General features: G+C 38.9%; 1 protein-coding gene across 1 annotated transcript; it reads right to left on the reverse strand.

Annotated features, from left to right (window-relative positions):
- Positions 1 to 61,098: 61,098 nt before the first annotated feature.
- TLR8 (toll like receptor 8) lies at positions 61,099 to 218,854 on the reverse strand. The gene is made up of 2 exons (XM_053707586.1): positions 218,701 to 218,854; positions 61,099 to 64,305 (listed from the first exon to the last, which is right to left on the reverse strand). The coding sequence occupies exons 1-2, from the start codon at positions 218,701 to 218,703 to the stop codon at positions 61,171 to 61,173; spliced, it is 3,138 nt and encodes a 1,045-aa protein (XP_053563561.1). The 5' UTR covers positions 218,704 to 218,854; the 3' UTR covers positions 61,099 to 61,170.
- Positions 218,855 to 288,358: the final 69,504 nt, after the last annotated feature.

Here is a 288,358-nt window from a genome sequence, read left to right on the forward strand (position 1 = left end):
TCCTTTATCAGAGGAACAAAATCAGCTAGGATCTCAAAATCTCTAGTTCACAGACATACATCGTTAGGGGGGGTAGGGGCCCCAAATTTGATGGACTATTATAGGGCAGTTAGGGCAGTGCAAGACTCCATGTTACTAAAATGGTCAGAGAAGTCTGTTTGGATTGCTTTAGAGGCAGGGATAGGGGGTTTGGGGACCCAGACTCTATTCTCTGGGACACGAAATGGGCCAGGGCCAGCAGACTATCCCTGGGGGTGCAAAACAGTAGATCTTACAGTAAATCTATGGACAAAAATAGGGAAGAGAGAGGATCTTCTCCCAGAACATTCATTATTAATGCCAATCAGATACTTATTACAGGGGGATGCACGTAAACATCTCCAGAAATGGGAAAACAAGGGACTGTATATGGTGGCGGATATCTTAGAGAATGGGTCTGTTTTATCATTCTCCCATTTACAGGATAGAATTGAACCTTTAAAGCTCCACTGGTACCTTTACCTACAGTTGCAGTCGTCCCTTCAAACCTTCTTTGTTCCTCATGTTGTCCCCCCCCCATTGATGTTAACAAAGTTTGATAACTGTTTGGTTAAATTAATTTCTATATATACCATGGAATGCATTGTGGGCTGTGTAGAGGTGGAGGACTCCTAGACCTTGAAAATGAGGGACCTCTCACCAGGGAGAGTACGGGAGAGGGATGCCTCTACATGGGAGAAACAGAGAGGAGTAAGGGTGGATTTACTGAAATGTAAATGTTATTGTTGGAATTAATTGTAGTGTCACCTTGCCTTCCGGTTATTGTATGTGGTCATGGGGCCGGCTGCCCTGACCCATAATGTTTGTGAATGATAAAATTTGGAAATATGTTCAATAAAGATTATTTAAACATAAAATTACATTAAACTATATTAAACTAATACTTAACCTACCCTAACTATTAGACTAAAATTACATTAAACTATATTAAACTAAAAATGAATCTATCCTAACTGTTATATTAAAATTACAATAAAATATATTAAACTAATACTTAACCTACCCTAACTATTAGACTAAAATTACATTAAACTATATTAAACTAATAATTAATCTACCCTAACTGTTACATTAAAATTACATTAAACTACAAATTAAATTAACTATATTACATATTTAAAAGCCTAACCCTACTCAAATAATTTAAATCTACTATTAAAAATTACAAAGTTACAAAAAACTAACACTAAGTTACAAAAAAAATAAACACTGTTACACAAAATAAAAAATAAATTATCAAATATTTAAACTTATTACACCTAATCTAAGAACCCTATAAAAATAAAAAAAAAACCAAAGTAAAAAAAAAACCCAAAATAAAAAAAACCCTAGCCTACAATAAACTACCATTGGCCCTTAAAAGGGTCTTTTTTGGGGCATTGCCCCAAAGAAATCAGCTTTTTTACCTGTTAAAAAAATACAAATACCCCCCAATAGTAAAACCCGCCACCCACACAACCAACCCCCCAAATAAAAACCTAATCTAGAAAAACCTAAGCTCCCCATTGCCCTGAAAAGGGCATTTGTATGAGCATTGCCCTTATAAGGGCATTTAGCTCTTTTTCAAAAGCCGAAACCCTAATCTAAAATTAGAACCCACCTAATAAACCCTTAAAAAAGCCTAACACTAACCCCCAAAGATCCACTTACAGTTTCTGAAGAGCCGACATCCATCTTTAACGAAGTGGCAGAAGTCCTCATCGAAGCCGTCAGAAGTCTTCATCCAAGCGGGCCGAAGTCCTCCTCGAAGCCGGCAGAAGTGGTCCACCAGACGGGCAGAAGTCTTCATCCAGATGGCATCTTATATCTTCATCCATCCGGTGCGGAGCGGCTCCATCTTCAAGACATCCGGCGCGGAGCATCCTCTTCTTACGATGTCTTCTTCCAAATGAAGGTTCCTTTAAATTACATCATCCAAAATGGCGTCTCTTAAATTCCGATTGGCTGATAGAATTCTATCAGCCAATCGGAATTAAAGGGACAGTCTACACCAGAATTGTTATTCTTTTAAAACATAGATAATCCCTTGTTTACCCATTCCCTAGTTTTGCATAACCAACACAGTTATATTTATATATTTTTTACCTCTGTGATTATCTTGTATCTAAGCCTCTGCAGACTGCCCCTTTATTTGTTCTTTTGACAGACTTGCAGTTTAGCCAATCAGTGATGGCTCCCAGGTAACTTCACGTGCACGAGCACAGTGTTATCTATATGAAAAACATGAACTAACACCCTCTAGTGGTGAAAAACCTGTTAAAATGCATTCTTAAGAGGCGGCCTTCAAGGTCTAAGAAATTAGCATATGAACCTCCTAGGTTTAGCTTTCAACTAAGAATACCAAGAGAACAAAGAATAATTGGTGATAAAAGTAAATTGGAAAATTGTTTAAAATTACATGCTCTATCTGAATCATGAAAGTTTTTTTTTGGACTAGACTGTCCCTTTAAGGTTGAAAAAATCCTATTGGCTGTTGCAATCAGCCAATAGGATTTAGCTTTTATCCTATTGGCTGATTCAATCAGCCAACAGGATTGAGCTCGCATTCTATTGAAGTGGATGCTCCGCGCCGGATGTCTTGAAGATGGAGCTGCTCCGCGCCGGATGGATGAAGATAGAAGATGCCGTCTGGATGAAGACTTCTGCCCGTCTGGAGAATCACTTCTGCCGGCTTCGAGGAGGACTTCGGCCCACTTGGATGAAGACTTCTGCCGGCTTCAATGAGGACTTCTGCCACTTTGCTGAGGAAGGATGTTGGCTCTTCAGAAACTGTAAGTGGATCTTCGGGGGTTAGTGTTAGGCTTTTTTAAGGGTTTATTGGGTGGGTTTTAATTTTAGATTAGGATTTTGGCTTGTGTGGGTGATGGGTTTTACTGTTGGGGGGTATTTGTATTTTTATTTACAGGTAAAAGAGCTGATTTCTTTGGGGCAATGCCCCGCAAAAGGCCCTTTTAAGGGCTATTGGTAGTTTATTGTAGGCTAGGGTTTTTTTTTATTTTGGGGGGATTTTTTATTTTCATAGGGCTCTTAGATTAGGTGTAATTAGTTTAAATATTTGATAATTTATTTTTTATTTTGTGTAACTTTGTGTTTATTTTTTTATAGCTTAGTGTTTGTTATTTTTTGTAACTTAGTTCTTAGTTTTTTGTAACTTTGTAATTTTTCATTGTAGATTTAAATTATTTGAGTAGGGTTAGGTGTTTAAATATATAATATATTTAATTTAATTTGTAGTTTACTGTAATTTTAGTATAACAGTTAAGGGTAGGTTCATTATTAGTTTAATATAGTTTAATGTAATTTTAGTCTAATAGTTAGGGTAGATTAATTATTAGTTTAATATAGTTTAATGTAATTTTAATATAATAGTTAGGGTAGGTTAATTAGTAGTTTAATATAGTTTAATTTAATTCTAAAGGTAAGTTTACATTTATTATAAGATAGGGATGAGTTAATATTTAATATAAAGTTAATGGGTTGTTAGGTTTCGGAGTTAATAGGTTAATTTAGTTTATGGCGATGTGGGGGGCTGGTGGTTTAGGGGTTAATAGGTTTAGTAAGTACTGGTGATGTGGGAGGCCAGAGATTTAGGGGTTAAATATGGAGAGTGTATTTAGGTCCGCTGCCGTGATGTTAGGCGAGCGTATTGGTGCCGTTGAATGCAAGTAAGTTGACGGCTTGATAAGTAGGCCTCTAGGAGTCCAACTGTTTCCAGATCACCTTCATAAGAGCTGACTGCAACAGTGCAGGAGGATATAAATGGAGCATCTGGCCACATAAAATTTAAGCTAACTTGGAGTGAGAGTAATATTGCTTTTCTTGACACTAGGATTATTAAGGAAGGAAGAGAGTTGAAGGTTGACTTATTTAGAAAAGAAACAGACAGGAATAGTTTATTGCACTTTGATAGTGCCCATCCTAGATCCCTCCTGAAGGCTCTTCCCCGTAGTCAGTTCTTACGAGCCCGCAGAATTATTACTGATGAAAATCTAGTAAGAAAAAGAATGATAGAAATGGCAGATAGATTTTCTAAAAGAGGATACCCATCAGATATATTAGAAGCTGAAATTAATCATGCACTTTCTGTTCCTAGAGAAGGTTTACTTAAAACTAAACAGAAGGAAAATAATAAAGAGGATCGCCTCATATTTGTATCTGAATTTAATTCCCAGTCTAACCAAATCCAATATATCCTGAGAAAACATTGGTCTATACTCTCCGACTGTAACCCTCAAATTAAAGAATTTAAGAACTTACCCATGCCAGCATATAAACAGAGTTTTAATTTGAAACAACAATTAGTTAGAGCAGATATAGGGACAAATATTAAGTCAACACAAAAATTCATTAAAAGTAAGAATGAAGGGAGTTATCCCTGTTTGGGATGCTCTTGTTGTAACAACATGATTAAAGGGCCCACATTTGTGCATCCAACTACGGGAAAAAAGTTTAAAATTAATGGCTTTCATACTTGCTTAACCACTTATGTGGTTTATTTAATTAAATGCCCCTGTGGGCGTGGCTACGTCGGAGAGACGACCAGAACTATCAAAGATAGGATAATTGAACATAAAAGCTCTATTCGAATTAAGAATTTTAAAGCGCCAGTAGCACAACATTTTGTAGAAATGGGCCATTCAATTGGGCAATTGCGCTTTCAAATTATTGAGAAAATAGAAATACCAAGAAGGTTAGGGAATAGAGAACTTCTCCTTAAACAGAGAGAAAGTTTCTGGATTTGGAAATTAGGCACTATGGAACCAAATGGGCTAAATAAAGATCTGGATATGTCTGTCTTTCTATAATAATTTTTTATGAATTAATTTTGTATTTTTTCATAAATTAATCTGTATTTGAGAAAATAACATGATTCTATAAATATTTGTTTTTGTAATTTAATTATAATTAATATATTATAGAGTTTTTTAATGTTTTTTGATATATAAAATATTTTTAATGTAAAGAGTTAATAGGAAGTTGAACCTGCAGCGCCACCTAGTGGTGTTTAGGTTTAAATAGAATCATTGCAGTATGATGTTTAGCATGAATAAGGTAGCAATACCGAAACGTTGCTGTTAATGCTGTGTTGTACCCAATAAACACAATTGTTTGCTGCTACTCTTTTTGGAGTGTTTTTCAACAGTGCAACTGTCACCAGGGCCCATTTATCCCTATAAATGTTACCTTGTATATTGCCTATGTTTAAAGTGGTGCAGAATTTGTTGGCGCTCTACAAATAACCGATAATAATTATATATATACTGTATATAAAAAAAATATTAAAAAATATTTTTGTTATTTTGAGAGGTGTTTCATAAATTTAGATTCTTTAGGTTCTTGGAATGGTGTTGGCTTGCATACCTAATCATTATAAGGTGCCCCAAAATACTGACACCCCTCGCTGTTTTAATCAGGTAAAAACGGAATCCAGCAGCACAATAGTGTAAAAAAGAGAAACATTTATTTCAACACTGTACAAACCATGGACAAGCAAGTCTGTACACAAATTAAATCAAGCCTTTGAATTTCATGGCAAAAAAGTAATAACAATAAAAAGGCTTGATTTAATTTGTTTACAATTTTGTATATACACTATATATTATGCACTTCATTTTTTTCTTTACTTTTTGTCTGTCTGTGAGGATATGAACTGGATCTGGTATGTGTTAGTCAAATGCTTTTAATGTTCTTGTTATTGCTATTAATTAATTTTTGAAAGGACATTAAGGGTTAACCTGCTGTAGTTCGTAAATCACTGTATAAGAGGATATCCTGTGATGTCTCAGCAGTCTATGAGTAAGCACCAATAGGGGGCGTGAAACGCGTCAGACTTTCTTGCCCATGGTTTACATTTTTTAAGTGTTGAAGTAAATTTTTCTCTTTTTTACACTATTGTGCTGCTGGATTACATTTTTACCTGATTGTTACTGAGCAGTTGGTTCGCTGCTCCCCACCAGGCATCACACACTGCCTGTTTTTACCGTAGCTCTTAAATTTCCGTGGCGTCTGATGTCACAAATCTTTGCCCGGGATCGCATACGACCTGTGAGTTTGGAGCGGCTGTCACTTTTTGTTTGTACCCCTCTCTGTTTTCTTTTCTTGTAATTGAGCCATTGGGGTTGATTTATTAAGCAGCGGATGCTGCATTGAAACCCCACTGTTTCAGGTCCATAAGACCGCTGCTCATTCTCTGCCACCTTTTAGGGGATTGACGGCCCCTGCAAGGGGCTGATCGGCTATTTAATAAATCTACCCCATTGGGGCGGAGCGAGGCCAAGCTGGAAATGGCCGCAAAAGTCTGAAGCTCTGAGCAGGTCCGACGATTCTCAGCCAAAAATAGAAGTCGGATACAGAATTAAGGGGACATTAACACTAACACATACCTGCAAGATCAGCGGGGACCCGAAAAAAATGACTCAAAATACCGGAAGAGAGCAGAAAGCAAAGTTATAAAGAGGCTGGATTGGCACCGCAGTGCAGGCCCAGGCCCTGACAGCCTGTAAAACGGAGGGGAGCAGGATCGCAACTATCACGGAGGCCAGTCATGCTGACCGGATTGCATAAAAATGAGCCCAGGGGATCATCCTCATGTAAGAGGTATGAAACATGAACAACAGCTATATAAATCAAACAGAAAATCTTTTTTAGACATGAAACGCTGCAGTTTATAAGACGGCTCACGTGGCTATCACCAGTCCCAATATACATAACGCTCCTAGCACAGTCCTCTGCTAACTTTTAGTGGAAAAAAAGATAGGGAGAATATACAAACTAATATAAACAACAGCTATTATTCAAAATCCCACTTCTAGGGATGGCCTCAAAGAGACTCAACAAACAGAACAAACTACTAAAAAGCCAAACACCTTCTCCGGTATCAGTAAGCAACTTCTTTCAACCTCAAAAAAATTCACACAGGGAGATAGACACTACTGTAATGGAGACACAGATAAACCCTTCATCTGTGTCAATATCTAAGGAAAATGCAGATCAGTTAAAGATGGATATCTCTAACTTGCCCACCAAGGCAGACTTTGATGGTTTTAAATCAATAATACAAACTGAGCTATCTACCATGAAGCAAGATATAAAGGAGATAGGGAAAAGGATAGAGTCCATAGAAGATGCCCAAGATACCACAGAAAAAATAGTGGACTCATTATCAACACACGCCATGGGTCAAGAAGCTTATATGGAAGCTATGGATGATAAGCTAGAAGACCTCGATAACAGGGGCCGCAGAAATAATCTGAGGGTAAGAGTAGTGCCAGAAACTATATCACCAGCAAAAATACATGAATATTTACAAGGGTTGTTCAAACATCTGCAGAACAACCAGCAAGCACCTGATATGGAACTGGACAGAGCGCACAGAGCCCTGTGGCCCCCTCCACCACCAAATGCTCCCCCAAGAGATATCATTTTATGGTTCTTACGGTTCTCAGACAAGGAGAAGATATGGCTAGAGGCGAGACAGCTGAGACAGATATCATATCTAGACCACCATCTACAAATATTCTTAGACCTCCGCCCTATAACTGTGCAGAAAAGAAAGGAGGTCCGCTTCATAACCAAAGTTCTACAGGAAAAGAATGTGAGATACAAATGGGGCTTTCCATTCTGCCTACATGTTCAACACAAAGGGAGATCAGTGACATACAGATCTCCAAAATACCTGGAAGCCCTATCTCAACTATTGAACATCTCCTTTAGTATACCGCCTACATCCGGGGACAGTTCAAGCCTACCAGCAGCTGCAACATCCTCCTTCAAGCCAGTAAGTCAAAAACCGGCCTGGTCAACAGTCATAGCGAAAAAGAGGAAAGATAAAAGACCAAAACCGGCTTCAACAACTAACAGTGAACCAGGATGAATACCAGGACAGTGCAAAAGAAGGTGAGATGGTTCTATTTTGTATTTTCTGAGACTCTGCCAAAAAATGGCACTAGGCCCAATAGGGGTGTTGACTCCCTAGGGAACATAAACGATACACATTGAATAGACTTTAACAAAAGTAAAGACAGTTAATATCTGGGTTGTGTTTTTAAGTTGCCCAGATCCTTTATAATTCTAGTAAGTTCATAGTTAAAATTTAAAGTCTGCTATGTTATAGTTCACTTTGTATTGTTAATATATCGAGGGTATTCACGGATCCTTCCCAACTGGATGCGTTTTTTCTCCCCCTTCCCCCCCTTCCCAGCAAAAAAAAGTTTATATTGGCGAAAGGAGTCAACCAGCAATTCCCCCTGCCATTGATTTACAGCACAAGATGGATTGTGCCAATATTGTAATGTTTGAAATGTTTATTAGGTTCAAAGTGTATGCGGTTTTGTGTTGCAATGTTTCTAAGGTTACAGGTTATTGTTTTGGTGATGCTACAGGTCAGATGACAGATAACGGTTGCCATGATGGGAGACAATACATACACATAGTACAATCCAGGCTTCAGGTCCCAACAAAAGGTATTTCAAGTCCTATCACTAGGGTAAATGACAGTAAAGCCACAGAATAGTATTAACATACTAACGGCAAATACAAAAGTTCTTAATAGCCCACACAAGAGAAGTGCAGTGTTAAAAGACATAAAGGATAAAAAGGGTGATATCGTATTTCTCCAAGAAACACACTTTGTAAAGGGTCGAGAACCTAAGACATTTAAATACAAATATGGAGAATCTTTCTACGCATCCATTACAGCCAAGACAAATGGGGTGGGAATTTTAATTAAAAGAAATATACCCTTCCAGCAGATTTCAACACAGAGGGACAGGGAGGGGAGATATTTGGTCGTCACAGGAAAGTTATATAACAGATTGGTGACTATGGTTTGTGCGTACGCCCATAATTTCAGACAGGATATATACTTTAAACATTTAACCAATTTATTACTGGAAGTGTCCAAGGGCACTTTAATAATAGGAGGGGATTTCAATCTCACCCTTGACCCCCACATTGACAATTCCAACCACACCTCTTCCGTCCCTAATAAAACAATCAATATAGTAAGACAGTGCCTAAAAGATCTCACGGTTCACGATGCCTGGAGAGTGAAATATCCAGGTGTGAGAAACTATACTTTTTATTCATACCCCCATGTCCGCTACTCCCGTATAGACTATATTATTACCTCACCATTTTCCCCAGAACTTGGTCTGACCACTCGGTGGTGGGATGCTCTATATATTGGCCCCTTATGAATACTGTTACACACACATGGAGAATGGATGACAACTTATTAAGGGACCCAATAAATTATTTCAAAATAGAAAAAAACATATCATAATATTTCGCACTAAACCAAACTTCAGTCTTAGATAACAGGTTATTATGGGAAGCGCATAAATCAGTGGTCAGAGGTGAATTAATAAGCTTGAAAGCACACAAAGTAAAAGAAGAAATAATCTATTTACATAATACCCTCTCCAGACTCTCTGAGCTTAAAATACAACATAAATACAACACTAGCGATAGCGCACTGTTGAAAGCAATAGAGGAATGTAGAACCATAATACAAAACATTATTGATAAGGAGTGCAAACAGCATGCAGTAAGGTTGGGACAAATATATTATGAGGGTAACAACAAGAGCAGCTCACTTTTCGCACAGAAAACTCAAGAGAAGAATCAATAAAACATATGTAATGCAGATTACAGACACTAAGGGAAAGGAAGTATACACAACTGACCAAATTGCAGAGGCATTCAGATCATATTACGAACGATTATACAACATAAATAAACAAGTAGAAAACATATCGAAAAAAAAAAAGAAGTTTACTCATTCAAGAATACTTAGAGAATCTAAATCTTCCCACATTGAAACAGGACCAGATAGAACAATTGAATGGCCCTTTTTCATATGAGGAAATTAAAAAAGTAATAAAGGACCTTCCCTTAGGGAAGGCCCCAGGACAAGACGGCTACTCAAATGGCTATTACAAACAATATAAAGATATTCTAATACCTCACCTATTAAACTTGTTTAATGGTATAAATGAAGAGAACCCTTTTTTAGACACAAATTTAGAAGCACATATAGTGGTTTTGCCCAAACCGGGTAAACCCCCAAATAAGGTGGAGAATTTCAGGCCCATATCTCTACTGAATTCAGATCTCAAAATCTACACAAACATTTTGGCCAATCGATTGAATCAGGTTATGCCTCATCTCATCAAGAATGATCAGGTGGGCTTCATTCAAAACAGAGAGGCCAAAGTTAACACAGTAAGGGCATTACATCTCCTTGAATATACCCAACATTGGAAAATACCCTTGGCATTGGTTTCAACGCACGCAGAGAAAGCATTTGACCGCGTCTGTTGGACCTTTCTCAGGGCTATACTACAAAAATTCCAACTAGGAAACTCCATCATATCAAAGATTCTAGCCCTTTACCATTCCCCCTCTGCCAAGGTCAGAGTCAATGGCCATTTATCACAATCATTCAGCATATCGAACGGCACCCGACAGGTTTGCCCCCTATCCCCATTACTGTTCGCATGTGTAGTAGAAGCTCTGACCTCGGCGGTCAGGGAAAGACACTCAATCCAAGATATAGATATCGCAGGTAACAACCATAAAATCCTGCTATATGCAGATGACATTCTATTTTTCCTTACCAACCCCACAACCTCTATACCCAACCTATGCGAAGAATTAGATACATTTCAAGAAATTTCCAACTTTCTCATCAATAAATCCAAATCTGAAATGCTCCTTTTAAATCACGAAGTCACAAGTGCCCAAATTATATGTCAGAAGTGCCCATTTAAAAGTAAAGAAAAATCCCTGAAATATGTAGGCATTTACCTGGCCCCATCACCTAATGAGGTATTCCAGTTAAACTATATCCCTATTCAACAGAAGATTATAGCAGATCTCTGAACCCGGAGATCAAAGAATATTTCCTGGCTAGGGAGAATTACAGTCCTAAAGATGAATGTCTTCCCGCGGATACTATATATCCTCCAAACTCTCCACATCCCCTTGCCCAGGAATTTTATTAATTCACTGCAGTCTAAGCTATTTGCATATGTATGGGAAAATAGACCAGCTAGGATTAATAGACAATTAATGTGCATGTCAACCAAGAGGGGAGGACTGGGTGTCCCAAACATAGAAAAATACAGACTAGCAATATTCCTACAACTGATCATTGACTGGTACACAAATTTCTCAACAAAAGCGTTGGTGGAACTTGAATATAACATAGTGAACAAGACACACCTGGGGGCTCAATGTTGGCTAACAAACAAGCAGACTTCCCAAAAGTCCAACCCTAACTCTATAAAACATCTGGAACAAAATTCTAATAACACACCCAAACATATCCTCTCGGAACTCTCCTTTAACAACCCTTACAGATAAGCTAGATTTCATTCCAGGATTGAACATACCTAGCAAAACTCTATCTACAAAACAAAGAACGATAGCGGTCTATCAGTTGGGAAATGAGCATAGATTTTACAGCTCTGAAGAGCTAGCGAATGACGGACTGGAGTTTTCTAAAAATTGGCTCCTTCTGCACCAATGCCAGTCTTATATCACAAAACACTCAGATCGAAGAAATCTAGTGAGGTCTTTGACCACATTTGAATCTCTCTGTAAATCAGAAACACCACACAAAAAGACTTTAGCCACATCTCACGCCTTATTACAAATCCCACTATATGGCTACATCCCATATTACATAAATAGGTGGAATGAAGAATTAGAATTAGATCTGACACCAAGGGAGGTCTCTATGATCTTCTTGAATGTGACTAAGGTTTCCTACTCTAGCCGCCTAATAGAACTAAATTTAAAAATAATTCAAAGATGGTACTATACACCTTCCAGGATACACAAGCTTTACAAATCCGCAAGTGACACTTGTTGGAGATGTGACGCTTCTAGGAGGAGCATGGCTCACATTTGGTGGAAATTCCCTTCGATTGTTGACATGTGGGAAGATGTGGCCAGGGAGACCTCAGCGATGGTAGAGTTCACAATCCCACCAGATCCCTGCATATGGTTATTTAATATCATTCCCAAAAAGCTACAGACACATGTGAAAAAAAAAATATTTATTGCAAGTAATAGCATGAAGTCACTTATAGCTAGGAACTGGAAACAAAAAGACGTACCCAACATGGCCAAATGGCTCCACACATTTCAAAGTATTATATACAAATAGTGAAAGACAGCACCTCTCTTTTCCTTTCTGTGGCACAGGAAAGGGTTAGCCAAACCCCAATATGTATTCAAAAGAAGTAGTTTTCCAGCCTCCAGTTAAATTTAAAAGACCTTTATTAATTTCTTACAGGGTCCATCATATCAACCAACAACGTTTCAAACCTATTCCAGGTTCTTAATCATGATTAAGAACCTGGAATAGGTTTGAAACGTTGTTGGTTGATATGATGGACCCTGTAAGAAATTAATAAAGGTCTTTTAAATTTAACTGGAGGCTGGAAAACTACTTCTTTCCACACATTTCAACACATCCTACAAATGGAGGAATACACCTACATTAAACTTAGGACTGAAGAATCAAATAGCCTAATGAGAATCATTTGGGACAAATATGTAGCGAACAAATTTCCTACGTAGCAACCACAATAGGTCACTTGACTATGTTTGATCATGTGCTTAACTTTTGGTTCTAGCTATTTGAATGTTTTAGTTGATCTTTGTTAAACGCATCACACTGTACAACTGTTAAACTATATGAGAAAGGAAAACTGCTTATTGTAAATTGTTGACGATGGTCAAAGAAACTTGTACTTACAGAAGGATATTTGCATATTTTTCCATTTCATTGTAATGTACAAAACATATGCGACAATAAAGCTGTTTTTAAAAAAAAACAAAAAAAAAACAACAACAACAAAAAACACTTTACCTGGCAAAAAAAATAAAAAAATCTACCCCATTGTGTCAGAAGTATGTTAATTGAGAACTTTAAAAATGTAGTGATTGAATTACACTATTAGATTAATTTATTGTTTTTCAAGCCGAAACCATGAAAGTAATGGGGTGATTGAAATAAAATCATCGTGAAAGTTGCTATAAGAAAAGCTGCTATAAAAAAATAGAAATCTAGCAACAACAAATCTATTTTAGTGGCTCAATTTTCAACTTATATTGTTATTAGTTAGTGACAGCATGGTGTATAGTGGTTCTTTACAGTGGGTCAAATAACTAGTCACCACAGAACATTTGACCCCAACCGCTAACGCTGGTATCTTTATTACTAGATCTTTTTTATTTTTATTTTTCAATTTTTCTTGAATGATTTACATAGAACATACAATTTGAAATAACTTTTCAATTGACTTCTATTATCAAAGTTCGTCTATGTCAGTAGCTAGCTCCCAGTAGTGCACTGCTACCTCTGAGTATACCTAGGTATTATTTTTTTTTCAACAAGCTTTATTGAGATAAATAGTCTGCATTACAAAAGGCAAGAAACAAGATTACATTGTAATAGCAAATTCTTATACAGTTATATAGAAACCATGCTGTTGCTCACAGCCTTAGTCCTTGAGAGGTTTATAGTTGTTCGTTCAAAAGTCTGTTGTTGAGAGTGGTGCTTGTTTTTCACGTCAACATTGAGCTTGTTGTATAACATTTTCCTTTTTATAACATAAACGTCATTGGCATTGTTTACATTGCTATTATGAATAAACATATATATAACATCAGGATAGTACACATACAGCTAGATTACAAGTCTGTGCGATCTTCTTTTAACGCTGAAAAAATTGTATTTTTCAGCGTTAAAACAGCAACGCTGGGGCACTAACGGCTGGCAGCAGGGAAGCAGAGCTCCGTAACCTTACAACATTTAAACTTATTTTAATTGCTGCCAGCCGTTTTCCCACGATTAAGTCTTGCTGGATAGTTACCCCCCAGCCGACTGACTACCGTGAAGGGCCTGAAATCGCCCTTGCCCAAGGAAGGACAGCTTAAAAAGCGCCGCTGCGCAAAGCCTTCTAGCTGCAGGCGCCATCTTGCAGGGTTCCCTGTGCAGAGCGGTTGCCACCGGACTCTGTAGGAGCCGAACGGAAGACCACCTCTGAAGTCGGAGCCAACAGAGGGATAAACTGAGCCCCCGAGACCTGCACACAAACCCAGACGCAGCAAACAACAACCAGGGGCCGGTGAGTGACACTGTGGGCGCCATCTTGAAAGAATCCCCCCTCACACCACCGCCGCTACCGGGCCCTGAAGGAGCTATAGAGAGTGCCGCATTTGAGGCTGGTGTCAACAGAGGGGTAGCTTGTGCCCTCAAAAACCCACGCACCGCTCCGGACGTAGCACACAGTAAAAGGCCGGTAAGCCTGCTGAGGGTTCGCCCACTCTGCTCATTATCATAAGGGATATTACTGCATATAACATACAAGCACTGAGACTCTCTCTGGGACATTTGCTGTTTACCTCTTAAATTCAGGCTCATAGTTTTTTCTTTGACCTGTTAGATCTATACGTCTGTAAGGAGCGCCCCTATCACATGTTGGACTGTCAATACCACAATCTAACTACTATACATTTATACCAGGGGGACTTGCTACACTTGGAAAATTTCTGTGGCCCCCATACCGTGCAACATAATAAGGAGAGGCCTTGGCATTTGGATAAAAAACACTGCCTGACTGCAAAATAACTGATTGCTGTGCAACTATAGTCGTACAGCACCATCTGGAGGTCACTGAACAACATTACATCTGACTTTCCTTGTTATTAAACAGCATTATTATAGTGCTTTGTATGAAGTTGGATCAGTACTTCCCCTCCGTCCCCAATTCACTAGCTGGGAAAATGTCCTCCAGAAACAAGCAGCTAGACAAAAGAAAGGCCATTGTTGAAATACACGCAGACCCCTTGACCCCTCCTAGGGCTTCAGATACCCCTATCATGGACCCCACGGGTCTCCTACAAGAGCTCAAATCCTTTTTCTTGCCAAAAATGGAGTCTCTCCAGGCGGGTGTGGATACACTTACCAGCGAGGTCCGTCAATTTTCTACGAGACTTACGCAGGCAGAGCAGCGTATCTCTGATGTGGAGGACCGACAAGAATCTACCACCACATCTGTGCGACAACTCTTACGCCAAAACCAAGCTCTACAAGAAAAAGTGGAGGACTTGGAAAACCGCAGTCGGAGAAATAACCTCAGAATAGTGGGATTACCTGAATCTGTGAAAGGTAAAGATCTCCTAGAATTTACAGCAATGACTCTTCCTAAAATACTCAGGATAAATCCAGACCACCTTCCTTTTGATATAGAAAGAGCACACCGAATAAGCCCAGACAACGGCCTGGAAACTTCCAACTCCAAACCCCGCCAAACAATCTTCAAGTGCCTCAACTACCAGGAAAAGCTTGCACTCCTGCGAGCTTACCGTGCCCACAAAGGAGACCTAATGTTTGAAGGCAAAAAACTCTTGATCTTTCAGGACTTTTCCACAGAAGTAACCAAATTACGCAAGGATTTCGCCCCTCTCTGCTCCCGCCTCTATAAGGAAGGAAGACAGGCCTCCTTGTTATACCCTGCCAAGTTGAGGCTGCAGACGCCGACCGGACCTAGGTTCTTTCGCACCCCTAAAGAACTGCAGGTGTATCTGGATGCAGAGGAACAGAGTGCTGTTCGCTGACCAAGCACAACTATCTCCTAACCCTTTTTTGTCTTACTATGGACAATCTCATACTACAAATGCTCTCCCATGGAAGGAGAGACTCCTGGATAATCTCCAGAACAGAAAGAGTACCATGGAGGTGCACTCATACCCGGAGCCATATTCTGGCATCTATTTTACAAGAAGTTATGCCCTTCACCGCTCCCCCATACAACTGGGGAGTGGAATGGACTGAAAAATTTATACCTCTAAAGTTAATGTGGTTTATTACTGTTACTGCACTACTTGCCACAGCTGTTTATATTATACTGTTATGTCACATTATTATGTTCACCTTATGTTTTGTTTTGCCCACAATACAGTCGCCCCTTATGCTCCCAGCCTTTGCTATCCTCATAAATGCATGGTCCCTTCTGGACTACATGCCTATAGCACGATACAATGAATATATGGCCCTGCATTGCCTATCATCATTGGGCGACTTCTGGCACACACAGTGTCAGATTTGTTTCTGGTTTTATGCTACTACTGCACTACTTGCCATATCTGTTTACACTATGCTACTATACCATGTCATTATGTTACCCTTATGTTCTGTTTTGCCTACGATGTGGCCACCTCTTATGCCCCCAACTTTTAATATCCTTGCGGGTATGTGGTCCCCTATGGACTACATGCCTATAACGGAAAATAACGCATATAGGGCCCTGCATACCCTTCTCCCTATTGGGCGGCATTTGATACGCATAATGCCAAATCTGTTTACAAATCTACCTGCCTTGCTGCTAGTTGAAGGGAATGTAAATTTCGTGTCTAACTGCCCCCCTACGTCCATCACACTATATCTGACCCCTCAGTATAATGCTCAGATACCTAAGAGAGATACTCCCCCCATAAATGCCCCCCCCTCTCTTTGTACCGCTTATAACGGCTGGACCCCATATGCCATATGCGGAGGGGATAAAGTCGACCAAAGAGTAAGAATGTTCTCGTTTTTCGGCTCTAATACCTCCTGTACCATGGCCCAACCTGTGGGACGCGGGAGATATGGCTTGTACTGTACTGATAAACTGCCATCATGTATGCCTTGTGAAATATTGCTAATGACTGTTCCTCCTTTCTCTCTCAGATTAAACCCGGGGTACCTACGGACTCGTCAGCCGCTGGCAGTTACAAGGTCCAACATCCACAGTGAGTTTTATTACCCGCACCCACCTCATACACATACAATCATCCACAATAGACAACTTTATGGAGCCCCCCAATTGGTGGCTAGCATGCCCCATATTATCAATACTCCATCATGGCAATAAATTATAAGGTTACCTCTTGGAATGTGGGAGGGATAACTTCCCCAGCGAAGAGGAGCATGATACTCCAACACCTCAACACACTTAGGTCTGACATAGCATTGATTCAGGAAACTAGACTGTCTGCCAGTGAACATGAGAAACTTAAATCTAGATGGGTGGGTCAAATTCTCTACACACCAACAGAGGGTAGGAAAAGAGGAGTGGCGGTCCTGGTTAGGAAGGGGCTACCGATCTCCTTCACAGATACGGAGGTTGACAGTGGAGGCAGATACCTAATTACAACAATGCGTATTCAAACTACTACCTATATATTGTGTAATGTCTATGGCCCTAATGCATATAGCCCTACATTCTGGACAAGCTTACTAGCGAAACTAGCTACTTACAGCACCTCACTTCTAATAATTGGAGGAGATTTCAACCTAGCACAAACACTCCCACTGGATAGATTTAGGGATCCTTCCCTAGGGGCTACAACCAATAAGGACATATCCAGATATAAAAGGGAGACCCGACTAATGCACACATTCAAGGAAACACTAGGCCTGACAGACGTATGGAGAATACACAATCCAGACCAGAGAGACTATACCTGCATTTCTAAGTCACATGGTACCTTATCACGCATTGATTTCTTCCTGACCTCGGCTGCTTTGTCACCCCAAATTCATTCCCCCACAATAAGTCAAGTCACGATATCAGATCATGCCCCAATACATATAAAACTGCAACCGGTAAAGCATAACCAATCAAGTAAATCATGGAGATTCCCCTCCCACCTGTATAATAATATAGGCTTCCGTCAGTGTCTTACACAGGCATGGACGCACTATCTCTCAGATAATAACCAACATTTAGATAACCTAGATCTCTTATGGCATACCTCTAAGGCAGTTCTGAGGGGCCATATTACTGCCTTTGTGGCGCATACTAATAAACTTTCCAGACAGACGGACAGTGACCTCTTGACGCGACTAACAGAAGCATACAACCACTATCTTTCTAAACCTTCCCATATAACGAGACAAACATATTATGATCTAAAGAGAATCAGAGACACCTTTTTAGAGCTACAAGACCATAGACACACTATCTACAGACAAGGACACTTCTACAGACATGGTAACAAAGCGGGCAAATTGCTAGCCAACTTAGTCAAAGCCCACAATCCTAAGTCATTCATTACTGCTATTCGGACGGCATCGGGACTGACAACACAGACTGAAGAGATACTGATTGAATTTGTCAAATATTATCAAACTTTATACTCCCGACAAAACATAGATGTAGGAAGAAAAACTGCGTTCTGGAGAGACCTTGTAGTTCCCTCCCTCACAGATGAACAGAGAGAAAATTTAAATGCCCCAATATCCCAACAGGAAGTTTCTAGGGGGATTAAACGACTCAAACTACACAAAGCGGCAGGCCCTGATGGGCTGCCAGCAGAGTATTATAAGATTCTAGAAAAGGAGGTTAGCCCCATATTAGCATCCCTATACACAGAATACCTACTGCATGACACTCGCCCCAACTGTCGCTTTACTGAAGCTAATATTTGTATTATCCCTAAGCCAGACAGGGACCCCACACTCACCCCTTCCTACAGACCCATCTCGTTGCTTAACAGTGACTATAAACTACTAACGACCATACTAGCTAACAGACTGGCTACTGTCCTACCCTCGTTGGTGCATCCAGACCAAACGGGATTCATTACTGGACGCTCCTCTGTAGTAAATCTTAGAAAGACATTGGCGGTGTCCGCCCATTACTGGTACGGTACCCATTCAGACACAGACTCTACCTTGCCTGACGCTTGCCTTTTGGCATTAGACGCCAAAAAGGCTTTTGATAGAATTGAGTGGGACCATTTATACTCCTCCATGACACAGTTTGGTGCCACGGGCGCCTTTTTTACCCTTATCCAAAAGCTATACTCAGCCCCCAAAGCCTCACTGATTATCAATGGTGGATTATCTCCCTCCTTTGCCCTACAGAGGGGAACCCGACAGGGATGCCCCCTGTCGCCCCTCCTCTTCGACTTGGCCATAGAACCCTTGGCTTGCTACATTCGACAGCACAGTGAGGGACTAGAGATTAACGGAATTAAACAACATCTTTCGCTTTACGCTGATGATCTCCTCTTGTTTATAGGCAACCCAGAGGTCAATATACCCAAACTTATTGAAATTATTGACAGCTTCGGATCATTCTCCGGTTATAAAATTAATAGGGATAAATCAGAGTTAACTTGGCTTAAAAACACTACACATAACATACTACTAAACAGTGGACTCAAAGTGACAGAGGGCACGTTTAAATACCTGGGTATACAAGTACACGTCGACCCCTCCAAACTATATCCCCTAAACATAGGTAAGATGATTCAGACTGTTAGAGACTCACTGCAGGGATGGAGCGGACTTCCACTGTCATTGACTGGCAGAATACATCTTTTTAAAATGATAGCTCTACCCAAGATACTCTACCCCCTACAAATGCTACCCTTATTGCTAACTCATAAAGACACTAAAACACTTCAATCTGCACTGGGTCAATTCGTCTGGCAAGGTAAGAAACAAAGAATAAATAGAATGACCTTAGCCATGCCATATGAGAAGGGAGGATTACGCCTTCCAAACATTGCCTGGTATAACTGGGCGACCCTCACTAAAGTAGTACTAGACTGGCTGACAGGGAATGGACAATTTACGACCCCTACCTTAGAGTCTAGCATAATATACCCAATGCACCTAGCCTTCCTACCACACGCCAGGCCTAACTCTTTACCCTTAAAAATCCAACAACATATTTTATTCAGAGACCCATTGAGAGTATGGACCAAGCTGGGCAAATTATGGGGTATACAATTTACTGCTAGCAAATTCCTCCCAATTCAGGGCAATCTCTCCTTCTTGCCTGGATACACTACTGAAGTGTTTCGGATGTGGCAGGAAAAGGGTCTTACCAAAATCGGGCAACTATTTAACCCCCTAACTCTTACGATCCACTCCTTTCAAGATTTAAAAAATACATACTCGCTCCCAAACACACATAGATTTGCATACTTACAGTGTAGGCACTATGTCACACAATTAAAAACTGATGGCCTCCTACACACAGAAAACAATAACCTGACTGCACTATGCTCACTGGCTAAACAGGGTTCCTACGGGTTGGCAAACACATATAACCTAGTACTAAGACACTTTGACACCCTTACCACCCAAAAACTAGCATCAAAATGGTCCAGATGTAGAAACATACAGATTGATGATGAAGGGCTCCTAAACAGTTTAACAAAAGTTAGATCTATTACCTTATCAGCAAACCTAAGAGAGACACATACCAAAATTTTGCAACAAGCCTACATTACTCCAGCTCTCAGGACCAAATGGATCCCAGGAGCACAAGATGTATGTGTTAAGTGTAACCATGCGAATCCTGACTGGATTCACCTATTCTGGGACTGCCCTAAGCTACAGTGGTTCTGGGGTAAACTAACCTACTGGCTTTCTAAAGTCACTAAAACTCGAGTCCCCCTTTCGGCACAAAGAGTTCTGTTTCTGCTTCCAGAACACGCTGTCAGCCCCTATGACACTTTTGTCTCTGTATCTATCTTGACTGCAAAGCAAATGATCTTACAACACTGGGCAGATAATCTTTCTCCACCCTTCCAAAAGCTACTTACCAAGATACACACCCAGATGCTCATAGAACAAGCGGATGTTAGGGGAAACGTCGAACAAAGGATAGCTAAGTATATAAAGAAATGGGAACCATATCTACTACACCTACCAGATGCTGTCAGGGAGCGTGTCCTATACCCGTTTAGAAGCAGTGATTTCATCTTGAAGGAAAACCTTAGGGGGAAGTGGTGTTTTTCTAACATAACCACACAATAGACAGGTACATTCCAACATAATCTGCCCCTCATACCTACTACCTCAGTACATCAAGATACGGCTGGCGGTCCAAGGGAGCTCCGGGTAAGTAAGGGATGCCACAGTCTCTGGTGGCACTCCCCCCCCCCTCTCCCCTTATTTTCTTATTTATTTCTTTGATTGTTGATTTTGTTTGATTTTGTTTTCTTTCTCTTGTTTATTGTTGTTGTTTATTGAAAATATTTAAAGGAAAAGAGGAAAAAGGTGAGGAGAGGAGGCATGAACTTTGACTTTTAAGACGCCCTGATGCAGGGCTATTGAGCCACACTTAAAGGAACTTCTTTATATGATGCCGGGGCCTAAGCCCTGTATGGGTTGTGATGTACTTACTTTCTTTGTATGTACTGCATTTCAATGCTGTTATTGTTTTTCCATTTTTTATGCCTACTTCTCCCTCATGTGGTATAAATAAAAGTTTTTTTTAAAAAAAAAAAACAGCAACGCTGTTGTCGGTATAGGTGTACCGCAAGCCTTTTAGCCTGTAACGCAACGTCAGTCCCGCACTCGTAAAAATTACGTTTTTGCATGGGATTTCTATAGCGCTGGTATTACGAGTTTTTCTGGGAGGCTAAAAAGCTTGCGTTACACCCTATAACAACAAGATCCGTACCTCCATCTGAGACCAGTAGTTATGAGTTTTACTCTACAAAGCTCTTACATAATACTCATAACTAAAGTGTCACAAAGTACACTAACACCCATAAACTACTTATTAACCCCTAAACCGAGGTCCTCCCGCATCACAAACACTATATTAAATTTATTAACCCCTAATCTGCCGCTCCCGACATCGCCGGCACTAATAAAATGTATTAACCCCTATTCCTCCGCTCCCCGACATCGTCACCACTATAATAAAGTTATTAACCCCTAAACTGCCGCCCTCCCGCATCTCAAACACTATTTAAATATTATTAACCCCTAATCTGCCATCCACCCACATTGCCACCATTATACTAAAGTTATTAAGCCCTACACCCCTGCCAGTATAATAAACCTATTAACCCCTAAACTGCTAGAGCCCCCCACAACAAAATATACTACATTAAACTATAAACCCTTAAACCAAAAGCCCCCCACATTGTAATAAACTAATTTAAACTAGTAACCCCTAAACTTAATGCCCCCCTAACTTTAGATTAAAATTACATTTTCTCAATCTCAAATTAAATTAAATCTTACCTGTCAACTTAACCTCTTAAGGACATATGACAGAATTTTTCCGTCATAAAACAATTGAGCAAACTGAAAGCTGTGTCCTTAAAGGGTTAAAAAAATTAAGTTTAAACTATATATTAAACTAATATAACTATTAAACTAAAATTAAACTAACTACCAATTAAATTAAACTAAAATACACATTAAAAAATCCTAACACTACTATAAAAATTAAAAACTATCTAATTACAAAAAATAAAAAATACTAAATTACAAAAAATAACAAACACTAAATTATGAAAAATAACAAACGAAATTATAAAAAATAAAATTACACCTAATCTAATAACCCTATCAAAATAAAAAAAGCCCACCCAAAAGCCCTAGCCTACAATAAACTACCAATAGCACTTAAAAGGGCCTTTTGTAGGGCATTGCCCTAAGTTAAACAGCTCTTTTACCTGTAAAAAAAACCAACCCCCCAAAATAAAAAACCTAACTCTAAAAAAAACCTAAGCTACCCATTGCCTTGAAAAGGGCATTTGTATGGGCATTTCCCTTTAAAAGGACATTTAGCTCTTTTACAAGCCCAAATCCTAAAATTAAAAAAAAAAACACCCAAAAAACCCTTAAAAAAACCTATCACTAACCTCTGAAGATCTACTTACAATTTTGAAGTCCTACTTGAACGATCTTCATCCAGACGGCAAAGTCCTCATCCAGGTGGTGAGAAGTCTTCATCCAGGCAGCATCTTCTATCTTAAAAGTTTATAGAGGCGTGAGATCAGATGGTGCGGGATATGAGTCGCCATGCATAGGCTTTCGTGTGTTGTTTTTTGCCTGTGAAAGGGAGATTTGTCTTTCTGGGTGGTGTAGTAATGAGTGCATTGCGCCACACGATACCACAAGGAAAAAGTCTGTCTGTCCCAGTCTGCCAATTCAGCCTGTGTTTTGATTTTCTCTTGACTTAGAGTATGAGCTATAGAGGTCTCTGCCAAGGGGCATGAGCATCCGGGCCTATGTTTCCTGTTCTCTAACTCTATGTCTGGGTTTTCTGTTAGAGGTGTGACAGGTGAGTGAGTGGTAGAGATATAGCTCTCCAGCTGTTATAGTTTATCTCACATTGAGAACACGTCATCCAGCAGCAGGTATTGTCTGATCATTTCAGGGTGGCGGGTGGATGAGACCCAGGCTATGGATCCAACATTCCCTCTCTGTAGGATCTTGTTATCAGTATGTGTCCAGGCCTTGTTCATGGGGCAATGGCACTATTCAATCAACCTTTGAAGGTTTATGGCCTTTCTTGACTTCTTTGATTATGTAACAAATGTATTAGACAAGGGTGATGTAGCATATCTAGATTTCAGCAAAGCAATTGACACCGTCCCACACAATAAACTAATTCACAAACTGTATCGCCTTGGTCTAGATTTAAAAATTGTGAACTGGGTGGAATGCTGGCTTAAGGACAGAAAACAAACACCTAGATTATGAGTTTTGCGGTAACAGGAGTGCAAAGCTAATGAGCAGTTTTCCCTCACCGCTCACTTGCAGACAACGCTGGTATTACGACGTTAGCCGCAGAAAAGTGAGCGGAGAGCAAAATTTTGCTCCACATCTCACCTCAATACCAGCGGTGCTTACGGTAGCGGTGAGCTGGCAAAACGTGCTCGTGCATGAATTCTCCGTAGGAATCAATGGGGGAGAGCTGGCTGAAAAAAAATTTAGTTTGTAATTTAGAATAGGGTAGGGCTTTTTATTATTTTGGGGGGCTTTTTTATTTTGTTAGGGGGATTAGATTAGGTGCAATTAGTTTAAAAAACTAATTTATTTTCTGTAATTTAGTATTTGTTTTTTTTCGTACTTTAGATAATTGTATTTAATTGTATTTAGTTTAGGGAATTAATTTAATTATAGTGTAGTATTAGGTGTAATTGTAACTTAGGTTAGGTTTTATTTTACAGGTAAATTTGTCTTTATTTTAACTAGGTAGCTATTAAATCATTAATAACTATTTAATAACTATTCTACCTAGTTAAAATAAATACAAACTTGCCTAAGCTAACTACAATGTAACTATTAGTTATATTGTAGCTATCTTAGGGTTTATTTTATAGGTAAGTATTTAGTTTTACATAGGAATAATTTAGTTAATTGTATTTATTTTATTTAGATTTATTTAAATTATATTTAAGTTAGGGGGGGCTAGGGTTAGACTAAGGTTTAGGGGTTAATAACTTTAATATAGTGGCGGCGACGTTGGGGGCGGCAGATTAGGGGTTAATAAATGTAGGTAGGTGTCGGCAATGTTAGGACAGGCAGATTAGGGGTTAATAATATTTAAATAGGGGGCGGAGCCAGCAACCACCGAGACAAGACGCATATTGCCAAAGCTCCTGATATAACCACTAACTTCAAAGGCTTTAATACTTTTTATTTTCCCCCCACCATTGACCCTAGTTTCGAATCACAAGTAGTGAACGAGCATTCTTCCCTATCAGTGATTCTTTTAAAGCTTCATACCTTATTTTTTACAACCCAGGCTTTCTAGTTTCATTGCCCTGGGATATGGGTATGAAGACTATGGCTGCGCTCATTCTGAGGCAGATGGAGGACTTATTAAATCATCACAATGACATTCTCTTAGATGCAGTTGATGAGGCATTTCAATCTATTATAACCCATGCCGCCTCCTCAGTTGCCCTGACCACTGGTAAACAGGATAGTGATGTCACAGATGGAATGTTAAACTCCGAGCTGCCGCCATCTTGGCCGCTGGGAGCGGAACATACTTTATTGTATAGTGACACACAGGCAACGATGTGCACCAGCACTCCGGATTCCAGTAAGAGGCTGAGAGCAAGGGCTAAAGTATACGAGTCGGGAACCACACAACAAGCAAGCATATGTCGGCGCACTGAGGAGGGAGAACCTCACTCGACACCCGACTACCAGCTATCCGGCCGAAGTCCCTCTGTGATCCAGAGCCTTCCTAGAGCTGACAAGTCCGGACTGAACTTCCTCAAAGATTGTGGGTCACAGCTGCTCTGAGATTCTCAGAATACAACTTCAGAGGCTGTTGGCCTATCTCAGAATGCTGCAACACACCCAGACTCTCCCGGTACAGATCTGACAATGGAGAGAGCACTGGCCATTCGGCGGTGGCCAGAGGAAGGAAGCAACCGGGTACCTCATGGGAATTTTCTACTGCCCCGCAGCATAATACTACTGACTGTTGACCTAAGTAACCCAGGCATACAGGTTCGTTTGCCGGTGCTTTTCCCGTTTGTTTGTGCAGGCATACCTCTTGACTCTCATCTTCAGAGCTCTCCCCCCGCTCAGATTAGCGGAGTTGCAGCTTGGAAGGTCTCTTACTTCACTCGCTCAGAACTGTTGCTTTGTCCGGGTGGCCTTATCCAACACTGCCCACATATCAAAGACCAGGGACTTAGCATGTTGCAGGGACTTGTCCCCGAGGCCTCCATCGGTCTCATTACATTTGACACTATAAGCACTGCAGCTAGCCGAGATGGTGTGGGTTAGTGCCTTATTAAATGCCCTGGTTGTTTTGTTTTGCCATACTGGTATGAATATATACTATTATTCCTTTATCTTTAGTTTATATTTGCACATCTGTTTTTTGTTTGTTAGTTGGTGTGTATAGGATTTATGTGCTGTTATCTCCTCAGAACTCTATGTATCTATTTGAGTGGTTAAATGGCATGGCTTGAGTCAGTTGTCACTATCTTGTTATTTTTTATTGTTTCTTAATATGTACTTCTAAATGTGGTCTATACTATTTACTGTATTAATGCCAAAATATTGTCATATGCATACTCTACTACAAAGAAGGGTAATTACCCCTACTGTCTTAGCTCCTACTCAGTACTTAGCACATCTTGTTACCTGTCTTCTGCCTCAGGATATAGTCTGTGCAGTACTTAGGGTTATAGTGCTGCAGGACATGCTACTGTAAGGGAGTTCCCATCTTGGTATACCGCATCATAGTAATCCCTCTCACCCAGCCTGAAATTTAGTATAGCATGTATTTTACCATGGACAGCCTGCCCTGGCTATACGAGACTACCTCACTAATATCTAGACATGATCTATCATCGTTATACCTGTATTGAGCATATATAATACTACATATTCTCTTTATTTTTTTGTTAAAGTTATGATCTTCATTATGGTGTAGTGAAGGACTTACAAATAGAGGTTGAAAGACTTACAATGAAACTTATTTTTTCTATCTGTCCTCCTATGTACTGTATACCAGAGTTTACCTAGATAAAATTTGTTAAACCCATAGTAGCAGTATAATCATCTGCTTCAAAGGTAATATTTTGTAGAGGATTTTGCCTTATATACAGAACCTGGCATTCACTATCATATGTTTTCAGTATCCTATATTTCATAGATTATTACCCCTCAGACTACCATGCCCATAGTTGGCTCTCTAACGTAGAGCCATCCTATTTTATTTTACTTCCTCCTGCAAACTAGTATGATACTATCCCAATTTTAGGGACTCTATATAAAGACTTTGTGTTCTGACTTAATATGTTTAATTGTCTATAGTTATATAGTTCTAGATATATATCAAAGTTGCCTATGTGTTAATAGAACATGGACAGACACATATTGCATGCACTGAGGATGTTTTTGTATTATTATATTTTAAACACCTCGCTGCATAATAGTTCTATGTCTGCAGCTCATATACACTGCATCCTGCTACCAGCGGCCGGGGTGGCGGGATGCCTATATCTCACAAATATATAGATCCATAGCATAACTTTGGGCATAGTCTTCCATCAGAATGCATATTATCACACTTGGGTAAGGTTTATACTGTGCTTTATGGTAGAGCTCTAGCCATGTTTCCAATATTTAATTTACAAATGTTGCATAACCACGGTAAATGTATGTGATTTCACTATTAATTTTATTCCACCATATATACAGGAGTGCTGGAACCATGGCATATATAAATACCTCTACTATACGTAGATTACTATTACACTAGGATATCCTGATTACCGACGTAGGCTGGTCCTGCGTTAGCATCCAGTTACATATTTTCCTACCCTTATTTATACTCAATACCAGTGTTGCATAACCCTTGTAACCTGTGTCAGCTTAGACTCTTAGATCTCAGTGAGCAGAATTAAGCCTTAGCCTATACCCACCTAGTCCCCCGTACAGATATAATGCTTTGCTCTATCGCAATCTGTTTGCTCATCAAATTTACTTAAATTCCCACCTCCTCCCCCCCATCCCCTCACCCCACATAATATGCCTCCTATTGCAGGAGGACTAGATACGCAGTTTCTCTCGTATATATGGCGCACCTTATTTACCTTTTTTGTTAGCAAAATCTTGCAGTTTGTCATTATACTCAGCTTCATTTCTCATATAACCTATGCAAGATTATACAAATATATATATATATCTGTTCACGTAACAATGTTATACCTATAACACCTGCCCTATCATATGCACTATTCACATAAGCTTGAGATAAAATTATATAAAATTGAGGTCTACTAATGAGATCCATCAGTGGTCTCCTTTGTTTGCATATGCCTCCTTGCATCTTAATGCTTGTAATGGTCCAAGAGTGGCCTAGGCTTGTACTTAGAAGGCATCTAAATGGTTGGCATCCTAAGTATCCCATGTTTGCATGATATGTAATTTGTTACATTTGCGTTTTCTTTACGGGTATCCTGTTTCTTTTGTAACACTAATCCTTACTGTATGTGACATGCAATGCAAGTGCTTATCTTTATGTTTAATGTATGCCTTAAATATACCTCAATAAAAACTATTATAAAAAAATAAAAAAATAAAAATAAAAATAATAATATTTAACTAGTGTTTGCAATGCGGAGTGCGGCGGTTTAGGGGTTAATATATTTATTATAGTGGCGACGATGTCCGGTTCAGCAGATTAGGGGTTAAAACATTTATTTTAGTGTTTGCGATGGGGGGGGGGGGGGGGCTCGGTTTAGGGGTTAATAGGTAGTTTATGGGTGTTAGTGTACTTTTTCAATCAATCCAACAAGTCCAGCTCACACTGTTATAAGATGGGTGCACGCTATCGCTGGGCACTGCACGACCCAGAATTCAAATTCCAGAACTCAAAAAAGTGAATAGCAGCACTCCAATAAACTTTTCAATTCTTTATTGCATATCCAGGAGTACAAACAGATAGCAACGTTTCGGACTACATGTCCTTCATCATGCCATACTAACATCACTTCCTCTCCCTCCTTATATACCCCTAAGGACACACCCACATTCTAGTTAACTCTTTACCAACTACAAATACTACTTAATTACTTCTGCATACGTGGGTATCCTATATTAATAATTACTAAACTAATTCACAATCTACCTATATTTAATAGGAAGGTGAAAAATACACAGATTTTTATGAAGGCATCAATATTAATTACACAGTATTTCATTTAAAGAAAAAATATATATCAATTACAATTTCCAGTTTCCCATAACATTACTATTTTTCTTTTGTCTTAATTCTTTTTTTCTTTCTTTTTTTCATATATATCACCACACATTCTCAGATTCTGGGTGCCATCAAACTTCGTACACAATACTGATTATCCAAAAAAGAGAAGAAGAGAGACAAACATAAGCATTAGCCATCATATATAATTTTTTTTTTTTTTTTTTTTAAATTATATATGATGGCTAATGCTTATGTTTGTCTCTCTTCTTCTCTTTTTTGGATAATCAGTATTGTGTACGAAGTTTGATGGCACCCAGAATCTGAGAATGTGTGGTGATATATATGAAAAAAAGAAAGAAAAAAAGAATTAAGACAAAAGAAAAATAGTAATGTTATGGGAAACTGGAAATTGTAATTGATATATATTTTTTCTTTAAATGAAATACTGTGTAATTAATATTGATGCCTTCATAAAAATCTGTGTATTTTTCACCTTCCTATTAAATATAGGTAGATTGTGAATTAGTTTAGTAATTATTAATATAGGATACCCACGTATGCAGAAGTAATTAAGTAGTATTTGTAGTTGGTAAAGAGTTAACTAGAATGTGGGTGTGTCCTTAGGGGTATATAAGGAGGGAGAGGAAGTGATGTTAGTATGGCATGATGAAGGACATGTAGTCCGAAACGTTGCTATCTGTTTGTACTCCTGGATATGCAATAAAGAATTGAAAAGTTTATTGGAGTGCTGCTATTCACTTTTTTGAGTTCTGTTAGTGTACTTTTTATCACTTTAGTTAAGAGTTTCATGCTATGGCGTTGTAGTGTAAAACTCTTAACTACTGACCTTTAAATGCGGTACCAGGCTTGCAGGAGAGGGTCTACCGCTCACTTTTGGTTAGACTCGTAATACCGGTGCTATGCAAGTCCCATTGAAAATATAGGATACGCAATTGACATAAGTGGATTTGCGGTATTTCCGAGTCTGGCCAAAAAAGTGAGCGGTGAGCCTGTCATTTCAAGACTCGTAATATCAGCGGGCGTTAAAAAGCAGCATTGGGGCCTCTCAACACTGCTTTTTAACCCTAACGCACAACTTGTAATCTAGCTGAAAGTGTCTTAGTAAATGGAGTTCATTCAGCAGAGGGGGCTGTTACTAGTGGTGTTCCTCCGGGTTCAGTTCTGTGGCCTGTTTTGTTTAACATATTTATCTGTGATATCAGCAAAGGGCTACAGGGGAAAGTATGTCTGTTTGCAGATGATACAAAAATTTGTAACAGAGTGGCTGTTCCAGGGGGGGTAGACAAAATGAGAAGTGATATACAACAATTGGAGGATTGGACAAACGACTGGGATCTAAAGTTTAACACAGCAAAGTGTAAAATAATGCATTTAGGGAATAAAAATCCAAATGTTAATTACAGACTCAATGACACTTTACTGACTGTTACAGATGAGGAACAGGACTTGGGAATTATTATTTCAGATGATTTAAAACTTAGTAAACAATGTGTGTCACACTGATAGTGTATAGATGATAAATTGTCACACTATAGGACCATATTAATGGTCCTATAGTGTGACAATTTATCATCCATACACAATCAGTGTGACACACAGTATTTATACTGAATCAAGTATCACCCCCTACTCAAGCTTGCCATTTTTAGGCTGCCACATTATTTATCACGTCTATTTTTGCTCTACACTCTGCTTTGAGCTCCATCCTTTTTTAGTTTGTTTAGCCTGTTAGCTAAGACTTTGACCAATATCTTAACATCCAAATTAAGCAAAGAGATGGGGCAATAATTTTCGGGTTTGTCAGTGGGCTTTCCCGGTTTTGGAATTACGGTGATATGGGCTTGCAGCATTGTATTTGTGAGTGATGGGGAATTAGACAGCTGATTGAACTTTGCTAGCATATGCAGAACTAGAACATCAGAAAAGGCTTTATAATAATTAGTGCTGAAGTCATCGAAGCCAGGCTCTTACCCATTGGCAGATCTTTTATTGCCATCAGCAATTCCTCTGTCGCTAATGGGGAATCTAGGAAATCAACATTCTCTTTTGATAATTTTTGCATAGTCACCCCAGCTAGGTAGTCTCATATTGCCTGGTCTGATACTGGTGGAATATTGGGCCCTCCCATCTCATGTATTGCAGTGTGTATGTTATAAAGGGATTCATAAAAGTCACTAAACATATTTGCTACTGCGAGCCGTCTGTTTTGGTTCATTCCTGGCTAATTACAATCTCGTGTACGTAGGATTTAATTTTTTTTTACGCTTTATTGCACGTGCTAGAAGTTTACCTGCTTTGTCCCCCTGTTCAAAGAACTGTTGCCTAAGAATCAGTGCAGTTTTCTGATGCTCTTCTTGTAGGAAGTTCAAAAGATCTGTTCTAGCTTGGTGTAATGTGGCCTGTACTGCAGCGTCACCTGGGTGCTTTTTGTGATCTTCCTCACTTTTAGTGACTTGGTCAAGGAGTATTCTGTAACCCTCTTTGTTTTTCTTAGTAATATTAGCCTTTTGCTTTATCATTTTACCCCTTATAACGCACTTATGGGCCTCCCATATTGTGGTGCAACACGTAGTCTCGTCAGCATTGAAACACAAGTATTCTGTCAACGTTTTGTGTAAGTCCGTTTTTATTAGGGGATTGTTTAGTATTGAATCGTCCAACCTCCAGATGTAGGGTGTGATTGGCGTGTCAGGCCATACTATTTAGCAGGCAACTGGGGAATGATCTGACCATGTAATTGGCTTAATGGTGCAGGCTGCGGTGATAGTTAGACCAGTGAGAATGTGAAAGTTACACATGTGCAGAGTCCGTGTGTGTAGTTAGGCAAATGGATATAATTATGTCCAACGTATTCTGTTCAGTCAGATTAAAGAGGTATAACACAATGCTCAGTGTACACAGCAAGTAAAGGGAGAAATAAATGGACAGCGTCAAAAACAATCCTGACTCACCACTCCAAGGAAGGCTATTACGGCATCTCTCGGTACTGTAAGTGGGTATGCAGCCACCATCCACTTCACACAGGACGTATCGCTCACCTCTATGGGGTAAACATCAGCTCCGTGGCAATACACCTATCCACGAGGTTTGAGCGTTCTTTCCTCCTCGGCGTCTCCGGCCAGCATGTACCTTCTCAGCACTTCCGGGTGACGTCAGACGCTGTCAGACGCTGTCCTTTCCAATTCGTTTGCGTGGTACTCCCAAATGCTGTGAATACAACCTCTATTGACCGGACAAAAATCCAAAGCTGGGAATAATCTTGTTCCTTCACAGGATAGGAGGGCTCCTCTCCCTCCCAAAGTAATAGAAAAAATGATCCAAAGAACAAAGGGATATAAATAAAAAGTCAATTCTTTATTGTTAGATTAAAAGAAATGGGCATCAAAATAGGGGTAAAGGAAGAAACGAGCAGGTCTTACGCGTTTCGGCAAGGTTCAGCCGTACTCATAGACCATACATGCTCACAGGTGATACAAACTTATATACCGTATAAAGATTACCCATTGGTTAAAACATCACACACCTCCTAAACACCCTTTTAAAAGGGATAGTATCACACAGGTTATATTATAGAAAATTGATGGTTTAACACCAATACTCACTGGCTTTATACATAATAATGAAAATCACAAAACAAAATACCTAATTCATTGTAAATATGTGCAAATATATACAAAAAGAAAAAAACAAAGTAATGCATAATATATACAAACCAAAAAATCAATAGCAAAATAGAAACACCCATAAGTATAAATTTTATCAGATGATCACGCTAATGGATGAGAAATATGTAGGTTATTCATATATATTAAATATGTTGGAATATATATTAGAATGAAGGGTTCCAGTTAATAATATTTAATCTGATTAGATAAATAAGCATGATCATTATGATGTAATAAATACCTAGAAATGAATATACATGGCTGAATATAAATTCATTCAAAATAATTAATTGATATATTTCTAGAGGAAATAGGTTCAGTGGTATACATATAGATTAATTCTCCCAAAAATTAATGAGGTCATTCTCTGAATTAAAGCCATCAGGTTTTAATGTGCATAGTTTATGAATCCAATAAACCTCCTGGCGTGCCAAGGTGGACCATTTATCACCACCTCTAGGATTATTCTTAATGATTTCTATGGCATTCCATTTAAAGCTGCACACATTTCCATGATGAATATCTATAAAATGACTTGCTAAATCGGAACAATGTTGTTCATTTCTAATGTATCCCAGATGTTCACGGATACGAGTACGAATATCACGGGAGGTCATACCCACGTACTGGATTCTATGTTCCGTGCAACAGATGAGATACACTATATATGAAGAAGAGCAATTGATACATCCCCTAGTATCAAACATCTGATTAGTGACATAGGAACTAAACGAACTACCTATCTTAATATGCTCGCAGGCTTTACAATTCTTTCCACATTTATATGTTCCATTATGTCTAAGCCAAGAGCTTTGGCTATCAGGTTTTCGCAACTGACTAGGTGAGATCAAATTGCCCAATGTAAGCCCTCTTTTGTATGTAAACCTACATCCTCCTTTAACCACATCCTTAAGAGAATCATCTCCATATAACATAGGCAAGTATTTTTTAACTATGTTGCCTAACTACACACACGGACTCTGCACATGTGTTTCTTCCATATTATCTCTTCATCCATGTGTTGTAAGTGAAGCAAATTGTGGCTGGTGAACGTTATATTGATTTCTTTATATTTCCTTAAATATGGATGCATCAGGGGATTTATCACACAATGGTTATTTTTCTTTGGCTACTGTCGATGATCAAGATCTAGTGGGACTTGAATTGGAAGATTTCTTTTCATTGGATTGTACCAACACTAAACTAAGTGATTTGTTTCACACTTTGGAACTGCTACGGTTAAAAGAATTAAGACTTAAACTTGACACCTGGATTATGAACAAATATGTCTCTTTGAATATGATACCGAGGGGCCTAAGGGTTAAAAAGTTCCCTACTTTTGAGGTTCACGACCAGGACTTTATTAAGGAATGGAACAGTGTATTATCTGAGTGCTCTATTAGGCTTATGATGATGTTGGTTAAATTTAAATCTGAGCAATTAGCCACTGTTAGAAATGAAATTACACAGTTACAACAAGAATTAAATGGTCACCAATCTGAAGAGGGATATGGTGAATATGATAAAATGTTGCAGGAGGTGATTGAAACTAGTAAAAATGATATCATACAGGCCAAACATGTGAAATTTCTACGTGACCAAAAGGATTATTCCACAGGGAATGTCTTTTTGTGGTATAAAATTCACAGACGTAGAGCACTACTATATAATCAGAAAGATAATCAGGGAGTGGATACTGAAAACAGTGAAGGTAATAGGGGTTACAAACGCAGGAGATGGAGAAAAAAGAATAGAAATCAGAAAAAAAGTGTCCTTTAATGGAAATGTGAGTACAGATGATGATTCTCTGTCTAATTTTTCTACCTCTTATGAGGAAGGGTCAAATTCAGAATGTGAACCAGATCTTACCTACACTATTGAGAATAGACAACAAGAGGATAATGATCACATACAAGTAGACAGTAATAATATAATTACTACACATATGGAGACCATTAAACCCATTAGTTCCACAGGTGCGACACCCAAAGTTGTAAGCACCAATAATAAAAACAGTACTAAAAAGAGTACACAGAGTAAACAATCATTGAATACTAACTCTGACAATGTACAGGTTATTGCCCCTAAAAATAATAGCAAGGGGGTACCCCCTTTGGGTCAGGTTTTTCGGTCGGCCCTAAAAACAAGGGGTGGGGGAGGGACAGAGAACACAGGCAATCAGAGAGGTATGAACAGATATGCCCTCAGAGAACTCACCAGGAAGTAAATGACAACTTAGTTATTAATGTCTCTTCACACACCCTTACGGAATCTGAGCTTAAAGTACTTAATAAGGGCTTGGGCTTTTGCCCTACTAAAAAATTTGATATGTTTCAAACTATTCTTGACCTAAATAGGTTTATACGTAATCTCACTCTTCGTAGACACTTTAATGGCATTGAAAGAGTTAACAATCCCACATATGCTGATAATAGTGGCACCTCCAATATTGGTTCTCTTTTTCAATTTAGAGACATGTGCGATTTAGCTTCTCTCCAGGAATTGGAGTGTGAGCAAGCCATGGATACTGTATCGCTTTGTTCTCCTAGATTCAAAAATAGATCCAAATTCTACCCAGTTCAATCTAGAGGTAGAATACTTGAAAGTTTTCATAAGAGAGTCCTTGAGGACCTAAAAAAGCTGGATGAATCGTCCAGCGAACAATATTCAAATCTTACTAGAAAGGAAAAAGAGGCAGTAATATCATTGCAGAATAATTTGTCAATTGTGGTGAAAAACTCGGATAAGGGGGGGAATATCGTTGTAATGGATAGACAGATGTATATATCTGAAGCTGAACGACAGCTGAATGATCTTTCCTCCTATAGAAGATTAAGTAGAAACCCTACCTCGTGTTTTCAAAAACAGTTAAGAGGTTTATTAGATGATGGCCTTCACCTTGGTATTATTGATAAGGACACATTTGAGTTCCTATTCATTACAGACCCCATCATTCCTATCTTCCACCACCTGCCCAAGACTCACAAGAGTGTAGCTAACATAAAGGGAAGACCAATAGTTGCAGGAATCGGTTCACTATTTGAACATCTGTCAGAGTGGATTGACAGCATTTTGCAGCCCTTGGTTTCCTCTCTTCCCAGCTTTTTGAGAGACACTACACATTTGTTAAATGTTATTGAGGGTGTGCAGGTGGTGGAAGATATGAGTTGGTTAACAGTGGATGTGGAAGCTTTATACACGTCTATACCACACACTCTGGGCCTGGAAGCTGTGGCATTTTTCCTTAATCGGCTTACTAACTATTCAAATGAAACTAAAGACTTCATTATTAGATCTATTTGTTTTCTTTTGGAACGCAATTACTTCCAGTTTGAAGGATCGTATTACGTCCAATTGAGGGGCACAGCCATGGGGGCGAAATTCGCCCCCTCTTATGCCAATTTATTTATGGGCTGGTTTGAATATAAATACCTATTTGGACCTAATATTGATTCATCTGGGGGAATTGTTTGTTACAAAAGATTTATAGACGATCTTATATTTCTTACCAAATTTAATTCCTCAGAGGCACAGAGATTTGTTGGATATCTTAATTCTTGCATCCCTGAGATTAAGTTTACATATGAATGGCAAAAGCACAAAATACACTTCCTGGATGTGGAGTTGGTCATTGATGGGAACTCTGATAAAGTTGAAACTCAATTGTTTCGTAAACCAATAGCTGGAAATTCAATCCTACATTCTTCCAGCTCCCATCCAAGACATGTGTTTCAGGGTATAGCGAAAGGACAGTTCCTTAGAAATCGTAGAATTTGCTCAAATGAACAAGTATTCAATTCTGAGTGTAATAATTTAGGCACTAGACTCCAAAAGAGGGGTTATTGTAAGAAAGTTATTAAACAGGCTCATGACTATGCAACACAATGTGACAGAAATAGTTTACTCTCAGTAGCAGACAAGTCCAGTGAAAGAAAGACCCAATTTGACAATAAACCGAATTTCATTACTAGGTATTCCAACCAATACTATCAAATTTGTAACATAGTTAAAAAATACTTGCCTATGTTATATGGAGATGATTCTCTTAAGGATGTGGTTAAAGGAGGATGTAGGTTTACATACAAAAGAGGGCTTACATTGGGCAATTTGATCTCACCTAGTCAGTTGCGAAAACCTGATAGCCAAAGCTCTTGGCTTAGACATAATGGAACATATAAATGTGGAAAGAATTGTAAAGCCTGCGAGCATATTAAGATAGGTAGTTCGTTTAGTTCCTATGTCACTAATCAGATGTTTGATACTAGGGGATGTATCAATTGCTCTTCTTCATATATAGTGTATCTCATCTGTTGCACGGAACATAGAATCCAGTACGTGGGTATGACCTCCCGTGATATTCGTACTCGTATCCGTGAACATCTGGGATACATTAGAAATGAACAACATTGTTCCGATTTAGCAAGTCATTTTATAGATATTCATCATGGAAATGTGTGCAGTTTTAAATGGAATGCCATAGAAATCATTAAGAATAATCCTAGAGGTGGTGATAAATGGTCCACCTTGGCACGCCAGGAGGTTTATTGGATTCATAAACTATGCACATTAAAACCTGATGGCTTTAATTCAGAGAATGACCTCATTAATTTTTGGGAGAATTAATCTATATGTATACCACTGAACCTATTTCCTCTAGAAATATATCAATTAATTATTTTGATTGAATTTATATTCAGCCATGTATATTCATTTCTAGGTATTTATTACATCATAATGATCATGCTTATTTATCTAATCAGATTAAATATTATTAACTGGAACCCTTCATTCTAATATATATTCCAACATATTTAATATATATGAATAACCTACATATTTCTCATCCATTAGCGTGATCATCTGATAAAATTTATACTTATGGGTGTTTCTATTTTGCTATTGATTTTTTGGTTTGTATATATTATGCATTACTTTGTTTTTTTCTTTTTGTATATATTTGCACATATTTACAATGAATTAGGTATTTTGTTTTGTGATTTTCATTATTATGTATAAAGCCAGTGAGTATTGGTGTTAAACCATCAATTTTCTATAATATAACCTGTGTGATACTATCCCTTTTAAAAGGGTGTTTAGGAGGTGTGTGATGTTTTAACCAATGGGTAATCTTTATACGGTATATAAGTTTGTATCACCTGTGAGCATGTATGGTCTATGAGTACGGCTGAACCTTGCCGAAACGCGTAAGACCTGCTCGTTTCTTCCTTTACCCCTATTTTGATGCCCATTTCTTTTAATCTAACAATAAAGAATTGACTTTTTATTTATATCCCTTTGTTCTTTGGATCATTTTTTCTAGAATGTGAAAGTTGTCAGGTGTAGTGTGCGCCAGATGTCGTGTAATACAAGATCTCTCATACAGTTTGTCAAGTTCTTAATCGTTTTGAGGGGAGTGCTGGAGATGCCATCTGAGGTGTCAGGGCCAGGGTTTCTGCCGAAGAGTGTACCAGCTAGGACCAGGAACCTGCCATCCAGATCTCTTGTTATCTGAGAAGGCTGAAAGGGTATTTTTGTATGAATGAGGATACCCACCCTATTTTTTTGGTGGGCCCTGAGGCAAAGTAGGCAGTTTGATAGTGATGATTATGCTATTTGGGTTCATATGCTTTGGAGAAATGAGTCTTGTATTAAAATTATGTCTCCCTCCCCCCCCCCATTCTGTTTAGCTCTCGCATGATTATGGAGCACATTCCAAGATTATTAAAACCCTTTACAATAATGGTGATCAGCTCTAATAGGAGGCTTTTTGCTCTACCATATGGGGGAGCCATTGGTGAAGCAGAGAGGGAAAAGAGAAAAAAAAAGGGGAGGGGGGAAATAGGGATGGGAGAGTGGTGAAGAGGAGAAAGGGATTAGTTAATAAGATAGTAGGAGTGGGACGTGGAGGGTTGTCTGCAGGAGGGCTGCTGGGCAAAGAGGGGAAGGGTGTGACTGTTATTACAAATTGGGGGGAGGGGTTAAGGTCGTGGGTATGTTATGTTTGCTGGGAAAGTTGCAAGCTTCTCTGTTTTGTGAGTCTAGAGAGCTTATGTGCTCTTATGAGGCTGCTAAAGTTCTGTGTCCCTTTTTTTTTCTTCTCCCCTCTGGTGAATATTAGGGTGTAGTTCTGTCTTACCCTCCTCTACTGACAAAGGTATTTTGTTTGTCCCGGTTATTTAGAGCGAGTACAGGCAGGGGATGTAGAGTAATATATCAAGTATAGGTTTAGTAGGTTGCTAGGCCGCTCAGAAATGTTTTGCTGCTTTTAGGCCTCAGGTAGCACAGCGATGATTGGTGTGTGCTTTGTAGGTGAGTAGGTGTTTCAGGCACTGTCCTGGGCATCTGAGTGTTGGCCCTGTGCTCTAAATAGGATACGGCAGTCAGGATAGTGCAGCTGCTAGTGTCTCAGGCCCTTTAGAGGAGCATCTGGTTTGGCACGTGGTATGGAGGTAGTATTGTAGCCTTTTCTGCACTCTTAGGCAGGTTCTGCAACTAATTGCCTTGAGGTTTAGGTAGCAGCTTACTGTTTTTGTTGTGCCGCCTGGTGTTGTCCCTTCCGATGCTTCACTGAGTGTATTGCTGGGTTCCCTACCGGGTGCTCCGCCGATTGCAGAGTGTCTATCCTCAGTGGGGCCTTCAAGTGGGATCAATGCAGCCCTCCTCTGTGTCCGTCCGCTTTTTTAATGCCACAGGTCTGGTGGCCAAGAAGGGACTCTCGCAGGCTTAAATAGCTGTACCCTGGCTCAGGATGGGTTCTGGAGTGTGTGTAATGATGTCTTCGGTCTCTGTCCGGTCCCGTTGGGATGCTTATCCGAGAATTTAAGGGTCAAACTTGTTCAGTGCTGTTTTAGCTCGTTTATGGCACTCTGATTTTAAGGTTTAGTTATAGGTGGTTGCACATAACTTATATGAAAGCACTGGGGATTGCAGAGCTCAGTCAGTGTTCAGCAATCTACCGGTGTGGCAAGGCTCCGCCCCCATTACTAAGTTTTTTAAGGAATGGGAGCCGGTGCTTTTGTCTTAGTGAAACATGAATCTGTAAACCTATCCTGTGGCAGCAGAGTGAGGTAATATTTAAACCCCCATAATATTAGGGATATCCGTATAGATAAGGTGTGCCAATGGTAGTTACGCCCCTGTCCTGAATACAGATGTTTTAGCATTATAGCCCACTAAGGACTAGATTACAAGTGGATCGCTAAATGAATGCACGCTCTCAAATGGGAAAATCTGCCCGTTTGCGGGCAGGCAATGATTAACCAGCCAGTACAAGTGGCTGGTTATTGCTATTGCGAGCTCACAGTAGGAATTAGCACTTATAAAATCAGATCAGATCTCTGGTTGATTTTATAAATGTGTCCCCAAATGCCCCCCAAATACTGCCTAGTGTATTTTATTAAAAAAATAAATATAGCAGCATATTTATTTTTAATAATGTTACTGCACTAGGCAGCATTTTGGGTCTAAAGTTGGTGGGGTGTTTGAAAAAAAAACTGCACTGAAAAGTGCCTTTACTTTGCGGTCAATGGGAATATACAACTATTAACACATAAATATATATGTATATAATTATATACAAATAAATTTAGGTTTGCCCCCATCACTGCACTACTTACCAGCGGCATCAGAACGAGGCTCCCATAGGAGCCTATGGAAGCAAGCACTCCTGAGCGCAATGCTTCCCAGCAATGTGAACGTGAGTTTGCATTCTCATTGCTGAAAACTTGTAATACCAGCGCACATTAGCGTGCACTTGCATTACACAGCGCAGGACTAATGAAAGCAATATTTAGCACTCCACTTGTAATCTGGCCCTACGCCCTGCAACCAAACCCCACCTAAATATAATCTACTAGGCAATAAGCCTGCCCAGAGGGCAGTCTATCGGCTAGATTTAGAGTTTGGCGGTAGCCGTGAAAACCAGCGTTAGAGGCTCCTAACGCTGGTTTTAGGCTACCGCCGGTATTTGGAGTCAGTGATTAAAGGGTCTAATGCTCACTTTTCAGCCGCGACTTTTCCATACCGCAGATCCCCTTACGTCAATTGCGTATCCTATCTTTTCAATGGGATCTTTCTAACGCTGGTATTTAGAGTCGTTTCTGAAGTGAGCGTTAGAGCTCTAACGACAAAACTCCAGCCGCAGGAAAATAGCAGGAGTTAAGAGCTTTCTGGGCTAACGCCGGTTCATAAAGCTCTTAACTACTGTACCCTAAAGTACACTAACACCCATAAACTACCTATGTACCCCTAAACCGAGGTCCCCCCACATCGCCGCCACTCGATTAAAATTTTTTAACCCCTAATCTGCCGACCGCCAACTACGTTATACTTATGTACCCCTAATCTGCTGCCCCTAACCCCGCCGACCCCTGTATTATATTTATTAACCCCTAACCTGCCCCCCACAACGTCGCCGCCAGCTACTTACAATAATTAACCCCTAATCTTCCGACCGCAAAGCGCCGCCACCTACGTTATCCTTATGTACCCCTAATCTGCTGCCCCTAACACCGCCGACCCCTATATTATATTTATTAACCCCTAATCTGCCCCCCTCAACGTCGCCGACACCTGCCTACACTTATTAACCCCTAATCTGCCGAGCGGACCTGAGCGCTACTATAATAAAGTAATTAACCCCTAATCCGCCTCACTAACCCTATCATAAATAGTATTAACCCCTAATCTGCCCTCCCTAACATCGCCGACACCTACCTTCAATTATTAACCCCTAATCTGACGACCGGAGCTCATCGCTACTATAATAAATGGATTAACCCCTAAAGCTAAGTCTAACCCTAACACTAACACCCCCTAACTTAAATATAATTTAAATCTAACGAAATTAATTAACTCTTATTAAATAAATTATTCCTATTTAAAGCTAAATACTTACCTGTAAAAGAAATCCTAATATAGCTACAATATAAATTATAATTACATTGTAGCTATTTTAGGATTAATATTTATTTTACAGGCAACTTTGTAATTATTTTAACCAGGTACAATAGCTATTAAATAGTTAAGAACTATTTAATAGTTACCTAGTTAAAATAATAACAAAATTACCTGTAAAATAAATCCTAACCTAAGTTATAATTAAACCTAACACTACCCTATCAATAAATTAATTAAATAAACTACCTACAATTACCTACAATTAACCTAACACTACACTATCAATAAATAAATTAAATACAATTGCTACAAATAACTACAATTACATAAACTAACTAAAGTACAAAAAATAAAAAAGAACTAAGTTACAAAAAATAAAAAAATATTTACCAACATTAGAAAAATATTACAACAATTTTAAACTAATTACACCTACTCTAAGCCCCCTAATAAAATAACAAAGACCCCCAAAATAAAAAATTCCCTACCCTATTCTAAATTAATAAATGTAAAAGCTCTTTTACCTTACCAGCCCTGAACAGGGCCCTTTGCGGGGCATGCCCCAAGAAAATCAGCTCTTTTGCCTGTAAAAAAAAAACATACAATACCCCCCCCCAACATTACAACCCACCACCCACATACCCCTAATCTAACCCAAACCCCCCTTAAATAAACCTAACACTAAGCCCCTGAAGATCTTCCTACCTTGTCTTCACCATCCAGGTATCACCGATCCGTCCTGGCATCCGGTGCTGAAGAGGTCCAGAAGAGGCTCCAAAGTCTTCCTCCTATCCGGCAAGAAGAGGACATCCGGACCGGCAAACATCTTCTCCAAGCGGCATCTTCGATCTTCTTCCATCCGGTGCGGAGCGGGTCCATCTTGAAGCAGCTGACGCGGATCCATCCTCTTCTTCATTTGTCTCCCGACGAATGACGGTTCCTTTAAGGGACGTCATCCAAGATGGCGTCCCTCGAATTCCGATTGGCTGATAGGATTCTATCAGCCAATCGGAATTAAGGTAGGAATATTCTGATTGGCTGATGGAATCAGCCAATCAGAATCAAGTTCAATCCGATTGGCTGATCCAATCAGCCAATCAGATTGAGCTCGCATTCTATTGGCTGTTCCGATCAGTTAAATTACAGAAAAAAATAAACAAAGCTATCCAAAATAAAAAATAAACCTAAACTAATACTTCTATAAAAATAAAAAACAAAATAAAAACACCCCATAATCTAATACTAAACTACCAATAGCTCTTAAAAGCGCCCTTTGTAGGGCATTGCCCAAAGTTTAACAGCTCTTTTACTTACAAAAATTACCAATTAGCCCCTAACAGTAAAATCACCCACCCACCAAACTCCCCCCCAAAAATAAACTAACACTAAAAAAAAAGTAAACTACCCATTGTCCCTAAAGGGGCATTTGTATAGGCATTGCTCTTAAAAGGGCATTCAGCTCTTTTACTGTCCTTAAAAGGGCAATCAGCTCTTTTTCAAGCCCCAAAAATCCCTAATCTAAAAAAAAAACACCCCAAAAATTTAAATAAAAAAGGCTAAAACTAAGCCCCAAATAGGTACTCACTGTTCCGGAAGTCCGGCAGAGAAGGTCTTCTTCCAGGCGGATCCATCATCTTCTATCTTCATCCGGAAAGAAGGCGGCACAGAGCAGAGGTGCGAAGCTGTCTTTCCCTATGCGTGGATCCACAGCGGCAGTCCTCGGCGGCGGCAGTCCTTGGAGATGTGGACTCTCCATCTGATGTCTGTCTTACACAGAAGATTGAATGCAAGGTACCGCATTCAATTTGGGTACCTTACATTCCTATTGGCTGAAATTTTTAAATCAGCCAATAGGATTAGAGCTACTGAAATCCTATTGGCTGTTCAAATCAGCCAATAAGATTTAAGTAGCTCTCATCCTTTTGGCTGATTTCAAAATTTCAGCCAATAGGAATGCAAGGTACCCCAATAAATATAGGGTACCTTGCATTTAATCTTCAGTGTGCGATGGACAATCGCATGAAGAGGAGCCTCCACACTGCCAAGGACCGCCGCCATTGAGGACCGCCGCTGAGGATTTACGCATCGGGGAAGCCAGCTCCGCACCTCCGCTCCATGCCGCTTTTGCTCAGGATGAAGATAAAAGATGATGAAGCCTCCTGGAAGAAGACCTCCACCAGACTTCAGGAATGGTGAGTACCTATTTGGGGCTTAATGATTTTTTTTTTTAAGATTAGGGATTTAATGGGCTGGAAAAGAGCTGTTGCTCTTTTAAGGGCAGTAAAAGAGCTGAATGCCATTTTAAGGGCAATGCCCATACAAATGCCCCTTTAGGGGCAATGGGTAGTTTAGGTTGTTTTATTTCAAGGGTTTGGTGGGTGGGGGTTTTTACTGTTAGGCGGGATTTAGTAATTTTTAAATGTAAAAGAGCTGTTTAATTTAGGGCAATGCCCTACAAAAGGCCCCTTTAAGGGCTATTGGTAGTTTAATTTAGAGGGTCTTTTTATTTGGGGGGGCTTTTTTATTTTCATAGGGATTAGGTTTCATTTTTTTATTTTTTGTAAGTTTAGATTTTTTTTTCTAATTTAATGTTAGGTTTTATTTAAGTGTAACTTAGTATTAGGGTTCATTTTTAGTTATTTGCATTGTGAGGGGTTGGCAGTTTAGGAGTTAATATTTTAATTACGTTTATTGCGATGTGGGGGTTTGTTGGTTTAGGGGTTAATAGGTTAATAAGGTTTATTGCAATGTGGGGGTTTGTCAATTTAGGGGTTAATAGGTTAAATAGGTTTATAGCGATGTGGGGGTTTGTCGGTTTAGGGGTTAGCAGGCTAATTAGGTTTATTGTGATGTGGGGGTTTGTCGGTTTAGGGTTTAATATGTTATTTAGGTTTATTGAGATGTGGGGGGTGGAAATTAAGGGGTTAATATTTTAATTATGTTATTTTTGGATTAGGGGTTAATTACTTTATTATTTTGCGATGTGGGGGTTGGGGGTTTCGGTGTTTGTTAATACTTCGTGCGGGAGGTTAGTTTGTTTTTTTTTACTTCGTGCGGGCGGTTACATATTTTTTTATTTATTTCATGCGGTTGCATTTTTTTAAATTTTTTTTTTAAGGCTTCAGGTTTGCCTTCGCTGCATCCAGGTGGATTCTTTTGGCTGCACGCGCAGCCAATATTCTTTTGAGAATGCGTTTGCAACTGGTGACACCGACAGATGCGCTACTAACGCGATTATAGTATAGATTTTATTGCTTCTATTTCTATACAAGACAACCCCAATTACAGTCCAATCCTGAATGCAAATTACACACTTCATAAGTTGTCAGTACTGAATGCAACTGTTTTGATTTACACGTTACCCAAATACTGCTCCATAATTATTATTTTTTAAAATCTCTTAATCAAATTGTGTGTTTAACCTCTGCAAATGTAATAAACACATCTGGTAAGTAATTTACAAGAGACAAATATGCGTAGCCACCAATTACCAGCAAGCTCCCAGTAGTGTAGCATATTTACAAATTATTTTGTAACAAAGGATACAAAAAAACAAAGTACATTTGAAAATAGAATTTACTTTACAATTGCATGCACTGTCTGACTGAATTTAATTTTGACTTCCCTATAACTTTAAGGGAAGCTAAACCTTCCTGTAGGTGGCACAAACATAAATATTAAAACGTAACTTTAAATGACCTACTGTTATTCATTCAGATCCCACCCTCAGAAATAAAACCAATACCCAAATAATGCACCAGTTCCCACCAAAATAAATCATAACTACACGTGTTGCACCAGTCACATCCTCAATTTGCTTCCTAGCCTCATTGGTCCAACAAGCTTCCACAAGCTCCCTAATATTCTGGTTAAAAATATAACTAGAAAGGAAATGCACAATGTCCACAAATCTACAGTGAGCAAAGAGACTGAAAGAGACCAATGTGCTGGAAGAGTTTAAAAGGCTGAACTTAGAGCACTTTACAAAGTGGATGGAGGTAAATAAATACTGCAGTCCAGTGCTGATGGCTTTGCACATGTGCAGCAACTCTTTTTCAGATACGTGCAGTAAAAACTAGGTTATAAAATTGTGGCATCTTTCATTAGAGGGAGGTGCATAAAATGTATTTATGGCTAAATTACATGTGGAGCACTATCGTTACTGCTAGGAGAATAAAAGCGATTGCGAGATCGCAGTGTTCTTTACCCTCAAATCCATATTACAAGTGGTACACTGTTTAAATTACAACAAATTTGTTTGCGCAAACTCGTGGTAATTTATGCTCCCCATATTTTGTATGGGTAAGGTAGAGTGGTAAATATGCGCTCATATTACAAGTTGAAAGTTAATGCAAACACAATAGCATTTACGGCTCAAACTTTTTACACAACCTGAAAGGTCAAGTAAAGAGCTTGTCCAGATGAAACAGTTGCATTAAACTACACCACAAACCCCTAAACTGCAACCCCCCCAACATCATAAACTACCTCTTTACACTATTAACCTCTAAACTGCCACACCCCCACCATAAATTTAAACACTACACTATTAACCACTAATCCGCCAGCCCCCCTCTGCAAGATAACCCATGAACATCTAACCCACTTACATTAACTGAAAATAAACTAACCCTAGCTTTAACAAAAAAATTCTAACTACCTTTTGGGTTAACTTAGGGGGTGTTAGGTTAGTGGGTTAGCTTGCATTGGGGGGCTGGCGGTTTAGGAGTTTATAGTGTAGAGGTTTAGTTTGTATTGGGGGGCTGGAGGTTTAGGGGTTAATAGTGTAGAGGTTTAGTTTGCATTGGCGGCTGGAGGTTTTGGAGTTAATAGTGTAGTGCATACTTTGCAAATGTGGGTGTGTGGTGGTTTAGGGGTTAATCTTTTAGTGGGACTTTGCGGTGAGCTATGTGGCGTTCAATGGGTTATTACAGGAGGGGTCTTTTGGCAATTCGGTTAGCACAAGTAGGGTGTTAGGAGCAGTAGGATATCATGCTAACAATATTATAAGTTTGACTTTTTGCGAGAGTGGGGTGTAGCGCTGGATAGATACATTTTTACTTTTAACTCGTTATACCAGCGCAACCCGACTCGTGCAAAAGGTTTACCGTTAGCGCTCCACTTGTAATCTAGACCTTAGTATTTAATGTCCCTTTTAAATAAGCATTGCATGCTATGGTAAAGTTAAATTTGACACAAATAGGAAGTAACAAAGGAAAACAAGTTGTTATTCATATTTAAAAATATCCATAAGTTTCTCATTTAAAAATAGGATTTATCTATGAATATTATAATCATTCTAAATTATCCTTGCAATAGAAGAATGAAATAAACGACAGAAATAAATACATTTAAAGCCTTGGATATGAACAGCGATTGCAAGCAAACATTATTTTTATTTTCATCTGAGAAACAAACCATATAAAAAGCAATAAATTCTGACATTGTTATATGAATGCAGGCATTATAGGCATTATATAATAAGCATAAGAAGCATAAGCATGCCTAGATTGCAAAGTATTTAAAAGGGGCAAAAAGGAAAATGGATAAGTTGCTTGGAGTATTCTTTGTGCAAATAGAAAGAATCAATGAGTTTCTTTCCTAAAATATGAATTAATAATATGATAATACTATTCACAATATTATGATCATATTCACAATTAATTGAATTCTAATTACTGTTTAATTCAGGCCCGGACTGACCATAGGGCATACCGGGTAAATGCCCGGTGGGCCGCCGGTACCCTAAGCCCTGCCCACCATTACCGCACAAACAGTGCTTCTGCTTCACTTTACTGTGGAACTTAGGTTTACTAGTTTATTGTGAGTGACATGTGACAGCCAGGATTAGATTGCGCATTACAGTTGGTGGGGCTGTTGGGCCGCCGGTGTTCTGTCGAGAACTCCAATCTGTCGAAAACTCCAATCTGACGTCACTTCCGGCATTTCCATACATCTTATTGGTCCGTGTCCTGTGAGTGACAGGATTCACAACCAATCAGATAGGCCCTGTAATCGCCTATCTTCACTATCTATTTTGCCTCCGCCTGGGGGGTTCAAGGGGGGCAAGGCCCACTTGTTAACCTCATTCCCCAAGGTTTACTTGGGGTGTATGCCAAAGGGTCTGCGGTGGCCCCCCAGACAGAGGCAAAACAGATATTAAAATAAAAGAGTCACCGTAAGTAACGTCAGATTGGAGTTTTTGATGAATTAGAGTTCTCGACAGAACACCAGTTCCCTTAGCCCTGCCCACCATTATCCTTTTCGCACTCCACAAACTGTAGTAGAGTAGACAAGCATGTGTGAGGGAGTGGGACTTTCCCTCAAAAGTTTGGAGTGACTGTGTAAGCCAGACTAGACAGGCATGGTGTGGGCAGCGGCAGATATACAATACACCTGGGAACTGCAGATTTGCACTTTGTACACACACGCCGGCAGCCATGTCACATGAATGGGATTGTGAGAAGTGGCGATCTTAAAAAGCAGGTGAGTGAGAGTCCCTGTCTCCAGTGGAGGCTCCTCCATATGTGCACTGTCGCACGTGAACCCCCAGGCGGCAGAGGAGGGGGAAAAAAAATGAGCATTTAAAAAAAAAAAATGAGAAAAAAAAAATTATGAAAAATTTTAATTTTATTTTTTATTTATATTATTTAATATTATATGTATTAAATAATGCTTTACTGGCACTGCTGCTTAGCTTATATACCCTGCTATTTAATCTATTATCATTCTCATCACTGACTCGCCACTGAGTGTTCATTAACAGACACTGTATATTTATTATCAGGCTCAGGCAGGAGGCAGGAGCTAGGACCGGGTGGACTACTCAGTGTGCTGACGTCCGTGACGTCACACCACACACCACCACGGCGCACTGCCTGCTGCTGCTGCCTGAGGCTGAGCTGAGAGAGGCTGATTGACAGTCCAGGGCAGGCTCCAGTCTCCACCCCCCACTCGCACGTGCGGTAAGGAGCTCTATATGCCTGCACAGTGATCGCAATGTATTCACTGTGCAGGCGTAGAGCTCCTCCCCAGCCTCATGCCTATAGAGGCATAATCGCACAGGCTGAACTGTGCGGTCGTTCAGCCTGTGCTCTGTCTCCTCCCCCAGCCTCTTGATCCGGACTCCTCAGACTCTGTGATAGGCTCCATGGCTCACGTGATGGCCCCCACGAGGCTCCTCCCAGCTCAACGGCGCGAAAATCTTTGTGGAGATAGCCGTTGAGCTGAGAGGAGTGTTTTTGCATAGCTCTGTGCAAAAATTGTTTACAACAAAACTATATATTTTTTGCTGCCTGCTGGCAGCCATCAAGCATCAACAAGTTGATTGAACAGTGACAGACAGTCAATATTTGCTGCTGTGTGCTGACTCAGTGTCTGCTGAGCTGCAGTCAAGTAGTGTGCAAAGAAATAGCCAGGGCCCAGGAGCAGGCTAATAGACAGTTAGATAGTTAGCCAATAGCCATTATAATTATTATTAATTACATTAGGCTTAGCTTAGCAGCAAATTAGTTTAGAACTGTAGATTCACAGTCACTACTAGTAGTATTCAGATTTTCTAGTTATCTATATCTATATAGAACTTGAAGATACTTTAGTTAACTTAATTTATACTAGTAATATATTATTAGTTTAGTAACTTTGTGGGCAGATATTTTAATGATTTTTGCTGCAGGCCTGCAGTTTTTTATATAGAGTAACTGAGTGAGTTGAGTCTTGAACTAGTGTTAAAAAAAAACAAACCTTTTTTTTCTATTTGTAATTTAAACAACAGATACAGTCTGAGTCTGAGATTGCTTTTTAGATAGAGTGAGTTGAGTCTAAGTTGAACTTGAATTAGTGTTAAAAAAAAACATTTTTATTTTTCTACTTGTAATTTAAACAACAGATACAGTCTGAGTCTGAGATTGCTTTTTATATAGAGTAACTTGAGTCTTGAACTTGAACTAGTGTTTAAAAAAAAACATTTTTATTTTTCTACTTGTAATTTAAACAACAGATACAGTCTGAGTCTGAGATTGCTTTTTATATAGAGTAACTTGAGTCTTGAACTTGAACTAGTGTTTAAAAAAAAAAACATTTTTATTTTTCTACTTGTAATTTAAACAACAGATACAGTCTGAGTCTGAGATTTCTTTTTATATAGAGTAACTTGAGTTGAGTCTTGAACTTGAACTAGTGTTTAAAAAAAAAAAAAACATTTTTATTTTTCTACTTGTAATTTAAACAACAGATACAGTCTGAGTCTGAGATTGCTTTTTATATAGAGTAACTTGAGTTGAGTCTTGAACTTGAACTAGTGTTTAAAAAAAAAAACATTTTTATTTTTCTACTTGTAATTTAAACAACAGACACAGTCTGAGATTAGCAAGTTTAGGAGTATACTGGATTTTTAGGGAGTTCTTTAACAATTTAGTTCAACTTCTAGTTGATATTTTCTAATAGCTGCAGAGCAGCAAAGCTACCTACCTACAAGTTATATATTACATAACAACCGCCAAACTATTAAACTATTACTTCAAGTTGAGTTGTATATTTTCTAACAGCTGCAGAGCAGCAGAGCTACCTACCTACAAGTTATATATTACATAACAACCGCCAAACTATTAAACTATTACTTCAAGTTGAGTTGTATATTTTCTAACAGCTGCAGAGCAGCAGAGCTACCTACCTACAAGTTATATATTACATAACAACCGCCAAACTATTAAACTATTACTTCAAGTTGAGTTGTATATTTTCTAACAGCTGCAGAGCAGCAGAGCTACCTACCTACAAGTTATATATTACATAATAACCGCCAAACTATTAAACTATTAAGTTGTATATTTTCTAACAGCTGCAGAGCTACCTACCTACAAGTTATATATTACATAACAACCGCCAAACTATTAAACTATTACTTCAAGTTGAGTTGTATATTTTCTAACAGCTGCAGAGCAGCAGAGCTACCTACCTACAAGTTATATATTACATAACAACCGCCAAACTATTAAACTATTACTTCAAGTTGAGTTGTATATTTTCTAACAGCTGCAGAGCAGCAGAGCTACCTACCTACAAGTTATATATTACATAATAACCGCCAAACTATTAAACTATTAAGTTGTATATTTTCTAACAGCTGCAGAGCTACCTACCTACAAGTTATATATTACATAACAACCGCCAAACTATTAAACTATTACTTCAAGTTGAGTTGTATATTTTCTAACAGCTGCAGAGCAGCAGAGCTACCTACCTACAAGTTATATATTACATAACAACCGCCAAACTATTAAACTATTACTTCAAGTTGAGTTGTATATTTTCTAACAGCTGCAGAGCAGCAGAGCTACCTACCTACAAGTTATATATTACATAATAACCGCCAAACTATTAAACTATTAAGTTGTATATTTTCTAACAGCTGCAGAGCTACCTACCTACAAGTTATATATTACATAACAACCGCCAAACTATTAAACTATTACTTCAAGTTGAGTTGTATATTTTCTAACAGCTGCAGAGCAGCAGAGCTACCTACCTACAAGTTATATATTACATAACAACCGCCAAACTATTAAACTATTACTTCAAGTTGAGTTGTATATTTTCTAACAGCTGCAGAGCAGCAGAGCTACCTACCTACAAGTTATATATTACATAATAACCGCCAAACTATTAAACTATTAAGTTGTATATTTTCTAACAGCTGCAGAGCTACCTACCTACAAGTTATATATTACATAACAACCGCCAAACTATTAAACTATTACTTCAAGTTGAGTTGTATATTTTCTAACAGCTGCAGAGCAGCAGAGCTACCTACCTACAAGTTATATATTACATAACAACCGCCAAACTATTAAACTATTACTTCAAGTTGAGTTGTATATTTTCTAACAGCTGCAGAGCAGCAGAGCTACCTACCTACAAGTTATATATTACATAACAACCGCCAAACTATTAAACTATTACTTCAAGTTGAGTTGTATATTTTCTAACAGCTGCAGAGCAGCAGAGCTACCTACCTACAAGTTATATATTACATAACCACCGCCAAACTATTAAACTATTAAGTTGTATATTTTCTAACAGCTGCAGAGCTACCTACCTACAAGTTATATATTAGATAAGAGCAAAGGACTGTTCTTTGTGTGTAAACTAACAGTTAAGATGGCACTTAGTAAAATTAGTGTGTCTGAGCTAAAGCAATTACATTTTTCAACGTTGCCCATTGAAAGAAAAATGGAAATTAAAATGCTCAGGCCAACACCTATGCTTAACCTTACCCAGGTGACAAAATGTAAAACTAGAGATTACAAAAGAGAATTCAAACCCGAGGTATATGATAAATATCCATGGATTTGTGGTTGTGAATTATCTAACAGGCTCTTTTGTTTTTATTGTCTCCTGTTTGCAAAACAAAGTGGGGATTCAAGCTGGGTGAGTTATGGTGTCGCCGATTTATCACATTTAAGTCAAAAAACCAATAAACATAATTGCTCCCAATCACATTTAAACTCCACATTAGAGTTTAATTTGCTAGGAAGGGTTGATATTCGGCAACAACTTGACAGTGCATATCGTTTGAATATTAAAAAACATAATGAGCAAGTAACGAAAAATCGCTATGTTCTTTCCAAAATAATTAATTGTATTTTATTTTGCGGCGCATTTGAGCTTGCACTTCGAGGACATGACGAACGCGATGATTCATTAAATCCAGGCATTTTCAGAGGTCTTATAAACTTCTCAGCAGAGCTTGATGCATCTCTAAAAGAACATCTCGCTAGTGCCACTGTTTTTAAAGGAACGTCAAAAGAAATTCAAAACGATTTATTAGACTGTATGCTTACTGTTTGCCAGAACCAAATAAAGAAGGAAATCTCAAATGCAAGTTTTGTAGCAGTGATAGCAGATGAAACTACTGATGTTTCATCTGCCTTCCAATTGGTTGTTGTTTTTAGATACATTATAGGTAACGGACAACCGGTTGAGAGATTCTGGGAATTCACTAATCCAGCTGGACATGATGCCGAATCTTTAGCTACGTGTATTCAAGCTACTTTGGAAAAAGTTATAGACAACCCAGAGAAACTGATATCGCAGAGTTACGACGGTGCAAGCGTGATGAGTGGTCAGCATGCAGGTGTTCAGGCTATAATTAAACGTACCTACAAGAATGCACATTTTGTGCATTGCTACGCACATCAGCTCAATTTAATTGTCAGCCAAGCAAGCAGTCAAAATCAACAAGTTCGAGTATTTTTTTCAAATCTAAGTGACATTACTAACTTTTTTAGTAACTCGCCACAAAGGATAGCTATTCTAGATGAAACTGTTAGAAGAAGGATACCTCATGGTTCAGCCACCAGGTGGAATTTCAAGAGTCGAACCGTCAATACAGTTTTTGAAAACAGGGAACAGTTAATTGAATGCATGGAAAAAATAGAGTCAACATCGAAAAAAGAAATAGCTATAAATCAAGCAGGGGCTATTCGGCGTATGTTACAAGACTCGGTATTTGTGTTTTGGCTTACAGTTTTTCACAATATTATGCCACATGTAGATGTGTTATACAACCAACTTCAGAAAACACAAACAGATGCGGCACTTATTAGAAAACATATTAACACTTTCCAGCAGACAATGGAAAACGAAAGGAATAGAATGGACACAGTGACCATGACGATATCAGAAACAGAGGAAACATCTAGGAAAAGGAAGAGAGAAAATATTCACATTGCTCAGACTGTGGCAGCTAAAGAGATATGCGATGTTATCACAAATCAAGTAAAAGATAGATTTTCTTTTATAACTCACTACTCGGCTGTTTCTCTCCTCCAAGCGGAAAAATTTGCGGATTACGAGAAAAATTTTCCAAATCAGCTTCTTGAACAAACATCAGCGGTTTATCACACATTACAGAAAGATCGCCTGAAAACTGAACTAGGAGTAATTTACAGAAGACCAGATTTCCGAAATATGAATGGTGCCATCAGTCTTCTACAGTTTGTAATAGAAAATAACTTGGACAGTACTTTCTCTGAGACCTACAAACTGTTGCAAATTATTTCGACTATTCCCGTGACAACTGCTGAGGCTGAGAGATGTTTCTCAACTTTAAAACGAGTTAAGACATTTCTAAGGAGCACCATGACTGAGGAAAGACTGACTGCTCTAGCCATGCTCACAATTGAAAAACAATTGATCAATGACATGCCTACATTCACCGAAAATGTTATTGATTTATTTGCCTCAAAAAAAGACAGGCGGATTGACTTAATTTACAAAAATTGTACTTGAGTTAACAACATTCTGTTTTAATCTTTACTGTTGAAGTTAATTATTAAGCACTAGTGTAATAGAAATAATCTTCTTTTGTAGAAAGTAAAATGTGGGTGTATTTATCTTCATGTTGCCAAGGCCTTTGGCTGCATTGCCTTATATCGAACACTGGGGGCTGGGGCAACAGTAATTGAAATGTGGTTGTATTTCTCTATAAAGTGGAAGGTTCTTTAAATCCAGGAATATATATGTTTTCATGAATGTACATTCAACATTCTTATTATTTTGCAGCTTTAATTAATCATTTGGTTAATATATATATGTTATTATATAATTTAACTGAGCACCATCATGTATATTTTAAGACTAGACATGGGCAGGTAGTGTAGGCTCCTCCATTTGTGCACTGTCGCACGTGAACATGGCTGTACTGAAGAGTATGCATTCATAGATTTAAGATGTCTGTGTCCACTATGAGGAACACAGTGAGCAATGCATGGTGAGGATATGGAAGACCACAGGCACAGTTCTTGTTAAGGCCAGAAGTGGCAGGGCAAGTAAAATATCAGAGAGGGCCAGAGGCAAAGGCAAAGGATGGTGAGAACGGTCAAAAACAGCCCACAGACCACCTCCAAAGACCTGTACTACTGGGAATATTGTTGAGGGTCTCATGGATTCCACTCAATATCAGCAGATACTTGAGAATAATGTTGAGGAATCAGTCACAAACTTCAGTTGAAGTTACCCCCAGGCCGGGGCTGGATATTTCAAGAAGACGATGACCAAAAACACTGCTGGTTCAAATGGGTGGGGCCATTTGAGGGGCGTGACTTTCACAAAGGGGTGTGGCTTTTAAAATGGGCGTGGCTTATTAAAGGGGCGTGTTTTCAAAAGGGGCGTGGTTTTTCAAAGGGGCGTGGCTTTCTAATAGGGGGAGGGTCTTGTGCACCCCCATCCTAAAAATTCACCAGCCGCCACTGCCTGTCTCAAAGCCATCAAGTCAGCATTTTGGAAATTGTGGCAGCTAATTCTATGTCTAGTGGCCGGTCTGGCACTTAGGGGGCCACCTTTTCCACCATCACTTTAATCCCTCTTTTTCAAACACAACAGTAAAAGCCCTTAAAACTTTTTATTTTATTACTTTTTTAAAATGTGAATGTGGTGGTCAGGGGAGGGAGCGTAATGTATTTGTATGCAGCAGGTGGGGAGTGCACAGCGCACGCTATTTACATGCAGCAGAAGGGGACAGAACAAGCTATAGAGCATGCAGTGACATCACAGTAGGATTCATAGAATAGAGTTTGACAGAGTGCGTGCCCCCTAGTCATACTGCACAGGCCTGAAGATTTAGGAGAGAATGCAGAACGTGGGAAATATTTTTTAAATGCCTGCACAGTTCAGTGTGAGATGTATAGATAGAAAACATGTAATCAACATCCTGCTCCTGGGGGAGGGCTGCCTGGGTCGACAGCCATGTCTGCAGTACAGAGTGTCAGTGGCCAGTGCTGCTTCTAGACAAATATAGACCTTCTGCCTCAGTAATCAGAGGAAGCTGGTAAGTGCGAACCTAAAAGCCTCTATATGAATAGCTGCCTGTCTGATGTTACTGCAATCTGCTTAATTTCTCCATTACTGACCTATGGGCATCTGGAATTGATTTACAATCACAATTGCAATATTACACACATGCTCAGGGACATATTTCTAATCAGGCAATGTTTGCAATTGTCTAGGGGTGCCATGTCTACATGGGATGCCTTTCAAGATGATTATGTCAAAAGTCTTTGTAATATTCTCCCTATCTTCTAATAGAACAGAATCTATATCGAAAGGAATGTTTAGGATCATCAAATATGTGCTTGTGTTGACACTATTACCAGTGGTGATATTACCAGTGTGCACTTACAATTCTTAGAATTGGAAAAACAACAATTTTCATAGTTACATAATAGCAAACGTGGGCAGAATAAAGTAAGGAGAGACACATTTAAAATTATTGTTTGACGTATATATTACACCAGAGAAAATGTCCAAATGGTATAAAACAACCAATTAGTGCACAAGGTGCAGTGCCAGTAATGCCAATATCTTTAATTGATTTTGGGCATATCCAAAAATTGCCCAATTTTGGGCAAACATCGGTTACTGGATGAATGTAGTGTTACACCTAGATTTTGAGATGACCCCACTGACTGTGTTCTTCTTGCTTAAATATATTCGGGATGTCGCTTAAAGGGACACTGAACCCAATTTTTTTCTATCGTAATTCAGATAGAGCATGCAATTTTAAGCAACTTTCTAATTTACTCCTATTATCAAATTCTTTTCATTCTCTTGGTATCTTTATTTGAAATGCAAGAATGTAAGTTTAGATGCCGGCTCATTTTTTGTAAACACACTGTGTTGTTCTTGCTGATTGGTGGGTAAATTCACCTACCAATAAACAAGTGCTTTCCATGGGTCTGAACCAAAAAAATTGCTTATTTTTTTTATTTTTTTTCAAATAAAGAAAGCAAGAGAACGAATAAAATGTGATAATAGGAGTACATTAGAAAGTTGTTTAAAATTGCATGCTCTATCTGAATCACGAAAGAAAAAATTTGGGTTCAGTGTCCCTTTAAATTATAGTTTAATTAACACCATGGTTTTCATTGCCCGTAATCTTATTTTAAGATCATTGAGATCACATTAAACTCCTAGTTTTGTACAATTTAAAAAAGCACTGATAGCCCAAAGCACAATAGAGCAAACTCTGATCCTAAACACAAGTAACTCCCAACTTGAAAAATACTTTAAAAAGTGGATAGTGGTTATTAAAACTATGCCAATTATGGCCCAAAGACAACTAATTAAACAATTGTTAAATTCAGAGTATGTTAAAATGAACATATACGCTGAACATTTTCCTAATAGTTGGCTTGGTTAACTAAGATTAATTATATGTAACATTATCCCCCTGCAGATGAGAAGTCATGTCTGAGATAGTAGGTTCCATATACCTTTCACCCTTTCCCTTTCTTCCCCCCCCCCTTTTTTTTATCAAAATAAACAGGATGCACATAAGGGTCATTTAATTATGTAATTTAATGTTCAAAATTACATATGTGGTTCCTGTTAAGATTTAGGATACTCAGGTTACTTTATTAATTACATTTTTCCACTGTTATTGACATGACGGAATACTTATTTGTTTCAATTGCCTTTTACGGCATCTATATTATTTTGTAGAATATACTGTTTAATTATCCCAAAGTGTCATAAATGTAATCTTGAGGTACTGGAAAGGATATATTTTTACTATCCATTCTAAAAAGGAGACTGTATAGTTTAATTAGTGTGTTAGTTTTTTTTCTCTTCTTTTTCTCGCTTATTTTGGTGTGTTCAATATATAAAACACCAACAATATGTACTTACTATATTAACTTAGTAATACTTAGTATATTAACATAGATCATATACTATTGTCACCCATTTAATCGGGGGTATTTTCTTTTTCTATAGGTTGCACACTGTGTATTTTATTATGCCCTGCATGGCGCACTGTCTTGTGATTTGAATAATTTGTACCCAATGTTGGTTTAAAAATAAATTATAAAAAAAACTTTCTTTTTCAATACCTGCATAAGCCACAACAACAAAAAATGCAGTTTATCTGCAAACCACTTTGAATGATATATAATTTTGTAACTGTATTAGTTATTTTAAAATTTTAGCAATTGGTTGGTTGCTATGGAAACATTATTATTGTAAAACTTGTGTCTATTCAGTAATGGCACCTCTGGGAATTGTTTTCAAACATGCTACACTTAAATCAATATTATGAGGCCTATTTATCGAATGTCTGTCGGACCTGATCCGAGAGTGCGGATCAGGTCTGACAGACATCGCTGAATGTGGAGAGCAATACGCTCTCTGTATTCAGCATTGCACCAGCAGCTCTTGTGAGCTGCTGGTGCAACGCCACCCCCTGCAGACTCGCGGCCAATTGGCCGCTAGCAGGGGGTATCAATCAACCCGATCGTAATCGGTCGGGTTGAATTCCGGTGATCTCTGTCCACCTGCTCAGAGCAGGCGGACAGGGTTATGGATCAGCGGTCTTTAGACCGCTGCTTCATAACTGCTGTTTTTTAATTAAAAAAACAAACACACACAAAAAAAACACCTCTGCTAAAGCAAAATATGGAGAAAAAAGTAGCAGGTTAGGCTTGTGAAGTCTGTGCACTTACAATTCTCAGAATTGGAAAAACAACAATTTTCATAGTTACATAACAGCAATCGTGGGCAGAATAAAGTAAACTGAAAGTTTATTGCAAAGTTTATTTTATACACATAATTAAACATACATTACATTTTCAGTGTGTTTCATGTTCTTTTAATATTATAAATAAAACAATAGATGTAGATTATAATCCAGTTGTAAATTTAAAAAGTGGAAGTAACAAAAAAATTAAGATTTCAATCTGCTCCATATTCAGGAAATTACTGAACAAAATTATCTCTGAAATTAATTTAAGTAACACTAAAGTTAATTGTTTATATATGTATTTACCAGAGCACATTTATAGTCATGAAGTACATTTTACTAGGTTTTGTAACTAAAGAGCAGTTTAGAGATATATCCATTTTAAAGATTAATGAAATACATACTCCTGGTTTGATTTGCTGTGACCAACTTGATGCAGATGTAAATGACCTATCTATGTAGAATTTTACAGGTCCATATCATTTCACCATAATTATAAAAAATGCTCTAAATGATATCCATGTATTGATTGCATATTACTATGTGTTTAACATCCACAAGGCTAACCCCATATTTAAAAATGAGCTGTAATCAGCTAAAGATAAAGATGTATATAAATTAGCTTTTGCTCTGAACTAATCAATTACTGTGTAGAATGTTATAGGGCCATGCCATTTCACCATTGTTACTGGTACCTTAAAGCGACATATAACCCAAATTTTAGGAAACATTACAAGTGGAATGCAAATTTATTGCATGCTCGTAAATAGGCAAATTTGGACTTTTACGGGTGAACGATAAATAACCAGCCAGATCTCTAGTTAATTTTCAAAATGTGCCCCAATTGCTCCCAAAATAAAGAATAGTGTTGGTTTTATCAATAAAAAAAGCATTGTTATTTTTTTATTAAAATAACTGCAATAAGCATTTATGAGGGGTTAAAGTTGGTGGTTGTAGGGGGTTAGAAAAAAACGACACTGAATAGTGCTTTTACATTGTGGTCTATGGGGACTGTGGTATTCCTATAAATATATATTTATATTCTTATATACATATATATATATATATATATATATATATATATATATATATATATATATATATATATATATATATATATATATATATATATTTATGTGTCAATATGTGTATATACACCTATAAACACAAATATATATGTGCATATTCATATACATATATAGTTAAATCTGATGCCCATCACTGCGAGACTTACCCCCTTCTTTGTGCTAGTTCTCACGCCATTTCTCATGGCATAAGAATGAGGCTCCCATTGGAGCCTATGGAAGCTCGCTATATTGACAGCGAAGCTTCCATGCAATGCGAGGGCACATTCGCATTGCGAGCCACTTCAAATACTAGCGCACAATTGCATGCTCTGGTATTAATGCAATTTTGCGCTCTACTCGTAATCTGGCCCTTTGTCTTTTATGATTCAGACAGAGCATTTAATTTTAAATTATTTTCCATGTTAATTCTATCATCTAATTTGCTTCATGCTCTTAATATCCGTAGTTGAAAAGTATATCTAGGTAGATTCTGGAGTAGCAATAGATTACTGGGAGCTACCTGCTGATTGGTGGCTGCACATAAATGTCTCTTGTCATTGGTTCACCAGATATGTTCAGCTAGCTCCCAGTAGTGCATTGCTGCTCTTTCAACATAGAATATGAAGATAATTAATTCAATTTGATAATAGAATTAAATTGAAAAGTTGTTTAAAATCACAAGCTCTATCTGAATTATGAAAGGTAAAAGATGGGTTTCATGTTCCTTTAATGTGCAATAAAATCTCCTCTATCACTGTAGCATTATTTCTTGCATATTGCTATATGTTTAACACCAGTATGTAGTTAAACACATAGTTAAAGTTAGTGGAAATTCACTGTCAAAACCAAGCCAGGGACCCAATGAGATTATTTTTCTAACTGCCAATCACTAAACATGTTCAGCTCTGGAGCAGAAGTGCATTTAACTGTGTAATCATCACCTTTTCAGCAGCAAGCAATAGTGTCAGTTTAAATATGATGGTGGCTCATCTGACTCTATGGGGTTTTACAGCAAAGCAGGCACAATAAAGGATTCATGTACATTACAATATTGTTTTTATTTTCCTTTATTTAAAAAGTAATTGTAGATTCATTGGGGCCGATTTATTAAGAGCCGGATGGCCCTGAATGCCCCTGTTTCTGCGCGAGCCTGCAGGCTTGCCAGAAACAGGAGTTAAGAATCAGCGGTTTTAAGACCACAATGCTTCTTAACTCGTACGCCTCCTCTGAGGCTGCAGACATCAATCCACCCGATCTCATAAGATAGGGTTGACACCCCCTGCTAGCGGCCGATTGGCCGCAAATCTGCAGGGAGCGGCATTGCACAAGCAGTTCACCAGAACTGCTTGTACAATGATAAATGCCGACAGTGTATGCTGTCGGCATTCAGTGATGTCGGGCGGGCATGATCTGCTACAGCGGATCATGTCCGTCCGACTGTTAATAAATCGGCCCCATTGTATTTACTGTCTCTTTAATAAAAATCAGATTGAGTAAGCAATCTGTTTTGTAGAGGTTTTACTCATAAGCGAACACTAATGATCCAACTGCTCATTTCAAATATTTGCTCATCTATCAAAGTTTTATTCTCAGCTCCTCATAAGGAACTTGTTGATCTTGCTTGGAAGGATGTTACATAATACCACGCTGTGTGAATATGGTTCCACATTGTAAAGACCCTTGTTCTATATGATACATATTTAATATTTAAAGAGTCATGTTAACTATCTGTGACTAGAAGCCTGATGGCAGCTTGGAGTAAAGCACAACCTTACAGTTTATTTTTGTTAATTTTTTTGTTGAGAGTTGCAATTTAGGATTAATTCATTTTCAACCTGGACCCGCTAAATTAGGTTAACAGCTATCAATGTTTAATTTGGCTTTATAATATTCTTTGAGGAAACTCAGGGTATTGACAAAGCTTCTTAGATAATTTCACTAGACTAGAGATTCATAGACAATCAGGCCCTTAAAGGGACAGTAAAGTCAAAATAAACCTAAAAACATTAGATAGAGTATACAAATGCTAACAACTTTCCAATTGACTTATGTTATTAATTTTGCTTAGTTCTCTAGATATCATTGATTAAAAAAGGTGAGCTCAGAAGCATACGTGTGGCTTTAGCCCTGTGACGGCAGTGTTTGCAACAATGTTTATAGCAATATTATACATTGTTGCCAACACTGCTGCCATAGATTGTTAAAGACACACTCCTAAGCTCATATCAGCCTACCTGGGTTTACTCTGTAATAAAGGCTACCAAGAGAACAAAGACAATTTGATAATAAATGTAAATTGGAAAGTTGTTCAAAATATCATGTTCTATCTAAATCATGTATGTTTAAGTTTGACTTTACTGTCTCTTTAAAAATCCGATGTAAGTGTTTTAAATCAGTATTGTAAAACAAAACCAATACAAAAATATTTCTTGTATTGTAATATTTACCTACAATCCCTAAAGATGATCTGTATACAAATGGTTGTACCTAGTATAGTTTTCTGTAATCACAACATTTCTCATCTTTTGCCAAAATAAGACTTCTGCATGTGGATTTTTTGGCCACTCCAATATGGAACTCTTGCAGATTTTTTTTCTAAATCTCAAGTACTGGGAATTTTGCAAAACAGGTTGTAACAGAACAATGACAATCACATCCATGTTTTCATCTATAAGTTTTTGTAAGGCCAAATAAAATGTTGTTTTAAACTTTCCACTTTTTATGTAGTCCTTTGTAAGAACAAATATTGTCTTTTTACTTTGATTAATGCTATGCACAAGATTATCAATAATTGCTTTCCCTGGTTCCCAGTCTCTTTCTTCTAAACAAAGAAGTATGTGTCTATCTCCTTTACTCTCTACATGGTAACATAGTTCATTCAACACCCAATCACTTACGGCCAGATCTTTAGTGTCGTAAGCTACAAATGCATCATATAGGCATTCAGAGGCGCCAACTTTGCGCCATTTCAGTTTTGCTGTACAAAAATGATAAAGAAACCATAGATCCCAGAAAAATAGATGCTTCATAATAGGTAATGCAATAATATGAACGGCTAAAACAAATGACAACAAAAATAACATCAATGAAACACTATCTAAATTACAGGTTTTCACATCAAAATATATGATGGTTTCTCTTTTTCTGATGATTGGAGTGGCACATGTGACATCAGTTGCCAGTCGTGGAATTGTAACATTATTCCTTTTGATCCAACTCAAAAATTCAATAATACCACAGTTGCAGTCAAATGGATTTCCCTTGAGTTCTAAGACTTTTAAATAATTTTCATTACCAGACAAAAATACTGATTTGTTTATAGTCTCAATAAGGTTATTACTTAAATCAAGGTTTATGAGGCTTTTGACATTGTGAAGAAATGACACTGGCAATTGAAAAATTCTGTTGCTCTTCAGAAATAATGTTTGCAGTGAATTTGTTTGATTAGATAAATTTCCTGTTATCGTTGCTAGGTGATTGTGACTTAGATCAAGAATCACTAGGTTCTCAAATTGTTTTAGTATTTCCCATTCAAAAGTCTCTATAGCATTATCGTTCAAGAATAATTTCTGAAGACTTTTGGGTAAGTTTCTAAGTGCTTTGCTAGGTATTTTATGGAGTCTGTTGTGAGATATGTCTAGAATTTTAAGGTTAGAAAAATTCCCAAATATATCTAAGTAACGTCCATCACCATTTTTCCATAACACATCCAAACGATTTTGTGAAAAGTTTAACTCTTCTAAAGAATTACTTTTAATTTCAGCTTCAGTAAGAGTGGATATTTTATTGGCTTTTAGATTTAAAATTTTTAGGTGTTGAAGATGTTCAATGAATTTCAGATGGTGAGTAACACCTTCCACAACAAAATAATGCTTATTATAACTCACATCTAAAACTTCTAAATGAGACAGTTCTGAAAATGCATTAATAGATGCAAAATCTAGTTTGTTGAAAGATAAATCTAAATATTTCAGATTTGATAGGTAGATAAATTCTGTACCATTTAAGTCTTGACCAATCCCATTGGCGGACAAATTCAAACATGCTATATCTTGAAAAGGCCTAAATTGTTCTGGATCGATAAAAAATATACTATTCAAACTGAGGTCCAACGTTTTACCATATGAACTACACTTGATCTTTTCTAGTTCAAAATCAACCCTATATATTTTTGGAACATATTCTGTGTGAACTTTATGAGATGAAACATAATTATCTATTGAATTTTTGTTAATGGTGTGAGTTTGAAAGGTTTCCACTACTTGGCTTCGATTATAATTCTCAGAAATTGGTGATATTTTATTCTCAGATAGCTTAATTAAAGTTAAATTAGGAAATTGAAGAAAAACATTAAAATTAATTTGTCTTATAAAGTTTACTCCAAAATCTATTACATTTAGTTTTTTGAGTGTGGTTAGAGGAGCTAAGCTAGAAGTAGTGATTTCTTTAAATACATATCCTTGCATACGCAACTGTCGAAGGGAGATTAATTTGGAAAAATTATCTGAAAGGTTAATGGTCTTTGGATATGATTTTACTTCATAATTATAAGACAAGTCAAGTCTTTCTAGAAATGTTAAATTATGTAAAAAGTCTGCTGATGCAATTTCATTCAATAGGTAATTAAGTGTAAGATCCAACACTTTTAACTTAGTTGTATTTTTAAACCATATTTGTGGTACAGATCTCAGGGATGTGCTTGCAAGATTAAGTTGAGTTAAGTTTCTGAGGTTCTGAAAAGCATAATCATTAATTTGAATATAGGATGGATTGGTGCAGGGTATACATAAATAGGCAGCATTAAAGCATCTTGGACAATTTCCACTCAGGTGAAGTAATTCTAAATTAATTAAGTTATTGAAATCATCTCTACCAATAACTTGTATTCTGTTATTACCTAAATATAGTTGAATTAACGATGAAGGTAGATTTTGAGGCACACGGATCAGATTGTTAGATGAAAGAGACAGTACAGTTAATTGTGTTAGCTCGGAGAATGCACCATATTTAATATTTAAGGTCCCCTTACACTTATTACTATAGTAACAATTATGGCCAAGCTGCAGTTCTTTCAAATTGTTTAGCCTAGAGAAACTTTTCTTACTAATTGAAAAAATATTGTTGTACTGTAAACTCAAGACTTGCAAAGAAAGTGGCAGTCCAGTTGGTATATTGCATAAATTATTTTGATCAATATACAGCTCTTTCAATTTTGTTAAGTTGGAAAATGTTCCATTTTGGATTTCCAGAACTCTTTTGCATTTATGTAATTTCTGGGGGGTTTTCTCCAGGTAGCGATTCTTACTTAAATCTAATTTTGTGAGGTTAGACCAGTCTTGAAAAGACTCTTTAGATAGTGAGTGCAGATTATTATCTGACAGTAGTAATATTATGGATTCAGACACATATTCAATGGGAATGGGTACTTTTTTTAACCGACCAGCACGACAATCAAATGTAATAGATGAAATATTTTGTTCAATGCTGCATGGCAAGGTCCTATTGTCTTGTGTGTGATGAGGAAATCCAAGGGAACTGCACAGCATCAGAAGCTGAGATAGGAATCTTAGAAAGAAGCTTGTCTTTTCTGTCTGAAAAAAAATAAATAAAAAATGTTTTACTCTTAATGATAAAAAAAGTTCATATTTAAACACGACAATATAATTTTACTTTTTTACATCTGTAATTTATTAGAATTTTTTAATATACTGTTTAAAAAATATTTTTCTTACTCACATTTGCTTTTCCAACTAAGGCCTCAATCCCAATCGCCCCTTTCCTGGCTAAAAAGGCTACTTTTTTTATTCGACTCAATCACAACAGTGCATTTTCAGTTCTTTCTCCGCATTTGCAAACGTGTTTTTGAATCCTTACTAAAAGCCCTATTTCTCTATGGGGTCAAAAAGTGCTCAATGATTACAGCCCATTTTCAAGTCACTTTTCAACACCGAGACGTTTTGACTTTTCAAGTTCGACACCTCAAGGAACTTGATAAGCCATCGAAAAGGCACTTTAAACATCTTTGCAACTATTTTATGGCTATTTTCACATGTGCAAAACACTATGAAATGGCCACAGGAAATATGGCCGCAGTAGAGGTCTATTAGCATACATGGTATATTCATTAAAGCTCATTCATCTCTATTGTATAAGCTGTATACAGTGGACAGGGAACACATTTACATATGCATATGTGTTAAGTACGTGATATGCTGTACAGTTAAGGGGATCTGCAGGAAATGTCACATCACTATAACCATGCATGCTAAGTTCTAACATTGTCACAATGTAACATGGGATTTCAAGGTGCTTGCACCTATATTATTGAGCATGCAATTATTATTATTATTATCATTTATTTGTATAAATCATGAATGTGCATTCCAGTTTACAAGTTCAATGAGTACTTGCCTTGCACAGTTAACAAAGGGGTTACATAAATAGAACTTTAATGTAACCTTAAGAGGTGTGAATAGGTTATTGTATCATTCAGTTTTGGGTGACCTCACATTTTATAGCTAGACAACAGGTACTAAACTCACAAAAAAAAGCCTTGTTGGGAACTTTTCTGTTGAGGTGTTCGCAGCTGCCGGCTTTAAACAAACAAATCGATTTTGCATTGTGATCACCCAAAAAACTCTAACAACTAAAGGCTAGATTATGAGTGGAGTACTATTTAGCGCTCTCGCTTGAGTGTAAAAATCACTAGACGAGTAGAAAGTAAAAAGTTTGCATGCGAGCGAAACTTAACGTGTGCTAACCAAATATTGAGACCGTGTTAACATATTCTCGGCATAGAACTCAATGGAGAGTGCAAACTGAAAAAAATATATAATACCTTTACTTACGTGCTAACCCAACAGCAGTTATGCAAATGTCCCATTCAAATGTTCTTACATACAGAACAATGTACTTTTTACTGTAAATACATATTTCTATATATCTATATAAACCTATACCTGTATTTCTATTCCTATAGATATAGAGGCATAGACATGTATTTTACATTAACAGTATTAGATAAATATAGAAATATATATTTAATAATAAAAAGTACATTATTTTCTACCTGAAGATCATAGGAATGTAAAATATATGTAATGCACCAAATCAGATATATAGAAATATATATTTAATAATAAAAATCACATTATTTTATAAGTGAAGAACATAGGAATGTAAAATATGTGTGCACCGGGTTTCACGATTTAAGACTAACGCAATCTGGTTAGTGCACTTGAAAAATTGCTAACTTCAATGCGCATTCTTGAAATATTATATATAAAAATATATTAATAACTAATAAAAAATAATTATACATACTGTAAAGTATTCTAAATAATCCACAGAATATATCTATATTTTTACAGTATGTATAATAATTTTTAATAATTATTATTGATATTTTTTTAATATTCTACTTTATTTAAAATGTTCATGAACATTAGCATGACCAAGTTAGTTCTAAATCGTGAAGCCCGATGTACTTTACACATATTTTACATTCCTGTGTTCTTCACAAAATAATGTGCTTTTTATTATTAAATATATCTTTCTATATATCTGCTATGGTTAATGTAAAATAAATATCTAGACATATATATCTATAAGACTAGATATATAGGTATAGGTATATATATATATATATAGAAATATGTATTTACAATAAAAATACACTATTCTGTAAGTAAAGAACATTGGATTGTTAAATATGTAAAGTAAATATACAGTTAAACACATAAACACTTAAAGGGACAGTCGACACCTTAGTCATCTTAAAGTCTTACCTTAGATTAAGCCACAAATAGTCTCATGCACCGCTTTCTATATCATGCAACAGGAAATGGTAAAAAAGTTATTTTAAAATTAATATTGTTTCTGGTCAGTTTGAAATGGCTGCCAAGCTCCACTCCCCAATGATATCACACTCTGGGCTGCATCTATGCACTCTGCTGAATATTATTGACAGTCTGTTGAATCCAACTAGTGAGCCTTTTGTGATTGGAAGCAATATGCAGCCCAGATCGTGATGTTATCAGTGGGTGGAGCTTGGCAGCCATTTCAAACTGGTCAGAAACCATATTCATTTCAAAATAACTGTTTTACCGTTCCTGCTGCATGATATAGAAAGGGCTGCAGGAGGCTATTTGCAGCTTAATCTAAGGTAAGACTTTATGATGACTAAGGTGTAGACTGTCCCTTTAAATATATATGTACACACATCTATACATATAAATATGCATACATACACATATTTAGACAGGTCTATGTATGTATATATATGTTAAAGCCCTTTGCAGCCCTTTTTTTGTTAAACACCTGTATGTATATATATATATGTTAAAGCCCTTTGCAGCCCTTTTTTTGTTAAACACCTGTATGTATATATATGTTAAAGCCCTTTGCAGCCCTTTTTTTGTTAAACACCTGTATGTATATATATATATATATATGTTAAAGCCCTTTGCAGCCCTTTTTTTGTTAAACACCTGTATGTATATATATGTTAAAGCCCTTTGCAGCCCTTTTTTTGTTAAACACCTGTATGTATGTATATATATGTTAAAGCCCTTTGCAGCCCTTTTTTTGTTAAACACCTGTATGTATATATATATATGTTAAAGCCCTTTGCAGCCCTTTTTTTGTTAAACACCTGTATGTATATATATGTTAAAGCCCTTTGCAGCCCTTTTTTTGTTAAACACCTGTATGTATGTATATATATGTTAAAGCCCTTTGCAGCCCTTTTTTTGTTAAACACCTGTATGTATATATATGTTAAAGCCCTTTGCAGCCCTTTTTTTGTTAAACACCTGTATGTATATATATGTTAAAGCCCTTTGCAGCCCTTTTTTTGTTAAACACCTGTATGTATATATATGTTAAAGCCCTTTGCAGCCCTTTTTTTGTCAAACACCTGTATGTATATATATGTTAAAGCCCTTTGCAGCCCTTTTTTTGTCAAACACCTTATTCACCAAAAGAAACTGCTGAAACAAAAAAAAAGAAAAAAAAAGAAAACAATCAATAGTCACACTCAAAGAATGTTTGCTTTTTACTACCACTTTGCTGATATAAGTTGTATCATTTTATCTTTTCCTATCAGTTAAAAAGATGTTCTACTATTTTGAATTGATTGTGTGGTATTTTTATATGTAGCAGGTTTAGCTCCATTTTTTATCCCACTCCCAAAGCGATAATTTGTTTAACATATTGCTAAAGTAGTTATTGCTTTAAAAGAATAATGTGTGTCATATAATTATATTCCCAGAACAACAAAAATATTTTCTACATTATTCTCTCTCTCTGTACGTATAAATCTTTATTGAGCTAAACGTTCTAAGGTTTAAAAGTGCTATGAGGTGGGGAAATATTCCAAGCTCCCGTCGAGCGAGCTTGTTGGAATATTCCAAGCTCCCGACATAGCTGCATCGCTGATAGGCATTTACTATACACGCCATTGGTCAGAGATGCTGGCTTAAGCAACATCCAGCATTGCCGACCATATTAGCGATGTATAGTAACCGATTCCTGGAATATTACTGCCGTCTGCCTAATCGTTACTCCTAATACCCCTAAACTGAAGTACCCCACTATCGCACACTAACACTTAACTAATTAACATTAAACCTCCACATACCCACCACAAGTCACTAACTATTAACCTCTAAACCGCCACATACCCACCGCAAGTTCTATTAACCCCTGCACCACAAGTGTTAACTATTAACCCCCTATCAGTTCAATTACCAGTTTAGAGCGCTATAGGGATTTTATCGACTGCAACAAAAGCAGCGTTATTTCACTCCCTATAGCGCTGCCATTACAAGTTTTGAAAAAGCAGGCTTGTGCGGGCGATATGGATGTGTTGAGCTCCATACCGCACCGAAAACAAGCACTGCTTTGACAGGCTCGTGCACGATTTTCCCATAGACATCAATGGGGAAAGCCTGCAAAAAATAAGCCTAACAGCTGCGATCGCGGAATGAAAAGCTCCGTAACGCAGCCCCATTGATGTCTATGGGGAAAATAAAACTAACGTAAAAACCTAACACCCTAACATAAACCCCATGTCTAAACACCCCTAATCTGCCGCCCCAAATATCATCACCACAATTACAATTATTAACTAAATACAAACTTACCTGTAAAATAAAACCTAAGCTAGCTACAAAATAACTAATAGTTATATTGTAGCTAGCTTAGGTTTTATTTTTATTTCACAGGTAAGTTTGTATTTATTTTAACTAGGTAGACTAGTTAATAAATAGTTATTAACTATTTATTAACTGCCTAGTTAAAATAAATTCAAACTTACCTGTGAAATAAAACCTAACCTGCCTTACACTAAAACCTAACATTACAAAAAATAAACAAAACACAAAAATTACTAAAAATAAAAAAAATAACCTTACAAAAAATAACAAACAAATTATCAAAAATAAAAAAGAATAAAACCTAATCTAATAGCCCTATCAAAATAAAAAAGCCCACCCAAAATAAAAAAAAACCTAGCCTACAATAAACTACCAATAGCCCTTAAAAGGGCCTTTTGTGGGGTTTTGACCCAAAGATATCAGATCTTTTACCTGTAAAAAAAATACAAAGACCCCCCAACAGTAAAACCCACCACCCATGCAACCCCCCCAAATAAAAAAGCTATCTAAAAAAACCTAAGCTAACCATTGCCCTGAAAAGGGCATTTCAGGGGCGTATTACCGCCTAGGCAAACAAGGCACGGGCCTAGAGCGGCAGATGGAGGGGGGCGGCACTTTTTCACATCACCGTGACACCACTTGTTCAGTGAGAAAGATATTTCCTGCTCTCACCTCTTAACTCCCGTGCTATATCATGCCTATTATGAGGTTAGCAGGAAATAACTTTCTCACAGTGCCTGCCATCCCTGTGTCTGTGCCGGTTGTATGCTGTGCTCCCTCACTGAGCGTTTGTCTACGAGCTGATACTTAGTGTGGTGTCGGGGTCTCTGATACTTAGCGGTGTGGGTGTTAAGGGCCGCTGATACTTAGTGAGGTGTGAGGGGCCTCTGATACCTAGCGGTGTGTGGGTGGATGCTGATACAGTGGGGGGGGGGGTAGCGTGCTTGGTTGATAAGTTTCCGTATGTGTGTCTGGTACTTAGCACTCTGGTTGGGGAAGGACTCTAGGTAGAGTGAGAAGTCAGGAAGCGGGAAATATAAAAAACTGGCACCAGGCTGATTATGCAGCCTACCTTCCTGACTCAGTCAGCTCTGCTGAAATCCTCCAACAACACAGAGTAAGATCCTGCGCAGCCTCTTTACCTGTTACAAAAGTACTGGATCACTTGACCAAAATGGGAAAAAGGATCACTGATACCTGACCTATGTCTCCACAAACAAGAATACACCAGAGTATATGTGAGTACCGGACTGACTATTTAAAAAAGTATTTCTCTTAACAAGGCTGCTGCAGGCCTCACCATAACAAAACATTGTGGCTAAAAGCTATGCCTGTAGAATCTGTTTAGTTAGGCTCATAGCAGCTGTATTTAAAGGTAAATGAATGACTAGAAATGCAGCTTGAGTTACCAGTTGTGTTTTGGGTGAAGAAAATGGCTAGTGTGTAAAATGTGTGTGTGAGAATGTGTGTGCGTGAGAATGTGTGTGTGATAGGAAGCAAAAAAAATGTCCTCTGTTTAGGGTCATGGAATAACTGAAATTTGTTCGGTATCAAATATAAAAACAGCACATTAAAATGAGTAATCTAAGATATAAACCTGTTTAACATAAATATAAACTTGTACAGGGATAGCTCTGCAGCAGGAAAAATATATTTTAGTTAATTGACACAGGCATAACGATAATTACACTACCCTCCTCACTCATAAGCGGTTATTAAATATTTTGGGTTGTTTATACACAGTGCCAGACTTTCTCCATTCTTCATAAATATATATCATGTATTTGCAAACCCTGGTGAACAGTTTATATGGAAATGATTTACAAAGCAAATGTCACATTACACCCTGTCTAAAAAAAAAATTACGTCCTAAAAAGACTTAAAACTGGGGCATTTGTATGAGAATTGCCCTTAAAAGGGCATTCAGCTCTTTTATGAAAAGCCCAAACCCTAAACTAAAATAAAAACCTACTCAAAAAACACCTTAAAAAAACCTAACACTAACCATCGACAATTCACTTACAGTTGTTGAAGTCCCGCTTGAAGGATCTTCATCTAGGCTCCAAGAAGTCTTCATCCAGGTGGCCTCTTCTATCTTCATCCAGCCGGGGAAGTCCTCATCCAGGCGGCAAGAAGTCTTCATCCAGGGGGCCTCTTCTATCTGCATCCATCCAGCCAAATCCTCATCCAGGCAGCAAGAAGTCTTCATCCAGCCGGCGCAGAGCAGGTCCATCCTGAAGACATCCGGCGCAGAGAATCCTCTTCATACGGTCGCCGCCGTATACTAAATCTTCAATGCAAGTGACGCAATCCAAGATGGTGTCCCTTGCATTCCTATTGGCTGAAAGATTTAAATCAGCCAATAGGAATTAAAGCTGCTAAAATTCTATTGGCTATTCCAATCAGCCAATAGGATTTAGCTCTCATTTTATTGGCTGTTCCAATCAGCCAATAGGATTAAGCTCTCATTCTATTGGCTGATTGGATTTTTAGAGTAGTGTTAGGATTTGTATTTTATTTTTATTTAATTGATAGTTAGTTTATTTTAGTTTAATAATCATAATAGTTTAATTGTTAGTTTAAAATTATTTTTTTAAATTTGACAGGTAAGTTTTAATTTAATTTAAGATAGGGAAATTGTAATTTTAATATAAAGTTAGGGGGGCATTAGGTTTAGGGTTAATAGTTTATTATAGTATATTTCGTTGTGGGGGGCTTGCGGTTTAGGGGTTAATAGTTTATTTTAGTATATTTAGTTTTGGGGGGCTTTAGGTTTAGAGGTTAATTGTTTATTTTAGTATATTTCGTTGTGGGGGGCTTGCGGTTTAGGGGTTAATAGGTTTAGTATAGCGGCAGTGTGGGTGGACAGCAAATTAGGGGTTAACAATATTTAAATAGTGTTTGCAACGTGGGAGGGTGGCGATTTAGGGGTTAATAACTTTATTATAGTGGCAACGATGTTGGGAAGCGATGGAATAGGGGTTAATAAATGTATTATAGTGTTTGCGATGCGGGAGGGCCTCAGTTTAGGGGTTAATAGGTAGATTATGGGTGTTAGTTATGAGTTTTATGTTACAGTTTTGTAGCGTAAAACTCATAACTACTGACTTTAGACAGCGTTACAGATCTTGTCGTAGGGTGTACCGCTCGCTTTTTAGCTTTCCAGAAAAACTCGTAATACCAGCGCTATGGAAGTCCTATTGAAAAACATACGCCTAGATTTAAAGTTTGGCGTTAGCTGTCAAAATCAGCGTTAAGGGGTCCTAACGCTGCTTTTTAACGCCCGCTGGTATTTAGTGTCAGACAGGAAAGGGTCTACCGCTCACTTTCTTTCCGCGACTCGAGGCTACCGCAGATCCCCTTACGTCAATTGCGTACCCTATCTTTTCTATGGGATTTGCCTAACGCTGGTATTACGAGTCTTGGAAGAAGTAAGCGGTAGAGCCTCTACCGACAAGACTCCTACCGTCAAAAAAAGTCAGTAGTTAAGAGCTTTATGGGCTAACGCGGGAACATAAAGCTCTTAACTACTGTGCTATAAAGTACACTAACACCCATAAACTACCTATGAACCCCTAAACCGAGGCCCCCCCACATCGCCAACCCTATAATAAAATTTTTTAACCCCTAATCTGCCATTCCGGACACCGCCGCAACCTACATTATACCTATAAACCCCTAATCTGCTGCCCCTAACATCGCCGACACCTACATTATATTTATTAACCCCTAATCTGCCCCCCCAATGTCGCCTCCACCTACCTACACTTATTAACCCCTAATCTGCCGACCGGACCTCGCCGCCACTATAATAAATGTATTAACCCCTAAACCGCCGCACTCCCACCTCACAAGCACTATAATACATTTTATTACCCCTAATCTGCCCTCCCTAACATCACCGCCACCTACCTACAATTATTAGCCCCTAATCTGCCGCCCCCAACGTCGCTGCTACTATAATAAAGTTATTAACCCCTAAACCTAAGTCTAACCTTAACCCTAACACCCCCCTAACTTAAATATAATTTAAATTAATCTAAATAAATTTACTATAATTAAATAAATTATTCCTATTTAAAACTAAATACTTACCTATAAAATAAACCCTAATATAGCTACAATATAACTAATAGTTACATTGTAGCTATTTTAGGATTTATATTTATTTTACAGGCAACGTTGTATTTATTTTAACTAGGTACAATAGCTATTAAATAGTTAATAACTATTTAATAGCTACCTAGTTAAAATAATTACAAAATTACCTGTAAAATAAATCCTAACCTAAGTTACAAATACACCTAACACTACACTATCAATAAATTAATTAAATAAATTACCTACAATTAGCTAAACTAAAAACACTAAATTACAGAAAATAAAAAAAACTACAAGAAGTTTAAACTAATTACACCTAATCTAAGTCCCCTAATAAAATAAAAAAGCCCTCCAAAATAATAAAATGCTATTCTAAATTACAAACTAATCAGATCTTTTACCAGCCCTTAAAAGGGCTTTTTGCGGGGCATTGCCCCAAAAGTAATCAGCTCTTTTACCTTTAAATAAAAATACAACCCCCCCAACATTAAAACCCAGCCAATCGGATTGACCTCGCATTCTATTGGCTGTTCCGATCAGCCAATAGAATGCGAGGTCAATCAGATTGGCTGATTGGATCAGCCAATCGGATTGAACTTCAATCTGATTGGCTGATTGAATCAGACTTTTCTTACCTTAATTCCGATTGGCTGATAGAATCCTATCAGCCAATCGGAATTCGAGGGACGCCATCTTGGATGACGTCCCTTAAAGGAACCGTCATTCGTCGTTAGTCCGTTGGTTGAAGAGAATGGCTCTGCGTCGGCTGTATGGAAGATGGCTCCGCTCCGGATGGATGGAGATAGAAGACCCCGCTTGGATGAAGACTTCTACCGGATGGAGGACCTCTTCTTGCTCCGCTTGGATGAAGAATTCGGCTCGGCTGGGTGAAGACGACTAAAGGAAGGGAGATCTTCAGGGGGTTAGTGTTAGGTTTATTTAAGGGGGGTTTGGGTGGGTTAGAGTAGGGGTATGTGGGTGGTGGGTTTTAATGTTGGGGGGTTTGTATTTTTATTTACAGGTAAAAGAGCTGATTACTTTGGGGCAATGCCCCGCAAAAAGCTCTTTTAAGGGCTGGTAAAAGAGCTGATTACTTTGTAATTTAGAATAGGGTAGGGCATTTTATTATTTTGGGGGGCTTTTTTATTGTATTAGGGGGCTTAGATTAGGTGTAATTAGTTTAAACTTCTTGTAATTTTATTTTAGTTTAGCTAATTGTAGGTAATTTATTTAATTAATTTATTGATAGTGTAGTGTTAGGTGTATTTTTAACTTAGGTTAGGATTTATTTTACAGGTAATTTTGTAATTATTTTAACTAGGTAGCTATTAAATAGTTATTAACTATTTAATAGCTATGGTACCTATTAGTTATATTGTAGCTATATTAGGGTTTATTTTATAGGTAAGTATTTAGTTTTAAATAGGAATAATTTATTTAATTATAGTAAATTTATTTAGATTAATTTAAATTATATTTAACTTAGGGGGGTTTGAGGGTTAGACTTAGGTTTAGGGGTTAATAACTCTATTATAGTAGCGGTGACGTTGGGGGCGGCAGATTAGGGGTTAATAATTGTAGGTAGGTGGCGGCGATGTTAGGGAGGGCAGATTAGGGGTTAATAATATAATGTAGGTGTCAGCGATAGCGGGGGCGGCAGATTAGGGGTTAATAAGTGTAAGGTTAGGGGTGTTTAGACTCGGGGTTCATGTTAGGGTGTTAGGTGTAGACTTAGAGAGTGTTTCCCCATAGGAAACAATGGGGCTGCGTTAGGAGCTGAACACTGCTTTTTTGCAGGTGTTAGTTCTTTTCAACCAGCTCAGTCCTATTGTTTCCTATGGGGATATCGCACACAAGCACATTTTTCCAGCTTACCGCTACCGTAGGCAACGCTGGTATTGAGGGTTGAAGTGGAGCTAAATTATGCTCAACGCTCCCTTTTCTGAGTCTAACGCAGCCATTCAGACAACTCTAAATACCAGCGTTGTCTTAAGGGTGCGCTGGAAAAAAAAGCAGCATTAGCACCGCGGGTCTTTACAGACAAAACTCTAAATCTAGGCGATAATTTTTAGGAGTGCGGTACTGACTTTGCGTTACAGGGTAAAAGGCTTGTAGTACACCTATACTGACAAAACTTGTATTGACTGTGTTGCTGTTTTAACGCTGAAAATACCATATTTTCAGCGTTAAAAGACGAATGCTCAAACTCATAATCTAGCTGTATGTTGCCATTTTCAAGTCACTTTTCAACACCTTTTCGAGACGTTTTGACTTTTCAAGTTTGACACCTCAATGCACTTGATAAGCCCTCAAAAAGGCACTTTGAACATCTTTGCAACTATTTTATGGCTATTTTCACATGTGCAAAACACTCTGGATTGGCCACAGGAAATGTAGCTGCAGTAGAGGTCTATTAGCATACATGCTATATTTATTAAAGTTCATTCATCTCTATGTAGAAGCTGTATACAGTGGACAGGGCACACATTTACATATGCATATGTGTTAAGTATGTGATATGCTGTACAGCTAAGGGGATCTGCAGAAAAAGTCACATCACTACACCATGCATGCTAAGTCCAAACATGGTCACAACATAACGTAGAATTGCAAAGTGCTTGCACCTATATTATTGAACATGCAATCATGAATGTGCATTCCAGTTTACAAGGTCAATGAGTATTTGCCTTGCACAGTTAACAATGGGGTAACATGAATAGCCCTTAAATGTAACCTTAAGAGGTGTGAATAGGTTATTGTATCAATCAGTTTTGGGTGACCTCACATTTTATAGTTTGACAACAGGTACTAAACTCAGAAAAAAAGCTCCTTTTTTTAAAACTTTTCTGTTGTGGTGTTCACGACTACTGGCTTTAAACAAACAAATCAATTTTGTATTGTGATCACCCCAAAAAATCCACAACTAAGAGCTAGATTATGAGTGGAGTACTATTTAGCGCTCTTGCTTAAGCATAAAAATCGCTACAGGAGTTGAAAGTAAAAAGTTTGCATGCGAGCGAAACCTAACGTGTGCTAACCAAATATCGAGACCGTGTTAACATATTCTCAGCATAGAAGTCAATAGAGAGTGCAAACTGAAAAAAATGTATAATACTATATATGTGCACAGCGAAAAAATGTGTTTCATTTTGTTTGTCATTAGTTAAATACATAATTTTGTTTCTGCAAATTAGTTAAGTTGAAAAAATAATTTTGTTTCGGCAAATTAGTTATGTTAAGTTAAATCGTTATTTCGGATCCATTCGTTATTTCAGATCCAGTCTTTATTCATATTCATTATTCTATTCTAAAGTTTAGAATAGAATTATGAATATGAATACTGAATGGATCCGAAAAACAATTTAACTTAACATAAGGAATATGCCGAAATTAAATGATCTAAACTGCCGCCCCCCCACATCCCCAAAACTAACTAAACGTATAAACCTCTAAACCACCTACCCCCCATATCGCCAACACTAAATAAACCCATTAACCTCTAAACCGCCATCCCTCCACAAAGCCAATACTAACTAAACGTATTACCTCTAAACCGCCATCCCCCCACAACGCCAATACTAAATAAAGCTATTAACTTCTAAACTGCTGTCCACCCACATTGCCAACACTAACTAAATCTGATAACCTCTAAACCGCCGTCCCCCCACATTGCAAACACTAAATAAAATGATTAACCTCTAAACCACTGTCCCCCCACATCGCAACCAGCTAAATTAAACTATTAACCCTTAAACCTAACACCCCCTAACTTTAACATAATTAAAATACACCTAAAGTAAAATTACAATTATTAACTAGCTACCTATTTAAAAATAAATACAAACTTATGAAAAAAATAAAGCCTAAACTATTACAATATTACTATTTACTAACTACCTAGTTAAAATAAATACAAACTTACCTTTGAAATAAAAATAAAACCTAAGCTTAAACTAAAAAAAACATAATTTATGTAAGAACTTACCTGATAAATTCATTTCTTTCATATTAGCAAGAGTCCATGAGCTAGTGACGTATGGGATATACATTCCTACCAGGAGGGGCAAAGTTTCCCAAACCTCAAAATGCCTATAAATACACCCCTCACCACACCCACAAATCAGTTTAACGCATAGCCAAGAAGTGGGGTGATAAGAAAAAAGTGCGAAAGCATAAAATATAAGGAATTGGAATAATTGTGCTTTATACAAAAAAATCACAACCACCACAAAAAAAGGGTGGGCCTCATGGACTCTTGCTAATATGAAAGAAATTAATTTATCAGGTAAGTTCTTACATAAATTATGTTTTCTTTCATGTAATTAGCAAGAGTCCATGAGCTAGTGACGTATGGGATAATGAATACCCAAGATGTGGATCTTCCACGCAAAAGTCACTAGAGAGGGAGGGATAAAATAAAGACAGCCAATTCCGCTGAAAATAATCCACACCCAAAACAAAGTTTAAATCTTATAATGAAAAAAACTGAAATTATAAGCAGAAGAATCAAACTGAAACAGCTGCCTGAAGTACTTTTCTACCAAAAACTGCTTCAGAAGAAGAAAACACATCAAAATGGTAGAATTTAGTAAAAGTATGCAAAGAAGACCAAGTTGCTGCTTTGCAAATCTGATCAACCGAAGCTTCATTCCTAAACGCCCAGGAAGTAGAAACTGACCTAGTAGAATGAGCTGTAATCCTTTGAGGCGGAGTTTTACCCGACTCGACATAAGCATGATGAATCAAAGACTTTAACCAAGACGCCAAAGAAATGGCAGAGGCCTTCTGACCTTTCCTAGAACCGGAAAAGATAACAAATAGACTAGAAGTCTTTCGGAAATTTTTAGTAGCTTCAACATAATATTTCAAAGCTCTAACTACATCCAAAGAATGCAACAATCTTTCCTTAGAATTCTTAGGATTAGGACACAATGAAGGAACCACAATTTCTCTACTAATGTTGTTAGAATTCACAACCTTAGGTAAAAATTTTAAAGAAGTTCGCAACACCGCCTTATCCTGATGAAAAATCAGAAAAGGAGACTCACAAGAAAGAGCAGATAATTCAGAAACTCTTCTAACAGAAGAGATGGCCAAAAGAAACAAAACTTTCCAAGAAAGTAATTTAATGTCCAGCGAATGCATAGGTTCAAACGGAGGAGCTTGAAGAGCCCCCAGAACCAAATTCAAACTCCAAGGAGGAGAAATTGACTTAATAACAGGTTTTATACGAACCAAAGCTTGTACAAAACAATGAATATCAGGAAGACTAGCAATCTTTCTGTGAAAAAGAACAGAAAGAGCAGAGATTTGTCCTTTCAAGGAACTTGCAGACAAACCTTTATCCAAACCATCCTGAAGAAACTGTAAAATTCTAGGAATTCTAAAAGAATGCCAAGAAAAATGATGAGAAAAACACCAAGAAATGTAAATCTTCCAGACTCGATAATATATCTTCTTAGATACAGATTTACGAGCCTGTAACATAGTATTAATCACAGAGTCAGAGAAACCTCTATGACTGAGAATCAAGCGTTCAATCTCCATACCTTCAAATTTAAGGATTTGAGATCCCGATGGAAATAAGGACCTTGCGATAGAAGGTCTGGTCTTAACGGAAGAGTCCACGGTTGGCAAGTGGCCATCCGGACAAGATCCGCATACCAAAACCTGTGAGGCCATGCTGGAGCCACCAGCAGAACAAACGAGCACTCCCTTAGAATCTTGGAAATGACTCTTGGAAGAAGAACTAGAGGCGGAAAGATATAGGCAGGATGATACTTCCAAGGAAGTGACAATGCATCCACTGCCTCCGCCTGAGGATCCCTGGATCTGGACAGATACCTGGGAAGCTTCTTGTTTAGATGAGAAGCCATCAGATCTATTTCTGGAAGTCCCCACATTTGAACGATCTGAAGAAATACCTCTGGGTGAAGAGACCATTCGCCCGGATGTAACGTTTGGCGACTGAGATAATCCGCTTCCCAATTGTCTATACCTGGGATATGAACCGCAGAAATTAGACAGGAGCTGGATTCCGCCCATACCAGTATTCGAGATACTTCTTTCATAGCCAGAGGACTGTGAGTCCCTCCTTGATGATTGACATATGCCACGGTTGTGACATTGTCCGTCTGAAAACAAATGAACGACTCTCTCTTTAGAAGAGGCCATGAGTGAAGAGCTCTGAAAATTGCACGGAGTTCCAAAATGTTGATTGGTAATCTCACCTCCTGAGATTCCCAAACCCCTTGTGCTGTCAGAGACCCCCAAACAGCTCCCCAACCTGTCAGACTTGCATCTGTTGAAATCACAGTCCAGGTCGGAAGAAAAAAAGAAGCCCCCTGAACTAAACGATGGTGGTCTGTCCACCACGTCAGAGAGTGTCGTACAATCGGTTTTAAAGATATTAATTAAGATATCTTTGTATAATCCCTGCACCACTGGTTCAGCATACAGAGCTGAAGAGGTCGCATATGAAAACGAGCAAAGGGGATCGCGTCCGATGCAGCAGTCATAAGACCTAGAATTTCCATGCATAAGGCTACCGAAGGGAATGATTGAGACTGAAGGTTTCGACAAGCTGAAACCAATTTTAGACGTCTCTTGTCTGTCAGAGACAGAGTCATGGACACTGAATCTATCTGGAAACCTAAAAAGGTTACCCTTGTCTGAGGAATCAATGAACTTTTTGGTAAATTGATCCTCCAACCATGTTCTCAAAGAAACAATACAAGTAGATTCGTATGAGATTCTGCTAAATGTGAAGACTGAGCAAGTACCAAGATATCGTCCAAATAAGGAAATACCACAATACCCTGTTCTCTGATTACAGACAGAAGGGCACCGAGAACCTTTGTAAAAATCCTTGGAGCTGTTGCTAGGCCAAACGGCAGAGCCACAAACTGGTAATGCTTGTCTAGGAAAGAGAATCTCAGAAACTGATTGTGATCTGGATGAATCGGAATATGCAGATATGCATCCTGCAAATCTATTGTGGACATATAATGCCCTTGCTGAACAAAAGGCAGAATAGTCCTTATAGTTACCATTTTGAATGTTGGTATCCTTACATAATGATTCAATATTTTTAAATCCAGAACTGGTCTGAAGGAATTCTCCTTCTTTGGTACAATGAAGAGATTTGAGTAAAACCCCAGCCCCTGTTCTAGAACTGGAACTGGCATAATTACTCCAGCCAACTCTAGATCTGAAACACATTTCAGAAATGCTTGAGCCTTCGCTGGATTTACTGGGACACGGGAAAGAAAAAATCTTCTTGCAGGAGGCCTTATCTTGAAGCCTATTCTGTACCCTTGTGAAACAATGTTCTGAATCCAAAGATTGTGAATCGAATTGATCCAAATTTCTTTGAAAAATCGTAATCTGCCCCCTACCAGCTGGGCTGGAATGAGGGCCGCACCTTAATGTTGACTTGGGAGCTGGCTTTGGCTTTCTAAAAGGCTTGGATTTATTCCAGACTGGAGATGGTTTCTAAACTGATACCGCTCCTGTAGGGGAAGGATCAGGCTTTTGTTCCTTATTGTGACGAAAGGAACGAAAACGATTAGTAGACCTAAATTTACCTTTAGATTTTTTATCCTGTGGTAAAAAAGTTCCTTTCCCCCCAGTAACAGTTGAAATAATAGAATCCAACTGTGAACCAAATAATTTATTACCCTGGAAAGAAAGAGAAAGCAAAGTTGACTTAGAAGACATATCAGCATTCCAAGTTTTAAGCCATAAAGCTCTTCTAGCTAAAATAGCTAGAGACATATACCTGACATCAACCCTAATGATATCAAAGATGGCATCACAAATAAAATTATTAGCATGTTGAAGAAGATTAACAATGCTATGAGAATTATGATCTGTTACTTGTTGCGCTAAAGCTTCTAACCAAAAAGTTGAAGCTGCAGCAACATCCGCTAAAGATATAGCAGGTCTAAGAAGATTACCTGAACATAAGTAAGCTTTTCTTAGAAAGGATTCAATTTTCCTATCTAAAGGATCCTTAAAAGAAGTACTATCTGCCGTAGGAATAGTAGTACGTTTAGCAAGAGTAGAGATAGCCCCATCAACATTAGGGATTTTGTCCCAAAACTCTAATCTGTCAGATGGCACAGGATATAATTGCTTAAAACGTTTAGAAGGAGTAAATGAATTGCCCAAATTATTCCATTCCCTGGAAATTACTTCAGAAATAGCATCAGGGACAGGAAAAACTTCTGGAATAACTACAGGAGATTTAAAAACCTTATTTAAACGTTTAGATTTAGTATCAAGAGGACCAGAATCCTCTATTTCTAATGCAATTAAGACTTCTTTAAGTAAAGAACGAATAAATTCCATTTTGAATAAATATGAAGATTTATCAGCATCAACCTCTGAAACAGAATCCTCTGAACCAGAGGAATAATTATCAGAATCAGAATGATGATGTTCATTTAAAAATTCATCTGAAAAATGAGAAGTTTTAAAAGACCTTTTACGTTTACTAGAAGGAGGAATAACAGACATAGCCTTCTTAATGGATTTAGAAACAATATCTCGTATGTTAACAGGAACACTCTGAGTATTAGATGTTGATGGAACAACAACAGGTAATGTAACATTACTAAAGGAAATATTATCTGCATTAACAAGTTTGTCATGACATTCATTACAAACAACAGCTGGAGGAACAGATACCACAAGTTTACAGCAAATACACTTAACTTTGGTAGATCCAGCATCAGGCAGCGATTTTCCAGAAGTATCTTCTGATTCAGGGTCAATCTGAGACATCTTGCAATATGTAATAGAAAAAACAACATATAAAGCAAAATTGATCAAATTCCTTAAATGACAGTTTCAGGAATGGGAAAAAATGCCAGTGAACAAGCTTCTAGCAACCAGAAGCAAATAAACAATGAGACTTAAATAATGTGGAGACAATAATGACGCCCACATTTTTTAGCGCCAAAAAAGACGCCCACATTATTTGGCGCCTAAATGCTTTTAGCGCCAAGAATGACGCCACATCTGGTAACGCCGACACTTTTGGCGCAAAAACGTCAAAAATGACGCAACTTCCGGTGACAAGTATGACACCGGAAATAACAAAGAAACTTTTTTGCGCCAAAAAAGTCCGCGCCAAGAATGATGCAATAAAATGAAGCATTTTCAGCCCCCGCGAGCCTAACAGCCCACAGGGAAAAAAGTCAAATTTTAAGGTAAGAAAAAAATTGATTATTCAAATGCATTATCCCAAATAATGAAACTGACTGTCTGAAATAAGGAATATTGAACATCCTGAATCAAGGCAAATAAATGTTTAAACACAAATATTTAGAACTTTATATAAAAGTGCCCAACCATAGCTTAGAGTGTCACAAAAATAAGACTTACTTACCCCAGGACACTCATCTACATATAGTAGAAAGCCAAACCAGTACTGAAACGAGAATCAGTAGAGGTAATGGTATATATAAGAGTATATCATCGATCTGAAAAGGGAGGTAAGACATGAATCTCTACGACCGATAACAGAGAACCTATGAAATAGACCCCGTAGAAGGAGATCATTGAATTCAAATAGGCAATACTCTCTTCACATCCCTCTGACATTCACTGCACGCTGAGAGGAAAACCGGGCTCCAACCTGCTGCAGAGCGCATATCAACGTAGAATCTAGCACAAACTTACTTCACCACCTCCACGGGAAGCAAAGTTTGTAAAAACTGATTTGTGGGTGTGGTGAGGGGTGTATTTATAGGCATTTTGAGGTTTGGGAAACTTTGCCCCTCCTGGTAGGAATGTATATCCCATACGTCACTAGCTCATAGACTCTTGCTAATTACATGAAAGAAAATAACATTACTTGTTTAAAAAATGTGGACTACCAATAGCCCTTAAAAGGGCCTTTTGTTACCAGCTCTTTTGCCAAAAAATTAAAACAAATTCACCCTAACATTACAACCCCCACCCCCCAAAATAAAAAAAAATTATAAAAAAAACGAATCTACCCATTGCCCCGAAAAGGGCATTTGTATGGGCATTTCCCTTAAAGGGCATTCAGCTCTTTTACAGGCCATTAAAAATAAAAAAGCCAATTCTAAAAAAAAAACACCCAAAAGAACAAAAAAAAAATAACGCTAACCCCAAAATCGGTACTTGCAGTCCAGCGAAGTACTCGAAGTCTGTTCCTGAAGTCCAACAAAAGATGTTCATCCCAGCGGCAAAGCATCTTCATCCAGGCGGTTCAAATCAGCCAATAGGATTTAAGCAGTTCTCATTCTATTGGGTGATTTGAATTTTTCAGCCAAAAGGAATGAAAGGGGTACCTAACATTCAATCTTCAGTGTGCGGTGGACTATTGCATGAAGAGGACCTCCACATCAGACCATTGGACCTCCGTCTAGACCTCCATCTGGGCCTCCGTGCATCCATTGACCGCTCCGCCTCTGCTGGGATGAAGATAGAAGATGCTGGTCCCACGATGGATGAAGATGCTTCCATGCTGGGATGAAGATCTTTCGCTAGACTTTTTGGGGTGTTTTGGGTGTTTTTTTTTATATCTGTTTTAATGGCCTGTAAAAGAACAGAATGCCCTTTTAAGGGCAATGCCCATACAAATTATTGTTTTTATTTATTATCATTTATTTGTATAGAGCCACCAAATTCTGTAGCACTGGGTACAATGATAGGGGTATAAAATGACAAGGATTTGTGATAAATACAAAACATAAAAAAACTAAACAAATTTAGTACAGGAGGAAAAGGCCCCTGCTTCAGAGAGTTCACAGTCTACAGGTTTAGGGTGCAGAGACATAAGGTTGGGGTAGCTTGTCACATCGGTTGTAGTTGCAGCAGTGTGTCAGGCAGTTCATGTATTAGTTTGGTTAGGATGAGAAATGGAGGAGAGATGGTAAGCCTCTCTGAATAGGTGGGTTTTCAAGGAGTGTCTGAAGCTATACAAGGTTGGAGACAGTCTTATGGAGCGGAGTAGAGTGTTCCAGAGGATAGGAGCAGCATATGAGAAGTCTTGGAGACAGGAGTGGGATATAGAGATAACAGGAGTGGAGAGACATAGGTCAGCGGTTGATCAAAGAGGACGGGATGGGGAATATTTAATGATGAGAGAGGAAATATAGTTGGCAGATAGACTGTTGAGTGCTTTGTAAGTTAGGGTTAACACTTTAAATTGTATTCTGGAGTGTATGGGGAGCCAGTGTAGAGACTGGCAGAGTGGAGCAGCTGATGTAGATCGTCGACTTAGGTGGATGAGTCTAGCAGAAGCATACATAATAGATTGAAGGGAGGAGAGGCAGTGTTTTGGAAGGCCAGTTAGAAGTAGATTGCAATAATCAATGCGTGACAAAATGAGGGAATTAATTATTATTTTTGTAGTTTTTTTGAGTAAGGAAGCAACAAATTCTGGAAATGTTGCATAGGTGTGAGCAGCAGGATTTGGTAATAGCTTGTATATGTGGGTTGAATGTGAGTTCTGAGTCAAGTGTGACCACAAGACAGCGGACCTGGGGTGAGGTGTTGAGAATAGAGTCTCCAACCATCAGAGAAATGTCAGTTGTTGGATCTCTAAAAGAGAGGGGAATAAGAAGCAGCTCAGTTTTGGACAGATTGAGTTAGAGGCAGTGTGAAGACATCCAAGAGGAAATTGCAGAGAGGCAGTTGGAAATCTGGTTGAGTAAAGAGGGAGAGATATCAGGAGAGGAAAGATAGATTTGGGTATCATCAGCATATAAGTGGTAATGGAATCCAAAAGAGGCTGTACGTTTCCCAAGGGAGGATGTATAGAGAGACAGAAAAGCAAGGGACCCAAGACAGAGCCTTGCGGTACTTCAACTGAGAGAGGCATAGGATCACAAGATATGTTGTTATAGGAAACTGAAAACAAGTGGTTTGAGAGATATGAGGCAAACCAGGAGTGGGCTGTGTTTTGGATGCCAAATGAATGTAGTATTTTTAGGAGGAGAGGATGGTCAACTGTGTCAAAAGCAGAGGACATGTCAAGAAAAATTAGTAAGGATTAATGGCCCTTTACTTTAGCTGATAACAAGTCATTTGTTACTTTAGTAAGAATGGTTTCTGTTGAGTGTTTAAGGCAGAAACCAGATTGAAGGGTGTGAGGTGCAGATATCTTTTCTAATTGTGTCAATTTTATTTTTGAAGTGATCAGCAATAATCTGAGCAGTGAGGTTGGTAGTGCACTGGGGTGCAGGCAGACGTAGAAGGGAGTTAAAGGTTGAGAACAGCTTTTTAGGGTTGGATGCATTAGATGACACAAAGGAAGAGAAATAGACTTGTTTGGCCAGGCTGAGCACAGAGTTGTAGGACTTAAGGATGAATTTATGATGCCGGAAATCAGCACCGGTGCGTGATTTCCTCCACTGCCGTTCAGCAGCCGGTGAACATCACTGAAGATATCTGGTCTGTTTGGTGTGTCACGGTTGCCGTCGAGTGATTGATGTACAGCAAACAATGGAGTGTGCAGCATTGTCAAATGTTGATTTTAGTGTTGAATTATACTGTAAAGCCACAAGGTTAGGGCAAGAGATTTGGGCAAGAGAGGGATGAAATGTTGGAGAGCAGAGGAAAAGTACAAATGCCCTTTTCGGGCAATAGGGATTTTTTTAGTTAGGTTTTTTTTTTTGGGGGGGGTTGGGGGTGGGGGTTTTTAATGTTAGGGGGTATTTGTTTTAATTTTTTGGCAGAAGAGCAGTTAACTTTAGGGCAATCCCCTACAAAAGGCATTTTAAGGGCTATTGGTAGTTTACTATAGATTAGGATTTTATTTATTTTTGGGTGGTTTTTTTTTTAAACGGGGTATTAGAATAGAAATAATTTTTAATATTTTGGATAATTTAATTTGTTATTTTTTGTAATGGTAGTTTTTTTTATTTTTTTGTAATTTTAGGGTTTATTATTTTTTGTAAATGTAGTTTTCTTTCCTAAATCCACGGCTTGAGTAATTACTGTTGGGAATATCACTCCTGGCCAGCAGGAGGAGGAAAAGAGCACCACAGTTAAACTGTTAAGTATCACTCCCTTACCCACAACCCCCAGTCATTCTCTTTGCCTTCGGTGCATGGAGGAGGTAAAGTTTAAGTGTCTGAAGAAAAATTGTAATTTCATCTTCAAGCAAGTTTTGGAGTATAGCCATATTCCATGTCATTAATTGCAGTCGGGCAGTGGTGGCTTTAAAGCAGTTAGGAACTTGTAAAGAGCTACTTACTGAGTTTTCTTGCTGAATTTTCCTAACAATTGCTGCCCTAGTTTAGAAACCCAGAGTTGGCTATTCTGTTCTTTCTTTATCAAACGTCTCTGTGAAGAACTGTCTCTTCTCATACCTTGTAACTGTCTACATGCCGGACAGCTGAGCAGGCACTGCAGCATGTGTGAGACTAACATTTAAACTCTTTTAAAAAGAAAGGGTAACATGTTTTTATTAGGCTTTATTTTCTGACACATATTCACTTGATAAAACAATACAAGTTTAAATTGAAAGTAAGGCTGAATTTCTACTTCAGCAGCTTGTTCATTTGCCAGGTTTGGAAAGAAAAAAATGGTTATTTCTGGTACTCAGTGCACCAGGAAGCTATTTTTAGTGCCTCTCTGTGTCGCAGCAGTAATTTGAGCTCGGCAATTGCGGTCACATGACCGTCTTTACTTCATAACATTTCTGAGGAAAAAGTAGTTTTTCTCCATTTATGGGTGATTCGGTCTTAATTGGTAGCGGTAAGGCACCTCAGTAATTGAGGTGTGGGGTTGCCTGAGGGGTATTTTAGAAGTTTATTTGATGTTTATTAAATGTTTTTTCTTAACTTTTCTCATATTATTTTAGCTGGAGATCGATCCTAATTTGGGATAAAATTTAAAGTGTATTTTTTCCTTGGCTTATTTTAATTCAATATTAAAATCTTTGAAACTTATCTGTGCAAGTTTATTTACTGTTTCACAACATATCTGATATGGAGCAAGAGCCTGCTCTCATGAATGCATGCTTATTATGTTTAGATGCACAAATTGCAGCTCCTAAACAATTTTGTTCTTCATGTGTCAAGAAAACCTTGCAAAATAAAGGTAACATTTTTGAGCCTGTTGTCTCTCAGGATGATGCTGTTAAAATAATACCTCAGCTTTCTCCTTCTAAGTCCCAAGCTTCAATTGTGTCACATGCAGTGCCCTGTGGTTCCTCTATAACTCCTAGTTGACTTTATTTTAAAGCAGAAATTGCTGCCCAGGTATCTTCAGCCGTATCTGCGGCATTAGCTGCCATTCCCAGATTACAGGGAAAACGCAAGAGGAACTCTAGAAATTCAGAAAGTAAGGCGCCTGTCCTCAGTTCTGCTTCCCAAGTTGCCCTTTCTAATAAGTCTGATGAGGAAGATACAGTAACATCGGGACTTACTGATGGTGAAATCTTAGATTAGGACAGTATAATTCCTTCTTCTTAAACTGAGGTGGTATCCTTCAGATGTAAGCTTGAACACCTTTGGGTATTGTTAAAGGAGGTTTTAGCTACTTTAGAGACAATACCCCTGTCATTGTCACTCCTAAGAAATCTAGTACTTTGGAGGCTTTTCCTGTGCCGGACCACGCTAGGGAGATTATCTCACAAGAATGGGAGAAGCCAGGGGTGTCTTTTTCCCTGTCTCCCATTTTTAAGAAAATGTTTCCTGTTGAGGACTCCATTCAAGACCCTTGGTATACTGTACCCAAAGTTGAAGGGGCCATTTCAACTCTGGCTAAGAGAACCACTATTCTTATTGAGGATAGCTGCTCTTTTAAGGATCCAATGGACAAGAAGCTGGAGGCTTATTTGAAAAAGATTTATGTTCATCAAGGTCTCCAATGGCAACCTGTGGTGTGTATTGCCCCCGTGACTAGTGCAGCATCTTATTGGTTCGAAGCTTTCTCTGATAATCTTCAAGTAGAGACTTCCTTGGATGAAATTCAAGATAGGATTAAAGCTCTTAAATTGGCCAACTCCTTTATTGCAGATACCATTTTACAGGTTGTTAGACTAGGAGCTAAAACTTCTAGTTTCGCTGTCCTAGTCCACAGGGCGTTATGGTTGAAATCCTTGTCTGCAGATGTTTCCTCTAAAGTCAAGCTTCTGGCTAGAAGTTATCTCTGATATTACGGGTGGAAAAAAGGTATTTTCTACCTTAAGATAAAAAGAATAGGCCTTCCCCTTCTTCTTCCAAGCAGGAACAATCCAAGTCTTCTTGGAAGGCCCCTATGGCTTGCAGGTAAGTTACAAGGAAGTGCTGGACAGTGACATTGACTGTTTTCTATTGTTAATCTGCCTGCTGCCACAAGCACTCCTGTCTAAAATGGAAACTATGGACACAGAGGGAAGAAAAGTTTTTGGTTATACAGCACGAATAACTACTCTGGTGAATGGGTCAAGAGATTTCCTTAAGACTCCACACTCTGACATTTGTGCAAAGGATTATGAAAAAATTTCAAGAAAGCAAATGTCTCTTTAGTTGTAAGCAGCAATTCTAGCTGAGTACTACCGGGTGCAGCGTATCCCAAGGGGCTTGAGGATGAATACTCGCCCTACTTTATTGTCTGACAACCAGGAATATTGCCATAAATTTGACTTTATATTAAATAAATGCTCATTCGATTTGATGGTATTGACTGTGGAATACTTACAACAAACTATTAAGGCTCTAAAGGATACCATTAAAAAGATTGAATAGACAAAAGTGAAGCAGCACCACCAAAATGTTTCTTCAAGATGCTTTATTCAGCTTGAGGAGTAGCCAGACCAAACAAAATCAAACAACAACATTTCGGACACAGTCCTTAGTCATGTATGGCTAAACTCTACACATAATCATCCTTAAATACCATCTTAACCACACCCACACACCTGTAAAGCTGCACATTCCAAATTAACCCCTTACATACTACTCTAGGTACACAGGTAAATGTCAGCAAAGTTATGCATTTCAGTAATGTTTAGGTGAAACTCACCAACCTCATATACATTGGAATACAATTGTATATATATATATATATATATATATATATATATATATACATACATCAAGTAAATTAGCAGAACAGAATCCATAATCATCTGTAACAAAAGAAAAAGAAAGAAAAAGGAATTAAATAACATTATATCTAATCAGACATGCATTAAAGGCATAAAGATAGGTCAAAATCCCTATTCATCCCATTAGGGTGTAATGTCCCCAACTTATTAATCCAGAACATTTCTCTACTCTTAAGGATTTTAGCTCTATCCCCACCTCTTCTAGGTACTGGAACATGCTCTATCACTTGAAATCTTAACTGATTAAGATTATGTCCAGCAGACAAGAAATGACAAGCTACAGGGGCATCCAATTTTTTAGTCCAAATACTGCTTTTATGTTGAACCATACGTTCACGGACACTACGGGTGGTCTCTCCGACGTACCCCAATCCACAAGGACACTTAATCATATAGACGACATATTCTGTGTTGCATGTGAAATAATCCTTAATAGAAAACATATGTCCAGTCCTAGGATGACTGAAGGTGGGGCCTTTAATAATGTTGTTGCAGTTAGAGCAACCAAGGCATGGGAAATTCCCCAAATTTTTCTTGCCTATATAGCTCTGAACCCCCCTCTTTTTAAGTGGGCCAATATCTGCTCTGACTAGTGAATCTTTAAAATTTCTACCTCTTTTATAGGCCGGCATAAAAGGTTTGGAAAACTCTAAAACATCCGATTCACAAGTCTGTAACACATGCCAATGTTTAAGTAAAATTTTCTGTACCTTTAAACTTAAAGGAGAATATTGGCTAATGAAAACCAATCTATCAGATTTTTCTTTTTTCTCTCTTTTCTCATTATTCTTCTTAATTAAAAGGGACTGTCTAGTTGTGGCAAGGGCATACCTAAGCTCTGTTTCAAGCAATTCCCTAGGGTAACCCCTTGCTAAAAACCGATCCCCCATTTCTCTCAATCTTATTTCAGCCAAATTTTCATCCGACACAATCCGTCTAACCCGAAGGAATTGGCTTCTAGGTAAAGATTTGAGAAGAGATGGAGGGTGGGCACTGGTATAGTGGAGGAGGGTATTACAATCTGTTTCTTTTTTGTATAAATCCACAGATAAGCCCTGTGGAGTTTTTGATACACGAGTGTCCAGAAAAACCACACTCTCCTCACTCCACACCAGTTTGAATTTAATCCTAGTTGTAGTAGAATTCAAATCATTAATGAATTTCTCTAGGGTTCCAATGTCGCCCAGCCACACACCAAAAACATCATCTATATAGCGCCACCACGTGGCGCCATATAGTAAAAACAATGGATGATTATAAACAAAATATTCCTCAAAAATATTCATATAGATATTTGCGTATGTGGGGGCGACATTGGAACCCATGGCAGTCCCTTGAAGTTGTAGGTAATAGTCATCACCAAACAAAAAGTAATTACAACATAATACAATCCTCAATAATTGGATTAAAAATTCTTGTTGTAGTGGTGAAAAATTTGAATCTTGACTCAAAACCTTGGTGACTGCACCAATACCTGCCTCATGAGAGATGGAGGTATACAAAGATGCTACATCCAGACTAAACAGTATGCCCCTGTTCCCATCAATGGACAGGTTCTGCAATTTAACTATAAAATCACTTGTATCCTGAATATAGGAATTAGATAATACAAGGGGTCTCAAAGCCCTATCCAAAAAAATTGAAACTTTAGATAAAATAGAGCCCATTCCATCTACAATGGGGCGTCCAGGGGGGGAAGTTAAACACTTATGTACTTTAGGGAGTGTGTATAAAACAGGAGTAACTGCCTCTGATTCCAAAAGAAACTTTGCAATATCTTTTTCAATTACCCCATTTTTTACAGCAATGTTAACACAACTCTCAACCTCTTTTTGGATGTTAAATACAGGGTTTGTGGGCAATCTTTTATACACAGCAGTATCTGATAATTGTGTTTTGATTTCATTCACATAAAATTCCTTATCCATAAGTACAGTGGCCCCTCCCTTATCCGCCCCCTTAATGATGAGCTGTTTATTATTTTTTAACCCATTTAGTGAAGTTAACTCTTTCTTGGTCAAACCTTGTCTCACAGGGTGCCTTTTAAATTTACTATAGTGTTTTCTACACATGTCAGCTACATCATTGTCAACCAATTTAATAAAGCTTTGGACCCCAGCACCTACCTGTGTAGGGGTAAATGTACTTTTGTTAAATAACCCAAATCTTTTTAATTTCAACCTTTGCATAGCATTTATATCAACATTACTCACTGCTGTATCAGGAGAAGAATGGGATACACTTGTAAAGAAACTTTTAAGCTTAATAGTCCTAAAGAACCAATATAGATCTTTCTGTAGTTCTAAATAATCATAGTCCTGTTGGGGGCAATAAGAAAGTCCTTTATTCAGGATCATTAATTCATCATCCGTGACTTGTACCTGAGAGATGTTAATTATTGCCGGTTGTTGCTGCGTGTCATCACACGTCGACCCCCCTCTCCCTCTGTTCTTTCTCTGATGGAGTGCTGCTATCATATTTGCGCCGTCTGTGTTTGCGGCCCCCACGGCGTTTCCTGAGGCCTCCAAGTCAGATTCCCCCGACATCGATTCAGACGATGACCCCTGAGGGCTAGCACGCCCGCTTCCTCCATGCGTGCGTCTGCATCTGTAACCGGAACCGGAAGTACCACTTGTTCTGCCGGACGGATCCCGTCCCCACCGGTATACCGTTCCGGTTGTATAATCTTCCTCCTCCCGTGAGAACTTCTTTTTCTTACGTTCCTGAATGGCATGTTTAAGTTCCTTAATCTGTTCATCCAAGTTTTTAAGCAGCTGCTCCATTTCTTCAAGGGGTAAGTTGTTTTTGAGGTCCTGCTTTATGATGTCAATCTGAGTGTTTTGATTCTCTATTTCTTTCTGCAAACATTCAACCGTCAGGACCATGATATCAAACGAACATTTATTTAATATCATTTCAAATTTATTGCAGTATTCCACATTATCTTGCATCAGTGTGGGGCGTAGGTGTAATCTCAGCCCTCTTGGTATACGCTTTACTCTGTGGTATTCAGCTAATGTTACAGCATGTAATTCAAATGCCACATGTTTCTTTTCCAAATGCTCCAATTTCTTACTCACAGTTTGAGTGGGTGAGGATTTTAAAAAGTCTCTGGAGCCCGGGGTCAAAGTAGTGATCCTGGCGGCTTCCATATCAGAATAGCCAAAGGTCTTAGGCTCATTACTCTCCTGTACAATTTCCATATTCCCGTGCAAGGAAGGCAGTAGTCACAATGAAAAAGTCATATATGTCCAGCACAGGGAATGTTTCAGGTGTGCCAGCGTCTAGGTTCCTGCCAGAACCCACAAAATGAATAGACAAAAGTGAAGCAGCACCACCAAAATGTTTCTTCAAGATGCTTTATTCAGCTTGAGGAGTAGCCAGACCAAACAAATTCAAACAACAAAGTTTCGGACACAGTCCTTAGTCATGTATGGCTAAACTCTACACATAATCATCCTTAAATACCATCTTAACCACACCCACACACCTGTAAAGCTGCACATTCCAAATTAACCCCTTACATACTACTCTAGGTACACAGGTAAATGTCAGCAAAGTTATACATTTCAGTAATGTTCAGGTGAAACTCACCAACCTCATATACATTGGAATACAATTGTATATATATACATACATCAAGTAAATTAGCAGAACAGAATCCATAATCATCTGTAACAAAAGAAAAAGAAAGAAAAAGGAATTAAATAACATTATATCTAATCAGACATGCATTAAAGGCATACAGATAGGTCAAAATCCCTATTCATCCCATTAGGGTGTAATGTCCCCAATTTATTAATCCAGAACATTTCTCTACTCTTAAGGATTTTAGCTCTATCCCCACCTCTTCTAGGTACTGGAACATGCCATATCACTTGAAATCTTAACTGATTAAGATTATGTCCAGCAGACAAGAAATGACAAGCTACAGGGGCATCCAATTTTTTAGTCCTAATACTGCTTTTATGTTGAACCATACGTTCACGGACACTACGGGTGGTCTCTCCGACGTACCCCAATCCACAAGGACACTTAATCATATAGACCACATATTCTGTGTTGCATGTGAAATAATCCTTAATAGAAAACATATGTCCACCCGTAGTGTCCGTGAACGTATGGTTCAACATAAAAGCAGTATTAGGACTAAAAAATTGGATGCCTGTGTAGCTTGTCATTTCTTGTCTGCTGGACATAATCTTAATCAGTTAAGATTTCAAGTGATAGAGCATGTTCCAGTACCTAGAAGAGGTGGGGATAGAGCTAAAATCCTTAAGAGTAGAGAAATGTTCAGGATTAATAAGTTGGGGACATTACACCCTAATGGGATGAATAGGGATTTTGACCTATCTGTATGCCTTTAATGCATGTCTGATTAGATATAATGTTATTTAATTCCTTATTCTTTCTTTTTCTTTTGTTACAGATGATTATGGATTCTGTTCTGCTAATTTACTTGATGTATGTATATATATACAATTGTATTCCAATGTATATGAGGTTGGTGAGTTTCACCTGAACATTACTGAAATGTATAACTTTGCTGACATTTACCTGTATACCTAGAGTAGTATGTAAGGGGTTAATTTGGAATGTGCAGCTTTACAGGTGTGTGGGTGTGGTTAAGATGGTATTTAAGGATGATTATGTGTAGAGTTTAGCCATACATGATTAAGGACTGTGTCCGAAACTTTGTTGTTTGATTTTGTTTGGTCTGGCTACTCCTCAAGCTGAATAAAGCATCTTGAAGAAACATTTTGGTGGTGCTGCTTCACTTTTGTCTATTCATTTTGTGGGTTCTGGCAGGAACCTAGACGCTGGCACACCTGAAACATTCCCTGTGCTGGACATATATGACTGTTTCATTGTGACTACTGCCTTCCTTGCACGGGAATATGGAAATTGTACAGGAGAGTAATGAGCCTAAGACCTTTGGCTATTCTGATATGGAAGCCGCCAGGATCACTACTTTGACCCGGGGCTCCAGAGACTTTTTAAAATCCTCACCCACTCAAACTGTGAGTAAGAAATTGGAGCATTTGGAAAAGAAACATGTGGCATTTGAATTACATGCTGTAACATTAGCTGAATACCACAGAGTAAAGCGTATACCAAGAGGGCTGAGATTACACCTACGCCACACACTGATGCAAGATAATGTGGAATACTGCAATAAATTTGAAATGATATTAAATAAATGTTTGTTTGATATCATGGTCCTGACGGTTGAATGTTTGCAGAAAGAAATAGAGAATCAAAACACTCAGATTGACATCATAAAGCAGGACCTCAAAAACAACTTACCCCTTGAAGAAATGGAGCAGCTGCTTAAAAACTTGGATGAACAGATTAAGGAACTTAAACATACCATTCAGGAACGTAAGAAAAAGAAGTTCTCACGGGAGGAGGAAGATTATACACCCGGAACGGTATACCGGTGGGGACGGGATCCGTCCGGCAGAACAAGTGGTACTTCCGGTTCCGGTTACAGATGCAGACGCACGCATGGAGGAAGCGGGCGTGCTAGCCCTCAGGGGTCATCGTCTGAATCGATGTCGGGGGAATCCGACTTGGAGGCCTCAGGAAACGCCGTGGGGGCCGCAAACACAGACGGCGCAAATATGATAGCAGCACTCCATCAGAGAAAGAACAGAGGGAGAGGGGGTCGACGTGTGATGACACACAGCAACAACCGGCAATAATTAACATCTCTCAGGTACAAGTCACGGATGATGAATTAATGATCCTGAATAAAGGACTTTCTTATTGCCCCCAACAGGACTATGATTATTTAGAACTACAGAAAGATCTATATCGGTTCTTTAGGACTATTAAGCTTAAAAGTTTCTTTACAAGTGTATCCCATTCTTCTCCTGATACAGCAGTGAGTAATGTTGATATAAATGCTATGCAAAGGTTGAAATTAAAAAGATTTGGGTTATTTAACAAAAGTACATTTACCCCTACACAGGTAGGTGCTGGGGTCCAAAGCTTTATTAAATTGGTTGACAATGATGTAGCTGACATGTGTAGAAAACACTATAGTAAATTTAAAAGGCACCCTGTGAGACAAGGTTTGACCAAGAAAGAGTTAACTTCACTAAATGGGTTAAAAAATAATAAACAGCTCATCATTAAGGGGGCGGATAAGGGAGGGGCCACTGTACTTATGGATAAGGAATTTTATGTGAATGAAATCAAAACACAATTATCAGATACTGCTGTGTATAAAAGATTGCCCACAAACCCTGTATTTAACATCCAAAAAGAGGTTGAGAGTTGTGTTAACATTGCTGTAAAAAATGGGGTAATTGAAAAAGATATTGCAAAGTTTCTTTTGGAATCAGAGGCAGTTACTCCTGTTTTATACACACTCCCTAAAGTACATAAGTGTTTAACTTCCCCCCCTGGACGCCCCATTGTAGCTGGAATGGGCTCTATTTTATCTAAAGTTTCAATTTTTTTGGATAGGGCTTTGAGACCCCTTGTATTATCTAATTCCTATATTCAGGATACAAGTGATTTTATAGTTAAATTGCAGAACCTGTCCATTGATGGGAACAGGGGCATACTGTTTAGTCTGGATGTAGCACCTTTGTATACCTCCATCTCTCATGAGGCAGGTATTGGTGCAGTCACCAAGGTTTTGAGTCAAGATTCAAATTTTTCACCACTACAACAAGAATTTTTAACCCAATTATTGAGGATTGTATTATGTTGTAATTACTTTTTGTTTGGTGATGACTATTACCTACAACTTCAAGGGACTGCCATGGGTTCCAATGTCGCCCCCACATACGCAAATATCTATATGAATATTTTTGAGGAATATTTTGTTTATAATCATCCATTGTTTTTACTAAATGGCGCCACGTGGTGGCGCTATATAGATGATGTTTTTGGTGTGTGGTTGTGCGACATTGGAACCCTAGAGAAATTCATTAATTATTTGAATTCTGCTACAACTAGGATTAAATTCAAACTGGTGTGGAGTGAGGAGAGGGTGGTTTTTCTGGACACTCATGTATCAAAAACTCCACAGGGCTTATCTGTGGATTTATACAAAAAAGAAACAGATTGTAATACCCTCCTCCACTATACCAGTGCCCACCCTCCATCTCTTCTCAAATCTTTACTTAGAAGCCAATTCCTTCGGGTTAGACGGATTGTGTCGGATGAAAATTTGGCTGAAATAAGATTGAGAGAGATGGGGGATCGGTTTTTAGCAAGGGGTTACCCTAGGGAATTGATTGAAACAGAGCTTAGGTATGCCCTTGCCACAACTAGACAGTCCCTTTTAATTAAGAAGAATAATGAGAAAAGAGAGAAAAAAGAAAAATCTGATAGATTGGTTTTCATTAGCCAATATTCTCCTTTAAGTTTAAAGGTACAGAAAATTTTACTTAAACATTGGCATGTGTTACAGACTTGCGAATCGGATGTTTTAGAGTTTTCCAAACCTTTTATGCCGGCCTATAAAAGAGGTAGAAATTTTAAAGATTCACTAGTCAGAGCAGATATTGGCCCACTTAAAAAGAGGGGGGTTCAGAGCTATATAGGCAAGAAAAATTAGGGGAATTTCCCATGCCTTGGTTGCTCTAACTGCAACAACATTATTAAAGGCCCCACCTTCAGTCATCCTAGGACTGGTCATATGTTTTCTATTAAGGATTATTTCACATGCAACACAGAATATGTGGTCTATATGATTAAGTGTCCTTGTGGATTGGGGTACATCAGAGAGACCACCCGTAGTGTCCGTGAACGTAGGGTTCAACATAAAAGCAGTATTAGGACTAAAAAATTGGATGCCCCTGTAGCTTGTCATTTCTTGTCTGCTGGACATAATCTTAATCAGTTAAGATTTCAAGTGATAGAGCATGTTCCAGTACCTAGAAGAGGTGGGGATAGAGCTAAAATCCTTAAGAGTAGAGAAATGTTCTGGATTAATAAGTTGGGGACATTACACCCTAATGGGATGAATAGGGATTTTGACCTATCTGTATGCCTTTAATGCATGTCTGATTAGATATAATGTTATTTAATTCCTTTTTCTTTCTTTTTCTTTTGTTACAGATGATTATGGATTCTGTTCTGCTAATTTGCTTGATGCATGTATATATATACAATTGTATTCCAATGTATATGAGGTTGGTGAGTTTCACCTGAACATTACTGAAATGTATAACTTTGCTGACATTTACCTGTGTACCTAGACTAGTATGTAAGGGGTTAATTTGGAATGTGCAGCTTTACAGGTGTGTGGGTGTGGTTAAGATGGTATTTAAGGATGATTATGTGTAGAGTTTAGCCATACATGACTAAGGACTGTGTCCGAAACGTTGTTGTTTGATTTTGTTTGGTCCGGCTACTCCTCAAGCTGAATAAAGCATCTTGAAGAAACATTTTGGTGGTGCTGCTTCACTTTTGTCTATTCATTTTGTGGGTTCTGGCAGGAACCTAGACGCTGGCACACCTGAAACATTCCCTGTGCTAGACATATATGACTGTTTCATTAAAAAGATTGAAGCTAATCTAAAGAATGATTTAACTAGCACAGAAGTAGACAAATTACTCACCGCAACTAAAGAAAAGATAGGTGAGCTTTGCAAGGAGATGGAAGTGAGGAATCATGAGAAATTTATCAGAGATGAACAAGATTACCAGTCCGGAACTGTATACCGGTGGACACGGGACCCGACCGGAAGGATGAGGAGGAACACTTCCGGTGTAGCATGAAGACGCTTCCGCCGCAACAACAAGCAGGATGGCTCCGACACCACTCTTGGTTCAAGTTCCTCGGGGGACTCAGAAACAAGCGGCACAGATGGGCAGGAAACATCAAAGGAACCGCCAGAGAGAATCAGCAGGTGACCCACAAGAGGAATACTCGGAGAGGGGGCAAACGTTAGTGGTTGATATCACTACGAAAGGTATTGGTGCTGATGAACGCTCACTCCTGGAAAGGGGACTATCATTATGCGACAAGGTAAAATGTAATTTCTTTGAGCTAGAACAGGATTTACAAAGATTCTACCGGAACTTAAACTTAAAGTCATTCTATGAACATCAATATATGTTGGACACTGGAACTGTTAGTAATTCCAAGAAACCAATTTTCATGAAAGTAAATAGTGTAAATAATATTGACAATGTTGGTTGTCTTACTATAAAATAATTGGGCTTAAGGAATAAGAGCAACTTCACACCCAGTAATTACCACAGTAGTGTGGATACATTTATTGATTTAGTTTAATTGAAGCATTAAAATTGCAACAGAAATCATTAAGCTTTAATAGAAATATGTCTAAATTGGAATATGCAGCAATGGATAATCTAAAGAAAAATAGAGACATTATTTGTAAACAGGCAGACAAGGGCGGGGCCACTGTTATTCTGGACAGGGATTACTATGTCAATGAAATATTAACACAGCTTAATAATAATAGTGAATATAAAAAATTGACTAATGACCCCACAAAATTAATCAAGAAAGAAATCTTTGGGTGCGTGGAAAGAGCTGAAAAAAATGGCATTATAGATTCAGACACCAAAAAGTTTTGTTGGTAGAGGATGTTATTATTATTGTGTTTTACATGCTCCCAAAGATTCATAAGAATAGATCTACACCACCTGGGAGACCAATTGTGGCCAGTACTAACTCTGTATTTTCAAATATTTCCATATTTTTAGACAATTTATTACAACCATATGTAGTAAAATCTATGCATAAAAGATACTAGTGATTTCTTGGTGAAACTGGAAAATCTAGATATTACTTCCAATAAATGTATATTGTATACTCTAGACGTAACTAGTTTATATACGTCTATCACCCACTCTAGTGGGTTAGGAGCTGTATGGAAAACATTGTCCTCCACTAATGATTATCTGATTATTCAACGGGAATTTATCATAGAATTGTTGGAAATTGTTCGCTATTACAATTATTTTTTATTCCAGGACACTTTCTATATGCAGAGACAAGGAACTGCCATGGGATCCAATGTCGCCCCCACCTACTCCAATTAATTCATGAATCAATTTGAAGAAAAATTTGTGGTTGAAAATTAATTGTTCTTACTATGTGGTGCCACCTGGTGGCATTACATAGATGACATTTTTGGCGTGTGGTGGGGGGACATTGGATCCCTAGAGAAATTTGTATCTACTCTTAATGCTGCTACATTCCACATTAAGTTCACATTGACACATAGTGAAATATCTGTCCCTTTTTTGGATACTCTAGTATATAAGGAAGGTAATGTCTTAAAAACAGATTTATATACTAAAGAGACAGATTGCAACAGTTTGTTGCACTTTACTAGCGCACATCCGGAGACCCTTCTTAAGTCCCTTCCATATAGTCAATTATTGAGAGTAAGACGCATTGTACAAGATGACTCTTTGATTAAAACTAGATTAAGTGAGATGGGTAATAAGTTTATTGTAAGGAGTTACCCTAAATCTAATATTCATGAAACTATTAAAAAAGTCCATGAAATTCCCAGAACAGAGGTATTGAGACCCAAAATAAATGAAGGGAGTAAACAAAAACAGAATAGAATGGCTTTTGTTTCTGAGTATAATGTGCTAAGTAAACGTATTTCAAGGATTGTGAGGAAACATTGGCACTTATTGAGGGATTGTCATCCATTACATGAGGTTTTTAAAAGTTATCCCCTTTCAGCATATAGAAGGTCTTGCAATATTAAAGATAGATTGGTGAGGGCTGATGTAGGCAGTAATAAAACAGATAATACAGGATATATTACATCGAAGAGGAATGGTTGCTTCCCTTGTCTATCATGTTCAAATTGCAATAGTATGATTAAAGGAGATACATTCACACATCCCCTTACAGGTCAGAACTTTAGAATCTGTGGATTTCACACATGCAATACTACTTATGTAGTTTATTTAATCAAATGTACATGTGGGATTATTTATTTGGGCGAGACGACCCAAAAAGTGAGAGACAGAATGATTTCTGCAATAAGACGTAAGGATAAGGAAGCCCCAGTGGCTCACCATTTTGTTGAAGCTGGTCATTCTGTCTCTCAACTTAGATTTCAGATAATTGAACATGTTGCCCCTTTAAGAAGGGGAGGTAATAGAGAGCTTCATCTTAAGAGGCGAGAAGCACATTGGATTTATAAATTAGATTCTTTCGCCTAGATTACAAGTTTGGCGTTAGCCTTAAAAAGCAGCGTTGAGAGGTTCCAATGCTGCTTTTTAACGCCCACTGGTATTACGAGTCTGACAGGTACAGGTGCACCGCTCACTTTTCTTCTGCGACTCGAGGCTACCACAAATCCCCTTACGTCAATTGCGTATCCTGTCTTTTTAATGGGATTTGCCTAACGTCGGTATTACGAGTCTTGGAAGAAGTGAGCGGTAGACCCTCTCCTGTCCAGACTTCTACCGCATATAAAAGTCAGTAGTTAAGAGTTTTATGGGCTAACGCCGGAACATAAGGCTCTTAACTAAAGTGCTAACAAGTACACTAACACCCATAAACTACCTATTAACCCCTAAACCAAGGCCCCCCACAAAGCAAAAACTAAAATAAATTTTTTTATCCCCTAATCTGCCGACCGGACATCGCCGCCACCTACATTATACCTATGAACCCCTAATCTGCTGCCCCTAACATCGCCGGCACCTACATTATATTTATTAACCCCTAATCTGCCCCCCCCCAACGTCGCCGCCACCTACCTACAATTATTAACCCCCAATCTGCCAACCCCAACGTCACCGCTACTATAATAAATTTATTAACCCCTAAACCTAAGTCTAACCCTAACCCCCCCTAACTTAAATATAATTTAAATCAAAGGAAATTAATTTAAGATAATTAAATAAATTCATCCTATTTAAAACTAAATACTTACCGATAAAATAAACCATAAGATAGCTACAATATAACTAATAGTTACATTTGTAGCTAGCTTAGGATTTATTTTTATTTTACAGTCAACTTTGTATTTATTTTAACTAGGTACAATAGTTATTAAATAGTTATTAATTTTTTAATAACTGCCTAGCTAAAATAAGTACAAAATGACCTGTAAAATAAATCATAACCTAAGTTACAAATACACCTAACACTACACTATCATTAAACGAATTACCTAAACTACCTACAATTAATTACAATTAAATTCAATAAATTAAATTACGAAAAAAACAAACACTAAATTACAGAAAAAAAAATTACAAGAAGTTTAAACTAATAACACCTAATCTAATCCCTCTAATAAAATAAAAAGCCCCCCAAAATAATAAAATGCCCTAACCTATACTAAATTACAAATAGCCTTTAAAAGGGCCTTTTGCGGGGCATTGCCCCAAAGTAATCAGCTATTTTACCTGTAAAAAAATTACAATACCCCCCCAACATAACAACCAACCACCCACACACCCCTACTCTAAAACCCACCCAATCTCCCCTTAAAAAAACCTAACACTACCACATTGAAGATCACCCTACCTTGAGCCGTCTTCACCCAGCCGGGCACAAGTGGTCATCCGATGGGGCAGAAGAGGACATCCAGACCGGCAGAAGTCTTCATCCTATCCGGGCAGAAGAGGACATCCGGACCAGCAGAAGGCTTCATCCAAGCGGCATCTTCTATCTTCTTCCATCCGACGAGGAGCGACTCCATCTTGAAGACATCCGGTGCGGAGCATCCTTCCAGCACGACTTCAATCCGATTGGCTGATTAAATCAACCAATTGGATTTTTCCTACCTTAATTCCAATTGGCTGATAGAATCCTATCAGCCAATCAGAATTCGAGGGACGCCATCTTGGATGACGTCATTTAAAGGAACCATTATTCATAGTTAGTCCATCGTGCTGGAAGGATGCTCCGCGCCGGATGTCTTCAAGATGGAGTCGCTCCTCGTCGGATGGAAGAAGATAGAAGATGCCGCTTGGATGAAGCCTTCTGCCGGTCTGGATGTCCTCTTCTGCCTCATCGGATGAAGACTTCTGGCCGGATCGGATGACCACTTGTGCCGGCTGGGAGAAGACGGCTCAAGGTAGGGTAATCTTCAAGGGGGTAGTGTTAGGTTTTATTAAGGGGGGATTGGGTGGGTTTTAGAGTAGGGGTGTGTGGGTGGTGGGTTTTAATGTTGGGGGGGTATTGTATTTTTCTTTTACAGGTAAAAGATCTGATTACTTTGGGGCAATGCCCCGCAAAAGGTCCTTTTAAGGGCTATTTGTAATTTAGTATAGGGTAGGGAAATTTTATTATTTTGGGGGGCTTTTTTATTTTATTTGGGGGATTAGATTAGGTGTAATTAGGGGCAGATTAGGGGTTAATAAATTTAAAATAGTTGCGGCGAGGTTGGGGGGGGCAGATTAGGGGTTAAACGGAATGATTAGGGACATGGAATGGAATTTATTTGTATAGATATTCGCTGCCACAATGTTCTGTTTTTGTTTTAAATGTTAATATACTAGACACCACTAGGTGGAGATATAATATAAGTAAACTCTGCAAGAAGTATGAAGGAGTTAATGAAAAGGTTAAATTAATTAAACCTCCTGTGATTGGGTATTACCTGTTATGATGACATGAATAAGGGCAGATAGCCAGAAAACGTTGTCTTTTTCTGTTCCCTCTATGCTGGAATAAAGTTGAGTATCTGTATCTCAAGGTCACAGTGCTGCTGGTATTGTATTATTGCTTTGATTGTTTGGGGTTGCAGGCCCCTACAGCTTGCACATGAGTTACAAGGAGGTGCTGGACAGTGACATTGACTGTTTTCTTTTTGGAAACCAAATCAGTCTTGGAACAAGGGGAAACAACAAAAAAATGCAGCTGATTCCAAATCAGCATGAAGGGTTTGTCCCCGGGATCGGATCAGGTGGGAGGCAGACTTTCTCAGTTCTCTCAACCCTGGATACAAGATGTCCCAGATCCCTGAACTGTGGACATAGAATCCCAGGGTTACAAATTAGAATTCAAGACTTTTCCTCCCAGAGGCAGATTCCTTCTCTCAAGATTATCTGCAGACCAGATAAAGAGAGGCGTTCTTGAAATGTATACAACATCTTTCCTCCCTGGGAGTGATAGTTCCAGTGCAGGAACAGGGTCTCTGGTTCTACTCCAACCTATTTGTGGTTCCCAAAAAAGAGTGAACTTTCCGTCCCATTCTAGACTTGAAGTGTCTAAACAAGTTTCTCAAAGTTCCATCCTTCAAAATGGAGACTATACACTCCATTCTTCCTTTAGTACAAGAGGGTCAGTTCATGACAACCATAGACCTAAAGGATGCATATCTTCATGTTCCTATTCATAGGGACCATCACAGATTCCTGAGATTTACCTTTCTGGACAAACATTTCCAGTTTGTGGCCCTTTCATTTGGTCATTTGGAATTTTTTCCAGGGTTCTGGGGGCTCTTTTGGCAGTGATCCGTTCTCGTGGAATTGCTGTGGCACCCTACCTGGATGACATTTTGGTTCTGGCACCATCTTTTCAACTAGCAAAATCTCACACAGAGATATTGTTGTCTTTTCTTCTTTCCCATGGTTGGAATGTGAATCTGGAAAAAAGCTCCCTTTCCCCTGCTATAAGATTAATATTCTTAGGGACCATAATAGATTCTTTATTGATGAAGATTTTTCTGACAGAGGTCCGGAAAAACAAAATAATTTCCTCTTGCCTCTCTCTTCAGGCTTCTGCTCATCCTTGTCTCAATGTATGGAGGTAATCGGTCTGATGGTGGCTTTCATGGACATCATTCCTTTTGCTCGATTCCATTTGAGAGCTCTCAAGTTGTGCATGCTCAGACAATGGAATGGTGACCATGCGGATCTATCTCAGAGAATAGAGTTAGATCAGTTATCAAGGGATTCTCTCCAGTGATGGATTTCTCAGGAACATCTGTCTCAGGGCACATGCTTTCTGAGACCTTCCTGGGTGATCGTGACCACGGACCCCAGCCTGCTGGGCTGGGTAGCAGTCTGGAACTCATTAAAAGCTCAGGGCCTTTGGACTCGGGAGGAGTCTGCTCTTCCCATCAACATATTGGAGTTGAGGGTGATTTACAATGCTCTATTGGCTTGGCCTCAGTTGTCCTCAGCCCAGTTTATCAGGTTTCAGTCAGACAACATAACCTCTGTGACTTACATCAATCACCAGGGAGGAACTCTGAGTTCCTTAGCCATGAAGAAGGTTACTCAGATTCTTCAGTGGGCTGAGACCCACAATTGCTGTCTATCTGTCATCCACATTCCAGGAGTAGACAACTGGGAAGTTGATTTTCTGAGCAGACAGACTTTTCATCACAGGGAGTGGGAACTCCATCCGGAGGTGTTTTCCAGCTTAGTCCTCCAATGGGGGGTGCCGGAGTTAGATCTGATGGTGTCCTGTCAGAACGTCAAGCTTCCAAGGTACGGTTCAAGGTCAAGAGATCCGCAGGCCATTCTGATAGATGCTCTGGCGGTTCCTTGGGTTTTCAGTTTTGCATACCTGTTTCCTCTGTTTGCTCTTCTTCCACGAGTCATTGCTCATTTCAAACAGGAGAGGGCGTCGGTGATTCTAATAGCCCCTGTGTGGCCTCGCAGGATCTGGTTTGCAGACATAGAAGAAATGTCATCTCTCCCACCTTGGAGACTACCTCTGAGGAAGGACCTCCTGATTCAGGGTCCCTTCCTTCATCCAAATCTCTGAAGCTGTCTGCTTGGTGATTTAACCCTTAATTCTGTCTAAGCATGGTTTTTCTGAGTCGGTCATTAAGACCATGATTAAGGCTCGCAAACCTGTTCCTAGAAAGTTTTACCATAAGATATGGCGTAAATATCTTTATTGGTGTGAATCCAAGGACTTCTCTTGGAGTAGAATTAGAATTCCTAGAATTTTACCTTTTCATTAGGAAGGACTGGAGAAGGGATTGTCAGTAAGTACCCTGAAGGTTCAGATTTCTGCTTTATCAGTTTTACTACATAAATGTTTGGCGGATGTGCCAGATGTGCAATCTTTTTGTCAGGCCCTGGTCAAAAATCAGGCCTGTCTTTAAGTCTGTTGCTCCTCCTTGGAAGCCTTAACCTTGTTCTTAAAGTTTTACAGCTGGCTCCCTTTGAGCCATTGCATTCCATAGACATTAAGTTGTTATCTTGAAAGGTTTTGTTTCTTGTTGCTATCTCTTCTGCTCGAAGAGTCTCGGAACTCTCAGCTCTGCAGTGTGATTCCCCTTATCTTATTTTTCATGCCGATAAGGTGGTTTTTTGTACTAAGTTAGGTTTCCTTCCTAAGGTTGTTTCTAATAGAAATATCAATCAGGAAATTGTTGTTCCCTCTCTGTGTCCTAATCCTTCTTCTTCCAAAGAACATTTGTTACACAATTTGGATGTTGTACGTGCTCTTAAATTCTACTTATAGGCGACTAAGGATTTTCGCCAGTCCTTTGCCCTTTTTGTCTATTTCTCTGGGAAACGTAAAGGTCAGAAAGCTACTGCTACTACTCTTTCTTTTTGGTTACGAAGTATAATTTATTTGGCTTATGATACTGCAGGACAGCAGCCTCCTGAGAGAATTACGGCTCATTCCACAAGAGCTGTTTCCCCTTCTTGGGCTTTAAAAATGAAGCTTCTGTGGAACAAATTAGCAAGGCTGCAACTTGTTCTTATCTACATACTTTTTTCAAAATTGTACAAATTTGATACTTTTGCCTCAGCTGATGCTTATTTTGGGAGAAAGTTCTTCAAGCCATGGTGCCTTCTGTTTAGGACTGCCTTTCTTGTCCCTCCCTATTTATCCGTGTTCTCCAGCTTGGGTATTGGTTCACAACAGTAATTACTCAAGCCGTGGACTCACCATATCCTAGGAAAGAAAAACAAAATGTATGCTTACCTGATAAATGTATTTCTTTCTGGATATGGTGAGTCCACAGCCCCAACCTCAGGCACCTCTACACTTTGTATTACTTCTTTTTCTCCATTTCCCTTCGGTCGAATTACTGGGGGTTGTGGGCAAGGGAGTGAAACTTAACAGTTTAACTGTGGTGCTCTTTGTCTCCTCCTGCTGGCCAGGAGTGATATTGTCAACAGTAATTACTCAAGCTGTGGACTCACCATATTCGGAAAGAAATACATTAAACAAGTAATGTTAGGTTTTTTTTTTTAGTTTAAGCTTAGGTTTTATTTTTATTTCACAGGTAAGTTTGTTTTTATTTTAACTAGGTAGTTTAGTAAATAGTGATATTGTAACTAGGTTAGGTTTTATTTTTATTTGATAAACATCTCCCTAGTAGGCATATGGGGAAGGTGATCACACAGTAAATGTTAACTCTTCACACACACACACTTGTCAGTAATTAAGGGTGTCGTCTCTGTGGGCAAACACTGGGGATAAGGAATATGAGGTAACGGCTTTATAACCGGGATTAGTGTGAAGACTTATCACGATGTACCTTCTTCAACCAGATGCCTGCTTACCTCTACCTGGCTTCAATTTCATGCCATTGTTTCAAATCGCTATCTGGACGCTGATGGGAGAAAAGCCGCTATCAATCGCGGCTGATTCAATCGTCTCCTTCTACCTCACTTCCGGTGTGTGATGCAGATAGTTCTGGGTGCTGATTGGATCCCCTCCTATGAACTTGTAGCCCCATACACTGGAGTGACAACCAGAGCGCTGAGTCTCCAACCTGGTAAAATTTTCAGGATTCAGTACATACAAAAACCAGGTGAGTCTCAAGGCACTTGATATCGTAAAAGAAAGGCTTTATTCAAAACACACAAAAATTGGAAAACACTTAAAAACAGTGTCAAAGCATAGGAACAGCTGATCGGAAAGCGTCTTACGCGTTTTGGCTACGTGTTAGCCTTATTCATAAACATATCAATGCACCGGAACTCCGTGTTTAAATAACGCAGTTTTCAGTGCATTAATTAGCTCCAGCTGTCAACAATTTAAAAAGAAATCATTCATTATTTACACGACATATGGGAGATAAGTATGTTGGGCATAATTCATACTTAGAGAACATCGATCATACAGTTGTACACAGAATGTTTTATAGTGAGTTCATGAGGATAATATTAATAATGATATTAAAGTATGGGAAAGACTACATGTGCAAGGGGATTAAGTACAGTGCACGTTCCAAAAGACAGAAGTACATTTCAACTGTTGATCACAGGATGGCATCACAAGGTGCAACATTAGTTGCTAAACATCTTATCAATATGTATAAATAGATGCATGTGCATATAAATACTGACTGTGGCACATAAAAAAGGGGAGGGGGGTTGTGGTCCGATACCACTGACAGTAGACTATAGATCCTAGGCAACAAAAGAAGTTAACCTGAAATATCTCAATTTGTGCTACTAATAATATGTTCTAAATGTTCCCTCAATACATATTATTTCTCTCGTTGCCAGAAATTTATAACATCCCCTTCAATGTTAAACCTCCAAGGTTTGCGGGTTTTCTACTGGAATATCTAGAAGGCTTCCTGATAAAGAAGTTTACTGCTAGTATCACCTCCTCTCTCTGGAGCTCTAACTTGTTCTATGACTTGCCAGAGAAAGTTGTTGACATTCTTCCCATGATGACTGATAAAATGTCTGGCTAGGTCTGAGCATTCAATGCCAATGTCTATGTTACTGAGATGCTCTCTTATGCAAACACGTACCTCCCTAGAGGAACAGCCTACATATTGTTTGTTACATATTGTACATTCCAATAAATAGATGACATTATGTGTACGGCAATTAGTGCAATTTTTTAGAAGATATACCTTCTGGGTGATCTTGGACTGAAAATTTTTAGTGACCTTAGTACATCCACATGTTATGCACTTATTGAAATTACATTTAAAATGTCCTTTTGTACTCAGCCAGCTGCTAACATTAGTAGTAGTTTTTCTAAGCATGTTGGGCGACAGTATGTTGCCCATGGTACAGCCTCTCCTGGCTACATGATTGCAGCCATGCTGTACATATTCTTTGAGGCTGTCCTCTGCCGTTAAGATAGGGAGATGCTTATCAACAATATCACAGATTTCCCTAATCTGTGAACTATACGTAGTTATAAATAGTGGCTTAGAGTTGTCAAATGAGTTATGGACCTGAGATTGTCAGGTGTGTAATAGCATCTGTATTCTATCCATATGTGTTACTTCTAACATAGCCCTATTAAAGACCTTCCTTCAGTAACCTCTCTCTAGTAGTTGGATTTTAAGGCACTCATTCTCCTTTGCGAAGTCAGTCTCATTGGAGCAATTACATTTAATACGAATAAACTGACCGTTCACAACCCCAAAGCCAGTATACTTACGGTGATTGCTGCGTGCGTGAAGTATTGCATTAGACATTATAGGTTTTTGATAAAAGGCTTGTGGTTATCTGTCCTGATTCTAATTTGCCCCTCAAAATTACATCCAAATATGGAACCTGCTCATTATCATAGTCAGAGGTAAATTGTAAATTCACATTATTTTGGTTAATATACGATACAAAATCCAACATTTGTTGTTTGGTGCCTGACCAGATGATCAGAAGGTCATCAATATACCGTTTATAAGTTTTAATGCAATGTCTGTAAGGAATACCATCTTCATAAATGTGGGACCGCTCCCACCAAGCCATAAAAATATAAATGTGGGACCGCTCCCACCAAGCCATAAAATTGTTTGCGTATGAAGGGGAAAATTTGGCGAAAGCATTCACCCTCAAACTTAAAATATTTGTGATTTAACAAAAAACTAAAAACTCTGAGAATGTATTCCTTTAAAGGTTCGTCATAATTACTTGATTGGTCCAGAAAAAAATTAACAGCTTCCAGACCAAAATGATGAGGTATGGCAGAATAAAGACCGACCGCCTCTATGGTTAGCCAGAAACAGTCTTTGTTCCACTCAACCTGAGTGAGACAATTTAGAAGGTGCTTTGTGTCTTTTAAATAAGATGGTATTTGAAGGACAAGGGGCTGGAGGAGTGACTCCACCCAGCTAGAAAGACGCTCAAAGAGAGATCCAATCTCCGAAACAATTGGTCTCCCACTCACCACCTCCAACGATTTGTGCACCTTTGGCAGGTGGTGAAAGATGGATACCATGTGCCTGGGAACATAAAGGTAGTCAACTGTATCATTATCCAGAATATCCTCCTCCAGCCCATTAACCTAACAGATCCCATAGTATATTTTTAAAGATTTCAGTGCTAAATAAATATGTTGAGCATCACACTGGAGAGAGTATTGTACCTTCTGCAGCAGATAGTAACATAGCAGTGCTAAATACAAGTGGTGAGCATCACACTGGAGAGATTATTGTAAATTGTGCAGCAGATAGTGGCATAGCAGTGCTAAATACAAGTAGTGAGCATCATATTGGAGAGAATATTGTACATTGTGCAGCAGATAGTGACATAACAGTGCTAAATAGAAGTGGTGAGCATCACATTGGAGAGAGTATTGTACATTGAGCAGCAGATAGTGACATAGCAGTGCTAAATAGAAGTGGTGAGCATCACATTGGAGAGAGTATTGTACATTGAGCAGCAGATAGTGACATAGCAGTGCTAAATACATGTGGTGAGCATCACATTGGAGAGAGTATTGTACATTGAGCAGCAGATAGTGATATAGCAGTGCTAAATACATGTGGTGAGCATCACATTGGAGAGAGTATTGTACATTGAGCAGCAGATAGTGACATAGCAGTGCTAAATACATGTGCTGAGCATCACACTGAAGAGAGTATTGTAACCCGTGCAGCAGATAGTGACATAGCAGTGCTAAATACATGTGGTGAGCATCACATTGGAGAGAGTATTGTACCGTGTGCAGCAGATAGTAACATAGCAGTGCTAAATACATGTGGTGAGCATCACATTGGAGAGAGTATTGTACATTGAGCAGCAGATAGTGACATAGCAGTGCTAAATACATGTGGTGAGCATCACATTGGAGAGAGCATTGTACATTGAGCAGCAGATAGTGACATAGCAGTGCTAAATACAAGTGGTGAGAATCACACTGGAGTGTCTCCAGTGTGATGCTCACCACATTTATTTAGCATGCTAATTATACCGCCAGCCCTGCCCCTCAGCCCCTGACTACTCTACAAACACACAAGCTCTCCCTCTATATACAGATCCCCCAGATCACCTTTTTTATATAACACATGAGCTCTCCCACTATATGCAGATCCCCTCTCTTTATATAACACACAAGCTCTCCCTCTATATATAGAACCCCAGATCCCCTCTCTTTATATAACAGACACAACTCTCCCTCTATATACAGATTCCTCTGAGCCTCTCTTTATATAACACACAAGCTCTCCCTCTATATATAGAACCCCAGATCCCCTGTCTTTTTATAACAGACACAAGCTCTCCCTCTATATACATATCCCCCCTGAGCCTCTCTTTATACAACACACAAGCTCTCCCTCTATATACAGATACCCAGGTCTCCTCTCTTTATGTAACACAAAAGTTCTCACACTATATACAGATCCCAAGGTCCCCTTTCTTATATAACACACAAACTCTGAAGGGGAAGAATTCCCTGAAAACGTTCCATTAAAGAGATTGTTTTTCTTCACCTAAAAAGACCTGAGAGTGCATTCGTTTTTCAAGGAGTATATATATATATATATATATATATATATATATATATATAAAATTACTCACACTCTGCCACCTTTATCTGTGTTTGGTGTGTGTTTTTTTTCACTTATATACACACAATAACAATATCTGCCTGTGCATGAGACAGGTCAATCTCTCTGTGAAAAATGAAATGCTGATGAGACTTGACAGGGAAACATTTTTTGATTTAATCCCTGTAACCCCAGATGTACACACTGACACTGTGCATCGTGTTGGAAAACGCAGTAGGTATTGACTTGTTTTGGTATAGCAAGCAGCCAGGCGCTGAAGGTTCTACTGTGTAAATTTATGCAAAATATGTTTTGTGCTGCTCTCTGTGCATTATAAGAGATAGTAGTAGTATATAAGCTACAAGTACAACAATCAAAAACGTGTGATAGACATCAATACCTCATGACTATTTCTAACCTCATGTCATGATGACTCTATTTCTAACTGAATCTGATGTGCTTCCTACAGTGCATTAGTATAATGACTCAGCTCTCAGTCTCAGTCCCCCCACTGCCCTATTGCTGTCATATACAGCTTTACCAGCCCATGCCCTAGAATTGTCATATACACCCCTACGAACCACTGCCCTAATGCTGTGATCTACACCCCTACCAACCCCTGCCCTTGTGCTGTAATCTACACCCTGCCCTAGTGCTGTCATATACACCCCTACCAGCCCATGGCCTAGTGCTGCCATCTACACCCCTGCGGGTTGCCACCCGTCCCTTAAAATACAGAACACTTATAAGTTACACATGCTGCAGGCCAGAAGCACAATACATGTTCCTCCCTGCAAACCCTGCAGCATGTGTAACTCATAAGTGTCCAGAAAAACATGGCTGAGGTGGCAACCCTACCTAGTATTCTCATATACACCCTACCAACCACTGCCCTAGTGCTGTCATCTACACCCCTGCCCAAGTGCTGTCATCTACACCCCTACCAGCCCATGTCCTAGTGCTGTCATCTACACCCCTGCCCTAGTATTGTCATATACACCTCTACCCTAGTGCTGTCATCTACATCCCTACCACCCCCTGCCCTAGTGCTGTCATCTACACACCCCTACCATCCCTGCCCTAGTATTGTCATATACACCTCTACCCTAGTGCTGTCATCTACACCCCTACCACCCCCTGCCCTAGTGCTGTCATCTACACACCCCTACCATCCCTGCCCTAGTATTGTCATATACACGTCTACCCTAGTGCTGTCATCTACACCCCCTGCCCTAGTGTTCTCATATAGACCCCTACCACCCCTTGCCCTAGTATTGTCATATACACCTCTACCCTAGTGCTGTCATCTACACCCCCTGCCCTAGTGTTGTCATATAGACCCCTACCACCCCTTGCCCTAGTGCTGTCATCTACATCCCTTGCCCTAGTGCTGTCATCTACACCCCTACCACCCCCTGCCCTAGTGCTGTCATATAGACCCCTACCATCCCTGCCCTAGTATTGTCATATACACTTCTACCCTAGTGCTGTCATCTACACCCCTACCACCCCCTGCCCTAGTGCTGTCATCTACACCCCTACCACCCCTTGCCCTAGTGCTGTCATCTACATCCCTTGCCCTAGTGCTGTCATCTACACCCCTACCACCCCCTGCCCTAGTGCTGTCATATAGACCCCTACCATCCCTGCCCTAGTATTGTCATATACACTTCTACCCTAGTGCTGTCATCTACACCCCTACCACCCCCTGCCCTAGTGCTGTCATCTACACCCCTACCACCCCTGCCCTAGTGCTGTCATATAGACCCCTACCACCCCTTGCCCTAGTGCTGTCATCTACACCCCTACCACCCCCTGCCCTAGTGCTGTCATATAGACCCCTACCACCCCCTGCCCTAGTGCTGTCATATAGACCCCTACCACCCCTTGCCCTAGTGCTGTCATCTACACCCCTACCACCCCCTGCCCTAGTGCTGTCATATAGACCCCTACCACCCCCTGCCCTAGTGCTGTCATATGGCCTCTCTCCTCTCCCCTGCCAGCAAAAAAATTGCGGGGAAAAAAGGCGCCCCAAAAAAAAATGCGCCAAAAAAAAAAAAAAATATTGGGGGGAAAAAAAAAATATTTAAAAAAATAATATTTTTTTTCACCTTTTGCAGGGCCCCCTGACTGCGGGGACCAAGGCGGTCGCCTTCTCCGCCTTCCACAAAGGCCGGCCCTGTACTCAGCTATATAAAAACAAAGGGCTATGAACTCACCATATACAGCATTCCCTTTTAAGACCCTCTCTAATATTAACTACTTAGAGGCAAAGCAGCAGCACCTCCACCTCAAAAACACGCAGCTGACAACGGCAGACAGTACATAAAAATAAAACAACTGACAGAAAGGGACTGAAAGAATAAAATATAAGCAAGATCAAGGAACCTGCAAACAAATCTATCCTTCTATAAATACACAAATATGCCTGGACGCAGATCTGCTAAACCAGACAGTAACTCACAATCCAAAATGATGCAACAATTCCTGAAACCAATAAAAGGCAGCTCAGCACCTGCACTTTCTGGTTCTAGGAATGATGCCTTAACAGAAGGGCCGCAAGACCTGCCGCCTACCCTGTCTGAGTCCTCTAACATAACAAAAGATTACCTAAAATCATTGTGCACTAAAGATGATCTCAGAGAAATAGTATCTGAAGTTAAAAGTTGGTACGGTGACTTAAAGAGAGATCTGACAAGGGTGACGCAAAGGGTCACAAATTAAGAAAAAAATCACATTACAGCATACAATGATATACAACACATGTACCGTCTGGTATACGATCAGAAGGAAACCATATACAATTTATTAGAAAAAGTGGAGAATTTAGATAATAGGGGAAGGAGGAACAACCTCAGGGTGCGAGGAATTCCAGAATCTATACAACCAGGAGCCTTGGAGGGCTGCCTACAGGACTTATTCCATACAATAAAAGGGAATAATAGCGCACCAGAAGTCACTATTGAAAGAGTGCACCGCGCTTTAAAAGCCAAACCTCCACCTAAAGCCCCACCACGAGATGTGATATTGATGTTGCTTAATTTTAAAGATAAGGAAGAAATCCTAAAACATTCAAGACAGAAGCAAGGAACCTTATACAGATTTTTGCAGACCTTAGCCCTGCAACACTTCAGAAGAGGAGGGAGCTAAGCCACATCACTACTGCTCTATGAGAGAAAAACATACCTTACCAATGGGGTTTTCCCGGTCAGCATCATTGCAACCAGAGGTGACACCACTGCAATCGGGACGATCTACCACATTTCTGTGAAACACTGCAGATAAGCACAATGCCACAGGACCAGCTGAAAGATGGCAACCCTGCACAGCAACTGACCAAAGATAGGATGCAGCCCAAACTAGGGAACAACGCCAGATGAGAACCAGCAAAACTACCCAATACAGCAAGCACTACAGATGAACAGGAGAACTCTCCTCGGACATTTGATAGCCCACAGGCACAGAGACAAAGGGACTCTTGCTCATAAGCTGGGACAACAGGTCATATAAAATAATTAATATGTTTGTATTTCAAATGTTGGGTTAGGTAGTGGGGATACTACCCTGCACACTATTTGTTTAATTTTTCTGTATTTTTGCTAATATTTTATTATTGATTACACTGTTCATACACATCACACGGCCCCTCGACCGTGCATATTGTATTTGAATTACTGTTTAATGTTCTTACCTCTCACCTGAATAGCTAAACTCTACAGACACATAGACCACCCCCAAAACAACCCCCAAAGGGTAACAGACATTTAGGACACATGAGAGCAGTGAACAGCCCTCTTTAAAACAAACCACACAACAACTGTAGATAGGATGCCACCACATACTCTTAAACTGATCTCTATCAACGCCAAGGGGCTTAACAGCCCGGAAAAGAGATCCGTTGCATTCACTCAGCTACACAAAGAAGCTGGTGACATCCTATGCATACAAGAGACACATTTCAAGAAAGGCAGAGAACCTAGATTTATAAACCACAGATACAGAACTTTCTATCTGGCGTCAGGAAACTCAAAAAAAGGAGGGGTTGGCATCTTTGTTAAGAACTCGATCCCTTTCAAATCAACCTTCACTCTGAAAGACCCCGATGGCTCATACATACTTATTAGGCGTACTCTGTTCAACTCACAAATAACGCTAGCCAACATCTACCTACCCAATCAGGGACAACAAATAAAATTCAAACAAATAACGCAACTACTATTGGATCACACAAAAGGCATACTATACATAGCAACGGACTTTAATCTACCACTAGACCCCACACAAGACACTTCCACGGGCAAGACAAGCACACCACAAAAGGTCATAAAAGCCATAAACACACAGCTCCATTCCCTTAAACTACATGACATTTGGAGGTCATTGAACCCTGGAATATAAGATTACACCTTCTACTCCCACCCACATCAGGTATACACCAGGATAGATTATATGATAGCGGACTAGATAGGGCTATCACTGATAGAGGGCTCTAGCATACTCCCTATCACATGGTCCGATCATGCACCAGTACAATGCACAATAGCCTGGCCCGACATACCCACACGCCTCTTCCTATGAAGACTGGATGAATATGTCCTAGAGAGCCCCTTGGTCAAGCTGGCAGTAGACACAACCTTGAAACATTACTTTGAGGAAAACACTTTAGATGATATGCCCACCTATACAACATGGGAAGCCCACAAGTGAGTGGTACGAGGGGAATTCATCAAATATAAGGCAAGGGGGGTCAAGGAACACCGCCAGTTTGTAAACTCCTCACTATCCCAAATTAGATACTGGGAAACAGAATAAAAAAAAACCCCACATCTGCTACCACACTGCAATCACTGACCAAGATTAGGGCCGACTTGAACAAACACCTCATTAAAGAATTACCAACGAAAGGCATCAATACTGCAGCAAAAATACTTTGACATGAATGACAAGATAGGGCCGTCGTTAGCCAAAGCACTAAAACGAAAACAGTTGAACACGCATATATACACACTAACCGATGCAGCAGGGGAAAAACAGAACAACAGTGAGAAAATAGCGGAGACGTTCAGACAATATTATGAGAAACTCTACAATATTAGAAATGACAGTTCACAGACAGATCTGGACAAATACTTAGAGGGAATTAGACTGCACACACTTACCCCAGAAGAAACTGATTCCTTGGACAGGCCAATCATGAGTGAGGAAGTCAAAACAGCCATAAAAAGCATGCCAAATGGCAAATGTTTGGGCCCAGATGGTTTAGGAATAAAATATTACAAAACCTACATCCACCAGCTAATAACGCCTTTGACATCCCTTTATAACTTATTGCTGAGGGAGGGTGGGTTTACCGATCAAATGCTAGAGGCAAATATTACAGTACTTCCCAATCCAGGAAAAAACCCAGATAGACCAGAAAATTTTCGCCCCATCTCACTCTTGAATTCGGACATTAAAATATATGCTAAAATTTTAGCCAACAGAATCAACAGGTTTCTACCCAAATTAACACATCCGGACCAGGTAGGGTTCGTACCAGGTAGGGAGGCGTGAGATAATACGTTAAAGGTGCTGCAGCTGATGGCACATGCCCAACATCATCACATCCCCTTAGTGCTCGTCTCAACAGATGCTGAAAAAGCTTTCAACCGGGTACACTGGCCATTTCTAAAAGTGGTCCTGACCAAAATGAAATTTAGCAAGACCTTTATAGAGCAAATTTTTACATTATACAGAAATCCCACAGCTAGAGTAAAAGTGAATGGCCTGCTGTCCAACAGATTCACAATAAGAAACAGTACAAGACAGGGATGTCCTCTGTCGCTGCTCCTCTTTGCTGTGTCGATCGAAGTCTTGGCACAGAGGATTTGCGAGGATACACACATTACAGGGCTACCCACTAAGACATGTGAACACAAGTTGGCACTATATGCAGATGACGTACTTCTAACACTGACCAAAGTAGACAAATCACTTGACAAAGCACTGACCACTTTTAGGGAATACGGATATTTCTCCAACTTTCACCTCAATATAAATAAATCAGAACTACTGAATATTACATACAATCCAGAGGAACTAGAGGAGGCCCTACGAGACACCCCCCTGAGACAGCAAAAGAAAAAGATGAGATACTTAGGGATAAATCTCTCCCCAGACCACCAGGTTTTATTCCAAGAAAATTACAAAGTCCTAGAACACACTTTAATTGCCGACCTGTCCAGTTGGAAAAATAAATCAATCTCATGGGTGGGGAGAATTAATGTGGTAAAAAGGAGCGTGCTCCCCAGGTTGCTGTACCTTCTTCAAACCACGCCTATCCCACTTCCTAGTAATTACATACATAAGATACAAAAATTAATAGAACAGTACATATGGGGGGGAGTCAGACCCAGAGTAGCCAGGAAAACACTCTATATGCCCAGGGATAGAGGAGGCCTTGGGGTACCAAATATTCAAACATACAAACAAGCGATCACTTTACACAGACTTCTTGACTGGTGCCTTAGGGATCCTTACAAAGTATGGGTGCAGCTGGACTGTGACATCATGAACACCAAAAATGCACTTGAGAAAGATAGACCAGTAGTGACAACAATATACTCCCTGCAAATTGACTTTTACACACAATGGGACAAGATAATCAACCCCACTACGAACGTGTCCTCAAAACACTCCCCACTGACACCAATATATCAAAATGCCACAATACCGTGGAATTTCTCAGAGAGAGAGACGGAGTATAACACACCCTTTATAGAATGCACTCTTGCAGCACTAACCTCAGGAGGCAAACTTAAAACACACTCTGACATTATGGAAGAGCTGCCTGACATAAACATGAACTGGTTCACCTATACCCAATTAAGTCACTTCTTAGCGACACATAAGTACAAAGATAGCCTAATGAGACAACCTACACCATTTGAAAATCTGTGCATGCGGAACTCACCTACAGCGCATGCAATCTCTTTAATATATAAACTCCTACTTGTAGGAGACCCGCAAACACTTCCTACATATACAAAAGCATTGGAGAAGGAACTACATACTGAGATCTCATACAAAGAATGGCAACTATCCTTTCAAATAACTAAAACAACCTCAATATCTTTGAGGGTGCAAGAGTCGAGCTACAAATTCCTGGCAAGGTGGTATCTAACACCTAGCAGACTGCAACGCATATACAAGCATGCCTCGGGTGGGTGTTGGAGAGACTGCGGGGGCGAGGGCATGCCAACACACATCTGGTGGGATTGCCCCAAGCTAGACAACTACTGGATGGGAATACTCAGCCACATAGAACACACCATAGGAAAACCACTGCAAAATAATCCAACAACACTGCTGTACTTGACATTGCCCAAGCTAGACTGCAAAGCAAGCAAGGCCTTATTGCTGGTCATGCTAAACAGTGCCAAGTTATTGATACCAAAGCACTGGAAATCCAGAGTAGTCCCCACTGTTGCGGAGTGGAGGGGACAGGTGGACACACTTCTAAACTTAGAAAGGTATCACCACGTTCAACAGGGAACAGTTGACATACATGAGCTTATGTTGGAGAGATGGATCATGACTAAGTAGCACCCAGAGAGTGATGTACAAGTTAATAATGTAGACACAGAAAACCAGTCCGTGACTGGTACCATCAATCAGGTTGAGAGGTTGAACATATGTTTAATTGTCATTTCACAGATGTTCTGAAAAATAAGTCTGTAATTCACAACATTCATGTCTCTAATTTTGTTTTTGCTATTTCTTTTTTGTTTCTTCTTCCATTGGCTGCATTGCTAATGGCTGTCACACCTCCTAAGTAGACAGGACCATATAACAAACTCAATATGACACCGGGCTGAGATGCTTTGTTCTGGACATTCTAAAAACTATTGAAAACAGCCCGGTGGTGCGGCCAAGCCCTGATTATGCATTGCACCTTACCTTACAAAGTATTATGTTTTCCAATGCCTTGAACTTTGTATCTTAATATAATCTTTCAATAAAAATATTATTTAAAAAAAAAAAGGGCAGAAATACTATTAAAAAGCTTTACACTACAATATGTTTAAATAAACTTCATGCTAAATTAAAATACATTTAATGCAGACCCATAAGGTACATATTACACTAGCAAATGTGCTAATAATAATTGAAAAAGTGCAAATCCTAAATGTTTGAAACCTGTAGCTTGTGATATTATGAAATAAAATTTTTCTCAGTGAAAAAAAAACAAAAAACAAAAATAAATAAATAAAACTAACCAATCGCATGAATTATTACTAAAAAACCTAACACTTAAAACGCAAAACTCAAATAACAGAAACTATATAACCCTTAAACCGTGAAACCCCCACAACCACAAAGTATTAAAAAAAACATAATCCTTAAACTGCAAAACACCCACAACGCCAACTAAAAAAAATTACAATTTTAACCCCTAAACCATAAAACCCTACAACGCCAACTACCTAATTATACTATTAACCTCTAAACCACAAACAACCCACAACGCAAATAATTTAACTAATCACTAAGCCCCCTAACCTAACAACCCCTAAATTAAATCTAATTATATAAAATAAAAAACATTACAATTACACAAAACAATCTAATTACAAAAAATAACAACATCTAAAATTACACAAAACAATACACATACGGCTAGATTTAGAGTTTTGTCGGTAACGACCCGAAAAGCTAACGCCGGCTTTTTTATGGCCGCACCATAAAAATAACTCTGGTATTGAGAGTCCACATAAAGGCTGCGTTAGGCTCCAAAAAAGGAGCGTAGAGCATATTTAACGAAGCTTCAAATCTCGATACCAGAGTTGCTTACGGACGCGGCCAGCCTCAAAAACGTGCTCGAACAATGGGGCTGTTTGAGCTGAAAAAAAACCTAACACCTGCAAAAAAGCCGCGTTCACCTCCTAACGCAGCCCCATTGTTTGCTATGCGGAAACACTTCCTACGTCTGCACCTAACACCCTAACATGTACCCCGAGTCTAAACACCCCTAGCCTTACACTTATTAACCCCTAATCTGCTGCCCCCGCTATCGCTGACCCCTACATATTATTATTAACCCCTAATCTGCCGCTCCGTAAACCGCCGCTTCTTACATTATCCCTATGTACCCCTAATCTGCTGCCCTAACATCGCCGACCCCTATATTATATTTATTAACCCCTAATCTGCCCCCCACAACGTCGCCTCCACCTACCTACACTTATTAACCCCTAATCTGCCGACCGGACCTGAGCGCTACTATAATAAAGTTATTAACCCCTAATCTGCCCTCCCTAACATCGCCGACACCTAACTTCAATTATTAACCCCTAATCTGCCGACTGGAGCTCACCGCTATTCTAATAAATGTATTAACCCCTAAAGCTAAGTCTAACCCTAACACTAACACCCCCCTAAGTTAAATATAATTTACATCTAACGAAATTAATTATCTCTTATTAAATAAATTATTCCTATTTAAAGCTAAATACTTACCTGTAAAATAAATCCTAATGTAGCTACACTATAAATTATAATTATATTATAGCTATTTTAGGATTAATATTTATTTTACAGGTAACTTTGTAATTATTTTAACCAGGTACAATAGCTATTAAATAGTTAAGAACTATTTAATAATTACCTAGTTAAAATAATAACAAAATTACCTATAAAATAAATCCTAACCTAAATTACAATTAAACCTAACACTACACTATCATTAAATTAATTAAATAAAATACCTACAATTACCTACAATTAAACTTAACACTACACTATCAATACATTAATTAAATACAATATCTACAAAATAACTACAATGAAATAAACTAACTAAAGTACAAAAAATAAAAAAGAACTAAGTTACAAAAAATAAAAAAATATTTACAAACATAAGGAAAATCCTACAACAATTTTAAACTAATTACACCTACTCTAAGCCCCCTAATAAAATAACAAAGCCCCTTAAAATAAAAAATGCCCTACCCTATTCTAAATTACTAAAGTTCAAAGCTCTTTTACCTTACCAGCCCTGAACAGGGCCCTTTGCGGGGCATGCCCCAAGAAGTTCAGCTCTTTTGCCTGTAAAAAAAACATACAATACCCCCCCCAACATTACAACCCACCACCCACATACCCCTAATCTAACCCAAACCCCCCTTAAATAAACCTAACACTAAGCCCCTGAAGATCATCCTACCTTATGTTCACCTCACCGGGTATCACACCGATCCGTCCTGGCTCCGATATCTTCATCCAACCCAAGCGGGGGCTAGACATCCACTGAAGAAGTCCAGAAGAGGGTCCAAAGTCTTCATCCTATCCGGGAAGAAGAGGCGATCCGGACCGGCAACCATCTTGATCCAAGCGGCATCTTCTATCTTCATCCGATGACGACCGGCTCCATCCTGAAGACCTCCACCACGGACCCATCTTCTTCCGGCGACGTCCAACTGAAGAATGACGATTCCTTTAAGGGACGTCATCCAAGATGGCGTCCCTCGAATTCCGATTGGCTGATAGGATTCTATCAGCCAATCGGAATTAAGGTAAGAATATTCTGATTGGCTGATGGAATCAGCCAATCAGAATCAAGTTCAATCCGATTGGCTAATCCAATCAGCCAATCAGATTGAGCTCGCATTCTATTGGCTGATCGGAACAGCCAATAGAATGCGAGCTCAATCTGATTGGCTGATTGGATCAGCCAATCGGATTGAACTTGATTCTGATTGGCTGATTTCATCAGCCAATCAGAATATTCCTACCTTAATTCCGATTTGGCTGATAGAATCCTATATTGGATGACGTCCCTTAAAGGAACCGTCATTCTTCAGTTGGACGTCGCCGGAAGAAGATGGGTCCGCGGTGGAGGTCTTCAGGATGGAGCCGGTCGTCATCGGATGAAGATAGAAGATGCCGCTTGGATAAAGATGGTTGCCGGTCCGGATCACCTCTTCTTCCCGGATAGGATGAAGACTTTGGAGCCTCTTCTGGACCTCTTCAGCCACCGGATGATGGATCGCCAGCCCCCGCTTGGGTTGGATGAAGATTTTGGAGCCAGGACGGATCGGTGATACCTGGTGAGGTGAAGACAAGGTAGGATGATCTTCAGGGGCTTAGTGTTAGGTTTATTTAAGGGGGGGTTTGGGTTAGATTAGGGGTTTGTGGGTGGTGGGTTGTAATGTTGGGGGGGGCTATTGTATGTTTTTTTTTACAGGCAAAAGAGCTGAACTTCTTGGGGCATGCCCTGCAAAGGGCCCTGTTCAGGGCTGGTAAGGTAAAAGAGCTTTGAACTTTAGTAATTTAGAATAGGGTAGGGCATTTTTTATTTTGGGGGTCTTTGTTATTTTATTAGGGGGCTTAGAGTAGGTGTAATTAGTTTAAAATTGTTGTAATACTTTTCTTATGTTTGTAAATATTTTTTTATTTTTTGTAACTTAGTTGTTTTTTATTTTTTGTACTTTAGTTAGTTTATTTCATTGTAGTTATTTGTAGATATTGTATTTAATTAATGTATTGATAGTGTAGTGTTAGGTTTAATTGTAGGTAATTATATGTATTTTATTTAATTAATTTAATGATAGTATAGTGTTAGGTTTAATTGTAACTTAGGTTAGGATTTATTTTACAGGTAATTTTGTAATTATTTTAACTAGGTAGCTATTAAATAGTTCTTAACTATTTAATAGCTATTGTACCTGGTTAAAATAATTACAAAGTTGCCTGTAAAATAAATATTAATCCTAAAATAGCTACAATGTAATTATAATTTATATTGTAGCTATATTAGGATTTATTTTACAGGTAAGTATTTAGCTTTAAATAGGAATAATTTATTTAATAAGAGTTAATTAATTTAGTTAGATTAAAATTATATTTAATTTAGGGGGGTGTTAGTGTTAGGGTTAGACTTAGCTTTAGGGGTTAATACATTTATTAGAATAGCGGTGAGCTCCGGTCGGCAGATTAGGGGTTAATAATTGAAGTTAGGTGTCGGCGATGTTAGGGAGGGCAGATTAGGGGTTAATACTATTTATTATAGGGTTAGTGAGGCGGATTAGGGGTTAATAACTTTATTATAGTAGCGGTGCGGTCCGCTCGGCAGATTAGGGGTTAATAAGTGTAGGCAGGTGGAGGCGACGTTGAGGGGGCAGATTAGGGGTTAATAAATATAATATAGGGGTCGGCGGTGTTAGGGGCAGCAGATTAGGGGTACATAAGGATAACGTAGGTGGCGGCGCTTTGCGGTTGGCAGATTAGAGGTTAATTATTGTAGGTAGCTGGCGGCGACATTGTGGGGGGCAGATTAGGGGTTAATAAATATAATATAGGGGTCGGCGATGTTAGGGCAGCAGATTAGGGGTACATAGGGATAATGTAGCTGGCGGCGGCGTGCGGACGGCAGATTAGGGGTTAATAAGTGTAGGTAGCTGGCGGCGACGTTGTGGAGGGCAGATTAGGGGTTAATAAATATAATATAGGGGTCGGCGGTGTTAGGGGCAGCAGATTAGGGGTACATAAGTATAACGTAGGTGGCGGTCGGCAGATTAGGGGTTAAAAAAATGTAATAGAGTGTTGGCGATGTGGGGGGACCTCGGTTTTGGGGTACATAGGTAGTTTATGGGTGTTAGTGTACTTTAGAGTACAGTAGTTAAGAACTTTATGAACCGGCGTTAGCACAGAAAGCTCTTAACTACTGACTTTTTTCCTGCGGCTGGAGTTTTGTCGTTAGATTTCTAACGCTCACTTCAGACACGACTCTAAATACCGGAGTTAGAAAAATCCCATTGAAAAGATAGGATACGCAATTTAGGTAAGGGGATCTGCAGTATGGAAAAGTCGCGGCTGAAAAGTGAGCGTTAGACCCTTTTTTGAGTGACTCCAAATACCGGAGGTAGCCTAAAACCAGCGTTAGGAGCCTCTAACACTGGTTTTCACGGCTACTGCCAAACTCGAACTTCCGGTATTGTTTGCGAACGCACGAACCGCGCAAACCGCCATTGAATTCAATAGGCAGGCGAACTTTAAAACCTACAAGGACTCTTTCTGGCCACAATAGTGATGGAAAAGTTGTTTCAAGGGTACTAACACCTGGACTGTTGCATGCTGGAGGGGGATCCCTGGCAAAACTCCCATGGAAAATTACATAGTTGATGCAGAGTCTGCTTTTAAGCCATAATGGGTCTAAATCAACTAACATTCCCAAAGTGGCTGTCTCAAAACATCCCGGACAGAAGATAGATTGATAGTGATAGATAGGATAGATAGATATACATAGATTGATAGTTAGATAGAATCGATAGAAGAGAAATAGATAGATTTGTTAGATATATAATTACCCTAATAAATTCAAATAATCAAACATGCGTTCTTGGACCCAACTAGCTTGTGTCAATTAGTACTTTTCTTAGCACTTTAATCCCTGTTCCCCCCCCCCCTATCGGGGGAGTTCTATATGGCCTGCCAGATTACCCTGAAAAATTATAATAATAAGACATGTGGTCTGCTACCTATTTTAACGAGGTTGTGTTTTAAGTACTACCATTCTTAGCACTTTAATCTCTGTAACTCCCCCTATTTGGTGAGGTCTATACGGCCTGGATGATTACCCATACAAAATATAATAATAAGACATCTGCTCTTGGTCTGCGACCCATGGTAACTATGTTGTGTTAATTAGTAATGTCCTTCGCATTTTAATAGCTGTTACTCATACTCACCCTATCGGTGGAGGTCTATATGGCCTGCATGATTACCCTTACAAAATATAACAACCAAACATATGCTCTGGGACCCATGGTAAGTAGGTTGTGTTAAGTAGTACTGTTCTTTGCATTTTCATACCTGTTACAACACCAAATGGTGGCAGGTCTATCTGGCCTTCATGATTAGCTGCACCCAAACCCAAAAAAAAAGCCGAGTGGTCTTAGACTAACACCCATGGCTAACTCTGTTGTTTCAATTAGTACTATTCTTAGCACTTTCATCCCTGTTACGGGCGGTCTACATGGCCATCATGATTAGCCGAACAAAATACTACAATCCAACCTTTGCTCAGTCTTCATAGGCCCTTCATTGTCTGTATTTTGATAGTACAGTTCTTATTATTTTTATAGCTGATACAACACCGAATGTTGTCAGCTCTATATGGCCTGCATGATTAGCTGCACCCAATACAAAAATAAATCCAAGCGGTCTTGGATTAACACCCATGGCTAACTCTGTTGTTTCAAGTAGTACTATTCTTAGCACTTTCATCTCATCATCCCTGTTACTTCCAGGACTCTCGGTGGTGGTGGTCTACATGGCCATCATGATTAGCCTAACCAAATACTACAATCCAACCTTGGCTCAGTCTTCCTAAGGCCCTTCATTGGCTGTATTTTGGTAGTACTGTTCTTATTACTACATGGTGGTCTACATGGCCATCATGATTAGCCTAACCAAATACTACAATCCAACCTTGGCTCAGTCTTCCTAAGGCCCTTCATTGGCTGTATTTTGGTAGTACTGTTCTTATTAGTTTAATAGCTGATACGACACCGAATGTTGTCAGCTCTATATGGCCTGCATGAATAGCCGCACCCAAAGCCAAAAAAAAGCCAAGCGGTTTTGCACTAACACCCATGGCTAACTCTGTTGTTTCAAGTTCTACTATTCTTAGCTCTTTCATCTCATCATCCCTGTTACTTCCAGGAATCTCGGTGGTGGTGGTCTACATGGCCATCATGATTAGCCTAACCAAATACTACAATCCAATCTTGGCCCAGTCTTCCTAAGGCCCTTCACTGGCTGTGTTTTGGTAGTACTGTTCTTATTAGTTTAATAGCTGATACGACACCGAATGTTGTCAGCTCTATATGGCCTGCATGAACAGCCGCACCCAAAGCCAAAAAAAAGCCAAGCGGTTTTGCACTAACACCCATGGCTAACTCTGTTGTTTCAAGTTCTACTATTCTTAGCTCTTTCATCTCATCATCCCTGTTACTTCCAGGACTCTCGGTGGTGGTGTTCTACATGGCCATCATGATTAGCCTAACCAAATACTACAATCCAACCTTGGCCCAGTCTTCCTAAGGCCCTTCATTGGCTGTATTTTGGTAGTACTGTTCTTATTAGTTTAATAGCTAATACGACACCGAATGTTTTCAGCTCTATATGGCCTGCATGAATAGCCGCACCCAAAGCCAAAAAAAAGCCAAGCGGTTTTGCACTAACACCCATGGCTAACTCTGTTGTTTCAAGTTCTACTATTCTTAGCTCTTTCATCTCATCATCCCTGTTACTTCCAGGACTCTCGGTGGTGGTGGTCTACATGGCCATCATGATTAGCCTAACCAAATACTACAATCCAACCTTGGCCCAGTCTTCCTAAGGCCCTTCATTGGCTGTATTTTGGTAGTACTGCTCTTATTAGTTTAATAGCTGATACGACACCGAATGTTGTCAGCTCTATATGGCCTGCATGAATAGCCGCACCCAAAGCTAAAAAAAAGCCAAGCGGTTTTGCACTAACACCCATGGCTAACTCTGTTGTTTCAAGTTCTACTATTCTTAGCTCTTTCATCTCATCATCCCTGTTACTTCCAGGACTCTCGGTGGTGGTGGTCTACATGGCCATCATGATTAGCCTAACCAAATACTACAATCCAACCTTGGCTCAGTATTCCTAAGGCCCTTCATTGGCTGTATTTTGGTAGTACTGTTCTTATTAGTTTAATAGCTGATACGACACCGAATGTTGTCAGCTCTATATGGCCTGCATGAATAGCCGCACCCAAAGCTAAAAAAAAGCCAAGCGGTTTTGCACTAACACCCATGGCTAACTCTGTTGTTTCAAGTTCTACTATTCTTAGCTCTTTCATCTCATCATCCCTGTTACTTCCAGGACTCTCGGTGGTGGTGGTCTACATGGCCATCATGATTAGCCTAACCAAATACTACAATCCAACCTTGGCTCAGTCTTCCTAAGGCCCTTCATTGACTGTATTTTGGTAGTACTGTCATCCTTTTGAATAATAGATTACAGGAAAGGCATTGATTTTAGAATCCCAGAGATCATTTATATGACCCGTAAAATAAAAAAAAAATTAATTAGATACCCGTTACATAATTATTTATCCTCAGGCCTTTTTAATACGAGGGTCCCGGAGCCTCAACCGAAACAACAGCATGAAAGAGGAGATATGTCATCCTTTTGAATAAAAGATTACAGTAAAGGCATTGATTTTAGAAACCCACAGATCATTATTTGCAACCGTGAAATTAGAAAAAAACATTGATTACACAGCCGTGACACTTATTTATGCTCAGGCTTTTTTAATACGAGGGTCCCGGAGCCTCAACCGAAACAACAGCATGAAAGAGGAGATATGTCATCCTTTTGAATAAAAGATTACAGTAAAGGCATTGATTTTAGAAACCCACAGATCATTATTTGCAACCGTGAAATTAGAAAAAAACATTGATTACACAGCCGTGACACTTATTTATGCTCAGGCCTTTTTAATACGAGGGTCCCGGAGCCTCAACCGAAACAACAGCATGAAAGAGGAGATATGTCATCCTTTTTAATAAAAGATTACAGTAAAGGCATTGATGTTAGAAACCCACAGATCATTATTTGCAACCGTGAAATTAGAAAAAATCATTCATTAGACACCGGTTACACTTATTTATCCTCAGGCCTTGTTAATACGAGGGTCCCGGAGCCGCAACTGAAACAACAGCATGAAAGAGGACATATGTCATCCTTTTGAATTATAGATTACAGGAAAGGGATTGATTTTAGAAACACTGAGATAATTACTTGCAACCGGGAAATAAAAAAAAAACATTGAACAGACACCCAGTACACTTTATTATCCATAGGCCTTTTCAGCAGAGGCTCCAGGACCCTCAACAAAAACAAGAGCAGGGAGCTGGGCATAGGAGTACAATGGAGTGTGACAATAATAATCTGAAGGTGAAGATTGCATAGTTGTGGCATTTTAATTTTGTTATCGTGGGAACTTAGTACTTGCAATGACCTTGCTCTGGTGAATCCATATTGCAAATGTGTTATTTAAGGCACTGTTTGTCTATTTCTTTGAATATCAGCATTTGGTAAATGAAGCTCAACTTAAGGCTGGTGAGAAACGACCTTTCTTCTGGCTGTTTGCAAATGTTGTGGCTCTGGACAAACATGTGAATAAGGGGCCATCAGCCATATTCTGCACGCAACCCCTTTGATGATTGACGATAAACATGTGTCACCTGCAAGCAGAGCTCGTTACTTCTGTCTAAATCATCTTCCTGGTATGGACAGGCCACTGTTTCCCACAGCAAGTACGAATATTGAAATACAAGATTGTCTTGAGTATGGTAGGAAACCAAAGTTTATTTAATTATGTACTATCTATCACCACAAAAAATGAACTTCTTGAAGCAACGAAAATGCCAGCAATTTCATGTGCTTATGGATGACAAGGACGTCCTGTCCTGTGGTGCACAGAGATGGAGACGATTTTTGCCCTCCCTGTACACTACCCAGATGTCTACAACATCACCGGAAACACAAGACAGCCACTGTTGTGAAGTTCCTGGAGTGTTCCGGTAGCCATCTCTTTGCGCCCCAAAAGGAATTCTTTATTGTTGTTTTTGTATACATCCGACAATAGCTTCGGAGACTGTGGTGACGCACATGTTAGTTACTGTTGTTCCAGCTGTGGCAATATCAATTGTCATTAAAAAGGTAAGATTTGGGTGGGTGGAGCCTATAGCTGTTGCGGTAGGACGTGTGTTTGAGGAGCTCCAGGTCTTACAATTTACTTAGGAGTAATTTTTCAACCTTAATTTAATTTTCTTTTTGGGATTCATACTCACACTTTCTTGGGCTATCCAAGAGGAGCCTGGTAAAAGCACTAGTAGTCACCCCTTATATCAACGGGTACCGAGACCTGTTTTTTGCGTTTCCAATATTGCGCCGTACCCCAAACTAATCCTGAATGAAAAAAAAAAATATTAAAATTTGGACTAGTGACGCACATTTTATGCATGCTGTGGCAATTGCAATTTGCAATAAAAATAATCTGCTAACAACAACCACTACCTACGACCACACCTGACTCCTGAAGTCATGCTTCAGTTATCAAGTCAAGTTAAATTAATTTTTTTTTCTTTATTATGCGCAGCAGAGGCTCCAGGACCGTCGACAAAACCAGCAGCAGCAAAGAGGACATATGGCATCCTTTTGAAAAAATGATTATAGGAAAGGCATTGATTTCAGAAACACAGAGATCATTAGTTGCAACCGGTAAATCGAAAAAAAACATTGATTAGACACCCAGTACACTTATTTTTCATTAGGCCTTTTTAATAAGAGGCTCCCGGAGCCTCAACCGAAACAACAGCATAAAAAAGTACATATGGCATCCTTGTGAATAATAGATTACTGGAAAGGTATTGATTTTAGAAACCCGTGGATAATTTTTTGCAAACGTGAAATCTAAAAAAACATAGATTATACACCCAGTACACTTCTTTATCCTTAGGCCTTTTTAGAAGAGTCTCCCGTAGCCTCAACAGAAACAACAGCATGAAAGAGGACATATGGCATCCTTGTGACTAATAGATTACAGGAAAGGCATTGATTTTAGAAACCCAGAGATAATTTGTTACAACCGGGAAATCTAAAAAAAAATGGATTAGACAACCAGGACACTTATTTATCCTTAGGCCTTAGTAGCAGAGGCTCCAGGACCCTCAACAAAACCAGAAGCAGTAAAGAGGACATATGGCATCCTTTAGAAAAATAGATTTCTGGAAAGGCATTGATTTTAGAAACACAGAGATCATTAGTTGCAACAGTTCAATCTCTAAAAAATTGGATTATACACCAAATACACTTATTTATCCTTAGGCCTTTTTCGCAGAGGCTCCAGGACCCTCCACAAAACCAGCAGCATGAAAGAGGACATATGGCATCCTTTAGAAAATTAGATTACAGGAAAGGCATTGATTTTAGAAACACTGAGATCATTAGTTGCAACCGTGAAATCGCAAAAAACTTTGATTATACACCAAGTACACTTATTTATCCTTAGGCCTTTTTAGCAGAGGCTACAGGACCCTCCACAAAACCAGCAGAATGAAAGAGGACATATGGCATCCTTTAGAAAATTAGATTTCAGGAAAGGCATTGATTTTAGAAACACAGAGCTCATTAGTTGCAACCGTGAAATCTAAAAAAACATAGATTATACACCCAGTACACTTCTTTATCCTTAGGCCTTTTTAGAAGAGTGTCCCGGAGCCTCAACAGAAAGAACAGCATGAAAGAGGACATATGGCATCCTTTTGAAAAATAGATTACAGGAAAGGCATTGATTTTAGAAAGACAGAAAAATTTTGTTACAAACGGGAAATCTAAAAAAACATTGAATAGACACCCAGTACACTTCTTTATCCTTCGGCCTTTTTAGCAGAGGCTCCAGGACACTCAACAAAACCAGCAGTAGGAAAGAGGACATATGGCATCCTTTGTGAAAAAAAGATTATTGGAAAGGCATTGATTTTAGAAACCCGTGGATAATTTGCTGCAACCGTGAATTTGAATCAAAAAAATTGATTGGATGGACACCCAGTACAATTCTTTCTCCCTAGGCCTTTTTATAAGAGAGTCCAGACCCTCAAACAAAACACCAGCAGGAAAGGGGACATATGGCATACTTTTGAACAATAGAGTAAGAGTACAGGAAAGGCATTGATTTTAGAAACCCATAGATAATTTTTTGCAAATGTAAATTTGAATCAAAAAAATTATTCGATGGACACCCAGTACACCTCTTTCTCCTTAGGCCTTTTTATAAGAGGGTCCTGGACCCTCAAAAAAAAACACCAGCAGGAAAGAGGACATATGGCATACTTTTGAAAATTAGATTACAGGAAAGGCATTGATTTTAGAAACACAGAGATCAGTTATATGACCCGGGAAATAGAAAAAAAACATTGATTGAACACCCAGTACACTTCTTTATCCTTAGTCCTTTTTATAAGAGTGTCCCGGAGCCTCAACAGAAAGAACAGCATGAAATAGGACATATGGCATCCTTTTGAAAAATAGATTACAGGAAAGGCATTGATTTTTGAAAGACAGAAAAAATTTGTTACAACCGGGAAATCTAAAAAAACATTGAATAGACACCCATTACACTTCTTTATCCTTAGGCCTTTTTAGCAGAGGCTCCAGGACACTCAACAAAACCAGCAGTAGGAAAGAGGACATATGGCATCCTTTGTGAAAAAAAGATTATAGGAAAGGCATTGATTTTAGAAACCCGGGGATAATTTTTTGCAACCGTGAATTTTAACTAAAAAAAATGATTGGATGGACACCCAGTACAATACTTTATCCATAAGGCCTTTTTATAAGAGGGTCCACCAGGACCCTCAAACAAAAAACCAGCAGGAAAGAGGACATATGGCATACTTTTGAACAATAGAGTACAGGAAAGGCATTGATTTTAGAAACCCATAGAATTTTTTTTTTAAATGGAAATTTGAATAAAAAAAAAGATTCGATGGACAGCCAGTACACCTCTTTCTCCTTAGGCATTTTTATAAGAGGGTCCTGGACCCTCAAAAAAAACACCAGCAGGAAAGAGGACATATGGCATACTTTTGAACAATAGAGTACAGGAAAGGCATTTAGTTTAGAAACCCATAGATAATTTTTTGCAAATGGAAATTTGAATAAAAAAATGATTCGATGGACACTCAGTACACCTCTTTCTCCTTAGGCCTTTTTATAAGAGGGTCCTGGACACTCAAAAAAAACACCAGCAGGAAAGAGGACGCATGGCATCCTTTTGAACAATAGAGTACAGGTACGGCATTGATTTTACAAAACCAGAGATAATTTTGGTCAAATGAGAAATAGAAAATAAAAATGAGTGGACACCCAGTACACCTCTTTCACCTTAGGCCTTTTTATAAGAGTGTCCAGGACCCTCAAACAAAATACCAGCAGGAAAGAGAACATATGGCATACTTTGGAACAATAGAGTACTGGTACGGCATTGATTTGTGAAACCCACAGATAATTGTTTGTAAAAGTGAAATAGCCCCAAAAACCATGCTTGGACTCCCACTCCAGGTCGTTCTCCTTCAGATTTTTTATAAGAGGGTCCAGCACCCTCAACAGAAACAACTGCAGGAAACACCACCAAATATGCCATCCTTTTGCACAAGCGAGTACAGGTATGGCATCCATTTTAGAAACCCAAAGATAATTGAGAGGAACCAGGAACATTTTTCTAAAAACTGGATGGGGCACCCATTACTACAGGTCATTCTCCTTCAGCCTTTTTATATCATGGGCACGACCCGCAACAGGCACAACAGCATGAAACACAACATATGCCACCCTTTTGCACAATAGAGTACAGGTATGGCATAGATGGAACACGGAGATAATTTAGAGCAACCAAGAGACGGATAAAGATGCTTGGTCGGTCCTACTCTTTCAAATTTGTTGCATTTTGCGTTCAATTGAATGGTCCACCGGATATGAGTGGTGTGTAAAGTTGTACAATTTGTAACAGTTTAATCACTAGTGTTATGTGCCTTATTTTTTTTATTTGAGTTTTGTACCCACTGAGATGCAGCAGAGGTCAGAAAAATTAGGAATGTACAAATGACTGAAAAATTGGGGTATTGTTGTAGAAACTGCTGTAGCAGCGGCCAGAAAAATCGATGTTTGTAAAACATTTATAAAGTGCCCTAAAAGCTTGTGGCTTGAACACTTGTTGTTGGCGGATAAGTCAAGCAAGTCCTCCGTCTTTATAACCAAAAAAAAAATGCCAGCCTGTGTACCAGTTGTAGCCCAAGCCAGCTCATATCATCATCATCAGTAGTTTTTTATTCAAATGTATCGCCCAATGTCAGTCCCTTCGGGAACCAGCCCTCATTCATTTTTATAAAAGTGAGATAGTCAAGGCTTTTTTGACCTAGGCGACTTCTCTTCTCAGTGACAAAACCTCCTGCTGCACTAAAAGTCCTTTCGGACAGGACACTTGAAGCGGGGCAGGCCAGAAGTTCCATTGCAAATTGGGATAGCTCAGGCCACAAGTCCAGCCTGCACACCCAGTAGTCAAGGGGTCCATCGCTCCTGAGAGTGTCGAGATCCGCAGTTAAAGCTAGGTAGTCTGCTACCTGTCGGTTGAGTCTTTCTCTAAGGCTGGATCCCGAAAGGCTCTGATGGTGCATGGGAGTTAAAAAGGTACGCATGTCCTCCATCAACAAGACGTCAGGAAAGCGCCCGGTCCTTGCCGCCGTGGTCGTGGGAGGAGGAGGATTAATTTCATCTCTTCCCCTGTTACATTCCCGTGGTGCTGTGACATCACCCTTATACGCTGTGTAAAGCATAGTTTTTAATTTATTATGAAAATGCTCCATCCTTTCCGACTTGCGGGAATTTGGTAACATTTCAGGCACTTTATACTTATACCGGGGGTCGAGGAGCGTGGACACCCAGTACAGGTCGTTCTCCTTCAGCTTTTTTATACGAGGGTCCCTCAACAGGCACGACAGCATGAAAGAACCCATTTGAACAAGGTTGGATGCTGAGCTAATCATGTCGCGTTCCTCCTCCTCACTGATCTCACTGATGGTATCTTCTTCCCCCCAGCCACATACAACACCACGGGTACCAGAGAGGTGACAACAACGAGCACCCTGGGATGACTGTTGTGCTCGGTCTTCCTCCTCCTCATCCTCCCCAAAGCCACATTCCTCCTCTGACTCCTCTTCCTCACAATCCTCTTCCTGCGTTGCCGCAGGTCCAGCAAGCAATGCTGATTCGGCTGTTTGCGGGGGTGATTGACACCACAACTCTCCCGCTTCCTCTTCACGCTCATCTACTGTCTGATCCAGCACTCTTCGCAGGGCACGCTCCAGGAAGAAAACAAATGGTATGATGTTGCTGATGGTGCCTTCGGTGCGACTGACAAGGTTTGTCACCTCCTCAAAAGGACGCATGAGCCTACAGGCATTGCGCATGAGCGTCCAGTAATTTGGCAAACATATCCCCAGCTCCCCAGAGGCTGGCCTAGCACCCCGGTCATACAAATACTCATTAAAAGCTTTTTCTTGTTGGAGCAGGCGGTCAAACATTAGGAGTGTTGAATTCCACCGTGTCGGGCTGTCGCAAATCAAGCGCCTCACTGGCAGGTTGTTTCGACGCTGGATATCAGACAAGTGCACCATGGCCGTGTAGGAACGCCTGAAATGGCCACACACCTTCCTGGCCTGCTTCAGGACGTCCTGTAAGCCTGGGTACTTATGGACAAATCGTTGTACAATCAGATTACACACATGTGCCATGCACGGCACATGTGTCAACTTGCCCAATTTCAATGCCGCCACCAAATTACTTCCATTGTCAGAAACAACCTTGCCAATCTCCAGTTGGTGCGGAGTCAGCCACTGATCCACCTGTGCGTTCAGGGCGGTCAGGAGTGCTGGTGCGGTGTGACTCTCCGCTTTCAGGCAAGTCAACCCCAAGACGGCGTGACACTGCCGTACCCGGGATGTAGCATAGTACCTGGGGAGCTGGGGGGGTGCCATAGATGTTGAGCAAGACACAGAAGTTGAAGAGGACTCAGCCGAGGAAGAGGTTATGGAAGAGGATGGAGTAGGAGGAGTAGAGGAGGTAGCAGCAGGCCTGCCTGCAAGTCGTGGCGGTGTCACCAACTCTTCTGCAGAGCCACGCATTCCATGCTTGTCAGAAGTCAGCAGGTTTACCCAATGCGCAGTGTAGGTGATATACCTGCCCTGACCATGCTTTGCAGACCAGCTATCCGTGGTCATATGGACCCTTGCCCCAACGCTGTGTGCCAGACATGCCATGACTTCCTTTCTCACAACAGAGTACAGGTTTGGGATTGCCTTTTGTGAAAAGAAATTTCTGCCAGGTACCTTCCACTGCGGTGTCCCAATAGATACAAATTTTTTGAAAGCATCAGACTCCACCAGCTTGTATGGTAAAAGCTGGCGGGCTAAGAGTTCAGACAAGCCAGCTGTCAGACGCCGGGCAAGGGGGTGACTTTGAGAAATTGGCTTCTTACGCTCAAACATGTCCTTGACAGACACCTGACTGTGGGCAGATGACCAGGAACTGCTACGTAAGAGAGACTGAGTGGAGGATGGTTGAGAGGGGGCAAGGAGGACAGCACTGGTTGACGTGGCTGAAGATGCTGGAGCAGGAGGAGGAGGGCGGCTTTCACTTTGTGTGCTGCTTCTACTCATGTGTTCTTCCCATCGGCCTTTGTGATGGGAGACCATGTGCCTTCGCAAAGCAGTTGTACCTAGGTGGCTGTTGGACTTCCCATGACTCAGTTTCTTTTGGCACAGGTTGCAAATCGCATCGCTGTTGTCAGAGGCAGACACACAAAAAAAATGCCACACTGCTGAGCTCTGCGATGATGGCATTCTGGTGGTGGCAACAGCATGCGTTGATGGGCGTCGGCGGGCTGTCTGGCTGACACCTGGTGACGATGCATGCTGTCTGACTGTGCCACTAGCTCCTTGAGACGACCTCCCCGTGCTTCCAAATCGTCTCCTCCTCCTCCTCCTCTCTGTCTCCCCATCTGAACTTTCCCCCTCTTCTTCTTCTCTTCTAGCAGGCACCCACGTGACATCCACCGACACATCATCATCAACCGCTTCACTTGTATCTGAAACATCAAGAAAGGAAGCAGCAGCGGGTACAACATCATCATCATCATCACACCATACCTCCATGTCGGTAATGCTGCCTGACTGAGACTGATCACTATTATCTACATCCTCTGTCAATGATGATTGCGCATCACTCATTTCTTCAAAATGATGTGACAATAACTCCTGTGACAAACCAAGTGAAGCGGCTGTGGTGCTAGTGTTGGTGGTGGCGACAGGCGGCGGAGTGGCACTGGTCACTTGAAACCTGCCCAAAGCACAGCTGGACTTAGATGGTGCGTCAAGGTTAGGAGGACTAGCAGCGGAAGCTGAAGAAGATTGGGTTTCCTGTGTTAGCCATTCAACTAGGTCCTCCTCAGAAGTTTTTGCATCCCCCCTGGCACCCGGCGTCTGAACAATGTGCATATTTGTAGGGTCTAAAGGAATCACAGCACCACGACCACGACCACGGAACCTGCGGGGTGGCCTGCCTCTGCCTGTCATTTTTTTTTAAATGGACACTAACAATACTATTACACCAATTGAGTGGTGGCACTGTGAAAGTGGGCACAGTATACGCTGTGAGACTGACAACAACAAAAAAGACAGATGTTTTAAAAATCACAAATTGTTAATTTTTTGAAATATTACTAGTACTGTGGCAACAAATATGATTGTTTGGCACTATTTAGCAAATGAGCCTGTCTGGCACACATGCTGGGAGAAAGGAAACTGCAATTCAATGGCACTAGGAGACTGAAGAATCACAGTCAAAACAGTTATGATTAACAAAAATTCCAATCCTGTTACAATAAATATGAGTGGTGGCACTAATTGGCTAGTTGGGACTGGCACACAGGCAGGCAGGCAGGAGGAAAATGCAATTCAAGGGCACTAGTAGACTGCAGATTGACAGTCAAAACAGTGTTGATTGACAAATTTTGCAATACTGTTAAAAGAAATATGATTGCTAGCACTAATTGGATAGTTGGGCCTGGCACACAGGCTGGCAGGCAGTAGAAAAGTGCAATTCAATAGCACAAGCAAAATGAGGATTAAGATCAACAATCAAGATTTTTTTTAATTTTAATTAGTAACTATACTGTGACAACCATTAGGATTGGTGTAAATAGTTGACAAGACATACTGGCACAAAAGGATGGCAGGCAGGAGGGAGATGCAATTCAAGGACACTAGGAGACTGATTAATGACAGTCAAAACAGTGATGATTAACAATTTTTTCAATACTGTTAAAAGAAATATGATTGCTGACAACAATTGGCTAGGTGGGCCTGGCTCACAGCAGGCTGCAAGGCAGGAGGAAAGTGCTATTAAATGGCACCAGCAAACTGAGGTTTCAAATCACAGCAACTATTACCAAAAATTTTTATTTTTAATTATTAGAATACTGTCACAACAAATATGATTGGTGTAAATATTTTTTAAGTAGGCCTGGCACACAGGCTTGGAAGGCTGTAGAAAAGTGCTATTCTAGGGCACGAGCAAACTGAGGATTAAGATCATCAACAATAAAGATTTTTTTAATTGTAATTAGTAACTATACTGTGACAAAAAATTAGGATTGGTGTAAATAGTTGGCAAGATGGCCTGGCACAAAAGGATGGCAGGCAGGAGGGAGATGCAATTCAAGGAAACTAGGAGACTGATTACTGACAGTCTAAACAGTGATGATTGACAATTTTTGCAATACTGTTAACAGAAATATGATTGTTGACAACAATTGGCTAGGTGGGCCTGGCTCACAGCAGGCTGCAAGGCAGGAGGAAAGTGCTATTCAATGGCACCAGCAAACTGACGATTCAAATCACAGCAACTATTACGAAAAATTTTAATTTTTAATTATTAGAATACTGTCACAACAAATATGATTGGTGTAAATATTTTTTAAGTAGGCCTGGCACACAGGCTTGGAAGGCTGTAGAAAAGTGCAATTCAAAGGCACGAGCAAACTGAGGGTTAAGATCATCAACAATAAAGATTTTTTTAATTGTAATTAGTAACTATACTGTGACAAAAAATTTGGATTGGTGTAAATAGTTGGCAAGACGGCCTGGCACAAAAGGATGGCAGGCAGGAGGGAGATGCAATTCAAGGACACTAGGAGACTGATTACTGACAGTCTAAACAGTGATGATTGACAATTTTTGCAATACTGTTAACAGAAATATGATTGCTGACAACAATTGGCTAGGTGGGCCTGGCTCACAGCAGGCTGCAAGGCAGGAGGAAAGTGCTATTTAATGGCACCAGCAAACTGAGGATTCAAATCACAGCAACTATTTCCAAAAATATAAATTTTTAATTATTAAAATACTGTCACAACAAATATGATTGGTGTAAATATTTTTTAAGTAGGCCTGGCACACAGGCTTGGAAGGCTGTAGAAAAGTGAAATTCAAAAGCACGAGCAAACTGAGGGTTAAGATCATCAACAATAAAGATTTTTTTAATTGTAATTAGTAACTATACTGTGACAAAAAATTTGGATTGGTGTAAATAGTTGGCAAGACGGCCTGGCACAAAAGGATGGCAGGCAGGAGGGAGATGCAATTCAAGGACACTAGGAGACTGATTACTGACAGTCTAAACAGTGATGATTGACAATTTTTGCAATACTGTTAACAGAAATATGATTGCTGACAACAATTGGCTAGGTGGGCCTGGCTCACAGCAGGCTGCAAGGCAGGAGGAAAGTGCTATTTAATGGCACCAGCAAACTGAGGATTCAAATCACAGCAACTATTACCAAAAATTTTAATTTTTAATTATTAGAATACTGTCACAACAAATATGATTGGTGTAAATATTTTTTAAGTAGGCCTGGCACACAGGCTTGGAAGGCTGTAGAAAAGTGCAATTCAAAGGCACGAGCAAACTGAGGATTAAGATCATCAACAATAAAGATTTTTTTAATTTTAATTAGTAACTATACTGTGACAAAAAATTTGGATTGGTGTAAATAGTTGGCAAGACGGCCTGGCACAAAAGGATGGCAGGCAGGAGGGAGATGCAATTCAAGGAAACTAGGAGACTGATTACTGACAGTCTAAACAGTGATGATTGACAATTTTTGCAATACTGTTAACAGAAAAATGATTGCTGACAACAATTGGCTAGGTGGGCCTGGCTCACAGCAGGCTGCAAGGCAGGAGGAAAGTGCTATTCAATGGCACCAGCAAACTAACGATTCAAATCACAGCAACTATTACCAAAAAATTTAATTTTTAATTATTAGAATACTGTCACAACAAATATGATTGGTGTAAATATTTTTTAAGTAGGCCTGGCACACAGGCTTGGAAGGCTGTAGAAAAGTGCAATTCAAAGGCACGAGCAAACTGAGGGTTAAGATCATCAACAATAAAGATTTTTTTAATTTTAATTAGTAACTATACTGTGACAAAAAAAAATAGGATTGGTGTAAATAGTTGGCAAGATGGCCTGGCACAAAAGGATGGCAGACAGGAGGGAGATGCAATTCAAGGAAACTAGGAGACTGATTACTGACAGTCTAAACAGTGATGATTGACAATTTTTGCAATACTGTTAACAGAAATATGATTGCTGACAACAATTGGCTAGGTGGGCCTGGCTCACAGCAGTCTGCAAGGCAGGAGGAAAGTGCTATTCAATGGCACCAGCAAACTGAGGATTCAAATCACAGCAACTATTACCAAAAATTTTAATTTTTAATTATTAGAATACTGTCACAACAAATATGATTGGTGTAAATATTTTTTAAGTAGGCCTGGCACACAGGCTTGGAAGGCTGTAGAAAAGTGCAATTCAAAGGCACGAGCAAACTGAGGATTAAGATCATCAACAATAAAGATTTTTTTAATTTTAATTAGTAACTATACTGTGACAAAAAATTTGGATTGGTGTAAATAGTTGGCAAGACGGCCTGGCACAAAAGGATGGCAGGCAGGAGGGAGATGCAATTCAAGGAAACTAGGAGACTGATTACTGACAGTCTAAACAGTGATGATTGACAATTTTTGCAATACTGTTAACAGAAAAATGATTGCTGACAACAATTGGCTAGGTGGGCCTGGCTCACAGCAGGCTGCAAGGCAGGAGGAAAGTGCTATTCAATGGCACCAGCAAACTGAGGATTCAAATCACAGCAACTATTACCAAAAATTTTAATTTTTAATTATTAGAATACTGTCACAACAAATATGATTGGTGTAAATATTTTTTAAGTAGGCCTGGCACACAGGCTTGGAAGGCTGTAGAAAAGTGCAATTCAAAGGCAAGAGCAAACTGAGGGTTAAGATCATCAACAATAAAGATTTTTTTAATTTTAATTAGTAACTATACTGTGACAAAAAAATTGGATTGGTGTAAATAGTTGGCAAGACGGCCTGGCACAAAAGGATGGCAGGCAGGAGGGAGATGCAATTCAAGGAAACTAGGAGACTTATTACTGACAGTCTAAACAGTGATGATTTACAATTTTTGAAATACTGTTAACAGAAATATGATTGCTGACAACAATTGGCTAGGTGGGCCTGGCTCACAGCAGGCTGCAAGGCAGGAGGAAAGTGCTATTCAATGGCACCAGCAAACTGACGATTCAAATCACAGCAACTATTACCAAAAATTTTAATTTTTAATTATTAGAATAATGTCACAACAAATATGATTGGTGTAAATATTTTTTAAGTAGGCCTGGCACACAGGCTTGGAAGGCTGTAGAAAAGTGCAATTCAAAGGCACGAGCAAACTGAGGGTTAAGATCATCAACAATAAAGATTTTTTTAATTGTAATTAGTAACTATACTGTGACAAAAAATTTGGATTGGTGTAAATAGTTGGCAAGACGGCCTGACACAAAAGGATGGCAGGCAGGAGGGAGATGCAATTCAAGGACACTAGGAGACTGATTACTGACAGTCTAAACAGTGATGATTGACAATTTTTGCAATACTGTTAACAGAAATATGATTGCTGACAACAATTGGCTAGGTGGGCCTGGCTCACAGCAGGCTGCAAGGCAGGAGGAAAGTGCTATTTAATGGCACCAGCAAACTGAGGATTCAAATCACAGCAACTATTTCCAAAAATATAAATTTTTAATTATTAGAATACTGTCACAACAAATATGATTGGTGTAAATATTTTTTAAGTAGGCCTGGCACACAGGCTTGGAAGGCTGTAGAAAAGTGAAATTCAAAAGCACGAGCAAACTGAGGGTTAAGATCATCAACAATAAAGATTTTTTTAATTGTAATTAGTAACTATACTGTGACAAAAAATTTGGATTGGTGTAAATAGTTGGCAAGACGGCCTGGCACAAAAGGATGGCAGGCAGGAGGGAGATGCAATTCAAGGACACTAGGAGACTGATTACTGACAGTCTAAACAGTGATGATTGACAATTTTTGCAATACTGTTAACAGAAATATGATTGCTGACAACAATTGGCTAGGTGGGCCTGGCTCACAGCAGGCTGCAAGGCAGGAGGAAAGTGCTATTTAATGGCACCAGCAAACTGAGGATTCAAATCACAGCAACTATTACCAAAAATTTTAATTTTTAATTATTAGAATACTGTCACAACAAATATGATTGGTGTAAATATTTTTTAAGTAGGCCTGGCACACAGGCTTGGAAGGCTGTAGAAATGTGAAATTAAAAAGCATGAGCAAACTGAGGGTTAAGATCATCAACAATAAAGATTTTTTTAATTGTAATTAGTAACTATACTGTGACAAAAAATTTGGATTGGTGTAAATAGTTGGCAAGACGGCCTGGCACAAAAGGATGGCAGGCAGGAGGGAGATGCAATTCAAGGAAACTAGGAGACTGATTACTGACAGTCTAAACAGTGATGATTGACAATTTTTGAAATACTGTTAACAGAAATATGATTGCTGACAACAATTGGCTAGGTGAGCCTGGCTCACAGCAGGCTGCAAGGCAGGAGGAAAGTGCTATTCAATGGCACCAGCAAACTGACGATTCAAATCACAGCAACTATTACCAAACATTTTAATTTTTAATTATTAGAATACTGTCACAACAAATATGATTTGTGTAAATATTTTTTAAGTAGGCCTGGCACACAGGCTTGGAAGGCTGTAGAAAAGTGCAATTTAAAGGCACAAGCAAACTGAGGGTTAAGATCATCAACAATAAAGATTTTTTTAATTTTAATTAGTAACTATACTGTGACAAAAAAATTAGGATTGGTGTAAATAGTTGGCAAGACGGCCTGGCACAAATGGATGGCAGGCAGGAGGGAGATGCAATTCAAGGAAACTAGGAGACTGATTACTGACAGTCTAAACAGTGATGATTGACAATTTTTGCAATACTGTTAACAGAAATATGATTGCTGACAACAATTGGCTAGGTGGGCCTGGCTCACAGCAGGCTGCAAGGCAGGAGGAAAGTGCTATTCAATGGCACCAGCAAACTAACGATTCAAATCACAGCAACTATTACCAAAAAATTTAATTTTTAATTATTAGAATACTGTCACAACAAATATGATTGGTGTAAATATTTTTTAAGTAGGCCTGGCACACAGGCTTGGAAGGCTGTAGAAAAGTGCAATTCAAAGGCACGAGCAAACTGAGGGTTAAGATCATCAACAATAAAGATTTTTTTAATTTTAATTAGTAACTATACTGTGACAAAAAAAAATAGGATTGGTGTAAATAGTTGGCAAGATGGCCTGGCACAAAAGGATGGCAGACAGGAGGGAGATGCAATTCAAGGAAACTAGGAGACTGATTACTGACAGTATAAACAGTGATGATTGACAATTTTTGCAATACTGTTAACAGAAATATGATTGCTGACAACAATTGGCTAGGTGGGCCTGGCTCACAGCAGTCTGCAAGGCAGGAGGAAAGTGCTATTCAATGGCACCAGCAAACTGAGGATTCAAATCACAGCAACTATTACCAAAAATTTTAATTTTTAATTATTAGAATACTGTCACAACAAATATGATTGGTGTAAATATTTTTTAAGTAGGCCTGGCACACAGGCTTGGAAGGCTGTAGAAAAGTGAAATTCAAAGGCACGAGCAAACTGAGGATTAAGATCAACACTAAAAAATGTTTTTATTTAAATTAATAACTATAATGTCTGACTGTGACAACAATTATGATTGGTGTAAATAGTTGGCTAGACGGCCTGGCACAAAAGGCTGGCAGTGGCAGGCAGGAGGTAAATTAAATTCAATGGCCCTAGGAGACTGAATATTTGCAGTCCAAAAAATTATGTGTTTTTTTTTTATTACTGTTACAAGAATTGTGATTGGTGCCACTAATTGGCTACTTGGGCCTGGCAGACAGGCTGGCAGATATGAGTCATGGATGGTAGGTAGGGCAGCAATTTAACACAGTATGCTGTGTAAGTGACAAAAACACAGGACTGATAGAAAATTAAGTTACATTACACTAGCAAAATATTTTAAAATTTTAGATTTTAATATTAAAATTATGTTAAGAAGTGCAATGCACATATGACTCTATGAGTGGTCGCACTGGCTGGCTGCTACGTAGGGCAGCAATTATAACAACAGTATGCTGTGTAAGTCAGATAGACAGTTAGACACAGGCCTGATAGAAAATACAATTAGATTACACTAGCATAATGATTTAAAGACTTTTTTTTGGAAATTTTAAGAAAAAGGTTAAGCATATACATATGAGTCGTGGCTGATAGCCTTGGAAGGGCAGCTATTAAAAACAGTAGGCTCTGTATGTCGGATACACACACGCCTGATAGAAAATACTATTAGATTACACTAGAAAAATGATCGAAATTATTTTTTTGGGGGGGGAATTAAAAAAAGGTTAAACACATATGAGTCGTGGCTCATAGACTAGGGAGGGCAGCAAGTAAACACAGTAGGCTCTCTATGTCAGAAAAACACACAGGCCGGATAGAAAATTAGATTAGATTACACTAGCAAACAAATTTAAACTTTTTTTTTTTTATATTAAAATTAAGGTGAAAGAAAAATAGATATGAGTGCTGGGTGGCTGCCTGGCACAGACCAATTAACCAAAAGACTGAAAAAAAGAGGTATATTAATGCTGAGTGAGCCTGACAGACACAGGCATGATAGTAAATGTAATTAGATTACACTAGAAAAATATTTTTGTGTGTTTTTTTTTTAAATTAAAAATAATTTTATAAACGGATATTAACACTGCTGGCTGCTGGCTGGCACAGAGCAATGAACCAGAGTATATGCTGTGTGACACTGGCCTGATAGAAAATGAAAAAAAATTACACTAGAAAAATAATTATATTTTTGGGTTAGTTAAATTTAAACTAATGTTGTTAGGGAGATATCAGTGGTGGCAGTAGTCACAGCATATGCTGTGAGCCTTAAACACACAGTGAAAGCCAGGCAAATGCTAATAAAAAAAAAAAGAAAAAAAAAAAAAACGGCACGAAATATAGCCCTAAAAAGGGCTTTTTGGGGTGCTGTGCTTGCAGCAGAGATGAGTGGAGTCCTTCTGGACTGTAAATACACTAGCCTAGCTATGTTTTTCCTATTAATGTCAGGAGCAAAAACACAACACGTCCTCTCATTAAAAAAGCAAGGTCGTTATGAGTCTAAAATGGCGGATTCCGAGTAGCTGGGAGTGTCTGTGAGGGAGTGTCTGATGTTGATTGGCTCTAATGTGTCAGGCGGCTGTGACATAAAGGGTCAAAGTTTCCACAATGATGAAAAATGAGGTGTGGTAGCCAAGCGCTAAGATAATCCCTTAAGCTGAATACAAATGAAGGGTCTAACCAACCCCCAAGGGAAAGAACAGGTAGTGAAGGAATATGTACAGCGCCAATAAAGGCTAAGGGATAAATATAAACAATAAAAAACTAAAAAACGAAATATATACCTGCTAAGGCTGAAAAAGGATTTATTACAATTAAATAGTAATGGTACCAATGGATAAAATGAGTAAAAACAGTTAATAAAAACAATGGTAAGGTAGAGTGATGTGCTAATACACTCACAAAGTGCAAATGGCAATTGGATCCAAGGGTTGGAAAACTAAAATGGTGAAATCCACGTGTGGGTGTGGACACACAAATAAACCAAAATGTGTATGCAACATAAATGTGTATACAACTTAAAAGTGCAACATAATAGTGCAAATGTTTTACAACATGAGTGAGAGTAATTTTGGTCACTGGGTATATAATAAAAAGAAAAATCGATTCACATCAAAAATTCACAAAAAATCACAATAAAATATATTGAAAAGTCCTGATGACACTGCAGTGCAAAAAATGAATCACAGGTGAGTTAATGCCATTGAGTGGCAAATGTGGAAGAAGGGTGGTTTGACACAAAGCAAAAAAAAGGAAATCCAGTGAAAAAACAAAAATAAAAATCAAAAAACAAAAATCAAAAACAAAAATGATGTTCAACAAAAGATCAAAAAAGAACAAAAAGAAGTGTTGTAATCCAAATAACAGTAAATTAAAAGGCAATCATATGAAGGAACCTTGAATCCTGAGGGGAAGAGTTCCCAGGCGAATCCTAACAACGGTCAGCTCTTTGTCCAATGTCCTAGAGATGTCCCTGTAAAAAAAGGAGTACCATAGCGTAACAGTCTTGATAAAGGCCTTATTTTGGGGCCGAAACGCGTAGACCTGTTGGTAAGCATTATTCCAAGTTTTTTAACCACTTTGAGGACTTGTTACGCTATGGTACTCCTTTTTTTACAGGGACATCTCTAGGACATTGGACAAAGAGCTGACCGTTGTTAGGATTCGCCTGGGAACTCTTCCCCTCAGGATTCAAGGTTCCTTCATATGATTGCCTTTTAATTTACTGTTATTTGGATTACAACACTTCTTTTTGTTCTTTTTTGATCTTTTGTTGAACATCATTTTTGTTTTTGATTTTTGTTTTTTGATTTTTATTTTTGTTTTTTCACTGGATTTCCTTTTTTTTTGCTTTGTGTCAAACCACCCTTCTTCCACATTTGCCACTCAATGGCATTAACTCACCTGTGATTCATTTTTTGCACTGCAGTGTCATCAGGACTTTTCAATATATTTTATTGTGATTTTTTGTGAATTTTTGATGTGAATCGATTTTTCTTTTTATTATATACCCAGTGACCAAAATTACTCTCACTCATGTTGTAAAACATTTGCACTATTATGTTGCACTTTTAAGTTGTATACACATTTATGTTGCATACACATTTTGGTTTATTTGTGTGTCCACACCCACACGTGGATTTCACCATTTTAGTTTTCCAACCCTTGGATCCAATTGCCATTTGCACTTTGTGAGTGTATTAGCACATCACTCTACCTTACCATTGTTTTTATTAACTGTTTTTACTCATTTTATCCATTGGTACCATTACTATTTAATTGTAATAAATCCTTTTTCAGCCTTAGCAGGTATATATTTCGTTTTTTAGTTTTTTATTGTTTATATTTATCCCTTAGCCTTTATTGGCGCTGTACATATTCCTTCACTACCTGTTCTTTCCACAATGATGACACATAGGGGCGGATCGAACATCGCCATGTGTTCGCCCACAAACGCGAACGCGGACAACCTATGTTCGCTGTGAACCGTTCGCGGGCGAACAGTTCGGGACATCACTATTTATGAAACAAAGTAATACACCAATCAAAATATTCTCCACAGAACCCATACTGACAATACAAATACTCTTTTGTTTCTTACTCTGTGGGGAACCTAAACCTAAATTAGCAGTACCTTGCGCTAAAGAAAAAACTTTTCGAAATGAGCTTGCATGCTTCTCATATAAAAAAAAATAGAAATATCTGCAGAAAATGAATAGAAGAAAAAGAAGGAAAAAAAAAAAAAAAAGAGGAAGAGATAGTTAACTCCCAAGCTCTCTTCCCCCATCCTCAGAGAAGGTGTTGTCTCCAGAATTCGGGATATCTGTCTGAAAGTATTAATTGTAAGAAATCCGGTGACTTACGAAAGTATCCTAACAGCTGTAGCTGAACCTCTCTGGGCTGGTGGCCCATAATTACTTTGTCCCATTTTAGTAGGTAGTTTTTTAGTTTTTTTCCTCGAATATTAGTGGATCATATTGTTCTACAACCATTTGGTGTTGAATATTACATACCACAAACGCTAAAGTGGGGACATTCTTATTCTTCCACACTTTTAAGATCATTTGTCTAACTAGTAAAATTACAGTATTAATCAGAGGTTTATTCTGGGTCTGGTCATGGACCAGAAAGAAAATAGATAGCGGGCTGAGCAGTACCTTATCCGGCAAAAATCTATTTAGCCAGTATTCCACTTGTTTCCATAATTTAATCGTTTTTGGACATGTATAAAAAACATGAAGTAGATCAGCCAAAGGAAATTTACATCTATAACATGCCATACCCCCTTTCCATTTGCCCATTCTGCTAGGGGTTAGATAGGCTCTATTAAGGAGTTTCAAATGCGATTCTCTTATTGCCATGTTATTAGAGAACTTATTTATCCTGTTTAAGCTCATATGACAATATTCTAAATCGATTTCAGGAACATCTAGTTTCCAAATACAAAGAAGACTATCTACCCTTGCCTCTGCCTCCTTGAGTATTAGTAATCTATAGATGGGTGAAATGGAGTGATCACATCTAGAGAATCTGCTAATAATAGTATCCAATGGACCTAGTTTCCAAAAGTCTCCCTCCGGAACTTTCTGATTGTAGTAAAAGTGTCTGATCTGTAAATATGCAAAGAAAGATCTCCTATCTAAATTAAACTCTCTACTTAAGGATTCAAATGTTCTTATATGGTTGGAGACCGGATCTACCATCTGGGTCAAGCAATTCAGATTGTTTGCTGACCATTTTCTAAAGGCCAAAAATGTACAGCCGCTTTCAAATTCCTATTTCTAATAGGCAAAAATTGTATGTATGATTTACCTCCAGAGACTTACAAATCTTATGCCACGCTATAATTACATTATGAATTGTATATTTTAGTGTAAGTTCTGGTAGCTTTGTATGGTGGGAGACATGTAGAAGAGCTTTAAGGGCATAGGGAAACATTATATTCTCCTCTATCTCCCTACTAGTGACATAGTTGGCTGTAGTAAGCCAATCCAAGGCAACACCAACTACCTAATTATACTATTAACCTCTAAACCACAAACAACCCACAACGCAAATAATTTAACTAATCACTAAGCCCCCTAACCTAACACCCCCTAAATTAAATCTAATTATATAAAATAAAAAACATTACAATTACACAAAACAATCTAATTACAAAAAATAACAACATCTAAAATTACACAAAACAATAAACATAATTATCAAAAATAAAAAAAACATTACACCTAACAAAATACACCCAAATAAAATCCCACCCAAAATAAAAATAAAAACTTAATCTAAAACTAAAATACAAATAGCCGTTACAGTAAAAGGGCTTTTTGTAGGTCTTTATCCTAAATAAATCAGCTCTTTAACCTAAAAAAAATCACTTACCCACTAAAAGTAACCCCCCCCCCCCTTACCCACACAACCAAGTTGTCAAGTACGGTGCAAAGAGCATCGGACTGGTGTTAACTAACAGTCATCGATGTCGCGGCTATTTGGGTTTTTCCCAACTTTATTTATACCATTTCATTACTGTCCATGAACAAGCACAATTCTCTAAAGCTAAGCTAATCTTTTATTTTTCATATGTTAATGTCCAAGCAATAGATTGATTTATACCTCAACAAACAATATCTCATACAAAGTTATTTTTATATTTATTTGTTATATTAAATTAATGTGTATTTGTATTTCTAGGTATCATATTTTTTATTTTATTTTTTATATTATTATTAATGCTAGAATTTGTACATACAGTATATCCTTGCACATACTTGTGTATATATATATATATATATATATATATATATATATATATATATATATATATATATATATATATATATATATATATATATATATATATATATATATATATATATATATATATATGTGTCAGAAATCTTTTGCAAACATATTTACATGTCCCTAAGTTTCTTTTTTTGTTTTTAACAATGTTGCCTGTCATATCTCTATGTTTATTTATACCACTATATGTATATGTTTTATTATTCTGAGCAGGAATAATTGTGAATATAACATGTACTCAGAGTATCATATGTATTTATTTGCAATTAATGGATATTTGAAAGGGATAAGAAAGTACAAATTTAAGTTGCATGATTCAGATAGAGCATGTAATTTTAAAACATTTTAAAATTCACTTCTATTTTCAAATGTGCTTTGTTCTCTTGGTATCCCTTGTTGGAAACACATATCCTACACTAGTGGGAGCTAGCTGCTTATTGGTGCCGGCACACATTTGTCTCTTGTGATTGGCTAAATAGATGTGTTCAGCTAGCTACCAGTAGTGCAATGCTGTTCCTTCAGCAAAGGATAACAAGAGAATGAAGCAAATTTGATAATAGAAGTAAATTTGAAAGTTGTTTAAAATTGTATGTTGTATCCAAATTATGAAAGAATATTTTGGGGTTTCCTGTCCCTTTAAGAGCTGGGCCAGTTTTCTCTCTGCACCTGTCTAACCCCTCCTTATTGCAATCTATTTCTAAAAAGCACCCCTACACAGGTGTTATAAAATGGGCTGGCATATAAGATGACATTTCTTACTGAAAAAAAAATTAAAGAAAAGGAAGAAATACACTGAAAATAACATGCCAGTAAAGAGGTGATTTTAATTTCTGCTGTATCTAAATCATGGCAGTTTAACGTTAGGTGGGCTATCCCATTGAGCTATCATTTTAAGATTATATTGAATCAAACATCAATTTGAATTTTAAAATCATTGTCTAAAATATTACACTGTGTGTCCTAATGTCAGCATCAATGTTTATCTTTAATACTAATTTCACATATACATACTTTCAAAGTATAATACACAATGTAACAAATGGCACTTACAAGTTCTGATGAGTGATCAATGACACAAGTATCAAGCAATTTGATTCGTTTGTGATAGTTTATAATGTGTATTTGAATCAGATTGGCTGATGTCATAAATCATGTGATTATGCATATTCCAATCAAAAGTGGTGGAAAAATTTACTAGTATGTGGGTCATTGATGAGTTTGCATCATAATTGGTGCTAAAAGTGTTGAGTCAAATATGGCGCAAAGTGGAGAGTGTGACTTGTATTACATGGCTTAAACATGGTGCACATAGATTTTTCCAACAAATAAAAAGGAAGTTAGCTATATTATGTTGTGTATTTATTTCATTGTTATCTCTATATCTATTAGTGCAACAAGTTTGGGGCAAAACTTTGCACCAAATTTCTAGAAATAATATTGTCCCCTTGCTTTGTCATGAGAGACAAACTTGTAGCATAATCCATAAGTAGTAATGTATTTTTCATTTTTATCCCTATATCTACTAGTGCACCAAATGTGGAGCAATAATATTGTTTGATTTAGAAAGGGTATACAAATTTAATAAAGTTTCTAATTTACTTTTATTATGTAATATACTTCATTCTCTTGCAGCATCGAACAAAAGCTTTCTGTGTTTTCAGACTCCCATTGAGTTCTATGGCATCCGCGACCTCAAGGGTGGCGGATTGAAAACTAGGTACGCTGAGTCGGAAAAGACGCGAGTGTAAATAAATAAATTTTTATAACTTAGTGAGAGCTTCACTAGGGTGAATGAACACAAAATTCCGCTCGAATACCACTGTTTTCAACTCGCATAGATCTGTGTCATATTGAGATTGCGGGATTGTATTTTTCATCATAAATTTCAACATTTGCGATCATGACGCTTTGATAACTACGGTGGATCAATCTCGCAACAATTACGACGCAGAATTCAAGCATATTTTCGGTTAACACTTTGATAAATAGGCCCCTATTTATTTGTGTTTTTTGGTTGATGGCGGAAATTATGGGTTTTAAAGTTTTGGAAATTTTATTTTGAAGCGGTTCTGTTGCGGTTTTTTAGTCAGCTAAGCCCACACATTACTTTTACATTTACAAAATAGTCGCCTAGATTTAGAGTTTGGCGGTAGCCGTCAAAACCAGCGTTAGAGGCTCCTAACGCTGGTTTTTACCGCCCGCTGGTATTTGGAGTCAGTCATTAAAGGGTCTAACGCTCACTTTGCAGCCGCGACTTTTCCATACCGCAGATCCCCTTACGTCAATTGCGTATCCTATCTTTTCAATGGGATCTTTCTAACGCCGGTATTTAGAGTCGTGGCTGAAGTGAGCGTTAGAAATCTAACGACAAAACTCCAGCCGCAGAAAAAAGTCAGGAGTTAAGAGCTTTCTGGGCTAACGCCAGTTCATAAAGCTCTTAACTACTGTGCTCTAAAGTACACTAACACCCATAAACTACCTATGTACCCCTAAACCGAGGTCCCCCCACATCGCCGCCACTCTATTAAATTTTTTTAACCCCTAATCTGCCGACCGCACACCGCCGCCACCTACGTTATCCCTATGTACCCCTAATCTGCTGCCCCTAATACCTCCGCCACCTACATAATATTTATTAACCCCTAATCTGCCGCCCCCAACGTCGCCTCCACCTACCTACACTTATTAACCCCTAATCTGCCGACCGGACCTCACCGCTACTATAATAAATGTATTAACCCCTAATCCGCCTCACTCCCGCCTCAATAACCCTATAATAAATAGTATTAACCCCTAATCTTCCCTCCCTAACATCGCCGCCACCTAACTTCAAGCATTAACCCCTAATCTGCCGACCGGACCTCACCGCTACTCTAATACATTTTTTAACCCCTAAAGCTAATTCTAACCCTAACCCTAACACCCCCCTAAATTAAATATAATTTAAATCTAACGAAATAAATTAACTCTTATTAAATAAATTATTCCTATTTAAAGCTAAATACTTACCTGTAAAATAAACCCTAATATAGCTACAATATAAATTATAATTATATTGTAGCTATTTTAGGATTAATATTTATTTTACAGGCAACTCTGTAATTATTTTAACCAGGTACAATAGCTATTAAATAGTTAATAACTATTTAATAGTTACCTAGTTAAAATAATTACAAAATTACCTGTAAAATAAATCCTAACCTAAGTTACAATTAAACCTAACACTACACTATCAATAAATAAATTAAATAAACTACCTACAATTATCTACAATTAAATCTAACACTAGACTATCAATAAATTAATTAAATACAATACCTACAAATAAATACAATTAAATAAACTAACTAAAAATAAAAAAAGAACTAAGTTACAAAAAATAAAAAAATATTTACAGGGGGGCGGAGCTAACCGCCATGCCGACTGGAAGCACAGTGAAAGAGATCTGTCAAAAAATAAGCAGCTTTGGGTAAATAATTTATGATCCTGGCAGAAATCTCCACTTGTGAAATTGTATTTGACTGTCTAACCACAGGCAGAGCAGGCACATATGAAAATTTTGTCGCTTGGGACTTTCAAGACCTGTGGAGGACGGTAGATTGAACAGTGTTTGGCCTACAATACTCACCAGCTTACCCCCCCCCCTGTGAACGGGGGTAATTCAGTTCACCATGGCTATTTCAGTGAGTGGGAACCTATGCAGTGCTCTATATTCCCTCTTGAAGGATTATGAGCAGCAGATTTGTGATAGATTTGACAGACTGGACTTACATATACAGAGGAGAAGGCCCTGGGAAGAGCCCACTACGGAGGCAGCAGGCCCGACACCTTCCACAGTGTCCGGCAACCGAGTGCATCTGGATAAAGCAGAGCAAACTGCGCAATTGTTAAAGTCCCCAGTTGGGGGATATGAGCACATCCATTGGTTGAAAGTGGTGCCAGAGAAGAACATGCTTGTACCTGGGGGCGCTGACCCGAGTTTGGAGCTGATCGGACCGACCGAGGCAACGTCATGTGGGGCTGACCGGCTGGAGAGATATCCTGTTGCTTTGCAAGCAGCGGCGAACTGGATGGCTGATTCTTACCTAGATCATAGCGACTGGCCGGTAGTCCCCTGCAGAGAAGCGGCTAAACTTCCGGCCCGAGTGCTACCCTTAATGGGACTGCAGGGTAAGGTGTCCATAAAACTGAGCGCTCTACAAGAACAAACAATCACCTACCCCAGTTTGGCGCAACTAGATCTGCGTGTGACCTCACTGGAACAATGTCACTTTGCGGCACCAGGTCACCCTCTCCAGTCTGTTGATCACCACCTTGATTGGGGACTAGCATTGCGCTGGGGGTCCATCTGCGGGACATTATCACTCTGCCCGATTGGTGTGGGATGAGTACTTCATTAGACGTCCTGCTGGTCACCACTTTATCCAGCCCTTGTCCCCTAGTTGCTCTGTTGGCGATATTACCTTTCTAAGTTTTACCTTTCTTCCCCTTTCTTTCATCTGTTATTACGTGACTTGCAACCAGTATCTCTTGCTTGTGTGACTTAGATCTGTACTAATATTTGCACTACTTACTTGATACCACCTTTTAAGATATATACTATTGTTAACAATATTGGGGTCAGGGGGGAGTTCCAGTGTGTAGTGAGTTTACTGGGATTATGCCTATGAGTGGTTTTGTCTGTCACGGAGCGCTTGGTCCACTATCCTACATAAATACGCTGGTGGTTACTCTGACCGCACAGCCTTATACTTTTTCAGCGCTTATAATATGGAATGTGTATTTAATCTGACTACACATACAACTAGGATGAGGTATCTATGCATTCACCCATATAGAGCTAGCTCTCTGCTGGCTGCGATTGTAACCTGGTATAGAAGGCCCCACTATTGACTATGATATGATTAGCTGGAGATATCCCCTACTCTCTACATAAAGCATAGAGACATACATGCCTGACCCCATAAGCCCACATAGGATACAGGCTCAGCTCAAGTAGTGTACTAATTCAACCCTCTAATCCCTGATAGTATGTAAACATGAAATACCACCTGGAATAGCACATATCAGATACTACTGGTATCTACCTTTTGGCAGAGTTATGCAGTCTCTGCCCTGCCCAAAGAGTCTTAAATTTGCTCTTTGGGTTCTATAAAAACATCAACTTATACTTAAAGTCATTATGTATATATCAGCAGTGAACAGTGATTTCTCTAGATAGTTTGTATGTGAAACATGTCATAAATGGAATACCGTATGTGCTCTATTGCCTTGAACTTGTCTTTGTGAACTAATATCTAAAATTTTGTCGGACAAAATAATAATAAGTCTAGATGTTAAAAAAAGCAATCTGTGTCTACCACTGAACGTTAGCAAATAGGTCCTATTCGAGGACCGGGAAGGCAATGTAGACACAACGGAACCTACACGCAATTAAATCTAAAATGAGGTACAGATGACTAAGGCTTGAGGATAGCTACCTTGTTGGCTCTTCTGTGTTTAATCCTCCTTATAGTGTTGATTATCAAAATTATTAGTGTTTTGTGACATGCTGATTCATAAGAATGTATTACTGTTTTCCTGTAAACTTCTGTTACCTCAATAAAAAAAATATATATAAAAAAAAAAAATTTTACAAACATTAGAAAAATATTACAACAATTTTAAACTAATTACACCTACTCTAAGCCCCCTAATAAAATAACAAAGACCCCCAAAATAAAAAAATGCCCTACCCTATTCTAAAATTAAAATAGAAAAGCTCTTTTACCTTACCAGCCCTGAAAAGGGCCCTTTGCGGGGCATGCCCCAAAGAATTCAGCTCTTTGCCTGTAAAAAAAAACATACAATACCCCCACCCCAACATTACAACCCACCACCCACATACCCCTAATCTAACCCAAACCCCCCTTAAATAAACCTAACACTAAGCCCCTGAAGATCTCCCTACCTTGTCTTCACCACGCCGGGTTCACCGATCGATCCAGAAGAGCCTCCGATGTCTTGATCCAAGCCCAAGCGGGGGGCTGAAGATGTCAATGATCCGGCTGAAGTCTTCATCCAAGCGGGAGCTGAAGAGGTCCATGATCCGACTGAAGTCTTCTATCAAGCGGCATCTTCAATCTTCTTTCTTCCGGATCCATGTAGTTCATCCCACCGACGCGGAACATCCATCTTCACCGACGACTTCCCGACGAATGACGGTTCCTTTAAGGGACGTCATCCAAGATGGCGTCCCTCGAATTCCGATTGGCTGATAGGATTCTATCAGCCAATCGGAATTAAGGTAGGAAAATTCTGATTGGCTGATGGAATCAGCCAATCAGATTCAAGTTCAATCCGATTGGCTGATCCAATCAGCCAATCAGATTGAGCTCGCATTCTATTAGCTGTTCCGATCAGCCAATAGAATGCAAGCTCAATCTGATTGGCTGATCGGATCAGCCAATCGGATTGAACTTGAATCTGATTGGCTGATTCCATCAGCCAATCAGAATTTTCCTACCTTAATTCCGATTGGCTGATAGAATCCTATCAGCGGCAGATTAGAGGTTAATAAGTGTAAGGTTAGGGGTGTTTAGACTCGGGGTTCATGTTAGGGTGTTAGGTGCAGACTTAGGAAGTGTTTCCCCATAGGAAACAATGGGGCTGCGTTAGGAGATGAACGCTGCTTTTTTGCAGGTGTTAGGTTTTTTTTCAGCTCAAACTGCCCCATTGTTTCCTATGGGGGAATCGTGCACGAGCACGTTTTTGAAGCTGGCAGCGTCCGTAAGCACCACTGGTATCGAGAGTTGCAGTGGCGGTAAATTATGCTCTACGCTCCTTTTTTGGAGCCTAACGCACTGAAAACGCAGCCATTCTGTGAACTCTAAATACCAGCGGTATTTAAAAGGTGCGGGGAAAAAAGCATGCGTTAGCTACGCGGGTCGTTACTGACAAAACTCTAAATCTAGCCGATAGTGACTGTATAAATAATGTAGACACTGACACTAAAATAATAAGCAGTTATAATGTATAAATAATGTACATACTGACATAATGTAGCTGTATGTACTGAAAGTAAGTGTATGTATAACTTTACGATAAAAAGTGGAGGCATACAGTGTTTGTACATGCTTTATACAACTGCTTATTATTTTAGTGTCAGTGTGTCCATTATTTATACAGTCACTATTCATTGTTACTGTATAAATAATGTGTGGGCGGGGTTACGGAAATTGTCGATCGCAACTTGCGAAAATCTTATTCGGTCATAATTATTAGAAATACACATATAACACTGCATGTTTGAGGAAAGCCACAGTTCTTGCTCGTGGCAAATCGCATGTGTTGCTCATGACTAACCATGCCCCTTACTTGCGCCATTTAGTCAATTCAAATGTAAAGTGTTTATATTGTGTGACGTAGTTAGTAAAAAACAGTCCGTGAGGATAGTTGCTGTAGAGAGAGATCAAAATTTTTAATAGCGGAACATCGTCTGTTGTCTACTTTTTTAGCAATATTACATAGTAACATAGTAGATAAGGTTGAAAAAAGACTGAAGTCCATCGAGTTCAACCTATACAAATCTAAAATACTTACAAAAAGCTCCAGTTAAGCTTAAATAACCCCATTAAAATGTATCCAGACTATTTTTAAATGTATCTATGGTATTGGCATTCACTACCTCCTTTGGTAATAAGTTCTACAATTTTATTGCTCTTACAGTGAAAAAACGTTTCCGTTGCAGGAGATTAAATCTCCTTTCCTCCAACCTTAAATTATGACCTCTTGTCAGAAACAATTTTCTTGGAATAAACAGAGCTTCTGCCATCTCTGTATATGGGCCTTGAATATATTTATATAAAGGTTAATTTCTCCAATCCCCTTATTAGCTTTGTTGCCCTTCTCTGAACTTTTTCTAGTTCTGCAATATCTTTTTTAGCAATCAGTCTCCAGAACTGCACTCCAAACTCAAGGTGAGGTTTTACCAGGGCTTTATATAATGACAGAATTATGCTTTCCTCCTTTGAATCAATGCCTCTTTTAATACATGCTAGTATCTTATTAGCCTAAGCTGCTGCCCTGCATTGTGCACCCATATTTAGCTTGTTATCTATTACTACTCCCAAATCCCTTTCCTCCTGTGTTTGGCTAAGTCTTGTCCCATTTAAAAAATACGTAGCCTGCTTATTTTTGCTTCCAAAATGTAGAACCTTGCATTTTGCTGTATTAAATCTCATTTTCCATTCACTTGCCCATAGTTCTAATTTTAGCAAATCCCTTTGTAAAGAGAGTTTGTCCTGCTCTGATCTTATGACCTTACTTAACTTAGTATCATCTGCAAAAATAGAGATGTCGCTATTTAATCCTTGCTCCAAGTCATTTATAAAAATATTAAAAAGAACAGGGCCCAGTACTGATCCCTGGGGGACTCCACTGATTACCTTTGTCCAATCTGAGTATGATCCGTTTACTACTACATGTTGCTCCCTATCTTTTATCCAGTTATTTATCCAGGAGCTAACATTTTCAGCTATTCCTAGTCCCTTAATTTTGTGCATTAATCTCTCATGTAGCACTGTATCAAATGCCTTTGCAAAATCTAAGTATATCACATCAACTGATTCCCCTTTATCTATATTTTTACTTACTTCCTCATAGAACCTAATTAGATTAGTTTGACATGATCTATTTCTCCTAAAGCCATGCTGATTAGAACTCATAATCTTGTTTACACAAATATGCTCATCAATATAATCCCTTATAATCCCTTTGAATATCTTCCCCACTATTGATGTCAGACTAACTGGTCTATAGCTTCCTGGATCATCCCTGCTTCCCTTTTTGAAGAGTGGCACCACATCAGCTTTACGCCAATCCTGGGGTACCATGCCTGAGGATAATGAGTCTTGAAAAATTAAGAGTAAAGGTTTGTCTATAACAGTGCTAAATTCTCTTAACACCCTTGGGTGTATTCCATCTGGGCCTGGAGTTTTATTTACCTTAATATTTTCCATTTTTTTCCTGATATCCTCTAAACAAAACCCAGTTAGTGGTATGGACTGGCATGTTCTATTCTGTTCCAAAGTATCATTCAATGGTTCCTCTCTTGTGTATACTGAAGAAAAAAACTGATTTAGTACCTCAGCCTTCTCCCTGTCATTATTTATCATGCTACCCTCCATGCATTTTAATGTACCTATATTATCCTTCTAAGATTTTTTGCTATTTATGTACTTAAAGAACGTTTTAGGGTTAGACTTAGAATCCTTGGCAATTAATTTTTCATTTTCAATTTTGGCTAATTTGATTGCTTTTTTGCATGCTTTGCTACATTCCTTATAAATATTGTATGTTGAGTCTGTACTATTTTCTTTTAATAATTTAAATGCCCTACGTTTTTTCCTAATTTCTCTTAACACATTTTTATTTAGCCATAACGGCTTTGTTTTTTTATTTTTATTTTTATAACCATATGGTATGTGTTGATATGTATATTTATTTAACAATTTTTTAAATATTATCCATTTATCCTCTGTATTTTTATTAGAAAATACATTGTCCCAATTTATATTATTTAATGATTTCCTTAAATCGTTGAATTTTGCTTTCTTGAAATTAAAAGTCTTAGTTAAACCTTTAAAACACTGTTATTTTAGGATTTATATTTATTTTACAGGTAACTTTGTATTTATTTTAACCAGGTACAATAGCTATTAAATAGTTAAGAACTATTTAATAGCTAAAATAGTTAAAATAATTACAAAATGACCTGTAAAATAAATCCTAACCTAAGTTACAATTAAACCTAACACTACACTATCAATAAATTAATTAAATAAAATACCTACAATTATCTACAATTAATCCTAACACTACACTATCAATAAATTAATTAAATACAATATCTACAAATAAATACAATGAAATAAACTAACTAAAGTACAAAAAATAAAAAAGAACTAAGTTACAAAAAATAAAAAAATATTTACAAACATTAGAAAAATATTACAACAATTTTAAACTAATTACACCTACTCTAAGCCCCCTAATAAAATAACAAAGCCCCCCCAAATAAAAAAATGCCCTACCCTATTCTAAATGAAAAAAGTTAAAAGCTCTTTTACCTTACCAGCCCTGAACAGGGCCCTTTGCGTGCCCCAAAGAATTCAGCTCTTTTGCCTGTAAAAAAAACACATACAATACCCCCCCAACATTACAACCCACCACCCACATACCCCCCAACCCAAACCCCCCTTAAATAAACCTAACACTAAGCCCCTGAAGATCTCCCTACCTTGTCTTCACCCCACCGGGTCCCGATCTGTCCAGAAGAGCCTCCGAAATCTTCATCCAAGCCCAAGCAGGGGCTGAAGAGTGACGTCCATCCTCCGGCTGAAGTCTGGATCCAAGCGGCAAATGAAGAAGTCCATCTTCGGGAAGAAATCTTCATCCTATCCGGGCAGAAGAGGACATCCGGACCGGCAAACATCTTCATCCAAGCCGCATCTTCTATGTTGTTCCATCGGATGACGAGCGGCTGATCTTGAAGACCTCCGGCGCGGATCCATCCTCTTCGTTCGACGTCCAACTGAAGAATGAAGGTTCCTTTAAATGACGTCATCCAAGATGGCGTCACTCGAATTCCGATTGGCTGATAGGATTCTATCAGCCAATCGGAATTAAGGTAGGAATATTCTGATTGGCTGATGGAATCAGCCAATCAGAATCAAGTTCAATCCGATTGGCTGATCCAATCAGCCAATCAGATTGAGCTTGCATTCTATTGGCTGTTCTGATCAGGGTTAATATAGTTAATATAGTTACTATAGTATTTATATTAACTATATTAACTCTATCTAACACTAACACCCCTAACTAAATTCTTATTAAATAAATCTAATTTATATAATAAACTAAAATATTCCTATTTAAATCTAAATACTTACCTATAAAATAAACCCTAAGATAGCTACAATATAATTAATAATTACATTGTAGCTATGTTAGGGTTTATATTTATTTTACAGGTAAATTGTTAATTATTTTAACTAGGTATAATAGCTATTAAATAGTTATTAACTATTTACTAGCTACCTAGTTAAAATAATTACCCAATTACCTGTAAAATAAATCCTAACCTAAGTTACAAATACACCTACACTATCAATAAATTAAATAAACTACAAATATCTATCTAAAAATACAATTAAATAAACTAAACTAAATTACAAAAAAAAACAAACGAAATTACAAAAAATAAAAAAAAGATTACAAGATTTTTAAGCTAATTACACCTATTCGAAGCCCCCTAATAAAATAATAAAGCCCCCCAAAATAAAAAAAATTCCCTACCCTATTCTAAATTAAAAAAAGTTCAAAACTCTTTTACCTTACCAGCCCTTAAGAAAACTGCTCTTTTGCCTGAAAAAAAAAACACAATACCACCCCCCAACATTACAACCCACCACCCACATACCCCTAATCTAACCCAAACCCCCCTTAAATAAACACTACCCCCCTGAAGATCTCCCTACCTTGTCTTCAGCACACCGGGCCGAACTCCTCATCCGATCCGGGCGATGTCTTTATCCAAGCGGCAGCAAACTCTTCTTCTATCCGGCAGCATCTTCCATCAAACGGCATCTTCAATCTTCATTCGTCTCTCCTCCGACGCGGAGCATCCATCCAGGCCGACGACTGAACGACGAATGAGGTACCTTTAAATGACGTCATCCAAGATGGCGTCCGTCGAATTCCGATTGGCTGATAGGATTCTATCAGCCAATCGGAATTAAGGTAGAAAAATCTGATTGGCTGATTGAATCAGCCAATCAGATTCAAGTTCAATCCGATTGGCTGAACCAATCAGAATTAGAATAGGTGTAATTAGCTTAAAAATCTTGTAATCTTTTTTTTATTTTTTGTAATTTAGTGGGGTTTTTTTGTAATTTTGTTTAGTTTATTTAATTGTATTTTTAGATAGATATTTGTAGTTTATTTAATTTATTGATAGTGTAGGTATATTTGTAACTTAGGTTAGGATTTATTTTTCAGGTAATTGGGTAATTATTTTAACTAGCTAGCTATTAAATAGTTAATAACTATTTAATAGCTATTATACCTAGTTAAAATAATTAACAATTTACCTGTAAAATAAATATAAACCCTAACATAGCTACAATGGAATTATTAATTATATTGTAGCTATCTTAGGGTTTATTTTATAGGTAAGTATTTAGATTTAAATAGGAATATTTTAATTAATAATATTAATATTAGATTTATTTTAATAAGAGTTTAGTTAGGATGTTAGAGTTAGATAGGGTTATTATACTTAATATATATATATAATATAATAACGATATTAACTATATTAACCCTAATATAATTAGGGTTAATATAGTTAATATAGCTGGCGGTGGTGTAGGGGGATTAGATTAGGGGTTAATACATTTATTATAGGTGGCCGCGGTGTAGGGGGATGTAGATTGTAGGCAAAAGAGCAGTTTACTTTGTGACAAAGCCCCACCAAAAGCCCTTTTAAGGGCTGGCAAAAGAGCTGAATTCTTTGGGGCATGCCCCGCAAAAAGCCCTTTTAAGGGCTGGCAAAAGAGCTGTTACTTTGGGGCAATGCCACGCAAAAAGCCCTTTTCAGGGCTATTTGTAGGGTTAGACTTAGGTTTAGTGGTAGGGATAGTTTAGTATTTTAGGGGTTAAATAATTTAATATAGATGGCGGCTGGGTAGGGGGATTAGATTAGGGGTTAATAATTTTAAAATAGATAGCGTCGGGGTAGGGGCTCACTTTAGGGGGTAGGTAAGGTAGATGGCGGCGGTGTTAGGGGCTCACTTTAGGGGGTTATAGATTTAATATAGCTGGCTGCGGTTTAGGGGTTAATAACTTTATTAGGTAGCGGCGGGCTCCGGGAGCGGCGGTTTAGGGGTTAATACATATTTTATTGTTAGGATAGTGAGGGGGGATAGCGGTTAGAGGGTTAGACGTGTCGGGCTATGTTAGGGAGGCGTGTTAGACAGTGCGGGTGATTTAGACTTTAGTCAGGTTTTGTAGGCGCCGGCAGTTTCTAACGTGCCGTAAGTCACTGGCGACGCAAGAAATTTGTACTTGCGCAGATTTCTGGACATCGCTGGTTTATCCGACTGACGGCACTTTAGCCTCTGACGGCGCCATATATGTGATAGCACGAGTTGCGAGATGAAACTGCAGGCGACACGGGTTCCCTCGCTTGCGCCGCAAACTATGCCGTTTATCGGATCGCGCCCAGTGTTGCTACATCTGTAGCTTTATTATATAACTAAATATTGTTTCTACAGCTGTAGCTTTATTAAATATAACATATTTTGGATATATTTAGGACAGGACATTTAGGATAGGAGATCATCCTAATAGGATATATTTAGGACATCAGTCCATCCAAATAAGGTTGTCAGTATACCTGTCGTTTTTATATATATATATATATATATATATATATATATATATATATATTTTTTTTTTTTTTTAATAAGTCTGGCCAAATAGGGTTTTGCTATGCCTGTAGATACATTTTATAATATAGGACAGCAGTCCATCCAAATAGGGTGTCACTACACCTGTAGCTTAATTTATATATAGCTCAAAGCAGTTTTGCTAAATACAGTGTTGCTACATCTGAGCTTTATTATATAAATAAATATTGTTGCTATACCTGTAGCTTTATTATATATAATACATTTTGGATATATATCCAAATAAGGTTGTCACTATACCTGTCGGTTAAATATATACAGTATTAAATAAGTTTGTAGCTTAAATATATATATATATTTTGGTTAATGCACACCACCCAGTTCAGGTGTGTTCCAGTTTAACTATTGTGTCATATATATATAGCTAAGGAACTCTGCATAGACATAATTTGCTGCAGTGTGGATACTGATTAGCATAGGACCAGTCTGATTTGGGACACCTTGTAAGTGGTAGACTGGCTTAGCAGAATATGATCATATTGTGTGACTAAGATCCCATTTTTATTTAAAAGCATATTTTTCTGCTAATATTCTTTGCAATTTAAATATATGTCGATATTATTGTGTGAGATGTCTATCCCCAATCTTATTTGAACAGTGCAAGTATATTTAGCAAATTGAAGTATATATTTAAATATGCTATAACTATGTGGACTCTAGTGGTAGAATGTGCACCTACACTTTCTTGTTTTTTTCAATTAATCATTGCTGGTCACCTTGGTAGCACTTCCACAATGTGTGTGCTAGGTTGCAAATAGTCTTTTTGTGGTGTGCTTAGCCAAAAAAAAAACATTTGTTGTATCTTTTAAATTAGGGAGCTGACCAAACCCTCCTTTTGGTTAATGCACACCACCCAGTTCAGGTGTGTTCCAGTTTAACTATTGTGTCATATATATATATAGCTAAGGAACTCTGCATAGACATAATTTGCTGCAGTGTGGATACTGATTAGCATAGGACCAGTCTGATTTGGGACACCTTGTAAGTGGTAGACTGGCTTAGCAGAATATGATCATATTGTGTGACTAAGATCCCATTTTTATTTAAAAGCATATTTTTCTGATAATATTCTTTGCAATTTAAATATATGTCGATATTATTGTGTGAGATGTCTATCCCCAATCTTATTTGAACAGTGCAAGTATATTTAGCAAATTGAAGTATATATTTAAATATGCTATAACTATGTGGACTCTAGTGGTAGAATGTGCACCTACACTTTCTTGTTTTTTTCAATTAATCATTGCTGGTCACCTTGGTAGCACTTCCACAATGTGTGTGCTAGGTTGCAAATAGTATTTTTGTGGTGTGCTTAATAAAAAAAAAAACCTTTGTTGTATCATATATATATATATATATATATATATATATATATATATATATATATATATATATATATATATATATATATATATATACAGGGAGTGCAGAATTATTAGGCAAGTTGTATTTTTGAGGATTAATTTTATTATTGAACAACAACCATGTTCTCAATGAAACCAAAAAACTCATTAATATCAAAGCTGAATAGTTTTGGAAGTAGTTTTTAGTTTGTTTTTAGTTATAGCTATTTTAGGGGGATATCTGTGTGTGCAGGTGACTATTACTGTGCATAATTATTAGGCAACTTAACAAATATCAAATATATACCCATTTCAACCAATATAGCCACCTTTCTTTGCAAGGACACTCAAAAGCCTGCCATCCATGGATTCTGTCAGTGTTTTGATCTGTTCACCATCAACATTGCGTGCAGCAGCAACCACAGCCTCCCAGACACTGTTCAGAGAGGTGTACTGTTTTCCCTCCTTGTAAATCTCACATTTGATGATGGACCACAGGTTCTCAATGGGGTTCAGATCAGGTGAACAAGGAGGCCATGTCATTAGATTTTCTTCTTTTATACCCTTTCTTGCCAGCCACGCTGTGGAGTACTTGGACGCGTGTGATGGAGCATTGTCCTGCATGAAAATCATGTTTTTCTTGAAGGATGCAGACTTCTTCCTGTACCACTGCTTGAAGAAGGTGTCTTCCAGAAACTGGCAGTAGGACCGGGAGTTGAGCTTGACTCCATCCTCAACCCGAAAAGGCCCCACAAGCTCATCTTTGATGATACCAGCCCAAACCAGTACTCCACCTTGCTGGCATCTGAGTCGGACTGGAGCTCTCTGCCCTTTACCAATCCAGCCACGGGCCCATCCATCTGGCCCATCAAGACTCACTCTCATTTCATCAGTCCATAAAACCTTAGAAAAATCAGTCTTGAGATATTTCTTGGCCCAGTCTTGACGTTTCAGCTTGTGTGTCTTGTTCAGTGGTGGTCGTCTTTCAGCCTTTCTTACCTTGGCCATGTCTCTGAGTATTGCACACCTTGTGCTTTTGGGCACTCCAGTGATGTTGCAGCTCTGAAATATGGCCAAACTGGTGGCAAGTGGCATCTTGGCAGCTGCACGCTTGACTTTTCTCAGTTCATGGGCAGTTATTTTGCGCCTTGGTTTTTCCACACGCTTCTTGCGACCCTGTTCACTATTTTGAATGAAACGCTTGATTGTTCGATGATCACGCTTCAGAAGCTTTGCAATTTTAAGAGTGCTGCATCCCTCTGCAAGATATCTCACTATTTTTGACTTTTCTGAGCCTGTCAAGTCCTTCTTTTGACCCATTTTGCCAAAGGAAAGGAAGTTGCCTAATAATTATGCACACCTGATATAGGGTGTTGATGTCATTAGACCACACCCCTTCTCATTACAGAGATGCACATCACCTAATATGCTTAATTGGTAGTAGGCTTTCGAGCCTATACAGCTTGGAGTAAGACAACATGCATAAAGAGGATGATGTGGTCAAAATACTCATTTGCCTAATAATTCTGCACTCCCTGTATATATATATATATATATATATATATATATATATATATATATATATAATCCTGAAGAAAAGCGCAATCCAATGGTTTTAGTAATAATCCAACTTTAAAGTGGGATTATTACTAAAATCATTGGAGTGCGCTTTTCTTCAGGATTATGCTTTGTTTTTTGCTGCACCCAGGGCTTTATCTATGACTGTCTGGAGTGCACTTTGCCTTGCTTATATATATACATATGTATGCAATAAGTCTGATCAAATAAGCTTTTGCTACATCTGTAGTTTAATTTATTTATATATATATATATATATATATATATATATATATATATATATATATATATAAAAAATATTTTGGAGAAATTTAGGACAGCAGTCCGTCCAAATAGGGGGTCACTACACATGTAGCTTAACTATATATATTGAATAAGTTTGACCTAAAAAGGGTCTTGCTACATATGTAGTTTAATTTTATATATATATATATATATATATATATATATATATATATATATATATATATATATATATATAAAATATTTTGGATATATTTAGGACAACAGTACATCCAAATGGGTTGTCACTACACCTGTAACTTAAATTTATATTTAAAATAAGTGTGACTAAATAGGGTGTTGCTACACATGTTTTTTAATTATATATAGAATAAGTTTGACCAAATAGGGTGTTGCTAAACCTGCACCTTAAATATTATATATATATAAAATATTTTTTATATATTTAGGATAGTAGTTTGTCAAAATATATTGTTTTGCTATACCTTTACCTTATTCAAATATATAAAATATTTTGGATGTGTTTAGGACAGCAGTCCATCCAAATGGGTTGTCACTACACCTGTAACTTAAATATATATTTAAAATAAGTGTGACTAAATAGGGTGTTGCTACACATGTTTTTTAATTATATATAGAATAAGTTTGACCAAATAGGGTGTTGCTAAACCTGCACCTTAAATATTATATATATATATATATAAAATATTTTGGATATATTTAGGATAGTAGTTTGTCAAAATATATTGTTTTGCTATACCTTTACCTTATTCAAATATATAAAATATTTTGGATGTGTTTAGGACAGCAGTCCATCCAAACGGGTTGTCACTACACCTGTAACTTATATATATATTTAAAATAAGTGTGACTAAATAGGGTGTTGCTACACATGTTTTTTAATTATATATAGAAAAGTTTGACCAAATAGGGTGTTGCTAAACCTGTACCTTAAATATTATATCTATAAAATATTTTGGATATATTTAAGACTGTAGTTTGTCAAAATAAGGTGTCAATACACCTGTAGCTGAATTTAAAAAATAAATAAATATATATATATATATATATATATATATATATATATATATATATATATATATATATATAATAAGTCTGAGGTACACATCCCATGACCCTGCAACATGCTCAGCCCTGGGTGCTCACTGGCACTCACAGGAAGCTGTGCTGTCCCCAGAGTCACAGGCAGTTAACCCCAGACAGGTCTGGGTGCAAGAACCATAGGGAAAATTACAAAACAAAATTAATACAACACACAGAGAAAGTCCAGCACTAAGATTAAAAGCAAAAATGGAAAGGTTAGTTACCACATTTGGCCAAATGGGACAAGCCCAGGTACCATATCAAGGTCCTTTACAAAAACCTGGGACCCTAAAACAGCCACACAGGGAAAGCTCTCATTCCAAACAAACTGGGAACAAGTGAAGGGTGTACAGGCTTATGTAATCACCCCAGACATATACAAAACATGGAAGGGGACTGCACTCTCAGACCGGACTGGGTATACATCCCATGACCCTGCAACATGCTCAGCCCTGGGTGCTCACTGGTACTCACAGGAATCTGTGCTGCCCCCAGAGTCACAGACAGTTAACCCCAGACAGGTCTGGGTGCAAGAACCATAGGGAAAATTACAAAACAAAATAAATACAACACAAAAAGGAAGTCCAGCACTCACTTACAAGCTCTCAGCAAAAATTAAAAGCAAAAAATGGAAAGGTTTTGGTCAAATGGGGCAAGCCCAGGTACCACGTCAAGGTCCTTTCCAAAAACCTACCCTAAAACAGCCACACAATGCAAGCTCTCAATCCAAACAAACTGGGAACAAATGAAGGGTGCACAAGCTTATATAATCACCTCAGACATATACAAAACACAAAACAAGTTTGGTCTGATGAAGGGGACGGTTTGATCCCTGAAAAATCACAACAATAAACCACGTTTTGTTTTTCAAAGTCCAGTGAGTGCAGATCTATTTTTTACTATTGATAACTACTGTTCCTGACACCCTGGCCATTCATTGAGGAGGTGCGAGTGCTTATCCCACAACTATTGCTATATATATATATATATTGTCATGAGATGCAGGACATATGCAGGACACAGCAATGATGGTACAACTCTATTTTATTACAGAGCATAGCAATACACATCCAGACAGGTTGATTGTACTAAACTAACTGCGACACAGACACCGGACCTAAGCCCCGCCCACCAGCTAGTGACATCACATCCTGCTATCATCACATCTTCCCCTTTTTCAAAGGCAAAGCATACATTCACATATATTAAACAACAAGGTACACCAACAGGGTATACACAACATTTTGTTTTAGAACATTATAAAAAACAGATAGATTAGAAAACATGAACAAACAAATTACATCCTGACTTGGACATCGGGGTAGACTACCCTAGTCCACAGTGACCATGGGATTATTCTGCCCATACTTCCGGTCACTGTTCTAGCTAAAGTCAGTCCCTGTATCGGGCCGGAAGCCTCACCACTCTTCCGCTTGATGTAACTTTGCATGAATTGTCCTCTGATACAGAAGATGGTGAACAAGAGTCTGCTGGAGGCAAAGATATATCCCCGCTATGATCTTGCTGAGGGGAAGGCACCTCTCTTAGAACAGGAGATCCCACCGGCGGTGGTACTGAGGTATCTGGTTCCAGACTCTCAGGTACAGGCTGAAGATGTCTTCGGTTACGGCGTGTAACCGTCCCTCCCTCTGTAAGGACTGTGTAAGACCTTGGTTCTGGAGAGCGGCCCACTACCGTAGCAGGCGTCTTCCATTTCTTCTCATCATCCAGTTTAATTCTGACACTTTGGCCCGCTTTCAGTTCCTGTAAAGGCCTGACAGAATGTCTCCTGTCGTAGAAGAAACGATAACCCTTTTTGGCCTCTTCATCCCTCCTAAGGACTTCGTCCCGAGGAACAGGGCCAGGCGGCTTGAAGACACCCACTGAGGGTAAAGTGGTGCGAATCTGGCGTCCTAGCATCAGCTGTGCCGGGCTAAACCCGGTGGCTTGAATGGGCGTCGCCCTGTATGACAAGAGGGCTAGGTACGGTTCAGATTGCTTTAGGATGAATTTTGTTGTTTGAACTGCCCTTTCAGCCATTCCGTTGGCCTGCGGATAATGTGGACTTGACGTGGAATGTACAAAATCATATTCCCTGCTGAAAGCACTGAACTCTGTAGAAGCGAACTGCATGCCATTATCACTCACCAGCTCCATTGGAATGCCCCAGCGGGCGAACAAGCTCTTCAGGCGAATGATAACGGCCTGACTTGTGATATCATTCAGGGGTGCTATTTCCAAATACCTGGAATAGTAGTCGATAACAACAAGAAACTTTTTCCCGTGCAGTTCACACAAATCAGCAGCTATTTTCTGCCACGGCCCCGCAGGCAGCGGAGTAGACATTAAGGGCTCCCTTCTCTGAGTAGGCCGGCGTTCCCGGCAAAAGGCACATTTAGACACGTGATTTGCAATGTCGGAGCTGATCCCAGGCCACCACACAGCTGTAGCTGCTCTTTCTCTGCACTTTGTAATGCCTAAGTGGCCATCATGAATCCTGTTTAACATCTCCTTCCTCATGCTGACAGGAATTACAATACGGTCTTGGAACAGTACCAACCCCTCCAGCTCCGTGAGCTGTGACCTCTCTGGCTGGTAAGCATTTAAAGACATCCAGGCTGCCCGGCTCTCGGGCCAGCCATCTCTTATGTACTTTATAACTTCTTGCAGATCTGTGTCCAAATATGTCTCTTTCTTTATCTCTTCCAGTTTCCTTGAAGAAATGGACTTAGAGGCCAGAACTGAATCAACATACACTTTTACATCCGACTCTGTGGAGGATTCTTCAGCAGCAGCCAGCGGGAGCCTGGACAGTGTATCTGCCACAACCAGCTGCTTCCCCGGCACATGCACTGCCTGAACATTGAACCTGAGTAGTCTCATTAAAAGTCTCTGGCATCTCAAGGGTGTTTTGTCGATGTCATAAGAATTGATAAGAGGGACTAGCGGTTTGTGGTCAGTTTCCAGACTAAATTTCTCCAAACCCACTAGATAACGCTGAAAGCGCTCACAGGCCCAAACTGCAGCCAGGCACTCTTTCTCAATTTGAGCGTATTTTGACTCCGCAGCCGTCAGTGTGCGGGAACAGTAGGCGATGGGCTGTAGTTTGTTGTCATTCAGCTGCAGGAGTGCAGCCCCCAACCCATAACTGCTTGCATCAGCACTAACCACAGTCTTTTTTGAAGGGTCGTAGAACCCCAGCACTGGGGCAGACCCCAGCAGGGACTTAGCATGCAGGAACGCTTTTTCTTGTGAGGGTCCCCAGACCCAGGCAACATCTTTCTTAAGCAACTCTGTGATAGGGTGCAAAACTGTAGATAAATCTGGAAGAAACTTGCCCACGTAATTTACTAGGCCCAATATCTGTCTCAGCTCATGTACATCAGAAGGGCTTTTCATCTGTTCGATAGCCCGAATTTTCTCGGGGTCCGGATTGATGCCATCCCCGTTGATGATATGCCCAAAGTAGCATAATTCAGTTTTCCTAAAATGACATTTTTCTTTATTCAGCTTCAGCCCAGACTCTTTGATAGCCTGCAGCACACAACTCAAACGCTGATCATGCTCCTCCACTGTAGACCCATACACTAGAATGTCGTCCATGACGACTGCTGTGCCCACGTGGCCACTCAGGAGAGAACTCATTTCCCTCTGAAAGATCTCAGGAGCGGAGGATATCCCAAAGGGAAGTCTGCAGAAACAGAACCGACCTACCGGAGTGATAAAGGTAGTCAGTTTGCGGCACTTTGGATCCAGGGGGATCTGCCAAAAGCCGCTAGAAGCGTCTAATGTGGAAAAGAACTTCGCCCCAGCCAACTTCGGGGCTATATCTTCCAGAGTCGGCAGCACAAATCTCTCCCTCTTCACTGCCTCATTCAACCTTTTCAGGTCCACACAGATGCGCACCTTTCCGTTTTTCTTTGCAACTGGAACAATGGGGGCACACCAATCAGTTGCTTCAACAACCTCTTCAATAACCCCCATAGACTTCATGCGCATGAGCTCTTTCTCCACTTGAGGCATGAGCGGGAACGGAATTCTACGAGGAGTAGAAATATTGTACGGGACTGCATCACTTTTAAGTGCTATACGGACAGGTTTGCAGCTCAGTAGGCCCAACTCGCCAAACATATCTTCAGAGATCTCATTCACTCTGGCCACGAGGCCCAAGTCACAGGCTGCTTTTCTGCTCAATAAACTGTTAACACACTGACCTCGGATCACATGCACCCACATGGTGAACTTCCTTTGTTTGTACTCACAGCTGGCAAGAAATTTCCCCACACAATCAATGCGGCCACCAGGACTATGAACATTTGTAGTAACCTTCGCCAGCTGGGGCTGTCGAGGCAGTTTCATAAATTCAGCAAAAGACATTACAGTGATATCAGCTCCTGTGTCAATCTTAAAATCAACATTGGCTCCCATTACAGTAAAGGTAACTTTCCAATCTTCCTCTGAGCTTGTCCGTTCCACAACAGACCCCACAAAAGACACTTCCTGACCCTCCTGGTCACTGTCCACCTGCATCTCCTTAATGTATTCAGTTTTACACACCACTTCAAAATGGCCTATTCTGTTACATTTTCTGCATCTTTTATCTCTGGCCGGGCATATAGCACTCTGATCATGAGCCCGGTAGCACCGTGTGCATCGGCCATGTTGCGCCCATCCACTTCTAGGCCTTTCCAGTACTTTAGATCTACCGCTCACACTGTGCCTTTCACTAGTAATTTTCCTAGACTGTTGCACTTCATCCACAATACTCTCAGACCTCAGATCAGCACTTTGCTTTTTCACCAGTTCACTCTGGCGGGCCATCCTAATAGCCCCGTCTAACGTTAAATCAGGCTCTAACTGCAGCTTCAGGGAGACTTCAGCATCTGCAATTCCAATAACTATTCTGTCTCTGATTTGCTCTTCTTTAGCAACACCAAACTCACAGAATTCAGCTAATTCATACAGGCTGCGCACAAATGACTCCACAGATTCTCCCACACGCTGATTACGTTTGTGAAAACAAGCTCTCTCATGAATCACATTTCTTTTGGGCACAAAGTGGGCACTGAGTTTATCCATAACTATATCAAAGTTAACTTCTTCCCCTTCTTGGAAAGTAAAAGCATTGAACACTGGCTCTACATCTTTCCCCATAGAGTATAAAAGAGAATTAACTTGTACTTCACCACTCTCCTTGTTCAGTTTGGATGCAATCCTGAAGCGCTGAAACCGCTGACGCCATGTGGGCCAAGCTGCAGGCTGAGAAAAGTCAAAAGGCTCAGGTGGGGTAAACTTTGACATTGCAATCGATCAGGAACAGAAGCGCAGTCCAGAACTTCTGACACCATGTCATGAGATGCAGGACATATGCAGGACACAGCAATGATGGTACAACTCTATTTTATTACAGAGCATAGCAATACACATCCAGACAGGTTGATTGTACTAAACTAACTGCGACACAGACACCGGACCTAAGCCCCGCCCACCAGCTAGTGACATCACATCCTGCTATCATCACATATATATATATATATATATATATATATATATATATATATATATATATATATATAGGATATATTTAGGATAGCAGTCCGTTCAAATAGGGTGTTCGCTATACCTGTAGCTTAAATATATATAAAATAAGTCTGACCAAATAGGGTGTTGCTACAACTGTAGCAGCAAAAGACACACAGAGACCTCCACAAAAAGCAGAGCCAGTCCCAGATGATGATGATTGGAATATGGCACTCAGCAAAGGTTTCAATGTTAGATAAAAGTACAATTTATTAAAACAATAAAAACAAGAACCATAAGGTAGGGCATAAAGTGACCCTCCTTATTAACATGCAATGCGTTTCTCAGCACCAACGCTGTTTGATCAGGCATGGAGGTCTCTGTGTGTCTTTTGCTGCTTGCCTGTGATTTGTGGAGCTTCTCCTGTTGGCAGTCTTTACCAGCTCTAGGATATTAGAGCCAAGGTGTTCCTGTACACACAGTGGAAAGTCCAGCAAGCTGGGTTGCTGTTGATTACCCAGTCTGCACCTGATAGCGCTGTCTGAGTGCTCCACTAAAATGTGAGTACCCTGTTGTGGGTGAATATAAGCTGTTTAACCTGCTAAACTGGTACACACAAGTGCCTCTCTTTTCTTCCCCATCTTCTCTGTTCTACTTTATACAACATTTTGCATGCTTCAGCAAAAGGATTGTTTAAAGCCATAAAAGAACTCAACTCAGTCATTATTTCAGGGTTGCAATTTGCGTTTTCACAGGCAAGCAGCAAAAGACACACATAGACCTCCATGCCTGATGAAACAGCGTTGGTGCTGAGAAACGTGTTGCATGTTAATAAGGAGGGTTACTTTATGCCCTACCTTATGGTTCTTGTTTTTATTGTTTTAATAAATTTTACTTTTATCTAGCATTGGAACCTTTGCTGAGTGCCATATTTTTATCACCTTCCAATCATCATCTGGGACTGGCTCTGCTTTTGTGGAGGTCTCTGTGTGTCTTTTGCTGCTTGCCTGTGATTTGTGGAGCTTCTCCTGTTGGCAGTCTTTACCAGCTCTAGGATATTAGAGCCAAGGTGTTTCGTTATTCCATTTTATAATTTGTTCATTGGAATGTTATATATACTTGTACGGTAGTTTATCACTTTAACAGGGGGTTCTGTATATTGTTTCATGTCATTTATGTGTTATATATGAGTATACCTGCATCCCCCTGGTTCCTGTTTTATACTCATATATATGTATATTTATATAGGAATATCATTTGAATCTCACTTGGTATACCCCTTCTTTTATTATTTATATAGAGCGCCCCCTATTAGGATATCTTTAGAGAGATACCCGCTGTTTATAAAGTAGAACAGGAATGCTTAGAAGATGCATCTCAAAATGGCGTTACACCTGCAACTGTAACCATGACAATTTGTACAAGATCGTAAAAAACGATGAACGTAGATACAATGCTCCTCGGTGTAAGGAGATAGCTATTATTTTTCAAAATAAAGATGGTGAACCTCCTCTTGAGTGAAACTTATTATTCATTGTCGAAGTCCTAACAATGAAAAAATAACAGAAAGTGTAAGCATTTTAGATCCAAATTTGGAGCCAATGTTGTATCCCCTTCTTTTCCCTTTTTGGGACCAAAGTTGGTCACCTAAAATGAAATTAATTACAACCCTACTACTGTAAGAACTATAAGAACTCAATCCTTAGCAAAGCCAAGATAATGGGTCTCACAAATTCAATTTTATGGGTACATGCTTTCCATTCATCACAAATTTACCCAGCAGTATTTTGTAGATGCATATGTTAAGACAGAGGGTAATCATTTAAACTATGTTAGACAAAATCAGTCAAAATTGAGGGTTGAAACGTATACAGGTCTCATGGACCAGCTTCAAAATGTAGCTGCAGAACACGGCTTACTTCCAGGCAAAGCAGTTATACTTCCATATACATTCCAAGGTAGTCCAAGAAAAAAGGTACAAAATTCCCAAGATGCCATGTCTATTGTTTGAAAGAATGGGAAGCCTGATTTTTTTCATAACCATGACATGTAACCCAGAATTGTCTGAAATTGTTGTTAATCTGAAAGAAAGTCAAGCAGTTGAATTTCGCCCTGATTTAGTGGCCAGAGTTTTTCATTTAAAACTTCAAGAACATCTTGATGACATCACAAAAAAACTTGTTTTGGGTAAACCAGCTGCCAAAGTTCATGTTATTGAACTTCAGAAACTTGGATTACCTCATGCACACATTTTGCTTATTTTATCTGCAGAAGATAAGCTTAAAAAAGCTGAAGTAATTGATAGCTTTATTTCTGCAGAAATACCTGACATTGAAGTCCATCCCTGGTTACATGCAATTGTAACCAAGCACGTGATACATGGACCATGTGGGGAGAATCATCTAAGATCTCCATGTATGGTTGATGGTGTTTGCTCTAAGCAATTTCCAAAATCCTTCCAGGAAGAAACTTTGATAAATGAAGATGGGTATCCACGTTATAAGAAATCCAAAAAAACTGTTTCCATTGAAATAAATGGAAAAACTATTGATAACTCTTGGGTTGTACCATACAACCCATATTTGACATTAAAATACAACTGCCATATTAACATAGAAAGCTGTGCTTCCATAAAAAGTGCAAAGTACATATTCAAATATATTTATAAAGGGCATGGCTGTGCTAATATAGCAATTAAAGAACATGAAATTCTTATTCATGATGAGATAACTTCCTTTATGGATTCTGAATATATCAGTGCTTCAGAAGCAGCATGGTGGCTTTCCATATGCTTTTCATATGCACCATCAATCGCATACCATCGTGCGATTACAAGTTCACCTTCCTGGAGAGCAGTCAGTATATTTTTACTGAAGATAATATTGAAACTGCTGTAGAAAGAACACAATTAAGAGACACCACTTTGACTGCTTGGTTTAACTTAAACCAAGAAGATTTGTCAGCTCATGCATTTTTTTACACTGATATTCCTTAGCATTTTGTTTTTCATCAAAAGACAACACAATGGGAAAAAAAGAGTACAAGATCGAGCAAATAACACCATTGGTCGCATGTACTCTGTAAATTTAACTTCTGATGTTGAGAGATTTTGTTACGTTTACTTTTATTCCATATTAAAGGAGCAACTTCTTTGGAAGATATCTGAACAGTTGATGGAGTTTAATTTTACACATTTTAAAGAAGCAGCTCAAAAACGCTGTATTTTTGATGATCAATCATGGGATTTAACTCTTCATGAAGCTGCAAGTGAAATGATGCCTCGACTGCTTAGAGAGCTTTTTGCTCATATTTGTGCTTTAGCATCTCCACCAAATGCTAAAGAGCTTTTTGAAAAGTACAAATAATTTTTTTGAAGACTTTTCAAGACACCCTGGTCACACACCAGAGTGTCAAAATTGTTTAAATTATGCACTAAGAGGTATTCAGGATATCTTGATTGCTAATGGCAAAAAAATTCAGGATTTTGGTTTACCAAATCCTCCAATTTACCAGAAAATCCCAGAGAACTATTTGATGCTGCTTTTGAAAGTTATACTGGAGTCCAAATGAAGGCATCTTTTAATGATCTTCAAAGACAAAGTTTTGAAGAAATCATTGCTGCATCAGAAAATGACACTTTACCACAAATGTGTTATTTCCTTAATGGTCCTGGTGGTAATGGTAAAACCTACATATACAAGACTTTGTTGAGGGCATTTAGAGGAAACAGTGAGGTAGCATTACCAGTTGTTTCAACAGGTATTGCGGCAAATGTAATTGAAGGTGGACAAACATACCACTCGCAGTTTAAGTTGCAAGTTCCTTTGTTGGATACTTCAACCTCTTCCATGAGGCAAACCTCTAATGATGCGTAAATGATTCATACAGCAAAGATTATTATTTGGTATGAATCTACCATGTCTTCCAGTGATGTACTCAGATATGTCAACAAACTCCTTCAAGAGCTGATGAATATCAACAAACCTTTTGGAGGAAAAACAATTCTGCTTGGAGGTGATTTCAGACAAACTCTTCCTGTTGTTGCACATGGAAGTAGATCAGCTATAGTTGAAGCTAGCTTAAAATTCAATCCACTCTGGCATAAGTTTAAGCTTTTTAAGCTGACAAATAATGTAAGATCTGTTGATCCTGAGTTTAGCTATTGGCTTCTAAAGCTTGAAGATGAAATACTCACAAACAAGCATGGCTTTCATGAAGATATTTTTAAAATCTCAAATGATCTGCAAAGACTCTATTGTAAAGGAGATTTTTGGTGAACAGATAAAGATTCTGATGTGGGGGGCGGAGCTGGCCGCAAAATGGAGAGGACATATTTCTGCTAAGCTCCGTGGACACAAATCAATAATTCCCACTGGATTATTATTTTCATAACCAATATTACCTCTAAATATCTTTATACACTCCCTGTCATACTAGGAGTTTAGAGGCTTGTTGTTTTTTGATGTTTCCCGTGGAATCCAGCTAACTACCCGGACAGAGATCAACACACAGCGCACAAATATGGCGCGGATCATGGAGGGAGAATTGGCTTCAGAGATTTATAGATTACTTAACGACCTAGACCGGAAGATGAGCGACAACTTTAGCTCTCTCTCACAATTGGTTCGAGGAGAAGCTGAGGAGGACACTGGTTTGAGCTTTGAAGGCCTCAACCCTGATGTGCCGAAGGATACGCAGACAGCAGCGCACTCATCTGCGACTGACCACCAACCGACAATAACACGGCCTGCAGACTTACAGGCAGCACGGATGATGAGTGATCGCAGCACTCCGGGAGGTCCTTTGTTCCTGTCGGTTGTGCCGGGAGATGCGGCTGAACCCGTAGAGACCCGACACCATCTTGTATCAGACGCACTGACCACCGGGCCGGAGCTTAGGAGAGCCGCAGTACTGGATGACAACTTTGGCACTTTGATCAATCCTTTTGGCCCTTTGTTCAACTTGCAGCTGCTAGAGCCGGAGGTCTCGAGATTTGCGGTCCTTGGAGCCCTTTCCACTAACCACAGTCTCACTATTAATCAGTTAAGAGTGTTGGGGTCCCATCCTAACCTGATGTCCCTTACAGTGGAAACATTAGCTAATTTGGCTTTATCTCTACTACTATGTTATAGACATATCTCATACGCAAGACTGGGAATAGGTTAAACTCCATCAGATAATATATCTCTGCAGTTACTTTTTTGCAACATATTCAACCAGACTCTTTATCTGCTAATATGCATCTGTTGCTCTCTTGTTGGGATCTACCTTGCATTTATACTCTTGCCAATTCTCTCCATAAGATAAGGTACTTAACCTAGAACCAAGAGTCCACTTATATGATGACTATATGTCTGATTTTGTATATAGCACACTTAGTTCTCACTGCTTATTTGGCTTTGATGGGGGTTGTTTTGATCCACGGTGTTGGATAGACTGTTGATCTCCCCAGCTAGCCTTATGCGCTGCTCCCTGGAGACTTGTTTGAGGCAGCAGTCAAATAATACGAAATAAACCCTCAGTTAAACATCGTTAATATATTTCTCTTACACCTGTTGCTTATTAATAATCTGTTTTTGCTGAGACCTTATATGTTTTAATACTGAATGTTTCTATACATGTAATTGTTTTAGGGGAAAATGCTACTGCCTTGGAAGCAAGTTGTAAGAGACCACTGGGTTACAAAATATTGTACAGCCAAGCCCCCTTATTTATGATCCCCTAACCTTATGCTTACTGTGTGTGTATTCTTGATCCATTTTAAGTTTGTAGATCATAAGCCTAGCAACTGTTCTGATGCAATAATCCATAACACGTCTATTTAATTTTGGACTCTCACTGCAACATATTTTTCTTATATAAGTACAATATCCCTTAAACAAGATTATTGTTGCAGCCGGGGTACTGATTAGCGGATGGTTTGGCAATGGTGTCTAGGCACCAGGTGTATTGCATGGCCACAGTCCACTTTATATTCAGTTCACTGACCACATGTCTCATCTCACTACTAATATGTGCATCTCCCTCTTTCAGAGTTTATCTCTGTATAGCTATCAGCTTTTATGACATACCTAAGTATGCTGTTAGTTTCTAGTTGCAATATAGATGCAAACCATTATATCATTCTATTATGAACTGCACCCTTGCCTGCATACTGGTATCTAGCATATAGGTACAGTTTATATATAGCAATAAAAGTAGCGTAATCCCTTTAGTTCATGGGTATAAAGTGAGTTCAGCAACAAGCTGAATAGAAAGCCCTCTAGTACATAGATACGACTTGTGTATTGTAACATATACAATTCAGGGCCTTTAGTTTGAAGGGGCAGTGTGTATTGTGTGACAAATCCAGTATGGTGCACTCTAATATATAAATACAGCTAAAATGTAGCGTCGAGCTCAATATCAGAATATTAATACATAGATACAGCGTGTGTGCAGAAACATAGCTAATACAGTTCCTCTGGGATTAATATTTGTGTTATCGGGCATTCAGGCAGGTATGCAGATCACGCTATTTATCTATAATCTCTAGCTCCTGCTATATATATGTGCTGTGACAAGGGATCAGCTGCGCTGATACGATTGCTAATGGTTATAATATGTATTCTCTGTATCCCTCGTTAACGTATTTACATTATGTGCTTTATTTTCCTTTCATTAAGGTGAGACCACTTTAATCCTTCACAGGAGGTAGCTGATTCAATACTCTAACACATATATTGCTATGAGCTTAAGTTTATACAAAGCCCCCATATGGTGAGCCAAGTTATTTCCATAATTCGATACAGAGTAACTGGCAAGGCCCCTTACTTCCCATAGTTGAGCTCTGGTTTTACCTTGGTCGCATATTCTACGCATTTATCATTACTTTCTCATTATATAAGCATAACACTATATTTAGATAATTACTTCGCTCTGATGGAGCCATGCCCATCCCAGTAGTCATGTGAATAACAGGTCCCCCCTGTGAAGCCCACCCTCATATCCATCTAATAAGTCTTTTCATACCTGCTCTCCTGTCCTCTTTGGCTCCGCTCCCCCCATTCCCCTCCCCACTCCACTTTGAGCGGCTCCTGCCCGCTGTGTCCCCTTATCCCCCTCCCCGCTAATTTGGTCCATAAGTGGCCAAACATAAGCCAATCCATGTTTATCCTACTTTTACTAGTTTATATAACGCTATAAATGCTTTTCATGATAATGTGGAGAATATACTTTATCTTCCCCCTCCCTTTCCCCCATAAAACCAACCCTTCCTTGCTTTTATATTTTCTTAATTAATATTTTACGGTGTATTTATTTATCACAAGGTGGGGTCACTTCTAGTCTACATATCATATAAAAAATAAAAAATGAGGTCTCAATCTAGATGGTCCAAACTCTTTACTAATACCTTTAATAAACGGGATTTATATGCCCCTTCTATTTAGATTTAGATTTATTGCCTAGTAAACCTCCATGCTCCTTCATAACACTAACCAGCTATCACTTCTCCATTCTTTTACCATTCACCATAGAGTACTACTCTTTAAATCTTTGAATGTATACAATGTTGGCATAACTTGTGTTGTTTACCTGGCAAGATCATGGTATTAGTTCTGTACTATTCTCCTTTGTTACCATTGTTGGACGTTTCATTATTGTTATATTTGTTTATGACTTCAATAAAAAACTATTTAAAAAAAAAAAAAAAAAGATTCTGATGTTTTAAGTTTGCCAAAATGGCAATTTTATGTCCAAAAAATAGTGATGTTGACAAGATCAATGAAGAAGTTCTTAATTTTTTAGAAGGTGAAACTTATTTAAGCACTGATTCCATTGATGATGAATCACAGGAAGACAGGGATAATTACCCAGTTGAGTTTTTAAATGAATTGGCTTCTTCTGGAATGCCAGTTCATAAACTCAATCTTAAAATTGGTAGTATTATTATGCTTTTGCGCAACCTTAATACTAAGAGAAGTCTCTGTAATGGCATCAGATTGGTTGTGAAAGCTTTGCAGCTAAATTTAATTATTGCTCAAGTATTAACAGGTACCGCTGAAGGGCAAAATGTCTTTATTCCTCAAATAGACTTAGCCCCAAGTAATACAGAACTCCTTTTATATTACGAAGAAGACAATTTCCAGTTAAATTATCATTCGCTATGACTATTAACAAGTGTCAAGGTCAAACTTTAGATAGAGTTGGCATCTATTTGCCTGAACCTGTTTTCAGCCATGGTCAGCTATATGTAGCTTTCTCTCGAGTAAAAAGCTCTGCTGATGTTAAAGTCATAGATGGACGAGAACAAGGCTACTTATTAACAGGAAGTGATGCCTGCTTTACAAAAAATGTGGTCTACAAAGAAATATACTCAAAGTAGACATAATTAGAAGAGCAGCAATTTTGCTATACCTGTAGATTATTATATATATATATATATATATATATATATAAAATATTTTTGATATATTTATGACAGCAGTACGTAAAAATATGGTGTTGCTACACCTGTAACTTAAATATTTATATAAAAGCAGACTTATCAAATAGAGTGTTGCTACATCTGTAGCTTAAAAAATAAATAGACTGTCCTCTGGGCAGGCTTATCACCTAGTAATAATAATAACTAGTATTTATATAGTGCTTTTCTCCCAGTGGGACTCAAAGCGATTTTTCAGCGCTCGCTCTCGGAATTAACCAAATCGGCAGGTGAATAGTAATAGTTGTTATTATTACCCAATTTAATGGTAGTAATATAAAATACAATGCACAAAGTGTATGTGTAACAAAACTCTCATATCATGCAGTGCTATATTGCACTGGGCTTGTCTCTGCTTCACATACATAAATGAGAGAGATCTTGCTGTGCTGGAGAGTTCCGCCCTTTTTCTTTTGTAATTTCAGTGAGTTCAACCTTTGTGAAGTCTGAACTAGAATTTCTCTCCAAGCTGGAGAATCTTTGAATATCAGGGCCTATATGTGATACTTTAGTTATAATGCAACTGTCTTTATAACATAAATATCTATTTTAAAAATATATTTTTATTTACAATAATAAATGCATCAAGCAAGAATATTTACATTTTAATTTAAATATCTAATAGTTAAACTAATATTCATTCTACATGACCATGCATTTTATTTCAAGGTTTGTAGATATAATGAAGTCAGGCCTTGCATTGATATTCAATATTTAATCAGTTATGTATGTATATTGCATAATGGTTTAACTATTGCATATACATTAAAATTTGTTAATGTAAGCTTGTTGTGTTTATTAGGGATAACATAGATATACAGTATATGTTAATATATATTTATGTCATAGTAGTCAGTAGCATTAAATTATATATCTACATACTAGGCATGCAGTTATGTAGAACTTTTATATTAATTATACTATCTTTAATTAGAAATAATAAAAAACAAACAACATTAATCACATTTTAATTTATATGCAAATATTTAAACATTATGCATTGTACATAACAATGCATCATTTAAATATTTAATATTTATGTGTAGGGCCTTAGCTTCTACAGTAATTTTAGGTTATGGCAGACATCTCAATGTTTTGGGGTCACACTTGACTCAGATCTTTCTTTCACTCCTCACATTCAGTCCTTGGCTAAAGCATGCCGCTTCCATCTTAAAAACATCTCTAAAATTAGACATCTTAGACACAACGAAGATTTTAATCCACTCTCATCTTTTCCCACCTCGATTACTGCAACTCTGTCCTCTCTGGTCTCCCTAGCTGCTGCCTAGTTCCTTTACAATCCATAATGAATGCCTGTGCCAGGCTCATCTTTCTTACATGTCGCTCTTCATCTGCTGCACCTCTCTGCCAATCCCTTTACTGGCTTCCTCTTGCCTCCAGGCTTAAACACAAAATTCCCACTCTGACATACAAAGCCCTCAAATGCACTGCTCCCAACTACATCTCATACCTTCTCTCCAGATACTCTCCCTCCCGACCCCTTCTCTCTGCCCACAATCTCCTCCTCTCTTGTTACCGCCTCACATTCCCGTTTACAAGACTTCTCCAGACTCCCATCTTGTGGAACTCTCTGTTTCGCTCCACAAGACTCTCCCCTAGTTTTGAAAACTTCAAGTGCTCTCTAAAGACTGTACTATTCAGGGCTGCATGCAGCCTACACTAAGCTAACTCCACTGCTATCCCCTTGAACCCCTTAGCATGTAAGCCTATCAGCCCAGCTATTGGTAGATCACTTGCATAAGAGCCGATTACAACAGTGCAACTCTCGGCAGGGAGCTCTACCCATTTGACCCCTTATAAATCTTGTATACCGTCTATGTTTATAGCGCTGCGGAATTTGTTGGCACTCTACAAATACCTGATGATAATAATAATAATAATAGGGGTCAATGTTTAAATAATAGGCATAGTCATGTACAATGCATATTGTTTAATTTATTGTAGATATCTTAAAATGGATTTAATGTTTGCTTAATATTATTTTAAACATAAGCATATATTTTCAAATTCAAAATAATAGCAAGCAGGAGCTCCTCAAATAGACCTAAACTTTACTAGTTTATTTCATAAAAATTCAATATATATCTAAAGTTTCAGCAAGAAACCTATCTGAGAATGTTTGGGATTATATTTGAAGCAACTGCTGAGACATAATATTTGACCTAAGATCCCTAATGAAGCCACCAGGTAGCTGATGCGACACACAATGTACTACGGCTGAAGCTATCGTTTTGAAATACTTGACAAACTCTGAAACTAGTGGTGCCATATGCCCACTGGGAATCTGGGAGAAACCTATCGGTTACTACTAAGGTCATAGTCTATTTGATAGACCTCATGGCAGACGCCTACCAACGGGACAAGGTTCAGAGGAAACAGACCGTGATGGCCGCGTATAGTTTGCTGTCGGAGATACTGCAGCCTCTGACAGATCACTTCAACAATCTTGCATGGCGGCTCCTTGAGGTATGTGGAACTGTGGCTGGGACCAAAGAATCCTTTGAGCACACTGTAGAACATTCGACAAAAGTATAATGTAGACTGTCAATCAGTGGCAAGGTGTAGGATAGCTGCAAAGCGTTAAATATGCCCAATTCCCCACATCACAAGGCTAATATATCTACCCTAGTCGGATTGCGAAACATAACAGACTATGGACCTCTACTACCTACCTTTGAAGGCTACCATACTTATATGACCGAACTAAACAGTGCAAACAGGAACATAGAGGCTGAAGACCAAGTTATGGCATAGCTGTCTTTCAATTTTTTTTCTAATGGTTCTTGGGCTGTACAGAGCTCTGGAGGTGGCTAACATATGGGGCAACACAAGGCAGAGACACAGTAGGCTGCCGGTAGTCTGTAAGAGAGGAGTGGGCTGATAGTCTTCTGTTCTTTAAGGTGGGCACCAACTATGGGCAGTGAAGTTTTAACTAGCCCCTAGAGTGACTTCCATCTCAGATAAGACTGATAGACTTTTCGATTTGCTAGCATAATGACTACTTACAGTCTGAGTCTTATATCAGTAGTAAACATTATATGTATCTTTAAGTCCAGTTTTGCTAGTTCTGTAAGTTAAGGTACCTTCAATATGTAGGGAAAATAGAGAGAGAAATGGATATATCAGAGCACACAATGTAGCCACAAATTAAAGTACTGTGTAGTGTATATGTGAGCTGGCTGGGAGCGAGCCAGGTATAATAAAATATAACTTTTAATAATGTATGTTAAAATAAAGATGGTGGAAAGTTCCACATATGAAGTGCAGGGTTAAAAGCAATTAAAAGGAAGGTTGAATGCTGAAATGCCCTGGAAACCACCTATTATGTGAGTTAATGATAGATTCTGGCAAGGAGACACTACAAAATGCTCGCGGATTGCACAAAAACTAAGCTATAAAGAGGATTGACCTCACACAACAATATATATCTGTCTAGTGCAATACTGGAGCAGTGTCAAAACTTGCCAGAGTCCCAATCTATAGTATGTCAATTAGTATGGAGATTAGAAAAACTATCCGTGTTACGATACTGAGCTAATAGTGAGTGTAGCCCATATCACATACCGGACACACATAAACCCAATAAATGGTAACTATATATAACTCCTATTAGATACTGGTACTCAAATTAACCCACAAAGGCAAATAGTTAAAGCATTCTAAGAGAGCGCCTGATGCGCATTTCGCCACGCTAGTGGCTTTATCAAAGGCTAGCTCGCTCCCAGCCAGCTCACATATACACTACACAGTACTTTAATTTGTGGCTACATTGTGTGCTCTGATATATCCATTTCTCTCTCTATTTTCCCTACATTTATTTTAGGATATTGAGCACCCCCCTGCCTTTACAATATATAAGAGATTGATTCTCTCTACACAGGGTTGATATACTCTTCTTCCCTGCAAGATATGATACAAAATTATTGGGGACTTAATCGACATCACATTGCTAATCTCTCTCCCTATACCTATATAACCTTCAATATGTAATCTCTGCCCTACGCACAGCAAATATAAATAACAACCTTCCTATCCACTATATGGTGGTCTCCCCATAATGTTGTAACTTTTTATTATTTGTATTGTTTATTGTCTATTATCACTCTTTACCATGTATGATGATATATGACTGTGAAACCACGGTTGTCGCAGCTAACACTTGATATCAACTTTCAAGGGAAATTAGTATGTTCTCCGCCAACTGTGTACTACAATATACTATCAATGACAACCGACCAAGATATACTACATAACCTAGACCTATTACTACTAATCAGTAGGTGACTATTATATATATATATATATATATATATATATATATATATATATATATATATAAATATTTTACCCTGACACTGAGAGCGTAGAAATGTTTATTTAGTTTATACTCTCATATAAATTATAGATTTATATCATACAATTTTAGAATTTATCTACATCTAGATAATAGAGAGTGTGGACTCAAGCTAGTTACAGTACATGCGACTTAACATTAGAGTCACATACTATAATTTACCAAAGGTGAGAAATCTCTATCCTCTGTCGGAGGGTATAGGGCCCATACCCTCATGACAGACCTACATTGCACAATACTGCTCCACCTATATATTATCCTATAAACCAACCACATAGCTAGGTATGCTTTGAAAAACGAATACCGATAACTGCATGCAGACTAATCCTTCTCTGTGTACAATATGTTATCATCTTGATAGATGAGAGTATTTCTATCTTTATCTCTAATTGTATGGTTACTATTATTCACAAATGGCTAAAAACAAGTTGTGCGGTAAGGCTATACCGCTAAAAAATTGGCCATTGCGCGCGGAATGGCAGGTCTCCCGTATTACAAGTCGCGGCAGTACAGCTATACGGCAAGCATTTTAGCCTGTAACTCTCCATTCCACACTCAAAAAATGGCTTTTGAGTGTGGAATTTTCATTTTGCCCATATTATAAGTTTTTCAGTCAGGCTATTATGCTAGTGTTATAGCCTATACCAACTCAATCTATTCTGCGATCAAAGACCGGTAGCTATGGATTTTGTGAAACAAAAATGTTTCACAAAACTCATAACAAAAATGTTACAAAGTATACTAACACTCATAAACTACCTATTAACCTCTAAACCGCTATCCCCGGGCATTGCAAATACTGACTCCTAATCTGCCACCCACATCGCCAACACTAAAATAAACCTACTAACCCCTAAACCGCCGACCCCCCCACATCACCAACTCTAAATAAACATATTAACCCCGAAACCGCCGATCCCCCCATCGCCAACACTAAAATAAAGTATTAACCCCTAAACCGATGGCCCCCACATCGCTAATACTAAACTAAAGCTATTAACCTCTAAACTGCCTGCCCCCACATTAAAACACACTAAAATTAAGCCCTAAACCTACACAGCCTAACTTTAAATTAAACTTACAATATAACTACCTTTAAATAAATAAAAAATTACCTGTGAAATAAAAGAAAACTAAGTTTAAACTTTAAATAAACCTAATATTACCATTTAAATAAACTAAAATAAAGGAAAAATAAAAAAAATCCTAACACTACGAAAAAATAAAAAAACTAACATTACCAAAAAAAAGAATACTAAAACAACGAAAATTAAAAAATCTAACATTACAAAAAAACAATAAAATTATGAAAAATAAAAAAACACTAAGATTACAAAAAATAATAAACAAAATTATCCAAAATAATAAAAATTAAACCTAATCTATTAGCCCTATAAAAAAAAAAAAATGAAAACACCCCCTAAGCTAACCTTACATATTGGTATTATACATGCTTTAAAACCTCAATAAAAAGATTTAAAAATAAAAAATAAAAATTAAAAAATAAAATAAATAATAGCAAGCAACTATTAAATTTCTTTTAATAGCAATCCTACTATGGGGCAAGCCTAGTACTGCATTACTTAGATATAATCTATAAACACCCTTAAAGTACTATTAAACAAAGTAGAATTGTATAAGCAATGAATGCATGATAAAATGAAAATGCAATAAAACATACTTTGAATTTCAAAGTTTTCTTTAATTACCCTGCCTTGAGTGTGCTTCACTGGCAGCTGATGCCTCAGAAAGTATGCGCATAAAATGTTGTGCACAATTTGATAATGAAAGTGAATTGTATTTTTTTGTAATAGCATCCTCTATCTCAATGTTTTGACTTTAATATCCCTTTATAGTGTCACAAAACTCTCAAAGATATCCAACAACAATCATAGATGTCTCCCATATGCCTACTCCTTCCTAAATATACCTAAAACCTGGCCATGCATACACTGTCCTTTTTCCCACTATACCAGTCCTAGCATTACCTACCAACCACATCAGGATAGATTCATAGAAACTTGTAAGGCTGCTAATAGGCAAGCTCATATTTGTTATTCATTCATCATCACTTCACCTACCCATTTTAGAGTTTTGTTAGTGAGCTTCTCTGACATTGATATATAATTATGATAAATACCCCAATACATAATATCTCACACAGAAAACAAGAACCGCTAGCAACATGGAAAAGTAATATTTAAAACTTTTATTTCAAAGATTGTAGATATAATGTAATCCAGGACTTACATTGATATTCAATATTTAAACATTTATGCATGTACATTGCATAATGGTTTAAGTATTGCATATAAACTAAAATGTGTTTATGTAAGCTTGTTGTGTTTATAAGTGATAACATAGATATATACGTTAATATATGTTTATGTTATAGAAGGCAGTAGCATTAAATTATATTTGTGCATAACAAGCATGCAGTTATGTAGATGTAGATGTAGATCTATTATTATACATTATATTTATTAACCCCTAATCTGCCACCCCCAATGTCTCCACCACCTACCTACACTTATTAACCCCTAATCTGCCGCCCCCAACGTGGCCGCCACTATATTAAAGTTCTTAACCCCTAAACCTAAGTCTAACCCTAACCCTAACACCCCCTAACTTAAATATAATTTAAATAAATCTAAATAAATATTCCTATCATTAACTAAATAATTCCTATTTAAAACTAAATACTTACCTATAAAAATAAACCCTAAGCTAGCTACAATATAACTAATAGTTACATTGAATCTAGTTTAGGATTTATTTTTATTTTACAGGGAAGTTTGTATTTATTTTAACTAGGTAGAATAGTTTTTAAATAGTTATTAACCTAGTTAAAATAAATTAAAAAGTACCTGTAAAATAAAACCTAACCTAAGTTACACTAACACCTAACACTACACAATAATTAAAGAAATTAACTAAATTAAATATTAGTTATATTGTAGCTATCTTAGGGTTTATTTTATAGGTAAGTATTTAGTATTAAATAGGAATTATTTAATTAATGATAGGAATATTTATTTAGATTTATTTAAATTATATTTAAGTTAGGGGGTGTTAGGGTTAGACTTAGGTTTAGGGGTTAATACATTTAGTATAGTGGTGGCGACATTGGGGGCGCAGATTAGGGGTAAATAAATGTAGGTAGGTGTCGGCAATGTTAGGGACAGCAGATTAGGGGTTAATAAGATTTAACTAATGTTTGCGAGGCGGGAGTCCGGTGGTTTAGGGGTTAATATGTTTATTATAGTGGCGGCGATGTCGGGGGTGGCAGATTAGGGGTTAATAAGTGTAGGTAGGTTGCGGCGACATTGGGGGCGGCAGATTAGGGGTGAATACATATAATGTAGGTGACGGCGGTGTCCGGAGCGGCAGATTAGGGGTTAATAAATATAATGTAGGTGGCGGTGATGTCCGGAGCGGCAGATTAGGGGTTAATAAATTTATTATAGTGTTTGCGATGCGGGAGGGCCTCGATTTAGGGGTTAAAATAGGTAGTTTATGGGTGTTTAGTGTACTTTGTAGCAGTTTAGTTATGAGATTTATGCTACCGCGTTGTACATAAAACTCTTAACTGCTGACTTTTCAAATGCTGTTCGAATCTTGGCAGTAGAGGGTGTACCACTCACTTTTTGGCCTCCCAGGATAGACTCGTAATACCAGCGGTATGAAAGCCCCATAGAAAAAAAACTTTACAAAGTTTACGTAAGTCGTTTTGCGGTAAGGCCAAAAAAGTGTGCGGTGCCCCTAAACCTGCAAGACTCGTAATACCAGCGGTAGTAAAAAAGAAGCGTTAGCACCTGTTAACGCTGTTTTTTCAGCTACTGCAAAACTCGTAATCTAGCCGACTGTTTTTAATTAGAAATAATAAAACACAACAAGCAACATTAATTACATTTTAATTTATATGCAAATATTTAAACATTATGCATTCTACATAACAATGCATCATTTAAATATTGAAAATTTATGTGTAGGGCCTTAGCTTCTACAGTTTTAGGTTATGGCATTCGTTGATCCTCCAGTAGATTTTCTAATTGAGCTGCTTGATCTAAGCCTTCAACGTAATTACTTTAGACTCGAGACATCCTTTTATCAACAAATACTTGGGACTGCAATGGGGTCTAATGTGACCCCATCTTTGGCAAATCTATACACGAAGCATTATGAGAGCACAATTATAAATATATATCAGAAACCTGAAGTCGCCTTTTGTTGGAGATACATAGATGTTCTTTTTATCATCTTGAAGGGCACTGACCTTGAACTGATTGAGGGATTTGAGTCTTTGAATGGTCTAAATAATACAGTTAAGTTTAAATGCTATAGTATCTCAAGTCTGTATACTTTCTAGATTTAGGGATATGAAAACATGACCAAAGACTTGGCACTACACTATACCAGAAGCCCACAGATAATAACTCTCTAATCTATGCCTCAAGCTGCCACCCAGGGACATTGATGATGGCTATTCTTAAGGCTCGGCTACAACGGGTGATTAGGAACAATAGTGACAGTGATGATAACAACAACTTGAACAAATGACCACTAAGTTCCTTGAAAGAGGATATCATCCTAAGATGATCCAACAAACCAGACAGATTCTGAGGAGAAACTGGACAAATAACTGGTTTCATTTTGGCTGACAAACCCTTATGCATACCATCCTGCAGGAATTCAAGAACTATAGGAATTCTGAAAGAGATCCAGGGTAAAACTTTGTGAGTACACAACACAAAAAAGGTTTTACAGACCTTATGATAAATATGCCTGGTTAAAACATAATTAATGTTTACCTGAAAAATGTATTTCTTTCATGGTGGTGAGAGTCCATGATCCATTACTCCTGGGAATTACTCTTCCTTACCACTAGGAGGAGGCAAAGATTCACAAACCTCAAGAGCACTATAAAAACCCTCCCACCTCACAGGAACCTCAGTCTAATGTATTGCCAGGCACAAAGAGGTAGGAGAAAAAAAAGGTGATGAGTGTCCATGATCCATTACTAACTAATACCCAAGCTGTGAAATTCATGAGTAATAACATAAAGGGTGGGATTTAAAACATATTTTTCACTAAGAAAACTAAATCCACAACCCACAGAAAGCCCAAAAGGGCATAAACTAAAGAGGTTATTGTTTTTGTTTTGTTTAATTAAATGCACTTAAAAATGGTATCAATCAGGCACAAACAAATCAAGCTGAGACAACTGCCTGAAGGACCTTCCTACCAAAGGCTGCCTCAAAAGAAGCAAAAACATAAAAATGGTAGAATTTAGTAAAAGTATGCAAATAAGACCAAGTAGCTGCCTTGCAAATTTGGTCAACAGAAGCCTCATTCTTGAAAGCCCAAGAACTGGCAACTATCCTTGTAGAATGAGCAGTAATCCATTGAGGGGTAGGCTGACCCACCTCCAAGTAAGCCTTGTGAATTAAAAGTTTCAAACAGGAAGCAGGAAGCCAAATGAACAGAGAAACTGCCTGCCCATTTCTAACACCAGATTAATTAACAAATAAACTAGAACTCTGCCTAAAATCTTTAGTAGCATCAACATAATATTTCAATGCTCTAACAACATCTAAGTTATGCAAAGATCTCTCTGAAGCATTCTTAGGATTTGGACACAAAGAAGGGACAACAATCACCCTGCTGAAATTGTCTGAAGAAACAACTGAAGGCAAAAAAAATCAAAGCCTGAACAAAACAATGAATATCAGGAATATCACCAAAATGAAAGAATTGAAATCTACTCCTTCAGAGAACTGGCAGATAAGCCCTTATCCAAACCCTATTGTAAGAAATGTAAAAACCTAGGAATTCTAAAAGAATACCAGGAAAAACCATGATCTCTACATTAATAAATAAAGGCCTTCCAAACCTTATGATAAATTTTCCTAGTCACAAGCTTACAGACCTGAATCAAGGTTTCAATTTACAGAATCAGAAAAACCTCTATGGCTAAAAACTAACCATTCAATTTCCATGCCATAGACTTCAGAGACTTGAGATCTGGTCATATATCGGGCAGACTTGCTGGGCATATGGCTCTTATCTACCATCAATGTCAATATCTAAAAGGCCAAGGAGGTCAACTGGACTTCTGAACCAGATCTGCATACCAAATCCTGTGAGGCCAGCTGTGGCAATCAGGATTACAGATGATTTATCTAGACTTATATTGGAGATCACTCTGGAAATAAGTACCAGAGAAGGAAACAAATAAGCAAACTGAAATGACCAAGGAGCTACTAGAGCAAAAATATTCTGCCGGAGTATCCTTGTACCTCATAAAGTTGGGAAGTTTGTTGTTCAAACGAGAAGCCATCAGATCTATCACTGGGAACCCACAACCTTATTAAACACATCCTGGTGAAGGGATCATTCTCCTGTAGAGATGTAGAGATTGACAAGAAAGTCTGCTTCCCGCTTTAATATGAATTGCAGAGATTAGACAAGAATTGATTTCTGCCCATGAGAGTATTTGAGCCACCTCCCTAATGGTAAGGGAACTGTGAGTTCCCTCCTGATGGTTGACATAAGCCACTTCTGTGACACTGTCTGTTTGGAAACAGATATGAGACTCCTTTTTCAATAGAGGCCAAATCTGAAGAGCCCTAAAAATAGCATGGAGTCTCAGAATATTTATTGGTAACCTCGCCTCCCTAAGATCCTAAACTCCCTGTGCTCTCAGTGACCCCCAAACAGCTCCCCAACCTGAAAGACTTGCATCTGTAGTGATCACAGTCCAGGTAGGATGAGCGAAAGGAGACCCCTGAATAAAAAACATATGATCCAACCACCAAGAGACTTATTTGTACTGGGATATAGAAAAATCTTCTTATATAGCGGAGTATGATCTCTGCACCACTGATAAAGCATACAAAGCTGAAGAGGTCTCATTTGAAATGGAGCAAAAGAAATTGAATCTGACACTGCAAAACTTACAAAGAGCAAAAGAAGTAAAAGGGAGAGAGCTTGAACCAATATATATGCCAGATAGGGAAACACTGCAATATCCTGAGATCTTATCACAGATAATACTTGGAGCTGTACCCAGACCAAATGGTAAAGCAACAAACTGAAAATTTCCCTCTAGAAAGGCTAATCTCAGAAACTGACAATATTCCCTGTGAATTGGAACATAAAGGTAAGTATCCTTTAGTTCTATTGTGTATGTAAACTGACTTTGCTGAACAAAAGGCAGAATAGTCCAAATAATTTCCATTTTGAAAGAAGGAATCCTTAAAAACTTGTTCCGAACATTCAGATCCAGGACTGGTCTAACAGTACCTTCCTTTTTTGGAACAATGAAAATATTTGAATAAAATACTACCCCCTGTTCCTGAAAAGAAACTGGTATAATTAATCTCAAAGCTTCCAGATCTGAAACCGATTGGAAAAAAAACTTGAGTTTGTAAAGGATTCCTTGGAACATTGTGTGGTGGTAACTGGTACCAGAATATTAAAACACAAAGGGGTTATCCACTTTTTAAAATTATTTTATTAGAAAACAAATAATATAGGCATGAAAGATTAACATCTAGTAACTGTAGCCTAAATAAACCCAGGTTAAGCAATACAACTAACTAAACATAGTAAATCAGAGAATCTATCCCAAGAAGGATGCACAATAATGATAACATACTCGGCCAGTTCAGTCCTTCAGTGTGCACTCTCTCTCTCTAAGATCAGTTGCTTCCAGGAGTTGAGGAAGGAAAAAGAATGTATATAGTAACTGTTGACTCTCATTGTATACTTAATTTACTTAAGGTGTGTCCTACCATACACCAATCAAAGGCTACATGGGAGTGTACGTCTTAGACAAAGACTAGGCCAAAGCCTAGTCTATAGTTTTACATATGTTTGTATAATCCCAGTATAGTTTAAGAATTAACTACTTGAATATTCTAGGGATAAATTCTCTGGTTTTATGACACCACACATTGGACAGAAAAAAACTTCCTCTGGGAGTTCTTGTTCTGAATTCTATCTGATAAGCCTGGGAAACAATATACAGAACCCAAGGATCCGAAACAGACTGGAACCAAGCCTTCTGAAAAAAGCTTAACCTGCCCCTACCAGAACCTCTGGATTGGGGGCCGCACCTTAATGCAGATTTGGTAGTAGGGATAGATTTCTTAGCCTGCTTTGACTTGTTCCAGTTAGAACTAGATCTCCAGACTGGGCCAGAGGTGCCTTGCTTCTGAGCAGAGGAGTCCACTGTTTGTTCTTTATTCTGACAAAAGGAATGAAAATGATTAGAAGCTTTAGATTTCCCTCTAGACTTCTTGTCTTGAGGAAGAAAAACTCCTTTACCTCCAGTAATAGTATATATTATAAAATCTAAATCAGAACCAAACACTTTCTTTAACCAAAGTCAATAACTGGATTTTGACACCATATCAGCAAGCCAGGATTTAAGCAACAAGGCTTTCTCCTAGCATGGACTGCCAAAGACATGCTTTTGATATTGATCTTTATAATATCAAACACAGCATCACAAATAAAATTGGTGATTTTGAGCAAACCCAGATGCTTTTCACTAGCAGAGTCATTAGAACACTGTTCTGAAAGATTAGATAACCAATACATTAAGGCAGCAGCCACATCCGAAATAGAGATTGCAGGCATAAGCAAATACCCTTCTTGTAAAAAGGCCCTTCTATGAAAAGACCCTCATTTTCTATCTAAAGGTTCTTTAATAGAAGTACTGTCTATATAGATGAATGGAAATACATTTCCCTCAGTTTACCATTAGTAGCAGGTAAGGGATATGCCTTTTTTAAACTTTGCAGAGGGATTAAAAGCATTATCAGGTTTAGACCATTCCCTAGAAAGCACATCAGTGACTGCATCAGGAATAGGAAAAACTTCAGGAAGTTTAACAACAGTCTTAAACACTGAATTTAAACATTTACAAGGCTTATCTTCAGAAACCTTAGAATCGTTAACCCCTAAGGTAATTAAAACCTCTTTTAAAAGAGAACACATTTGTCCAACTTTAAACAAAAAAGAGGAGATATTAGATTCAACATCAGAGGAAGACTCCTCATCACCACCTCACCTTCTTAAGACATATCAGTATCCCTGACTTCAGGGGACATAGTACTAGTAGAAGGTAAAAAAAAACAGAACTAACATTTTACGCTTATTTAAAGGTGGGAAAGCAGCCAAAGCTTCAGAAACGGCAGCTTTGATAAGATTTTCCACAATGGGTGATGCATCATTAGCATTCTGCTGTAACAAGCAAAAAGAATGTATGGTAATACCAATAGAAGCAGCATTAGGTTGGTCTGATATAAACTCAAAACTGAATGCTAAAAACCCACAGCAGAATGAGATTACGCGCTCAAAAATACTGACAGCTTTAAGGGAATTTAGAGCGCCAAACCCACGTGTGCAAGTACGAGGACATACGTATGCATAATACAGCAGAAGCGTAGTATAAAACTGTTGAGTTGTGCGATATCCCAATGAGCTTTAAACTCGTCGTGCTAAACCCAGACATGTGTAAACTCGAAAGGCGATGCGCAAATATTAAACAAAGCACAGCAGAAAAACAACACGCACAAACAGCAAAGGGAATAATGTAAATATTCTGTCCTATGGCCATATATATATATATATATATATATATATATATATATATATATACATACATACATACACACATATAACAAAAGGCCATAAAAAGGCTATAAAGTGTCTCAACAATAAAATTAAATAAAAATATACTTACCAATAGACACTCAATCTATCAGCAAACAATAGGAAAATGGAATAGGAGTATATTGTAGATCCATAGAAAAAGGTAAAAGACAAGTCCCTGTGACTAAATATGAAGGGTCTGTGAAGGTTTTCCCATAAGGTGAAAAAGAAACCATAAACCATATCCCATATATGTCCCTCTGCCAAGCACTGTACTCTGATGGGATACTGGGCCTCAACATAGACTGAGGACCCCTCTCTGAAGAATCAAATGCACATCTTCATTCTTAGACCACCTCCAGCAGAGGCAAAGTTAAGACAGAGGTACCTGTGAGGTGCAAGAGGTTTTATAGAGCTCTTGCGGTTTGGGAATCTTTACCTCCTCCTAGTGAATCATGCACTCTCACTATTTGTATGAAAGAAAACCTCTCTGAGACTGTTCAATTACCATGCCATCAAATTCAGAGTTTTGAGATCTTGAAAAAAGAAAGAACCTTGACAGAGAATCCTCCAAAAAGAGCATGATGACATCTCAACCAGATCCACAAATCAAATCCTGCAAGGCCACTCCAGAGCAATCAAAATTGCTGAAGCTTGTTTCTACTTGACTCTGCCTATCAATTTGGATAGCATTACAAATGGAGGAAATATATAAATCACGTTGATTGACCAGGGAACCACTGGGGCTTCTATCAGACTCAGCCAAGGGTCCCAAGACCTGGCACAATTCTGGGGCAGTTTATAATTCAAGGGAGATCTATCTTATGAGATCTGTCTCTGGCCAACACCACGGTCCTGGGTGAAGAGACTGGCAACTAAGAAAGTCTGCCTCCCAGTTGTTCACACCCAGTATGTAGGGACATTCAGCAATATTGTCAATATTTCGAGGTCCAAAACAGTACTCTCTTTATTGGTACTAAAGAGATTTGAATAAACCTTTGGTTTAATTCAAAAGTTGGACATGGAGCAATCACTCCAATTAATTCCAGATCTCTTACATAAACCAAAAAAGTTTGGGCCTTTAAAGGATTTGGAGGCACTTGAGACAGACAGAATCTTCCCTCAGGAGGCCTTGAATGAATGCTTTATTGATACCCATGGGAATTTATTTGCAATACCCAGGGATCATGAACAGGTCTCTCTCAAACCTCCTGAAAGAGATTCAATTTGCCCCCACCAAAGACCGTTCTGGCGTGGGGGCCGCATGTTGCCATCTTGGAGGCTGGGGAAGACTTCTTAGACTGTTTGTTTTTTGGACTAAGAAGAACTGGACTTCCAGTAAGATTTGGAGTAATCAAAACACTGAACAGAGGGGGAAGCTTTCTGAGCCATAGATTACCGAAATAAATTAAAATGCCCTGCAGATATAAGCTTGCTCTTAGACTTTTTATCTTGACTTTGGCAATAATATCATCCAGTCAGAGATTTATCCTGAAAGGGAAGAGAAAGCAATCTTCCATACATCTGACCAAGAGTTAAGCCACAAAGCTACTCTAACGCAGCAGTTATTTTAGCAATTTTAGCATAAATGTGAATCATTTCCACAGCTGCATCACAAATAAAGCTGTTTGCCATTCTCAGGAGATTAATGTGATCCTGAACATCACAAATAAAGCTGTTTGTCATTCTCAGGAGATTAATGTGATCCTGAACCTAATCCAAAATATTTCCACCAGAAACAAGTTATGAAAAAGTTGTCACACCAGACAGCAGTAGCAGCAGCTACACAGGCAACAGGGACATCAGGTCAAAACATAAAACCTGCAAGCTGTCTAAAGAATCTTAAAAGAGGAACTATACTCCATATGAATAGTGGTATGGCTGGCAAGAGTGGAAATAGCTGCATATACCTTGAAAATAGTTTCCTCAATCTCTGTACTAACATAAGATGGGAAAAAAAGGAATACCTGGCTTCTGCCATTCCTTAAAATTGATTTTTGAAACTGAGTAAGGCAAGGGAAAAGAAGAAGGATGTTTGTGAGCTTCCTAAAAGGAACACTCAACTCAAAATCAAACTTTCATTATTCAGATAGAGCACACAATTTTAAACAACTTTCCACTTAACTTCCTTTATCTAAATGTGCACAATCTTTTTATATGTACACTTTCTAAGGCACAAGCTCCTACTAGTATGTGCAAGTTTCACAGAGTATACGTATATGCATTTTGTGATTGGCTTATTGCTATCACATGATGCAGCGGGAGGGATAATAGAACTAAATTCAAACTAAGTGATTTTGCATTGTATATTTATTATGCATTTACTGATTATGCTATTCTACTGTGTTTAGTGGTCCTTTAAAACACGCATTAATCCTCTTAACTGTAGCAGGACAATCCTCTACCTCTAAAGCAATTAAAGGGACATGAAACCCACATTTATTTCTTTCATGGTTTAGATAGAGCATACAATTTTAAACAACTTTCCAATTTTCTTCTATCAATTTTGCTTCATTATCTTAGTATACTTTGTTGAAAAACATATATAGATAGTCTTAGTAGTTTAGCGCTAGCTGCTGATTGTTGGTTGAATTTGTATGCACATTTTCATTGGCTTACAAATGTGTTAATCTACCTCCCAGGAGTGCATTACTGCTTCCTCAATAAGAGATACTAAGAGAATGAAGCAAATATTATAACAGAAGTAAATTTGAAAGTTGTTTATAAATGTTTAATCTATCTGAATCCTGAAAGACAAGTTTTAAGATTCATGTCCCTTTAAAACTACCCACAATAAAGCATAAATATGCTCATGCCTGAAATTAAAGGACACATCCTCTGCCCTGAAATATAGGCCCTAATGTTCGAAACTTCCATCAGGGCAGGACTGGGACCAAAAATAGGCCCGTACATTTTATGCCCATCCTGGTATATAGTGTATATGTATAATAAATATATACATACACACATACATATATATATATATATATATATATATAGACATACACACACATACATATATATACAGTATATATATATATATATATATATATATATATATATATATATATATATATATATATATATATATATATATATATATATGTATATATATATATATATATATAAATAAATAAATAAATAAATAAATAAATATATAAAGACAGCAACAGCCTTACACAGACCTACTTCTCCAAAATCCAGACATCATTTCTAAGGGCTGTAAATCAATAAGGGCAGAAGAGTAAGCTCTTCCCACATAACCTCCTCACCTCTCCCAGTACCTAGGATAACAAAGTGTGGAGCACAATGTAACCCCATGACTACCAAAAAGGACTAGTGGTATAACAGTGTGCACGCACCACACTGTTATAAGCCAGTAATAATATATACTCTGTTACACTCACAAAGCCGACAGAAGCAGGGAAATGTAAAACCACACAGGTTCCTGCTTTAGCTTGCTCTAAATTTCTGCAGCTCCTACAAGAAAGCACTGGCTTATAACAGTGTGACCAGTGGTGCTCGCACACAGATATACCACCAAAAGGTAACCATTCAGGAACACAGGAGACGATGTGAGGGGGGTCCAGGACACCAACATTTGTTTGCCAGCATTAAACTTTAGGGAGCCAGAGGGAAAATCTAGGACTGGATTATGGTTTTGTCTTACTTGCCCAGTTATGTCTGCAGCTTTATCTCTGTCCCTCTGCACACCACTCTGAATAACTTGTTCAAACCCAAAAATTTGCATGTCCAGTGAGCTAGCATGGGGGCTAGAGCCAATTTAGGCAGTGCAATTATTAAGTAAAAATAAATAAATTACCATGTTGCTACTGCAACGCGGCCCCCTGCTCTAAATTGCTTGCCCCCTGCTGGAGTGCCCTAAGGCCACTTGGAAACTTTAATTATCAGGTTGTGTTTTGGTGGGAGGGGCTAAGCTAACCCGGTTGGCCCAGCTAACTTGTAAGCCCACCGGGAATGTGCCCGGCATGCCCGATGGCCAGTCCAGGCCTCACTGCCACAATGCTGCAACATACTGAAATGGGATCTGTCACCATAATGAGAGAGCCAGTGAAATATTCAAAATGCCTGAAATCACTGTCTGAAGGCAGTCTCACCAAGAGGCGTTTTATTATATATGTAAAATAAAGTTTCCCTTTACACATATCACAAAACCAAAAAAACTTACAGCAGCCTTAAATAATTAAAATAGTAAAGCAACAATGTATTAATGAAAACCATTAATACATTTATTTACTCCTTATTCTTTTAATGCAAAAACAGCAGCTCAATAAAAACACTACATAGCCCTACACTATTAACCCCTTATGTGCCCTCACTCCACCACAACCTAACCCCACTACACTATTAACCCTTTATGCACCCTCACCCCCACAACCTAACCCCACTACACTATTAACCCTTTATGCACCTCACCCCTAAAGCAAACCTAACCCCACATCACTATAAACCCATTACACGCCCTCACTCCCACAGCATCCTAAATACACTACAGTATTAACCCCTTATGTTCCTTCACCCCCACTACAGCCTAGCCTCATTACAGTATTAACCCCTTATGCGCCCTCATCTCCACCGCAACCTAACCCCTCTAAATTATTTTTTAAAAAATCATCATTAAACACAAGAACAAGAAACTACTAGTACAAAATAAGCAAAGTCTAAGATAATCTAACACAACAACAAGAAACCACTACTACAAAATAAACAAATCTCAAGGTGTGCAATGATTAATGCTGTTGGCATTTATTGATGTGCAGCAGACGTGATACGCTACATTGTATCATGTCCGCTCGCACTTTGATAAATATGCCTCTTAGATTTAAAAAGTTTATTCTGCAACTTATTTGATTGTTGATTTTGTTAATTATAGATGCACAGCAACAGAATAGGATAGAACGGGCCCTGATGTAAACCTGACTCATGACACCTGTTGATGGGTGTGTCATGGGAAAGGTAGGCAGGGTAACATGCTATATATACACAGTGTATTCTGATGCTAGGCTATAACAGCTTGTTTTATACTGTGTTTCTATTTTGCTCTTGAAAAAGGCTTTTTAATAGCGAAAACACGTTAAGCTTTGCTCTTAATAAATCTTTGAAGCTGTACATGATGACTTTCTGAGGATGATTTTAAATAAAGGCTTTATTTTCACTGAAATCCTGTGAGTATGCTCTAATTTGTGCCACCAGAGTTGTTTTAACGTTGCTGTACTATTGTGAACTTTTGTCTTGGAGGTGGAAAGGGCTGAAAGATTCTCACCTAGAAAGGACGTGGACAGCTTGAATCCCTTAAAGTGATACAGTGCCACCAATTCTACTACTACAAAATAAACCCTGAGACAATCTAACACAACAACACACAACTACTACAAAATAAACCCTAAGACAATCTAACACAACAAAAAACAACTACTACGAAATAAACAAACCCTAAGACAACCATCCAATAGAATTGTATTTTTTCTAATAGAAATATTTTTATTGGCTGATTTGAACTATTTTAAAAAATCAACAATAAAACTTCCAGGACACCCCTTTAAGAGGGGGAAACTGACAGACTAAACTGAGTGTGCTATCGGACAGCATGAATAGAGGATCCAGGAAGAAGAAGAGGAGCCACCTCCATGTTTTTCTGCTTTGAATGTTTATTGTGTTGGGTTATGGTTTTTCGTGGTTTTTTATTTTGTAGTAGTTGATTGTTGTGTTAGATTGTCTTAGGGTTTGTTTATTTTGTAGTAGTTTTTTGTTGTTATGTTAGATTGTCTTAACGATTGTTTAATTTGTAGTAGTGATTTCTTGCTGTTGTGTTAGATTTTCGTAGGGTTTGTTTATTTTGTAGTAGTAGTTGTTTGTTGTTGTGTTAGATTGTCTTAGGGTTTGTTTATTTTGTAGTAGTTTTTTGTTGTTATGTTAGATTGTCTTAACGATTGTTTAATTTGTAGTAGTGATTTCTTGCTGTTGTGTTAGATTTTCGTAGGGTTTGTTTATTTTGTAGTAGTAGTTGTTTGTTGTTGTGTTAGATTGTCTTAGGGTTTGTTTGTGTAATGATGTTTTTTTATCTATTTAGTTTAGAGGGATTAGGTTACGGTGGGGGTGAGGGTGCGTAAGAAGTTAATATTGTAGTGGGGTTAGGTTTTCGGTAGGGGTGAGGTCACATAAGGCTTAATGGTGTAATGGGCTTATGTTGCGGTGGAGTCAAGGGTGAGTAAAGTGTTAATAGTGTTGTGGGGTTAGGTTGCTGTGGGGGTGAGGGTTAATAGTGTAGTGGGGTTAATGTGCTTAAGGGGTTAATAGTTTAGAGGTGCTTTATATGTATATACAAAGTTTAATTTGTATGTATTTTATTGTAGAATGCATATTATTTTAATTATTGTAGTAATTCATTTTTCACTTGTTTTGCCATTTTTTTTAGGAATAATATTTATTTTTCTTGATATAAATATGTTATAGAAGACAGTATAACATATTTATATCTAGAACAATAGATATTTTTCCTAAAATAACACAAAAAAACCCCAATTTTTTAAAAACACTACAATACTTAAAATACATAGTATCACATTATACCGTAAGATACATATAAATATAACATTGTGGGCTTGATTACAAATGAGGCACAAACATTTTTGCACAAGCAATATCGTTTTTTCATGAGCAGTTTTAATTGTGCTGATATTACAAGTTGAGCGAAATTGTGATTTAGCTACAACTCTTACCGCTATCTCCGAGATGTGGTTAACTGTTTTCTGAAACTAAAAAGTTGCACAAACCACATCAAAAATACATTACAAAGTACATTTACACAAATAATAACACCATCTAATAAAAAACAAATGACACAAAATTATTGCACAAAAAAATTATAAGCGCTCAAAGATATGAGACGTGATAGAAAAAAAAAAAGCAGCCAAAGTACTTTAACATAGAGATACATACAGATACATTGCTAAAGAAGTATATATATATATATTTAACTATGTATTTACTTTAAAATTTTCAAATTCAAATGTTCTGCATATATATATATATATATATATATATCTCTACATATATATATATATATATATATATATATATATATATATATATATATATATATATATATATATAAATATGAATAATTATTATTATTTTAAAAAACATCAGATATATGTAGAAATATGTATTTATGAATAAATAGAACATATTCCATTACGTAAACATTGAAATATGAAATATTCATATTTTCATGTAGGGTTTTCCCTAATAAGAATATGTCATGGTGTTTGCGTGAGAGAGTTTTTTTTTTCTCCATTGACCTCTATGGGGGAATTTGAAAATGCGATCGTGATTTTCTAATTTCGACATAAAGTGTGATTTGGGTTACCGCAGGAGAAAAAACTGTTTACTTTCAACTAGTAATACCAGCGTAATCCGACTAGCGCAAAAATGAAAATCCTTGCAGAGTTTTCGCTATAGCAAAAACGCAAAATACCAATCCACTTGTAATCTAGCCCTGTATCTACCACACAGCTTCTAATAGGAAGTTGTTGTTGGTTTTTGTCTTTATTAGTAAGGAAGATTGCAGACATGATGTGTGTATATATATATATATATATATATATATATATAGGTGTTGTGCAGGAGTTTGATTGGCATTCCATGGGAGTAACCTGTATTTTAATGATAAAACATCGCTGTGAGTCTGTAATATTCAAAACACTGCCCTCCATATTAGATGCACCTTTTCAGCCATATCAGTCTCGCCAGCTTTTCAGTGGTGATAGTTTCCAGTGTGAGGAATGTAGTGTATGTACAGTGACTAACAGTACATATGCATTATCTGAAGTGTTTCTACACAGAACCTTTTTTATTGTTTCAGCGAACGCACAATCTATGTTGTAAGAAGCACTTCAAATACAAAACCCACTGCTTATATCCCAGATGAATGGCAATGTCGCCAAAGTTGTGCTAAAGCTGTAATCCCTATGAATTCCTATGGGAGACATATCATCACAGAGAGGTTCAGCACACTTTTTTTTCAATATATCGCCAGACCCACAGACTGCAAGACTGGCGAAGCCACAAAGGTAGTTCCTCTTGGGTCTGACTATGTTTTTAATATAAGGACCTTAGAGAGGAAATCCTTAGAATAAGGGTCCTCATTGTCAGAAACACCCCTATCATCAATGAGTGATATAGAGGGTCTGTTCCTAAGGGAGGTCCCTAATGAGCTAAAAGCCAAAGAAAGGCCACCTACAAATCCTTACTAATGTCTGTGCTTAAAGAATGAATAGACACCTTGTAATTAAAAGGCATTTCGTTTGTGTTGCTAAAATAACATATCAGCTACATTTTAATGTTTTTAAAGCAAATTGACATAATTTTTACAAAATTGTTTTTCAATAACCAAACTTTCCCCACCATTTGCCTTATTTGGAGGATCCAATCCGGGCTTTAGTCCAGACAATAAGTTTAGACATGGTCACAAATTTAGAATAAAGCAAATTGTTTTGCAAAGCCAATTATGTACAGATATATAGCAGTTAGCCAGGAGTAGACCACAGTTTAGGTTAATAAATAGACTCAGCACATGAGGTACATAGCTAAGCAGTGACACACACCTGAGAATCCTTAGAAAGCAAGCACAGACTGGAAGGGGTTAAGGTATCAGAGGGTCTTCCTTCTATAGTTCAGCTGATGGACCAGAGGACTGAGCTGCATTAATTTGCTCCATAGTAACAGTAAGCAAATAGCATAAGTACAAATAAGCAGTACAAAGCAGATACACAATTAACTCCAAAAAGGAAGAAAAGGAACAATGTAAAATTATTAACCCTTAAGAGGGAAACTAACAATAATAATAAGGTACTGTGCATAAGTGGTGAAAAACTGTAAAAACATAAAATGATAAAGGCTTACATAGCGAAATCTGTCAGAATAAACTGCGCAACTGAGGCGTGAAATTAGGCCCCTCCCACTCCACTCCGGAGCTGTGTGGCCTTCAGAACCCAATTTAGGTGACTAAAAATAACGCCATGTGGAATAAAACCCCAAATAAACACACCAAAAGTGCTTTAAAAGTGTCAATAAAGAGTACATACAATAATCGATTGCCCTGCAAAAATGTTAACCAGTCTATTGAGCCCTCTTAAATAAGCCTCTAGTTCTATACTAAGTCTCAGAACATGGCTTACCCTTCCCACATGGGGAATCTTGTCAGTCTTCTAGCATTATCTTGTCTTGACTAGAAAAAATATGACTGAAACATACCTCAAAGCAGTTAAGCCTGCAAACTGTTCCCCCCAACTGAAGTTTTCTGGTACTCCTCAGTCCTGTGTGGGAACAGCAATGGATTTTAGTTACAACATGCTAAAATCATTTTCCTCTCAGCAGAATTCTTCATCACATTTCTGCCAGAGAGTAAATAGCACAAACCGGTACTATTTAAAAATAACAAACTTTTTATTGAAGATATAAAACTACAAATCTAACACCACATTCACTTTACCCTCCCGTGGAGATGCCCTATCTGTTAGAGCGGCAAAGAGAATGACTGGGGGGCAGAGCCAGAGGGGGAGCTATATGGACAGCTCTGCTGTGTGCTCTCTTTGCCACTTCCTGTAGGGAATGAGAATATCCCACAAGTAAGGATGAATCCGTGGACTGGATACACCTTGCAAGAGAAAAATGAAACCTAATCCCTATGAAAATAAAAAGCCCCACAAAATAAAACAAACAAGGACTGGGTTTTTACTCAAACCTGTTTGTGGTTCCCAAAAAGGAAGGAACTTTCAGACCAATCCTGGATCTAAAAATTCTAAACAAATTCCTCAGAGTTCCATCATTCAAAATGGAGACCATTCGGACAATCTTACCGATGATCCAGGAAGGTCAAAATATGACTACCATGGATCTAAAGGATGCATACCTTCATATTCCTATCCACAAAGAACACCATCAGTTCCCAAGGTTCGCCTTTCTGGACAAGCATTACCAGTTCGTGGCCCTTCCCTTCGGGTTGGCCACCGCTCCCAGAATTTTCACAAAAGTGCTAGGGTCCCTTCTAGCGGTACTAAGACCGCGGGGCATTGCAGTAGCACCTTATCTGGACGACATCTTAATACAGGCGTCGTCTTTTCCCAGAGCCAAGGCTCATACGGAGATTGTTCTGGCCTTTCTAAGGTCTCACGGGTGGAAGGTGAACACCAAAAAAAGTTATCTGTCCCCGCTCACAAGGGTTCCCTTCCTGGGAACATTAATAGACTTGGTAGAAATGAAAATATTTCTGACGGAGGTCAGAAGGTTAAAGCTTTTAACTGTTTGCCGAGCTCTTCATTCCATTCCTCGGCCATCTGTAGCTCAGTGCATGGAGGTAATCGGATTAATGGTAGCAGCAATGGATGTAGTCCCTTTTGCTCGAATTCATCTCAGGCCACTGCAATTGTGCATGCTCAAACAGTGGAATGGGGATTATGCAGATTTGTCTCCCCAAATCCAACTGGACCAGAAAACCAGAGATTCTCTTCTCTGGTGGTTGTCTCAAGATCACCTGTCTCAGGGAATGTGCTTCCGCAGACTGGAGTGGATCATTGTAATGACCGACGCCAGTCTGTTAGGCTGGGGCGCGGTCTGGGGCTCCCTGAAAGCTCAGGGCCTATGGTCTCGGGAAGAGTCTCTTCTCCCGATAAACATTTTGGAACTGAGAGCGATATTCAACACGCTCCAGGCATGGCCTCAGCTAGCGGCGGCCAAATTCATCAGATTTCAGTCAGACAACATCACGACTGTAGCATACATCAATCATCAGGGAGGAACAAAGAGTTCCTTAGCGATGAAGGAAGTAACCAAAATAATCAGGTGGGCGGAGGATCACTCTTGCCATCTATCTGCAATTCACATCCCAGGAGTAGACAACTGGGAAGCGGATTTCCTAAGTCATCAGACTTTTCACCCGGGGGAGTGGGAACTCCACCCGGAGGTTTTTGCTCAGCTAACCCAGCTATGGAGCATTCCAGAGTTGGATCTGATGGCGTCCCGTCAGAACACCAAACTTCCTCTTTACGGATCCAGGTCCATGGACCCAAAGGCGGCATTGATAGATGCTCTTGTAGCGCCTTGGTCCTTCAGTCTAGCTTATGTCTTTCCACCGTTTCCCCTTCTCCCTCGGCTGGTAGCCAGAATCAAACAGGAGAAGGCCTCGGTAATTCTGATAGCGCCTGCATGGCCACGCAGGACTTGGTATGCAGACCTAGTGGACATGTCATCTGTCCCACCATGGACACTGCCAACGAGGCAGGATCTTCTAATACAGGGTCCATTCAAGCATCCAAATAGTTTCTCTGCAGCTGACTGCTTGGAGATTGAATGCTTAATTCTATCCAAGCGTGGGTTCTCTGAATCAGTCATAGATACTCTGATCCAAGCTAGAAAGCCTGTCACCAGGAAAATTTACCATAAGATATAGCGGAAATATCTTTTTTGGTGTGAATCCAAGGGTTACTCGTGGAGTAAGATTAGGATTCCAAGGATATTGTCTTTTCTCCAAGAAGGATTGGAGAAAGGTTTGTCAGCTAGTTCCTTAGAGATATCCGCTCTGTCTATCGTTTTACACAAGCGTCTGGCAGAAGTACCAGACGTTCAAGCATTTGCGCAGGCTTTAGTCAGAATCAAGCCTGTCTATAGACCTGTGGCTCCTCCATGGAGTCTAAATTTAGTTCTTTCAGTTCTTCAAGGGGTTCTGTTTGAACCTTTACATTCCATAGATATTAAGTTATTATCTTGGAAAGTTTTGTTTTTGGTAGCTATATCTTCTGCTTCAAGAGTTTCAGAATTGTCTGCTTTGCAGTGTAATTCACCCTATCTGGTGTTCCATGCAGATAAGGTAGTTTTGCGTACCAAACCTGGTTTTCTTCCTAAAGTTGTTTCTAATAAGAATATTAACCAGGAAATCATTGTTCCTTCCCTGTGTCCTAATCCAGCTTCTAAGAAGGAACGGCTTTTACACAATCTTGATGTGGTTCGTGCTTTGAAATTCTATTTACAAGCAACCAAGGATTTCAGACAAACATCATCTTTGTTTGTTGTCTATTCCGGTAAGAGGAGAGGTCAGAAAGCGACTGCTACCTCTCTTTCCTTCTGGTTGAAAAGCATCATCCGATTGGCTTATGAAACTGATGGGCAGCAGCCTCCTGAACGAATTACAGCTCATTCCACCAGAGCTGTGGCTTCCACTTGGGCTTTCAAGAATGAGGCTTCTGTTGAACAGATTTGTAAGGCAGCGACTTGGTCTTCACTGCATACTTTTGCCAAATTTTACAAATTCGATACTTTTGCTTCTTCGGAGGCTATTTTTGGGAGAAAGGTTTTGCAAGCAGTGGTGCCTTCCGTTTAGGTTACCTGTCTTGTTCCCTCCCTTCATCCGTGTCCTAAAGCTTTGGTATTGGTATCCCACAAGTAAGGATGAATCTGTGGACTGGATACACCTTGCAAGAGAAAACAGAATTTATGCTTACCTGATAAATTACTTTCTCTTGCGGTGTATCCAGTCCACAGCCCGCCCTGGCAATTAAGTCAGGTTAAATTTTCTTGTTTAAACTACAGTCACCACTGCACCCTATGGTTTCTCCTTTTTCTCCTAACCGTCGGTCGAATGACTGGGGGGCGGAGCCAGAGGGGGAGCTATATGGACAGCTCTGCTGTGTGCTCTCTTTGCCACTTCCTGTAGGGAATGAGAATATCCCACAAGTAAGGATGAATCCGTGGACTGGATACACCGCAAGAGAAAGTAATTTATCAGGTAAGCATGAATTCTGTTTTTTATTTTGGATAGTGTTATTTATTATTTTTTGTAATGTTAACATTTTTTTATTTTCTGTAATTAGATTAATGTACAGTAATGTAATTTTTTTTATTTTTTATTGTAATGTAGTAATTTATTTTTATTGTAATTAAGGGGTTTATTTAGTGGGGTGTTAGGTTAGGGGGCTTACTCATTAAATTCGTTTTTTGCGTTGTTGGGGTTGGCAGTGTAGGAGTTAATAGGTAAATTAGGTTTAATGCATTGTGGGGGGTTGGCAGATTAGGGGTTAATAGATGTATTAGGTAGTTTGCAATGTTGGGGTTTACGGATTTAGGGGTTAATAATTTTATTAGGTAGTTGTTTTTTCTTAATACTTCATGCTAGCGGTTAGTTTATTTTTTTCTTAATACTTCGTACGGGCGTTTTTTTTAAATACTTATTGCGGGCGGTTATTTTTTTTTTTAATACTTATTGCGGGCAGTTAGGTGTTTTTCTCATACTTATTGTGTGCGGTTCTTTTTTTTTTTTAATACTTATTGCGCGTGATTAGGTGTTTTTTCATACTTATTTAATGGATTCTGAAAATTGCAGGGTTGTGAAAGAATCCACCTGCCAGGCGCTGCCAACATCATTTTGAGGATGTGTGTGCAACTGACATTACAAACGCAATTATAGTATATATATATATTTATTTATATATATTTATTGACTCCTATAGGAGAATATGTTAAGGCAGTCGTGATATTCTAACTTCGGCTTTCTGCACACATCGGGTTAGTGTGCGAGCGAGCTTTTTACTTGTAATACGCATGCTGCCCGGTGTGCGCAAAAAGCTTACTTTTAGTACAGTTAAAGTACATGCGGGAGCGATAAATAGCGTTCCACTTGTAATAGGCTAAATACCACTTTGTCAAGATCTTTAAATTTAATTCTTGCATTTGGGCAGAGACAGAGCATTATAAGGTTAATGTAAAGATATGCTGCCACTCCTTTCTGCTCTAAATTTGTCTCCCAGCTCCAAGTAAAATAAGGCATGACTGTTGACCTCTCCATTAACAATAATATATAGAAAAACAATAAAAAATGTTTGTTTTTGTGGATGGTCTATTGTGTAAAGGTACTCAAGTCCATTATATGTGTCTACTCTCTAATTTGTTTTTCTGCGTATTCAAAAAATATTGCAATTGTAAATATGAGAGCCAGCTATGAAATAAATATATTTATCAAGTCGAAGAGGCAGCTTTGGAGCTTTGCAATGCAAGCTCATTCGTGTGGGATTCCTAACCGCTAATTAAGAAACAATGTTCATAAGACTGTGGCATTCTAACCTCTCGGAGGGGGTGGAGTTAAATCATCTTAATCTCATTCAATAAGGGTAATTGATAAGGCCCCACTTCTGTGACTGGCGCAATAGTAAATGTGGGCTGCAGACTTTCATCCACTGACCCCTCATTGAGAACATGGGTGGTCAGGTTCCCTATCTGAGAATATTGTCCACCCACCATTTGGAAAATAAAGCCCAATGTGATATCTCTCCTATATAACAAAGGCCACACAGATATTTTAAAAGGTTGAATGCTTAATCAGTTGTGCATGTATAACATCTAATAAAAAATTGTGTTCAACCACAAGTTTCTGTCAAAAACACATCTGCTCTTAACAAGTTAATATATTCTTCTGAACGATGACACAGTATATACTTGTATGCATTTTGTGATTGGCTGATGGCTGTCACATGATGCAAGGGGAGGGAAAATTTAATTAACTTTGAAATTTTATGGAACATTTTCGAGTGCTATTGCATGGTCTTTTTTATTGTGTATGTGTCTGTTATTCAATTCTACTGTATTTAGTGGTCCTTTAAGTTTAACTGCCAATGCCTGCAACATACATCACCTTGATTCTGCCCCTCCCCCGCAGCACCCAGACAGGTTGTTTGGGATCACCCACCAATCATATCCTTTTAAATTGTCATTTTTTTAAATTGAAGTGAATAAAAATAACAAATATGTTTTACTGGACTTTCACATTATATTTTATTTTATTTAAAGGGACAGTCAAGTCCAAAAAAAAAACTTTCATGTTTCAAATAGGGCATGTAATTTAAGATAAATTTCCAATTTACTTTTCTTACCAATTTTGCTTTGTTCTCTTGGTATTCTTAGTTAAAAGCTAAACCTAGGAGGTTCATATGCTAATTTCTTAGACCTTGAAGGCCGCCTCTAATCTAAATGCATTTTGATAGTTTTTCACCACTAGAGGGCATTAGTTCATGTATTTCATATAGATAACATTGAACTCATGCACGTGAATTTACCATGGAGACAGCTCGGATTGGCTAAAATGCAAGTCTGTCAAAAGAACTAAAATAAGGGGGCAGTCTGCTGAGGCTTAGATACAAGGTAATTACAGAGGTAAAATGTGTATGGTTATGCAAAACTGGGGAATCGGTAATTAAAGGGACACTGAACACAATTTTTTTCTTTTGTGATTCAGAAAGAGCATGCAATTTTAAGCAACTTTCTAATTTACTCCTATTATCAAATTTTCTTCGTTCTCTTGCTATCGTTATTTGCAAACAAAGGCATCTAATCTTTTTTATTATTTGAGTACTCTGGACAGCACTTTTCTGTTGGTGGATGAATTTATCCACCAATCAGCAAGAACAACCCAGGTTGTTCACCAAAAATGGGCCGGCATCTAAACTTACATTCTTGCATTTCAAATAAAGATACCAAGAGAATGAAGAAAATTTGATAATAGGAGTACATTAGAAAGTTGCTTAAAATTCCATGCTCTATCTGAATCACGAAAGAAAACATTTGAGTTCAGTGTCCCTTTAAGTGATTATCTATATTTTAAAACAACAAACATTCTGGTATTGACTGTCCCTTTAAAAAAACAAACACTTTACTTGAAACGTTGATAAATTAAGGACTGGTAATCGATCTACAAAAATAAGCATTGAATAACTCTAGAGAGAAAAGATAGCCTCTCACACATTAATACACTTACATACCCAAATAAACACATACCCATCCACCCCACACACAAACATATATATATATATATATATATATATAGTATCTCACAAAAGTGAATACACCCCTCACATTTTTGTAAATATTTTATTATATCTTCTCATGTAACAACACTGAAGAAATGGCACTTTGCTACAATGTAAAGTAGTGACTGTACAGCCTGTATAACAGTGTAAATGTGCTGTCCCTTCAAAATTACTCAACACACAGCCATTAATGTCTAAACCGTTGGCAACAAAAGTGAGTACATCCCTGAGGAAGCCCCATCTATCACTAGACGTAGGGGGTGAAACGCGCATAGGCATTGGTTGTCTGCACTACGTGACCCTGCCCATTACATCACATCAGATTATTGATGCGCTTTACACCGCTGATGTTTGGCGGTTCTTTTGAGGCAATACAAACCGCTTGACCTGATGAGGATTTAAGGCATGTCGAGTCACAACTCAGCTTTAGCTCCACGTGAATACAGATAAGTGTCTGGATACTCGTTCAATTGTGGGACTGTGAAGAATAAGGAAGAACAAAGGGGTGCCTCATGTGTAGTATCATCAAATGTAAATGGATACAGTAAGCAATAAAGCCAAATGGGTACTCACGTATTCCAAAAGCACACCAATGTGCTGGTAGGTGCAGGCTATAGATTTAAACAGGTGTAACAGCTCACCCAAAACAGGAATTTTTCTTGTGCTGTAGTGCTGGGATAAAGCAAAACACAAAAACAGGCACTACATGTGCAGATCATTCAGAGTACAATTATATTAGCTTTGGTAGATTGCCAAATGGGTACTCACATTCAGGCTGAGCACACTAATGTGCTGGTAGGAGCAGGCTGGCAGATTAGGGAAAGGTGTGTCAGCTCACCCCATGTGCAGAACTCCAAGAAAGGCTGTATTTCAGGAGCATACAGATTTGAATGATTTGTCTCCCATGTACTGATCTGTATAGCAGGCAGGTAAAGTGTGTCCACTCAAAAAGGTTTTTTCATAAAAGGTATTTATTAAAAACAAAGTTAAAAGACTACACTGCAAAAAAAGTGGATCAGGGGTATTCCAATGGCCCCCTATAACTGCTACGCGTTTCTCGGTTTAAAACACAGTTTCCTCAGGCATATAACCACTAACCCTGCTTTATATATCTGCTCCCTGACTGAAATGAACATTTTCATCCCCTTAGGGGGGTGTGTTCTCTAATTAATATGGGACACCTGTTGGCCCTGAATCTGCTTACATGGTTAACTAATGTTCTAGTTATAATATTCTACATATATATATATAGTATAACTTTTATAAGACACATATTACATCCATTAAATTAACTTAAATATAAACGAAAAATAAAAACAAAACTTAATTCATTTCCCATCATACATTTATTATATTCCTTTTTATAGAAAAGTATATTATTTAATTCCATATTTTTTAACAGACAATATATATATATATATATATATATATATATATATATATATATATATATATATATATATTCTCTTTGTATTGCACTGTTTGTATATATAAACAAACAGCAACAAAAACGAACAACCCTTCCTCCATTTGATATAAGTATCATTTTTCACATTCCAATGGGTTAGATCTACCACTTAATTTCAATGGGTAATGAGTAAAATTTCCTTTTGTTATTGTTGTTAACCTGTTATTTAATGGAAATCTCATTTGTTACCCCCCAAACGATAGTAGCGAAAAAGACAAAGTTTCCCACGTATACATTCATATCCTACCTTTGTATGTGTGAATCGTTCATTTCTCTCCCCTAGAAGATAATATCTACATTGCTACCGTCTCAAGCTGTATCAATTTCAACAGTGTATCGCTGGCCAATGCTTAGGTGCTCTACATTTGCACTGCATAACGGGCATGATACACTTTCGTATTTTATTCCAGCTGTAGTTTAACTGTGATAAAAACACGATACATTTCCGTTTTTGATTTCAGCTGGAATCTGATTGGCCCATGTATGCTGATACCGGGGTAAGGCGTGTACATTAACAGAGTAGCCTATCAAAGCGGAGGTGTGTGTGCTCATACTAACGCCCCTTCAAACAGCTGATAGCTAATGCAGCATCAACAATAGCTTTAACCCTTTTCTATTAATTTGAGGGTTTATTCTGTTTGATTCTAGTTGGCTATACTGGAAGCTCATCTTATATTCCCTTCTCGGATATTATACCGTTTATATCTACTATCCGCTGATGATACCTCATACGTGATTTTAAAGTTTAACCCCTTGTGTGACTTAATCTAAGTTTTAATGAGTTTTGTTAATTTGAAACTTGATCTAAATTCTAATAAGTTCTAATAGTGTCAAATATATCATCTGACTAATCAAATATAAAGTGTGAAATGTATCATCTGACTAATCAAATAAATCCATCCAGTGATATATCAATGGCAATGCACATTGCCGCCACGTACCTTCATCTATTAACCCCTAATCTGCCCCTTCGGACATCGCCACCACTAGAATAAACATATTAACCCCTAAACCGCCGCACTCCCGCATTGCAAACACTAGTTAAATATTATTAACCCCTAATCAGTTGTCCCTTTCATCGCCGCAACCTACATTACAGTTATCAACCCCTAATCTGCCCCCCCAATGTCGCCTCCACTCTACTAAATTTGTTATCCCCTAAATAACTAACCCTAACCCTCACTAACTTAAATATAATTAAAATAAATCTAAATAATAATTACTATCATTACCTAAATTATTCCTATTTAAAACTAAATACTTACCTGTAAAATAAACACTAAGCTAGCTACAATATAACTAATAGTTAAATTGTATCTAGCTTAGGGTTTATTTTTATTTTACAGGCAAGTTTGTATTTATTTTAACTAGGTAGAATAGTAAATAAATAGTTATTAACTATTTACTTACTACCTATCTAAAATAAATTCAAATTTACCTGTAAAATAAAACCTAACCTGAGTTACACTAACACCTAACCTTACACTACAAATAAATAAATTACCTAAATAAAATAAAATTACCTAAATAACAAAAAAAAAACCCACTAAATTACACAAAATAAAAAAAGACATTATCAGATATTTAAACTAATTACACCTAATCTAATAGCCCTATCAAAATAAAAAAGCCCCCCCCCCAAAAAAAAATAAAAAAAAACCTAGCCTAAACTAAACTACCAATAGCCCTTAAAAGGGCCTTTTGCGGGGCATTGCCACAAAGAAATCAGCTCTTTTACCTGTAAAAAAAAAATACAAACACCCCCAACAGTAAAACCCACCACCCACACAACCAACCCCCCAAATAAAATCCTAACTAGAAAAAAACTAAGCTCCCCATTGCCCTGAAAAGGGCATTTGGATGGGCATTGCCCTTAAAATGGAATTTAGCTCTTTTTCAGTGCCCAAAGCATAACCTAAAAATAAACCCTTAAAAAAACCTAACAAGGTTGTATTTATTTTAACTAGGTAGAATAGTTACTAAATAGTTATTAACTATTTACTAACTACCTAGCTAAAATAAATACAAATTTACCTGTAAAATAAAACCTAACCTGAGTTACACTAACACCTAACCTTACACTACAATTAAATAAATTACCTAAATTAAATACAATTACCTAAATTACAACAAACAAAAAAACACTAAATTACACAAAATAAAAAATAAATTATCAGATATTTAAACTAATTACACCTAATGTAATAGCCCTATTAAAATAAAAAAGCATTTAGCTCTATTGCAGCCCAAACCCTAATCTAAAACTAAAACCCACCCAATAAACCCTTAAAAAAACCTAACACTAACCCCCGAAGATCCACTTACAGTTTTGAAGACCGGACATCCATCCTCAACGAAGCCGGGATAAGTCTTCATCCAAGCGGCAAGAAATCCTCAATGGAAGGATGAATATAGAAGATGCCGTCTGGATGAAGACTTCTGCCCGTCTGGAGGACCACTTCTGCCGTATTGGATGAAGACTTCTCCTGTCTTTGTTGAAGATTTCTTGCCGCTTACACCCCCTAATTTAAATTTTATATTTAAATTAGGGGGTGTTAGGGTTAGACTTAGGTTTAGGGGTTAATAAATTTAGTATAGTGGTATTGAGGTGAGATGTGGAGCAAAATTTTGCTCTACGATCACTTTTTTGCGGTTAACGCCGGGTTTGTAAAAACCCGTAATACCAGCGCTGTCTGTAAGTGAGCGTTGAGCATAAACTGCTTGTTAGCACCGCACAGCTTCTAACACAAAACTCGTAATCTAGCCATAAGTAAATTGATACATAATAGATATAAATATATCAATTAGTATTTTGAATATTGCATAAATTTAATATTTATTTAAAATGGGCATTAAAATACTATTATTATAGAAATGTTATTACAAATACTGTATATTGATTTGAGTTTTGTTTTATTTCAAATATTGCATAATTCAAATCGAATTATTAGAAAAAGTTAAATCGAATATTAAACTTATAGAAAGCATTAGAAATACTATAACATTAAACAAATGTTAGAATGTTTTACAAACATTCGAAATTTGAAGCAAACAAATGTGTTAAAATTTGTTTCATTTTTAGAATGTTACAAAACATTCGCCCATCCATAGATATTTGTAGACAATTATTTTTAGACAAGTATTTAGCATATTGCATTATTTGCATAATTATTATTATTATTATTTATTTATAAAGTGCCAACAGATTCTGCAGCGCTGTCCATGGGTAACAATATGAGACACCAGGCAAAATTTAACAAACAAATACAGGGGGAATTGGGAGCCCTGTTCCTGTGGGAACTTACAATCTAAATGGGTAGGAGGGTGAGAAACAGAAAGTAGGGACTGCAAATGTGGTAATGATGTCAGTGTGGAGTTAGATGAGGGCAACTATTTGGCAAGTGGAATTCATTAGTTACAAATTTGGTGATAGGCTTCCCTGGACAAGGTCTTTAGGGAGCATTTAAAGGAGGAGAGGTTGGGGGAAAGTTTGACAGCTCGAGGAAGTGTGTTCCAGAGGGTTGGTGCCGCATGAGAGAAATCCTGTAGTCTAGCATGGGAGGAGGTGATGGTAGAAGAGGCAAAGAGTAGATCATTGTTGGATCTTAGGGGACGGACTGGAGTATATTTGTTGATGAGTGAGGACAGGTAGGGGGGCTGCATTGGTAAGGGCTTTGTAGGTCAGAGTGAGGATTTTGAATTTAATTCTGCTGTGAATAGGGAGCCAGTGAAGGGACTCACAGAGGGGTGCAGCGGATACAGAGCATCGGGAGAGGTGGATTAGCCTAGCAGAGGCATTTAGGATGGATTAAAGGGGGGAAAGGCGGGAGAGAGGAAAGCTTGTTAGTAGGTTGTTGCAGTAGTCAAGCCTAGAAATTACTAGGGAATGGATTAGCTGTTTAGTAGTTTCAGCACTCAGAAAAGGACGAATTTTGGAGATATTGCGTAGGTGGTTGTGTCAGGATAAAGAGAGCAATTGGATGTGGGGTATGATGGACAGAGTCAAGTGTAACTCCTAGGCAGCGGACATGGGGTGATGGGGAGATAGTGGTGTCACCAACAGTGATAGTAAAGTTAGAAACTGGAGTAGAATTAGATGGGGGTATTAGAAGAAGCTCAGTGTTGGACATGTTGATTTTTAGGTGGTGAGAGGCCATCCAGGAAGAAATAACAGCTAAGCAGTCACTGATATGGGAAAGGACAGAAGGAGAGAGTGCAGGGGTGGATAGGTAGATCTGAATATCATCAGCATAGAGGTAATAGCTACTGATAAGTTTACAGAGTGAGGAAGTATAAATAGAGAAGAATAGAGGGCCCAGGACAGAGCCTTGAGGTACTCCAACAGACAGAGGCAATGGAGAGGAGGAGTCGCCAGCAAATGAGACAGAAAATGATCTATTAGAGAGATAAGAGTGGATCCAGGAGAGGACAATGTCACAGAGCCCAAGGGAACTGAGAGTCCGTAGGAGGAGGGGATGGTCAGCAGTGTCAAAGGCAGCAGACAGGTCAAGTAAGATAAATATAGAATAGTGGCCATTGTTTTTAGCAGAAAGAAGATCGTTAGTAACCTTTGTTAGGGCAGTCTCAGTTGAGTGTTGGGGACAGAAGCCAGATTGCAGGGGGTCAAGCAATGAGTTGGAGGATAGGAAGTGTGTTAGGCGATCGAAAACTAGTTTTTCCAGGACTTTTGGAGCTAGCGGAAGCAGTGATATGGGGCGGTAGTTTGCAGGGTGACCTTTGCATGTTTGAAGGATGATGGATATGAACCAGTAGTGAATATGTGAGTAATAGCTGGGGTGAGGGTAGAAGACAGAGAAGGTATTAGATGTGAAGGGATAGGGTCAAGTGGGCATTCTCAGTGGTTGGGGGGAAGGTACTGAGAGTGGTTGAGGGGGTGAACGGGGGCAGAGATGGAAGGTTGTAGTCTTGTGGTGGGATGTTACTTTGGATGGTAAGTGTTTTGTTGAAAAAGTAGTCTGCTAAGTCTTGAGCCCTAAAGGCAGATGAAGGGGGTGGTGCAGGTGGATAGAGGAGAGTGTTGAAATGTAGAAGAGACATTTAGGGTTTGAGGAGTGAGAAGATATGAGAGAAGAGAAGTAGTTTTGCTTGGCTAAGTGAAGGGCAGAGGAGTAAGAATAAAGAATTAACTTATAGTGTAGGAAATTGTGTTCAGAGCGGGATTTCCTCCAGGCACGTTCAGCAGCATAGGATCATTTTTGTAGATAGTGTGTTTGCTGAGAGTGCCAGGGCTGGAGCTGACGACGTGGGGTTTTGCAAATTTGTGAAGGAGCAAGGGTGTCAAGTGCAGAGGAGAGAGTATTGTTATAGTGGTTTCTAGCAAGGTCAGGGCAGGATACTGTGGAAGTGTAGGGAAGGCGTTTTTGAATAAGGTTAGAAAGTTGGAGAGGATCCACAGTGTGCAGATTTCTACAGGTGCGGATGCGGGGGGGGGGGGGGGGAGAAATAGGTTTAGCATGTACATTGAGATTATAGGTGAGCAGATGGTGGTCTGAAATGGGAAATTGGTGACAGGTGACATCAGAAGGGGAGCAGAGGTAATAGAATACCAGATCAAGAGAGTATCCGTCATGGTGAGTAGGGAATAGGGTGGATTGTGAGAGACTAAAGGAGTTTGTGAGTGAGAGAAGTTTAGAGGCAACAGGGGCAGATGGGTTATCATTGAGGATGTTGAAGTCCCCTAGTATTAGAGCAGGTATATTTGTAGAGAGAAAGTGAGAAAGCCAGGCCGCAAAGTTGTCGAGGAATTAGGAGGTTGGTGCAGGGGGACGATAGGTAACTGCCACCTTGAGGGAGCGGGGAGAGAAACGGTGGATGCAGTGGACTTTAAAGGAGGAGAAGGAGAGAGATGGATGAGGAGGCAGGTGCTGATAGGAGCAGGAGGGGATAGTAAGATTCCAACACCGCCACCATGTCTCTCACCTGGCCTAAGTGTGTGGCTAAAGTGGAGACAGTCATGGTTAGAGAAGCAATGGAAGCAGTGTCAGAGGAAGATAGCCAGGTTTCAGTAATTGCTAGAAGATTAAAAGCGTTAGAAACAAACAGGTTGTGAACAGTTGTAAGTTTGTTACAGACAGAGAGTGTATTCCAGAGGGCACAAGAAAAGAGATAGGCGCTGTTGGTTAATGGAGATGAGATTGTTGGGATCACGTGACCTTGAATTTGTATTGTGGGAGACTGAGTGAGAGTGTAAAAGTGTGGTGATTGCTGCAGGGCCAGGGTTAGGAGAGATGCAACCAGCAGCAAGCAGTAGTAGGAGTGTGAGTGACAGAAGGTGAGAGTGAGACTTGTAGGAGCGTGTTTGATTAGACAGGAGAGTTAGATGGGGAAGTATTTCTAAGGAGGCAGAGTAGTTCATGAGAGGACAGCATAGGGGATGAGAGAAGGGAGGGAGAGATAATGATAGTGTGGGGATTATTGGTGTTTTAGGGGCATGCAGTGAGTTTTAGGAAAATGGCAGAGAGAAAGAGCAGAAAGGACATAGAGAGCATTGTGCAGGTGTATAGTTAGTAAGGATTACCTGTTAGTGGGATCTGCAGTTTCCCCTCCAGTTTCTAAACTCCAGTTCTTAACTTGGCCACTTATAATCCAGAGCCGCATTGAAGCTCAGAGCCAAGGCTTCACATAATTTGAATATTACATTTATAAAGGGCATTAAAATACTATTATTATATAAATATTATTACAAATATATTGATATGAGTTTTTTTCTTATTCAAATATTACATAATTCAAATAGAATTATTAGAAAATTTGAATCAAATATTAAATTTATAGAAAACATTAGAAATAATATTACATTAAACAAATATTAGAATGTTGTACAAACATTCGAAATTCGAAGCAAACAAATGTGTTAAAATTTGTTTTATTTTTCGAATGTTGCAAAACATTCGTCCCATCCCTAGATATTTGTAGACAATTATGTAACACACTTTTTCTGTGGAATATAATTTACCAATATTGTAGAAACACTAATAAACTAGAATGCATTTTAAGTACTACATACATGTATTTTAATCTACTGTTCTAGTACACATTGCAAATACAGAAGTGCTTTCAATGCTACTGTACTAACTTCTGCAAAATAAAAGCCCTAGATATAAATAAAGAGCAAAAAAATGCTTTTTGTTTGCTTGCGTTTTAATTTATTTTTTATTTGACACATTGTATAATTATAGTTTTAAACAATGTCTATCTACTACATACTTTTATCTTGGATTTATAAATATACTTACCATTGTTATGGTATTCCTGGACACATTTATAATTGTGATGCAGATAGCAGTTCAGCAAAATGCAACGTATTCAACTTTTTCAAGATGTCAAAAGTTTATTCCTCTCAGATACAATGATTTTTCACGGAGAGCAAGTGGAGAATTTTCAGCTGCATAACATTTACAAAGTGAATTCTTATACGGAAGTACAGATATTTGCTTTCCATTTGGCAACACCAGTTACTGTAAAAAAAGAAAAAGGGGAAGTTAAATACAATATTGATCATGTATACTGAAATGATGTGTGAGAAAAAGTACGGGAGTTCACTGATTTGTATATTGGGATGTTTGTTTATATTTAATCATATACTTTTTATATTATATACCAAAACGAATAGGACATTAAAAATATAAAGAGACATTTTTAGACAGAGCATTGGTAAAATTCAGTAACATCAGTGGAGTTGATTAAAATCAATCAGAATTACCTTGCAAAGCTCATCTTATTAATTTTATGGTGATTTTACATTCAGCCCTATTCCAAATCCTTAAAAACAAATATGCCACAAAAGTAGCCCATATACTTTCTATATGTAAATGTATCATCCCAACTTATATTTGTTGCTCCATGATTAAACATTTGTAAAGTTGATGAATCCTTTTCTTGTTATATTTTGTTAAGAATCACTAACAGGACTATAAGCTATTTTTGATTCTTCTTACTAATTAGCCACGTGTTCCATGTATAGTGTTGAAACATTTCTCATCAAAGGCTTTAGTGGCTCTTATAACCTCTTTCACACTGGATCTAAACCTTCCTCAATTTTCTTTTCTGCTTCTTACTAGGGGTCCGATTATTTAAAAGTCTCTGGACTGGCGAGATTCTGTAAGAATGCTCACCAGTCCTTCTATTTCCCCGGTAGAATTATCTAAAGTCACTTTTTACCCTGAAAACAGGGTGTCTCGTTAAGGGAAATGCATACATTACAAAAGTGCACAATTACATTTCTAATTTAAAAATCATGCAAAATGAGTAAATTAACCATTCGCATAAAAATACGCAGAAAAAAATACTAATGTTAAGGTGCATTAAAAATCGTAACAAATTGTTCACCAAAAATCATATTTTATCAAAAACGTAAAATTTGTATGTAAATTACACAGGAACAAATCTTATTACATATGTAAATCATAAATTTAAGTGCACTGGATGTGCAAAACCCCCCATAGAAATTCATATTTATAAGTACAAAATACAAAGTGTAATTGTTGTTTATTGGTAAAACGGGCTGGACCTGGGCATTCCATGGGCATATTATTATTATTATTATTATTATTATTATTTAACAGGTATTTGTAGAGCACCAACTGATCCCGCAGCGTTATAAATATAGTTGGTATACAGGATAACATTTATAGGGATCAAATGGGTAGAGGGCCTTGCCGAGAGTTGCACTTTTGTAGTTGGCTCTTATGAAGGCAATCTGGGCTCATAGGCTTACATTCTAAGGGGTTCAAGGGAAAACGATGGAGTTAGGAAAGGTTAGTGTTGTTTGTATGCATCCCTGAATAATAGAGTCTTTAGGGAGCGCTTGAAGGTGTTACAACTAGGGGAGAGTGAGGCAGGGAGTTCCACAGGATGAGGGCCAGTCTGGAGAAGTCTTATAAACGGGAATGTGAGGAAGTAACAAGAGAGGTGGAGAGTAGGAGATCATGAGCAGAGCAAAGGAAACAGGAGGGAGAGTATCTGAAGACAAGGTCTGAAATGTATGCAAAGAATTCAGTACATAACTGAACAAGAATGTAGTGGGAAGCAGTAGTGAGAGGCATTCATTATGGATTGTAAAGGAGCTAGGCGGCAGCTAGGTAGACCAGAGAGGACGGAGTTGCAGTATTCAAGATGGGAAAGGATAAGAGAGTGGATTCAAATCTTAGTTGTGTCTTGTGTAAGGAAATGTCTAATTTTAGAAATATTTGTGACCCCCAAGACATCGGGCATGCGGGGTAGGGGTAATGACAGAATTATAAACAGTTATTGAAAATGGGAGGGGGGGTGGAGATTTTGGAAGAAGCTGAAAAAATGAGTTCAGTTTTGGAGAGATTTAGCCTAAAGTAGTGAGAGGACATCCAAGATGAGATATGAGAAAGACACGCCTAGATTACGAGTTTTGTCGGTAATGGTGTGTGGTGCTAACGAGCAGTTTATGCTCACCGCTCACCTACAGACAACGCTGGTATTACGGGTTTTTACAAACCCGGCATTAGCCGCAGAAAAGGGTGTGGAGAGAAACATTTTGCTCCACATCTCACCTCAATACCAGCGCTGCTTACGGTAGTGGTGAGCTGGCAAAACATGCTTGTGCACGATTTCCCCATACGTATCAATGGGGGAGAGCCGGCAAAAAAGCAGCGTAAAGCTCCTAACGCAGCCCCATTGATTCCTATGGGAAAATACTTTTTAGGTCTACACCTAACACCCTAACATGAACCCCGAGTCTAAACACCCCTAATCTTACACTTATTAACCCCTAACCTGCTGCCCCTGAAATCACCGACACCTACATTATATTATTAACCCCTAATCTGCCGCTCCGGACACCGCCGCCACCTACATTATAGTTATGAAACCCTAATCTGCTGCCCCCAACATCACCGAACCCTACATTATATTTATTAACCCCTAATCTACCGCCCCCAATGTCGCTGCAACCTACCTAAACTTATTAACTCCTAATCTGCCGCCCCCAATGTCGCCGCCACTATATTAAAGTTATTAACCCCTAAATCTAAGTCTAACCCTAACCCCCCCTAACTTAAATATAATTTACATAAATCTAAATAAAATAACTATCATTAACTAAATTATTCCTATTTAAAAGTAAATACTTACCTATAAAATAAACCCTAAGCTAGCTACAATATAACTAATAGTTTACAGGCAAATTTAAAAAGTACAATATTGGGGGGGTATTGGGTGGGTTTTAGAGTAGGGTTGGGTGTGTGGGTGGTGGGTTTTAATGTTGGGGGTATTGTACTTTTTTTTACAGGTAAAAGAGCTGAATACTTTGGAGCAATGCCCCGCAAAAGTCCCTTTTAAGGGCTATTTGTAATTTAGTATAGGGTAGGGCTTTTTATTATTTTGGGGGGCTTTTTTATTCTGTTAGGGGGATTAGATTAGGTGTAATTAGTTTAAAAAACTTGTAATTATTGTATTATTTTCTGTAATTTAGTGTTTTTTCCGTACTTTAAATAGATAATTGTATTTCATTGTATTTAATTGTAGTTTATTTAGGGAATTAATCTAATTATAGTGTAGTGCTAGGTGTAATTGTAATTTAGGTTAGGTTTTATTTTACAGGTAAATTTGTCTTTATTTTAACTAGGTAGCTATTGCATCGTTAATAACTAGTTAATAATTATTCTACCTTGTTAAAATAAATACAAAGTTGCCTGTAAAATAAAAATAAACCCTAAGATAGCTACAATGTAACTATTAGTTATATTGTAGCTAGCTTAGGTTTTATTTTATAGGTAAGTATTTAGTTTTAAATAGGAATAATTTAGTTAATGATAGTTATTTTATTTAGATTTATTTAAATTATATTTAAGTAAGGGGGGTGTTAGGGTTAGGGTTAGACTTAGATTTAGGGGTTAATAACTTTAATATTGTGGCAGCGACGTTGTAAATCGTAAATTTAAGTGCACTGGATGTGCAAAACCCCCCATAGAAATTCATATTTATAAGTACAAAATACAAAGTGTAATTGTTGTTTATTGGTAAAACGGGCTGGACCTGGGCATTCCATGGGCATATTATTATTATTATTATTATTATTATTATTATTATTATTATTTAACAGGTATTTGTAGAGCACCAACAGATCCCGCAGCGTTATAAACATAGTTGGTATACAGGATAACATTTATAGGGATCAAATGGGTAGAGGGCCTTGCCGAGAGTTGCACTTTTGTAGTTGGCTCTTATGAAGGCAATCTGGGCTCATAGGCTTACATTCTAAGGGGTTCAAGGGAAAACGATGGAGTTAGGAAAGGTTAGTGTTGTTTGTATGCATCCCTGAATAATAGAGTCTTTAGGGAGCGCTTGAAGGTGTTACAACTAGGGGAGAGTCTTGTGGAGTGAGGCAGGGAGTTCCACAGGATAAGGGCCAGTCTGGAGAAGTCTTATAAACGGGAATGTGAGGAAGTAACAAGAGAGGTGGAGAGTAGGAGATCATGAGCAGAGCAAAGGAAACAGGAGGGAGAGTATCTGAAGACAAGGTCTGAAATGTATGCAAAGAATTCAGTACATAACTGAACAAGAATGTAGTGGGAAGCAGTAGTGAGAGGCATTCATTATGGATTGTAAAGGAGCTAGGTGGCAGCTAGGTAGACCAGAGAGGACGGAGTTGCAGTATTCAAGATGGGAAAGGATAAGAGAGTGGATTCAAATCTTAGTTGTGTCTTGTGTAAGGAAATGTCTAATTTTAGAAATATTTGTGACCCCCAAGACATCGGGCATGCGGGGTAGGGGTAATGACAGAATTATAAACAGTTATTGAAAATGGGGGGGGGGGGGTGGAGATTTTGGAAGAAGCTGAAAAAATGAGTTCAGTTTTGGAGAGATTTAGCCTAAAGTAGTGAGAGGACATCCAAGATGAGATATGAGAAAGACACGCCTAGATTACGAGTTTTGTCGGTAATGGTGTGTGGTGCTAACGAGCAGTTTATGCTCACCGCTCACCTACAGACAACGCTGGTATTACGGGTTTTTACAAACCCGGCATTAGCCGCAGAAAAGGGTGCGGAGAGAAAAATTTTGCTCCACATCTCACCTCAATACCAGCGTTGCTTACGGTAGTGGTGAGCTGGCAAAACGTGCTTGTGCACGATTTCCCCATACGTATCAATGGGGGAGAGCCGGCAAAAAAGCAGCGTAAAGCTCCTAACGCAGCCCCATTGATTCCTATGGGAAAATACTTTTTAGGTCTACACCTAACACCCTAACATGAACCCCGAGTCTAAACACCCCTAATCTTACACTTATTAACCCCTAACCTGCTGCCCCTGAAATCACCGACACCTACATTATATTATTAACCCCTAATCTGCCGCTCCGGACACCGCCGCCACCTACATTATAGTTATGAAACCCTAATCTGCTGCCCCCAACATCACCGAACCCTACATTATATTTATTAACCCCTAATCTACCGCCCCCAATGTCGCTGCAACCTACCTAAACTTATTAACTCCTAATCTGCCGCCCCCAATGTCGCCGCCACTATATTAAAGTTATTAACCCCTAAATCTAAGTCTAACCCTAACCCCCCCTAACTTAAATATAATTTAAATAAATCTAAATAAAATAACTATCATTAACTAAATTATTCCTATTTAAAAGTAAATACTTACCTATAAAATAAACCCTAAGCTAGCTACAATATAACTAATAGTTTACAGGCAAATTTAAAAAGTACAATATTGGGGGGGTATTGGGTGGGTTTTAGAGTAGGGTTGGGTGTGTGGGTGGTGGGTTTTAATGTTGGGGGTATTGTACTTTTTTTTACAGGTAAAAGAGCTGAATACTTTGGAGCAATGCCCCGCAAAAGTCCCTTTTAAGGGCTATTTGTAATTTAGTATAGGGTAGGGCTTTTTATTATTTTGGGGGGCTTTTTTATTCTGTTAGTGGGATTAGATTAGGTGTAATTAGTTTAAAAAACTTGTAATTATTGTATTATTTTCTGTAATTTAGTGTTTTTTTCCGTACTTTAAATAGATAATTGTATTTCATTGTATTTAATTGTAGTTTATTTAGGGAATTAATCTAATTATAGTGTAGTGCTAGGTGTAATTGTAATTTAGGTTAGGTTTTATTTTACAGGTAAATTTGTCTTTATTTTAACTAGGTAGCTATTGCATCGTTAATAACTAGTTAATAATTATTCTACCTTGTTAAAATAAATACAAAGTTGCCTGTAAAATAAAAATAAACCCTAAGATAGCTACAATGTAACTATTAGTTATATTGTAGCTAGCTTAGGTTTTATTTTATAGGTAAGTATTTAGTTTTAAATAGGAATAATTTAGTTAATGATAGTTATTTTATTTAGATTTATTTAAATTATATTTAAGTAAGGGGGGTGTTAGGGTTAGGGTTAGACTTAGATTTAGGGGTTAATAACTTTAATATTGTGGCAGCGACGTTGTAAATCGTAAATTTAAGTGCACTGGATGTGCAAAACCCCCCATAGAAATTCATATTTATAAGTACAAAATACAAAGTGTAATTGTTGTTTATTGGTAAAACGGGCTGGACCTGGGCATTCCATGGGCATATTATTATTATTATTATTATTATTATTATTATTTAACAGGTATTTGTAGAGCACCAACAGATCCCGCAGCGTTATAAACATAGTTGGTATACAGGATAACATTTATAGGGATCAAATGGGTAGAGGGCCTTGCCGAGAGTTGCACTTTTGTAGTTGGCTCTTATGAAGGCAATCTGGGCTCATAGGCTTACATTCTAAGGGGTTCAAGGGAAAACGATGGAGTTAGGAAAGGTTAGTGTTGTTTGTATGCATCCCTGAATAATAGAGTCTTTAGGGAGCGCTTGAAGGTGTTACAACTAGGGGAGAGTCTTGTGGAGTGAGGCAGGGAGTTCCACAGGATAAGGGCCAGTCTGGAGAAGTCTTATAAACGGGAATGTGAGGAAGTAACAAGAGAGGTGGAGAGTAGGAGATCATGAGCAGAGCAAAGGAAACAGGAGGGAGAGTATCTGAAGACAAGGTCTGAAATGTATGCAAATAATTCAGTACATAACTGAACAAGAATGTAGTGGGAAGCAGTAGTGAGAGGCATTCATTATGGATTGTAAAGGAGCTAGGTGGCAGCTAGGTAGACCAGAGAGGACGGAGTTGCAGTAGTCAAGATGGGAAAGGATAAGAGAGTGGATTCAAATCTTAGTTGTGTCTTGTGTAAGGAAATGTCTAATTTTAGAAATATTTGTGACCCCCAAGACATCGGGCATGCGGGGTAGGGGTAATGACAGAATTATAAACAGTTATTGAAAATGGGGGGGGGGAGATTTTGGAAGAAGCTGAAAAAATGAGTTCAGTTTTGGAGAGATTTAGCCTAAAGTAGTGAGAGGTCATCCAAGATGAGATATGAGAAAGACACGCCTAGATTACGAGTTTTGTCGGTAATGGTGTGTGGTGCTAACAAGCAGTTTATGCTCACCGCTCACCTACAGACAACGCTGGTATTACGGGTTTTTACAAACCCGGCATTAGCCGCAGAAAAGGGTGTGGAGAGAAAAATTTTGCTCCACATCTCACCTCAATACCAGCGCTGCTTACGGTAGTGGTGAGCTGGCAAAACGTGCTTGTGCACGATTTCCCCATACGTATCAATGGGGGAGAGCCGGCAAAAAAGCAGCGTAAAGCTCCTAACGCAGCCCCATTGATTCCTATGGGAAAATACTTTTTATGTCTACACCTAACACCCTAACATGAACCCCGAGTCTAAACACCCCTAATCTTACACTTATTAACCCCTAATCTGCTGCCGCTGAAATCACAGACACCTACATTATATTATTAACCCCTAATCTGCCGCTCCGGACACCGCCGCCACCTACATTATAGTTATGAAACCCTAATCTGTTGCCCCCAACATCACCGAACCCTACATTATATTTATTAACCCCTAATCTACCGCCCCCAATGTCGCTGCAACCTACCTAAACTTATTAACTCCTAATCTGCCGCCCCCAATGTCGCCGCCACTATATTAAAGTTATTAACCCCTAAATCTAAGTCTAACCCTAACCCCCCCCTAACTTAAATATAATTTAAATAAATCTAAATAAAATAACTATCATTAACTAAATAATTCCTATTTAAAACTAAATACTTACCTATAAAATAAACCCTAAGCTAGCTACAATATAACTAATAGTTTACAGGCAAATTTAAAAAGTACAATATTGGGGGGGTATTGGGTGGGTTTTAGAGTAGGGTTGGGTGTGTGGGTGGTGGGTTTTAATGTTGGGGGTATTGTACTTTTTTTTACAGGTAAAAGAGCTGAATACTTTGGAGCAATGCCCCGCAAAAGTCCCTTTTAAGGGCTATTTGTAATTTAGTATAGGGTAGGGCTTTTTATTATTTTGGGGGGCTTTTTTATTCTGTTAGGGGGATTAGATTAGGTGTAATTAGTTTAAAAAACTTGTAATTATTTTATTATTTTCTGTAATTTAGTGTTTTTTCCGTACTTTAAATAGATAATTGTATTTCATTGTATTTAATTGTAGTTAATTTAGGGAATTAATCTAATTATAGTGTAGTTCTAGGTGTAATTGTAATTTAGGTTAGGTTTTATTTTACAGGTAAATTTGTCTTTATTTTAACTAGGTAGTTATTGCATCGTTAATAACTAGTTAATAATTATTCTACCTTGTTAAAATAAATACAAAGTTGCCTGTAAAATAAAAATAAACCCTAAGATAGCTACAATGTAACTATTAGTTATATTGTAGCTAGCTTAGGTTTTATTTTATAGGTAAGTATTTAGTTTTAAATAGGAATAATTTAGTTAATGATAGTTATTTTATTTAGATTTATTTAAATTATATTTAAGTTAAGGGGGTGTTAGGGTTAGGGTTAGACTTAGATTTAGGGGTTAATAACTTTAATATTTGTGGCAGCGACGTTGGGGTCGGCAGATTAAGGGTTAATAAATGTAGGTAGGTGTCAATGATGTAATGGACGGCAGATTAGGGGTTAATAAAATGTAGAAAAAATCCAAAAATGGGAACAGCACCACAATGATTATGATACAAAGTTGCTTTATTGGGACATCAAAAAACACAGCATGACGTTTCGGTCTCAATAGACCTTAACCCCTTAGTGACCAGAGCACTTTTCCATTTGTTGACCGTTTGGGACCAAGGCTATTTTTACATTTCTGCAGTGTTTGTGTTTAGCTGTAATTTTCCACTTACTCATTTACTGTACCCACACATATTATATACCGTTTTTCTCGCCATTAAATGGACTTTCTAAAGATACCATTATTTTCATCATATCTTATAATTTACTATTAAAAAATTATAAAATATGAGGAAAAAAAACAATTTTTTCAAACTTTGACCCCCAAAATCTGTTGCACATCTACAACCACCCAAAAACACCCATGCTAAATAGTTTCTAAATTTTGTCCTGAGTTTAGAAATACCCAATGTTTACATGTTCCTTGCTTTTTTTGCAAGTTATAGGGCACTAAATAAAAGTAGCACTTTGCTATTTCCAAACCACTTTTTTTCAAAATTAGCGCTAGTTACATTAGGACACTGATATCTGTCAGGAATCCCTGAATATCCTTTAAGATGTATATATATATATATATTTAGAAGACATCCCAAAGTATTGATCTAGGCCCATTTTGGTATATTTCATGCCACCATTTCACCGCCAAATGCGATCAAATAAAAAAAAATGTTCACTTTTTCACAAATATTTTCACAAACTTTAGGTTTCTCACTGAAATTATTTACAAACAGCTTGTGCAATTATTGCACAAATGGTTTTAAATGCTTCTCTGGGATCCCCTTTGTTCAGAAATAGCAGACATATATGGCTTTTACGTTGCTTTTTGGTAATTAGAAGGCCGCTAAATGCCACTGCCCACCACACGTGTATTATGCGCAGCAGTGAAGGGGTTAATTAGGGAGCATGTAGGGAGCTTGTAGGGTTAATTTTAGCTTTAGTGTAGTGTAGTAAACAACCCCAAGTATTGATCTAGGCCCATTTTGGTATATTTCATGCCACCATTTCACCGCCAAATGCGATCAAATTAAAAAAAACTTTCAATATTTCACAATTTTAGGTTTCTCACTGAAATTATTTACAAACAGCTTGTGCAATTATGGCACAAATTGTTGTAAATGCTTCTCTGGGATCCCCTTTGTTCAGAAATAGCAGACATATATGGCTTTGGCGTTGCTTTTTGGTAGTTAGAAGGTCGCTAAATGCCGCTGCGCATCACACGTATATTATGTCTAGCAGTGAAGGAGTTAATTAGGTAGCTTGTAGGGAGCTTGCAGGGTTAATTTTAGCTTTAGTGTAGAGATCAGCCTCCCACCTGACACATCCCACCCCCTGATCCCTCCCAAACAGCTCCCTTCCCTCCCCCACCCCACAATTGTCCCCGCCATCTTAAGTACTGACTGAAAGTCTGCCAGTACTAAAATAAAAGTTTTTTTGGGGGGTTTAGGTTTTTTTAAAAAAAAAAAAAATTCTTATGCTGTGTAGGACCCCCCTTAGCCCCCAACCTCCCTGATCCCCCCCCCCCAAACAGCTCTTTAACCCCCCCTCTGCCTTTATTGTGCACCATATTGGGTACTGCCAGCTGTCTGCCAGTATCCAATTTGAAAAATAATAATGTATTTAAATTTTTTTATTTTATTTTTGTAGTGTAGCTGCCCCCCCTCAACATCCAACCCCCCACCCTCTCCCAGATGCCTTGATTTGAAAATCCCACCCTCCCCAGTCCTCTCTCCCACCCTCCAGATCTACAGCATATTGATGCTGTTTGCATAGATCTCACGTGCACGCGCCCGTGCACGCGCACGCACCCGCACAAGATCCCTCCCCCCTCCTCCACCAATAACTGCCCACCCGCCTCCCTGGATGAGCTCCCACCCACCAATGGTAACGGCTATCGATAGCCGATGCAGAGAGGGCCACAGAGTGGCTCTCTCTGCATCGGATGGCTAAAAACAGTTATTGCAGGATGCCTCAATATTGAGGCATCACTGCAATAACCGAAAGCAGCTGGAAGCTATCAGGATCGCTTCCACGGCTTTCAAAGACCAACGACGTATGGGGTACGTCCTTGGTCATTAACTGCATTTTTTTGCAGGACGTACCCTATACGTCGTTGGTCGTTAAGGGGTTAATCATGTGAAATGATTAAGGTCTATTGAGACTTAAACGTCGTGCTGTGTTTTTTGATGTCCCAATAAAGCAACTTTGTATCATAATCATTGTGGTGCTGTTCCCATTTTTGGATTTTTTCTGGATTTGAGGTTTGGCAGAACCTGGGAATCGTGCACACCTGCTGCTGCAGTACCTATGCTGTGCCCATCTTATTATTACTGTTAATAAAATGTAACTAGTGTTTGCGATGCGGGAGTGCGGCGGTTTAGGGGTTAATATATTTATTATCATGGTGGCGATGTCCGGTTCGGCAGATTAGGGGTTAATTTTTTTTCTGTATTTGAGATGTGGGGGGGGGGGCCTCGGTTAAGGGGTTAATAGGTAGTTTATGGGTGTTAGTGAACTTTTTAGCACTTTAGTTAAGAGTTTTATGCTACGGCGTTAGCCCATAAAACTCTTAACTACTGACTTTAAAATGCGGTACCAGGCTTGACAGGAGAGGGTGTACCGCTCACTTTCTGGAAGACTTGTAATACCGGCGCTATGCAAGTCCCATTGAAAAAATAGGATAAGCAATTTACGTAAGTGGATTTGCGGTATTTTCAAGACTGGCCGAAAGTGAGCGGTACACCTGTACCTGCAAGACTCGTAATACCAGCGGGCGTTAAAAAGCAGCGGGACCTCTCAACACTGCTTTTTAAGGCTAACACAAGACTCGTAATCTAGCAGACTGTAAGTGACATGGCTTAGTAAGGAAGGAGGTAGGTCTGGTGCAGAATGGTAGATTTGGGTGTCATCAGCATACAAATGATATTGAAACCCGTGGTTTATTAAAGAACATAATGATGACGTATAGATTGAAAAGAGATTGCGAGTTCAATCTGATTGGCTGATTGGATCAGCCAATCCAATTGAACTTGAATCTGATTGGCTGATTCAATCAGCCAATCAGATTTTTCCTACCTTAATTCCGATTGGCTGATAGAATCCTATCAGCCAATCGGAATTCGAGGGACGCCAGCTTGGATGACGTCACTTAAAGGAACCTTCATTCGTCGTCTAGTCGTCGTTGAAGAAGGATGTTCCGCGCCAGAGGTCTTGAAGATGGAGCCGCTTCTCGTCGGATGGATGAAGATAGAAGATGCCGCTTGGATGAAGATGTCTGCCGGTCCGGATGTCCTCTTCTGCCCGGATAGGATGAAGACTTCTGCCGCTCCGGAGTGGTGGTGGTGGTTTGTAATGTTGGGGGGTGGTATTGTGGGTTTTTTACAGGCAAAAGAGCTGATTTCTTTGGGGCATGCCCCGCAAAAAGCCCTTTTAAGGGCTGGTAAGGAAATAGAGCTGTTAACTTTTTTAATTTAGATTAGGGTAGGGAAATTGTTTTATTTTGGTGGGCTTTGTTATTTTATTAGGGGTCTTAGAGTAGGTGTAATTAGCTGAAAATTCTTGTAATCTTTTTTTATTTTTTGTAATTTAGTTTAGTTTATTTAATTGTAGGTAATTGTAGGTACTTGTAGTTAATTTATTTAATTTATTTATTGATAGTGTAGTGTTAGTTTTATTTGTAACTTAGGTTAGGATTTATTTTACAGGTAATTTGGTAATTATTTTAGCTAGGTAGCTATTAAATAGTAAATAACTATTTAATAGCTATTGTACCTAGTTAAAATAAATACAAAGTTGCCTGTAAAATAAATATAAATCCTAAAATAGCTACAATGTAATTATTCGTTATATTGTAGCTATATTAGGGTTTATTTTACAGGTAAGTATTTAGTTTTAAATAGGAATACTTTAAGTTTTTTTAGTTAATAATATTTAATTTATTTTGTTAGATTAAAATTATATTTAACTTAGGGGGGTGTTAGGGTTAGGGTTGGACTTAGCTTTAGGGGTTAATACATTTATTATAGTAGCGGCGAGGTCCGGTCGGCAGATTAGGGGTTAATACTTGAAGTTAGGTGGTGGCGATGTTAGGGAGGGCAGATTAGGGGTTGATACTATTTATTATAGGGTTTGCGAGGCGGGAGTGTGGCGGTTTAGGGGTTAATACATTTATTAGAGTGGCGGTGAGGTCCGGTCGGCAGATTAGGGGTTAAAATTTTTTATTATAGTGGCAGCGATGTGGGGGGGCCTCGGTTTAGGGGTGCATAGGTAGTTTATGGGTGTTAGTGTACTTTAGAGCACAGTAGTTAAGAGCTTTATATACCGGCGGTCCATAAAGCTCCTAACTACTGACTTTTTTCTGCGGATGGAGTCTTGTCGGTAGAGGCTCTACCGCTCACTTCAGCCAAGACTCTAAATACCAGCGTTAGGAAGATCCCATTGAAAAGATAGGATACGCAATTGGCATAAGGGGATCTGCGGTATGGAAAAGTCTCGGCTTGGAAGTGAGCGTTAGACCCTTTCCTGGCTGACTCTAAATACCAGCGGGCGGTAAAAAGCAGCGTTAGGAGCCCTTAACGCTGCTTTTGACGGCTAACGCCAAACTCTAAATCTAGACGACAGCTTGTGATCACCCCATAATTAGGAATATATGAAAAAGAACAATTTCTATATCCTGCCAAAAAAAAGACTGAATCCAAATACTATAGTTGTCTGGGGTAGGCTGAAGCCATAACACTGAGGTTGTCAATTATCCCAACCTTTTAGGTGGCATAGAGGTTAAGGAGGTGACATAGAGGTTAAGGAGCAGCGGTCTTACAACAGCTGCTTCTTAATTTTAGTTTCAGGTAGACATGTGCGGTTCGTTTCGGATTTATTCGGAAATTCGGAAAATTCAGTAAATTCGGAGATTCGGATCGATTCGGATTTCCGAATTAAAATACTTCCGAATCTACCGAATGAATCCGAAATAGCTGCCGTATCTCCGAATAAATCCGAATTAGCTCGGTAAAATTCGGCATTTCCCCATAGGAAACAATGGGAGTTTCGGCTGAAAAAAAAACCTAACACCGCAGCCCCATTGTTTCCTATGGGGAAACACTAAGTCTGCACCTAACACCCTAACATGTACCCCGAGTCTCTAAACACCCCTAATCTAACACTTATTAACCCCTAATCTGCCGCCCCCGCTATCGCTGACACCTGCATTATTTTATTAACCCCTAATCTGCTGACCGAATATCGCCGCCGCCTACATTATAGCTATTAACCCCTAATCTGCTGTCCCTAACACCGCCGACCCCTACATTATAGTTATTAACCCCTAATCTGCCCCCCCCAACGTCGCCGCAATCTAACTACAAGTATTATCCCCTAATCTGCCGACCCGATATCGCCGCCGCCTACATTATAGCTATTAACCCCTAATCTGCTGTCCCTAACACCGCCGACCCCTACATTATAGTTATTAACCCCTAATCTGCCCCCCCCCAACGTCGCCGCAATCTAACTACAAGTATTAACCCCTAATCTGCCGACCCAATATCGCCGCCGCCTACATTATAGCTATTAACCCCTAATCTGCTGTCCCTAACACCGCCGACCCCTACATTATAGCTATTAACCCCTAATCTGCCCCCCCCAACGTCGCCGCAATCTAACTACAAGTATTAACCCCTAATCTGCCGACCCGATATCGCAGCCACCTACATTATAGCTATTAACCCCTAATCTGCTGTCCCTAACACCGCCGACCCCTACATTATAGTTATTAACCCCTAATCTGCCCCCCCAACGTCGCCGCAATCTAACTACAAGTATTAACCCCTAATCTGCCGACCCGATATCACCACCGCCACCTACATTATAGCTATTAACCCCTAATCTGCTGTCCCTAACACCGCCGACCCCTACATTATAGTTATTAACCCCTAATCTGCCCCCCCAACGTCGCCGCAATCTAACTACAAGTATTAACCCCTAATCTGCCGTTCGCAAATCGCCGCCACTATAATAAACGTATTAACCCCTAAACCGCCGCACTCCCGCCTCGCAAACACTATAATACATTTTATTAACCCCTAATCTGCCCTCCCTAACATCGCCGCCACCTACCTACAATTATTAACCCCTAATCTCCTGCCCACAACGTCGCCGCTATAATAAGGTTATTAACCCCTAAACCTAAGTCTAACCCTAACACTAACACCCCATAACTTAAATATAATTTAAATAAAACGAAATAAATTTACTATAGTTAAATAAATGAATCCTATTTAAAACTAAATACTTACCTGTAAAATAAACCCTAATATAGCTGCAATATAACTAATAGTTACATTGTAGCTATTTTAGCATTTATATTTATTTTACAGGCAACTTTGTATTTATTTTAACTAGGTACAATAGTTATTAAATAGTTAATAACTATTTAATAACTACCTAGCTAAAATAAATACAAATTTACCTGTAAAATAAATCCTAACCTAAGTTACAATTACACCTAACACTACACTATAATTAAATAAATGAATCCTATTTAAAACTAAATACTTACCTGTAAAATAAACCCTAATATAGCTGCAATATAACTATATATACTGAAGATCTCCCTACCGTGTCTTCACCCAGCGGGCCGAAGTCTTCATCCGATGGGGCAGAAGAGGACATCCAGACCGGCAGAAGTCTTCATCCAAGCGGGGCAAGAAGAGGTCTTCCATCCATCAGAAGTCTTGATCCAGGCGGCATCTTCTCTGTTCATCCATCCGGAGCGGAGCGGCAGCATCCTGAAGAGACATCTGACGCAGAGCATCCTCTTCTTTCTTGATCCGACGACTCAATGACTGTACCTTTAAGTGACGTCATCCAAGATGGCGTCCCTTGAATTTCGATTGGCTGATAGGATTCTATCAGCCAATCGGAATTAAGGTAGGAATATTCTGATTGGCTGATGGAATCAGCCAATCAGATTCAAGTTCAATCCGATTGGCTTATCCAATCAGCCAATCAGATTGACCTCACATTCTATTGGCTGTTCCGATCAGGGTATGTGGGTGGTGGGTTGTAATGTGGGGGGGGGGGGTATTGTGTTTTTTTTTACAGGCAAAAGAGCTGTTTTCTTTGGGGCATGCCCCCGCAAAAGGCCCTTTTAAGGGCTGGTAAGGTAATAGAGCTGTTAACTTTTGTAATTTAGTATAGGGTAGGGCATTTTTTTTTATTTTGGGGGGCTTTGTTATTTTATTAGGGGGCTTAGATTAGGTGTAATTAGTTTAAAATTCTTGTAATATTTTTTTATTTTTTGTAATTTAGTGTTTGTTTGTTTTTGTAATTTAGTGGGGTTTTTTTGTACTTTAGTTTATTTAATTGTAGATAATTGTAGGTACTTGTAGTTAATTTATTTAATGATAGTGTAGTGTTAGGTTTAATTGTAGCTTAGGTTAGGATTTATTTTACAGGTAATTTTGTAATTATTTTAACTAGGTAGCTATTAATTAGTCAATAACTATTTAATAGCTATTGTACCTAGTTAAAAAAAATACAAAGTTGCCTGTAAAATAAATATAAATGCTAAAATAGCTACAATGTAACTATTAGTTATATTGCAGCTATATTAGGGTTTATTTTACAGGTAAGTATTTAGTTTTAAATATGATTCATTTATTTAATTATAGTGTAGTGTTAGGTGTAATTGTAACTTAGGTTAGGATTTATTTTACAGGTAAATTTGTATTTATTTTAGCTAGGTAGTTATTAAATAGTTATTAACTATTTAATAACTATTGTACCTAGTTAAAATAAATACAAAGTTGCCTGTAAAATAAATATAAATGCTAAAATAGCTACAATGTAACTATTAGTTATATTGCAGCTATATTAGGGTTTATTTTACAGGTAAGTATTTAGTTTTAAATAGGATTCATTTATTTAACTATAGTAAATTTATTTAGTTTTATTTAAATTATATTTAAGTTAGGGGGTGTTAGTGTTAGGGTTAGACTTAGGTTTAGGGGTTAATAATCTTATCATAGCGGCGACGTTGGGGGCGGGAGATTAGGGGTTAATAATTGTAGGTAGGTGGCGGCGATGTTTGGGAGGGCAGATTAGGGGTTAATAAAATGTATTATAGTGTTTGCGAGGCGGGAGTGCGGCGGTTTAGGGGTTAATACATTTATTATAGTGGCGGCGATTTGCGGTCGGCAGATTAGGGGTTAATACTTGTAGTTAGATTGTGGCGACATTGGGGGGGGCAGATTAGGGGTTAATAACTATAATGTAGGGGTCAGCGGTGTTAGGGACAGCAGATTAGGGGTTAATAGCTATAATGTAGGCGGCAAAAGTAGTAAATGAGTACAGCACCTGTTGGTTCCTTAAAGCAGGTTTTAGTTCTGTATGATGCCCGTGGAGAAAGGGTTACTGCCACCCTTACAGCAACATAGACAAATGGAATCCACAGCACCAATTAGGTAAAAGAAAATACCTTTATTTTCACATTACATGCATGTAATGTGAAAATAAAGGTATTTTCTTTTACCTAATTGGTGCTGTGGATTCCATTTGTCTATAATGTAGGCGGTGGTGATATCGGGTCGGCAGATTAGGGGTTAATACTTGTAGTTAGATTGCGGCGACGTTGGGGGGGGCAGATTAGGGGTTAATAACTATAATGTAGGGGTCGGCGGTGTTAGGGACAGCAGATTAGGGGTTAATAGCTATAATGTAGGCGGCAGCAATATCGGGTCGGCAGATTAGGGGTTAATACTTGTAGTTAGATTGCAGCGACGTTGGGGGGGGCAGATTAGGGGTTAATAACTATAATGTAGGGGTCGGCGGTGTTAGGGACAGCAGATTAGGGGTTAATAGCTATAATGTAGGCGGCGGCGATATCGGGTCGGCAGATTAGGGGTTAATACTTGTAGTTAGATTGCGGCGACGTTGGGGGGGGCAGATTAGGGGTTAATAACTATAATGTAGGGGTCGGCGGTGTTAGAGACAGCAGATTAGGGGTTAATAGCTATAATGTAGGCTGATCGGAACAGCCAATAGAATGCGAGCTCAATCTGATTGGCTGATTGGATCAGCCAATCGGATTGAACTTGATTCTGATTGGCTGATTCCATCAGCCAATCAGAATATTCCTACCTTAATTCCGATTGGCTGATAGAATACTATCAGCCAATCGGAATTCGAGGGACGCCATCTTGGATGACGTCCCTTAAAGGAACCGTCATTCGTCGGGAGACGCCGGAAGAAGAGGATGGATCCGCGTCGGCTGCTTCAACATGGACCCGCTCCGCACCAGATGGAAGAAGATCGAAGATGCCGCTTGGATGAAGATGTTTGCCGGTCCGGATGTCCTCTTCTTGCCGGATAGGAGGAAGACTTTGGACCCTCTTCTGGACTTCTTCAGTGGATGTCTAGCCCCCGCTTGGGTTGGATGAAGATATCGGAGCCAGGACCGATCGGTGATACCCGGTGAGGTGAAGACAAGGTAGGAAGATCTTCAGGGGCTTAGTGTTAGGTTTATTTAAGGGGGGTTTGGGTTAGATTAGGGGTATGTGGGTGGTGGGTTGTAATGTTGGGGGGGGTATTGTATGTTTTTTTTTACAGGCAAAAGAGCTGATTTTCTTGGGGCATGCCCCGCAAAGGGCCCTGTTCAGGGCTGGTAAGGTAAAAGAGCTTTTAAATTTATTAATTTAGAATAGGGTAGGGCATTTTTTTATTTTGGGGGTCTTTGTTATTTTATTAGGGGGCTTAGAGTAGGTGTAATTAGTTTAAAATTGTTGTAATATTTTTCTTATGTTTGTAAATATTTTTTTATTTTTTGTAACTTAGTTCTTTTTTATTTTTTGTACTTTAGTTAGTTTATGTAATTGTAGTTATTTGTAGAAATTGTATTTAATTTATTTATTGATAGTGTAGTGTTAGGTTTTATTGTAGGTAATTGTAGGTATTTTATTTAATTAATTTATTGATAGGGTAGTGTTAGGTTTAATTATAACTTAGGTTAGGACTTATTTTACCGGTAATTTTGTTATTATTTTAACTAGGTAACTATTAAATAGTTCTTAACTATTTAATAGCTATTGTACCTAGTTAAAATAATTACCAAGTTGCCTGTAAAATAAATATTAATCCTAAAATAGCTATAATATAATTATAATTTATATTGTAGCTATATTAGGATTTATTTTACAGGTAAGTATTTAGCTTTAAATAGGAATCATTTATTTAATAAGAGTCAATTTATTTTGTTAGATAAAAATTATATTTAACTTAGGGGGGTGTTAGTGTTAGGGTTAGACTTAGCTTTAGGGGTTAATACATTTATTAGAATAGCGGTGAGCTCCGGTCGTCAGATTAGGGGTTAATAATTGAAGTTAGGTGTCGGCGATGTTAGGGAGGGCAGATTAGGGGTTAATACTATTTACGATAGGGTTAGTGAGGGGGATTAGGGGTTAATAACTTTATTATAGTAGCGCTCAGGTCCGCTCGGCAGATTAGGGGTTAATAAGTGTAGGCAGGTGTCGGCGACGTTGTGGGGGGCAGGTTAGGGGTTAATAAATATAATATAGGGGTCGGCGGTGTTAGGGGCAGCAGATTAGGGGTACATAAGGATAACGTAGGTGGCGGCGCTTTGCGGTCGGCAGATTAGGGGTTAATTATTGTAAGTAGCTGGCGGCGACGTTGAGGGGGGCAGGTTAGGGGTTAATAAATATAATACAGGGGTCGGCGGTGTTAGGGGCAGCAGATTAGGGGTACATAAGTATAACGTAGGTGGCGGTCGGCAGATTAGGGGTTAAAAAAATGTAATCGAGTTGCGGCGATGTGGGGGGACCTCGGTTTAGGGGTACATAGGTAGTTTATGGGTGTTAGTGTACTTTAGGGTACAGTAGTTAAGAGCTTTATGAACCGGCGTTAGCCCAGAAAGCTCTTAACTCCTGCTATTTTTCTGCGGCTGGAGTTTTGTCGTTAGAGCTCTAACGCTCACTTCAGAAACGACTCTAAATACCGGCGTTAGGAAGATCCCATTGAAAAGATAGGATACGCAATTGACGTAAGGGGATCTGCGGTATGGAAAAGTCGCGGCTGAAAAGTGAGCGTTAGACCCTTTAATCACTGACTCCAAATACCGGCGGTAGCCTAAAACCAGCGTTAGGAGCCTCTAACGCTGGTTTTCACGGCTAACGCCAAACTCCAAATCTAGGCCTTAGTGTACTAAAACATACCGAATTTCGGAACCGAATAGAACCGAATTCAGCCGAATCAGAATAAATCCGAAACGAATTTATTCGGATCCGAATAAATCTGAAACGAATTTATTCAAATTTTGCCGAATCCGATTCAAACCGAAATTCAAAAAGTCCGAATCGATCCGAACTGAAAACGAACCGAATTTTTTAGCCGTGCACATGTCTAGTTTCAGGAGACTCTGAAATGATGGGCCTCGAAGCAGCATCCGCTGCTTGATAAATTTAGTACCCAGCCTTTATTAAGTAGGGATTTTTTTCCTTTTATGTTGATATATGCTAACTTGTACCAAATCAGGATGCAATATTTCTAAATACATATTTTCTACCTGAGGGCGTTATTGTGCACAACATAATCATGCAGATAGTGTTGCTATGGGTCCAGTATTTAACCAGATGTACAATAACAATGGATACTTGTATAGTGCACAACCTCAAACTTAATCGACTTGTGGCACTGATAACAGGTAATGTTATTACCCTACTTAATGGTACTCATTTTACCGACCTCGGAAGGATGAAAGGCTGAGTAGACCTTGCCGGGATCAAACCTGCAACCCTTGGGTTGCCACAGATCTCTGTAACTGTGCATTAGCATGATGAGCTATCTGTCCGGCTTAAATAAAATATATGTTAAAATACTGTACATTTAAAGGGACTGTCTATTTAAAATTAAACTTTCCGGATTTAAATAGGGCATGCCATTTTAATCAACTTTCCGATTTTCTTTTATCGTGAACAAATAGATACCTACAGTGCCAAAATACTACCACACAAGCTCCTCCCAGAAGCAAGATCTCTCAACCAGATCTCAGAAGAGGGAACAAAAAGTTAGCAATAGAGGAGCGCTAGTATTAACCCCTGGAAGGGGTTAGAAAGCTAAAGGTGGGATCTATAGAGGTATGACAGAATGGGAATAAAAGTAGTTTAATTTAAAATACAATAAAACACAAAGACCGATATAAACGGTGATCATATACACATTAGGATACAATAATCGAACAATGTCTATACAATAGAATAGAACAGAATCAAGTCTCTGAGGTACCTATACAAAGTATTGCTTCAAATTCCTGTATGATCCTAGAGGTGGATCAAATAGAATAAAATGTTATGAATAATATGTCCAAAAAAATATCCAAGAAAATGACACACATGTGACGTCATATCCGGTTTGACATTTTATCTGTTTTGGTATTTCCGGACTTTCATTATCAAAACATAGGGAGTCTATCATAGTAATTACTACTAATTACTAATAGTAAGAAATAATGGTTAAGCACATCTAATAAAAGCATATGTTTTTAAATGCACATATTGTGGAGTGCTGCCAAAGTGACCAAAATGTATATAATAATAAGAGCAGGTATTGGCGCACCTCAAGACACATGAGACCACAAATTATTTCACATATTTTAACTTTTTTCCATTTTTTCCTTAATGCTGCAAAAATTGCCTTCTTAATATATCATATTTTTTTTTTAATTTTTTAAATAAAGATGGGATCTTAGTCACACAATATGGCCATATTCTGCTCAGCCAGTCACCACTTACAAGGTGTCCCACCAAAAGACTGGTCCTAACTCTAAAATTTTAGCCAAGCTAAACTCAAGAATACAATTCTAATATATCAAAATAGAATTTCCAATCTCTCATCCAGACTGCATGGGATTAGGCTTCCTGGCTACATGTTATTACACATACTTCAAACTTGTTTCCCAATGCTGCAAAAAATTGCCTTCTCAACACCTCTTAACACTATGAAGTTAGCCAATACAATTCTAATATACCAAAATAACATTCCAACATTACAATACTATACCTCTCCTCCAGACTGCATGGGATGAGGTTTTCTGGCTTTATATACACACAGTTAAATATCTGTGTCTGGAACACACCTGAACTGGGTGGAGTGCTTTAAACCAAAAGGGCTTTGGTCAGTTTCCCCAGTGATAAATCAGTAAGAAATAATGGTTAAGCGCATCTAATAAAAGCATATGTTTTTAAATGCACATATTGTGGAGTGCTGCCAAAGTGACCAAAATGTATATAATAATAAGAGCAGGTATTGGCGCACCTCAAGACACATGAGACCACAAATTATTTCACATATTTTAACTTTTTTCCATTTTTTCCTTAATGCTGCAAAATTGCCTTCTTAATATATCATATTTTTTTTAAATTTTTTAAATAAAGATGGGATCTTAGTCACACAATATGGCCATATTCTGCTCAGCCAGTCACCACTTACAAGGTGTCCCACCAAAAGACTGGTCCTAACTCTAAAATTTTAGCCAAGCTAAACTCAAGAATACAATTCTAATATATCAAAATAGAATTTCCAATCTCTCATCCAGACTGCATGGGATTAGGCTTCCTGGCTACATGTTATTACACATACTTCAAACTTGTTTCCCAATGCTGCAAAAAATTGCCTTCTCAACACCTCTTAACACTATGAAGTTAGCCAATACAATTCTAATATACCAAAATAACATTCCAACATTACAATACTATACCTCTCCTCCAGACTGCATGGGATGAGGTTTTCTGGCTTTATATACACACAGTTAAATATCTGTGTCTGGAACACACCTGAACTGGGTGGAGTGCTTTAAACCAAAAGGGCTTTGGTCAGTTTCCCCAGTGATAAATCAGTAAGAAATAATGGTTAAGCGCATCTAATAAAAGCATATGTTTTTAAATGCACATATTGTGGAGTGCTGCCAAAGTGACCAAAATGTATATAATAATAAGAGCAGGTATTGGCGCACCTCAAGACACATGAGACCACAAATTATTTCACATATTTTAACTTTTTTCCATTTTTTCCTTAATGCTGCAAAATTGCCTTCTTAATATATCATATTTTTTTTTAATTTTTTAAATAAAGATGGGATCTTAGTCACACAATATGGCCATATTCTGCTCAGCCAGTCACCACTTACAAGGTGTCCCACCAAAAGACTGGTCCTAACTCTAAAATTTTAGCCAAGCTAAACTCAAGAATACAATTCTAATATATCAAAATAGAATTTCCAATCTCTCATCCAGACTGCATGGGATTAGGCTTCCTGGCTACATGTTATTACACATACTTCAAACTTGTTTCCCAATGCTGCAAAAAATTGCCTTCTCAACACCTCTTAACACTATGAAGTTAGCCAATACAATTCTAATATACCAAAATAACATTCCAACATTACAATACTATACCTCTCATCCAGACTGCATGGGATGAGGTTTTCTGGCTTTATATACACACAGTTAAATATCTGTGTCTGGAACACACCTGAACTGGGTGGAGTGTTTTAAACCAAAAGGGCTTTGGTCAGTTTCCCCAGTGATAAATCAGTAAGAAATAATGGTTAAGCACATCTAATAAAAGCATATGTTTTTAAATGCACATATTGTGGAGTGCTGCCAAAGTGACCAAAATGTATATAATAATAAGAGCAGGGATTGACGCACCTCAAGACAAATGAGACCACAAATTATTTCACATATTTTAACTTTTTTCCATTTTTTTCCTTAATGCTGCAAAAATTGCCTTCTTAATATATCATAATTTTTTTTAATTTTTTAAAGAAAAGACTGGTCCTAATTCTAAAATTTTAGCCAAGCTAAACTCAAGAATACAATTCTAATATATCAAAACAGAATTTCCAATGTCTCATCCAGACTGCATGGGATGAGGCTTCCTGGCTACATGTTATTACTAATAACTAGTGATGTCGCAAATAGTTCGCCAGGGCGGGCGAACATATGCGATGTTCGATCCGCCCCCTATTCATCATCATTGAGTAATACTTTGAACCTGTACCTCACAGTCAGAAGACACATTCCAGCCAATCAGCAGCAGACACTCCCTCCCCTGCCAGGGCACAGTGTCACTCCAGTGCAACTCATATCTGGTGTAACGTTAGTGTAGATTTAAAAAAACACCACTTTTTTGACTGTGTTAAATAATAGCAGTCAGTTTCCTTCACACGTGTGCGTTTCAGGGCCTGCCACCCCAGTGACACTGGGGTGACACTACCTGATCGATACAACATCATACCTGATGTTTTAAAGCATGTTATTCCAAACAATTTAGGAATGTTAGGTGATTTATGGCCTTTATGGCTTAAAACCAGACTCTGCATCAACTATGTAATTTTCCATGGGAGTTTTGCCATGGACCCCCCTCCAGCATGCCACAGTCCAGGTGTTAGTCCCCTTGAAACAACTTTTCCATCACTATTGTGGCCAGAAAGAGTCCCTGTGGGTTTAAAAATTTGCCTGCCCATTGAAGTCAATGGGGGTTCGCCCGGTTCGCCAGTTCGCAAACTTTTGGGGTAGTTCGCGTTCCCTGTTCGCGAACCCAAATTTTTAGGTTCGCAACATCACTACTAATAACATAAGTCAGCTAAAATGCAAGTCTGTCAAAAGAAATTAAATAAGGGGCAGTCTCCAGAGGCTTAGATACACTGTAATTACAGAGGGGAAAAAGTGTATTAATATAACCGTGTTGATTATGCAAAACTAGGGAATGGGTAATAAAGGGATTATCTATCTTTTTAAACAACAACAATTCTGGAATAGACTGTCCCTATTAATAATTAACTTCAATTTGAGAGTTGATTTTGCCCTATAGCTGGCAAGGGATGATCTGATGTCTAACCATGTAATCACATATTTCTCTCCAAATCACCCATTGGTTGTCTGGTATTTTTGTGGAGGACAATATTTGGGTGCCAGGAATCAGACTGAGACGAGAAGTGCAAAAATAATCACTCCTTTATTATTAACAAATAAATAATAAAAAGTCCACAAGTCAAATAACAAGCCAGGAGTCAAAGCCAGAGATGGTAGTTAGACAAGCCGAGTCCGGAGTCAAAGCGAGTAGTCAGACGAGCCGAGTCAGGAACCAGGAGAGACGTCAGACAGCCAGGTAACACAGGAACAGGAACTCACGAAGTGTTATTGCTCGTTAGACTACCAATGTATCTTGTACATGTAAATTTCTACTTGTTAGATACGCTTGTATGTTAATTTCTATATTGCTCAATACCCCTTCAATAGATATCGCTATATGCGAAAAACCGCTATGCTAATACCGAAACCGGAAGTATGAGAAAACCGGAAGTAAACAAACATGATGTCACTTCCGGTCCGACGCTCATGCGTGTAGAAACGGAGCGATCGGCAACAAACATTACAACGAATTAGAAATTAATGTTGATAGAACCCCTTATTCATCCCAAGAAATAGGACCAATATAGAGCCACAATTATTTAAAGAAAAGGGGCAAATAAGAAAAAACAATAATTCACAAAAAACGGATACATAACAGTAAGAGCACTTCCGGGTTGGGTCACTTTTGGCGCCAAATTCAATTCCTTTGCCGCAAAAACTACGTTAATTCATAGGTTTGTGATACATATAAATATAGCCACCAGCACTCACCCCTAGATAGTCTTGAAAAAGGCCTGTTAAAGAGGCCGAAACGCGTTGACATTTTTGGTGAGCATTATTTCATTATTTCCTGCTTTTTGAAACTTTATTGCACTATGTTATTCTTTTGATTTACAGGGATTACTAGAGTTTATATTGAAAAGAAGAGTAAAATCATCTAGCTCAAAGAGTTCATCACCATCATTCATATGGATTTAGCCACAAGGAGGATTATTCACTAATATTTAATTACTGAAACTTTCACCTGGATTATATTATATACACACTATTTTCAATTTATATATTTTTTCACCTGGATTTTATATTTTTTCACCTGGATTCTACACACACACAGTTTTATTTTTTCATATATCTTGTCACTTATTTTTGACACTTATTGATTTTAGGGGATCCCCCATTTTTAAGTTTTAATATATATTTTTTTATATATTTTTTTACATTTATTTTTTCACACATTTTTTTCACACAATCTCTCCAAGGGATTTTTTCCAATAGTTCTTTCATCATCAGTTTATTTTTATATTTGATTTTTTCACTGGATTTCTTCACTGGATTTATTCACTGGACTTTTTTAATTTTATATATACAGACTCCATTTGACATATTTGAACATATTGGACCATCTTCTCCTCAAATATAATTTTATATGACTCTTACCTTGTATATCCCCGTAATTGGTGACATACCCTTATATTGTGTTTTTAGCAATTATTGTGTTTTTAGCAATTATTATTTATTTGTTAGTACTGTGAATTTTAGCTTATTTTAGTCTATATGTTACATGGATCCATGTTATTAACTATATGTTGAAATAAATGTTTGATAATGTTTGATAATTATTGATTCATCTGTTAGAATTTTCCTTTGCCTTAAGTTGGCGCTCTTGGAATATTTGTTTTTTTCAACAGGAACTCACAAACAGGTCTGAGACAATGCAAGGGTAAAGCATACTGAACAGAGGCCCTTTAAATAATAAGTGATGACATCACAATACTGAGACTGCAACCTGTCTCACATGGATGATGTGCACCAGTCCGGCCATAAGAGGGGATGCAGGAAATGAGCAGCATCAGAGACTCTGCACCAGATTCAATAAGAGGTAAGTAAAATGGCTGCCAGCAGCACATGGCAAACAAAACAGGGAGAAAACCCTGACAGTACCCTCCCCTCAACGACCCCTCCCCCGCGGGAGGACAAAAGGCTTATTGGGGAAACGGGCATGGAAGGCATGGAGGAGGGCAAGAGCATAAACACCATAGGAGGGAACCCATGAACGCTCCTCCGAACCGTAGCCCCTCCAGTGAACCAAATACTGTACGCGGCCCCTGGACATACGAGTAACGAGAGTCAATAATGCTGCTGACCTCATATTCTTCATGGTTGTCTACAGAGATTGGATGAGGATAAGGCAACACAGTGGTAAACTGATTACAAACCAAGGCACACGAAGGTTCATGTTGCGGGAGGACAGCTAAGCCCTCTCACCAACCTGGTAGGAAGGCGCAGGCAGACGCCTACGATCACCCTGGAACTTTTGGCGCTGCATAGAACGATGAAGGCAATCCTTAATCTGCACCCATGTGGAACAGAGTTGCCGGAGATGCTCCTTCAAAGCGGGAATACCCTGAGACATGAATGAATTGGGCAACAAGGATGGTTGGAACCCATAATTCGCCATGAACGGGGATAACTGGGAGGAACCATTAATAGCACTATTATGAGTGAACTCTGCCCAAGGTAACAGTACAGACCAATTATTGTGGTGATCTAAGACATAGCAACAGAGGAACTGTTCAAGAGCTTGATTAGACCGTTCCGCAGCCCCATTGGATTGAGGGTGATATGCAGAGGAGAATGAAAGCTGGATCCCCATTTGAGCACAAAAGGAATGCCAAAATCTGGAGACAAACTGGCTACCCTGGTCCGAGACTATCTCCTTGGGTAACCCATGTAAATGGAAGACCTCCTGGGCAACAATTGAAGCAAGTTCCTGAGCGGTAGGCAGCTTCTTCAAGGAAATGCAATGTGACATTTTAGAAAAACAGACAACCACCATTAGGATAACAGTATTGCCATTGGAAACAGGGAGCTCGACAATGAAGTCCATGGAAAGGTGTGTCCAAGGACACTCACCATTAGCAATAGGTTGAAGAAGACCCGAAGACGTCGAGGAGTCTTATTCTGTGCACAAACTGAGATGGAGGCAACATACACAGCAACATCAGAACGAAGACCTGGCCACCAGAATTGTCGACTGTCAGACCAAATAATTTGGTTCTTGCCCGGGTGACCTGCGGCTTTAGGATAGTGGTAAGTGTGCAATAGTTTAGTTCGAAGATTCTCAGGAACAAAGCACTTACCACTAGGTTTCTCAGGAGGTGCATTGGTTTGTGCAGCCAGGATCTCCTCCCCCAAGGGAGAAGTCAAATTAGTACATATGGTAGCCAAAATATGATCAGGAGGTATAACTAGAGTAGGTACAGACTCCTCCTTGGACAGAGGCAAAAATTGTCGAGAGAGGGCATCAGCCCTAACATTCTTACTACCAGGCAGGTAGGAGACCACATAATTAAACCGTAATTAAACATAATTAAACAAAAATAGCGCCCATCTGGCCTGTCGGGGCGACAAATGTTTTGCTTCAGATAGATAAGTTAAATTCTTGCGGTCAGTAAGAATGAGCACTGGTACACTAGTACCCTCAAGAAGATGCCTCCATTGCTTGAGTGCCAAAATATGGCCAGTAATTCCCTGTCACCAATTTAATAATTGCACTTCGCTGGAGACAATTTCTTAGAGAAGAAACCGCTTGAATGCAAGAAACTGTCAGGAGTAGGACGTTGAGATAAGAGGGCACCTACTCCAGTCTCAGACTCATTAACCTCAAGAATGAAAGGCAGGACAGGGTTAGGATAATCCAGTACTGGAGAAGCAGCAAAGGCAGTCTTAAGACTATCAAAGGCCTTAATGGCAGTAGGTGAACAATGGAGTGGATCATTCTCTTTACGGGTCATGTCAGTGATAGGTTTGACCAAGGAAGAAAAGTTTTGAATAAACTTTCTATAGTAATTGGCGAAGCCCAAAAAACGTTGAATAGACTGAAGACCAACTGGGCGAGGCCACTGCAGAACTGCAGATAACTTGTCAGGATCCATGGAGAACCCTGCAACTGAGATAACATAACCTATGAAGGTTACTTGAGTCTGATGGAATTCACATTTCTGGAGTTTACAAAACAGGCCATTCTCACGTAGTCTCTGAAGTACCCGTGTGATATCAGAACGATGAGCATTAAGTGTGGGTGAGTGTATGAGGATGTCGTCTAAGTATACCACAACACACTGTTGTAACATATCTCGTAGGACATAATTAATAAATTCCTGAAAAACAGCAGGTGCATTACATAGTCCAAAGGGCATAACAGGATATTCATAATACCCATTCCTGGTGTTAAATGCTGTTTTCCTTTCGTGGCTCTCCTTAATTCTAAAAAGATTGAACGCTCCTCTCAAATCAAGTTTTGAAAAGACCGTAGCTCCCTTGAGGCGGTCTAAGAGTTTTGTAATGAGCAGAATAGGGTAAGCATTCTAAATAATAAGACGATTAAGACCCCTATAATCGATGCATCATCTTAGCTCGCCACCCTTTTTCTTCACAAAGAATAAGCCAGCCCCTGCAGGAGAGAAGGATTTGAAGATGATCCCCCACGACAGAGCATCGGCAACATACTCCTCCATAGCACAATTCTCTGCAACAGACAGAGTGCCCCAAGGAGCAATGGCTTCGGGTTGCAGGTCTATGGCACAATCGTAAGACTGGTGAGGAGGCAACGTACTGGCACGAACCTTGTCAAAAATGTCTAGGAACTCTCTGTACTCCTCTGGCAACTGAGATACCGAAGAAGTGCACAAGACTATGACGGGTTCCCGAAGACAAGTGGAAATACATTGCGGAGACCATGACAAAATTTTGAACCTGCGCCAGTCGAGACTGGGATTGTGCTTTTGGAGCCAAGGATAACCCAGAACAACCGAAAAATGCGGAGAGTTAATAACCTGGTTTTGGAGAGTTTCAAAATGGAGAGCCCCAACAGCCATGGAAAACAGAGCGGTTTCGTGAGTAACGAGTGCGGGCTGAAGGGGCCTGCCATCAATGGCCTCAATAGCAAGTGGAATGGACCGAGGCAATACAGAAATGGAGTGCTTTGATACAAAAGCACTGTCAATTAAATAGCCCACAGCAAGAGCCTGGGTGACTATAGAGGAGTCCACCTAGGAAAGGAAAACCATGACCAAAGATTTCTCCTTTAGCAGTTCCGGGGACAAGGATAAACCACCCAAGGTCTGCCCCCGACAGGACCTTAGGTGCAAGCATTTCCTGGCCGTGTAGGACAAGACTTTAAAAGGTGGTCTTGTAACCCACAATAAAGGCAGAGCCCCTCGCTCCCCCAAAAGGCCCTCTCCGCCACAGAGAGATGCTTGAATCCCAACTGCATTGGCTCAGCAGTAACTTGTGACTCAGGACCAGGAGGCATGGGAGGAGAGGGAGGCATGGGTGGGAACGAACATGTAGGAGACAACAGAAAAGGAGGCTTCCACAAGCGCTCCTTGAAAGAAGGCCTCTCTCTGAGTCTGATGTCAATTAGGATCAAAAAAGACACCAATGCCTCGAGATCCTCTGGTAAATCTCTGGCAGCAACTTTGTCTTTAATCGCATCAGAGAGCCCATGAAAGAAGGCGGCAACAAGGACTTCATTGTTCCAAGAGCTGTGTCAGAGAGTAACGAGATGAGAAATCCCACCTTAGCTCTGTCAGAGGGAAACGCCTAAGATAACATCTCAAATTAAATGCCAACCTGGTTCAAAAACACTCTGCACTGAATAGGATCACCTCCATATCGCTAAGGTAGAGGTGCAGAACCAGACAGGGTCCTGGTAGGACTAGGTGCAGCAGCGGAAACAGGAGCAGCCAAAACTTGTTGGACACTGTGGTCCAAATATGCAGTGCAAGTCAGCAGGGTTTGCAGGGCTAGTGCAAATCGATCCAAGCAGTGATCCTGTTCATCCATCCTGGAAATTATGGTAGGTAAAGGTGTATTATTAGCACCATCAGGATTCGTGGCCCTTGCGTAATGTCAGGGTGCCAGGAATCAGACTTAGACGAGAAGTACAAAAATAATAACACCTTTATTAATAACAAAAAATAATAAAAAGTCCACAAGTCAAATAACAAGCCAGGAGTCAAAGCCAGAGCTGGAAGTCAGACGAGCCGAGTCAGGAGCCAAAGTGAGTAGTCAGACGAGCTGAGTTAGTAACCAGGAGGGACGTCAGATAGCCAGGTAATACACAGAAACTCACAAACAGGTCTGAGACAATGCAAGAGCAAAGCATACTGAACAGAGGCACTTTAAATAATAAGTGAAGATATCACAATTCTGAGACTGCAACCTGTCTCACACGGATGATGTACAACAGTCTGGCAATAAAAGTGTGTGCAGGAAATGAGCAGCATCACACACTCTGCACCAGATTCAGCAAGAAAAGGTAAGCAAAATGGCTGCCAGCAGCACATGGCAAACAAAGCAGGGAAAAACCCTGACAAACATATCTCGTAGGACATCATTAATAAATTCCTGGAAAACAGCTGGAGCATTACATAGGCCAAAGGGCATTACAAGATAATCATAAAGACCGCTCCTGGTGTTAAATGCTGTTTTCCATTCATGGCCCTTCTTAATCCTAACGAGATTGTATGCTCCTCTTAAATCAAGTTTAGAAAAAAATGTAGCTTCCTTGAGGTGGTCAAAGAGTTCCGAAATGAGCGGAATAGAGTAAGCATTCTTAATGGTAAGACGATTAAGACCCCTATAATCGATGCATGGTCTTAACTTGCTACCCTTTTTCTTCACAAAGAAGAAGCCAGCCCCTGCAGGAGAGCTGGAGAGCAGGATTTGCGGATGATCCCCCACGACAGAGCATCGGCAACATACTCCTCCATAGCACAATTCTCCGCAACAGACAGAGGATAAACCCGGCCCCGAGGAGGAATGGCTCCGGGTTGCAGGTCTATGGCACAATCGTAAGACCGGTGAGGAGGCAACGTACCGGCAAGTACCTTGTCAAAAACATCTAGGAACTCTCGGTACTCCTCTGGCAATTGAGATACCGAAAAAGTGCACACAACTTAGACTGGTTTCCGAAGACAAGTGGAGATACATTGCAGGGACCATGACAAAATTTCGGACCTGTGCCAGTCGAGACTGTGATTGTGCTTTTGGAGACAGGGATAACCCAGAACAACCGGAAAATGCAAAGAGTTAATCACCTGGAACTGGGGGGTTTCAAAATGGAGAGCCCCAACAGCCATGGATAACGGAGCGGTTTCATGAGTAGCATGTGTGGGCTGAAGGGGCCTGCCATCAATGGCCTCCAAACCAAGCGGAACGGACAGAGGCAATACAAGAATGGAGTCCTTTGATACAAAAGCACTGTCAATGAAATAGCCTGCAGCACCGGAGTCAACAAGAGCCTGGGCGATTATGGAGGAGTCCACCCAAGAAAGGACAACCGTGACCAAAGGTTTCTCCTTTAGCGGTTCCGGTGACGAGGATAAACCTACGAAGGTCTGCCCCCAACAGGACCTTAGGTTTGAGCGTTTCCTGGCCGTCTAGGACAAGACTTTAAAAGGTGGCCCTGTAACCCACAATAGAGGCAGAGCCCCTCCCTCATCCTAAAGGCACTCTCCGCCATGGAGAGATGCATGAATCCCAACTGCATCAGCTCAGCAGTACCTGGTGACTCAGAACCAGGAGGCATGGGAGGAGAGGGAGGCATGGGTGGGAACAAACACGTAGGAGACAACGTAACAGGAGGCTTCCGCAAGCGCTCCTTGAAAGAGGACCTCTCACTTAGTCTGATGTCAATTTGGATTAAAAAAGACACCAATGCCTCAAGATCCTCTGGTAAATCTCTGGCAGCAACTTCGTCTTTAATCGCATCAGAGAGCCCATGAAAGAAGGCGGCAACAAGGGCTTCATTGTTCCAACTTACCTCTGCGGCAAGCGTATGTAACTCAATGGCATACTGAGCAACAGATCTCGTACCTTGCTGAATGGACATGAGTCATTTAGCAGCAGAGGTGGAGCGAGCCAGAACATCAAAAACCCTTTGAAAGGAGGCCACAAATTCAGGGTAATTTGAAATCACAGGTTTATTAGTCTCCCACAAGGGATCAGCCCAGGCAAGAGCTGTGTCAGAGAGTAACGAGATGAGAAATCCCACCTTAGCTCTGTCAGAGGGAAACGCCTGAGGTAACATCTCAAAGTAAATGCCAACCTGGTTCAAAAACCCTCTGCTCTGAATAAGATCGCCTCCATATCGCTGAGGTAGAGGTGCAGAACCGAACATGCTCCTGGTAGGACTAGGTGCAGCAGCGGAAACAGGAGCATACATAACTTGTGGGACACTCTCATCCAAATGTGCAGTGTGAGTCAGCAGGGTTTGCAGAGCTAGTGCAAATTGATCCAAGCGGTGATCCTGTTCATCCATACACAGGAACAGGAACTCACAAACAGGCCTGAGACAACGCAAGGGCAAAGCATACTGAACAGAGGCCCTTTAAATAATAAGTGATGACATCACAATACTGAGACTGTAACCTGTCTCACATGGATGATGTACACCAATCCGGCCATAAGAGGGCATGCAGGAAATGAGCAGCATTAGACACTCTGCACCAGATTCAGTAAGAGGTAAGTAAAATGGCTGCCAGCAGCACATGGCAAACAAAGCAGGGAAAAACCCTGACAGACAGCTGACAATGCTACATGCAAAAAACATTTACAGTTTGTTATGGTATAACCCTGTTATCGATGGTTAATACCAGATGAAAGATGCCCTGAATACGGGATCAGCAACACACAAATCCAGTTAATTTCCCCACAAACACGAGACCAAGCAAGACGTCTTGAGGGTTATATGCCCGGTAGTTATGCAGGTCTCCCACCTGGTTGACACTCTCCTTCAACTCTCAGAGCTCTGTGTTTTCTTTAAAATCAGGTCCTTTTGCTCAGATACTTGTTTATAGTCCTTCTCCTGCTTACTTCTGGTTTAAAAACAACTCCAACTGTCTTAGACAAAACAGTTACTCAAAACTGAAGTTAACCCCTCCAACAAAAGTTACTCAAAACTGAAGTTAACCCCTCCAGTACTGTTGGATTTGCACCCTGTACCTATAATGGGCACAGGGTGACTTAACATAATGCCCGAATCCATAATCCATAGGGAGGTTGACAGAGGGGTCTTTCACATGGCCCTCTCCTGGTGGGACACTCCAGCAGACCCGGCTTGACCCTTTGGCAGGTCAACTTGGGGATGACCGGACTAGGAGGTGGTAGGAATGTCAGTTTGCTGGGACAATCCATCTGCATTCCCGTTATGAGAGAGAATTCCTGTCCGTATAAATAAGGGTTCAACTTCTTCAGTGCCCAGACCAGGGCTAAACATTCCTTCAAGTTTTTGTTTTCAGAGACGCTTCTTTGCAGTTGGAGACAAATCTCATCAGCTTCTTTACAAGTTTTTGGTACCTGCTCTTTATAGGTATCCACAAGTCCTTCATACTGATGTAGGGTGCCCTTGAGTTGCGGCACCTCACTATGAGCCAGCATTAGCTTCTCCTATAGTGTCGCTAAATTTGTCTTTAATGTTTCATGTTCCACTCTGAAGCTGGTGTTTTCTGCGGTCTGTCGGTGAAGCTTGTCTAGCAGAGATTCCCGTTCTAAACACGCTTTTTCCTCTGCACTCCTCTTTTCTCCCGCTAGCACCATTACATGATTGTTTAAAGTGACCATTTCATCCTCTACTTGACTCTTCTCCTTCATCAGTGCATTGTAATGGGACTTCCACGTATCAATAGTGGACAGAGATTTACTGAGCTCAGGGTCCTGGGGCTCAGCAGCAGGTGGGTCAGTTTCTGCGGCACAGATCTGGGCACGGGTAGTCACAGGGTTAACATTGGCAGGACCCATGGGAGCATAGGTAGAAACAAGGGGGGGCCAAGTCATTTCCAAGGAGAACATCAGCTGGTAAGTCCTTCATGACCCCCACATTCACATGTCTAGAGCCCACTCCCCAATCCAAATGTACCCAGGCAACAGGTAGGCGGAACACAGTGCCCCCTGCTACCCTCACAGCCACAGTGTCTCCGGTGTGCTGGTTCTCAGACACCAAGTTTTTTGGAGCAAGGTCATGGTAGCACCAGTATTCCGTAGACCACTGACCTCCTTCCCATTCACTTTAACCAGTTGCCGGTGCTGTTGCCGGTTATCCAGGTGGGCAGCTTGCACAGGGTCTGCTTCATGTAGGATGCCCCAGCATTCTTCCTCCTCTACGAAGTGGGCAGCAGGCTGAGGGTTACGTGGGTTTCCGCCGGTGGGTCTTCTCCAGGACTGTGCTTGGTTCGCTGTGTTTAGGAGACACTCTGGTCTTTTGTGCCCTAGTTGCTTACATCCAAAGCACCGAATAGGCTGTGAGTAATCCCGTGATTTGAACCGGGATGTCTGAGGATAGTTCATGGCTGAAGGCGGTGTGGTAGAGCGGTACACCGGGGGTTGGTAACTGGTAGCTGCTGGGGTGACTGTTGGTCTGTAATCCACTCTGGCAGGAATCTTAGTGGTAGCAGTGTCCAGTTTGGTATCAGAGCCAGGCGAACAGCTTCATGCAGGGTGGAGTGTTTACGGTCCCGAACCCACTCTCTAACTCCTGCAGATAACTTGTCGAAGCAATGTTCCAACAGGAATAGCTGCAGCGCCTCTTCCCCAGATACGGCTTGGCACCCCGCTATCCAGTGAGCTGCTGTGCGGTGCACCTTATATGCCCACTCGACGTAGGAATCTCCAGCTAGTTTAACAGTGTCTCTGAACCGTCTCCTGTATACCTCCGGTGTAATCGCATACCTGGAGAGCAGAGCCTCTTTTACAGCATTATAATCCCTGACTTCCTCATCTGGAATGGCCCGAAAAGCCTCGCTGGCCCTGCTGGATAATTTTCCGGATAATATCGTGACCCAGTCCTCTGCGGGTACCTTGTGTAGTGCACATTGTCTCTCAAAATCCACAAGGTACCCATCAATCTCTCCTTCTGTTTCAATGAAGTTTAAAAGCTGCAAAATGTACTTTTCTCTTTTCCACTGGGGTTGCTGTGACTTGGGCTGCTGTAGCGCCGCTTTGGCGAAGTAGATTGGCCTCCACGGCTGCTATGACCCGATCGATAATTTCGGCAGACGGGTTGGGGCCATAATGTGCCAGTTAGTGATGTCGCGAACCTAAAAATTTGGGTTCGCGAACAGCGAAAGCGAACTTCCCCAAAAGTTTGCGAACCGGGCGAACCTCCATTGACTTCAATGGGCAGGCGAATTTTAAAACCCACAGGGACTCTTTCTGGCCACAATAGTGATAGAAAAGTTGTTTCAAGGGGACTAACACCTGGACTGTGGCATGCCGGAGGGGGATCCATGGCAAAACTCCCATGGAAAATTACATAGTTGATGCAGAGTCTGGTTTTAAGCCATAAAGGGCATAAATCACCTAACATTCCTAAATTATTTGGAATAGCGTGCTTTAAAACATCAGGTATGATGTTGTATTGATCAGGTAGTGTCACCCCAGTGTCACTGGGGTGACACTGTGCCGTGGCAGACAGGCCCTGAAACGCACACGTGTGAAGGAAACTGATTGCTATTATTTAACACAGTCAAAAAAGTGTTGTTTTTTTTTAAATCTACACTACTGTTACACCAGATATGAGTTATACTGGGGTGACACTGTGTCCTGGCAGGCAGGCCCTGAAATGCACACGTGTGAAGGAAACTGACTGCTATTATTTAACACAGTCAAAAAAAGTGTTGTTTTTTTTAAATCTACACTACTGTTACACCAGATATGAGTTGCACTGGAGTGACACTGTGCCCTGGCAGGCAGGCCCTGAAACGCACATGTGTGAAGGAAACTGACTGCTATTATTTAAAACAGTCAAAAAACTGTTTTTCTTTTTAAAATCTACGCTACTGTTACACCAGATATGAGTTGCACTGGGAGACACTGTGCCCTGGCAGGCAGGCCCTGAAACGCACACGTGTGAAGGAAACTGACTGCTATTATTTAACACAGTCAAAAAAGTGTTGTTTTTTTAAAATCTACACTACTGTTACACCAGATATGAGTTGCATTGGGGTGACACTGTGCCCTGGCAGGCAGGCACTGAAACGCACACGTGTGAAGGAAAATGACTGCTATTATTTAACACAGTCAAAAAAGTGTTGTTTTTTTAAAATCTACACTACTGTTACACCAGATATGAGTTGCACTGGGGTGACACTATGCCCTGGCAGGCAGGCCCTGAAACACACACGTGTTACGGAAACTGACTGCTATTATTTAACACAGTCAAAAAACTGTTTTTTTTTAATCTATACTACTGTTACACCAGATATGAGTTGCACTGGGGTGACACTGTGCCCTGGCAGGCAGGCCCTGAAACGCACACGTGTGAAGGAAACTGACTGCTATTATTTAACACAGTCAAAAAAGTGTTGTTTTTTTTAAATCTACACTACTGTTACACCAGATATGAGTTGCACTGGGGTGACACTGTGCCCTGGCAGGCACTGAAACGCACACGTGTGAAGGAAACTGACTGCTATTATTTCACAGTCAAAAAAGTGTTGTTTTTTTAAATGTACACTACTGTTACACCACATATGAGTTGCACTGGGGTGACACTGTGCCCTGGCAGGCACTGAAACGCACACGTGTGAAGGAAACTGACTGCTATTATTTCACAGTCAAAAAAGTTTTTTTTTTTTTTTAAATGTACACTACTGTTACACCAGATATGAGTTGCACTGGGGTGACACTGTGCCCTGGCAGGCACTGAAACTCACAGGTGTGAAGGAAACTGACTGCTATTATTTCACAGTCAAAAAAGTGTTGTTTTTTTATAATGTACACTACTGTTACACCAGATATGAGTTGCACTGGGGTGACACTGTGCCCTGGCAGGCACTGAAACGCACATGTGTGAAGGAAACTGACTGCTATTATTTCACAGTCAAAAAAGTGTTGTTTTTTTAAATCTTCACTACTGTTACACCAGATATGAGTTGCACTGGGGTGACACTGTGCCCTGGCAGGCAGGCACTGAAACTCACACCTGTGAAGAAAACTGACTGCTATTATTTAACACAGTCAAAAAAGTGTTGTTTTTTTTTAATCTACACTACTGTTACACCAGATATGAGTTGATCTGGGGTGACACTGTGCCCTGGCAGGCAGGCACTGAAACGCACACGTGTGAAGGAAAATGACTGCTATTATTTACACAGTCAAAAAAGTGTTGTTTTTTTAAATCTACACTACTGTTACACCAGATATGAGTTTCACTGGGGTGACACTGTGCCTTGGCAGGCAGGCCCTGAAACGCACACGTGTGAAGGAAACTGACTGCTATTATTTAACACAGTCAAAAAAGTGTTGTGTTTTTTTAAATCTATACTACTGTTACACCAGATATGAGTTGCACTGGGGTGACACTGTGCCCTGGCAGGCAGGCCCTGAAACGCACACGTGTGAAGGAAACTGACTTCTATTATTTAACACAGTCAAAAAAGTGTTGTTTTTTTTTAAATCTACACTACTGTTACACCAGATATGAGTTGCACTGGGGTGACACTGTGCCCTGACAGGCAGGCCCTGAAACGCACACGTGTGAAGGAAACTGACTGCTATTATTTAACACAGTCAAAAAAAGTGTTGTTTTTTTTAAATCTACACTACTGTTACACCAGATATGAGTTGCACTAAGGTGACACTGTGCCCTGGCAGTCAGGCACTGAAACGCACACGTGTGAAGGAAACTGACTGCTATTATTTAACACAGTCAAAAAAGTGTTGTTTTTTTAAAATCTAGACTACTGTTACACCAGATATGAGTTGCACTGGGGTGACAATGTGCCCTGGCAGGCAGGCCCTGAAACGCACACGTGTGAAGGAAACTGACTGCTATTATTTAACACAGTCAAAAAAGTGTTGTTTTTTTTAAATGTACACTACTGTTACACCAGATATGAGTTGCACTGGGGTGACACTGTGCCCTGGCAGGCAGGCACTGAAACACACATGTGTGAAGGAAACTGACTGCTATTATTTAAGACAGTCATAAAAGTGTTGTTTTTTCTAAATCTACACTACTGTTACACCAGATATGAGTTGCACTGGGGTGACACTGTGCCCTGGCAGGCAGGCCCTGAAACCCACACGTGTGAAGGAAAATGACTGCTATTTTTTAACACAGTCAAAAAAGTGTTTTATTTTTTAAATCTACACTACTGTTACACCAGATATGAGTTGCACTGGGGTGACACTGTGCCCTGGCAGGCAGGCCCTGAAACGCACACGTGTGAAGGAAACTGACTGCTATTATTTAACACAGTCAAAAAAGTGTTGTTTTTTTTAAATCTATACTACTGTTACACCAGATATGAGTTGCACTGGGGTGACACTGTGCCCTGGCAGGCAGGCACTGAAACTCACACCTGTGAAGAAAACTGACTGCTATTATTTAACACAGTCAAAAAAGTGTTTTTTTTTTAATCTACACTACTGTTACACCAGATATGAGTTGCACTGGGGTGACACTGTGCCCTGGCAGGCAGGCACTGAAACGCACACGTGTGAAGGAAAATGACTGCTATTATTTACACAGTCAAAAAAGTGTTGTTTTTTTAAATCTACACTACTGTTACACCAGATATGGGTTGCACTGGGGTGACACTGTGCCCTGGCAGGCAGGCCCTGAAACGCACACGTGTGAAGGAAACTGACTGCTATTATTTAACACAGTCAAAAAAGTGTTGTGTTTTTTTAAATCTATACTACTGTTACACCAGATATGAGTTGCACTGGGGTGACACTGTGCCCTGGCAGGCAGGCCCTGAAACGCACACGTGTGAAGGAAACTGACTGCTATTATTTAACACAGTCAAAAAAGTGTTGTTTTTTTAAATCTACACTACTGTTACACCAGATATGAGTTGCACTGGGGTGACACTGTGCCCTGGCAGGCAGGCACTAAAACGCACACGTGTGAAGGAAACTGACTGCTATTATTTAACACTGTCAAAAAAGTGTTGTTTTTTTAAAATCTAGACTACTGTTACACCAGATATGAGTTGCACTGGGGTGACAATGTGCCCTGGCAGGCAGGCCCTGAAACGCACACGTGTGAAGGAAACTGACTGCTATTATTTAACACAGTCAAAAAAGTGTTGTTTTTTTTTAAATCTACACTATTGTTACACCAGATATGGGTTGTACTGGGGTGACACTGTGCCCTGGCAGGCAGGCCCTGAAACGCACACGTGTGAAGGAAACTGACTGCTATTATTTAACACAGTCAAAAAAGTGTTGTTTTTTTTAAATGTACACTACTGTTACACCAGATATGAGTTGCACTGGGGTGACACTGTGCCCTGGCAGGCAGGCACTGAAACACACACGTGTGAAGGAAACTGACTGCTATTATTTAAGACAGTCATAAAAGTGTTGTTTTTTCTAAATCTACACTACTGTTACACCAGATATGAGTTGCACTTGGGTGACACTGTGCCCTGGCAGGCTGGCACTGAAACGCACACGTGTGAAGGAAAATGACTGCTATTATTTAACACAGTCAAAAAAGTGTTTTATTTTTTAAATCTACACTACTGTTACACTAGATATGAGTTGCACTGGGGTGACACTGTGCCCTGGCAGGCAGGCCCTGAAACACACACGTGTGAAGGAAACTGACTGCTATTATTTAACACAGTCAAAAAAGTGTTGTTTTTTTTAAATCTATACTACTGTTACACCAGATATGAGTTGCACTGGGGTGACACTGTGCCCTGGCAGGCAGGCAGGCCCTGAAACGCACAAGTGTGAAGGAAACTGACTGCTATTATTTAACACAGTCAAAAAAGTGTTTTTTTTTTTTAATCTACACTACCATAACACCAGATATGAGTTGCACTGGGGTGACACTGTGCCCTGGCAGGCAGGCCCTGAAACGCACACGTGTGAAGGAAACTGACTGCTATTATTTAACACAGTCAAAAAAGTGTTGTTTTTTTTAAATGTACACTACTGCTACACCAGATATGAGTTGCACTGGGGTGACACTGTGCCCTGGCAGGCAGGCACTGAAACGCACACGTGTGAAGGAAACTGACTGCTATTATTTAACACAGTCAAAAAAGTGTTGTTTTTTTAAATCTAGACTACTGTAACACCATATATGATTTGCACTGGGGTGACACTGTGCCCTGGCAGGCAGGCCCTGAAACGCACACGTGTGAAGGAAACTGACTGCTATTATTTAACACAATCAAAAAAGTGTTGTTTTTTTTAAATCTATACTACTGTTACACCAGATATGAGTTGCACTGGGGTGACACTGTTCCCTGGCAGGCAGGCAGGCCCTGAAACGCACAAGTGTGAAGGAAACGGACTGCTATTATTTAACACAGTCAAAAAAGTTTTTGTTTTTTTTTGTTTTTTTTTTAATAATTTTTATTGAGGAATATTCAAAGGCATACAATAGTCATAAAAACAGGTTCTTGCATTGCATGTCACATACAGTAAGATTTAGTGTTACAAGAATGAGAAAACAAACACAGAAAATAAACGCAAGTGTAACAATTTACATATCATGCAACCATGAGATACATAGAATGCCAAATATTGAAATGCCTTTTAAATAAAATCCTAGGCCGCTCTTGGACCATCACAAGCATTTAAGATAAAAGAAGGCATGTGCAAACAAAAGAGACCACTTGTGGGTCTCATTGGTAAACCTCAGTTTTTTATAATTTTATCTCATACTAATATGAATAGTGTGTAAATTAAGTAAGGTGCTAAAGGGATAATATTATTACGTGCATATATATATTTGGACAATCTTGCATAGATTAAGAGAGAAATAAAGCTGAGTATAATGATAACCTGCAAGATTTAGCTAGAAAGGAGGGTATATAGGGTGCGGTATATGTGAGAAAAACCGCGTAGTCAGTCCTCCCACTTAAGGTAGGCATATTAGGTGGAGTGAGGGGGTGGAGGTGATGAGTTACCTATGAGAAGCAGATAAGAGATGTCAGCTTGTCTTCTAAATTTGCCAAACAGATGCACAGGAAATGGGTTGTAATTGGGCTAACTACTATAGGTGGTTATTTAAACTAGGTGGGTAAAACTTAACATGACTCTAATTAAGGTCTCAAGAGCATGTGGAAATCTTGGGGAGAAGTAAGTATAGATTAGCTACCCATGTTAGTAACGCTGCATTATGAGTGTTGTAAGTATATAGATCCCAAATGATGGGAATGTTAATGCAGGGCCAGCCTGCAACAGGAACATACTTGGAGTATTGAATTGATGTTGTAGTTCATATTGTGGTTGGGCGTGATTTTGATATGTATGCTAATCAATGTATCAATGAGCTAACAAACAAGAAATAGGGGATAACATTATTCCACGCCGAGATTGGTATCTGTCTAGGACGAGGAGGGGAACAAAACTTACTGTAGGCAGGCTCAAACCTATTAGGTATTATTATTAGTAGCTAGTTATCTAAGGGGATCTTGCCCTTAAAAATAAGTGAACAAGGAAGCGTCTCCTCACCCCAAAAAATTACACACTGAGACTGAAGAAATAATTGGATTCACAGAAAAATATAAAATGCAGTTGCTATAAGGGGATGATTCCTATAGGGAGAACAAGCGCTAAAGCAGCTGAATAAAACACTAGTGTGCTTCTGCTGCTTAGGCACGGGCCCTATGCCCAGCAACAGGCACACATCATATTTAAACTGTCATCCACATCTAAATGAGTAAAAGATCTGTTATAGGCGGAGATGTCAACAATGGGAAAACTTCATAACAATAAAGGGATGGATCCAGTAAACATAATGGGACATTTATATTCCTGGACATATTAATTATGAAAACAATACAAACAATTGTGCATATAAACAGGCGTCCATCACTTAGAACAACACCAAGCATTGAGTTTGAAAAAAGGAATCCCAGTAAAGACAAAAAAAAAAAAAAAACTCCAGGAGTAAACACATAGTTGCAGCATATGGAGCTGTAGAGCCCCAAATTAAATAGATAATGACATAAACACCCAGCACTTTATACAAATATCTTTTAGCACAATTGCAGGCAGATTATAATGATCAAGACAACTGCATCATTTGAATGCCGTATATAGTGTAGTTGAACAGTGCAATTGGACCACGCAATGGGATAAAGCATAACATTCAAAAGGGGAAAACAATTCAAACATTAGCCATAAAATTGTAACAGCAACTCGGTTCAAGCAGTTAGATGCATATTGACATAATAATATAACAGAACTCGTGGTAATGGTAAAGTGATACACCAGATAATTAGTATAACAGACAATGATATACATTGAAATGCCTATATAGAACGTAACTTAGAGGTGGTTAGTCCAGCTGATGTAATGGTAAATTGAGGAGTCCAGATCAAGGCTGCTATAAAGTTCCTGTACTTTGTCTCACAAAGGAGAGTCCTTCCAAGTGAAGCCGTTATCAACATAAACCACGCACCATAATAAGCCAGTCAAATAAATAGGCCTCCAGAGCAATCATTGTCATACAAAGGTCCGCAGAGAATGCAGTGGACACAGTGAGAACCAAGTCTGATCCCTTAACCAATGCCTTTAGGGGTTAAACTTTTTGTACCCATGAACAATAGCCACTCTTTATAGCCGGTAGGGCTTGCAGTGCCAGAGAATAAGACTGGGATGTTTATTGCTTGGATAGCGTCCCTGAAACATACCTTGTCAGGCGAGGGCCCCTGCAACAATAGATGATGGTGTTTTTGGGTGTATGGTACAGCTGTTTTCCCAGGGTGGACCATCAATTGCTCCTTATTTAGGGGCTTGATAACGTGAATGAGTGCGTTCTGAGCATGGTCCCTGCAATGAACTTTCCCAATTGGAGACCCTTTAAATATACCAGATGGTGGCGGTTGCGGTCCCTGAGGCGACAGCTCCGCCACATATTGAGGGCTGCTCTTAATCACTAAGTTGTGAGCGTTTAGCGAATCTGCTGCAGAGGTTCTCAAGGCAGGCCTAGGAAACTGCGTGGTAGGGCGTTTTTCACTTTGATTCTTGGCGTCTCCGTCTGAATTAACAGTGCAGTATGCTGCGTCACAAACTTTAGTCGCCATATTGAGCGACTGAGCAAACGCTGCTTGGTACTCTTCTAGGAGGCCACCGAGCTCCCCAATGATATATGTCACAATATCCATGGTCAGGTTCCTCTGTGAGGACATTCTTTCTCAGCAGCAAAGTACAAAATAGCGTATTTCACTCAGCATGCAGGTCCTCCACTAAAATAAATATGGCCGCTCCCGATAGCATTTAACACCAAGAGATATAGAACAGTGACGCAAATATCTGCAAGGAGCGTCCTGTCATCTAAATTTTCAGCATGCAGAAACTCTTAATCACAAGAGTCACAATGGTGGCAAGTTAGAAAATCCTGAGTGGTCGCAAAATATGAGGTTTATAAAGGAATTAGCCGGAGCTGCTGCAGTATGCGACCACTCAGTCTCAGAGTTGGCTCCTCCCCCCATCGTTTTTTTTTTTTTTTTTTAAATCTACACTACCATTACACCAGATATGAGTTGCACTGGGGTGACACTGTGCCCTGGCAGGCAGGCCCTGAAACGCACACGTGTGAAGGAAACTGACTGCTATTATTTAACACAGTCAAAAAAGTGTTTTTTTTTTTTAAATGTACACTACTGTTACACCAGATATGAGTTGCACTGGGGTGACACTGTGCCCTGGCAGGCAGGCCCTGAAATGCACACGTGTGAAGGAAAGTGACTGCTATTATTTAACACAGTCACAAAAGTGTTGTTTTGTTTAAATCTACACTACTGTTACACCAGATATGAGTTGCACTGGGGTGACACTGTGCCCTGGCAGGCAGGCCCTGAAACGCACACGTGTGAAGGAAACTGACTGCTATTATTTAACACAGTCAAAAAAGTGTTGTTTTTTTTTTTTTAAATCAACACTACTGTTACACCAGATATGAGTTGCACTGGGGTGACACTGTGCCCTGGCAGGCAGGCATTGAAACGCACACGTGTGAAGAAAACTGACTGCTATTATTTAACACAGTCAAAAAAGTGTTGTTTTTTTTAAATCTACACTACTGTTACACCAGATATGAGTTGCACTGGGGTGACACTGTGCCCTGGCAGGCAGGCACTGAAACACACACGTGTGAAGGAAACTGACTGCTATTATTTAACACAGTCAAAAAAGTGTTTTTTTTTTTTTAATCTACACTACTGTTACACCAGATATGAGTTGCACTGGGGTGACACTGTGCCCTGGCAGGCAGGCCCTGAAACGCACACGTGTGAAGGAAACTGACTGCTATTATTTAACACAGTCAAAAAAGTGTTGTGTTTTTTTAAATCTATACTACTGTTACACCAGATATGAGTTGCACTGGGGTGACACTGTGCCCTGGCAGGCAGGCCCTGAAACGCACACGTGTGAAGGAAACTGTCTGCTATTATTTAACACAGTCAAAAAAGTGTTGTTTTTTTAAATCTACACTACTGTTACACCAGATATGAGTTGCACTGGGGTGACACTGTGCCCTGGCAGGCAGGCACTGAAACGCACACGTGTGAAGGAAACTGACTGCTATTATTAAACACAGTCAAAAAAGTGTTGTTTTTTTAAAATCTAGACTACTGTTACACCAGATATGAGTTGCACTGGGGTGACAATGTGCTCTGGCAGGCAGGCCCTGAAACGCACACGTGTGAAGGAAACTGACTGCTATTATTTAAAACAGTCAAGAAAGTGTTGTTTTTTTTTAAATCTACACTACTGTTACACCAGATATGGGTTGTACTGGGGTGACACTGTGCCCTGGCAGGCAGGCCCTGAAACGTACACTTGTGAAGGAAACTGACTGCTATTATTTAACACAGTCAAAAAAGTGTTGTTTTTTTTTAAATGTACACTACTGTTACACCAGATATGAGTTGCACTGGGGTGACACTGTGCCCTGGCAGGCAGGCAGGCACTGAAACACACACGTGTGAAGGAAACTGACTGCTATTATTTAAGACAGTCATAAAAGTGTTGTTTTTTCTAAATCTACACTACTGTTACACCAGATATGAGTTGCACTGGGGTGACACTGTGCCCTGGCAGGCAGGCACTGAAACGCACACGTGTGAAGGAAAATGACTGCTATTATTTAACACAGTCAAAAAAGTGTTTTATTTTTTAAATCTACACTACTGTTACACCAGATATGAGTTGCACTGGGGTGACACTGTGCCCTGGCAGGCAGGCCCTGAAACACACACGTGTGAAGGAAACTGACTGCTATTATTTAACACAGTCAAAAAAGTGTTGTTTTTTTTAAATCTATACTACTGTTACACCAGATATGAGTTGCACTGGGGTGACACTGTGCCCTGGCAGGCAGGCAGGCCCTGAAACGCACAAGTGTGAAGGAAACTGACTGCTATTATTTAACACAGTCAAAAAAGTGTTTTTTTTTTAAATCTACACTACCATAACACCAGATATGAGTTGCACTGGGGTGACACTGTGCCCTGGCAGGCAGGCCCTGAAACGCACACGTGTGAAGGAAACTGACTGCTATTATTTAACACAGTCAAAAAAGTGTTGTTTTTTTAAATCTAGACTACTGTTACACCATATTTGATTTGCACTGGGGTGACACTGTGCCCTGGCAGGCAGGCCCTGAAACGCACATGTGTGAAGGAAACTGACTGCTATTATTTAACACAGTCAAAAAAGTGTTGTTTTTTTTAAATCTATACTACTGTTACACCAGATATGAGTTGCACTGGGGTGACACTGTTCCCTGGCAGGCAGGCAGGCCCTGAAACGCACAAGTGTGAAGGAAACTGACTGCTATTATTTAACACAGTCAAAAAAGTTTTTTTTTTTTTTTTTAAATCTACACTACCATTACACCAGATATGAGTTGCACTGGGGTGACACTGTGCCCTGGCAGGCAGGCCCTGAAACGCACACGTGTGAAGGAAACTGACTGCTATTATTTAACACAGTCAAAAAAGTGTTTTTTTTTTTTAAATGTACACTACTTTTACACCAGATATGAGTTGCACTGGGGTGACACTGTGCCCTGGCAGGCAGGCCCTGAAACACACACGTGTGAAGGAAACTGACTGCTATTATTAAACACAGTCAAAAAAGTGTTGTTTTTTTAAAATCTAGACTACTGTTACACCAGATATGAGTTGCACTGGGGTGACAATGTGCTCTGGCAGGCAGGCCCTGAAACGCACACGTGTGAAGGAAACTGACTGCTATTATTTAACACAGCCAAAAAAGTGTTGTTTTTTTTTAAATCTACACTACTGTTACAACAGATATGGGTTGTACTGGGGTGACACTGTGCCCTGGCAGGCAGGCCCTGAAACGCACACGTGTGAAGGAAACTGACTGCTATTATTTAACACAGTCAAAAAAGTGTTGTTTTTTTTAAATGTACACTACTGTTACACCAGATATGAGTTGCACTGGGGTGACACTGTGCCCTGGCAGGCAGGCAGGCACTGAAACACACACGTGTGAAGGAAACTGACTGCTATTATTTAAGACAGTCATAAAAGTGTTGTTTTTTCTAAATCTACACTACTGTTACACCAGATATGAGTTGCACTGGGGTGACACTGTGCCCTGGCAGGCAGGCACTGAAACGCACACGTGTGAAGGAAAATGACTGCTATTATTTAACACAGTCAAAAAAGTGTTTTATTTTTTAATCTACACTACTGTTACACCAGATATGAGTTGCACTGGGGTGACACTGTGCCCTGGCAGGCAGGCCCTGAAACACACACGTGTGAAGGAAACTGACTGCTATTATTTAACACAGTCAAAAAAGTGTTGTTTTTTTTAAATCTATACTACTGTTACACCAGATATGAGTTGCACTGGGGTGACACTGTGCCCTGGCAGGCAGGCAGGCCCTGAAACGCACAAGTGTGAAGGAAACTGACTGCTATTATTTAACACAGTCAAAAAAGTGTTTTTTTTTTTTTAAATCTACACTACCATAACACCAGATATGAGTTGCACTGGGGTGACACTGTGCCCTGGCAGGCAGGCCCTGAAACGCACACGTGTGAAGGAAACTGACTGCTATTATTTAACACAGTCAAAAAATTGTTTTTTTTTTTAAATGTACACTACTGTTACACCAGATATGAGTTGCACTGGGGTGACACTGTGCCCTGGCAGGCAGGCACTGAAATGCACACGTGTGAAGGAAAATGACTGCTATTATTTAACACAGTCAAAAAAGTGTTTTTTTTTTTAAATGTACACTACTGCTACACCAGATATGAGTTGCACTGGGGTGACACTGTGCCCTGGCAGGCAGGCACTGAAACGCACATGTGTGAAGGAAACTGACTGCTATTATTTAACACAGTCAAAAAAGTGTTGTTTTTTTTAAATCTATACTACTGTTACACCAGATATGAGTTGCACTGGGGTGACACTGTTCCCTGGCAGGCAGGCAGGCCCTGAAACGCACAAGTGTGAAGGAAACTGACTGCTATTATTTAACACAGTCAAAAAAGTTTTTTTTTTTTTTTAAATCTACACTACCATTACACCAGATATGAGTTGCACTGGGGTGACACTGTGCCCTGGCAGGCAGGCCCTGAAACGCACACGTGTGAAGGAAACTGACTGCTATTATTTAACACAGTCAAAAAAGTGTTGTTTTTTTTTAAATGTACACTACTGTTACACCAGAAATGAGTTGCACTGGGGTGACACTGTGCCCTGGCAGGCAGGCCCTGAAATGCACACGTGTGAAGGAAACTGACTGCTATTATTTAACACAGTCACAAAAGTGTTGTTTTGTTTAAATCTACACTACTGTTACACCATATATGAGTTGCACTGGGGTGACACTGTGCCCTGGCAGGCAGGCCCTGAAACGCACACGTGTGAAGGAAACTGACTGCTATTATTAAACACAGTCAAAAAAGTGTTGTTGTTTTTTTAAATCAACACTACTGTTACACCAGATATGAGTTGCACTGGGGTGACACTGTGCCCTGGCAGGCAGGCCCTGAAACGCACACGTGTGAAGGAAACTGACTGCTATTATTTAACACATTCAAAAAATTGTTTTTTTTTTTTAAATCTACACTACTGCTACACCAGATATGAGTTGCACTGGGGTGACACTGTGCCCTGGCAGGCAGGCACTGAAACGCACACGTGTGAAGGAAACTGACTGCTATTATTTAACACAGTCAAAAAAGTGTTGTTTTTTTTAAATCTAGACTACTGATACACCATATATGAGTTGCACTGGGGTGACACTGTGCCCTGGCAGGCAGGCAGGCCCTGAAACGCACACGTGTGAAGGAAACTGACTGCTATTATTTAACACAGTCAAAAAAGTGTTGTTGTTTTTTAAATCTACACTACTGTTACACCAGATATGTGTTGCACTGGGGCGACACTGTGCCCTGGCAGGCAGGCCCTGAAACGCACATGTGTGAAGGAAACTGACTGCTATTATTTAACACAGTCGAATAAGTTTTTTTTTTTTTTTTTTTTTTTAAATCTACACTTCTGTTACACCACATATGAGTTGCACTGCGGTGATACTGTGCCCTGGCAGGCAGGCCATGAAACGCACACGTGTGAAGGAAACTGACTGCTATTATTTAACACAGTCAAAAAAGTGTTGTTTTTTTAAATCTACACTACTATTACACGAGATATGAGTTGCACTGGGGTGACACTGTGCCCTGGCAGGCAGGCACTGAAACGCACACTTGTAAAGGAAACTGACTGCTATTATTTAACACAGTCAAAAAAGTTTTTTTTTTTTTAAAATCTACACTACTATTACACCAGATATGAGTTGCACTGGGGTGACACTGTGCCCTGGCAGACAGGCACTGAAACGCACACGTGTGAAGGAAAATGACTGCTATTATTTAACACAGTCAAAAAAGTGTTATTTTTTTAAAATGTACACTACTGTTACACCAGATATGAGTTGCACTGGGGTGACACTGTGCCCTGGCAGGCAGGCACTGAAACGCACACGTGTGAAGGAAACTGACTGCTATTATTTCACAGTCAAAAAAGTGTTGTTTTTTTAAATCTACACTATTGTTACACCAGATATGAGTTGCACTGGGGTGACACTGTGCCCTGGCAGGCAGGCCCTGAAATGCACACGTGTGAAGGAAACTGACTGCTATTATTTAACACAGTCAAAAAAGTGTTGTTTTTATTAAATCTACACTACTGTTACACCAGATATGAGTTGCACTGGGGTGACACTGTGCCCTGGCAGGCAGGCATTGAAACGCACACGTGTGAAGGAAACTGACTGCTATTATTTAACACAGTCAAAAAAGTGTTGTTTTTTTTAAATCTACACTACTATTACACGAGATATGAGTTGCACTGGGGTGACACTGTGCCCTGGCAGGCAGGCACTGAAACACACATATGTGAAGGAAACTGACTGCTATTATTTAACACAGTCAAAAAAGTGTTGTTTTTTTAAATCTAGACTACTGTTACACCATATATGATTTGCACTGGGGTGACACTGTGCCCTGGCAGGCAGGCCCTGAAACGCACATGTGTGAAGGAAACTGACTGCTATTATTTAACACAGTCAAAAAAGTGTTGTTTTTTTTAAATCTATACTACTGTTACACCAGATATGAGTTGCACTGGGGTGACACTGTTCCCTGGCAGGCAGGCAGGCCCTGAAACGCACAAGTGTGAAGGAAACTGACTGCTATTATTTAACACAGTCAAAAAAGTTTTTTTTTTTTTTTTTTAAATCTACACTACCATTACACCAGATATGAGTTGCACTGGGGTGACACTGTGCCCTGGCAGGCAGGCCCTGAAATGCACACGTGTGAAGGAAACTGACTGCTATTATTTAACACAGTCACAAAAGTGTTGTTTTGTTTAAATCTATACTACTGTTACACCATATATGAGTTGCACTGGGGTGACACTGTGCCCTGGCAGGCAGGCCCTGAAACGCACACGTGTGAAGGAAACTGACTGCTATTATTAAACACAGTCAAAAAAGTGTTGTTGTTTTTTTAAATCAACACTACTGTTACACCAGATATGAGTTGCACTGGGGTGACACTGTGCCCTGGCAGGCAGGCCCTGAAACGCACACGTGTGAAGGAAACTGACTGCTATTATTTAACACATTCAAAAAAGTGTTTTTTTTTTTTAAATCTACACTACTGCTACACCAGATATGAGTTGCACTGGGGTGACACTGTGCCCTGGCAGGCAGGCACTGAAACGCACACGTGTGAAGGAAACTGACTGCTATTATTTAACACAGTCAAAAAAGTGTTGTTTTTTTTAAATCTAGACTACTGATACACCATATATGAGTTGCACTGGGGTGACACTGTGCCCTGGCAGGCAGGCAGGCCCTGAAACGCACACGTGTGAAGGAAACTGACTGCTATTATTTAACACAGTCAAAAAAGTGTTGTTGTTTTTTAAATCTACACTACTGTTACACCAGATATGGGTTGCACTGGGGCGACACTGTGCCCTGGCAGGCAGGCCCTGAAACGCACATGTGTGAAGGAAACTGACTGCTATTATTTAACACAGTCAAAAAAGTGTTGTTGTTTTTTAAATCTACACTTCTGTTACATCACATATGAGTTGCACTGCGGTGATACTGTGCCCTGGCAGGCAGGCCATGAAACGCACACGTGTGAAGGAAACTGACTGCTATTATTTAACACAGTCAAAAAAGTGTTGTTTTTTTAAATCTACACTACTATTACACGAGATATGAGTTGCACTGGGGTGACACTGTGCCCTGGCAGGCAGGCACTGAAACGCACACTTGTAAAGGAAACTGACTGCTATTATTTAACACAGTCAAAAAAGTTTTTTTTTTTTTTAAATCTACACTACTATTACACCAGATATGAGTTGCACTGGGGTGACACTGTGCCCTGGCAGGCAGGCACTGAAACGCACACGTGTGAAGGAAACTGACTGCTATTATTTCACAAACAAAAAAGTGTTGTTTTTTTAAATCTACACTATTGTTACACCAGATATGAGTTGCACTGGGGTGACACTGTGCCCTGGCAGGCAGGCCCTGAAATGCACACGTGTGAAGGAAACTGACTGCTATTATTTAACACAGTCAAAAAAGTGTTGTTTTTATTAAATCTACACTACTGTTACACCAGATATGAGTTGCACTGGGGTGACACTGTGCCCTGGCAGGCAGGCATTGAAACGCACACGTGTGAAGGAAACTGACTGCTATTATTTAACACAGTCAAAAAAGTGTTGTTTTTTTTAAATCTACACTACTATTACACAAGATATGAGTTGCACTGGGGTGACACTGTGCCCTGGCAGGCAGGCACTGAAACACACATGTGTGAAGGAAACTGACTGCTATTATTTAACACAGTCAAAAAAGTGTTTTTTTTTTTTTAATCTACACTACTGTTACACCAGATATGAGTTGCACTGGGGTGACACTGTGCCCTGGCAGGCAGGCCCTGAAACACACACGTGTGAAGGAAACTGACTGCTATTATTTAACACAGTAAAAAAAGTGTTGTTTTTTTTAAATCTATACTACTGTTACACCAGATATGAGTTGCACTGGGGTGACACTGTGCCCTGGCAGGCAGGCAGGCCCTGAAACGCACAAGTGTGAAGGAAACTGACTGCTATTATTTAACACAGTCAAAAAAGTGTTGTGTTTTTTTAAATCTATACTACTGTTACACCAGATATGAGTTGCACTGGGGTGACACTGTGCCCTTGCAGGCAGGCCCTGAAACGCACACGTGTGAAGGAAACTGTCTGCTATTATTTAACACAGTCAAAAAATTGTTGTTTTTTTAAATCTACACTACTGTTACACCAGATATGAGTTGCACTGGGGTGACACTGTGCCCAGGCAGGCAGGCACTGAAACGCACACGTGTGAAGGAAACTGACTGCTATTATTAAACACAGTCAAAAAAGTGTTGTTTTTTTAAAATCTAGACTACTGTTACACCAGATATGAGTTGCACTGGGGTGACAATGTGCTCTGGCAGGCAGGCCCTGAAACGCACACGTGTGAAGGAAACTGACTGCTATTATTTAACACAGTCAAAAAAGTGTTGTTGTTTTTTTAAATCTACACTACTGTTACACCAGATATGGGTTGTACTGGGGTGACACTGTGCCCTGGCAGGCAGGCCCTGAAACGCACATGTGTGAAGGAAACTGACTGCTATTATTTAACACAGTCAAAAAAGTGTTGTTTTTTTTAAATCTATACTACTGTTACACCAGATATGAGTTGCACTGGGGTGACACTGTTCCCTGGCAGGCAGGCAGGCAGGCAGGCCCTGAAACGCACAAGTGTGAAGGAAACTGACTGCTATTATTTAACACAGTCAAAAAAGTTTTTTTTTTTTTTTTAAATCTACACTACCATTACACCAGATATGAGTTGCACTGGGGTGACACTGTGCCCTGGCAGGCAGGCCCTGAAACGCACACGTGTGAAGGAAACTGACTGCTATTATTTAACACAGTCAAAAAAGTGTTGTTTTTTTTTAAATGTACACTACTGTTACACCAGATATGAGTTGCACTGGGGTGACACTGTGCCCTGGCAGGCAGGCCCTGAAATGCACACGTGTGAAGGAAACTGACTGCTATTATTTAACACAGTCACAAAAGTGTTGTTTTGTTTAAATCTACACTACTGTTACACCATATATGAGTTGCACTGGGGTGACACTGTGCCCTGGCAGGCAGGCCCTGAAACGCACACGTGTGAAGGAAACTGACTGCTATTATTAAACACAGTCAAAAAAGTGTTGTTGTTTTTTTAAATCAACACTACTGTTACACCAGATATGAGTTGCACTGGGGTGACACTGTGCCCTGGCAGGCAGGCCCTGAAACGCACACGTGTGAAGGAAACTGACTGCTATTATTTAACACATTCAAAAAAGTGTTTGTTTTTTTTTAAATCTACACTACTGCTACACCAGATATGAGTTGCACTGGGGTGACACTGTGCCCTGGCAGGCAGGCACTGAAACGCACACGTGTGAAGGAAACTGACTGCTATTATTTAACACAGTCAAAAAAGTGTTGTTTTTTTAAATCTACACTACTATTACACGAGATATGAGTTGCACTGGGGTGACACTGTGCCCTGGCAGGCAGGCACTGAAACGCACACGTGTGAAGGAAACTGACTGCTATTATTTAACACAGTCAAAAAAGTGTTGTTTTTTTAAAATCTAGACTACTGTTACACCAGATATGAGTTGCACTGGGGTTACAATGTGCCCTGGCAGGCAGGCCCTGAAACGCACACGTGTGAAGGAAACTGACTGCTATTATTTAACACAGTCAAAAAATTGTTTTTTTTTTTTTAAATCTACACTACTGTTACACCAGATATGGGTTGTACTGGGGTGACACTGTGCCCTGGCAGGCAGGCCCTGAAACGCACACTAGTGAAGGAAACTGACTGCTATTATTTAACACAGTCAAAAAAGTGTTTTATTTTTTAAATCTACACTACTGTTACACCAGATATGAGTTGCACTGGGGTGACACTGTGCCCTGGCAGGCAGGCCCTGAAACACACACGTGTGAAGGAAACTGACTGCTATTATTTAACACAGTCAAAAAAGTGTTTTTTTTTTTAAATCTATACTACTGTTACACCAGATATGAGTTGCACTGGGGTGACACTGTGCCCTGGCAGGCAGGCAGGCTCTGAAACGCACAAGTGTGAAGGAAACTGACTGCTATTATTTAACACAGTCAAAAAAGTGTTTTTTTTTTAAAATCTACACTACCATAACACCAGATATGAGTTGCACTGGGGTGACACTGTGCCCTGGCAGGCAGGCCCTGAAACGCACACGTGTGAAGGAAACTGACTGCTATTATTTAACACAGTCAAAAAAGTGTTTTTTTTTTAAATGTACACTACTGTTACACCAGATATGAGTTGCACTGGGGTGACACTGTGCCCTGGCAGGCAGGCACTGAAACGCACACGTGTGAAGGAAACTGACTGCTATTATTTAACACAGTCAAAAAAGTGTTGTTTTTTTTAAATGTACACTACTGCTACACCAGATATGAGCTGCACTGGGGTGACACTGTGCCCTGGCAGGCAGGCACTGAAACGCACACGTGTGAAGGAAACTGACTGCTATTATTTAACACAGTCAAAAAAGTGTTGTTTTTTTAAATCTAGACTACTGTTACACCATATATGATTTGCACTGGGGTGACACTGTGCCCTGGCAGGCAGACCCTGAAACGCACACATGTGAAGGAAACTGACTGCTATTATTTAACACAGTCAAAAAAGTGTTGTTTTTTTAAATCTATACTACTGTTACACCAGATATGAGTTGCACTGGGGTGACACTGTTCCCTGGCAGGCAGGCAGGCAGGCCCTGAAACGCACAAGTGTGAAGGAAACTGACTGCTATTATTTAACACAGTCAAAAAAGATTTTTTTTTTTTTAAATCTACACTACCATTACACCAGATATGAGTTGCACTGGGGTGACACTGTGCCCTGGCAGGCAGGCCCTGAAACGCACACGTGTGAAGGAAACTGACTGCTATTATTTAACACAGTCAAAAAAGTGTTTTTTTTTTTTTTTTAAATGTACACTACTGTTACACCAGATATGAGTTTCACTGGGGTGACACTGTGCCCTGGCAGGCAGGCCCTGAAATGCACACGTGTGAAGGAAACTGACTGCTATTATTTAACACAGTCACAAAAGTGTTGTTTTGTTTAAATCTACACTACTGTTACACCAGATATGAGTTGCACTGGGGTGACACTGTGCCCTGGCAGGCAGGCCCTGAAACGCACACGTGTGAAGGAAACTGACTGCTATTATTAAACACAGTCAAAAAAGTGTTGTTGTTTTTTTAAATCAACACTACTGTTACACCAGATATGAGTTGCACTGGGGTGACACTGTGCCCTGGCAGGCAGGCCCTGAAACGCACACGTGTGAAGGAAACTGACTGCTATTATTTAACACAGTCAAAAAAGTGTTTTTTTTTTTAAATCTAGACTACTGATACACCATATATGAGTTGCACTGGGGTGACACTGTGCCCTGGCAGGCAGGCCCTGAAACGCACATGTGTGAAGGAAACTGACTGCTATTATTTAACACAGTCAAATAAGTTTTTTTTTTTTTTTTTTTTTTTTTAAATCTACACTTCTGTTATACCACATATGAGTTGCACTGCGCTGATACTGTGCCCTGGCAGGCAGGCCATGAAACGCACACGTGTGAAGGAAACTGACTGCTATTATTTAACACAGTCAAAAAAGTGTTGTTTTTTTTAAATCTACACTACTATTACACGAGATATGAGTTGCACTGGGGTGACACTGTGCCCTGGCAGGCAGGCACTGAAACGCACACTTGTAAAGGAAACTGACTGCTATTATTTAACACAGTCAAAAAAGTTTTTTTTTTTTAAATCTACACTACTATTACACCAGATATGAGTTGCACTGGGGTGACACTGTGCCCTGGCAGACAGGCACTGAAACGCACACGTGTGAAGGAAAATGACTGCTATTATTTAACACAGTCAAAAAAGTGTTATTTTTTTAAAATGTACACTACTGTTACACCAGATATGAGTTGCACTGGGGTGACACTGTGCCCTGGCAGGCAGGCATTGAAACGCACACGTGTGAAGGAAACTGACTGCTATTATTTCACAGTCAAAAAAGTGTTGTTTTTTTAAATCTACACTATTGTTACACCAGATATGAGTTGCACTGGGGTGACACTGTGCCCTGGCAGGCAGGCCCTGAAATGCACACGTGTGAAGGAAACTGACTGCTATTATTTAGCACAGTCAAAAAAGTGTTGTTTTTATTAAATCTACACTACTGTTACACCAGATATGAGTTGCACTGGGGTGACACTGTGCCCTGGCAGGCAGGCATTGAAACGCACACGTGTGAAGGAAACTGACTGCTATTATTTAACACAGTCAAAAAAGTGTTGTTTTTTTTAAATCTACACTACTGTTATACCAGATATGAGTTGCACTGGGGTGACACTGTGCCCTGGCAGGCAGTCCCTGAAATGCACACGTGTGAAGGAAAATGACTGCTATTATTTAACACAGTCAAAAATGTGTTGTTGTTTTTTAAATCTACACTACTTTTACACCAGATATGAGTTGCACTGGGGTGACACTGTGCCCTGGCAGGCAGGCTCTGAAACGCACACGTGTGAAGGAAACTGACTGCTATTATTTAACACAGTCAAAAAAGTGTTTTTTTTTAAAAAAAAATCTACACTACTGTTACACCAGATATGAGTGGTGGCACTGGGCAAGTGGGCACAGTATACGCAGTGAGCCTGACACACACGCTGGCAGGCAGGCAACTGCAATTAGATTACTCAGGAAAAAAAAAAAAAAAAAGCCGACTGATGTTCTAGCCCTAAAAAGGGCTTTTTGTGGTGCTGTCCTTACAGCAGAGATCAGATGAGTCCTTCAGGACTGTAGTGGACACTGAATACACTAGCCTAGCTATCAATTTCCCTATTAAATCAGCAGCAGCTACACTGTCCCTCCTCTCACTAAGAATGCAGCTTCCAAATGAATCTAAAATGGATGCTGTCCAGGAGGTAGGAGGGTCTGGGAGTGTCTGCTGCTGATTGGCTGGAATGTGTCTTCTGACTGTGAGGTACAGGGTCAAAGTATTACTCAATGATGATGAATAGGGGGCGGATCGAACATTGCATATGTTCGACCACGCAGCGATCGCGAACATGCTATGTTCGCCGGGAACTATTCGCCGGCGAACTATTCGCAACATCACTAGTGCCAGTCTTATTTTAACCACCCAGTCAAAGCTTGCTTCTTCGGAAGTTCTGTCTGATATGCTGGACTCATTGGTTCCATCGGGCCCTGGTACTCCGTCCATCTCAGTCAGTATTGTAATAATCTCCCTCTTCCTGAGGTTACTGGGCTGTCGGCCACGTTGTTCTAGCAGGTCTTTAAGGGTGGCTCTTTTCAGCCTTTCATATGGTATTCCATTAGGTCCGGATGTGTAGTTGCTCTTCTGGGCGATGAGGACCATTTCTTCGCTTGCCACCAATAGTTATGGTATAACCCTTTTATCGAGGGTTAATATCAGATGAAAGATGCCCTGAATACGGGATCAGCAACACACAAATCCAGTTAATTTCCCCACAAACACGAGACCAAGCTCCGTCTTGAGGGTAAAACAGAATCTACTTTATTGAGGGCTATATGCTCGGTAGTTATGCAGGTCTCCCACCTGGTTGACACTCTCCTTCATCTCTCAGAGCTCTGTGTTTTCTTTAAAATCAGGTCCTTTTGCTCAGATACTTGTTTATAGTCCTTCTCCTGCTTACTTCTGGTTTAAAAACAACTCCAACTGTCTTAGACAAAACCAGATATGAGTTGCACTGGGGTGACACTGTGCCCTGGCAGGCAGTCCCTGAAACGCACACGTGTGAAGGAAAATGACTGCTATTATTTAACACAGTCAAAAATGTGTTTTTTTTTTTAAATCTACACTACTTTTACACCAGATATGAGTTGCACTGGGGTGACACTGTGCCCTGGCAGGCAGGCTCTGAAACGCACACGTGTGAAGGAAACTGACTGCTATTATTTAACACAGTCAAAAAAGTGTTTTTTTTTTTAAAAAATCTACACTACTGTTACACCAGATATGAGTGGTGGCACTGGGCAAGTGGGCACAGTATACGCAGTGAGCCTGACAGACACGCTGGCAGGCAGGCAGGCAACTGCAATTAGATTACTCAGGAAAAAAAAAAAAAAAAGCCGACTGATGTTCTAGCCCTAAAAAGGGCTTTTTGTGGTGCTGTCCTTACAGCAGAGATCAGATGAGTCCTTCAGGACTGTAGTGGACACTGAATACACTAGCCTAGCTATCAATTTCCCTATTAAATCAGCAGCAGCTACACTGTCCCTCCTCTCACTAAGAATGCAGCTTCCAAATGAATCTAAAATGGATGCTGTCCAGGAGGTAGGAGGGTCTGGGAGTGTCTGCTGCTGATTGGCTGGAATGTGTCTTCTGACTGTGAGGTACAGGGTCAAAGTATTACTCAATGATGATGAATAGGGGGCGGATCGAACATCGCATATGTTCGACCACGCAGCGATCGCGAACATGCTATGTTCGCCGGGAACTATTCGCCGGCGAACTATTCGCAACATCACTAGTGCCAGTCTTATTTTAACCACCCAGTCAAAGCTTGCTTCTTCGGAAGTTCTGTCTGATATGCTGGACTCATTGGTTCCATCGGGCCCTGGTACTCCGTCCATCTCGGTCAGTATTGTAATAATCTCCCTCTTCCTGAGGTTACTGGGCTGTCGGCCACGTTGTTCTAGCAGGTCTTTAAGGGTGGCTCTTTTCAGCCTTTCATATGGTATTCCATTAGGTCCGGATGTGTAGTTGCTCTTCTGGGCGATGAGGACCATTTCTTTGCTTGCCACCAATAGTTATGGTATAACCCTTTTATCGAGGGTTAATATCAGATGAAAGATGCCCTGAATACGGGATCAGCAACACACAAATCCAGTTAATTTCCCCACAAACACGAGACCAAGCTCCGTCTTGAGGGTAAAACAGAATCTACTTTATTGAGGGCTATATGCTCGGTAGTTATGCAGGTCTCCCACCTGGTTGACACTCTCCTTCATCTCTCAGAGCTCTGTGTTTTCTTTAAAATCAGGTCCTTTTGCTCAGATACTTGTTTATAGTCCTTCTCCTGCTTACTTCTGGTTTAAAAACAACTCCAACTGTCTTAGACAAAACAGTTACTCAAAACTGAAGTTAACCCCTCCAACAACAGTTACTCAAAACTGAAGTTAACCCCTCCAGTACTGTTGGATTTGCACCCTGTACCTATAATGGGTACAGAGTGACTTAACATAGAAACATAGAAACATAGATATTGACGGCAGATAAGAGCCATAGGCCCAGCAAGTCTGCCCGACCTTACCTAACAGTATAAACTTATCTAGTTCGTAGGATAGCCCTATGCTTGTCCCATGCATTTTTAAAGTCCCCCACAGTGTTTGTTGCTACTACCTCTTGAGGAAGTTTATTCCATAAATCAATCACTCTTTCTGTAAAGAAGTGCTTCCTCAAATTACTTCTGAATCTACTACCCTTTAGCTTGAGCTCATGACCCCTTGTTCTTGAATTTTCCATTTTATGTAAAATACCCACAGCCTCAGTTTTACTAAACCCTTTAATGTACTTGAAAGTTGCTATCATATCACCTCTTTCCCTTCTCTCCTCTAAGCTATACATATTTAGGTCATTGAGCCTATCCTGGTAAGTTTTATTTTTTAGACCATGTACCATTTTGGTAGCCCTCCTTTGCACAGATTCAAGTTTGTTAATATCCTTCTGAAGATATGGTCTCCAGAACTGCACACAATACTCAAGATGAGGCCTAACTAATGATCTATAAAGTGGCATAAGAACCTTACTATTTCTGCTGCAAATACCTCTACCAATACATCCAAGCATTCTGCTAGCCTTACTCGCTGCATTACTACATTGTTTACTAAGTTTTAAATCATCTGAAATAATAATTCCCAAGTCCTGTTCCTCGTCTGTAACAGTCAGTAAAGTGTCATTGAGTCTGTAATTAACAGTAATTAACATAATGCCCGAATCTATAATCCGTAGGGAGGTTGACAGAGGGGTCTGTCACACAGTTTATCAATTCTATGTTACATTATCATTATTATTTTCAGAGAAATGGAAATCTGATAAAATTTAAATCTACTGGTCATCAATATGTTTTATAGCTGCTCTGTACTGCAAATTATTAGTGTATATTACTTTAAATTATATTTGATCATTTTGTTTGCTAATGTATGTGCACTCATCTTAAAGGATATAGTTTGAACTCTACTTTATAATGTAAAACTTACATTTCACTTAAATTTGATATTCACATATACATTTGTGAATATATCATCTTTATTCATATGTCCCATCTACTATTACCGATAGTTTTTATTTTTTCCGAAACAATCTCAAATTTTGAAGCATTATATAAATCCTTTTTTGTGTTTTTCCATTTCTATTTGTATATAAGTAATATTATTATTTGTATTATTTATCTTTTTTATAAATAGCAAACAAATACAGCTTCTTCAACTTCATACTGTAGTTTTAGATTTAAAACCTATTAGTAAAAAATTGTCTCTATGGCTAAAAATATAGATAGCATTGATAGCATATCTAATAGTCCCATTTCCGTTTTTTTAGCATAAATAGTAGCGGAGGATGGATCTGGATTAACCTCTGATGAAGTGCACGAGCCTTCCACGAAACGCATAAGGTATTGCGAGATTGAGTGATGTCACTTACGGTTTTTATTCTCGCCTTCATTTTAATGGCTACACGCCAAACGGATCCTCTCCGGATTTCTTTATTTCGTTTTATGGGATACAGTTAAGAATTTTTTTTTAACTTTTTTTTTAGCATTGTTTTTTACATTATTTTTTGCATTTTTGCATTTTTTTGTATCTTTTTCAGATTAGATTTTTATCGTCCCTTATTATTATTATTTTTATTCATTAAGTTTGATCACCTTGTTTAGCAATTTTAGGACTTTTTGTAAATTTTACATTGCCTTTTGATTTTTTGTGTGATTTTGTCTATTGGGCATCTTAAATAGTTTCTTTTACATAGTTTATTTTTATAAGTGTTTATTTGTTTATGGTCACTCTCCCTTCCTTCATACTTTCAACGATTTAGGAGATATTAGGTGAATAGACCTATATTAAATATTAGACTTTATCTGTGTGTAGTTTTTTATTCATAATGAAATAGTTTCTTTTATTCTGCATGGTTTATTACTGGTCTTTGTTATTCATTTTGAATAAGTGAAACAGTGTAACAAGTATTATATATACAGCATTGTCTGATTTAACTATTTTTCTTGTATCATTCTTTTTTTATAATCTGCTCATGAATTATTTGATTAGGGTGATTGTATCATTATTCACTCCTGCATTCTTTTAGCGCTATTCTCTAATCCTTTATATATATATAGCATAAATAGTAGCGGAGGATGGATCCTCCGCTACTAATTGGCAAGAGTCCATGAGCTAGTGACGTATGGGATATACATTCCTACCAGGAGGGGCAAAGTTTCCCAAACCTCAAAATGCCTATAAATACCCCCCCCCACCACACCCACAATTCAGTTTTACAAACTTTGCCTCCTATGGAGGTGGTGAAGTAAGTTTGTGCTAGATTTCTACGTTGATATGCTCTTCTCAGCATGCTGAAGCCCGGTTCCTCTCAGAGTGCAGTGAATGACAGAGAGATGTGAAGGGAGTATTACCTATTGAATGCAATGGTCATCCTAATGGGGATCTATTTCATAGGTTCTCTGTTATCGGTCGTAGAGATTCATCTCCTACCTCCCTTTTCAGATCGACGATATACTGTACTCTTATAATACCATTACCTCTGCTGATTCTCGTTTCAGTACTGGTTTTGCTATCTACTTTATGTAGATGAGTGTCTTTTGGTAAGTATGTTTTCCTTTATTTAAGACACTCTTAGCTATGGTTTGGCACTTTAAATGTAAAGTTCTAAATATAATGTTTGTACTTATATTTGCCATGATTCAGGTTATCAGTATATTTTCTTTTTTACAGGCTGTCAGTTTCATTTTGGGAAATGCACATTAAAAAAAAAATAAAAAAAAAAATTCTTACCTGAAATTTTTCAAAATTGCCTTTTTTTCCAAATTGCGGGCTGTTAGGCTCGCGGGTGCGCAAAATGCTATAATTTATTGCGTAATTTTTGGCGCAAGACTTTTTTGGCGTGAGAATTACGTTTGTTGATGTTTTTTCGTCATTTCCGGTGTCTTACTTGGCGCCGAAAATTTTCATGTAGTTGCGTCATCTATGATGCTCGTGTTTGTTGCAGACATTTTTTGGCGCCAAAAGATATTTTGTCAGTTGTGGGCGTCATACTTGGCGCCAGACTTTTTGACATTATTTAAGTCTTCATGTATTTTTGCTTCTGGTTTCCAGAGGCTTATTCTGTTTGCATTTTTTCCCATTCCTGAAACTGTCATATAAGGAAATTGATAATTTTGCTTTATATGTTCTTTTTTCTATTACATATTGCAAGATGTTCCAGTCTGACCCTGTATCAGAATCTACTTCTGGAATGCTGCTGCCTGATGTTGGTTCTACCAAAGCTAAGTGCATTTGTTGTAAACTTGTGGTAACTGTTCCTCCGGCTGTAGTTTGTGTTAGTTGTCATGATAAACTATCAAACGCAGATAATATTTCCATTAGTAATAATCCATTACCTGTTGTTGTTCCTTCAACGTCTAATGTTCAGGATATTCCTGTTAATGTGAGAGAATTTGTTTCTAATTCTATTCAGAAGGCACTGTCTGTTATACCACCTTCTAATAAACGTAAAAGGTCTCTTAAAACTTCTCATAAATCCGATGAATTTTTAAATGACCGACAGCATTCTGATTTATCTATCTCTGATGAGGATCTCTCTGGTTCAGAAGATTCTGCCTCAGATATTGACACTGACAAAACTTCATATTTATTTAAAATGGAGTATATTCGTTCTTTATTAAAAGAGGTGTTGATTGCATTAGATATGGAGGAGACTAGTCCTCTTGATATTAAAACCAGTAAATGTTTAAATTCGGTTTTTAAACCTCATGTAGTTATTCCAGAGGTTTTTCCAGTTCCTGATGCTATTTCAGAGTTAATTTCTAGGGAATGGAATAGTCTGGGTACTTCATTTAATCCTTCTTCAAGGTTTAAGAGACTGTACCCTGTGCCAACTGATAGATTGGAGTTTTGGAAAAGATCCCCAAAGTTGATGGGGCTATCTCTACTCTTGCTAAGCGTACTACTATTCCTATGGCAGATAGTACTTCTTTTAAACATCCTTTAGATAGGAAGCTTGAATCTTATCTAAGGAAGGCTTATTTATGTTCAGGTCATCTTCTTAGGCCTGCTATTTCTTTGGCTGATGTTGCTGCAGCTTCAACTTTTTGGTTGGAAACTTTAGCGCAACAAGTACCAGATCCTAATGCGTATAGCATTGTTAAGCTATTTCAACATGCTAATAATTTCATTTGTGATGCCATTTTTGATATCATTAGAATTGATGTCAGGTATATGTCTTTAGCTATTTTAGCTAGAAGAGCTTTATCTTAAATCTTGGAATGCGGATATGACTTCTAAGTCAACATTGTTATCTCCATCTTTCCAAGGTAATAAATTATTTGGTTCTCAGTTGGATTCTATAATTTCAACTGTCACTGGGGGGAAGGGAGCTTTTTTGCCTCAGGATAAAAAATCTAAGGGTAAATTTAGGGCTGCTAACCGTTTTCGTTCCTTTCGTCAGAATAAGGAACAGAAACCTGACCCTTCCCCTAAAGGAACGGTTTCCAATTGGAAGCCTTCTCCAGTCTGGAATAAATCCAAGCCTTTTAGAAAATCAAAACCAGCCCCCAAGTCTGCATGAAGGTGTGGCCCTCATTCCAGCGCAGCTGGTAGGGGGCAGACTTCGATTTTTCAAGGATTTTTGGATCAATTCAATCCAAAATCATTGGATTCAGAACATTGTTTCTCAAGGGTACATAATAGGTTTCAAGGTAAGACCGCCTGTGAGAAGTTTCTTTCTCTCACGCATTCCAGTGAACCCAGTAAAGGCTCAGGCTTTCCTGAAGTGTTTTTCAGACCTGGAGTTATCTGGGGAAATTGTGCCAGTTCCATATCTGGAATGGGGTCTGGGGTTTTATTCAAATCTGTTCATTGTTCTAAAGAAAGAGAATTCTTTCAGACTAGTTCTGGATCTAAAAATTTTGAATCGTTATGTAAGAATACCAACATTCAAAATGGTGACTATAAGGACTATTCTGCCTTTTGTTCAGCAAGGGCATTATATGTCCACAATAGACTTACAGGATGCTTATCTTCATATTCCGATTCATCCAGATCATTATCAGTTCCTGAGATTCTCTTTTCTAGACAAGCATTACCAATTTGTTGCTCTTCCTTTTGGCCTAGCAACAGCTCCAAGGATTTTTTCAAAGGTTCTCGGTGCCCTACTCTCTGTAATCAGAGAGCGGGGTATTGCAGTGTTTCCTTATTTGGACGATATCTTGGTACTTGCTCAGTCTTTACATTCTGCAGAATCTCACACAAATTAACTAGTGTTGTTTCTTCAAAGACATGGTTGGAGGATCAATTTACCAAAAAGTTCCTTGATTCCTCAGACAAGGGTAACCTTTTTAGGATTCCAAATAGATTCAGTATCCATGACTTTGTCTCTAACAGACAAAAGACGTCTGAAATTGGTTTCAGCTTGTCGGAACCTTCAGTCTCAGTCATTCCCTTCAGTAGCTATGTGCATGGAGGTTTTAGGTCTCATGACTGCAGCATCGGACGCGATCCCCTTTGCTTGTTTTCACATGAGACCTCTTCAGCTTTGTATGCTGAACCAATGGTGCAGGGATTATACAAAGATATCACAATTAATATCCTTAAATCCCAATATTCAACTATCTCTGACTTGGTGGTTCGATCACCACCGTTTGGTCCAGGGGGCCTCTTTTGTTCGTCCAACCTGGACTGTGATTTCAACAGATGCAAGTCTTTCAGGTTGGGGAGCTGTCTGGGGATCTCTGACAGTGCAGGGGGTTTGGAATTCTCAAGAGGTGAGATTACCAATCAATATTTTGGAACTCCATGTGATTCTCAGAGCTCTTCAGTTTTGGCCTTCTTCTGAAGAGAGAACCGTTTATTTGTTTTCAGACAGACAATGTCACAACCGTGGCGTATGTCAATCATCAAGGTGGGACTCACAGTCATCAAGCTATGAAAGAAGTATCTCGGATACTTGCATGGGCAGAATCCAGCTCTTGTCTAATCTCTGCGGTCCATATCCCAGGTATAGACAATTGGGAAGCGGATTATCTCAGTCGACAGACTTTACATCCAGGAGAATGGTCTCTTCACCCAGATGTGTTTCTTCAGATTGTTCAGATGTGGGGGCTTCCAGAAATAGATCTGATGGTTTCTCATCTAAACAGGAAACTTCCCAGGTATCTGTCCAGGTCCAGGGATCCTCAGGCGGAAGCAGTGGATGCGTTGTCACTTGGAATTATCAACCTGCTTATATCTTTCCGCCTCTAGTTCTTCTTCCAAGAGTGATTTCCAAAATCATAATGGAGCGTTCATTTGTTCTGCTGGTGGCTCCAGCATGGCCACACAGGTTTTGGTATGCGGATCTTGTTTGGATGTCCAGTTGCCAACCTTGGCCACTTCCGTTAAGGCCAGACCTTCTATCTCAAGGTCCATTTTTCCATCAGGATCTCAAATCATTAAATTTGAAGGTATGGAGATTGACCGTTTAGTGTTTAGTCATAGAGGTTTCTCTGACTCAGTGATTAATACTATGTTGCAGGCTCGCAAATCTGTGTCTAGAAAGATTTATTACCGAGTTTGGAAGACTTACATTTCATGGTGTTCTCATAAATTCTCTTGGCATTCTTTTAGAATTCCTAGAATTTTATAGTTTCTTCAGGATGGTTTGGATAAGGGTTTGTCTGCAAGTTCCTTGAAAGGACAAATCTCTGCTCTTTCTGTTCTGTTTCACAGAAAAAGTGCTAATCTTCCTGACATTCTTCATTTTGCACAGGCTTTGGTTCGTATCAAGCCTGTCATTAAGCCAATTTCTCCTCCTTGGAGTCTTAATTTGGTTTTGAGGGCTTTACAGGCTCCTCCGTTTGAGCCTATGCATTCTATGGACATTAAATTACTTTCTTGGAAAGTATTGTTTTTTTTGGCCATCTCTTCTGCTAGAAGAGTTTCTTAATTATCTGCTCTTTCTTGTGAGTCTCCTTTTCTGATTTTTCATCAGGATAAGGCGGTTTTGCGGATTTCATTTAAATTTTTACCTAAAGTTGTGAATTCCAACAACATTAGTAGAGAAATTGTTGTGCCTTCGTTATATCCTAATCCTAAGAATTCTTTGGAAAGATCTTTGCATTCTTTGGACGTGGTTAGAGCTTTGAAATATTATGTTGAAGCTACTAAAGATTTCAGAAAGACTTCTAGTCTATTTGTTTTCTTTTCTGGTCCTAGGAAAGGTCAGAAGGTTTCTGCCATTTCTTTGGCGTCTTGGTTAAAGCTTTTGATTCATCATGCTTATTTGGAGTCGGGGAAATCCCTGCCTCAGAGGATTACGGCTCATTCTACTAGGTCAGTTTCTACTTCCTGGGCATTTAAGAATGAAGCTTCTGTTGATCAGATTTGCAAAGCAGCACCTTGGTCTTCTTTGCATACTTTTACTAAATTCTACAATTTTGATGTTTTCTCTTCTTCAGAAGCAGTTTTGGTAGAAAAGTTCTTCAGTCAGCTGTTTCAGTTTGATTCTTCTGCTTATAATTTCAGTTTTTTTCATTATAAAGATTAAAACTTTTTGTTTTGGGTTGTGGATTCTTTTTTCAGCGGAATTGTCTGTCTTTATTTTTATCCCTCCCTCTCTAGTGACTCTTGCGTGGAGTTCCACATCTTGGGTATTTGCTATCCCATACGTCACTAGCTCATGAACTCTTGCCAATTACATGAAAGAAAACATAATTTATGTAAGAACTTACCTGATAAATTAATTTCTTTCATATTGGCAAGAGTACATGAGGCCCACCCTTTTTGTGGTGGTTATGATTTTTTTTTTATAAAGCACAATTATTCCAATTCCTTGTTGATGCTTTCACTCCTTTCTTATCACCCCACTTCTTGGCTATTCATTAAACTAAATTGTGGGTGTGGTGGGGGGTGTATTTATAGGCATTTTGAGCTTTTGGAAACTTTGTCCCTCCTGGTAGGAATGTTTATCCCATACGTCACTAGCTCATGGACTCTTGCCAATATAAAAGAAATGAATTTATCAGGTAAGTTCTTACATAAATTATGTTTTATATATATATATATATATATATATATATATATATATATATATCAAACCGTCCCCTAATAGTGGCTACAAGATATTAATGGTATGTAACTGTGAACAGTGTCCGTAATCAATTTGAGGAATGACACTCATTAAAGACAAATATGGCGTTACTATGGGTAAGCATATAACATCCTCTTACCCTGTAGACATCTGCCTCTTGTCCGGTATAACCTTCGAATATCCTTCGGGTTATTGTTAAGGTCGGGTGGAAAGCCGGGTCCACTTGCCTTGCGGGTACCTAGACTACGCTAGTCTGTGCATATCCTTCCGCGGTGAACACAGGGCACACGCCGTCCTGACGGGTATTCAATTTCCGGTTTCCGGTCACCGCTGCCACGGCTCCTGTTGGTACACCAATATGCTGTCCTCCCGAATATTTTACCCAAGGTAGGAAAGTTCCGTGAGTGTTATGTCCGCTCCTCAAAGAGATTTTTTCCCAAATGCTTATGCTCCAGAAGGAAAAAGAAATATTTCTTTAGCAAACGCTGTCAGTTATAATCTTCAGTATGTCGAGGCGGGCAAAGTAAAAATGTTGATAGAGAGATAGAAAAAAGACTCCGGCCAGCCTCTAGACATAGAAAAAATTAACATACTTTATTATGATTAACATGAGCTTAAAAAGACTTTAAAAACAGAAAAACCCAGCTGCTGTCTTACACGTTTCGGCTGCACATCTTAGCCTTACTCACAGACATAATGTTTAGAAACTCAGCCCGGGCTAATATAGCCCCAGACTAATTAACTAATCAATAATAGCTGGGTAGTTTCTTAAAGGTATCCCCACCACTTTCTTATCTGAAGCATTGAATGTGTAAAAATTGAGTCTTTATTTAGAGGAAACTATATGTGTAAATGTTGCTATCATATGTTAATTAACTTCTTTTATGAGAATGTTGCTTAAGACAACAGTTAACTCTATAAATGCCCCTGTTATAACGTATGGTATATATATATGCAAAGGTGTTCTCTTTAAGTAAAAGTGGTGGGGATACCTTTAAGAAACTACCCAGCTATTATTGATTAGTTAATTAGTCTGGGGCTATATTAGCCCGGGCTGAGTTTCAAAACATTGTGTCTATGAGTAAGGCTAAGATGTGCAGCCTAAACGCGTAAGACAGCAGCTGGGTTTTTCTGTTTTTAAAGTCTTTTTAAGCTCATGTTAATCATAATAAAGTATGTTAATTTTTTCTATGTCTAGAGGCTGGCCGGAGTCTTTTTTCTATCTCTCTCTCTCTCTCTCTCTCTCTCTCTCTCTCTCTCTTTCTCTCTCTCTCTCTCTCTCTCTCTCTCTCTCTCTCTCTCTCTCTCTCTCTCTCTCTATATATATATATATATTATCTATATATATATATATACAAATGTTTTGTACATAGCAGAATATGTTCTAGGTATTTATAATTATATATATATATATATATATATATATATATATATATATATATATATATATATATATATATATATATATATATATATATATATATATATATATATATATATAGATATATATATCTGTATACCTATTTGTTTTTAAAAAAAATCATATATATCTAGAAATATTTATTTATGAATAGTTAGAATATATTCCGTTATGTAAAGAAAATTTTCAAGACTGCAAAAAAATCTTAAAATAGTGAAAAGTAATCACATTCTGAAAATGTATTTTTTTAATTCATACTCGCATTTTCGGGATTGTCAGTTACAATATTATCTTCTTATTTTTTAAGATTTCAATTGCCAGTCAAATTTCCAAAAACGAGATTTTACTGTTTGTCATTACATCTTGCTTGTTGACGTTGGAGATCTTTTGCACCAAGATATTTTAAAAAATGTGAAGTCCCAAAAATTGTCCTTTTAGTAATCAT

This window comes from Bombina bombina, chromosome 3, assembly GCF_027579735.1.
Source record: "Bombina bombina isolate aBomBom1 chromosome 3, aBomBom1.pri, whole genome shotgun sequence".
Lineage (NCBI taxonomy): Eukaryota > Metazoa > Chordata > Amphibia > Anura > Bombinatoridae > Bombina > Bombina bombina.